Consider the following 248,961-nt stretch of genomic DNA (forward strand, 5'->3'; position numbering starts at 1 on the left):
AGACTTAGACTGAGAAACCTACTTCCTTCTTTTATGGTTTGAAAATGATGTATCCCAGATTTAATGTGTGAACCGCCACTTACATTTTGTGTAGCTCATTAGTTTTACACAAAAGTTATGTTTAATTTTGTTGATCTCGTCTCATCTCTTGATTTCATCTGGTGTTGCTCCTTTGTGTTTTTAAAGTCCTTCAGACTCATCTTATAATTGCATTGTTCTTCCCTACACAGTCAAACATTTTTGAAGTTAGCTGCTATAATATTTAACTTGATTAAAATGGTCAAAAAAGTAAAGTATCAATATTGAAATAGGGTTGGGCAATTAATCATATATAATCATACAATTTCAATTATTACATTATTCGGTTATATGCACTGGAGCAAAGGCATTTTTCTAAAAGAAAAATAATTCTTTGAAAGTGTTTTTTACATTGTTTGATTGTCCTCTCACTGTTGTTTTCCGCTCGTATATGAAGACCGTTATAGCATAAAGTGGCATGTCATGACAGAAACTACAGAAACTGTATAAAAGAAACTGTGGAGTTCTTCAAGAGTTTTATGTTTTCACAATATTCATCAACACTGTTCACATTCTGGCAACTCCATCTGTAATGATCACATTGATTATTAAAGTTTAAGCAACAAAACATCTTTACTCCAAATGTCTCTAGTACAGGAGTATTTCAAATGCATTTAATAAAGGACAGAATATATAAAAATTGGATAGTAGTAGAATTAATTTGTACCAAAGCTTAAAAATATTGAATGAAATTATTAAATGGAGTTAACAAGCTATTTTCCTTTGTGTTTCTTTGGGAACTTACATTGAAATGAAATGTGTTTATGATTTGGTGCATGTAATTGCCCTGAATGTGAATGGTCAGTATATTGCATGTTAGGCCATAATATTATCAAAGTACATTTAAGTATATGTGGCTCAGCATTTGCATTGGATACTTTTTACGTTCTACTCATTTACATAATTTAACTGGACAGGAAAGTAGAAATACACTGCCAGGCCTTTAGCTTTGATTACAGCTGTGCATTGTTTCAATAAGCTTCTGCAAAGTTGAAAGATTTATTTCCATCCAGTGTTATTATCTATTCATTCATATCATTATGTTTTTCATCATGATCTTGTATTGATGATGTGAGAGTGAACACTGCACAAAGCCTTCTCCAGCGCGTCCCAAAGCCTCTCACTGAGGTTCAGATCTGCAGTTGGGTTTGAATGCAGCAGTTGTCCAATCCTGGAGGCTTGTACCTACAATATTTACTTCCAGTTAGATACTTTTCACATTTATAATGACAACTTGCCTGAAAGTTTTGACTTCAAGTCCTGGCTTTTATACTGGTAAATAAAAATAGCAAAGAAAATTAAGTTATAGATTCAGACTCCGCTGTTGACACAAAATCTGCACAAATCTTTTTTATAGTACACTTTATTGTCCCCGTAGAGAAATCCGTCCTCTTCGTTTGACCCATCTTTCAATGCCGCTGGGGCATCTCCTCAGAAGAAGTCAGGACTACTTTCACTGGAGAATTTAACCTTTTGTGCAAGCTTTAGATTGATGGGTAGAACCAGATCTATCTCATCCAGACATAGGGAGAAACATGCAAACTCCAATATTGTAAAGGATTGTTAGTTATAAACTTTGCTTACAATTAAGAATCCTTATAATTTAAAATGACCCCATGAAGAGTAACTGCTAATGGGCATCTAATAAACAGTAAACCATTTACAATACATCTCCAATTCATTTACAAGTCAGGTCTGGGGAGAACTGAGAACACTTTCAGTAGGGACACATTTCAAGGATTTTTCTGCAACATAAACATAAAACAGCACTTAAGGAAATACTTGTAATTTAGTCCATTTAATGGGAAAAAAATACCAAAAGTGAATGTACTATTTAAAAGAAAACCCTTACTAGAATGCATTTGAAACTCACACACTGATGACATTTTAAACCAATCTGGGACTATCTGGTAAGGCCATTACTCCCTGTGCTCCTTCTCTCCAGAGGAAAGAGCAGCTCTGTATTTAGTGCCTGGGCTCTGGAGATGGACCTCTTTGGGGAAATAAATGGGTGTCCACACCACGATCTTTACACTGCTGTCCCCTGGGGCCAACACATGCATGAAGGGACCAGCGCTAAGTATTACAGAGAGATGGGGCAATGGACAAGCTGAGATTTCTGAATTTGTTCTCAGGAATTTTCTAAGCACTCGAGCCTCAGTTGCAGAACAAAGCAGGATTGTGGGTACTCAGACATGCAGGGATCAATCAAAATACATCTTTGAGCTTGATAATAAAGAGGAAACACGAGGTTAAACTTGTCTATCTTTCATTTATTCATCAGAAGTCTTTTTACAGTGAGCAGGGTCAGCTCGGCACCGATTTGACCCATAGCAACTCCTGCTTGTTTCCATGGAGATGTATAAGTTTCATGCCATAGAGAGGAACAGAACTGTTGAAAAATCTAGAACATAATGGGCTTTATTGATTTAGCCAGTTAATTGGCGATACAATTGTTGCTTTTTTTGAATATATATACGTTCTTTAAATGAAAATAAAAACATTTAGATTTGTGTTGAGTTATATGCTATGCTGCTAAGACACTGCAACAACTTGTAGCTGGAAGAAAACATCACTGCTGTCCGCTGAGATGCACTAGAGACAACAGCGCAGTTAGATTTAGCAGCAGTAATTTGATAAACCGCAGGTGTTTTTCCACATCTCACATTTGAACAATTCTATGTGATGATATCGGTGTCAATTTACCTGACTGACTCAAAAAACAATCTGGATATCTGGACAAGAAAGGTGATTGAAATTCATTGCCTCTGAATGGTAGTAATTTCAGTCCTGCAATTGTCACAAGCTGCAATGGGCATTTCCCGAACCGGCTATTAAGCAAAGTGCACATAAATCACTGAGAGAAGACATGCGCCACGCTCAGGGCCTTTAAAATGGCCAACATGTTCTGCTTCATGAATGTAGTGAATTCAAATGAGACTGAAATGAGTGACAGATGACATTGAAGCTGTCCAAAGATGTAATAATTAATATTTCCACCAACTTAATTTGCTTTGATATTTCACTAGGTGATACAGCGCTCCTGAATGAAAGCATCGCACACGAAATTTACGAAGAATATAGAAATTGTACATGTACGGGCTGCACCTGTCAATAAACCGCAGGTAGCCACAATGTAACATGAGATATTGCCACATAAATCTAGTACACAATAGTGACACGCCAGTTGTTTTTTGAAGCGGGGGGCTTGTGGCGCGCCTGCAGACTGCCGAATAATTAGACAGTGCTTCTACTGTCCCCTGACGTCTTCTTCTACAGTGTGTCAAACACTCGGGCTTCCTGCTAGAGAGCTCCCCAGTGACCGTTAGCCAGTAAAATCTATAAATTAGATGCATCGTTGTATCGGCCGCAGGGTTCAAAGCGTGGGGGAAAAAATTGCAGCTTAAAGTCCAAAAAGTCCGATAAATGTTATGCAGAATGTCCCAGCTACGATGAAGAACTCCACTCAAAGGACTCATGCAATGGTAGAACTACTGTAGTGCGGAATCAGACTTGAACAATGTTTTAAGTTAAGTGGCAAATGTTCAACCCAGGGAGACACTTCACGCTATTATTCATATAGCAATTCACACGTAAGGACAAGTGTAAAAATAATAAGCTCTATTTACCCAGGAACCTCGGGTGAATTATAATAATTATGAATTTCATCTGTGTTTCTTGTCCCGTACAAATGATACATGTCTGTGAAAATGTCTGTAAAAATCCCTTCAGATTTTACCTACTGCATTTCAGTAAACTCTTCAGGTAAATCTATCCCTGGGCAAATGCTCATGTTTGTGATCTGGACTGTTTTAGTCCGTGGGTGTAAACTAAATTCATACTAGTAATCCACCATGTATCAGTCTACAATCCAATTATGATATTTTTTACAATTAAAAAGTAAAATAACTCAAATAATTATAAAACATTACTTAATACAACCCTGTAACAAAGGACTGAGCAGCATGGAGGCTGTTATGGTGCTTTTGATGCACAGTTTGGATTGAGGTGTTGTGTCGGTGTTGCTGTTTCATAACAAATATGATCATTTGCATGTCATTCTGATTCTGAATCAACAAGTAAAACAAGTAACAAGTAAAACTAACCTACTAAGGTTGCTTATCTTTGTCCGAATGTACACACAAAAACTTCAAACGTGATCAGGTAGTTTAAATTTGACAGGTGTCTCTAGGTAAAACTAATCCTGTGGGACTATGGCTATGATTTATGCATGAAGACACTGATCATGGAAGACAAAGTGATATTTGAAGGTCTGTTTGGAGCTGCAGAAGCGGCGGTCGGCTCTCAGGCTTTGTATCCCCTTTGTACCTGAAAGGTCGAGTAGAAAAAAGGAGAGGGCAGGAGGGGCACGTTAACGAGAAGACGGAGAGAGAGAGGGATCGTATTGTATAAGGACAGGAACAGGCGTGTGCTAGGTGCATGCTCCCATACCTAATTTATTTTAATATTCTCATTTTTGTACCTTTGTTCGTACACTTGTATTCAATCTGGTCTGTACTTATACTATATGTACTCTTTATGTCTCCAGTAATAAGAAAAATAAGAATGATATATTTAAACACCTTGTCAATAGTAATGTCATTCCATTATTAAATGCTAATATGATCGCACAGTTTTCCGTCACACAAAATTTGAAAATAAGAATGCGTTATTAAAGTTAAATAAGGAATGTTTATCTTCTGTATGAAATTGTGTTTGTCCCCCGAAATACATAAAAAACACTATCACAACTGAATGAATAGTTGATTTTTCACTTTTTTGCTAAATCATTTTGAAATGATAGAAAACTGAGAGAACTTCCCATTTCCCTTATATATGCTTCATGTCTAAGTTCAATTGCACCAAAAAGACAATTCCAGCCCCTTCATTTAATGCATGTTAATTAAGTCTTATTGGGAGAATTTCACATCAATCTCAAATTTCTGATGGGTCACCGCTTTTTCTGACGAGGTCCAGCAGATTAACCAAACTATCTTTTATGTTTTATCGCTGCGACGCACACACAGGACAGGGGAATGGTCAGGCTACCTTAAATCACTGAGTCAATTACCTGCACCATATGGGACAGCAGTGATTTGGATATTAAAGAGGGGCGTAGTGGAGAGTGAAGGAGCTTTATCAAAGGTGTCCCGTGAGCGTATCTTGTGTCCCTTAAGGCAGTACTTATGAACACCTGACTGGCTGCAGCACTGGGGGGAGCGCGCCTCACTGCATCTGATAGCTTTTGGCTATGGAAGCGGGATGAGATGTGGAATAGAGGATGGAGCACCTGGACCAAGAACAACCACGTTTTTATCTCCAGAGACCTACCTAATTAGGTTTTGATTTACATCCAAATGGTATAGTCTTGCAGCACAGTGAAATCTGTACTACACAAAAAGTTCAATTTCAGACGTGCTTTTTTCAATGTAAAAAAAAAATCTTGGATGACTAACCTGATGTCATTGGACTGACTTCATTTGTAGTATATTTATTGTTCTTTCAACCTTTTATCCTGCTGAGAAAAAGGTTGGATTGTATAGCTTTGGGCATGTGCTGGGTATTGAAGGGTATTTCTGCAGGACTGAGTAAAAAGTTAAAGGTGCATATTTATTATATTTATTATTTATTATATATATATATATATATATATATATATATATATATATATATATATATATATATATATATATATATATATATATATATAAATATATATATATATAATGTAAAGAACCAATTGTGTATTTTCTTTGACAAAGTATGTGTAAGTGTACCTGTTTAGCGTTTTGGCGGAATTAGCGTGACAGAAAAAGACGCTAAAAACGGCAGAAACAGTAAAAGTTATCATGGAGCTTTTGTATTAGCTACCTCTCTGAAGAGGCACAAGGTACGTTTTACGTTGTACTAAAGCACAAATGTTGTATTTTGTGTTACCTAAGCCCACGTTATTTTAGTTTGGTGCTTCAGCTAATTGATGTGTATTTATGACAATGTCATATCAAGCTAACTTTTCCTTTGTTTTGCTAAGGTGTAAGAGCATGGCATTTAGCATTTACGCACTGTCTTTTTGTGTTTCCCAGCTCTCAGCTATATATATATATATATATATATATATATATATATATATATATATATATAGTGTGTGTGTGTGTGTGTGTAATTAATACATACACACGCGGCCGTGAAAATGTTCCATCAAGACATGCGGTTGTGGCAAGACCCTCATTTCGGTTCAGGAACTATTATTAGTATTTCAACATTTTAAGTGCAAAAAAAAAATCTTAAGAAATTATTTTTATTTTTTGCTTAAAATTGTAGGCAGTGGAGCTTCCACCTTATATCTCCATGGAGACATTTACAGGTCTGATCTCTTATAACACCGGTACCTAAAAACACAGATCTGTTTACTCCTACTATGTAATTTCTTGATTAATCTTGCAGTCTACCACCACCACCAAGTTGCTGAGGTCTTCCATGATAGTGAGGCGTGCTCCTGCTTCCATGTTTGCCTATAGCTATTTAAATTTAGTTAGCAACGTCAAGTAATTTATAAACGCGGAACGCTTGATTTTATTTTAACCTCATTTTGAACATTATTTAGTTCATCTAAATTAGTTGTAATTTTAAGATATGTAGGTGATATTGGATGTCCTTTGAAAAAGAAGCAAACGTCTTGAGGGGCTATGAGGGTGCATTGGCCATCCCAGGGGGGCTAGTGACCCACTTAGCCTCCTCCTGGCTCCGCCCATGTCATTCACCCCACATTAAAGCATTAGGCTTTGTTTCACCAGAGTACAAGGTAGATATAACACATGTTTTTGGCGATAATAATGCCACAGTGCCTGCGACAAACTGTCTTTACCAAAACTCTTGCTGGATGGATGCGCTTAGCTTCATCTGGAGAAATATAATAATATTGAGAGAATGGGCTGTCATTTTTATTCCTTTATTGAGTGTGAAGTGAGTTAATTTGAATTTAATACAAAATTAGCTGTAACAAATTGTTCGACACTTGTTTACCCAAACTGTTATTGCCAAAATGTACATGGAAAGACATTATTATTAGACAAATAGATTTGAGTGCTTTACCAGCTGTACTCACAGAATATTTCTTTGCAGCAATGTTATCGTTTGAAAATGACTTTCGGATGGAAGTCTTGATTTCTTGTCGACATGACTACCTTTGAAAACTGACGTGACAGACGTTTAGACAATAAGATTACCATATATTGTCATACTTTACTTTTATTTTCAATTAACACACTGCTCATTGTGTAATAATTGTATTGTACTGTATTTAAGGGTTTTGCTCTTTAAAAGCACTATTATGATAATTGATGCTCCTGCGGGGTTAGTCCAGACACAATCTCTGCCTTAGGTTAAAAAAAAAGAATAGAATAGAGGTCAAAGAAGAGCCACAGTTGTAATGGAGCATAAGCCATTTTTCTTATCTGTTGGTGTTTGAAAACCAAAATGGCAAAAGAGACTTGCTTGGCCATCATCAACCTCTATATTCTTAAACAGTTTATTCATTTATTTACCTGTTATGTTTTGTATTGTACATTTGTAACGTCTGCATTTCTTGCTGGACCATAAACAAATTGTCACCATGGAGATTGATATTTAATGACACACTGGAGCAATCTTGGCAAAGGTTTATCAAAACCAGCAGCGGACCCACACAAGAAAAGTTACACAGTGCACCTTTTAAATGAGCATATGTGAAAGTGACATGTTTTGTTAAAATGTCATATTGCATTATAAATAGACGGTTTTACAGAAATATTTAAACTACAATACCTCTAACAATTTGAGCTGCTTTTACACAATTACATACTGTATTGCAAATTGAACGTATCTTTATTTGTTTTTAAAAAAAAATCTGCCTTGAGCTTTTTGAGTGATTTCTCTGTCAGCTCCACGTCACAGGCCGCTCGGCCCCTGTGAGGTCCCAGACAGGTCGCAGTGTATAATCTCAGTGATCAAAGGCTCTTAGTGCAATATGAGGCTGTGAAAGGTCAGCTGCAGTTATGCCATTTCCGTCCTGTGTCCTGGTCTGTCTGAGACAACAGTCATTCACCAGCCCTGTCTCCAAGCACAAAAACATAGGATATATACAGGGCCAAGGCTGACCCTTCTGGTGGGCAAGGAGCTTTGGGGATTATAGATTACTGTACCGAATGTTTTTTAGAAATGTATGTGTTTTGTTTTTCGGATAAATTTTGTGTAACTTTGCATAAAAGTTGCTACGCTGTAGCAGGTAAAATGACTCGGCGATCTCCTTAATGAATTCTCTTACCAAGCTGTATCAACAAATGTACTGTTTTTGAACTTGAAGCTCGGTGTCCATCATCGTCACTGACTCAGGCGCAGCAATTGGGAGGTAGAAAAAAAAGGTGGTAGACCTGAAACCCACTATGTTCCCCAAATGCATCCCAATGTGTCTTTAAACCTTTAGACCCTCTGTTTTTACTTTCGAGTTAGTTCCCCTCTGCCGTCACTCAAGTGTTAACCAGTGCTATTTCACATCCCATCAATCTCTTTCAATCTGTTCAAGTACGGAGCAGGTCAAAATGTGTTTGCACTCATCTCCAAAAAGAGATTAAACTTGTGAATCTGGGACGTACTTTGTATTTGTTTGGTGGTTATTTTCGTTCTAAATGAGTACACCAGGGACAAAACAAATTGTGCAATTAGGGGAACAAACTTTATTACGAGAGATTTCCAATAATGAATAGGTCATCTTAATATAGTGTCCACGGATTTGAAAACTTTCTACATTTTTGCAAAAAAGTCCACAAAATGTTCTTATTGTTATGGCAACAACAGTTTTATTCAATAGTCGGCCTAAAGAAAAATGTGACTAAATGTTATGTCCAAAGCTGGCAGCAGAATTGTGAAGGCTCAGTCAAGCACAAAGTGTGTGGATTAGACTGTCGGACGACCTCTGGCACGGGGCACACTGGATGTAAAGCCCATGTATTATATCAGTTCAGTATTTTATTATTATTTATTCAGTCGCAATTATCATGACTTCTTTATGCTAACTGTGTAAAAGGTGTGTAACAGTACATAAAACAAAACACTACATAGGAATTAGGATTTAATTGGGCAACCCCATTCAAAATAGAAAGAAAACTATTTCAAATACCCAGATGCTTTGGAACAGTAAAGAAAAAGTTTCGTGCTGGTCGAACAACACTCTGCCAGTGCATTCAGCCTAATTAAAAATCTTCCTGCACCAATTATTTTGTCTCGTCCCTTCCCACAATTTGGAAAACACTGTAAAGCTTCAGGACGTTGTCAATCTATCCATTCATCTTCCTCTGCTTTAACGCGGACGAGCACTTACTATGATCTGAAGACAATGTACAGTGACAATGAGCAATTACAGCAATCAACTGACGAGCTCTCCGAGTGAACTCTCCTTCAAACGATGTGCTCTGATCTGATGGTACGTTTCCCCTGCAACAGTGATGATGCTTCTGTTCTTGTCTTTACTGTCTAATTCAGAGACTGTTTTTATTCTTCATGTCCTCCTTTGGGAACGATTTCTTCAGTCATACAGTTAAGTTCTTTTTCAACTCTCTCAGACCTCAGTTTAGATCTTGTGTCGACCTGGTTTACATCTCTGCGTTTCAAATAATGTTCTTAGCTGCTGAATGATTAGTGAATGATTTTCTGTTCCTTCAGGTTAATGAAATGTTTCCTCTTTTCGTTAAACGTGGCATGTGTCACTCTCATTTTTCTAATTGGAGATTCAGCGTTTTAATGGAGACGATAAGCGTTTTAATGGAGACGATATTCCTGGCTCGTTTCAAACATAAACCTTAATCAGAGCAATGATGTATGAGCATATTAGTATCAAAACAAAAACCTCCATGTGTCATTACTATTTCCAATTGCCGACAGCTGCAGCGGAATTCATGTCACTGTGAAAGACGTTTTTGAGTGCCTTAAATGAATCGTCACGCATCATTCAGAACTGCAGTGTTTTTCTCACCCTCAGAATCAGATCTTTTTAAAAGCAAGAAGTGTTTCCCATTTTTACATCTCAATCTGTTTGGAACCAAAACATCAACATAAAGTTACATTCAAGCACAATGAGAGGAAAATCTTGTTTTCTGCACCATCTGATGCAAAAACATAATCATTATATTTAGCAAGCTCTGGTTAAAGTGGTTGAGCCGGCTGCACCAAGGTGGGAAAAAGTAAACTATTCTGATTATGAATAGTTGATGCATTGACCAGTTTAACAAAACAAACAAAGTACATGTCATAGTATTTAGAATCCCATGATGAACTGTTTCCCAACTATCATTACGAATTTTCCTTGTACTGTAAAAAAAAAAGGGGGGGCTGGGCTTTGGTGTTGTATCATTATCGCTGATTAGCTTCGACACTAGTTTAAATATGTTCTCTGACAAACAGCAATATGCTAATGTCCTTTTTTTTGCTTGTGAGTTTTAACCGAGAAATGTTTCCAGGATTGCATGGAATAAAACATTTCACATGCCTAATATCTGAGGTACAGGATACAAACAAGACTTTTTTTTAAAGATAAGATAAGATATTCCTTTATTGTCCCACATGGGGAAATTTCATTGTTGCAACGCAGGTAGATACAGAGGTAGATACAGAAGAAAAGAATAGATCACTTATAGGAAGTTTGAAAAACACTCTCAGTAGAAGATCTCTTGTAAACAAAAAACTCCTATAGACAAAACCTTTTGTAGTATTAATTAAAAGTGCTTGATTTGACCTTTGTAGTTCATTCAAACTTGATCATCCTTTAGCTAGTAAATAGTATCCTGGTAAAGACCAAATGTGTGGTAAAATCCTGAGCATTTGACTCACTTTAGTATTAGTTTCTTTAGAATAATCCAGTTTTTACCAGTTACTGCCAATTGTCACCACAGATCAAACTTGGAATAGAATAGAAAAAACTTTATTGTCCAAAAGGGAAAATTTGTCCTGGGAGCAGTTGAAGCACTTTATAAGGAAAATGAAATGGACATTTTAATGCCTTTTGCTCAGTGCTCTCTCACATTTGGGTCACCTGGTGCCCAACAAATATATATATCATTATTATTATTTATAAAGAAAAAAATGTTAATGTTAAATGTTATATTTTCACTGTCCTGTCCTGATTTAGAGGACCTTGTTTACACTGGACAAATAAGCAACCAAGAGGTGTGAATGGAGCAGTTTTGGCCACTACTCGGTACAAATAAAAAATATTGTAAAAGCAGATCTTATGAGACTGCTTTATGCGGTGCATTTTTTGGACCATGATAATAACTGGTCACTGTTTAACGCCCGTAGTATCCTGGACATGCTGCTGTAACGACCAAATAAAGAGATTAAATGGGACATCTTATGCAAATAAGCTTTAATGAGCTTTTAACCTTTGTCACAACGATGTTTCCTCATCATTAATGTTTTCATAGCTTAGTATTTTAGGTATAATGGACACTATGTGACAATAGACTATTCCTTTCTCTCCTCTTCTCTGTAATGCAACACCCTTTCAGTGCTAATTTTATCAATCTGACTTCTATCATGTTATTTACTTTTATGTTATTAATTATTAAAATATCAAAACCAAGCTGACATTTGCTTAAGTAGCTTTTCTTGGATGGATAATGTTGCTGAAAAACCCTCTCATTTCTTGTTAACTGACACCTTAATTCATGCATATTGATTAGAGGGCATTAGCGAAAATCAGTGGAAATGTGCTGAAAGTGGAGATAGAGTGCGCTCGCCTGACAATGACTGAAAGACAGTTAAAGACATTTGAATATAAAGTAGCACGCTGACTGATTGTCAATGTAAATAAACCAGCAATCAGGATGCATTAGCTGCTATGAAACACCGCTGTGATGGAGCGTGCCGGCTAAATTAGCTCCAGCATGCCCAGGTGGATGACTCACTCTCCGGATCTACCCCTCCGCACGGCCCCATTGTCCTCTGTGAAAACATTCTGCAGGTGTATTTATCCACAGGAGCGATCCACTTCATTGATTTGGTTCATTTAGCCAAATTACCCCCAAAAAGGCATGCCCTCTGCTCGGATGTGAGTGCAGCTTCAATGATTGATATTATGATGCATTGTAGTGTGGTTTAGGCCATCAGTATGCCTCTTCAACCTACCCAACAAATGCCCTATTTATTCTTGTCTGCGGCCGTTAGGGAGGCTATAATCCGTGATCACAGTAACAATAGCCCAGTCATGCTTTCGATAAATTTGGAGGTGAGAGCAGTGGTTGCTAAGTAGGAGGAAAAATGCTCAACTTGATTTTCTTGATGAATTCTATTGTAGTCAAAAACGTCTTCTATGACTTACACTTTTTGTGGGGGGGTTCAACAAAGGGATAGAAGTGGTCGAGTCCTTTGAATGCTGCTGTGCTCATGTAATGTTCTCACCTTTTTTTTTACCCTTTTTTTTTTTTTTTACAAGACTAAACCAAGACATAGACAATTTCTCTCACCCCATTGAGACCAGAAGATGTCGATAATGCTAATATTTCTCAGTTGATACATGTAATACCTCTGAGAAAAGCACCTAACAGTCTTTCATTCATGTCTCTGGATGACAGATGAAACATTCAAAAGCAGACAAAATGCATCGCTTTGAAAAAACACATTTTATTGCGAGACAGCAGCAGGTATTTTGAAGATTGTAGCAAGTGAAATAAATATCATTGTATTTACTCTGCCAAAAAGGGATATAGCCGTATGGTCCCATCTGCTCCTTCACAATACCAGCTGCTTCACTGTGAAAATAAAGTGTTTTATGCATACGTTTGAATGGAGATACGTTAATTTAATGCTGCACTGTGTCACTTATTAGCTAATTTACTTTTTTTCTTTTACTTGACTAAATGAAGACAAGCAAGGACACCTCCAGGCCAAGTTACAGGTCAGATCTGTGGAGAGGCGACACCGCTCACAGCAAAATACATGTTTTTCTATGTATTTCTTAGCCATAAATACATCCCTAATTGAATACATGCAAGGTAGAAATGTTTAATGCCATGTAGTGGAACATTCCGCAAAGCAGTAACATCTCTATGGAGACAAGAAGGTGTCAGACCCTCCGCCTGAAATGTTAGTGGAGTTTGGTATAAGTGAGGGACTACAAAATTAAAAGTACTGTACTCAATTCAGTTCAAGTCATTCTTTATTTGTAATGAAGCCTGCGTAAATTCAGCCTGGAAGACCTAACTCCTTCCTACATCAAGGCCACCATGGAAGGACCCCTCTCCCCAGCGCCATCATCGCACTCAAGCGGGCGCCCGCCTGTCCGTCTGTGAGAGTCAGATCCCTCACTTCACCATGGACTCTCCCAGGTTTCTGCGCTTATCCCAAAGAGGTTATGCAGTTTTTCCTGGCCAAAGAAGTAGGGTGAAAGGTCAGGGGGCGTCTGTACCATGGCCCTCGCACCTGCTCCTCATCCCCAATCAACGCTCTCAAGTGACTCCTCCCCGCTCCAATCAGCGCCCAGGCGGTCGCATTTAAGCCCTCAGGCAGATGGCTCGGCCGCTCAAACCGTACTGCGACCCACCACCTCCCCTGCTCCTCCTCTACACTCCCCTCATCCTCTACCTCCTCTTCACATCTACCACCACCAGTCTCCAGGCTCCGGGGGGAGACATCTAATACAAATAGATCATGGAGCGCCCATGATTGCAACGTCTTCCGCCGGGGTCTGAGCGCCAAATAACTCGCGAATAAAGCTTGTTAAACAGTCCATTCTCGTGGTCTCTTTGTCTCACCAGGGTGAATTAGTATTCGTTTATTAGTTTTGGCGTGCAAGCAGGAGGTAAATCTGAGCTCCTCTCAGGACTAGTGCCTGAATGATCTGATTTGACAGACTCGTGGCTCGACACATAAGATAAGATAAGATATTCCTTTATTGTCCCACATGGGGAAATTTCATTGATGCAACGCAGGTAGATACAGAGGTAGATACAGAAGAACAGATCACTTATAGGAAGTCTGAAAAACACTTTCAGTAGAAGATCTCCTATAAACAAAAACTCCTATAGACAAAACCTCCCATTACCCAACAAGGGATGGAGGGGAAAAATAATAAAGATAAAAATAAATAAATAAATAAATAAATACATAAATACCATTGCATGTGATCACGACAGTAATTACACATATGACGGAATTGCACATGGTTAAGTCAGTATTGCGAGTGTTCAGTACTAACAGTGTTTGTTATAAAGTCTGACAGCAGCAGGAAGGAAAGACCTGCGAAACCTTTCCTTCACACGGCGAGGGTTGATCAGGTCTCTCACTGAAGCTGCTCTCCAGAGCAGACAGAGTGTCCTGCAGGGGGCGACACTCATGGTCCAGCATAGATGTGAGTTTAGCTAGGACCCTTCTGTCCCCCACCTCCTGCACCGAGTCCAGAGCACAGCCCAGGACGGAGCTGGACTTCTTGATGACTTTGTCCAGCCTCCTCCTCTCCCTCTCTGTGATGCTGCTGCTCCAGCAGGCCACATCGTACAGGAGCTGATGCCACCACAGAGTCATAGAAGGTCTTCAGGAGTGGCCCTGCCACTCCTGAAGACCTGAGTCTCCTCAGGAGGTAGAGCCGACTCTGGCTCTTCCTGTACAGTGCGTCTGTGTTATGAGTCCAGTCCAGTTTGTGGTTCAGATGAACACCCAGGTACTTGTATGAGTCCACTCTCTCAATGTCCCGTCCCTGGATGTTCACTGGTGAGGGGGCAGTGGGGTGGCGTCTGCGGAAATCCACCACCATCTCCTTGGTCTTCCCCGCGTTGATGAGGAGGTGGTTCCGCTGACACCAGTCCACAAAGTCCTGCGCCAGTCCTCTGTACTCCGCATCATCGTCGTCCATGATGAGTCCGATGATGGCAGAGTCGTCAGAGAACTTCTGCAGGACACAGCTGTCCGTGTCATGTCTGAAGTCTGCAGTGTAAAGGGTGAAGAGAAAGGGCGCAAGGACAGTGCCCTGGGGCGCCCCCACACTGCAGGTCTGAGTGTCAGACACACAGTTCCGGGCTCTCACAAACTGGGGTCGGTCCTTGAGGTAGTCCAGGATCCACTCTGCCAGGTCATACTCCACACCAGCCGTCTCCAGCTTGTCCCTCAGGAGCAGCGGCTGGATGGTGTTGAAGGCGCTGGAGAGATCGAAGAACAGAATCCTCACAAAGCTGCCAGGCTTTTCCAGGTGAGAGAGAGAGAGAGCTGGGAGCAGGGAGATGACGGCGTCCTCCAATCCGATGCCAGGCCGGTATGCAAACTGCAGCGGGTCCATGGCTGAGCTCACGGTGGAGCGGAGGTGGTCCAGGACCTCACGTTACTCATGACTACGGCGGGAACCGGCTTTCTATTTCCTCCTCTCTTCTCTCGGAGTTTACATCCAGCCCTTCTGCTTCTACATAAAGGAATATATACAATATCTAATAGTTACACCACATGATCTCATGCCACAATTTACATTCTGTACTACATATACCGTATTTTCCGTAAATTCATAATAAAGAAGAAAACATATTTATATAAGTCGCACTGGAGTATGAAATGTGGTTGCAAGTGTGATATAATATCACATATAAGTCGCTCCGGAGTATAAGTATAAGTATATAAGTATAAATACAAGTATAAGTTGCACCCCGGCCAAAACTATGAAAAAAGGTGTGACTTATAGTTCGAAAAATACGGTATATATACTTTTCCACTAGCATTTTTTGCTCTTGTATCTGTATTTTTACTTAAGTAACTAAATTGAGTTGCATATATTTTTTTCGACATTAAGTGCAATTGTACATCCTCTAACTTGCCGGCTAGAGTTTAATACAGAATCTCAATCATCTACTAATACAATATTTAAAACTACTTCTCGGCGGTTGTCTTTGTCTACAATAGATTGCCCTTTTTATTCATCTGTAAGACAGTTATGGTCATTTTCACCAGTCAAAGTAGCAGCGCTGCGCTCCAAGTGCGCAGTAACCTGATCAATGTTTGCGCATGTGTTGGGGACAGACAGTGTTTTGCAGCCACACCATTTTTCCTGGAAATCTATGTCCACATTCCCGACATTCAAAGACACTGCCGCCACCTCTCCGGGTTTCTTGTTGCAATCCAATGTGGCATCTTCAGTTTCCAGCAAGACGCGTTATGGGGTTTGAGGTTGTGATTATGAGCTAACCACCGCCACAGAGAGGAGGTGGGGCTAGCAGGAAACACAACACCTACACATTTTAACTTGAAAGCAATATGCAAATATATTCTGTTGCATAAATATACATTCATCCATTAAACTAGATCTTAATATATCTATTATGGTTTATGTTGTTCTGTAGTGATGGCACAGAGGGATTGGTTTTAGGGATTGGCTTCACAGAGCAGGGGAAATCTGTCTTTTCCTACTCTGCACCATGATCTTGGAATAATTTACAATAATAAAACATTTTCTCGAGAGAATTGTTTTTATAATGTAATATTTTGTGATTTCTGTTCTGTGTTGATTGTGTTCGCTTGGCCAGGTCTTTTGCAAAAGAGATTCTGAATCTCAATGAGACCTCCTGGTTAAATAAAGTTATAAACAAAACAGAAATCATAATAACATAAAAATAAAAGAAACATAGCCAGTCCAAGGGAGGTATTGACAAAAATCTTGATAGGTTCTTGGACTATCCCGATAATGTTAGTCAGTCGATATTATGTCCAACAGAAATGTGTTAAAACATGTTTTTAAAAGTATTTGTGGAAATGTAATTAAAAGACAAATGTGAAATGTCTGTTAAATTAATACAAAAATATCACCTTATACCCTTATTTGAAAGTTTATTTTTATTAATCAGCTGTTTTTGTAGCATTTTTCACTATAAACAATCTAAACGTTCATATATTGTTCACCTCTCACGAGCCATATCGCTTTCTTCTATTTTATCCACGCTTTTAATTTTCCCACACATGAACTTATTCTCGTATGAGTTCATGATCCATCATAAAATACTGCTCAGATGCTGCTCTAGTTCCTTTCAGAAATAATTCTTATCTGCTATTTTGGTGTCTTATGATAACTCTTAAGAAAATCTATGACTCTGACTCTCTCTTGAAGCATCCTTCTGTTCTGTTTGCAAACACTGAATCTATAGCATCAATAGACACCATGACAAGCCTCTCTACCGACCAATCACAGCTCATCGCGGGCTCCTGGACATTTATTATTAATAGAGGAAATCATGGGAGGCATTTAATTGGAGATGCTCGGGTCGGTGTCTGGGAGGGATGCAGGGCGCTGTCAGGGACGATCTGCGCACTTCCTCGGCTCGCTGGAAAACGGCAGGACGTCGCACTTTCATGTTCACCTCCTGTTGACTGTGAAGGATGTAATTTGAAGTTGTCCCTCTCTTTCTGTCTCTCTCCAGCTCCCGTGATTAGCACACCGACTCCCCGAGCCGCAGTGTTGAAATTCGGGAAAGGCAAACTGGGAATCGCCACAGTTAAAGGAGTTAACGGCACAATATGCAAATGAAAAGCAGGCAGTATCACCTCTGTCAGTCATGGCGGGGGAAATAGAAAAGGCTGCCTGCGTGGTCGCTAATAATGTCTCGCCGTAGGGAAGGAGAGGAGGGATACGGCAAGGAATAAGCAGGATATAAATGAAAGGAGCGAGGAATCAAAGGTAGCTGCTATGACGCTCTGATCAGTGCAGGCTTTGGGAGTTTGTGTTAAATGGGCTAACGTTAATGATGAGGTGGGCTCCGGCTCCTCAGCTTCAGAGGGACATCACTGTTTGATATGGCCTGTCTCTATGAGGTATTGAGAATCTTCAGGGTTTCAGATTTGCATGCGGATATTTGACCCAACGGCTGTGCTGAAGATGCCTGGTGTAACGTGTGAATTCTCAGCTAAATAATACTAAATGATTGATTCTAGACAACTATGGATGCAATAAAACCATCACCACTAACTGAATGGGAAGTTAACAGTAGAAGTAGTGAAAATTGTTCAATAGTACAGCAATCAAACATGAAGAAAGCACCGCAAACCTTTTGCTTCAGAAAGCCAATTTATAAAATCACAAAGGCCACAAGAATCTAAACTATAATGTAAGAACACACGGGAAGAAATTCAATTATAACCCGAAAGTATATGTTGCGTTATGTAACTAATAAACACAGTAGTAGACAGTCTCCAGCGATGAGAGTGTGTTGCTGAGGTCTTTCTGCCGCTCAGCCTGACACCATGAGCTCAAAAGTCCTTGTGTTTGTCACATATTAACTCTTTGTTTGTCTGACAACTCCAAAACCCCCTTTGTGTGTGTTATCGACATGTGTCTGTTTATTCTGCACCACCCCCAAAGCCCCCCTCGCCCCCCCTCACCCCTCTCCCTCAGAGGTGTCCTGGGCCTCACCTCATTTACACCCATCAGCGCTGTTCGGGACAGGCCTGACAGGCTCATTTTCTCAACTCTGCATGGAGCACCACTGCGGCCATGCCTTTCACCCACCAGCCACACAAGACCCACATAAGGGCTTCAGAATCAGCTACTAACACAGAAGTGTGCCGGGTTAGTTACATTACATGTGCCATAATGGGGAAACTGTGTTTGCAAAGTAGAAGAACTATAGCAGGGGAAAAACGAAGAGTATAAAAATAGTTCTCTTGCTTTTCAAATAAAGAGTATTATTTTTATTTATTTTTTAATATATTTTTTTTCTGACACTTTGTATGTTTGAGTTACTCCAAATAACAATCCCAGTTATGAAAACACAATTACGTTTAACTTTTATTGTCGTCTTATTTGTTAATTAATTCACCCTCCGCAGCAACTGCTGTTGTGATTTTGGGCATTACAAAAATAGATATAATTCAATTTAATACATTGAGGCAGTCCAAATAATAATTCTAAAATAGTAAGAGATACTAAATAATAAACTAAAACAAAAAAATAAAAGGCTAAAAAACTCTACAATACAATAATAACAATACGATAAGTGATTATCAGAACTTATTCAGCCCTGAAGAAGTTTCCTGGTTGGGAGCAAAATATTACCTACTAAAACGCTGTTTTTATTTAGTTTTTTGTGATAAAACTGTATGCCCTGATGTCTCACAATCTTCAACATTTAATAGGTGACTCACAGTGTTCACAACCAGTGATGATAAAAGTCAAGTAAGGAAAAGACAACAACGGAGTATTGGATTGTTTGTAGCTCAGCTATGGTTGCAGATCTATATGTTACAAAACGTGCAGTATATGAGCCACAATGCTGTCATCCTCCCTAAACACAATAGTGTATCTACATTCCAGATATATCCTACTTTTCTAGTGAACTGGGTGACATCAGAGCAATGATAAAGTAAACAGGATGTGTCAGACAGCCTGGAAAAGGAGCAACGAGCTAGGATGTTTCAGTCATCCAAAAAGTCCCATGAATCTCTGCAGGAGAACTGCAGAAGTTAGTTATTGGGAACAAAAGCAATCTACATCAACATAAATGTCATGACTTTCTAGTTTAAATCCTTGGTTAGATCTGGTAGTCCTGGTTTTCATTTTCTTGGTATGAGCACAAAATATGATACTGTAGATGAGGAAAAAGGAAAAAAATGTACCTCTGCTGTTTGATTGTCTTGTTTTAAAAGATTTTTTTTTTAAATATCTTGCCATTATTATCATTAAATTCAATGTTTAAATTATTCCTATTCTTATCTCAATTGCACGCACACTTTTATTATTACCATCTGCAGTGGATTAAAAGCTGCTACAAGTGAATTTATCCACTGTTATGACAATTAATCTTATCTTAATTTGGTTGTGCTTTATGCAGAGTTCTGTTCTTTTTCCATATATGCAGCTGTGTTGTTGGCAAGCTCTATATAGGCTTCCCCTTGATGGTAATTTGCAGGTAGTGTATACGTTGATGGGGCTGTGGGGTTTGTTGAAGTGAGGCACGCAGGACATGAGCTGTTATGTCGCTGACTCATATCACAGCGGGTGAGAATTGTGCCAGAGCCCAGTGGTTGATTGCACTGATGTGAAATGATTGTGTTTTAAGCATCTCCGAGGTATAAAGACCCCAAGTTTCTCTGTCATTAGAGACCGCCAGACGTTGGTTAGTCCAAAGTTTCACCTTTGAGAGTCCCCAAGCTCCGGCGCAGAGCCAGGTGCAGTGGGGAGGTATGTGAGGTGTATGTGACTGGTGTCAGGGGGAGTGAGAATTCGGTTTCTCCAAAGGCCTATAGTCCTGATCCAGAGGTGAAAATGGAACAAGGGACAAGGTCTCTGAGAGGAACACAAGGGTACGGCATCCACACGGGACATAAAGAGTTCACTTCAAAGTCAATGTTTCAGCAATGACCACAAATAAACTATCACTGGACAAAAAGGGTCAAAATCCAGGAAGATAAATAGAGAATATTCCCTGGATCTGACAGATATAAGGAAGGAAAATCATATTTATGCCTGAACACAATGGCAACATGTACTAGGTCTGAATTACAATGTTTAAAGAGCATTTATATAGTAGTAGTAGTAACTGCATAAAATAAATAACACAAATGTATTAATATTACAGAACAATTACATGTGGAAACAAAGCATAATGTTAAGGATGTTTTTACACATGATTTGTGTGTTTTTTTCTTTTTTGTTTTTCCAGAATTATAGATATCACAATATCAAATTTTAATGTTATGATCTCTGAGAAGAAAATTGTCCAAACACTAAGAAATCCTTAAACTTGCTTTCATTCATTTTCATTTAATATAACACCATTCCTCACCAGCTTAGTAAAATCAAACTTTCTAAATGAAAAAGTATTACTATTATTATTATCATTATTATTATTATTATTATTATTATTATTATTATTATTATTATTATTATTATCATATATATATTTTATATATAGTATTACTTTTTTTAAGTGCTGGAGTTAAATGGGACTGAATTTTTTGCTGCCTCTTATTCTCACAATTATTATTCATTATTTCTTAATATCAAATTACTTTGGTGATTAATCTTGTCATCTCTTGACATCTCTTTTCGAAATATTTTAAAGCCAAAAATAAGAAATACTGAGGCCACTGGGCTGATATCCTGTTACAGTCAAACTGTCAGGTAAGTAGGAAGTACAAATATCAGATTGTAATTTTCAGTTTGACAACACAATAGTGTCTTGTATCAGTGGATTAGTTCCCCAGACAACGTGGGAGGGCTTTCACAATACCCAGTAGTTCTTGATACAATAGGTAGAGGTTGCTCAGAGTATAGGAGTTACAAAACACATATGTGCCGGCCCTGTCCAGTGCACTGTTGTTTGTAAAATCTGTACAATAATTGCAAAAGAAAAACACACATTTATCCCTCTGAGCAATCTAAGTAATGATTAAAATGTAGAGCGTCATCAAACACACTTTTTAACATCTCTGCAACCTCCGTCCACCTCTTTAGGACAAACGGTGCTCACACAGCGGACAGAACATCCACGCACTGGAGAGGTGCAAATGGAGCGATCAATTAGATTTTAACAAATGACTTTGGGTGTATTAGCCAGCAGCTGTTAAATCGGTCAACCCTGGCCCTCCTCTGAAGGGACAGAAAGGGCTGCTCCGCACTGTGCTACATCAGAGGAAAGTGTTGAGAAAAGTCAGCCGTGGCCTGGGGCGGCGGTGTGCCAGTGTAGCGTGGCTGTGGACGGAGATGGAGGTGGGTCAGTGGGTCTCTAGGGGGCGCTGTGGAGATGATGCAGGGACTGAGGGCCAGGAGATGGACTCTCTACTCATGGAGGTCCAAACATACCTCAGGCAAAGGCCATCCCCACCATTTGTTCTCTATCTGCACAAAACTATATATATATAAATAAAGCAGCACTGATACACTTTTACAATATGTACAAAATAGAGAAACAAAAGGCATCCAACTTCTCCAAGGACAGAACAAGTTTTATAGAGTCTGTTTTCCTCAAGCCAACTAGCACAATTTAGACCATAACTGAGCATTAAGTATTGAGTAAATTATAAATCATATTGGAGCATTAACTCAAAGAGATTGCCAGTTCCAATAGTTCTCACTTTCCATGTCTTAAATCTTTACTGTTCTTCTGCCTGAGTTCAACTGTGGCAGTAGATGTACCATTAAGTATGAGAGCCACGGTACACACTCAAAACAAATTAAAATTAATGCAACACAATTCTTTACAGCAGAGAAAATTCTTATAATAAGCCACAGTAGCTCAGTCAGCGAGCGCTTTTCCTCTGATCCGAAGGTCAGCAGTTTGAATTCCACTCTCGACATAAACATCCCAGCTGCCAAAGATGAATACTGTCATTGTGTCCTTGGGCAAGATACTTAGCCCGGCTAGCCCCAGTTTCTGCCTACACAGGTGTGTGAATGTGTGTGTCAGTGGGTTGTTTGTCATTGTTTGCTTTGGGACAGTTCTCTATTTGCATAATTTCTGTGAGCGTTGGTAATCTGCTTCTCTATTATTGACCAGTGTTTCATTGTTTGATTTTCTAACTTTCTGCTGGTAAATAAATTTAAAAAATGTTATTCGGCCCTGAAAATGTATTGGAATTGAAATTAAGTGAATGGGTGACTGGTTCCTTCATGTAATGCAATCGAGTGCCTTTAGTAGAAAAGTGCTATATTAACCCGACCAATAAAAAAAAAAAAAAAATGCTAATTAAATACTTACGTAAGATACTTCAAGACTGAAACTAACTTAAAACAGCACATTCAAACCTTTAGTCTCGCTTGGCACTTGCAGAACCGCACAACTTGGCCATTTTGCTTTGATAAATTATACCGTTTTCTTGTGAAGTGCCACTAATGGCTCAATATGTCTTAAAAGGCCACTTACAGGCAATGGAGTCATAAACTACATTCAACACGCACTATCCAGCTCTAACCTGCTCCATCTGAGAGAAGAGACGCACAGACAGGAGGCACAGGACGCAGACAGCAAGAGAGAGGTGTAAACGCCTTTGGGGATCATGTCTGACTCGGGTCTGACTGCCACCTCGGCTGCTGCAGGATCTGTTTTGGTGATCACGATGGAAACTGAGTGAGACTCTCTGATGTTTGGGATGTTGCAAGAGGATCCCACCTGTAGAGAGCACACCCAAGTCAGCAGCCGCCCAGCAACACAGCTAAATACTTTCTCATAGTTAAATAGCATTAAAAAAAAAGATATAGCTTCGATTGCACAGCATGGCTCAGTCTTTAGGCTATAATCGTGGAGCACAATGGAACAGAAAGCCTATACTAAAAGAAAATACCATATAATAATAGGCTTGATGTAGTCCTACTCTGCCATTACGTTTGATAGAATGGTTGCCATGTGAACCCACTGAAGAAAAGGCAAAAATAAATCTGCTGCTCTATATATTCAATGTGAAATGTAATTGAACCTATCAGTGCTGTAGGTGCGTGAGAACAATGTAAGAATCTGAAATATAAGCCACTTGATAACTCTGAAAATATTTTATGAAACATGATTTTACTCAAATATGATTCAGTCTTTTTCATTTTGTTTTTACCTGCAGGGAAAGGTGAGCTGGATAATTACTATATTGTCTCATCGTTCTATATATTATACATTTTTTATTCTCATATTTATAGTACTTTTATTGGTGCATCTTGTGAAGTGTAGTGGATTGAACATTTAAATCTATACTTTATTATTGACCAACACTTTTTTTAAACTAAGTTTTAGTACTGTTTATTCCAGTTTAGGTTTTACAAAGCGTGACATAGAAGTAATCTTCAATAATATTATAATTTATCACAATATTTTCTGAAACAATATTGTGTACTTGACAGCTTTCTACTTAAAGCTGAGGACCGGACTTTGTTTTTTGTAAATTAGTACATCTTATGGTTTCCCTCAAAGATAATCTTATAAAAGCAGTCTTTTGTGTCAAAATGAGACTGCTGCGTACTGTCTGCATCTAATAATGAAATATTTGATCTCTCGTCAACCTGGAAATAAGAGCTGAAAGCAGCGCTCTGATTGGCACTGCTTTCACTAAATGAAGTAGTATCAAAATAATTGTGTGAGACTTTTCTGTCTTCTTCCTGCAGGAAAAATTGGTTCCATATTTCAAACTTGTCACTCTCTAACTTCTTACAGCTCAATTTTCTTAATGCAACCTAAAAATTTGCTTTTCTCGTCTTGATTTGGCAGCTGACAGTGAGATGAGTTTTTCATCCGTGCATTTCAAAACATTCAAATTAATAGCAGACCGGGAGCATATTGGATTGTGTCTCTGGCAGTAGCGGCAGATCCAGGAAAGCAGCACAAACAAACAGCGCTCTGACTCACACTGATAAAACACCATGTAATTCCGTTCGTTGTGAATCACTATTGCAAATTAATTTTCACCGCAATTAATCTTTATGTCTCACCTATACGATGCATTTCTCTCTTCCGGGGAGGCGATAAAATGCAAAATAATTGAATTGATTATTTTTTATATTTTTATAATGATGCCGCTGTAATGGTTTCCACTTTTTAATAGGTTTTTTCCTCATTATGAATCGCGTCGTCTGTGTCTCCGGGCTGTGTGATATAACAAATAGCCCTTTATTGTGCTTAAGTCCACACTACTCAAGTATTGCCTCTCGTGGCAAAAGTGCCTTTGTGATCCCGGCCTCCTCTCTGTCCCTGCAAACCCCCCAAGGCCAGAGCATTTCTTAATTAAGGCTTTATTTATCTACTTGATTGGTATATGAGGAGGACAGGGTTAAGTCATCTCCTCTCTATCTCATATCAGCCATGTCCCAAAGGGAATAGAGCTTTTATTCAAGCCACAGAGTGCCGCGTTTGCATAGGGGCTTAATAATATAAAGGTGAAATGGCCAGTGTCCTGAGGAAATATGAGCAATAATGAGGAGTGTACATTAGGAGAAAGGGATCAGAATAATATAGGAGAGGTTTATTTATCATATTACAATTAAACCTCTAACTAAAATAGAAGGTCGTCAGTCAGAAATTAAGATATAATTTAATTTATGTGTTTTTCATGCAATAAAGTAAAATCTGTTTTACCCCAGTACAAATATATGTTTTATACTCACTGTTAGCATGCTAGTTGTTATTAGCTTTATTATTAGTTGTTAAACTCACTCTGGCCTCTCAGTTGTGAAAAGCGGTTATGAACTCATTGCAGTGAACATTTAAGATATCAGAAGGCTGTAAGTGAGGAATATATGTGGACAGAAATGTACTTTTAAACAGTAAAAATCAGGTTTAGCGCCTTTAACAAAGTAGCATTGACAATATAAAGAGTTTAAGGAGTACATACTTGCTTCACCAGTGCTTTTACACTACAAAGATGTGGTCTGGAACCGTATCCTTCTGTCACTACTGTTTCTCATGGTGTGATTGACAGGTAGATCAGGGGAACGCAGAATTTGATCAAAATGAACAAAGCGCTAAACACTGTATATCAGACGTTGATTTTGTACTGAAGGATAAGAGAATATTGTGACCTGGAGTCAGACGCTCCTGCATTTAAACAGAACATTAGAAGGATTAGCCCACCTCACTGCAGCATCTCCCACACTAAGTAGTTGTTAGAGTTGTTCTTCATTAAAAAACATTGTCCAGATGAATAAAATTGAAATTCTTTCTACAATTATATATATTGATGTAATTTTTTAGTATTTCATAATTTTGTTTACACATTTTTGTATTGCTAGTTTTATTTCGATGAAGATCAAACTGTAACTGGGGGATAAAAAAAAGCAATAATTACCTGTCAGGTGAAAGTCTATTCTATTACAAGATAAGTTTAATAGTGTATTTTTTGTATTGGACTCTGTTAGCTATAAGAACATTAGATTACAAAAGGCAAGACATTTTACCTGATATTTTACCTGAAAACCAGCCAAAGATACACCAAATGTATGTCCATAAATATGTATCACAGACTGATGTTGAGTTCACTGAACTTTTTCTGGACCAGAGCTCTGGGTCATCACCGACTCACATGAACTTCAGACTTTTAAAAAAGTAAAAGTGAAGTTAGCTTGACTGGGGAAAACGTTAGCTGCAGGCGATGTGATTTTGCACCATACACAGAGTCAGCATAACATTATGACCAACAGTTATACAGCAGCAAACTGTGGTGCACTGCTCACACCTTTTTATCACAGCAAACAAGTTCTGCCTCTATTTGACCAAATTGCATATTTCTGGATCGAAATATCAAAGTTGCTTTTCTGGTTGAGGGGTCCACCACCTGCTTTTTTTTTTTGCATTTCTCAATATGTAGAAAAAGATTCAGCAGCAGAATCTTTTTCTACAATGGAACACTCCCGGACGAATGAGGGATCACACCGACATTTCTCAATATGGCATTTATCTAATTGCATTAATGGAAAGATGTTTTTACAGTGGCCTTGTGCCATTAAGCACTTGTCTCCATAGAGATCAAGTTAAGCAAAGTTCTAACATCTCCATGGAGAAAAGTAGTTGGCTGAGCCTCCACCAGAAAGGTTGCATAGTGCAACTTTAAAACATTCAGCCTTCATTCCACATTATGATCTGAGGTCATGTTTTTTTCCCACTGGAGCTGAAGTTTTGGACATGTGCTGCTGTGTTTTTATTGTGTTATTTTAAAATGCATTATTAACCTGTGAGGATATCCTTAAAGGTTTGAACACAGTCCTGTGGGTTGGTGGAGGAATTTTCCAGTCCAATTTTCCCTTGTGTAGCTGTAATTCTCTGATATAATTAGTGGCAAAGATCCATAAAAACATTTCCGGATATTATAATTGAAGATGGCTCTGAGTGAGAGAGGAAATCTGATATCCGCACTCGCTCAGCTGTTTTCAGACTTCTGGGCAGAACTTATGGGTTAAATGTGTTTTTTATATGAAATTAACAAAGTTTTTAAAACCAATCAAAGGTGTACTATGTAACGTTTCTGGTGAAGGATCTGCTGCCAGCTTGTCTCCATGGAGATGTTATTGCTTTGCCTGGAATGTTCCACAGTATACAGTGGCTTGCAAAAGTATTTGTACCCCTGGACCTTTTCCACATTTTTGTCATGTCATGACCACAAACTTAAATTAATTGTATTGGCATTTTTGGTGAAAACTCAAAGTTGCACACAATTTTGAAGTGGAAGGAAAATTATACATGATTTCCAGATTATTATTATTATTTATTTTTTTATTTAAAAATACTTTTTACTTTTGCAAGCTACTGTAGCATTAAACTTCTTTCAATGGACACAGGTGACAGCACTTGGCCAAGTTACCGCCGAGAGAGTCGTCGTAAAAGATACATACGCTCAGCAGACATGTGCAGAGGCAGATAGCGTGCTGACGTCTAGGGACGATCAAACATGGGAAAGAATCAATCTAAAAGCAATGTGGCCATCCCAGAGACACCTGTCACGCTGGCAATGTCAAATGAATATGGGAAAGAGTGCCTGCCAGTGTGGGCCAATAGATTTGGTTTTCCATCTGGCGGATCACTAAGCATGAACAAAATGTATGATTCATGTCAGCAAAATTGTTAAATTTAATGAATCGAAATGAAGGTTTTGTCATGTCTGTCGTATTTGTGATTTTAATGCATTTTTTTCCTGTTTGAATTGCCTTGTGTACGAATTGTGCTCTACAAATAAACTTGCCTTACAGGTCAGATCTGTGGAGAGGCGTCTCTGCTCTCAATAAGAAGCCACTACCTGTATTGAAAAATTGCAAGATAGATACGTTTATTGAACATTCCAAGAAAATCAACAATCTCCATGGAGATTCTAAATGTTTTGCATGACTATTATTAATATAGTAGTAGTTCTATTAGTACCGTAGTGTTATTCATGTTCTCCTGAGTGTGTGGATATGTTTAATGTATATGTTTTATTAGTTATGTGGGGCACCAGCCAATTTAGGCAATTAACATTTCTCAAATCAAATATCAAAATTCATTCATTTGTAAAAATCTTTAATCTGAAGGTTATGAGACACTGGCCCTTTTTCTGAAAATGAATGACACGAGATGCAATTGTTCTTGATCAATCTAGTTATGTTAAAGTTGATTACGATGATCTTATCAAACTGTGAAATATGTGCGTTCATACAACCAGAAGAAGGGCTGTGTGATCCAGGCGACATGGGCCTGTATGTCTTAGGTGATGGAGCTGATGCCTCCAGAGTTCACTCAGGGTCATGTGCCAAGTAAAGCAAATAAGTGTGAAGCTCTCTGATTGGTTTACAAGTTGCTCTTACCAACTTGTAGAGCAAATGAAATAATGGTTTAACTAACTCTATTTCATTTGCTTTTATATATTTCATGTGGCACTCAGGGTCCTCCATAGTGTTCCCTGGTCTTGCCACAACTCCATTGCCCCCCTAGAGGCCAGAATTTGCAACTACCTTGTAAATAAAACAGCCACGTAACCTCTACTCATTAAACATTCTTGCACCCTCCCTCTCCCCAGCCGCTTCCCCATCCTGCCCCATACCGAGAACAGCTTAGGTCATTACAGTCCGCTATCAAAACCTGTGACCATTTGGTGTCAAAGCTGCCTGGATTAAGCCTTGTGAAAACAAGAGCAAGGGCGAGGAGCTGATGTCTGACAGAAGGAGAGCTGGGAGCACTGAATACTTTCTCCTGTTCTCTTCCTACATCTTACTTCTGAAACAGTTGACCGCGCGCTGATTCCCGGAGCTACTTTGTGGCGCGATGCACTAATGTGAAGAGATATGGAGTCACTGGGGAAGCAGCAGAGAAGCAAATCGTTTACGTAAAGGTCAAGAGCAGGCACTTTTTTGGCAGTGACGTTTCCAAAACAGTGTCCTGTTCAAGAAAAAGAAGACTGAAAGATGACTGTATAACAATAGAATACAAAATAGGCATTCACGGCATTAAAGCGTCGCCGAATGACGCTTCCCCACTCTTCACCTCCATTTTATTGATCCAGTCCAAAACATTGATGACCGGGTACTCATCAACTAGAATCGAAACTAGATGCTGTATGTATAAATGGTGAAAAAAAGGGAATAGGACAAAATTGGACCTTTCATGAGTATGGAGCCAGACCAGACAATATTAAAGAAGCTGGTATTATTCTGTCTTAAAAGGTTCTATTGTATAGTCATATTGATTTTGTTTTGAGTCTTTTGCCTTTAACTTGTCGATGTCAAGTTAAATTTGTAGTATTGTTACAACATAATTGACATATTCTGTCTCTCACTAAAAAGACAAACTTTACACATTTTATTGTAGGTATATGTGGGGAACAAGAAGGGCATCGGGTGTAGATACTTTAACTCTCAAGGGACTGGTTTGCTGTGGCGACACCTGATAAATAGCGAAAGTAGCGGGCTGTGCTCAGAGCCGATTGGTTACAGAGAGATATCCAGTGTTGCCATGGCTATGCATACAATGTTAGCTGCAGAATGCTTTCCTGCTGTTAATCTGTGATGCGTTATTGTTTGAGCAGTAAATAACCACTGATCTCTGTCAAGTCAAGTCACGCACACAGGCAGCTCAAAGTGTTTTATACCTTTAAAAGTTTACTAACTAATAAATTACACATTTCCAATAAATACAAAGAGTAAACAATTATGACAAAAACACGTAAAAGTTAATGACATAATGAATAATGAGTCTTTCAGTTTCATTTTAAAATCTGAAATATACAAAACGTAGATTTTATGAAGGAGAGTTTCCCAGTTTGTAGACAAAGAAAGAGAAGAGGAATAAAAATTAGGCTTCACTGTGTTTGGTCCGAACTCACCAAGTGTAAAAACATTGTATATTGTATTTTTATTTCTATGGGGTTGAATGCAAGTGAATGTCTCTATGTCAGCCCTGCAAATAATTGGCTATTACACACACAAAAATGCCCATAAAACAATGATTATGTTTGTGCTACTTTTAAGAACAGGATTCTGCCTCTATAATATGACTATTTTTATGATAGCAACAATGTGCAGAAATAAACCTACCAATGTTTTACTCATATTCACAAATTGTGAGCGCTGACAGCAGAGGTAAATTGCATTTTGAGACCAGCTCTTGAGGAGTTTAGCGTTCGAGGCATCATCCTGTCAAACCTGTGTGTAGTTTTCTTTTTCTGACATTATCAGATGGAAAAGAGATGCAGGTTCAGCAGCGCAGTGCCAATATCTGACTTCATCTCTGCTTTTTGCTTCAGTGTTGACACCACTGGGGATTTTCAATTTTAGTCCCACATCACCTTGTGTCTTTTTGTCTGGCTGGGTAAAGCAATAGATTTTTGGCACAGAGGCACTACGGTTGTCCCTCTTCTCTGCAAGAAAGTCCTGCTTTTAACTGTGGGACCTGTTGGATTTGTTTAATATCAGTAGATATCCGTAAAAAGGCTGTAGTTGACTAAAACAATTCTTGGTTGAGTAACGTCATGCACTGCCGATCGATTAGTTGACTAAAAAGGGTGTGTGGTATGAGTTTCAAAATAAACTGCACTCACAGAACAGATGGCTCGACGACAGGACAAGTTCACTTCATACAAAAAAGTACTTCTAAAGTGCGTATTCACATCTTAAAGAGCAGATTAAACCCGTATTTCACTCCCAAATGCCTTCTCCTTTCTTTTTTTGCCCATATAAATCTAAATGAATAAGTCAACTAATAAGAACGTCGGGTTGGACCGATTAATCGACTAAACGACTCAAGACATTCAGCCCTAATCCATAAAGACGTTTTTTTTTTCTCAGAATCTTAGAGATGTTTTCCTTTGACCTTCCCGTGTCATCTGACAAGCACTTCATTTAAAGGCTTAAATTCACACACGTGTTTGTCATATCAATCATTCTGAGATGCATCGATATCAATATATATACAACAAAAGCCCGTTAAAAATAACTCAATACCTATAACTCTGACATGAGAATTGTCGGGACACAAGCGATGCTCAGTATTGCGTGTTTCAATCTACAAACCTGTGTCTGAAACATACACAGCAGTCTTATTCTCCAGCTTTACTCTTGAACACGATCCCGTACAGCTCTCTGCCGTTTCCCCCAAGCAGCATAAAGCATGGGTCAAATGCAGCCAACACATTTCTCAGCATGGAAAGAACCTCTCCCTAACGTTCCATTTCAAGCCACAGAGGAGTTGATGTCTCCAATTATTAATTCATTATAGGCCTCAGCAGAGCCTCGACGTCTCCAATAAGTCTCTTGCATGAATCAGTGTGAAATCGTTGGCGTGTTCCAGGCTTGCGCAGAGCTGCATTTGCCAGGCCTCTCTGTTAATCCTGTGTTTGTGGATAAACACCTTGTGCCAGTCGCCGTGCGTCAGGCTGTCTGCTGCTGGATGCTCCGAGGTCGTCTGAGGCTGAGAGGGATCGCTGCGTCTACCTTGGCTCCCAGCGACTGTCTGACTCATTCGCGACGTTATAAACTGAATCATTATTTAAGTGCCAGTCTTCGTGTTTGAATGCTTTTATATTTGTCAACACAAACTCAGTAGGAGCTGAGGCTGTGAACAAAGGCTGTCTTTCAGGAGACGTTTTAGGGGAATATCTTTTATCAAAGCTACGGGGCTCTTTGTAAAATATCACCCTGATTCCAGCAAGATTTAGCAGTCGAAACTTTTGTTCTGTTTTATCGAAAGTTCACGATTAGTTTCCACAAAGCGCCCCCTACAGGCCCTCTCTGGTCGCGTCACCCTCTGTCCTTCGTCCTGCTGCTGAACGGTAACCCTGATTATCTCATAGTTTTGCTGGATATTCCTTCATCTCCTCTTTAAAAGGACTGCATTACTTCCAGCTCCGCAAACTTGTCAAAACCAATTTGCTTTCCTATTATTCCCTCAACTGATTTCACGGTGACCCCTCCTCGAGGCCTAGCCCACCACAAATCCTCGGCCTTTGGGCTTCATTCAGATTGAACCTCCCAACGCGACCTATGCAACCCCTGTACAGACCCCCACCACACGCCCTCCTCCCCCAACGACCTGAGCCGCCTTCATGTGGACTCCTGCCTCTGTCTTCATTTCACTGCCATGGAAATACAGAGTGTGGGAAGTGATTGTTTGGATACAGAAAGGTCTTTTGTGTTTTTGTATCATTTTGACAGGACTAATTCACAAAAGACAAATTCCGTGGGTTTGTTAAATTTTCCACTGTTGCGACTATAAACAACTCAAAATAAAGATGATTTATCTCTGAACTATATTATTTGTTGTTTGCTGGTCCAGGTTTCCATGAACTGCATCTGACACTTGATATTTCAGAGACTTGCTGTCTTTTTTAATTTCATTGACACATTTTTACATGTTAAAAAGATTGATATGTCTCCCAGGCTGTGCCAATATCATCATCATTTTTCATTCAGAAAGTTTGATTTCATAAAGCCAGAAAGATTGGTGATTAAGGACTTCACTGTTTGGACAAAATCATGAATAACCGTTAAATTGTAGTGTTTCTTCTCATGCTAATCGTAACATAAAAATGTCGTGACCGCTATAAAAGCAATGTGAATTTTTAGAGCTCAATCCTTAAGTAATTCAACACATAAAATCACAAATAAATAAAAACAGAAGTTGTCAACAAATGACAAAAGTGCAGATAAAATCTCTTCAGTCAAATGAACTGTTTTAGCTGAGATTTGAACATTGTCAGAGTAGAACCTGTCTCACATCTTCAGGAAGACTGTTCCAGATTTTAGCTGCATAAAACTGAAACGCAGATTCTCCATGTTTAGTCCTGACTCTGGCACCAGCAGGAGGCTGGTCCATGTTTAGTCCTGACTCTGGCACCAGCAGGAGGCTGGTCCATGTTTAGTCCTGACTCTGGCACCAGCAGGAGGCCGGTCCATGTTTAGTCCTGACTCTGGCACCAGCAGGAGGCTGGTCCATGTTTAGTCCTGACTCTGGCACCAGCAGGAGGCTGGTCCATGTTTAGTCCTGACTCTGGCACCAGCAGGAGGCCGGTCCATGTTTAGTCCTGACTCTGGCACCAGCAGGAGGCTGGTCCATGTTTAGTCCTGACTCTGGCACCAGCAGGAGGCTGGTCCATGTTTAGTCCTGACTCTGGCACCAGCAGGAGGCCGGTCCATGTTTAGTCCTGACTCTGGCACCAGCAGGAGGCCTGTCCATGTTTAGTCGTGACTCTGGCACCAGCAGGAGGCCGGTCCATGTTTAGTCGTGACTCTGGCACCAGCAGGAGGCCGGTCCATGTTTAGTCCTGACTCTGGCACCAGCAGGAGGCCGGTCCATGTTTAGTCCTGACTCTGGCACCAGCAGGAGGCCGGTCCATGTTTAGTCCTGACTCTGGCACCAGCAGGAGGCCGGTCCATGGTTAGTCCTGACTCTGGCACCAGCAGGAGGCCGGTCCATGGTTAGTCCTGACTCTGGCACCAGCAGGAGACCGGTCCATGGTTAGTCCTGTCTCTGGCACCAGCAGGAGACCGGTCCATGGTTAGTCCTGACTCTGGCACCAGCAGGAGACCGGTCCATGTTTAGTCCTGACTCTGGCACCAGCAGGAGGCCGGTCCATGTTTAGTCCTGACTCTGGCACCAGCAGGAGGCCGGTCCATGTTTAGTCCTGACTCTGGCACCAGCAGGAGGCAGGTCCATGTTTAGTCCTGACTCTGGCACCAGCAGGAGGCCGGTCCATGTTTAGTCCTGACTCTGGCACCAGCAGGAGGCCGGCCCATGGTTAGTCCTGACTCTGGCACCAGCAGGAGACCGGTCCATGGTTAGTCCTGTCTCTGGCACCAGCAGGAGGCTGGTCCATGTTTAGTCCTGTCTCTGGCACCAGCAGGAGGCTGGTCCATGTTTAGTCCTGACTCTGGCACCAGCAGGAGGCCGGTCCATGTTTAGTCCTGACTCTGGCACCAGCAGGAGGCCGGTCCATGTTTAGTCCTGACTCTGGCACCAGCAGGAGGCCGGTCCATGTTTAGTCCTGACTCTGGCACCAGCAGGAGGCCGGTCCATGTTTAGTCCTGACTCTGGCACCAGCAGGAGGCCGGTCCATGTTTAGTCCTGACTCTGGCACCAGCAGGAGGCCGGTCCATGTTTAGTCCTGACTCTGGCACCAGCAGGAGGCCGGTCCATGTTTAGTCCTGACTCTGGCACCAGCAGGAGGCCGGTCCATGTTTAGTCCTGACTCTGGCACAAGCAGGAGGCCTGTCCATGTTTAGTCCTGACTCTGGCACAAGCAGGAGGCCGGTCCATGTTTAGTCCTGACTCTGGACACCAGCAGGAGGCCGGTCCATGTTTAGTCCTGACTCTGGCACCAGCAGGAGGCCGGTCCATGTTTAGTCCTGACTCTGGCACCAGCAGGAGGCCGGTCCATGTTTAGTCCTGACTCTGGCACCAGCAGGAGGCCGGTCCATGTTTAGTCCTGACTCTGGCACCAGCAGGAGGCCGGTCCCTGAGCTCCTCATAGTCTGAGAGTCTGTTTAATGGCACTAACATCTCCCAAGATTAACTTGCAAACATTCAAGTAACACAGCACATGGTTTTAAAAGGAAAAACAGTACATTTCCCCATCACTTTACAGGTGAGGGAAGTTTCTGCTTCAAATAGAAGTCATGTAATCAAACTGCTGTGGTCACCAGTACAAGCAGCACCTCTATAATAATATCCTGCACAGCCCGGCCCCTCCCTCACACACACATCCATCGCTCCGCGTCAATTAGCGCCTCGCCAGTGACAACACAGAGGATCTTCATTAGTGGAGAATGCTCAATTATATCAGTTGATATTCCTTTCCAAAACTAATTATCCCAGTTACAGAGCACGGCTGACTGAGCTGCCCCCGGCCCGGCCACAGGGTCTACTCATGTGAGGGGCTTCGGGCTCGGCGCTCTGCACTCTCTACTGCAGCACAAACACTGACTGCAGCAAACAGGAAAGCTTATCAAAAGTACAGAATACAGACAAATGTACAGAAAACACTTAACATTTTACTTTTATTGAAACAAACATGTGTCATTTGCTTCTGAGAGTACAGGTTATCGATCAAGATGAAGTACAAGTTGTAGCAGTAGTAATAGGATACTTAAGAAGAATGTGTCATTGCTAATCCTTTACATGTAGTAAAGTAGTACTATTATCACTTTATTCGGTCAGATAGTCAAATAAAAAAATAATTGGCTTTTTTCTTTTCTTTCCCCCCCCCCAGAAGTGTTGTATATTTGAAATTAAAATAATCTATCCTATCGTCCCTCTTTGTTATTATTGTGAACATTGACAGAACATGTGTAAATGCATCAGTAACTCTCCAAAAGCCAGATCCTGTCCCAGTACAATCCCGCTCCCTTTGTTCACTCTACAGGGGATTGTAAAAATAGTCGGCTTCTTCCACAACTATCGCTCAGACGAAAATATTGTGCAAATGGAGTCCTGTTCTCTTGAGATGAAAACGAGTAGGAGGTGAAACTGTGAAGCTCATGTCGAATACAAGCAGCGGCTCAAAGCGTCTTTAGTGAACGTCTCAAACACAGAAAACTGCCACTTTTGCTCATTAGACCATTTTTACTGGAAGATATGGTTTGGGCTGCCGCTTTTCTTTGAATTAATCCTATTGTGAAGATGTAGATTCGTGTGCAATTTTACTCTGTCTGGATGGTTTTCCCAGAGACTGTAAAGGAGTATTCAGAGATCAAAACAGTGGGAAGACGAGCTCAGAAATGAAATTGTATGAAATGTATTAAACAAAATGACACTGCAACATTTATTTCAACCAAATGTCTCGGACTTGTTACAATACACTTTTCCCCAGAGGCCATTTTGTAGTGTATATGATTTTTGTAAATGGTCTTTGGTTCTTAAAATAGACGTTTTGAGGAACATCCAAGATCCAAGTCCAAGTCAAGTCTAAAGTCATGAAAAGTGAAGTCATTTTATTTATTTGAGGCAGGAACAGGGCTAAGTTAAGTTCATTTATTTACCACTGGAGTAGGAAAAATACAACATTTCATGAAACCAGGTAAATAATCAGGGTCATTTAAACAATTAACCTTCAAAACAACTGAAATCCTGATCAAAACTCTCCACTATATTTTATTTTAGCTTGGTGCAAATGTCACAAGAACCTCACCATTACAACAACTTTACTTTTTACATGACAAAAGATTGCATAAAACTTCTTGTAAGTCTTAATTTAAACTTATGCCATTATCTTTTTTTTTTATGAGGAACAGACATGGCTAATTCATCTCTTCTAAAAGGTTCTTTGTTAATGAACATAAATAGGATGACAACTGGCAGACTGGGCCAATATTTAGTCAGAGAGTGTGGTCAGACAAAGCGTCTACACTGAGTCAATATAAAGATCAGCAGAAAGCACGACCGACTGTCAGCTTCACTTACACTGCCATAAATAACACAACAGTTATATCTGGAGACTTTTCTTTTCCTCTTTTTTCATTTCCATTATCATTATACTTCAGTGCTAAAGTTGGATGTCATTTCCATCAGCAAAGTTTATCTAATAAGTTACAGTAGTTAAAGAAAATGTAAGGTTTGTGCATGTGCATGTATAGATAAAATAACTCTTAGCAGCTCAACACGCTCTAGTTCTGGTGTATTTTTTTATTTTGTCGTTACATAAGAAACTAAAATCATCCCATCAGCAATATATTTTTTCTTAACCAAATCTCTGCTCTTTAATTTTCGTATTTGCTCATTACAGGGGGTTTTATATCGCCATCCATTCGTCTAAAGTTACATTGTGCACCTTTTTCCCTATCAAAGGTGCACAATTTCTCTACCATTAATACCTTTTGATCTCAAACATAAGACTGAGCAGTAGTTTAAACACTCGTCGCACACATTCCTCTGAGAGTGCTCTTCCTGTTTCCTCTGACAGGCCCTCACTGCCCTCGAGCCGCGGACCGGCCTCACAGAAGGTGGACTATTTAGGCACATTTCAAAGTAGCTCAGACGGGCAAACACACTCATTACACATAATTCAGCTAAGCCTCAGCCTCCTCTCTCTCGCTCTCTCTCTCTCTCTGTCTCTCTTCTCTCCCTCGCTCCCTCTCCAAAGACCCCCACCGTCCTCATAGACAGAGTCCGGAGGTAGATCACTTTAATTCTGCTTCATGGCGCTCTTTCAAAACTGGACTGGAGAGACCTGTAGACCCCAGAACCACTGACCGCTGCTTGAACCCAGGACGACCAGCCAGAACACGGCACTTGTAAACAGGGCCGGCCCAAGCCTTCAGGGGGCCCTAAGCGAAAAAAAATTTGGGGGCCCCTCACCACGTCATCAGAATCAGTTTTATTGCCATTGTCAGTAAACAATTCACATATGGGAACTTTCTTCAACGCTAACAAAGCGCACCAAAACTCCAGGGCATCTGTTTGCCAGTTAGTTTATTCTCAACACCTCACAAGCTCAAATATTGATAACTTAAATCCCACAATGCAACTTGGTATTCCGCTGACATCACCTCTACTCCCTGTACAAATAACACACATCTCAGATATGTTTTTGGGCGTATTTGTGGGCGTTAAGGGTCGACAGCCACATTAGCACATTAGCAGTTTAAATTAATGAACGTGGGGGTCTGGGGGCCCTCCCCCAGAAATTTTCAGACCTTTTTTGGGTCTTCTGGTGCATTTTAATGTGATCCAGCCGGCTAAAGTAAGAGTAAAATGTTGAGGTTGTAATGCTATAAAATGATGATGTGATGAAACTGTGCCAGGAGAAAATGACTAAAGCCAGTTATTAATACATTAGTGTACTTAATTACTCAATACAATATTGGCTATGAAAATAATTATGATCAAATTGATTAATTTTAACTGAAAATGTAAAAGTAATAGTTATCCTTACTAATTTATCTTTTACAGCTCCCAACTGTTCCTTCTTGCTAAAGTGACAAAACAAGTTATATTAAATTAAACAAATAGCATAAGCATTGCTTGATTAACAATTAACACTGATAAAACAAACATGTTATTCCCAGAGAATGAACAGAACTAGAAGTGAAGGTCCAAACCTAGTTATAGTGAAGAGACTGCGTTTCTGCAGCTTTGCCACTTTTGTATAAAAATATATAGTATTATTCTATAACAGACGTAATTATAATGTGTCTGGTTATTTTTCACTATCAATTTATTATAATTTATAACAAATAGTCTAATGATGCTTTTTAAATAAATTGAAATGTTTTATTGCTCTATTAAAAGTTAATTACAATATAAATGTTTGTTCTGATCAGAACATCACACACTGGACTCCTGCGTGAAACAATGCTGCGATGTGATTGGCTGATGGACCTTACACGCATAAACCTTTACGTTCCTCTTATTGCACGTTAAGAAGTCAAAGTAAAACAGACATCACGAGTCACGATTGATCTCACACATGGTGATGTGAGAGAGAGGGACGCAAACTCAAACCGCTCATCTCTAACTGAGGCTGCACAAGGGCCCGGGACAGGGGACAAGGGCCCGGGACAGGGGCCCGGGACAGGGGCCCGGGACAGGGGCCCGGGACAGGGGCCGCACACTTTTCACTCCAAAGTCTCACGTCAGAGGTTCTGGACGAGACGGCGCTCGTCCGGACCGGATCTCCGCCTCTTAGTGACCCGGGGCATAGACGCCCCTCACCGGCCTCACCTGCAGCTAACACTACCGGGCTGGTGTAAATGTGAAGCTTATTATCTTTCATTCAGACACATATTATTGTGCGCGGGGCAGAGCTCTCGTCGCCTCCAGCCTGAGCGAACTAACGTGACAGAATCGTGTTGTTTCAAACAGCAGCATTAACCGTCTCTTTGTAAGAGAAGTTCAATACCTGGAGAGTGTTGTTGAGTTTGCAGTTTCTTTATGTGGCATTCTGGTGGTACTATAAATGTTTTAAACTAATTTAAATTAAATAAAAATAAAGAAAATAAAACCAACAACGCCACCGGGCTTACACCCGGAAAACTAACTAAAAGGACACACAGATTCGTTCTTGATTATACAGAGGCAGACTCCAGTTTCACATGTAATTTATTTAACAGGCTATTAATTTAATAAATACTTTAACACAGGCTTAGGTAACAACACAGTTCGTATCAGTTCTTTATGCGTGGATGTATAGTCTTTTAAGAGTCCAGTGGATCTGGACAACACAGGGCACAGACATCCATATCAACAGAGGGCAGGGCAAGGCAACGGCTCCAGCGCACACCGCTGCTCCAGAGAGTTTAGGTTACATCTGAAAAGAGACCTGGTTAACGCTAACCTGAACACTAGGCTACCGGCATATCACGCTCAGGACGTACCACGTTAGCTGCCCGGGACCACGCGTTGTGGGGCTATGACAGCGAGACCACAACAATCCCGAGTCAGCAGAGATCACATCGGAGCGTTAACAAAGCGGCGCCAGGTGACAGGCCACGGCACTAAACCACAGAAACCATTTTATGAGTAAAACTACACGATCGAATTGCATTAGCATAAGGGACAACTACTACCTGGCGAGCGGAGGAACGTGGAGCAACACCCAGACCCAGGAAGTGCGTAGGTCAGAGGATGAATGACAAAACGGAACAACATTTTATTGGCCAACGGCCCTAATGATTAGCCAATAGGAAGTGGCATGGTCTGCCCGCAGGCCATACTGCCACATTTACATCGTCAAGAAGTTTCTTCTTTCGTTTTTCGGCATCGGGGGGATATATTCCTCTGGACATGATGACCACGCAGGGACCACGTTATGTTGTATTTATGTTTTGCTCTTCTGCTTGCGCACAATGAAGTTGCCCAATCAGCGCAGGTTTGGTGTCTTGGTTGCCAGATTGTCATTACAAATAAATGCGGTTTGTGCGTTATATGTTACGGCTGTGTGCGCTGCCGCGCCAGCAGCGCTACTACACTAGTGGCGCACGCTGCGCTTGCACTTCGCATATGACGGGTTGCCAGATTGGGGGCCCTATTAACGCCTCGGGGCCCTACGCGGCTGCTTAGTTCGCTTATAGGCTGGGCCGGCCCTGCTTGTAAACACAGCATCATGTCACACGCCCCCATTACCCACGAGCCCCTTTGTTCCGGTCCCACATGAGAATGGCACTAGTGTTTCATGTCAAATACTTTGGGGCGTCTTAACGGCTTTTGATGTGCTTTGATCACGTGTTTAATGAAGTTATGACACGCGCTCAAAATGTGAAGTACTTTACTACAACATCAAAATGTACAAATTATAAGGGGTTCTTCACTTGACAAAAGAAAAGTTGCAACAATTATTGTAAAAGTAAAAGTAAGTATATGTAGAAAGGACTGTATAATTGAACAAATATGGACTTGACTTAGAGTGGGGCATGTAACTTGTGCTCTTACTGTTTCACAAGCTGCCACTGTTCTGTACATGACACTTAAGTTTAGCTCATTCTCAATGTATATGCCTTATGGTAAAGCTCAAAGATATGTCCTGTTCATGAAATGTAAAATCTACTGTCTCTTTCATTTAACTGTCTGGTCTTTAAACAAAAAGGTTGGTCTTATTTCTGCTAAACGGTAAAACAACATAGACCAAAGTTAAATATCAGAATGTGTATATTAGCTAAGACGTATTTGCATAAAACACACAGTTAACTGGGCAGTAAATACTGTAAAATCTCTCATTACCTTTGGTCGTGCAAGTAAATAGTTCCTCAAAGTAACAGATCGTAAGTTATGGCATTTACAGTAACAATAGCAACATAAAATCATGATTTGGAGCTGCTGGAGCGTCCGTTGTATTTGGGTCAAACTTTGCTATTCGATTTTGGAAAAGTGACGAGTGACGGTTGAAAGATGGACCTACTTTGGAACACTTGATTCATTGTTATACATTTTAAGGGGAAACAGTTTTTCCGCCGAATAGTTTGACCCACCTTTGCACAAACGCTCTTTCTCTCCTGAGGGGGACTGTCCCACATGAACAGGTTGGCGAATGTGGCCCACCATTGTTCCTGCGGGTCACTTCGAGTTCAGCTCACTCAACAGCAGAAACTATCAGGAAATGTTACTTTCGCTGCCCACGAAAACGGAAAAAGTCAGCTTCTTATTGACCAGTCTAATCACTTCTGGTGCAGTCTGTTGTTATTACCGACAGGTCAAGCAATCAATGCAGCGGCAAATGAGAACTGCAAAACATACAAATTGGGATTTCACAAAGTTCAACAAACTGCTGGAGTAATTTCATTTTTGGCCACGAACTAATATTGATATATGTCTCCCAAACAGAGAAAGTAGAGCTAGAGGAGGCAATTCTATTTGTTTTAGACACAACTTGTCAATAGATTCTGGTTTAGTCTTCGCTTGGATCTGATTTTCATGCTTTTTATCCTGGTTTAGTCCAATTTTTTGGTTGTTATTGTGTATTTAGAGTGCGGTCAGGCCAATCGAAAAGCCTTAGTTCACTCAGGGATGGAATTTGATTGAGATTATATCATGTTTCCTCTTTGACAGGGATGTATAACAGTACTCGAGTCAAAGTCATTTCTAGGACTTGACTCGACTTGATCATACGTCGTTTTGGACCAGTTACAGCTGTCCTCAACTCCTCACACTCTCCTCTATAGATCTGCTTTTACAAAACACGTTTTTAAATGATGCTTTTAAGTCCAAAGTTTGCTAAAAAACGACCCAGAGTGAGCACAGTTAGAAAAATAACAAGAAAAACGACTTAAATGGGCTGTGACTTGTGACTCGGACTCAGTTTTCGATGATACTGACTCGACTTGGACTCAAACTTGCCCTGGGAGACTGAAGGACTTGACTCGGACTAGTCTCAACTTTACCTCGGACCCGATTAATGAAGACTTGAGCATGACTCGGACTCCAAATGGTTACTAGACTACAATCTTCTTCTAGTCCTGATTTATTTTGGATGCAATTCCGATGTTTAGAGATATAAAAGCTGAATATTTCCTAGGGAGGAGGTTATAGGAAAACGTTAACCTCTCCCTACTCCACGGTATTAGAAACTTATGAACGTAATATCTTAGCAGTTCAATTTTGCGGATATCACGTGTTTTCCGGGCCGGTTACATTCGTACCTGAAAGGGCAGCCGGCTCGTTCCTGCGATGAGTGACAACAGGATTTGTGGTGACAATGTCTTCATGTGCCAGAGGATTGGGACTAAACATATTCCGATTTAAACCCCAAAGTTTCCATGGCGACGACCTTTAGTTTTAAGTTCTGTGCCGCACACGAAGGGCCTGGTGTTATTGTCCGGAGATGCTGTAAATCACCGGAGGCTTTAGTCTTGATTGTGCGATCAAATCCTTCATCAAATTATCAACTTTCCTCTACCACATGTCAGAGTGAAATGTCATCTGTAAAAAAGGCACTGGCATTTATATCATGAGTGACTTGGGCTCACGTCAGCCCTCGCCACAAGAATCCATCACTAAAACAGTGTGATAGCACGTCTGCGTTTTGGCTTGAATCCTGTTGTTGTAGTTAAGGTCAATACAGGAAATAAAACACATGTATTTGATAAGAATTTTAATCAATTTCATATTTTTTGTGGTGGAAGGTAATGAAATACACAAGCAAAAGTACTGTGTTTTGTTTTTTTTGTATCTACTTTACTCAAGTAATATTTACAGCGGATACTTCACTAGATTTGAGAACAGGTATCTGTACTACTACTCCATTATAGTAGAAAGTACTATTCATTTGGTGTGGGGCATTATCTGTTTGTGGTGACATTCTTCTTGAAGGTTTTGAGTTCACGCCCCAGCTTTGAGGAAGCAAATATATATACATACATTTCACTAGGAAAATGAAAAAATCTACTCAAATGATCAAAAATTTGCGAAATGTTTTATCAAAATAACCACATTTAAAAGTTCTGTGTGAAAAAAATCTTGAAGTACATTTTTAACAGATTCTTCAAAACTTTTACTTCAAGTAGATCTGTATCCTTTTACTTCACATCATTCAGCACTTCATCTTCCACCACTGTTGCTCAGGTTTATTCAAGGTTAAGTGTAGGTGAACCTGTCGTTGTGTCTTCATATGAACTTGCTTTGTTTCCAGTTATGTTCTTTGTTCTTTCTGTTCTTTGAAAGGCAGAACAGAAGCAAAACGATCTCTGGTGAGCAAAGTATCAGCGTGCACTAGTGTCTGCCACCTGCTTGTCTCAGATCTCTTTGCTTTGCCTGGAACGTCCCACAGTATGACACGTTACTTTTCCATCTCCGTGGATGACAACCATTCTCACAGTAAGAATGCGTGTTTTTCTTGACAGCGTAGAATGGGGAAAGAGAGGGCACAGACACTCAGCAAACAGTCCAGGTCAGGACTCCAACCCACACTGTCATGGTGTTATAGCAACCCCACGACGTCTTAAACCACTGCGCTTTTGAGCTATAAGCCTCTATACACTTCTATAATATATTATAAAATGGGGTTTAATACTATACAATGGAACATTCCAGGCAAAGCAATAATCAGGTGATGGGTCTCCACAGGAAAAGTTACACCGTGCACCTTTAACTACTGCTCTATAAGTTTTCTGGTAGTTAAAGTTTTCTATAGCTATTCATATTGACCTGTGCTGCTCCGGCTCTCTTCATCCACTCCAGACCATAACACTGTTGAACATTTTGAATTGAATTACGAGTCCAAAAGGCAAACTTTGGACACCTCAGCAGCAGCGGCGCGGCCCTTGCGCCCTCACTGCGCCGACCATGCGCGCTCCTACACGCACTCATTAAAGAGGAACAATCTCAGCTCAAATAAAGCTTACGGCCGCTGACGTGGGGGCCTGTCTTTGGGCTGTTTGTGTGCGGGTGAACGGGCCCTGCCTCCTCGAGACTCACGGTTTTGGGTCTGTCCCGCGGCAGGGCAGCCCGTTCACACCCTCACACCTGCCTGTCAAAGGAGCACCGGGGACACAAAGAAACTAGAGGGAAAACATGGATCAGGGGCAGAGTTTTTAAATAAAGTACAATCCCCTTCAGACCGCGGTAAAATGGTACAATTATTATCCCGGTTGACTCATTCTCAGAGGCGCAGTTCAATACTTTGCGACGTTGTTTTGTGCTGGGCTGATTTGGAGGCGCGACAGACGTGGCTATACTGCCTCACAGTGGTCACGAGTGTTATTGCAGGGAGGAGATTTGCAATTCATTAATTAAGGCGCGTTCATTTTTGATCGACTCTTTGCAGACTTGATGGTAGAGGCAGCAAGGTTGTGGGTGCCATTCCCTGGTACATTGGAGTCTGAATAAAGTGTTTTAGCTTTTGTCTACCACCAGAAGCCAAGTTGTCTGTCTCCAATCCATAGTTAGTGAGGTAGGATTATGATATAAAACATTCAGATGTAAGATAAGATAAGATAAGATATTCCTTTATTGTCCCACATGGGGAAATTCCATTGATGCAACGCAGGTAGATACAGAGGTAGATACAGAGGTAGATACAGAGGTAGATACAGAGGTAGATACAGAAGAAAAGAACAGATCACTTATAGGAAGTCTGAAAAACACTTTCAGTAAAAGATCTCCTATAAAAAAAAATTTTTAAAAAATAAAAGAACTCCCATAGACAAATAAATAAATACATAAATACCATTGCATGTGATCACGACAGTAATTGCACATGAATATGTGTCACGACAGCACATAGATTGCACATGAATTTCACAGTAATTGTGTGAGTTTAATTAGGTTATACAAATGTTTCTATTGATAAAGGTGCACTGTGTAATAAGTAAGGTGCTGTATACAAGGCAAATATTCCAATAATGTCAACATAAATCTTTTGTCCATAGGGTTGAAAATTACAGGGTCCTTCACGATTCAAAACGATGCACGGTTCACGATACAATAATGTCCCATTTTTGCGATACATGCGATAATCAATATGTTTTGCATTGATATTCTGTGCAGTATCACAATTTAACCAGAATAACCAAATACATTTGAACAGTATTTCTTTGTTAAACCAGTACATCCACAAACTTAAGATGATTTTTGTCATCAAAATCGAGAATATGTCAAATAAACAATAAATAAACAACTTTCCCTTCTCACCATAGAGATACTTTTTAGTACACTTACTTCTGTCACTTGTAGACTTACTCACAGTGGGAAAAGTAAGAGTATTGTAAAGATATTACTCGAGTACAAGTACTGAGTAAATGTTGTACTGTCTCCAAAGAGATGTTTGGCCCATTTGATACCACTTTAACTAACTAACAAACTAACCAGAAAAGTTACATAGTGCACCATGTAGGCCACACCCGTGTACTCTGTACTCTGGCCTGTGTGTTGCGTTACATCAGGAAAGGCACGGGTGTAGATGTAAATCCGTTTCAAAGGCTGAGTTTAAAAGTGATATGTATGCAAAGTTAGGAGTATCTTCCTGATTCCTTGGGTCATACCGTAATAAGATGCTATATATTCCAGAGACATGAGGAGTTCTGTGGGGCCCTGTGCAGTAAGTGGGACAGTTGATGGGGACATATTTAAAAGGAGCAGGTCCCTGTGCCTTTCGTCCTCTGGCTCCGAGCTGCAGCCACTGGTCTGAATTATACATGTGCCTGTCATGTGCACTTCATATTAATTTGCATAAAGTAAGTGGGATCAAGGAAGTGTAAGGCCAAAATGAAATGGTGAGAAAAGTTTGTAAAGTAGATCTTCAGTGTTTGATTTGTGCATCCACATGTTGTGCACCTTTTCTGAATGTTTTACATTTGATGCAATTATATGATGAGACTTTATTGCCTTTGTCGGTCAATTTGTTCTCTGAATTTGACCACTCACCTAAAATTAGCATATGTATTGGAGAATTAAACCCTTGTAAATGTAAGTCAATCAAATTAAGACCCAAAAGTGTCTTGCTGAGGACTCAATGTGGAATATGTGTGTGTCGTCTGGGTGCTTGTCTCTATAGATGTCATTACTTTGCCTGGAATGACCACAGATTGGCTTTCCATACAGTATCCATCCACCATTTATTTAATTACAAGTGTTTTTATGGCTCATAAATACCATGAAATACTTGCATACTGAAAAAGGCCATCACCAAAAATATAATTGACAACCACTGACTGGACAGACTACTTGTTTAGTACTTTGTAAATAGTTTGAAAGCTGTCTTGTTCTGTTCCTGCTTTCCTTATCTTAAGTAAAAGATGCATTCTTATTTCAAACGAGCTAGTTTCTCCTCCTGTTTGAGTCCCTGGTGCGTCATCTGCTTCTCTACATGAAGATAAATACGTTCAGTGCCATTCTGGGAAACATTTAAGCAAAGAATCACATATCCTGGCAGGTGGCGCACATCCTCCACCAGGACAGTTACCTTCAAAGATTAATGGATTTGTGTAATTGGTTTATTGTTATAGAAATATAACTTTTGTTGTTGTAAAATGAACTCGCAGTTGAGGACCACCAATCCAATCTGTAATCTGAGTGCAGCCGTACACATTGTATATTTCTTTATCGGTTTATGTGGCGCTAATTACCCTGCAGCGCACCAGCCTATTGACTAAATCACAAGATACTAAAGTCACTTCAATCAATGTGTTCCTAGAGACTTTTTACAGTAATTGTCTCGGCTCAAGTTACCCCATTAAAAACGATTGATTATGATGCAGTAAAGTAAAAGTAAGCATTATTAGATGCAAAACATTACAAAAGACATTTATTTATGTGGTTTCATATTCCCCCAGACATATTCACAGCAGTTAAATAGATGACCACACCTTGTTACAAAAAACCTTATGTATAAGAACGCTCCGACATTCCCTCAGTAAATCATATATAACATTCAGAAATATTCAGTATTTGTAAGGTTGTATGGAGTGGAATGAAGACCTGGGCCACAGTATAAGTCTCAATGTACAATAGAAATAATCCTTTGACTAGTCGACAAATCAAAAAACATATATAAAGTACAAATGATGGATGAAATGGACATCACGCCGATGAGTGTGGGATGAAGACTGGAAAGCTGCAAATGAACCAACATTGACAAGGAATGATAGACGAGGCAGCTAAAATACCATGAACAGTTTAGTTAAGGTCATTGAGCCATTGTTACCAGTCCGATTTTCTGATTAGGAAGGGAAGATGGCAATTACAAGACTATCACAGAATTGTTATGAGGTTACTGCATAAAGAACTAAACTAACACTCAAGAGATGTGTTTCCAGATTTAAGTAGTAACCATATTGTTTCAGTCACAGGGCATTACATTTAGTTTTGTATTGTTTGTATGGGGCAGGTGGTCAAAACATCTATAAATGCCAATTACTCTGGTTTTATAACACTGTGGCGGATCAACACACAGTAAATGGCAACTACATTTAATGAATGTCCTGCTGAGGTGATTTCAGTCACCTACCAACAGTATAACTCTGCTTAATCCAGCTTTCCATCCATCAACAAAGAGCTTTTGTACGGTTTGATAGACTCCTGGGGTCTCATTTATAAAAGTTTATGTGAAATTCTTTCTTAAACGTGCACGTCTTTTTCCTGATCGCTGAAAGCCCCCAGGCTCAAAGTTCAGGGTTTTCAGCTCAAGTTGTCTTTTCTTTAGATCACAAATTAAGATGGAAATGAAACTTCTGTTCCTCCAATTCTCTCCTTCGCTCGCTCATTCATAACTACTTGCCTATAACCTTATCTAAACCCTTAATCCTGACACATTTTAACACCTATCTTGACTTTAAACCATGCTGTTGGGCTATAATAAAGGGATTGGTGAAGACAACCTGATTTCTGAGGCGGCGGGTCTCCACGACCTGAGCGTGTGCACAGATTTCAAAATCCCACAATGTGATTATACTCACCCACACTCCCTCTCTTACACTCCATCTCTCTTGCTTGCTTTCTTTGTTTTATTTCTTTCCCTCGCTTCCCTTCCCTCTCACAGCTTGAAGATTTGCGGCTGACACAAGCAGGGCAGATGATAAAACGACACCCCAGCTGCGCCGGAGTCAGTTTTAGCCCCGGTTACATCTTCTACCACACTACACAGACGAGCACCTACAGACAGGAAGTGAGCCGCTGAAAGAGTGCCAGAACTAACCTGAACGTCAACAAAGAGGGAGAGGGGCTTTTATCAAGAAGCTGTTTGTTCATCCAGGCAAGACATGAGGCTTTTTTTTATAAAGGCTTTCTGAATTCAAGCATTTAAAAGTGAGGCAAGATATTAGACATTTAGACATTGAGACTCAATTCTCAGTGACTAAAAATGTTGTAGTGTGTGACATGAGCAAACGTACTTGTCTCTATCAAATACACCTAAATGAGTAAAACAGTGTAATCAAGTTTGCAAATCTAGAAAGACCTGAACAATTGGATGAATAGTGAGAATGTGTGTGAAGTTTAATAAGACAGAACTGCAGAGAAAAAGACTCATAATACTGATATTTTGGATTGGGAAACAACAAAAGCAGCAAAGTTTAGCGTGGATAAACGTGTGAAGTGAACATTTAAGACTCGGTGAGCAGTTGTCAGAGAGTCTTTAAACATTCTTAGGCAGATCGTTTGGCAGTTTGAGGAGTGATGATCATAAACAGTCCGTCCTGAGTCTCTTCGTCTGCTTCAGGAGGCGGAGGAGCAGCAGAGGAGCAGCAGAGGCAGCAGCAGCAGGAGGTTTTGGAGCCGAGGAGGTCGCGAGGACAGGTTGGTCACGTTGCAGTCGTTGCTATAGCAGCAGTGAACTTTGACCCCAGGCGCCCGGTAGCCCTGACTGTTGGCCTGACTGCAGAAGGACTTGTACGAGCAGGACTTCATCACTCCACCTGGAAATAAACAAATCAATAAATAAAAGAAGGGGTCGCTCTGGGCGCCACAGTAATGATACAACTGCCTTTGTTTGTGGATAAAGATATACAGTTTCACAGTCTCTATGTTGTAGAAACTTTGTACGGAGCAAATGTTTGGGAGCAGATGACCATCCAGACAACCAGTGTTGGACAAGACAACAAATATTTAGTTAAAGAATATTGAATACCTGCATTCAAATATATTCAGTTACTTGGTCCAATCAGAGTACTGTATTCTGCATACTTTGTAATTTGTGTCGAATTATGTTAATGTGTAAAAACAAAACATATGATTAAAAAACACCTTTGTTTGTTATGCATGTTTTTATATAATTAGAGAAGTAAAAACTGCACATGCACTCACCATTTGCCTCAGTTTAAACTCAAAATCACATGATCAAGTACCTGAATGTCTCTGATTTTAGGACAGTAGTTAAATTTGCACTTCATTGTAGTAACTATCCCAAAGGGAGCTCCTCATGATGTCCAAAAGAGAAAATGTATTTTAAACCAAATTAATCTCAGTAAACACAGTGGTTTGCAAACTTTAGGAGTCGTACACGGGACCCTCCGGACTTTTGTACTTATTTGTTTTATTTAATGACAAAATCTTACTACGGTTTGGTTCTTATTTGGTTAAGACATTGTTCAGCCATATTTTGGGTGCGTTCACACTTGTTCTTGTTTGGTCCTGGTTTGAGCACAATTTAATTCTGAAGTAGACCTGGTTTGGTCTCGTTCTAGTCCTGGTTTAGCCCTGGTCTGGTCAAGGATTAATTCTGGATTCAGCCCCAGATTAGTCACAATTTTAATGTGGTGTTTGTGCAAATTGGTCTTATTGGTATTATTGTCTCTGTTTTGTCGCTTGCGTTGGTGATATTTTGCAGCATAATCCGGCGCAGAGGAGTTGTCTGAGTGCTGTGGACACATGGTGGCCTAATTACAGAATATTGACTGAGTGGGAGTTCACAAAGCATTCTCTTAAAAGCACAGCGGGGCCCCCTGTTGGTTGGAGAGTGTCCCTAGATGTCAGCCAGGGACACATTTAACACAACTTACTAGACTATAGACAAGATCCTGAAATGAACTATATAATGTGGGCAGTGAGGAAAGTAGAGAAGTTAGAGCTACTAGACTGTGGAAGTTGGACTCACTGTCATGGCCCAGCACCACGGCGCAGGCATCGGAGAAACTAGGACACGGTTTGGACCCTTGCCGGTTACAATCCTCATTATTGGAGCCCATGCAGGTGTAGCACTGGAGAGCTTCACCTGAAAGAGAGGCGAGACAGGTCTGCGTTGGCTCAGTACAAGACAATTCATATGAAGCTTACGGCACTTTCAAGGGGACTTTTACAACATGTTTAATTATTCAAGGGTGCAATTAGAAGCTGTTGGAGACTCATGTAGAAGGACAAAGTAGTCCAAGAAATAAGGGTAGAAAAAAAAGGTGATAAAGAGTAACAGCTGCGGTAATAGTAACAGTTGCATCTGATTTTAAGTAAATTTAATGTGAAGGACAAAACAAAGACAAAATAGATAAAAAAAATCAGGTAGCTTTATTTAAAACCAGAAAATCAGAAAATCAGAAAGAGCGGGGGAAGAAACATGAATATTCAATTCAATAATTAATAATATTGTAACTGTCTTTGGGCCGCCGTAGTTCATTTAAATGCATTTTATAAATAAATTTGACTTGCCTTGACTATTCAAGTAGAGGTAAAACACGGTTTCTGGGCACAACTCAAAGAAGTTGTACTTGAGTCAATGTAGCTGAGTCTCCATTAAATAGGCATTAGCATTAGTCTAAATGTATTATTAGTTTGGATTTAAAGTGTTTTTATTGTTGTTTTTTTTCCAAAGTGTTGTTACTATTCTTCTGTTATACAATCATACACCAGGGATGGCAAGCTACATCACATCTGCCCTGGGACAGACTGGTGTAGAAGTGGCCGCAAAATCGCACCAACAAGCAACGACCTCACCACCAATAACACAACCAAACTCCTACATATCGTATATACATATCAGATCTACATTGGGATTTACTCGACCCACAGGGCACGTTCCCATTACGTTTCCTTGCCTCCTTGTCTCTTCGATTCATGATTTCTTCGTAAATCCTGCTCACTGAAGGCAAGAAGCCATGATTGGGATGAGCCATATTTTCATCAGGGTTAAAATTGTTGTTTTGGTGATTATGCAAATGTAGAATACAGGTCATCTATAAAACTATGAAAAATGTGCTCAAAATAGATAGAAACTTCTAGAGTAATCTCCTAAGGATATTTCTGCAACTAAGACGGTTACAGTCACATTTTAACACATTATTGATGCTTTGCTCAAATCTGAATTGTCTGAATATTGCCATTGAAAATGCACAAAGTTACAATGCCATTACTAGTTTCTTTTGTGGGAGTATTGTTGATGTGGCTCACAATGTTACCAAAATCTATGAATAAAAACATACATGCACAAAAAGAGATCATATGTTTGGCCAATACCTGAATCAGATTCACTCAGACGCCACTATTAAGACAAACAAACTTCTTTAAATGACCAACAACATTACAAACCAGGTCAAGCCTTCTGTATGATCTTAATGACACTGTCTGCGCCAGCTTCCAAATTACCATGTGTCTACCTTGTGACAGAACCTCTCTCTAACATGGAGACTGACTCACAGACTTCAAACAAAGGCTAAAACAAGAAAAACGTTGGTATAACGGTCTGCCCAGCGCCTGTCTCTCTTAAATGTCTCACTAAAGCTCTCCGGAGGGAACAAGACCAGGTTTTTGGAGAAGTTGCTGACCTTTGAAATACCACTTCCTTTTGAAAACGCTCATCCGTCTCCTAAAATCTAAAGTGGTTCCTCGGAAACATCCTTTAATGCTGTTTCCTAAGAGGATCAAACCGAGCCGGACTTATAGCAATCACTAAAAGCCTTCGAAGCCCACGGCACAGTATCTCTTGTCTTGGGCTTCAAAATGCCATTCCGGAAATGTTTTGTCAGTTTGTTTTGGTTAGTCATGAAAGCAGAGGAGTTGGAGGATTTGAATGTATGTTGAAATCAAAACATTGACTGCACATATCTGACTTTATTGTGAAGTCGAGACATGATGCATGATACACACGCTCTGAACATTTGTAGCTATGGGCTAATTTCCATCTGTTGTTACACCAAGCTTTATGGCATAAGGTTTGAGATTACAAAACAGTGGGTCATCACAGAAAAAATTAACAGCTTTTTTCCCCCTGATGGTGATATTGTGATAACGTTCCTGATAATGTTTTGAAAAGCATTGCACAAAACATGAATGAACCGTAAGATTAATCACAAACATGCAGTAATATCACTTCATGACTGGTATTTTTAAGTTCACACTGCAAGTTTGTTTATTTCAAATTAGCTTGTTTTGAAATCTAAATTTGCATATCTCCAAAACAACATTTGCATATCAGAAATCTTAGAAAATGTAAAATAATAACTAATAAAAGGCATGCATATCAATTCATGTGATGCATTTTTCAGTCTACCTCTTAAAAGTGGGTTACAGGGAGATGGAAACAAAACAGGCCAATGAAATGTTCCCATTGAACCATGAATAAGGACAAGGGAGCATGCACTCTATCCCACACTTGAAATGCTGTAGCCGACTGAGAAAAGCGCCTGACAATAGCGGAAATAGCTAAATTACAGAAGCAACCAACAACATGCAAAGTAATTTCATGTGATACGGCAAAGGATAATCAAACATGACCAGAAAACCGAGATAAACCAGAACAAACGTGCAATTAAACACTGCAAAATGGTCGTGTACTCGCAACGTACAGCTACTGCTTGAAGCAGCGACAGCCGTCCTTTATTTATATTGTTTGGTCTGTGTTAACAGTCGCAGGTGATGAAGTAATTCCCAGCAGCTATGGGCCATAAGTGGGTTTAGGGTTGTCCAAACAGTCAGTACCCAGTTGCATCAAGCATCAAAACTGCAATAAAGTTGGACCTGAAAATACCAAGTGGTCTTGATCTTGGTTTAAGCCAAAACTGATCTAGTATTAAACCACATGATTAGATTTGAGTTGGGAATGACATTGAGAAGTATATTTTGTTTAAAGATAAGATAAGATAATCCTTTATTGTCCCACATGGGGAAATTCCATTGTTGCAACGCAGGTAGATACAGAGGTAGATACAGAAGAAAAGAACAGGTCACTTATAGGAAGTTTGAAAAACACTCTCAGTAGAAGATCTCTTATAAACAAAAACTCCTATAAACAAAACCTCCCATTTCCCAACAAGGGATGGAAGTGTCAGATATCAAGCCTTTTCTTTGGTATCGATGTCAACTTTGAACGTTTTATTGAACACTAATTCGACAACTACGGCGAATAATATAGATCAATTAAAACTTTGATTTAATTCATAATCTTTTGTTACTGCGATAGTCTTTTACTGCTTCTTGCACACTGTACTTGCTCTGTTGACAAGGCAAAATAAATGCCCCACTGAAGCTGCCTGACCCCATTCTATCCCCACAGCAGCCGCTCCACTATATATCCAGGTATTAGCACTCAGCCCTATTAAAAGATTAGCCGTCGCTGGGATGGCATGCTAACAGTGGAGGATCAAAGACACAAAAAACACACAAAATAACGGAGGGAAAATAAGTATTTGCTTATATAATCTAATGCCCAGTGCACTAACTAATTAATAATAGAACAACATTACTTTAAAATGTTATCAAATGTTTGTATTTAATGTAAATTTCAAAACAATATACAGCTCAGTGCAAAAGTCAGTCTCCTCTAGGCTACAAACAGCTAATTAAAGGCATTGCTTCTTATATTAAAGGTGTACACTGCAACTTTTACAGTGGAGGATCAGCCATGTGTCTTTAATGTTCCAATATATGGCTTTAAATTCATCTATATTTATGGAAAAAAGCATGTGACGCCACCAGACCAAGTTACAGGTCAGAATGCCTGTTTTTCTGGGTGTGAACAATTAAAACGCATATAATTAATAGATGACTTAAACTCCATAGAGTCAAACAACAGGCCCACATCACCATGGAGACAAACAGATAGCATCAGAAAGGTAACAGAGTGCACTTTTAATGACAAAACAGGCTAAATGATACATACTATACAATGGATCTAGGCTGCAAATTCAAAATCAGGAATAATTCATTTCAGCCACAAAAACACTTTGTTTTGTTGGAGCCGTAACGTTAACACGCATATAATGTCGATTTGAAAGAGGCAGGAAAGTCTACAGTGTCAGGGAATAACAATAAAGTGTTTACACCTAATACAAAATGCTGAAATAGTTCTTACTGTGAGTTGTGAGCAGAATAGCAGACAGCAGTAGCAGCGGACAGTACAGAGCTCCTCTCATATCGCTGCTGGTCATCTGGTCACACAATGAGAGGCAGGTTGTTTGCTCTCAAAGCCTCCGGGACATAATCTTTGAGCGATCAGATGAGCTAATGTCCCTCAGCAGGATCAGCACTTCCTCCAGACGCCGGCTCTGTCTGCTCTCGCCTCTGATGGGGTCACGACACACACACAGACAGGGACGATCATGAACCTGTCACCTTCAGCAGCGGGAAATAAAGACGAGGGCGTGGCAGCGTGTCACCTGGCGGGGTCACATGTGAGGGAACAATGTGTTGCCAAAGTTACAGGCGGAGAATGGGTTTGTGAGTCAGGTAATGTCATGTGAAGGGATTATTCTGGAAAAAGAACAAGGCTGTCATAAAATGGATGACACAAAAATCAGGGACTGGACTGAAATGAAAAAAAGAAAAAGTATTTGGAAATGGACAAATAAGATAAGATAAGATATTCCTTTATTGTCCCACATGGGGAAATTTCATTGGTGCAACGCAGGAAGATACAGAAGTAGATCCAGAAGAACAGATCACTTATAGGAAGTCTGAAAAACACTTTCAGTAGAAGATCTCCTATAAATAAATAAAAACTCCCATAGACAAATAAATAAATAAATAAATAAATACCATTGCATGTGATCACGACAGTAATTGCACATGAATATGTGTCACGACAGCACATAGATTGCACATGAATTTCACAGTAATTGCAAATGAATTGCACATGAATTCCAACAGCAATTGCACATATGACAGAATTGCACATCAGTATTAGGTTAGGTCAGTATTGCGAGTGTTCAGTACTAACAGTTTTTGTTATAAAGTCTGACAGCAGCAGGAAGGAAAGACCTGCGAAACCTTTCCTTCACACATCGAGGGTGGATCAGTCTCTCACTGAAGCTGCTCTCCAGAGCGGATAGAGTGTCCTGCAGGGGGCGACACTCAAATTTGACAGACTTTGGAGTAAATGGGACTTCTTTTCTTTTCTTTCATTAGATTGTGCCGTGATTTTGTTGGTAATTATGTTTTGTTAATGTGTACTTGTGTTATTATTTTGATTTTCACTCTATGGTTATTTTGTGCTTGTTTGTTTGTTTGTAAAAATTGAAGAAAAAAAAGAAAATATTTAAAAAAAGAAAATGGACCAAATGTAACGACAATTTGTGCCTTCATTTTCTTAAGATGTTTTTTCCCCTTTTGTCTCTCTGGTCGGGTTCTGTTTTTTTGCTCCGTTTTATATGTTTAAAGACGAAAAAGAAAAAGTGTTGTTATCTGGACTAGGTTTTGAGCCCATGCCACAATTTTGAAGAACAGCCCTAAACTTCCTGTATCCATGGCTTTCAGAGTGATAAAAAATTAAACTGTTGTTATTAACAATTCAAAAGAAGTCTTGTTTTTTTTTGTGACTTTACCAACAATACTGTATATTTTTTATGATATAAATGTACAAATTGAAATTATGTGATCGTATTATAATGTAGCACAAAAATAAATGCAGGATCATAGTCGCAATGTAGTTTTTATCATTGTATAATTAACTGTTCAAAGGTGAACTCATCATTGATGACTAGATATGTTTGGATCTCGATTCAACAAAAATTTGATTAATTGCACAGCCTTACATACAGGTGTTTCATTTGCTCAATAGATAGAATTGTATTTTCAAATTTAAATGTAATGGGTTAGTCCTGTTAAAACAACTTGGATACGCTCAAATATGATTTTTACGTTTAAATATGTTGGCAATATTTTTAAATATGTTGGCACATACTTGGACAGCAAACTTACTTTTGAAGAGAACACAAATTCTATCTTTTAAAAATGGTCACAAAGGCTATATTTGTTAAGAAATTGAAACATTTTGGAATCAGTCAAGTTATCCTTGAAGCTGTTTACAAAAGCCTCATGTAAGAGCATCTGAACTTTTAAAATGCTGATGTGCTATGGAAACATGAGCGTGCAGAGGAAGAACAAACTGCAGCGCATCAAGAACACGATGCTCCAAGAGCTTATTCTCCTCTTCCCATCCTTTGCACAGCCATTTTAATCTTTTACCTTCTGGAAGGAGGTATAGAGTTATATCAGCAAACAAAAATATAATTAAGAACTGCTTCATACCAAGAGCAGTCACAGCAGCAAACTATGAATCGTCAGTAACAATGTGTATTTTCTGTTATTACGTTGTTTAATGTAACAAATCATCTTTTATACGTTGCATTATGAAATGTTGAGCCAAGTGTAACATGTGGATCTTGTATGTTTTTAATTGTTCTGGTGAAACCAAAGGCAAATTTCTATCTGTGGGCAATAAAGTATATTGTATTCAATCATTCAGGCAAAGTTAATGCAAAAATGTAGTCATTTGTCACAAAGAATTTCAGTTTCAAACACTACACAACTTTAAGAAAACATATTTGGTTTCCCTTAGGAATTATTGAGTAAAACTGGAATTATTAGCATATTATAAAAAATGTAAAAGGTCATCCCACAGTATTATTGTATTGACATCTTTTATTGCACGTTTTAAGCCAATGTTTTGAGTCAGTGTGACACAACGACCAATGCAGTACAAAGACATCCATCCAAATTAAATTACTCCTGGACACATCTCATGTATATATCATCATATCAAAATAAATCCCCCAAAAATAAAGTTACACAATATCATAGCTATGACAAATATCTACAAGGTTACATGAAGGCAAATTACTATCAAAATGCATCTTTTAGGACTTTCCGGAAGTATATTTACAGACATAATTATTACTGTTTTTACATGCAAGAAGCTACAGATATATTTTATAGTGGTGTATTAACAAGGTAAGTCTCTGTAACTCTTCTGTCTTTGTCTTGTTTTCAGAGGAAACAACAACAAGAGCGGGTAAAACAGTCTTCTCCCTCAGTGGCCGTCATGGCATCATTATTATATATAATTTAACTCAGTCATTCAACAATTCACTCACATAAACATCGATCCAAAGTTGTATGGTACATTTCTGAAACTTTAAACCAGACCCCAGTACAGTACAATATGCACAGTCACATCAACATGTACAGAGTGATAAAGAGGAAGCCAGTCCATTGGATTTCTGTACATTTATGAACACAAGACCCCAAAATAAAGCTTTAGTTCATGTTTTTAACTGAGGGGACTTTTTGATCCAGGTTTCTCCAGGATTCCTCTCAGCTGGACATCGAGGAGAGGCTAACTCTTCCCCATTTTGGCGATCAGCTCGTCACAGATCTTCGTCAACTCTTCGATCTCTTTGTTCTGTAACACACCAATTAAAGTTATGACACAAATAAAAATTGAGTTCTATATTAATTTAACAACCTCTCTGAACCACGTGCTTTGACTGAAAGAGGATTGACTGTGAACCTCTTCTAAAATGACCCAAACTAATAATTGACAATTAGAAATGTTTGGATCTCTATTTGATCAAATTCAATTAATTGCCCAGCTCTACTGTACATACAGGTGTTTCACTCTGTCTATACATTTTGTCTTTTAAATCATGGCTTGTTTAAAATGTTCGAGTCTTACACCTTTGTTGTCTTTTTACATTGATTCTTGTGCTGTAAAGCGTCTTTGTGTGTCTACTGCACTATGTACTATTAGTATTATCGTAACTGGAGCTAAATTGTATTATCAAATTAAAATGTAATGGTTAGCGTTAATGTGCTTTGTGTAAATTTTGTTAAAACAAATATTCTCAATCATTCAGGTAATGTTAATGTAAAAATACAGTTATTTGTTACAAAGAAATTAAGTTTCAAATACTACACAACTGAGAGTTGTGACAGGTGTACGTCTAATCCTGTGCATTTTTAGTTTTTATCCATATAAAAATCTTGACGGCTTTGCCGCCTGGTAGAGGTTTACATAAACTTCAGAAGTTAAACAAACCAAAATTAGATTGCCGGCTGAATCCGAACCTCGGGGAAAGATAAATATCTCGAAAATCAGGAGCTGTGATATGCACAAACCAAGCACTGAACTTCACATCAAGACATAATGAATGTAACGTGGGCGCTTCAACTTCTCCAGCCTTTTATCAATTAGCTGTCATAATAGTTTAATTCTACATCGATTGTATTTTAAATCCATTTTGTATTGTTATTTACTCAAAGTATATTGATATTCTAGCAAAATAATATGTCTGTTTGCCGTAACCCGACCGACCCGCTATGAAAGTAGCCGACATGTCCATAGTAATGTCACCCTCTGTCAGGGTGTGAAATTTGACTTACGCAAATGCATTCTGGGATTGAAACACGCCCAGCAGCGTCATCACAACAAACATGGCGGCGCCCGTGTCCCCCGCATGTTCCCCCCGCTCGCCTTAGCTACCAAAATAAAGGATAGCGGCGGACAAAAGGTCAATTGAAATATCATAAAATTGTGAAATTTAGTCTCCCGATCGGGTTGATACATGACGTTTTCCGTCATTGAGTGTTGAAGCCTGACCCCTGGTGGTCACTCAGACTCAAAAAATGACAAAACTTTGATCTTTTTTTTTTTTGCCTTCAACGTAAAGAAAAAATAAGAATTTGCCTACCGTCCGACCCACTTGAAAAATGTTGACTCGGGTTACAGCAAACAGACAATTTATTTGCGGCAGCCTTAAACTTATACATTTCTTTTGATATTTTTGTTGCTGCCTTACTTCATAACACAGACTTTTATCATTCAACACTCTGGAACAAGTTTAGTAAACAATGATATTGCATCAATAGTAATTCCCTGACCTTCTGCTCGAGGGTCCGCTCCAGCGAGTCCACCTTCATCTGCTCCTTGCGCAGACTGGCCTGATACGCCGCCAGCTCCTGTTTGGACTTGACTCGCACTTGTGCTATCTCCGAGTTCGCCCTGAAAACAACACAAATGCAAAGTCACCTCTTCATAGCCTCCAAAATACTCCTATTTGCAAAGCTTGTGTACAAATAGCGCACTTCATAAGAACATTAAATTAAAACAGCCCCACTACGTCAAAGAAATCTATAGAAACTGTTAATTACATTGGCCTTCTTCCAAACTTACTTCATTGTGGTGAGAGCAGATATAGTTCCGTGCTTCCTTTGGGGGAAAGCTATATGAACTTGATATAATGAGCGGTGTATTGACTCACTTGTCTAGTTTCTCCTCCGCGTGGATCTTTAGGGCTTGGTAGCGCTGCTCCTCTTTCCGCACCCTGGTCAAATACTCTTGCGCGCACTTCTTCAAAACATCTTCATTCTGTGAGCACAATGACAAGCGTAAGGTTAATTACTGGGCATGGAGTTAACGAGGAAAATATACAATGGCAGTAAATGTGTGTTGTATTGTGGGTGATTTGACTGTGTCTCTGTGCGTCACCTTGCGGAAACCCTCCAGCACATCTTTCATTTTCTCGTAACGCCTGAAAAGATCGGCCAGTGATTTTTCCACCGAGTTGAGGTCTGCGAGCGCTTGGTCTTTCTCCAGGATGAGCTGCTGGATGGTGTGGTGGGACAGAGACTTCTCCTTCTGGTCGTCCTCTGATAAAGAAACACATAGTCATGGTGTTAAATCAGTGTTTTTTGTAAATGATTTATAAGTAGCGGAGGTGTAGAGGGGAAAACGGACCTCCACTGACAACAAAACAGTTACATCCACTTAAACCAAATGCACCAGATGTGAGGGTTAGTTACATTGTGATTACATTCATGACTTTATCAATGAAACATGCAAAATAAAGTACTAAACAATGGGAAGATTCAAAATACTGTTAAGAGACATGTTGTATTGAACTGTAACTGTTGCTGTAAGTGGTTTGTTGCTGGAATTGAACCTCAGACCTTCAGGTTGGTGGACATGTGCTCTAAGCTGCTCTGAGCTACTGTATACACTAAAAGTTATGTATTATAAGTAGTCGACTAGTCAAATTATTATTTCTATCAAACATTAGATTCTTTAGACACTAGATTCTTAACCAAATAAAGGTTGAAATAGTTACTGAAGGCTTCTAAATACATATTATCTACAAATAAATGTGCATTGTGCATGGAAATCTGAATTTGTTTATTCTTTTTTTAAATTTTTCCTTTCATTTTGATTTCTGAGTAAGCTACAGTTGCAATCATAGTAACTGTAATGTTAGAATGTAGAAGGCCTTTTTTGGATTGTCCTTTTTGTTTACCCAGACATTTATCTTCAACTTAAAAGGTTTATTGTTATTGTTGTTATTGTTGCTGTTCCTGTTTATTGTCTTTGTTGTACAGTATATGTAAAATAAAAGGTTTATTCATCTTAATATTGACATTGTAGAGAATTATAAACCCAAAAAACACATGAAAACCAACAATTAATCATTTAAAAGTCCTTATTATCACTGGAGGAATAATTAAACAGTTTACTATATTATGCATTAAAGAGGATCGGGAGCACACGGAGAGGCAGTGGTCACAGGTGAGATGCAGGTAGAGGCCTGTGACGCTCAGATGGACACATGATGGCACAGACAGGTGAAGGGCGACGCTTACTCACCTGGCATGCCTGTGTGGCAGAAAGGGGGCAAAGATGGCGGCAGAACAGAAAAGAAGGGAGTGTGTTAAAAGTCAAGCTGTGAGGGCAAGACACGTGACCACAAGCTCAGCACAAAACAAGATCCTTTCGAGGACGGAGCAGAATTTAGGCGGCAGCAAGCTGAATCTTGGGAAATGTCCACAGGTGTTGAAAAAAATAATGAATAAAGTTGTACGCAGCAGCGGCAGAAGGAGGGGGAAAAAAGCAGAGCGCGTGAGCCTGCAGAGTTTTTTAATGAGTCCCAAAGAACCGGTGGCACAGTGAGCAAAAAGGCGCGGCATTTCTCCCTCTCGGAAGGCATCGTGATTCAGGTCAAGTCAGAGCAAAAAGCATCACAAAACAGCAAACACAGAGCGCGTCGCCGGGGACGGGTAACGTAACATCTCGCCTCAGTCGGTGATGATGGATTAAGGCGGATGATAACATGTTCCTCCTTTTTTCTGTACTGTGCAAATTAATTGGTGCCGCAACAAGAGGTGGCAAGTGTTGAGGGTAAATGGCTTAAAATAAAATGTGTGTTGTGCATTAAAACAACACTCTTTATAAGTGACTCACCAATCATCTGTGCGATTGTCTTCTCGTACTCAGCAACGATTCGCCTGAAAAGAAAAGAGATAAGATTCAATTATTTCCCTATATCAATAACGGTTATATATAGCACTCAAATGTCTGAAGAAAGTTATGAAAAAGAGTAATGAACAAAGCAAAAATATGTGCACAAAAAGCCAAATTGTAGCAAAAAGGGGAAAAAAGTAGGTGCCGAGTGGATTGCACTTATGCCAAGCTCCATGTGTAGCCGGCTGTGGTGTTTCAACTTTGATTTGGGCTTTGACTATTTACTGAAAGTCCTACCCTCTGCCAACTCCATTTCACGCTACACTGTCCTGCCCAAGAAGAAAAGAAATACTATAACCTTACTAAAACCTTGGTCCTTGTCTCTGTATAAAAAAAGGTTTCTTTAAAAAAAAAAAAAACAGCTAAATTGTTATTGATCATTCGTGACTGGTATCCATGGGTTGACTTTACTTTTACTTTACTTTTTAAGATTCTTTTTTTTTTAGAACTTTGCTCATCTCAAATCAAATGTTGTTATATATATATATATAGAACTATCCAATTGCTCTCCAGCAGCAGGAGGCAGTAGAGAGGGAGCATTTTCTTTGTAAATCAGGTTAGCAGAGGTAAGAGGATTGATTAGCCATGCCTCCTCTATTAGCCTCTTAGCCCCTCCTTATCCACAATCGAATCAGTCAAATGAACTAAGTCCTGTTTTATCCACAATAACTGCTTTGTGGTCAGATGGACTCCCGCCCTCCACACGCCGAGTAAAAAAAAGGCTCAAATCATTTATTTTTAGTAACTGCCCCTAATGGAAGTCTATTACACTGTGTTATTCTTACCCCATCTGTTTGATATTAAAGATGATTTATTTACATTTACTTTGTGTGTACGGCACTATTTGCATCTTATTTGTTTATGTTTATTATTATTCATATTTTAAAATACTCTTTGCTTTTTTATGTTCTTTATTGTATTTTTTAAGCACTTTATCTACATAACTTCCCTTGTGGCTCAATACAGTTTGTTTGTTATTGCAACCTTGCCTTCGCCACAGTAAAATAATCCTTAAACTAATTGGATGACTGTTTTTCAAAATATTTTTTTTTACACAGGGGAAACCACAATGTATCGTTGGTACACTGTCAAATACAAAATTAAACACAAACACAAGAACTTCCAATAAAATGCAAATAAAACATCCCAAAAAAAATCTATAAAAGTAACAAATACCTAAAACACACCCAATCTCAGTATTGATTTGGTGAGAAGGTAAAATAAGAATGTCCTGAGATCTTGATTGATGAATATCTGACGTGATGTTCAGCAAACCTGTTAAATAATTACCAACTAGAGCCTTATACACAAACAAAAGGCAGTGCTGTTCTCTTCTTCCATCCAATGATTGCAATTCTACTTTAGAATATAATTGAGTGAAGAATATAATTGATTGGTGAGTTTTGTATCATTCTTCTCTAATGAACCTTAAATGATGAATGATAAACTGAGTTCAGAGGTTTTAATACTGTTACCGTAGAAGCCATCTATATAATATCACCATAAACCAGAACAGAGAGAAATGTAGCCTAGATTAACTAGATTAACTCTACAATTAAGAGGAATACACCAGTATAAATGGTGACTACAGGCTCCCAATGTTTGAAGTAATACACACTCCTACCACCATCAGTCTTATTTTAGTCTTTTTCTTGGAGAAGTTAAAGAGAAGTTAAAATGTATTATAGCTCCAGCTGCTTAAAGAAAATACATTACGCTTTTGTCTGCTATCTCCAAAAACTCGTGGATCAGTACCGGTACTTTTATATGTCGGGACATTTTAAATCAAATATTGATTTAAAACGCTGATTTCCGTCCGTCCCTTTATCAAACATCATCGTAAACGTCATCACAACAGAGAGCTGCACACACGGGGACACAAAGACTGAACAACGCTGCTAAATCTACATGTATCACCAATTAAGAAAATGCATGAACCGCTCTAAATATAACTGAGTGGGCGGATTTGATTGATTTTGCATTTTTGCAGCTACTTATATTACTAACGCTACTACTTCTGCTTCTACTACTACCACCACCACCACCACCACAGTAATGTAGCCTGAATTCAAACTTTACCTCATCTCCCCCACTTCCATTCGGCTCTCTTCATACTTCTTCTGCCACTCCAGAACCTCCTTCTCTTTTGATACGATCTACAAAAACGAGAAAACGGTTTGTAGTAAAGCCAGAGGAATGCAGTATTTTTAGATCTTGGCTTATAATAAAGGGTGTACCTCCTCCCGTGCGATTCCCAGCGAGTGGTCCATGTCGCTGGGGAGATGGGGGCTCTCTCCCTCCATGTAGCTGCTGCTGGTCCGGGTGTACAGGGAATTCTTGGACACTGCGCTGTCATTTGGAGCCGTTTCCTTTCGCTGCACCCACAAACCAAAGGGAAGGACAGAGAGGAAAGGAAACATTGCTAGTTACATAGACTGAAGACATAAGCGGGACGTCCCGGGCTCTAGATGTACAAACACACACCCATCCTGCAACAAAGCGCGGTAAACCAGATGAGATAAATAAGCCATGTGTAAATTAGCAGGAGTAGTGATGCTCCAGAAGACTTGGCACATGATTGGATGGTTCAGTCTTCACAACGGCGCACAGTATGAGCTCCGTGATTGGCTGATGCGGCCTCCAGCTGAGCGTCATGGTAACCTGCATGTTTCCCCAAAAGCTTGAATGAGATTAGGTTCCGCGCAAAGGGAAACGCGGGCCAGATGCAGACAAAACGACATCGCGTTATGGGAAAGTTAGAGCGAGGACCGAGCCGTGAAGGAAGTAGATGTTAGCGGTGCGTTCAAGTCTTACTCGCAATGAACAAGTCTTACCTGTTTGACTAGAGATGTGAACCAATTCTGCCCCAAATACAAAATCATACATGAGAAATTTTGATATATTGCTTAAATTAAACAACGATTAACATTAGGGCTGCAACGATTAATCAACTAAATGGTATAGTATGTTGTATAGTATGTGTTATTGCTGATTTTTAGCAATAACACACTTTTTCTTACATATTCTCTATCTAGAAGCCTTCAAGTCACCATATTTACAAATCTAAACCCATCTTTGGTTGCTAGCTTGTTTAAAATGGCTCAATGTACAATAGAAATAATCGTTTAGTTAGTTGCAGCCCTTAACATTTATTTGCTGTAAGGGATTTCCTTGTATCTCATATTGAAAGGAACACCAGACTTAATACTATTTTGGGGATTTTATAAAGTCTTAACTCTAACAAAGATTTAGTTTGCCCTCGTACAGCCGGATTACATAAGGATTTAAAGAAATGGCAGAATCTCGCTGGGGACAACGTAAAATACAGAGCGAGAACAGAGTTTCGTCTGAATTCAGCAATTATTCCAGTGTAGCAGGAAAGGTTAGGTGAGAATAATGTCACGGACAAGAGGGCGCAATTGACTTTCAACACTCCAATTTACAGAGGTTTGAACAAAAACTCTAGTTCTTCTCCTTCATTATTTTAAAAAGGTCCCCAGAACCAATCCCACCAAATTGTCTATAATGTTTTTACAGTAGGCACAATGTACAAAAGCAACAAATGGTTTGGTAGTTACTTACTTAAACTTACCACGACAGGCACAAACACAACGCTCTACAGACTATCTAAACTAAACTACTGCTATTACTGGTCTTAAAGTTCAAGGGTCAACTACAATATCTGAAAGTACGAAGGGGATTTACACATCTAAAGTTTTCAAAGGTAATTATTGTTGTTACAAATGTTAGGTAAACAGGTACACTATTCTTTACTTTTATACAAACATTCAGGCGTAATATATGACCACTTATCTTATTAAAATTATTGCAGTGGTCATATTGTTATGCCTGATTGGTGTAGTTAAACATTAGGAGTTCAGTAGTTGGGTTATGGCGGGTCGCAGGGTTAAACTTATCTTACTTTTATAAGAGGAGACCCATTGATATTCCATCGACGAGTGCTGGGTTTCTTGGGGCAGGACTGTGAAATGTTTGAGAAATAGAATAAGAAATGAACTACGTGTCTGCAAGGCGCTAAGTGGACCTGAGTCCACTTGGATGTTCACTCCACTGCAACTCATCACCTGTGCATCAAGTAAGTGTCCAATGCATTTGTTTTCATCACACTCTCTATGCCATTAATTAAACAATGAAAACCTCTACATGTAGGTTGGATAAGGCTTGATAGAGGCCCCAATCCCAAAACAAGCATGGTAGGCAAAGAAGTAAAGCAATAAATTATATATAAACCAAGAAATACATGATTTTAGCAAATGTACCGGTTTCAGCATGACGCTTCCAGATACATTCATGCTCATCTAAGTCTCATCATGAACAGGCAACATGCATCAAGTACATTAGGCAATGGACTCGCTCTTGGACGGGGGGAATTCAGCCCGAAAAAAGCTAGTAGAGGTGCGCAAGTTGGACGCGCTGAAGCCAGGTTAGGTATTGAAGTTTGTGGATGCAGGGCTGCAGCCGCCATGTCGGTAAGACCATGGTTTGGGGGTAAAAAGAGGAGGCTCATGCACACCACCACGCCTGCTTTCAAACAGCACCCTCATTCATTCTTTGTCCTGGAGAGGTTTTAGTAAGGCATGTCCACACTACACACAGCAGGAGCAGGTGCAGGCTGACTCAGCGCAGTACCTGGGGGGTTACAGTGGAGAGGGAGGGGCACTGAGAGATGTTTTTGGCTACCTGCAGAGCCTCTATCCTCAGGGCAGCAAGCACCAGCTCCTCCTGGGCAGCGCACACGGGGGAGCCAGGGGGAAAGGGGAGAGGGGAGGGGATAAGGGGAGCGTGTGCGGCCCGAGGATAGAAGAGCAAAGGAGAGAGATACACAGTAGACACTTCAGTACACACAAGTACTGTAACTGTACTGTAATTAAATTCAAGTAAGTGGAAAGAAACGCATACAGTGCCCCCCACTAGTATTGGCACCATTCAGAATCAGAAGTACATGAGTACACTTTACTCATTACAATAAAGTACCCTTATAAAGTAAGTGAATTGAATATTTCACAGTTTGTTGTCAAATTTGAGCAAAACGTACATAATTTGTTTTTAATTTCATATGTTTTGGGACAAACATTCAGCATTAAACAGAACTTGTGTATATCTTGTTCAATGCTCCCCACAAATCACTGATGAAGAACTGCAGAACTTAGTCGAGTCTTGAAATCAGAAAGTTGCCTACATGTTCAACATACAAACATTTCATGAGGGTGCCAATACACTGACGAGGGAACACTGTAAATCACATAAGGCAGGATGAAGACAACAGAGGTGAACAATGGGAAAAGGTGCACAAAAACACAGACATAAAAAGACACACAAATGTCCCGACAGAGAAAAGGCCGTAAGGTTTGATATGGCGGACATGTTGTGGTCTAAACACACCTGTAGTTTTTGGGCGAATGCTGTGGGGTTGGTCTCTGCCAGGTCGGGCTCCAGGTACTGCAGGGGGTCACCACACTCGGACAGCTGGTCTAACAAGGGCATGGCCAGGGCAGGAGCAGGGCCCACGTGCTGCGGGCACCGGGGGGGGGGGGGGGGGGGGGGTCAGTAAAGCAAAGCGAGCTCCGAGTGTTTCAGTGGCAGCTTTGGGGGCTTAGTCATATACAGTCTAAGCTTGGGAACCTACGTCAAATCTACAATCGCTATGGATGAATCATGGGTAATGCAGCGAGAGAGTTAAATTAGATACTAGAGGTTATGCACTGACATTCAAAAATGCTCCTGACATTCCAACTGAGTGGCAGATTTATGAGTAGCAAAACTGAAAAAATGTGTTTCTTTGCTTTTTTTTTGTCTGTGGAGCAATTAGGGTGGACCTGTAATGATATTTAGATAATTACTATTTTGACATAATATCATTCAATGTATGAGAGAAAAAGCTATATATTTGGGGCATTTTATATACACTTTGGGGGACTTTTCTTTGTTTTTTGATAAGATTTGAACATAGAGAGAGAAACATTTCACTTTTATGGCTATTTTTATGACACTTTCATTCTGTTATTTAGTGATTATAGCTCAAGTTTTTGCAATGTTTTGGGATTATCCAGCTTTAGGATTATTATGTGAGTGGCATTAAGTAGTTTAAATATTCTTTTTGATATTAGGAATAAACTAAACTATATTTAGCAGAGTTGTAGACTTTTATAGGTGTTGTTAGACAGTAGCAGCTCTTTCACATTTTATTTGTGTTTAGAGGAGCCTCTCAAGCAATTTTGCCACTCACTGCTATAATTCTGAATGTTGTAATGTCATCTGCATAACCTCTATAACTGTAAATTGTAACAAATTAGCCACCCATTCCACCCAGTCTTTACTTGTTAGTGACAAAGCTATCAGGGGATCATTGGTGGCCTTTACATCCCTGAGCCAAATCATTCCCAACACAAATTCATCTGTGGTGCTCTGTCTCCCCCTAGTGACTAAACATATAATGACGTGGAGAAAATGTTTCAACATAAAACACACTTGTCTGAATAAAAAAATGGTAGCACACAGATGAATGACTTCTGAAAGGACAATTTAGCTTCACATAGTCACATTTTCTCTCTCACCAGTTCCTCTCTCTCCGTGCTCTGGGTTCGGGTGAGCGCCTCACACTCTCTCTTGCGGCCCTTGTCTCCAGCAGAGCCTTCGGGGCCGGGCCGAACGCTGAGGATGGGGGTCTTCATGCTCGCTGTGATCTGCGCCTCCATCTCCTCAAAACTCCTGCAGAGACGGACAGAAAAAGACTCCAGCAACACACAATGAGGGCCAAGTCACGTAGTGAGTCGTGCTGAATAATCTAGGAGCCTTGTGTGAATGGAAAGTATTTATGAGTAGTATTTATCACTTTATCATTACATGTCAACCACCCAGAGCAACTTCACTATCTGCTTAATAACAGACATTGGTATTGTGTCATCATAAGGCAACAAATGTTTTGAGGAAAAAAATATAAATGAGGAGCGCTGCGTGGGTACTGAAAAAGTCTAGAAAAAGGTCAAATTAAAACAGGTGCTCAATTGGAGAGGGGTGATTTGTTGCAAAAAGAGAAAGTTGTCTATGTGGGTATGAATTGTGGCAGAAAAAAAATATGAGTAGAAAATTTCCACAGACAAAAGATCCAAGGCACTCTGTTTAGAGAAAATAATGAAAAAGCCTTTATTCAAACATGGCTTTTAGGTTAAAATTCGCACCAACGCGTTTCGGCCTAAAGCGTGGCCTTCCTCAGCGTGCAATCAGGCTGACAGGTGTGTAGGGAGCGTAGGGAGGGTCCTGTGGCTCCACCTCTTACATTTCCCAATATGAAAAAAACATTTACACAGAGTATTACAAATAATTAAGAAAATAGCTAATGTAAAGTGCACTAACTTGAAAATCACACAGAGAATACAATGATATAAAAAAGTAAATATACAGTGTACAGTTTAACGCAGTCGTTCGGATGGGCGTGTCCCCTCCAAGTGGGTATCCTCATCACAATATTAAAGTTTGTATTAATCAGGGTTAGAGAAAAGGAGAAAAGTCAATGTCGTCATGTAAGCCTGGAAAATCAGTGGCTTTTAAGTTCACAATCCAAAAAGTCTCACGCTGCAGTAAGTGAGAGAGTCTATGTTTTGAGGACTTTTGACCATTCAAAAGATATTTAGTTTTGAATTGTTAATCGCTATGGCAGTGGTGTTAATCACTCTGAAACCCATGGATAATCCGATGGGATTAAGTGTGAAATCACAGGTCCAAATGTTTGAAATTCGAGCAATTAAAAAAAAATATGGCCATATGTTTACACAAATATGCAACAAATCATTTAATATTCCAGATAAATGCAATTTACCGGTAGTTATTTTAGTCATTTGTCATTATTTATTTATAAGTGAAAAGTTAATAAGTGAACTTTACTTTAGCCAGCCAAATATTGGATATTGGTATTGCCTCAAAAATTCTTCATCGACCCATCCCTATTATTCTTATCTATGTGTGGTCCTGATCTCTATAGACTGCAGACTTACCCAGTGCAAGGTGAGTTGGGTTCAGACCCGTGCGTGGTGTTGTTTAAGTTCTCAGACACCGAGTCCAACTTCAGGTACAAAGATGGCTTCTTCACAGACAGAGGCTTAAACACACAAATAATATAACAATGATTAAGTCTATGAATGACATACAATAAAAGTCAAAAAAGACATGACACTCACAGGTGAAGACGTGCCAATCTTCTCCATGTATTCAATCTCATAGTCAGCACCTGATAGAGAAACATACATTTTTCTGTCATTTATTGTACATTCAAATCACACAGCAATGTTTTAAGGCCACAGCCACTAGATCCAGAACAAAATGGAGTTTCTCTCCGTGTTTCATCTATGATCCAATAGAATAGACCGCCCACATTGAGAGGTGGCCATTGAGGTCAGAGGGCAGTGGGGAAATGGGACAGCAGGCAGATACTACTGGTGAAACTAAATCAATGGCACTGCTGCATGACTGGATATGCAGCAGTGCCGTTTATAATAGAGTCTGCCAGTTTCAATGGCTTGTGGTTTGCTTTGAAGTCTACGCATGCTCTATTCTCTAAAGAGCTTCATCCTAATCCACTTCAGACATGGGTTTAGTTTTAATTTGGATATGGCTGGATAAATAAATCGATAAATAGATGGATAGTAGGGCTGCAATAATGATTTTGATTAATCTATTACTGGTAGTTGTTTAGAATGCAGAAAGCCCATGATTATGTGCTTTTTACTCAATTTTACCCAGATAAAGCCAAACTAAAGTTGTTTGAGGACGTCCTGGACAAGAATATTTACAGATGAAAGGGTGTTTTCATCAAAAAACACTAAATTTACACATGTCCTGTGTCATTCCTGCTCTGTCTGAGTAATAAAACCTCTTCTCTCAGCTCATGGCATGTTTTGGAGTCTGTGCATTGATTATTTGAGGAATGTGTTCCTGCCCTCCTGCTCAATTTTTAAGTATTAACGCTTAAAAATTGAGCAGGCGGGCAAGTAGCAGTTTAAAATGGTATGCCAATATCTGAAACCAGTTCAAATGAAGACGAGCCTGACCTGTCGTCTCACGGGGAAGATTGCTCTCGTTCACAAAAGACGTGAGGTCGCTGGGCTGAGGGAAGTCCTGCTGCTCTGAGTTTAAACCTGCCTCCACGCTCTGGAGGGCGCTCCACTTTTGCACGGTGGAGGAGGCCAGCTTCTCCTCGTCTGTGGCGTGGTCGTCCTGTTGGTGATTCGAGGCGGGGTCCTCTGTGGGTGAGTCCTGCTGCAAGAGAATAACAGTAATTAGGAACACGAACGAGTGGGATGTAAAGTAGATATATAAAAGTATGTTTGATGGTTTGTACCTGAGCAAGTTCTGACAGTGGAGATTTCTTTGGCGACCTCTTGACTCTGAAAGTGTTACTGCAGAGAATAACAGAAAAATGAGGTTATGTCTGATGTCTACACCAGTTTTGTTTGTATAAAAATATTCATCCATATACACAGTTACATTAAGATGTTTATTTAATGTAGCTGGTTAGGTAGCCATAATTAGTCAATGAACATGAATTAATTAACATAACAATAAATGATCAAATCATTTATGGAAAGAAATCTGTTTAGTTTTTAGTCTTGTTTTGCCAAAGTGTTTTCCCTTATTTTGGCCCGTTTAATTCTCCTGGATTGAGAATAAACGGATAGGTGGATTTATGTGCGTTTAAAAACAGATTATAGCAATATATTTTACAAGAACTTTTGGAGCCATTTGAACAACTAGCCACTAGATGTCTCCGTACACAACATGCTTTACGAACGATCTGTTTCATACAATAAGAGACGATGACTGAATGGCAAAACACGTCTGGTTAAAAAGATGACAAAAGCTAATGAAATAATAATACATTATCATAGTATGTGAGTATATATACGTTATTGGCTAAATATTCCCTGTACTTACAACACACAACAAAGTGAGGACACACCATTGGACTTCCTGTGACTTTGAGAGTACACAAACACAAGTGACAATGCACATACAACGGGAAAAACAAATTTGCCCTTATAACTTCACCATTCTGAAATCCCCAAAGCAAAGATGAGACTGCAACATTTCATCCATGCACATTGAGACACTTACGATTTAATTGGAGTTTTCTTCTTCTTTGCGGGTTTGTTCTGGTTTTGATCTTCCAGTTCCCCGACGTGGTCATTATCGTTCTCAACATCATTGTCATTAGCAGGCAGTTCGAATGAGGCAGACGCTTTTGGAGGGGAGCTGTTCATTTTATTTGACGATTTGAAAGGGTCTATGGAGTCATCGAAGTTATTGGGGTCAAAACTGTGAGTGGGTCGAGATAATTTGGGGGAGCTGCCAATGCCTTTTTTAGAAGTAAATGGATTGAAATTAGGATCGTCCCACTTGTCTTCAAAGTTATAGGAAACTTGGGGAACAGGGATTTCTTCGTCGTTCCCATTGGTTGAAGGGTTGTTGTCCAGCTCCTCGGGCTGTGCCGGAGGGGCTTTTTTCAGTCCTAGTTTGGGTCTCCGTAGAGGCATCTTGGCACCAGGCTTTTTGCCCAGTTTTTTGGGCGGTGGGGTCGCCTGCTGCGCCGCCTCACCCCTCTCCTCAGAGTAATCAAACTCCAGCCTTACTCCTTGGCGGTTTGGCAAGATCGGCTGCTCCTCCGGGTTACAAACAGGCTCTTTAGATGGAGCTGGGTCACTGGAGGCAAGGGGCACTGAAGCTGGGACAGGGGGGCTTTCTGGAGGAATAGGTTCAGTACTACAAATATCTTTACGCCCAAGTACAGGGGAATTGGCAATTTTACTACCTCCTGTTTCAAAGGGGTTGATTCTGTCAATATTGTTTGGATCCCATTTATAGGAGGCGCTGGGCGGGATGGGCAATTCTTCTTTTGGGTTTGGACTTGTAGAGACTTGTGGCTCCTCTTGACACAGGGGTAAAGTTGAGACTGGATTGTCGTTTGCGCTGGTGTTTGTCTCTTCAACGAGAGGGGGCGGAGTCACCACACGGTTCTTCCTGGCCCGTCTGAGTGTCCCGCCAGGACTTGGACTCGCAGACCCGACCTCTGCTTCGTCTTGAGGTTGTAAGGGACTGGACGTTCGAGGTTTTGCTCTTTTTAAGATTTCAGGGGTGCTGCTGGATGACACTGGTTTTGCACTTTCTGGATTGGAGTTCTGTCTTAACACAGGCTTCTTTTTCAGTGAACCACCTTTGACTTTTTTGGGTCGATGGAGAGTTCCTGGCGCGCTCCCACTTCCGAAAGATTCGGAATGCGGTCGGAAGCCTGTTGATCCGAACTGTGCGTCTGAATGATCTAGTTCGCCTCCCTGGAGACTGAGGGAGCGGGTCAATGTGGGATTTGAATCAACAGCAAACAGGTCAATGTTATAGGACCCACTGGCTGCAATGGGTCTGTCTTCATCAAAGGTAGGCAAGTCAGAAACAGAGTTATTGATAGAAGAGTCTTGTACTGAAAAACATAAAATATATATAGCTTGGTTAGCTTCTTTGAAGTGGTAATTATTAATAAGTACATTTTCATTTAAAACCAGCTTTGGTAATTACTGCATCAATCCACCAGAAGGTGCTTTGAACTCTTCCATAAACCACAATCATCCAGGACTATGACATTTTACTTGTTTAAAGTTGTAGCAACCAGTGACAAAAGACTTTGGTGATGTAGTATTGATGGAATTTAATAATTCCCTTCCTCATCATTTTTAAAATGTATATAATGTCTACTTCGTGGTCAATCTCACAGCTCTAAAAGGTATTTTGAATCTCTTTGGAAATATCTTCAGTTCTTGATGTTAGTAGTTAGCAGATATTAGTTGTTATGTTTTAATATTTTACTGTGGACCTGTAAATGAAAAAATAGTTTAAATGTTTTTTTTCTGGAAAAGCAACAGTAAAATAAATAATTTAACTTTTTAATACTGCACTATATAAAGTGATGTATAGTGTATTATATATTAATACCTTGTTCGTCAGCTGCTGGTTGCTGATTTGGAGTTTCTAAAAGAGACAAAGCCTTCACTGGAGTGGTCGACTCAGGGGTCTCAAAGGCTCCATCTGAGTCCGAGCTCCTGTAAAAAATGACATAAAAATAAAAATTAATGATCCAATGAAGTGCTGATATGTCCTGTGTGACTCGCTCTAGGCATGTTTTAATAAAGCCACTATGGTATGGACCGCAATAAAGGACTTCCAGAGGGGGGATTTCTGATGAACAACACTGGCTTTTATTGACAATATCGTCCACAAGCCTTTAGGTCATAGCAGCCCAGATGAGCCCTTAAACTTATAACACAACAGCAATAGCACTGCGGATTACCAAAGAGAACACTCAGCAAAGAGAAACAGCATAATATGAATATTTAATAAGAGGCCAAATAAGTGCACACTGTCCAAATGTCTGTTTTTAAGCCATTAATTTACCGCCATTCATTTAAGACCGCCGTAGGTGTGCATCTCTTTGATAAACATAAAATATTCAATTAATTACAAAAATATTCCGCAACACTTTAGTTTAGACTAAAGTGTTAGGACCTCTAAGTGCCGACCTAAGTGATAATCAGTATGTTAGTTAGTGGTTATTCATGTGTTAGGTAGTGTTTATTAAGCACTTATTCATGCATATTGTGATAAAAGTTATGAAAGAAAATAACAACCTCCGATAAGAGCGGCCAGATAATTGTTAAATACCCCCCACACATTTAAAACTGCAGACTGACATGAGCACCTTTATTCGGTGTTTGAAACTGTGGCTGAAATCAGGACAGAACTGTGCACATGGTGATGTATAAAATGAAATGTACTGTATATAGTTTGTAAATTTTGTACTGTTTTAATTCTAAAAGCCTCCTATGGACAGGTGTTGAAAATTAGCATATTTTGCTATAACACTTAAAACATTGCATCTGGTTCGTCCAATGGTATGCTATGTCCATAATAAATAAATTAATTAATTAATTAATTTAAAAAAGAATACAGTCATACAGAAAATAACAAACTAACTAATATCTTTATTAAGTACTTTATAAACACTAATGCTGTGGGTAGTTAGCCATTAATATCGGGTCCTGAAACTAAAGTTAGCAAATATACAATTGTTACAGTTGAGATGAGATATACATTTTATAAGATTTTTCTCTGTATTAATTTTTTGTATAACCTATTTCTCATGCATTACAGTCTGTGAACGTATTCAATGTTTCCTGGCAAATTCTTATTCTGAGCTGCACTTGCACACACAAAAAAAAAAACATAGCATTTGAGAATATCCTTCTCCAAAGAGACAATCATCTTTTGGCATTTTGATCTTGCAAGTTCTTGTGGTGGATTACTTTGTCCCACGCAAAAATTAATCACTTACACTTACACTAATTATGACAACAGGGTCAATATGTTCACTAAATGCAGCTCTACACTGGGGAATCGCTTGTCCCTTCTCAAATCCATCATGTGTCAGCTGATGAGATGAACACAAAAGGGTTTGACACCTAATTTAAAAACATGACTTTGCATGACAACAGGGCTATTCAAATGTTCACTTTTTGATTTCATTTTAAGGCCAGACACCACCATGTCAGACTTTACACTCCTGAATCTCCATTCCTGCAAATACATCACTGCCACTCCCTCACCTCTGCCGGACTGGCCCGATCACACTGTCACAGCTGGAGCCCCATGAGATCCGGCGGAGGATCCCCAGAGAGGGCTCCGATCCCGGGCTGTACCCATCTGGAGTGGTCGCCCCTCCCACCAGTGAGTCCCATCCCCATCGGGCCCACTGCAGAGGAGACAGAGCCTGCCACGCACTCACTGCCATGCTGGAACCAGGATGCAGCTCTTCCGCACTACGCTGCTATTGGTCGACACAAAAGGTAGACGTACACTGACTGCCGATGACGCTCCAATCTCACTGCTGTCTCCAGGTTCCTCAGTAAGCAATCAAATCAAAAATGTTCAATTCCTTAAGAGCCGTCTTGTAATCGTTTTTGCAGCAAGAGTCCATTCGTCTAATTTTCTTCCAGATAAATAAATTTAAATTAAACAACAGCTAGATTGTAGATGTCCAAGCCCTGTATTTGGAGCCACCTCTCTGCTTCTGTTACACTCTCCCGTACTGCTTCAGCCTTTTACCTCCCCTCCCTCTCTCTCTCGCTCTGATCACACTGCTGTATCCACAAAGAAGAAAACGCAGACGACAGCCCACCAATCAGACCAGCTCTCATGAGGCAAGCAATGGTTGTATTTACATATATAATTCTTAATGCAGTCTTTAAAGACACTCACATCTTTTTCTCCTTCGATACAGGCAAAGTGCACAAAATAAACCCCAAATCTTGATTGTAAGGCTGTCACAATGTAAAATTTTAGTGTGATGATTATTGTTAGAAGATTATTTTACAATTATTCATGATTGTTGGCACATGACTAAACTTCTGTCTAGCTTTCTGAATGAAAATGTAATGATATTGTAACATACACAGCCAGATAAAAAAGTACTTTACATATAGTTTTTTTGTTTGTTTAGAGCATAGATTGAATCAAAATGATTCAGTGTTGCTGTGCTATGATTCTCACAATTGTTATTTTTTAGTTCTTACAACTATATTTTGACCTGAATAATCCTAACATCCCTAATTAACTGGCATAGGGGCTTCATAGTTACTGTAATGAAAATTTTCAATACAAGCAACTTTGAAAGTACACAGAGGCACAATACAGAAGAACAGGTAAAGATTTATATCTGCAGAGCAGAGCATTATTGATTGAACCTGAAAATGCTGGAGCAAAAGACTGAGCAGCTGGTGAGGGGGTGTACAAACTGGAAAAGGGAACTGAAATCCCATCTTATCATCAATATCGCTAAAAGTGATCCAATAAAATTACTAATGATTAATGATACTGATATTCATGGTGTTGCGTTTATGCCACAAAACAACCAAACACTAGGGGTGCCATTCCTCGAAACAGGCTGCAGCTACAGGCCTTACATTATGGCAGTATTACACTGTTTTCACAGTGTAATAACAATAATAATAATAATAATAGTAATATAATAAACTAAATAATTAAATCCTCCATATTGTTTTAATCAAACGAGTTAAAATAGAATGTAACCATGTTAAAAAAAATATATATATATATATATATATATATATATATATATATATATATATATAATAATATAAGTGTTAAGAGAACAAAAAATAAAATTACGAGAAATGTTATGGTTGTCATGGATAATGTGGCACTTTCATATTAAACAAGTGACAAAACTAGTTACGGTACTCATTTAAACAAGTATTGATATGAAAAAAAGTGACAACATTTGCCTTTTCTTGAACAGTTTAGAATGTTCTTGAGCTCAGTTCTAGTCATGGATCTATTGTAATATCAGTAGACTAGTCTATTCTATTGTGTTTTAAAAAAAAAACATTTTTGAAATGATAATTGTGCATCAAAATTGGCATTGAGTATCGAGTCTATTCCATAGCATAAAAATGTTTTGTAATTTTGATACAATATAATAGTTTAAATGTTCATGTTTTCAGGGCGTACTGGTGTGAGACTGATGACTAAAGGAGAGCCATAATCTATGAGAGACATATTGAGCCTCCACAGGATAAAGCAGTCTGCCACTGAAAGCTCCAGGATCAGGCATCGAGAGACAGCGGCACAGACGGCTGCAGGTGCTCACAGCAACAGACAAGAACTGACAGTCCCATCTATACAGACATCAGATATTATCAGATAAGATCCTTTATTTTGGTATAATGCACTCCCATATACCAGAGCAAGATCATTTAATATAATTTCTAAATAATCTATGTACAATATATGCAGATAAATTAATCTTTTAAAGTTGGAACTTATGAAATGTATTATTTTTAATTTCAGTAAGTTATGTTATTCACTGATTAATATTCTTTCTTGGTGTAATTTTCACACTATTTGTCTGCATTATATCTACAACAGATAAATCTTTTCTTATCTCTATCTCCAATTTAGAAGTAGAAATCAGTTATGTCAGTTCACTATATACGCTATACACTATTAACTAGACATTTTTATTTAATAAAGCTGGTCAAAGTCTAGAGGAATTGTGATCTATTAGACAATTTGAATGAGAGAAGCTTGTTTGGTCTTTATGTCAACATTTATGAATATTCGTTATGTCGTGATGTTTCTCCTCACAATAATCATAAATTAAGTTTCATATTGCTTAATAAGTTTTATAATTGCTAATTAAGTCCCATTGAGGTCAGATTATTTTTTTGTAAACAAAGCAGATAATGGGTTTGCAAACAACGTGTTGCCATGGAAACAAGAGGCTGTTCCCACCATATGCTCAAGAAGAAAAAAAGAAACTGCCGCTACAGCACACAACACACACTACAGACAAAACATACATTCACCGCAATGTAATATAGCAAATGATTAGCCATTTGCCAGTCATATTCACAGATGATTGAACAATATGTTATTATAGGACACGTTTTCAACTATGAGAATCGATTAATTAATTGCTGTCCAATGCGATGTACAGTTTGAACCATAATCAAAATGTGGCAAATAACAAATAACAATCATTTTGGGAAAAACAAAGGAGGTGTAATTACTGTATTTATTTGAGTTTTCAGATGGTATGGTATCATTCTCTACTCTTATATACGTCTATTCTTCTATACGTCAAGAATAAGTATCATATTTAGAAACACAGAACTACTCCACACAGACTCAGAATAATCAAATGCCGCCATCAGAACAATTACAGACAGTCTGCTGGATCATCAATAAGACACTTGTGTAAAATGTAACTGCAGTCTGAGTGCAGTGTCTATTTTCAGCTCGGAGGAGAAGCGGCAGACAAAACAGAGCTGACGACAACAGAGGTGTTTGAGTGGGCGAGCGGTCGTGTTCAGGGCACATAGAAACAAAGAGAACAGCAGCGAAGGAAAGTGCCAATAACAACGTCTCGCTGCAGCATGGAGAAACAGAGGCAGAAACGGTCAAACGCTTCACTGCCGATAGCAAAACGTTTAGGAACAAGACATTGCTTATGTTTGCAGAAAGAGGATGGACAACAAAGATGTGTGAAATCATTTTCAAGCTGAGGTAGATTAGCCATGATGGATTATATGACAAACATACACTTTTGTCAATGCAAATTCTGTCTTTTGAACACAGGTCTTAATATATTCTGCATTTTTAACATGGATTTGGCACACAGATGATTGATGACCTCCTAGTGTAATCACTTTATCTTAAAAGAATGAATGGCTCAGTGATGCACAGCTTTTTGACTGAATTAATTAAACACGGCACAAAACAGCTCAAAGTGTTTGTTTTTTCATTAAAAAAAAACTGAGCATGCCCATTTTAAATAGCAAGCAGGTAAGAGAATATTTGTACTTACATGTAACATTCTTCAGCAAATTATGCAAAGTATTTTGCGTCAATTCATGAAAATCTACAGCACAGCACAAGCTAGAAGACCCATTGTTTACATCTTCCTCTATTTGAATTATGACCAGCAGAGGGAACCCCAGTGCTTTTTTTTCTCCATAGTTGAATGAGCCCGTCTGTCATCTTTGCCTAATATTACATCACCAGGAAACACATACTCTGAGAATCACTACAAGCTAAATCAATTCAAACAAACCCTGCAGTATTTTATATAGTTAGATGTAATCCTAAACTGGAACAAAGCTGCAGGGATCCCATTGTGAAGAGACAAAGCCAGTCTGTCTGCAGCCAATGACTTCTTACCCTGAGGATATGTCATGACACTGAGATTAGCTGCACCTCTAGGAGACCTTATAAAACCAACCATGACACATTTTCCCTCAAAGAACCAGATGTTTTACGCAGGTTATTCTCATCAAAACTGTAAATCAACTCTCCAATGCACCTGGTTTGTCCATGAACCTCACACTACACCGACAAAGAGACGACAAAGCATGAGATGTTAATCCTGTACCTTGTGTGTCCTAATCTGAGAAGCAGATGGCATGTTTTAGGGCAAGAGCCAAGTAAGGGGCGGCAGCCGACCCAAAAGGAGCAAAGGGAGGGTTACAAATGTGCCCCAACTAATGATGAGATCAGACAGTCCCGAGTAAAGAGACACCAGACACAACCCCCTTCGGGTCAGACACCACACAACCTGGAGGGGGAGCAACATGTGGAGACTTCAAATCAAGATATAAACTTAAACAAATGTCTAGCTTTTAACTGACAAAAGAACTATATGAGTAATAATTTAGTTGTCTGTTTAAAAAGGGGTGTAGCATGAGAATCTAGTAAGCATCTAGCATAAAGTAATCATGTCAGTATGTTTAGAAATATTTATTCTAATTGTGTGGTGAGTATTATCAGTTATATAAGAACATGTGTGGGCCATTTAGTGTTGTCAAAAATCAGAAAATAAAATAAATCACATAAACAGGACAAAATTGGTTTAAATAATTATCTTGAGCCTTATCGGAGCTAGTATAAGACCACAGAAAGCACTATTATTTGTGCTAAAAATTACATTCTACTATGCAAAAAAAAGTATAGAGTATTGAGCCTGTTCTTTAGTATCGACATAAGATAAAAATGTAAGTATCAACACTGCTGTTAAAATGACAAAATGCTTGAAAATAAATACAAATGACGTTGAAAATGTCAGGTAATTCATGGCGAAACCATTTTACATTCATCGTAATTTTATTTCACTATAACAACTAAGATTCTATACATGATGCACACATATAGGAACAGGCCTATAAATAGTACTGCCGCTCCACTTGCTCTGTGATTCAACATAAATAAAACACCAGAGCAGACCATTTTCTCCTCTCATCTGTCACTCTAGGTTCCTCCTCCTCAGCACATCACCCCACCAGCCTGCACTCATTACCTAAATCTGGGTCTCACTGGTATTACGCAGACCACCGTAATGTTTGAAGTATATTAAACCTCAATAAAGTAGAAAAACATCCAGTTGTAGCTTGAGCTTAGACACGTGTTCGAATCGGCTCCTCCATATTTACATCACAAAGGGGCACAACAATGCTCCTCTGTTGCCACTACGGCGCTCCATATTAAGACTTGGGAAGCCAGAACGCAAATCTTGTCCTAATCATGTAAGAAATCGTTTTGTGTTAAAGAGGGGAACCAATTGTCCAATCCATCTAAATCAGGGAATTCTTTGTCATTTCTGAGATGTTCATCACAGAGCTGCGAAACATAAATAAAAGAAAACAAAGCATGTAGCAAGGGTGAATAATTTATTTCTAAATTAACAAACCAGCTGTTTTAAAGAAAGCTTTCTATGGCTTTATTACTAATGCATGTGAAATAATAAATAAATAAAATTGCATAGCTGCAGAAACTACCTATATTCTGTCAGTTCGCACTGCAATAGATAAACAAAAACATGTGTCAGCAAAACATTAAGACACTCCAGAACCATTCATATTTTCTACACCGACAAAGACTCCATTGTTCACTATTTGGCAAAAGAGAAGACATTCTGTCCCGCGACTGACGCTTGCATGTACAGGTGACTTACATGTGCTCCTGAGACACACTCCGGGTCTGTCCTTGCTCCATGGACTCGTTGGCTCCCATGGCTCCCCTTGTTGAGCTCCCCGGCCCCCCCTGCCTGCTCCTGATGCCCTGCCACGCGCCACATCCACCTGCTTCACCCAAAAAAAACCTTATGTTTTTCTTCTGCTTCTCGCCGGCGCTCCTTGTTTGGGATTTGAAGGTTTACTTCGCTGCACTGCGGAGGATGAGACGCCAAGGAGATGTCGCTCGTATCAGGCGTTCACACCATTAGATGATTAAGAGACATCCAATTTATACAGCATCCTCCTGTTTGTCTGTTGCTCTCACGCTGCTGGTTTTTAGTCCTCATCTGTGTGGTTTCCCGGTAAAACAATGCAATGTTGGGAGATATCCTTGAATGTTAAAAAAAAAGCAAAAACAATCCGGTGCAAATTGGCGTTAAAGTCTCGCTTCCATGCACAAGTGAATGGCTCTCGCTTCTTGCTGATGGAGCCACAGTGTGTTGCCGCTCGTACTGCCTCCTCCCCCCCTCACGCTTTCTCTCTCTCTCCCCCAACAACAGTCTCCTGCCCCTTTAAAAAGACACGCAGCTACTTCAAATCCAATAGCTTCAAAGAGCAGACAATAGCAGACCCCAAAACTGCCGTGGTTCCTTGCCTCATCAGTGCGATTAACAGTATTTTAGCTGTGTAAAGATGACTTCCTTTTCAGCCAATGAAAGCTCCCATTCTCAGTATAGCCAACCAGAGAGAAGCTTCATGTAAACAATAGGATTTAAGTCGAGGGTGCATGTGTAGAATTTTCAGCACAGTGACCTGGTTAACAAAAGACAACGACACAGATGGTGGTATAAGAACTATTTACCAAAAAACATATTTTAGTTTTTTTCATTGCTTTTGGAAAAACAAGAGTGAAATTGAAGAAAGTCTAATACTAGTCTATAGTGTTATTGGCTCTTTTGCCTTTCAGGGAGTTTTTAATTGAACGTCCTTCCCTGATTCCTATTGAATAAGAATTGGAAATGTTTAGAATACAAATAAGTACTAAAATTGTAGGTAAAATTATTGGACAGATGGCAGACCTGCTGATCTAATTTACTGGCACTCAAGCTATGTATATATATATATATATATATATATATATATATATATATATATATATATATATATATATATATATATATTATATATATATATATATATATATATATATATATATATATATATATATATACATAGCTTGAGTGCCAGTAAATTAGATATATATATATACATATATAAAAAATATATATTATATATACATATATAAAAAATATATATTATATTATATATAATATGGATATATTTGCCTAATGCATTATCAAAGATCCACGAATGCTTAGGTTTTCCATCATCTCAGACAAGGAACAGGTTCATCTCAAATCCCATTGTCTGATAAGGCCTGTAGCAGAATCCGAGAGAGAAGTCAGAGAATGTCTATTGTTCAAATTCCTGGGAAAGTGTGGGGAATGAGGACGCACAACAAAAGAAATCCAAGCCTGTGGCGCGGCTAACATCACATCGTGGTTTAGGGCAGGTTTCAAGTGTCTTATGTGCAGAGTAAACATCTGAGATCCACAGTAACAAACCCCAACGTGTGCCTGGTTCTCAATAACTAAAGTGAAAAAAGATTTAAAAGTGCAATCGCTACAAAAGCACAGTTGAGCACAAACATGTTATGAAATGCATGTGATTCTTGTGTTAGTTCAGTATTTTCTCAAAAGTTAATGCCTTGACATGTTTAAAAAGCGCATTGATCTTGATTTTCAAACATAAGTTGCAAAGCTTACTTGTCAGAAAGTATTGCACTCTCAAAATCATTCAGCCCTACCACAGACACGCTTTGTACACGAGTGTTGCTGCATGAAGAATAAACATGAACCCCATTGAAAATGAATATTGACTGGATTGAAATCTCACAGGGGGGATGAAAGTCGATGTTGTACAGCCCGAGGGGACAAGTACAAGAGCTGCTGCCCACTCCCACAACAGTCTGCACAAGCCAAAATATTGATTGTACTAGAACTCAAAGCAACTGCAACATTAGAGTGACACAGAAAATATAAAGTATATAAAATATATTATACTTTTTCTTTCCAATGTATTTATTTGGTGTTTTTAATGTTATGCTAATTTAATGTGATGATAAATGCGCTTTTGCTTTTTGCTGCCAATTGAGTTCATTACAAAAGACAATGCAAATAATCGTTTTAATCTGTTGGTGTGACGTCTTGGACTTGAGCTCCATCTCAAATAAAAAATTCAACGTTCTCGGGCAGTGGAAGATGTGGCTGCGGCAGTTAATCCTGAAAGATTCATAACTGCACTTAAACTGAATCAGGGTCAGCACAACTCACACATGTAGGACTGTACAGGCAGTATAAAGTTCTATATAAAGTTTATTCTACAGATACATCATGGTATCTGGATACTGGTAAAAAATACATGTTTGTAAAACTGTTTTAGCTTATTATGCTTTTAAGTGGGGCAAGACAAGACTACAAATACATGACAAAACTTGAGAAGGCAACAAGCAATTTAATTAAAAAATGAGTCGATTTTCTGTGCACCAATTTTCCAGCTTCGTTCTCAACATCGTTATAATACGCCAGCGTTCAGGTTTCTGAGAGTCTTTTCCCATCAACTTCAAACGAGCTAGTGGTGAAATCGGAGCGTCTCAAAGGGAGACCACTGACTCAAACGTCTGAGACAGTCATTGATAATATCTCAATGGCACATACGAGTTGTGACTACATGGAAAACCAGGCTTGTCACAACTCCAGGCTCTGACATGGTTAGCTTGAGTTTCACAGTTCACTGGAAATGTGCGGCTGATTGCAAATACAGTGAGAAGTGCGTAAGCTAAATCTTTTCCCCATTTTGTTAGTGAAGAAAATGTATGCAATTTCTGAGACTGCATATTATTTGCATATTCCGGCCATTAAAAAAAACAAACGGTATAATAAATGTACACTTTTATACTTCGATTTTTACTGATGTATTGCAGATGCTGATTTCATTGTCATCATTTTGTTCCTGCACCCAGACGACTGTGTTTTGATACAGCTCCATCTGCTGGAGGAGAGAATTATTGCCTGTAAAGAGGCTGAGACGTTCCATTGGACAAAATCAAGTACAGTATACAAATCAAATGTCATCAAATAAACCAGGGAAGATTAACACTTTTAATTTAATGTCAGTGCCAATCAAAGTGTCACACAATGTTTTATAAGATGAAGCAGATTGTAATCGTAAATAAATACTTTCTTAACTCAAACTCAACTGGACCCAATCCTAATGCTTTCCTTCTAACCACCAGCACAACCACAGCTCTACCACACATACTGTAGCGCAAAAACAAATTGAGTTTCCATAACCACCAAAGTCAGACATGAGCAAATCCCATTTCCTTTGATTTTATGTAATGAAGAGCGGGGCAATAATAATATGTCATTTCATTGCACAGCATTATAATAATGGAGGATGCTGACATGGCAGAGGGCAGTGGAGGATTGCAGCGTATGTAACTGTGCGTTCCTTCTGTGTTACATGTATATTCAAAAATTATAGACAAAAACTAACTTTTTTCCCCAATAATTGTGAACATTATGAACATGTTTATCACTACCAAACTACCAAATCAATGCTGGCTAATTTAGTATATTAGTGCCAGAGAAAACCAAACCCTCTACACAGGAATCAAAATAATAAAAAATACAAACAATTGTGGACAAATTTGTTACACTAGATGTCAGATTGACGCCTTGGTTTGACCCGGGATGGCTTTGAGAGGATAAGGACATGTCTACTTTTCATCAAGTAGGCTAAAGGGGCATGTGTCACTGGGTAAATCTCCTTTAGAGAGCAAGAAGCTAGAGAGCAAGTCACACAAACTCACCACAAAAGACACATATAATGATCACAATGAGGCAATGAGCATAATTTAGTTCAAAGATCAAAAATGCTCTGCTGGTTGAAACACAGGGCACTAAATCAAAACTAATCTTCTGGTTGGAGATTATTTAGCAGATAAAACAAATCAACCAATGCCAAATAAAACATCACCACCGCTTTATTTCGAAAGCAGAGGAGCGTACCTTAAATGTGGATGACGCTGCGCAGCCGGTGGATCTGTGTGCTCGGGGATGGGTTCAAGGTCTGGAGGTGGAGGAGGAAATTGGGGCGATGCAGGAGCGGCCTCAGGTGTGCGTGTCTTCGGCGGTGTGGGGGGAGGGGTGGGGAAGTCTGACGGGGCGGGAGGAGCGGGAACAGGAGGGTAGACAGGTGCAGGGGGGACACCAGGAGGGGAATAAGCTCTGGTGTCTGTGTGGGACGGCCTGCGAAGAGGACAACACAAAACATCACTCAATGAAAACTCGACAAGATACTGCGCCTGCATGGTCCCGTCAACATTTGTTTTGACTCATTGGCCACTCACAGTGTTAGTAAAAAGAGAGGATGTATAAAATGATGTTGTACAGTATGGGATCAGTTAGTCTAGTTTAAAACAACGCATTCTGTAGTAACATTTTGTCATCCAGGCGATTAATTTTTATGTAATCTTTTCTCTTATTTAGAATATAAAACAGCAAAAACAAAACCAGGCAGGACCAGAGAGAAACAAAATAAGTATGGAATAAAATTAGAGTGGTGGCATCCAAAGAAAAGGTTAAAGCACATTAAGTCAAATCAAGAAGTCTCATCATCATGTGTAATCCGGGCAATTGAAACTCGATTTTGATACAAAAGAACAGACTTGATACTCGATGCCCATTTTGATACCACAATGATAATAAAAAATCCCTGAACCTAATCAGAGTAAAAAACTCCCTTTTTAAACAATAGACATCATTTTCAACACATAATAAGAATACCTTCTTTATGCTACCATGTGGCCTGGTTCAAGATTGTTCTTCAGTATCAGTGTCTATCAATACTAGTTTAGTATTGATTAATATCTACTCTTGACAACCCTATTAGATAGTAACTTATTTACTATTATTCAGTTTTTTTTTAAAGTCCAAATAGAACGAAACATTTTTAGGCAGTGAACATAAGAGTTTGCGTGTATCCAGTCTAATGCACCACAATTACGAGTGCACATTTTAGGTTTGAAAAAGAAAATTATACTCACTTAAATGTGTCAAAACAGGCTGGTTTGCGCTGCTTTGTCTAAACTGAGATCCTAAAAGTGACATAAAGAGTAAAATACCAGCTGTCCCAACTGTAACGGTCTCTAGAGTCAGGTCAGGTCCATGTTTCTCAGGTTCCCTTCAGCAGTCGTGTGCAGGAGGTGAGCAACTGTTTATCCGGGTCTTGTCTCTGTGATCACGAGACACCTGGTGGAGTGGATTTGGCCTTGATCCAGGTCAGACTTATCAGGAATGGAGCAGCCTCTAATCTGACAGGCAACACGACGGACGCCCATGCAGCTGCTCACCACTTGGGGCATTCCTCTTGTTAAACTCTAAAAATAGCTCTGTGGAGTTTTCCTGCATTTAGTAGGTCTTAACAACAGCCTACTTCTGATATCAGTTAACTTTGGACAAGTTTGTGCGACAATCATCCAGTGGCTCCTGTAAGTCTGAGCGGCATGACAAGATCATTTCCCCCGCTGTATTTATGTTTTGCATATAACTAACTCATCAATATATCTTTCAATCTAAATTTCATAAGCAAGATCAATTGTCAATGTGCAGCCCTAGAAACTCCTGCATCTTAAATAAAAAACAATGAACAATCAATCTCAACTTGCAGTTTATCTTTGTTTTTGAGAGTGTGTCAATATTAAACTATTTGCACATCTGTTTAAAAGTTTTCGCTGATAAATTAATGAAGTGAACAATGTGGCTGGCTCTTAAAAATAAAAATAAAGATGTACGATTGCACAGACACAATTAAATAAACAAAAACAATCAAATGAAATGAATGTTCCTGTTCATTTGTTTTTGATAAACCAGTCTTTTATAATATATATATATATATATATATATATATAAATTGTATGTATATATATATATATATATATATATATATATATATATATATATATACATACAATATTCTAGTCTCAAATTTGTATTTGAGCTTCACAAAAAGAATAATTATTGGTTAAGTATGGGATATACATGTAAATAAAATGAAACAAACTATTGTATCAATTCTTCTTTGAGTATTTGACCATTAAAACAGGATTTGCCTTCATTTTGTCTCTCATAATCTTCAATTAAATAAACAAATTATGTAAAATCTAATGGTAAATATATTCAAAGCCAGGCTTGGATGTCCCTCAATGTATCTGAGTGTTTTTTATTTGACAAAACTTACTTCAATTCATATATTTACAAGGTTTATAAATAAGGTTATTTTGAGGTTAATCCAGATTTTCCTTTGAAATCTCATTATAATTCACTTCCCGTTTGCCACCATTGCAGGATTTAGAATGTTTTTGTTTGCACATTAAGGGTCTATAGGATGAAGACTGACGCAGGCACTTTGGAAATACCTTTGTACTTTACTGAAACTGACCTGTGTTATCCTCCATTGCCTCCTGCAGTAAAGTAGAACTTAATAGCATTTAATGAGTTTGGGTGCTTTTTTTAAGGGCGTAGCAAGTTTAAAGTTTATATCCTGGGCACATTCTGGTTCATATCACTCCATCAAAAACACCTGTCAACCATAAAAAAAAGTTTCTAATTGATCCCACATGTGTGAAGAATTTGCTCATAATTTGTTCTCTCTATTGCATTACATCTAAGAACAAACCTATGGCCTACATCAACCATCCCTGGCTAGACTATATCCTCCTGTGCACACGTGAGCATTTGCAGCCTGGAAATAGAACCAGCCGAGTCACAACAAAGTGTCATAAGGCTTAACAGCGTCTATAAAACGGCTGATATACAAGATGCTGTGAAACAGGCCTGTCATAAGGGATGGCAAGAATATCCGGTTCATCGATAAAAGTGATTATTCAGGTCAAAGTATAATTGTAACAACTAAGAAATAATAATTGACTATTTTAGAAGCAAAATTAAGTCCAAAAAATGACCTAAATGTAAAGAACTTTTTTTTATCTGGCTTGTCATCTTAACTTTAATTTTATTTTGTTGGTTAGATTTCATAAAGCTGGTCATAAGCATGTTAGACAATGGGAATGAAAGAACATTAAAGATGTCACTGTTGTTTGGTCATGTTCTCAGCAATCGTGACTAATTGTTCAATCTTGATGTTTTTTTCTCACAAATATCGTACACTTATGTTGACTTTACGCAATAATTAACGTTGACAAACTGTCCAATAAATGATTGACGGAAGAATATTTGTTAAGGCTCAATATTTATCCTTTTTCTTTGTACTAGTTGGGAACCTTTTTGAGTTCCGACAATATCTGAGCTGTAGACGCTTGAATAGTAACTTCAATGAACGTCTATTGCTTTTTTCACATAGCTTCAATCTGCAGTTTATCGCACTTCAAAATGTGTAACTCTGACAGACCTACTTTGAGCTGAGGTGACCTTAAATGTACACGTTCGGAACAGGTTTTGGGAGACTCGTGTTAACAGCTGGCCCATTCTGTATTAAGAACATGTGCTACTTTTGCAGGACACTTCTTACATAAATATACTGCTGGCATGTGCAGCTGGAGGCTATCGTGCCTTGTACACACATTGAGGACAAAATGCATAATCTTTCATATTTTAAATGAGACCCCAACGTCTATCCCTGCAATTAATCTTCCGCGACTGATCGGTAAGTAAACGTAAGTGACAGTGTGTATATTGCATTGGAGCCAGTGCGGACACTTGTAATAGTACTGGAAACAGCTGTGTATGAGAAGACAGTGGAGTGCATGTTGAGAACTAAATGATAAACAGCACAGAGTAAATGAAACCAGATGACTGTGAAGTGTTATTGCTATGATTGTAAGTTCACGCTGTTCGAACGCGCACAGCCCATTTAATAATCATGTCTGTGCGGTGCCAATGCATGTACCAGCAAATTCAGACCTAACAAAACAGTTTCTAAATACAAAACAGACATAGGATTAGGTACTTGAACAAGCAGAAGTGATTTGCTATGGCAACTTGGCTATTTACAGGACGAGGCAGCACATCCCACCTTTATCTAAAATTACTGAGGCAGAAATACATACAAAATGTGTCATAAAAATACAAATAGAAAGCCTATAACTATTTTATATTTGGTGCCATTAGAAGTAGATAATAAATCATGTCTGTGTTGTTTCCCCGTAATTACTTTGAAAACTGACAATCACACCAAGGCAGACAGAACATGTTCTAACCTGTAGCATTTTTTGGGATCCATTTTGAAACCTAACTTCTACTTTTTAATCTTTGTGTTTTACTTTAGGACCCTCCCCTTTTGCCCTTCTGGTGAGGTCAGCAGAGGCAGTAACCTACGGCTACAGGACATCTGTTGTATCCACCTGGAAGGACTAGAACCAGAAGTGCGAAGATGCCAAGTAGAACAGCCACATTATGTTCCTTTAACTTACCTAGATGTTCTCAGACAAATAATCCATTGCCAAACTTTGAAAAAGCAACTCCAAACTAATCTCTTGAGTCCTGTTTTCTGGTCTCTTGAGCACATTAAAGTCCATAGCACATTCCCCAAGTGTCTTTCTGAACTCTGGCTGTTGTTCCACTGTCTGGCCGGTGGAAATGACTTCAGTGGGGTTGGTTTAGTGCCTGCCCAAAAATTCCTCCCACTACGAGCTCCACGGCCTCACGTCACAAAGCCGCAACACACTGAGCGTTACTGACAGATTGGGCCAACCTCCGGGGGTGGGGGAAAAACGCACATGCACAACAGCCCCTCGCATCATAAAAGGGCCAAGCTACTCCAGCGACTATTGGTATTGTAGTGTAAACGTAACTGTATGCAGAGAGACAGAGCTACGTCATTGGCCTGAAACTGTTACAGTGAAACCCACAGTGGTGATGGGACGAGTGTTGTGAGTGACAGGTAGCAAGTGCTGCAGTGGCATGCAGACGGCTCGGCGTGTGCTGCACATGTCATGCTCAACTGATGAGTGACAAATGAGAGAGATTGCTAAATTAAAAGCTTCTAATATTATTCTAATCCTTATATCCTGAAGACAGCTTGGTGACAATGGCTCGGATCTATCATGTTAAGATTGTATTGTACTTAAAATCTGGTACAAAGCATATATACTTTGATGGATTTTCTGTTCTGAAAAAAAATTACATTGACAAAAATGAATACTATTACAAATACTATACAAATAATATTTGTTTGCATCATCTCGATAACAATATTCCAATAATATTTTAACCGTGCATCATTAATGTGCTAAAATGTACCTGTAAATATGTTGGTTGAAGTTCAAATATTGCACAAAAAGTAAATGAATGATAAAATTAACCATAAAAAAACAGAAGTCTTACTTTATACAGTTGTTTGAGAACTGCTGCACTGGATGTTTCTGTCTAATTTTGAGGTAAATTTTAATTATTGACAAAATACTAATATTCTAATTTAGCATATCTCCAAAACAACAATTATTATTAAAACATACATTGTTCTAAAAAAATAAATACTAATAAACTAAAAGTAATATTGAAAAGTAGCATATTCTCTTCTAATTTACTGCAAAACTAAACAGTACATTGATTGTTTGAATTATGGAAGAGTTTAACCATGAGGAGTTAATTGCTTTGCCGATTAGCCAATTGTCCTTCATGCATTGGACACTGTAGACACTGACAGTCCAGCAGACATGTTTCAAAGCCAAACAAAGCCACCAGACTCTAATACAAGAACTTAAAGACTGATTTAAGAATGTGTTACAATCAGAAAGGTAAAGATTAATAAACACACTGGGTACTTGCAACTTAGTCATATTTTTTATATATATTTTACTTCTGTGTTTCATTCTTCAAGACTCATCTCAGCTGTCTCCTGTAATTATCCTGACGAATCCTCCCTGCTGCCTTCTGTTATTCTACACCGCCCAACCTTAAGCAGCATCAGAAGACCAAAATCATCTTCAATCATTATTATTTGTTATACCCTGCTATACTATGTTTAAGGTTTACCCTCAAAGTATAACACATTTTTGTTGCGATGACAATACCACTCATCTACCTTGGTTTATGAAACTTTCACTGGAAACTATTACTTTATTACCACTGCATTACACATTACGAGCACCTAGATGCCTCTTTATGATAGCAACATGTTAAGGCCCCAAAGGTTAGTATGCAAGCCAACACTGTAAGGTTTATGAGAATTACAAACAAAACACAACTCACCCACTGTTCAGAGGCTCAGCGGGACCCACTGGCTCGTTCAGTGGCTGGCTATCCAAATGTTTTTCCAAAGACTCCTCTGGCTTCTGCTCTGTGCGTGTGGTTATGGCCTGGACTGCAGGATCTGGTCTGCTCTGGACTTCTTCATTTTTGACTGCTGGGATGACAACTTTTAGCAGCTCTTCTGTCGTCACTTGTAGAATAGGCCACCGTGGCTCTTTTGACACTGGCACTTCATGAGTTTCCTCTTTCTTGATTGGTTCAACCACCACTGGGTCCGGAAGGTCAATACTGAGCTTCTTTTTCAGTAATGCAATGTCCTCTTTTTGTTTTGATGGATCTGCTATAGCATTAGTGCTACCACCTGATTTCTCTGAAGGAAATATTTGTGATTCCTCCTCTTTGTGTGGGGTCTTTGGTGTTTTGGGGGTTGCTGGATCTTCAGTTGGAGTATGGAAGTCTTGCAGAGGAGAATCCAGAGATGGGAGGGGCCTAAGGAAAAGACAATACAGGAAAAGAGAAAAAGAGGGGGCTGGTTAGGGATTATCTGCACGACTGGAGAACAAATGACAATTGTGTTTGTGTACAGTGAACTTTGAGGCTGTTTTGTTTGGCTTTGTGCATTGTGGTGGTGGCGCCTGGACTGACAGACACAGCTGATGTCATCCTTTCAGAACAAATGGCTGCAGTGAAGTGGGAATTAACACATTACACGACGGGATAACTCTGCAAACATGTGTTCATCTCATTAAGATTACAAATATCTGGATTAGGGCTCATGGTTATGGCTCTTCTGTCAGTCCAATAATAATAAACAAATACATAAAATGTAAAAAATCTATTTAAGGAATAATAACAATGGATTTTTGTTGTTGTGAACATACAAAACCCACACATTAATAAGAATGAAATGTATTGAAGGCAAAAGTACTCATGTGTCATTCTTAGTTAGTCCTCAGTACATTAGATTTGCCTACAAATGTACAAATGGTAGTACACAAAACTATGGCTATAGGTTTATACAATCATGCAGCAAATTATCATACAGGAAAGATAAATGCATTTTGTTATTCTTTTTACAGACGTAAAAAGTTCAATTGTGAACTTTACAATAACTTAACATAAATGTGTGGTTTTATTATTGGTATCGGCAAATATTGGCCAGAACAACAAGCCAGATCATCAGACATGGCTTAAAGAAATCCATATCAAACCATTCCTACAAAAAATATTTCAATTTATTATCTATAATACAACATGTCAGTATAATAATCATTGTGACAGGCCTACATCCAATAATCGTTACATTACCTGTTAAATAAAGTTGGAGAAATGTCGTCATCACCCGTATTAAAAAGAGCTTCAACAAATTCTTATAGCTAGCCAACAGTGAGTGCGAGAAGAATAAACTAAAAACCACAACACGTATAGAAACTGAAAACATGTGCCTCCCTGACTGTGACGTACTTGAACAGACGAAATGTGGCTGCATCCTTCACATGCAACTTTGTGTAACTTATTAGAGGAGGGAGAAGGGGATGTGGCTCATATGTCTTTATTATACCAATGTAAACACACACGCACACAGATTCTTCCGTCTCTTTTATACCATTCACTAAAGTACGCTGCATACTTCAATCATCTTTTATACTACAACATAATGAAGTACTTCAATCATGCTTGCATTCTGGTATTTACCTTGTCGTCTCCTCTGTGCTCTCTTGTTCATGCTGAGACTGTGTGGCCGCTTCTCTAAGAGCCCTGATCCAGCTCGTTGTATCCGTGCCAGAAGTGTCTTTATTTTCATTCACATGGACGTAAGAAGAGGCTTTTTGAGGTGATTTATTTTCAAATTCACTCACCACAGCATCATCACTGGGTTTTAAGTCATCTTTTGGCTCCTCCGGCTTACTTAAAGATGTATGATAATGATTCATATTTGGTGGTGGTGTTATGTTACTTGTCATTTGATCTGCTGCGTCATTGTCCCGTTCGGTCTCGGATCTTTCACTTACGGCGTCTATTGATCGTGTCCGTTTTACAGCCTCTTTAGTCTCTTCATTGTTAGCCACCTCACACTCTTCTCTCTCATGGTTGCTAGGTGTATCCTCAGTCAAAGGCCCCTCCATTATCGTCGCTACTTGGCAACTCTGGGCGGTAGCAGTTTTATTGGGCTGCATTGTTGTATCTCCAAATCTACATTCCTCAGTTGTACTATTTTTACTCAAAGACTCATTGACACTTTCTGGTTGCGTAACAATATCGGTGAATATTTTTCCATGAATCTCCTCGGCCTGCTTTGGTTCCGTGTCCGTTTGGATGTCACGACTATTGGCAGGAACCAGCAATGTATCATGTTCTTGTGATGCAGCCGTAGTAACAGTAGCGCCACTGTTCCCTAAAGGCTCCAGTTGGTTTTGACAAATAGATGACAAATGATGGTTTCCTTGGCCTTTTCCGCCTCGATCACACACAAGGTTGTTGTTTGGCTCGTCTAGATCTAATCTTTTACTTTCAAATGTCTTCAGTCTTGTGTCCTCGATATTTGCTTTCATGGGAGTTGAACCAGTTGAGCCCTTCATTCCAGCATTCAGCCTTTCCACTTGGCCATCATTTAGACAGGCAATTTCTGATCCCTCTGTGTTTTGCCCAGATTTAGGTTGTCCCTGTTGCCCCGGCGATAAACATCTGGAAACTACTGACGCTTCTGATTGGCCTGAATTATCTAAACTACCATGAATTTCATCAGTCGAACGTTTGCTAATAAACTCAGCACTTTGCATGTCGTCCAGTGACTCAACATAATGAGACAAAGGCCCACTATAGAAGCCCCTGCCACTCCCTTTTGTTCCCTCAATAAGTGAATCAGCTTCTTTATGAGGTAGCTGCTGGTTTCCCATGTCCTCCTGAGGCTCTTTATCTAACTCATTATTCCCATGCCGTGTTGTGTCCACTTTTCCCATTTCCAACTTGTCGCAGTCTATTGCTTCTTTTACATTATTAAGAATAGGTGGATGCTTAATTTTCTCTTCAGGTATGAAATAAGTTGTTATATTTTCTTCTTCTGGCTTAGTATTGTCGTTATTATTATCATAAATGTTGAAGACATTTAGGTTTTCTTCCTGCACTGCAGTAATGGCTGGTTCATTATAGGCAACTGCGTCCAAAGCATTATCAGATTTAGTATTTGCATTTAAGGCATTTTCTATAGTATTGCCATTTGGATCAGTAAATGTATCAGTTTCTTTCGTGCTGTCTTTTGGATCTACATCATCTACGTTGACATCACTGTTGTCCAAATCCCGCACTAAGGACAATAATGCCACTTCCTCACCCTGGTTAGCATTCACGTCTCCAGTGGGTTTTGTAATGTTATTGTCTGTCATCTGCTCAGATGAAGACGCATCACAATCATTAACTGACTCTAAGTGACTCACCGCTGGACCAAAATGCTCACCTTGTTTACTGGAAGATATTGATGATAGTGTGGCTGCATCTTCTGAATTGGATAATATAGTTGTGGTAATTTGCCCAGAAACAAGAGGCATTTTTGTTAACGTTTCATCAATGTTTGTAGACTCAGTATTAGGCATTACATTTGTGTCAAGATTAGGGCCAATGGGCAAATCACAAGAAGTATTATTTAACTGTTTAGAGTCATCAACAATCACTGAACTTGACATGGGCATTTCATTCTTAGCTCCCATTTCATGTAGCACAGTTTCAAATAATTCTATAGGCGTACGTGAGTCTTTTTCCTTCGATAATGATACAGGGCTAGGGGTTGGAGAGATATTATTTGTTGGCACTATTTCACAATTGGCATTTTCCACAGCGTTCACATTAGCCACAATTTCTTCACTTCCTTTTTGTTCTGGATGCAACTCAGAGCAGGTATTGGACATTGGTAGTAGTAAATCCACATTCTCTGGGATGACATTATTCGGTGCTATTATGTCTTTGCTAGGAACTCCTTCAACTCCCTCTACTTTTTGAGGTGAACTCAGATTTTCTTCATTATCCTTAGCAACAGCTTCATCTTTGGGGATTTCCGATTTAATTGAGTTGAGAAAGCCTTGGACAATGTAGCTGGCCTCAATAACTGGGTGGTGCAAACTCTCGTGCACTGTTATGGGAGGTAAAGAAGCCGATCCTAATACAGTGTTTCCTGCTGGCATTGTATCCTGCTCCTGTTTGACGGAATCTGCAAAGTGAACTCGATTCTTCCCTTCTTTGACCGGACATGCATTCATATCCACACCAGGTATGGTATTGGTCACAGCATTACTCTGGCAATACAAATCATCACTGCTGCTTTCTGCTTGGACCTGTTGCTTGTTATCCGATGGTATTTTCTGTATAGAAGTTAAAGCTGGGAAGACTTGATTTTTGTACTCACATTCCACAAAAACGTGCAGATTTTGTCCATTGAAGTTGCTGTTTTGTCCGGTCAAAAGAGGTGAGGTTGTTTCGTCTTGCTTCTCGGAGCAGGGGAGAGAGAGCGAATCCGAATCGACACAAGCGCTTTCAGTGATGGTTGCCTTCAGTTCCCTCCGGTGTTGTGACTCGGCAACATCGGTGGGCGGACCCTCTGCCCTCTCAGCTGACGGCACCCCGCTTGCAAAGCCTTGTGGTCGGACGAATGAACTGTGCTCCTCTCTTTGTTTCTCTGCTACTTCCTCTTCTCCTCCTCCTCTCCTCTCTCTTGCTTTCTCTGCCCTAGCAGCAGACGCAGCGACAGAGCTATATTGACAACCTGCTCCAGTGAGTCGCCCACGGGTGTTATTATCGACTTCCGAGCAGAGTGGCTCCTTGTCTCCGTCTCTCTCCTCAGATGGAGAAATCTCAGCGTCCGCAATGCAAACTGGCACCGCTCTCACCTCACTCTCTGCCAAGTTGTGTGGCATGACTCCACCGCTGATATTCTCATTTGTTGCCTGTCTTGTAGACACCACAAATCCCAAATCGGCCGCACCTTCCTTGCCCGCAAAACATACTCCTTCCTTTCCAAACGCGTTCTCAATTTCATTAGCAACACTCACAGCACTTTCTCCCTTTCCCAGCACTTCTGGCATCGTGGGTGTTGCCAACGGCAACGCTGTACCCAGCGCTAAAGCTTTTTCAAGGGCGCTATCCACGCAACTCGCTCCCACACAACTACTTTGGTTGTTTGAGAGAAGCCTCGCTTCAACCGGACCAGGTGATGGTGATTCATTCGAAACTGTATCTGAAGAATTGATATCTGTTTTCAGATCACATGACAAAAGATCATTTATATCTTCGATTTCCTGTATGTTGACGATAGCTGAAGCAGATGCATTGTCCGTAGGGTTATCTGATTGATGATGTTTCTCTTTATTTTTCTCTTTAGATTCAAGTGAACATTCAATAAGATGTTCTGATTGGCTGTGAGGAGATGAGACACAGGGGCTGGAGCTTGGAGTGGGGGTATTTCCATAAAGACTCTTCTGCTGGTTTAAATCTGTGCACTTATCTGATTGTTTATCACTAAATACAAAGGCAGTACCTGTTTGTAACACATCTGGAGTTTCATCTTCTAATTTTGGTTCAACTTCTCCACTTTTCACAGCCTTTTTCTTCTTTCGTTGCTTCTTCTTATCTTTTTTCTTTCCCTCTTTCTCTTCTCTGCCTTGGTGGACATTTTGGGAATTAATGACAACAATATCCTCTCCATTATGGTTCTCTTCTTGCACCCTGACTTCTGCTGCTATGTCATTATCACGTAAATGGGTCGATTTGTACTTTTTAATAGAATCCTTATCTGTCTTTTTGTTCTCAGCTTTATATTCATTAGAAGTATTGTCTGGATAACTGTATTTTTTGTCCTTGGACCCTCCAATATTCTCTTGACCCTTCCCTGCACTGCCACTTTCCTCCAACTTTGCACATGCGTCAAGATGAATCTCTTCTTTTTCAGTCAAATAATTGTCAATGACTTTCTCTTGTCTATGTGGGACACTTTCTGCATTAGGCTTGACCACTTCACTTTGCTTAACTTCTTTTACTTTTCCAGCACACTTGTCTTCATATAAACCAAAGGTATCACTTAAATTGCATGTTTTATTTTCTTTACCTACAATTTCATCTGTCTTTTTACTTTCAGCTACACATGTTTTAAACCCATTGTCCTGATTATAACCATCATAAGCTGTGACTGTGCCGCTCTCTACAATATTAGAATGTGAAGTGCCCCTTTCTGAAGATGGCTGTTGTAATACAGTCGAATTTTCTATATCTACAAATTTTGCTTCTTTAATAGCGTTTCTTTTCTTTGACTTCTTTTTTAAAACACTCGGCACATTAAGGTTGGCATTTTTATTTTGTGTGTCTTGAATTGCCCCTGATAATTCACTTTTATCAGCTAAATTACTAACGATACCCTCTTTGTTTACGGCCTCATCTGTACGTCTGTTCCCAAAGTCATTAAAACTAGACTTATTCTCTTTATGGTCATGTTTATCGTCTGCAGTCTCCATCACCACTGAAGTGCAGTTCTCTGTCTTATTACAGCCCAGGGTGCCATTTTCCAAATCATTTACGGCACCAGGTTCTTTATCACACAAAGTAACTTGAGGGTTCCCTAATAATAAATCAGATTTTATTTCCTCAACCAGCTTCTCTTGGTTTGTTGTTTTCCGTTTATTTTTATCTCTCTTCTTTGCCTTTTTCCCTTGTTTACCGGTGGTTTGAGCCTCACACTGTGTTTTGACTTTGACGTCTACATTTTTCTTGTCTTCTTGTGCCGGTACTCCACCCTTTACTTCAGATAAAGCACTATTATCACTTGAATGACATGTTCTGTCCTCCTCTGTAACAGTATCAAATGTCTCTGTTCTTTCTTTTGAACATTGGCTTAAACTAGCCTCAATATCTTGAGTATTCTTTATACTTTTTGCAATCCCCGTTATTACCTCTGCTCTTCTTTCTACCTTATTACAAGCTGAAGTGCTACGTTCTGTAGATATTGTTGGATCTTCTCTGAAATTTACTGTTTCATTTAAAACATTAACTTCTCCTGCAGGCTGTATTGTCGTATCCTTTTTTGATTCTTCTGTTGTCTTGTTATCCTGTGCAGCATTTATTGCAGTCTCTTCCCCTGCACTTCCCAGAATGTAGTCTCTGAAGCTAAACACGAGCTTGTCCTGGCTCTCTAACGCTTCACTGTTTCCATGTGTATTCCTGTTGCTGTGAGACTTGTTGCTATGTCCTGGCTGGGCGGCCATTGATGACTCATGATCCGACTTTTTAACCCATGTTTCTTTTGCCTTTTCCTCTATTGCATGGACTGTTTTGGGCTGGGCTGCATCTAAGGAAGCCATTTGCTCTTCACATTCTTGAAAGGCGTCTTGGAGCTCTCTGTCTATCTCAGAGGAGGGTGTGGCCGGGGGTATGTGTGCATTTGGGGCAGCAGTTGAGGCATCTGTGAGGAGCTCTGGGTTGGTGTGGTCGGGCCTGGGACGAAGGCGACAGAGTTAAGAGTTGGCACAGGGCAGCTGCTCATTCCACAATGCGATAGACTGCTGCATTTGGCACAGCACAAGCCCATGCTGAGACACGGCACTCCACCAAACACCAAACGCACACAATTGCCATAAATGTGCTTCTAGATGCCTATTCTGAAATAACATTCCTAAGCTTAAAAAAAAAGAATATATGGTGCAGCATTTTTCAGCAATGCACATGCAGTTTATTTTCTTTTTTTAAGATCTTGTTGTCCGTAGGCTTTATTAGACAGGAGAGGACAGTGTGAAATGGGGGATGAGAGAGGGGAGGACATGCAGTAAAGTGTCAGAGTCAGGATTCGAACCCATGACACTGTGGCCGACTGAGCAGCAGTTTTAGATTTTAAGGGACTGCTCACTAAAAATTGCATAGGTTGGTATATAACAAAGCCCTCTGTATATTTATATTGAGAGCTCTGTCAAAGACAATGTTAAATGATGCCGTACACTGACTCTAGAGTAGTATACGGAAAAAAACTGTGTAGCAATGTATTAATTGTCATTTAATTATTAGTATTCAATTTAAGTTTGTTTATCACACTTTAATTGTGATAAACAATTTAAGTGTATGCTATCAATTAGCTTATAATCAGATTAGTATAGAGCAGGGGTGTCCAAACTTTTTTCCACGGAGGGCCGCATTTTGAAACTTATATGGAGCAAAGGGCCACAAACAACCTGACAATGTCAAATTTGAAAAGTGATTAATTTGAAGTTTTGCATTTGACACAGTTTTGATGAGCCTCCACACCTTTTGTAAGACTTGGAACATTAGTATTAGGTTGGTATAACATCAAAATGCTTGAATTCTTCCAATTTTACAGTAAAAGTACTTCTATTTGTTGTTTTGGCCAACTTAGCAGGAAGCCGGAGGGCCAACAAAAATTGGTCTAAGGGCATTTGGCCCCCGGTCCGTAGTTTGGACATGCCTGGTATAGAGTGTTTTTAACACATTTAGTGACAGAGACATGTAAACGCAACCTCAACCATTTTCAGTTAATTGACTCCTAATCATTTAAGCGCTCAATCCTTCTCAAAGACTCACTGTGAATAATAAATAAAATCCCTAACGTGGGAAAAACGCTGTTAAATTCAGGTCAAGCAAACAAACAAGCAAGCAAATATAAGATTTGGCATTCTCTGATGCTTGCTTTTAAATACATCAACATAAACAAGTTAAATTGTAAGAACTGTAATGACATTAGAGTTACACTTGACAGAATTCAGTCAAGCATAAGATACCGCCACACCTCAAACCTATTTTAGACACGCCACACTTCAATCAAAGGTAAAGCAATTATTTCACTAATGGTTTTCTTCATGCTCCTTCTCTCTCTAATCAGCTCTGCTTCAGAGCACACTCCAGAACAGACAGCAAGCCCAGGCTCTGTACCTCGTGTCAACAACCACCATCGGCTGAGTGGCTTCCATGTGATGCTGCAGACCCACCAGCAGGGGATTCACCTGCTCACATTGCCTCTGGCCTGAACTAGTCTGGTTTCTGAAGGCAAATGTCCAGGAAACATTCATATCAATATTTACTACCAGAGAAAGAAATGTTACAAAAGTCCAAAATGTTTCATAGAATGTTAGACTTGAAACCTAAAGCAATACTTTAAGGCTAAATAAAAGCAGCACATTAACTAAAACATTGTATAATCAAAAGAAATGCCATTGAAACATAAATTCAAAAATATGCCTTATTACTTGTTTTGCGTGTTTGTTTAGACACTGTCTTTAGACCATTTCATGCTTATATTGTTATATAAGTCTTGCAGCTTTTTAAATGTAGTTTGGCGTAGTAATGCTTTATGTCATGGCGTGTGTGTATAGTGAGTCTGATAAGGACCTTCAGAACTCCTAGATGTAGATCTGTTTCAGTACATGGCACCCATCTGTGTGTAAACCCTCACCCCAGTGATGACTCCCAAATGTTGAGTTCGCTGCTGAAGTCGAGGCTGGGCAGCAGGTCGTGAGGAAACTCCAGCTCCTCTCTGTCCTCCAGCAGGTCTCCAGTAGATCCTCTTCTCTCCTCTACTCCGCTCAGCACTGGGACGTCCGTCAGCACAGACTGGGACAGAGTCAGGCTCTGCTGGCTGGAGGACGCACCTCGGAGCAGGGGTTTGTTGTCCCTCTTGGATGTGGCTTCGGCCTGAGGGAATAGAAAAGTGTTCATTATTCGGTCCTAAATTGAGCCCATCTGAGTCCTGACCTGTGACAAGTGAGCTTTTCACAGACAATAAATAAGTGCTTAAACTAAATAACATGTATAATAAATATCCTCCGGGGACAGGACTCCACTGAAAAGACATGTGGAATCTATGTGGGACTATCCAGTTTAAATAGTTTTAATTGGGATATCTGTATCCGCTATTTGTAATAAAGAATGAATTGTAATGTGATTTCATTATAATTAATAACAGAACAACAGAGAAGAAGCACAAGTTACACCTGCTGGACTCTGAGCACATGGCAGACCAGTGTGGACTTTGACAAGTGCAAGCCCGTCGAAAGCAAACAGTGAAACACCCACAGTTTGAGGCTTAAAGCGAAACGGAATAACGCTCCACCCAAGTCTTAAACTGTTCACCAGAATTTGTTTATTAACAGTCAACGGTCATTGACAGCAGCATCACTCCACCAGTACAAACATTAAATCATCTTTGTGAAATTGAACAGCAGAAATCAATACCAGCTTTTGTCTAGACTCATAATTACTATTCAGTCTGAAACTAAATGAAACCACAGGCAAAGTTAATTTATAAAATAGGCCAAAGCAAAACGCATTCATCCAAGAGAGTTCTTACGTGTTTAAGATTTCTGAACTGAAATAAAAGGTGAATTAATGCCAAACATATTTAAGGCAGTCTATAACTTTATTACATTCTCCTGTCTGTGTTTTACAGTGGCTGGTGGGCAATGCAGTCATATGAAAACATAAAAGTCCTTGAACATGCTGTAATTGACCCCCCCGTCATGTGATAGATACAGAGTACACAGTGGAATGCCAACACTAATGCAGTGTGCAGTGAGAAGCTGCTGAGATACGTTCATCCATTATTTATGCAGCGGACAGCGTGGCAGCACAAAATCCTAACTCAAGTTCAGGTCTAACTTTACTCTGAACATTGTAAATAATAATAAAACAAATAAAACTCTCTGTTGTTTGGTCTCTCTGCTTTGAACTCAAAACTAAAGCAATTAAATACAATTCAAAATGCAAGGAGGAGATTCACCTGTGCACTACAACATTGATGGGCCTTTGTGTGACATATTAAATGAAAATAACAGGATGTATGTCCCTATACTCCTATAAACAAAGTCTTTATATAACGTAAACCTTCTGTCCGAACACAACTAAGCTCCATGCATCATTTTCACTGGGGACTGAAAGACTAATTGGCAAGAGAAACCTGATGCATACAACAACAACAAATTACATGCAATCACAAAACTCACAGTATAATATACACAACTTACAATGAAATATTAGTAATGTTTCAGCTAAGAGTTTATAATAAACACTTTCAATATTTTTTTTAATCTTACTAGACTTTAATAGAATTTATTAAGGCTATGAAAAGTGTAGTGTGGTAATTTTAAGTGGTACTCAGTTTAGTTTTAAAAAATGCCGCATGTCGTCATTTAATTTTTAAGCAGGGGAAGTAAACAAAAAGCACAATTTGGTGTATACTTACTGTTTTTTCAGCTTAGTTTTACAGAGAAGAGAAAGTAGAAAAGTTAGATAAAGGGGGCGGCTAACATAATTTACTATATAAAACACAACAAACTAAAAACAAGACTTATACAGCTTCACAAGCCTTTGACTCACATGTTCCTGTTTCCTGTCAGAGCCCACCACCATTTTAAAACAACCTCCAATTCATAGAAAAGACTGAAAACATGACCACCTGGTTTAGCTGAGTTTAAAGGTGAGCCGGTTATTATGTAAGACCAGTTACACATTTGTGAAGTGGAAAAGCACAGCCCACGTCTGAGTGTGTTATTCATTCACAGAAAGTACTCAGGCATTGAGTCTAATCCAAAATAGAGATACTTAAAATGAATTTAGACAGGTATAAACACAGGTACCAAGCCAAGCCAGCAACGCCTTTACCACAATACAATTAAAATATGTTAATGCATTTTTTCCCAGATTAGGTGGAGGCTACTGTGACACAATAAGTTTAATTAAATTCAATCAGATTAATTGTGGACTACAAAAAGTGATGCAAATATAGTCCAAGTAGTTTTTAAATGACCATCATCATCTCCACGTGTAACTAATGCAGAATAAAATGTATGATTATCAAGAGTTAAGATTATTGAGAGGAAAGATCACGCTTTAATAATTATTCACGGTTATTGACACCAAACAACAGTAAAATCCTCTCTCATTCAAAGTGCCTGAAGGATTAGAAAAATAAAACTTTCTGAATGCTCAAGTACACTTAATGTGACATAGCCATAAAAGTGTTAGACATAAAAGTGTTAAGAGTAGAGCTTGAACTTCATTTTGATTCTAAAATGATCACAATTATTATCTTTTAGTTCTTACAATCATATAGTGTCCTGCATAACCACAATTATCGATTAACTGGATAATTTTGACATCCCAAGTCACAGCAAACAGCTTGAATTACAGTAACGGCATTAAACAATTGTATCTAAAGCGTATATCATTCTACTACTACTACTACTACTGCTACTGCTACTTTAAAGCCCTGTCTTGTCTCTCCATACATTAGACAGAGTTTTGCAGCTGCACTTACCCCTCCTGAAGGTGACTCGACAGTGCAGTACTACGGCTCACTGCGGGTCTGTAGTGTTTTGAAGAGGACACGCGATGACACCGACCAACATGCTGAAACAACACATGCTCCCTCCTCTCTCCGACTGACTCAGCTAACTTCCGTCTCCCTCTTATCCTCGGCGAGTTTCCTTCTTCTTCTCTGTCTACTCCTTCTCCTCCTCTGCCAGCAGCCACTCCTCGCTTAAATTTCCATGAGGTCTTTTCCCCTCTGAAGTGTGCCGAGTTGAGAAACACTAGACTGAGCAGAGGCTGACCCAAACAGGCTGCTGCAGGGCTGTATCGTGCTCCCTTTTCTCCTCCCCCTGTACTCTCAGTCAGCTCTTTCAATGCCCTTCTCGCTCAAACATGTCCCCTCGCCTCCTCTTTTCCTGAGTGCTTCTGTTTACATCCTTGTCTCCTCCCCCTGCCTGACTTTGTGCTGCTGTGCATTAACAGTGCCTCTGCAGGTGAATGATGGGAAATAGGCCAAGGGTCTAAAGCTGCACTGACCCCCACAGGGAGGATCATCTTACACCCCTCATGGGCTTTTGTTACATCAGGACAAACAGCAATCTCCTGCATTACTTATAAAGCTGATAACTTTGACTAGGCTTTGTTTTTCTATTTGACACCATCAGTGTCTGAAGCAGAGCACTGATGGTTATTAGTTATAACAACACTTGGTTTAATTGTGTCATAAACATGCAGTAAGCTACAGTCGTGTTACTATATTCATCAAAAACACAAGATTACTTGTTCACTGTTATTTAATGTGTTATTTATTATAATTGGTATTTACTAGAAATACGCAGGCTGAAACAAAACATTGTTTCTCAAGTGCAAAATGCTATGACAATAAATATGATCAAACAAGAGCTTAAGTCTTATGTCACTGGAAATTGTTATAAACTGTCTAAGATTGTTGGCTTATTTTGTCACTGGCACTCTGAAATGTTGGGTAACTTAAACTTGTGTTTACAGCTGTTGTCTACTTCTATTATTTTTTCAAATTGAAATCACAATATGTTTAGGTTTTATTAGTAAATCGTAAAGAGTGAAGATGATTTACTTTGCAAACAACGACAAAAATAATCTTAAAAGCTGCTAACCCTGTAGTTGAGTATATTTTAGATCTCTACATGCATTTTTCTATCAAATGTTGACGTGTTTGTTTTGTGAACTTTGAGCAGAATCCTTCCAGATTAAAGCATAAATCACAAATAAAATTATAACCACAATGCCTGTCACAGTTAGACTTTGCAAACATGAATAATAATCGTTGCAGCACTGATCAGATGGGTTAAACGGTTGCTTTCGGATCACGTGCACAGAGGCAATGCCCATTTCCCTGCCACGAAGTCAAAGCTAAAGCTGAGATGTTTTGAGGCATGACCTGGACACAACACACACACTGTTACCTCCAGAGAGTCATTTTCCTCAGGCGGAAACAGGACAACACTTTCTGCAGCGCCCTCTTCCGGCTGTAACAAGGAAATGACAGTCATGAACCTGCAATAACGCGTACAAATGTTTTTAAAAAATATCACCTTCGAACAAAGCAGACTTATCGCATACCATATGGCCCGTATAGATCATGAGACAATATTTAAGTAAATCCTATTAAGATAATCCAAAATACCTTGAAAACTACAGTCACGCGACAGAGCGACTGTTGAGCGGCGGCGTTAAAGAAAAGAAAAGCTAACGTTACAAGTTGCTAACAATGTTTGCGTCATCGGAATGCAAAGGTAACAATGTCACTTCAAATACACATTATTATTACACATATCATTATTATTACACATATCCAACCTAGAAAGAGTTAAAACTAAGTAGAACATGTCAAGAGAAATTTTGAGCGCAATATTTTTTAGCTAAAACACGTTGACAGTGTTTGTTAGTTACGACGAGCAGAAACCAGCCAGAGCGTAAGTAAACCACATTTTAGTTGTTGATTTTGTTTTGTTTGTTTTTTACATTTTAAGCAAGCCGTGTTCTTTCGTTTAGACCTTACCAGAGCTTCAGTTGCGCTGTTTTCATTTCCCATGATGACCACGTGACTACACCTGTCCACTGACTCACTTCAGCAGCTCTGTCCATCCATCCAGGACAGGACAGGTCTGGGACAGGTCCTGGGACAGGTCTGGGACAGGTCTGGGACGGGTCCAGGTCCAGCTCTGAGTGAGTGAGCAGCCACAACTCAGTGGGATTAAACTGGTCTGGGGGAAATGGCATTAAAGACCTCTCAACAGGGCCAAAAGTACTTATAGGACTTCCATAGGGTCTTTCTAATTAGGGGCTTAAGAGCCGATTGATCAAGTTACTCTGTGTAGTAATGGACGTGGCTCTGGTCAAGTAGGTTGTAAGTAGAGTGCATTTTCAGAGGTGGGCAGTAGTACTCGCCTGTTTTGAGTAACTTTTTCATAAAACTGTACTTTTTTTAATTGTTTTCTGACACCATACTTTTTACTCCTATACTGAGTGGACTAATACAAACAAACAAATGTCTATGTGACTGAACTTAACTTAAGACTAAACATAAGTCGAATAATCGCTGTGAAGCACCATGGGGATGTGGTTTATGCACAATCCCCAAGGCGCCCACGGGCTGAAACAAATCAACAAAAAGGTGCTAAGATAAACAATAAATTAGGTGAAACAGGTAAAAAAAACAAAGCAAAATAGAAAAAAACATCAACCAAATATAGAAATTAGAAAAAATATTAGCTAATTAAATTGGACAAAAACACCAAACTAATAAACAATGTTTTGGAATAAACAAAATAGACAAAATGCTCCTACATTTATAATATGAAATAATTTTAATATTTGCTTTTACTTACTTTTACTTGAGTATTATTATTACCACTTGTATATTTTTCTCTCGTCTGTTTATGCATCGCTCACATCTCCGCAGGGACTTTCAGTTTAGTCAGAAATCACTGACCCGGATTTACCGACTTATAAATAGATTTTGTTTCTTTTTTTTCCTTTCATTTGAGCAAATAAAACACAAACACATCCCAAATGACTGCAATGGTTAAGGCAAGACACTGCAGGGGAATAGGACAAATGTATTACAATTGTTGTCTATAAGCAATTTTATGTGGAACAATGGCCAAAATGTCATATATTTAGGACATATAAATCAGGAATAATTGACAGATTTAAATGTAGTACTTATTTTTGTCAACATAGTGATACAAAAACATTTACAGTGGGGATTTTGTATATCTTATTTAGTATTTGAGTAAACTAGCTCTGACTGAAAATCGGTGTGAAAAAAATATAAATTTGCCCCATTTTTTGGAGTTGGACTTGACTAATTTAGCCTTGGAAATAGATATTATCAAATCTTGTGAAGTACCAGATTGTAAAGTTTGTTTCTTTATGATCATTGTTTCTATGGCAGAAAAAAGTAACGTAGTAAAGCATTTGGGTGAAACAGCCTTTGAACTTACAGCAAATCTAAGTGGATTAAAGGAAATAATAAAACATCTTTAGGTGCAAATTGGACAATGTTGCTATTTCCTGGTGAAAGCTTATGTTATGCTTATGAGAGAGCAAAATTACCCAAAAAATAAAACAAATTGAGAGGGATGAGATGCCTGTGGTGTCTTTTCTTCTCTGTAAATGTCTTCTCTGATGTGATAAATGGAGTTACTTCCTTTGCCTGACTCATGCTGTGTCTTGTTCTGTCCATAGGTTATTTGTGTGGATGGGGTGTCATTTCAGGCTCCTCACTCTGGACGCATGAGCGCTTTCACTGGCTGCACTGTTTACATGAGATTTTGGCAGCAACAAAGACACTTTAGCCCATCACGTTATAATCCTGTCTTAACACTTCATCCTGCCATCACCTGTTGAAGATTATTCATAGGTACAGTTGAACCCTTGATAACGCTAACCAAAGCAATAACATTGTCTTCTAATCAAGCAGTTGGACTATTAAGTATAGGTGGCCATATTATTCTAAAGCTTTATTATTGTTTTATGCTGGTAATGTTGCAGCTTTTGCAGAACATTAGCCATGACCCTCAGATTAAATTTCTACTTTATGAGCCTAAAGTTTTCTTTTACTAGTGCAATACAAAACATAACGCATACATTTGTTATTACAAGGAAATTAAGAGCAGATTATAACATGTTTTACAAGTATCACTTGATAATCCTCTGTGGATGTCTCGATTTCAAATGCCAAAGTGTAAAAAGCTATACAACCAAACAAAAAACTGTATTCCAAAGCTGTAACTACTCACCTCAGAGCGTCACAAACAGCCTTTAGCAAACATTTTATCCAGTGTGATCTGTGCAAAACAAGCCCTGCAGCGTTTGCTCCCTGTCTTCAGAGCGGAACTGCCTGTTTCTGGGGCTATTTTGGAAGTGCACAGTGAGTGAGAGGAAAGGACACTGGGCCGAAGGGGTCGCGAGGTGGGCACGGGACAGGAAGAAACATATTTTAAGTGTACAGAACAGGAGCTGGGGGAGCCATGTTTGCTTGACGCAGCACGAGGGGGGCTGGTGCGGGGGGACAGTCAGCTGGAGAGTAAACAAATGCTAAACTACATGAGGTGTAGGACCAGTTAAAATCATCAGCTACTCAACAATAATAACACAACAACCAAAACAAGCAAGCTGAGCCACTCACCCAGGCGCTTTATCAACACCAGGAGTAGTCTTGACAAGGTTAACGGAGCGACCAAAAAGCAAATCACAATATTTAATTTAATCTCATGGATGAATCTAGATTTTTCAGTTGATTTTACTCATCAAAAACAACCAACAACAACAAAAATTGCAATGTAAATCAATTTAACGTAAAACCACACTGAACCACATGTTTTTACTGACAGAGAATTGGCTGTGGTGCTTACGATTAAATATGCTAAATCTCAGGGGGGCGTTCCTGGTTAAATAAAGGTCAATAATTAGAAACTAAATCTCCATCTCGATTAAAGTGTTATTGATTGCACGGCCCTGCTTGATAATAACTCTGGTGCTTGCAGACAGCTCAAAGCCCTGATAATGTATCGGAATGCACCCAAAAGAGCATCTGATAGAGCTTATAACATTACCAATCTAGTAATAGCACAGTGATATTGCCAATTTGCTTAATATATTATCTTTTATTCTCCAATTAAGTCACTTCATGGAGCTTATTGAGAGATTTGCACATCATCAACTTTTTTATTTTTGAGTTTCCTGGACTTGTTTTCCGATGCATAACCGTCATTTGTGTACCGTAGGTTTGTTACTGCAGTTGATGGATTTCCCCTAACCTGAATTCAATCTGTTTACATCTTTACAATCACGGCGCACGTAACTGTCATTGATTTGTGTTATTCCATGGCCTCTGCATTTATCCAGGCTTGTAACCAGCACAAGATGTTCTCGATGGATTCGGACGCAGGATGCACAGCAACACCGGCGTCGTCCTTCTCCCATCAGTTTACAATCTTATTTTGTCCATTTTCATCCTTGTAGTAACCACTTCTGACTCCTCCTTTGCCATCGCCGCCCCTCCTCCATCATTTACTGTCACTGCCTTCACTCCGCATCTTTCGACTTAACACGCCGATTAAACAGATAACGCCAAAAACTCCTTTCCTCATTTACCTTTCTGTTTGCAATCCCGATGCAGCTGCCCATCTTGTATTCCATGTCCTCCTCGGGGGACGTGACTCGGGCGCTACACGGCTTGCACAGAACCTTCCTGCAGAACTGCATCCTTGCCAGTCGCACAGCACGGCATCGCAGAGACGAGCGAGAAGAACCGTGCCGGAGCAACAGTGAGCGCCTGCGTCCGCCCCTGTCTCCCTCACAGCGCCACTGACATAGATTTTCAAGCCATTGTTGGGCTATTTAAAGTCTACACAGCAGCAGCAGCAGCAGCAGCAGCAGCAGCCTAATCAAATAAGTGTGAGGACTGTAGCTCGCCTCTTCTCCAGGCTCATGTGCAGCTCAGCCTTTCATCACTGCATGGGTGAACACACACACACACACACGCGCAGCTTTGGAGGGAAAACCACAGAGCGAGGAGAGAGGGAAGCAGGAGCGAGCAGCGTTCATGTGTAAAGCCTGCGTCTTTAAAACGAGGAGGATATACTGCACATGTGTTACGTCATGACGTTCATAAAATGCAATATTCTCTTGTAATTGTAAAAGATAAGGATGACATTCAAATGGATAAATGACCCCTGAACGTTCAGGGCGTAGGCAGGGTGACCACCTCCAATTGTGCAAAAAGAAGGACAAGTTGTGGTTGTTGGCTGGATTGCTGACAGACTCAACGCCAAATGATTTTCAGTATTTATCAATCTTATCAGACAGGGGACTGGAATAGAAATAGACGCCAACATATTACAACCCTAAATGCCAGTCCACTCAAAAGGTTCTGGTTTCTCTGCAAGAAAATAATATATATTTTCATAAAAACAATTCTAGGGAGTGTCTCTGGGTCCAGAAATACACCAACACCAAAATCATAACAATCAGTGAAAAATAGTAAAGAAAGATCAGGTTCAAAGATGTGGCAGACCATTTCAAATTGAAAGGGTTTCCCCTCTGACTAGTGTGTAGCAGTCTGAGGTACTCCGATATAGTTAAAAGACACACGAGAAATGACAACGAAAGTAAAGTAAAACCAAGTGGAAAAAATAATATGCACTGACAGCATGAAATAAATACAGCGCCAATGCGCCGTATTTATTTCATGCTTTACATCCTCCTCATGCTTTACATTCCTCCTTTGCATTACAAAGGAGGAACTCATGAAACTGAGGGGGAAACCATCGTCTTACCCGGAGGTCGTCACGTTATCCCGGCGGACATCCTAATTTTCCCCCTCCATCCCTTGTTGGGAAATGGGAGGTTTTGTCTATAGGAGTTTTTGTTTATAAGAGTTCTTCTATTAAGAGTGTTTTTAAACTTCCTATGGTCTGTTATCTGTCCTTTTCCTCTGTATCTACCTGCGTTGTATCAATTACATTTCCCCATGTGGGATGACCTGCCATCAGATAGTTTGGATTTTTGTTTTATATTGAATATATCATATATATTATAATGTTTTCTATTTGAATATCATTATTTATTAAATTTAAGTGACATCAATGAAAAAGTGGGGCATTCTCTGACTAAGAAGGACGAGGGGCAGGTATTCATTTGGGCGGTGTCCAGGTGTAGTCCAAAAGGTTGGGGTTTGGGCTGCCCCAAATTATTGGGAAAAGCACAAGTTATCTGAGCCATACTTGTGACATGTATGTGATCATGGGGAGAGCAGCAGAGAACAGGAACAAAGGTTCAACTTGCATGTTGTAGGGGACACGTATGTCCCAAAAAGACCTTTGAATGACCTTTTCACAATTCAAGACACTGTTGCAGAAAGCAAAGCAAAATGTTGGATTGAGCCGGAATGTTACCCATCCCCCATGGACCAACAACACCGTCTTTCCCCTTTTGGCCAACACCTCTGATAAAGAACAATATAATCCTTAATGACTATATTTCACATTTAAACTGACTTAATGCTGACTGTGTGATCAAACTTGTAACCAACTCATGTTTTAGTTCAGTTTGCCTTAGGAACTGTTTGAAATGTGTTGACATAGTTAATGTACTTCCTCATTACCTGCTAATGATGTGTGCTCATTGAAATTAACCTGCAATGTTGATAAAACATCCATCCATACCAGACATCCCGCTCCCCAGACAATTCCTCCAACTCCCCAGGGGATCCCGAAGTGTTCCAAGGCCAGCCGAGGGACATATATAATATATAAATATATAAAAAAAAATACAAAAAACTTCTTAATGCTTTCTATATTAGTTTTATGATCAGTAACTTACAACAGTATTTGATAAATACTACTCATTTGTACAGTATTGACAATGCATGGAAATTAGCTTTAATCATCTAACTCTGGCACGTTTATGTTGCTTGATTTTGTTTAATTTTTCAATGTCCCTTGTGTATTTGCAAGATTCACCAAACCCACCATTACATTTCGGAATAACTGGAATATCTTAACATTGATTCACACAAATAACTACACATCTGTGAACATTTTTTGCTTTAATAAACGTTGTAAAACCAGTTAAAAAAAAAATACAAATTGATAACAGGTATAACAAATATATTGAGCAGCAAAATCTGTGTTTAAAATAGTCTTTTGAAATAAAAAAAAAGTCAACCAATATAAAAACAATGTTGTAACACCTTTTGTCCATCACTCGTTCTGTGTGTTCAGGGGTTGGATCAATGTGTCTCTAATGTCGAAGGCGTCTATGAGCTCCTAAAAGAAAATATACGTCAATTATTATAAGTTCATATAACATGGTTTCCTTTGTTTCCTAAACCAACATTGGTTCATTTTACACTTCATATTCTATACTTAATTAAAAAAAACATTGTGTTTGAAAGGAATTTTTACTAAGTCTACTACTTGTTTTGTTCAAAGTAAAAAGGTAAACATCATGTTTATTGCACCATTTTTTTGTTCTTTATTGCACAATTCTTTCCTCTGTATTGGTTGTTTTTTGTTTGTTTTGTTTCGTTGATGTACCTAAAAGACAAATGCGTGGGAATTAAATCAAATTATCAATATTGTTTTGTTGTTTAGAAGAAATACCCCATATTATAAAGCTGCATATTTTTTACTATCTGAAACTGCAAAAAGAGCTGATAAAAAAATAAAAACATGCTTGTGCTGTATAAAAGAGAGTGTAAAGTGATATTTCTGTACTTTTGTGGATAATGTCAGTCATATTTGTTAACATTGATAACATTTATGTTGCCAAAATATGATTTTTTGGCACAAGGGCTTTATTAAACAGGACAGTGTAGCGTGAAATGGGGGTAAGCGCAGGAAAGACATTAAGTCTTTTTTTCAGAGCCTTGAATCAAACCCACAGTGCTGAGCCTGGCATACGTGCTGCTGCTCAAACCACTCGGCCATCAGGCAGCACAGCAAAATATCTTCTGATTGTTATCAGATGACACTATTTTTCAAAGCAAGTGAAGGAGCCACCAGAGGGCAACAAAGAGCAGTTCAGCTGAGGCATTTCACTATAAAACATAAAAATAAAAATAAAAGGGACTGGATTTAAAGGGCTTTTAAATCAGAATAGTTTTATTGCCATGTTATACTTTTAGACAATTTATGGGTATTCTCTTCAGCAGAAGGGGATATTTTATTTATTCTATTATTGTCTTGTACATAAACTTATTTCGCCATCATTACCTTTCTATTTTTGCTACTTTAATTTGTTTTGATTATTACTTATTTTATTTGGTTAATATGTGTCCAAGTAATTTCCCTTCCCATCAACAAAGTTTGTTGTCTATGAGGTTCAAGGATTATATGAACATTCCGTGATGAACCAAAACACAACTCATGTTAATGACAGAAAAACAACAGTAGAAGATGTTCGAAAGGTTAAGATTTCAAAGTGATAAAAAGTACTAACCTTCCACGTTTTAAGGCTAATTGAGGTTACACATTGTTTTCGACTAGTTGATGCTTCATCCTCCATCCCTCCTTCATCTGCAGGAGCTACAAACAACAGAACACTTCTCAATCAACAATGACCTGATTGAACCATTTTTCAGATTAAAAGCACAAGCACTCACCTATACAAGGCAATTTCTCATCATCTAGATAGACACGAGCCAGACCATCCTGAGAAACGCATTGAACAAATTAAAACAGAAGCAAGCTGGATTAATATGAACTTGTGTAAACAACTTACCCTGATTAAAAAAGACGTGTGAAACATGTTTTCCACAGTTCGGGAAAATGAGTTGGGGTCAATGACAAACTCATAGTATGATATCGGAGTTGTTGCTGAAAGAAATAGGTCATGGTAGTTAAGTTGAGTTAAGTTGAGTGTGTGTGTGTCAACCTAATATACTAGGTACTGTATTACCAAAATGTACAGGTTTTTGTCAGTTGCCAACAGTTGTACTTAATTGGTGGTAAGCATTTTTGTGCTTCTGCTTACACCCTTTGATTTGATTTTCTATATGTTGTGAACTTGCTTGTTTGACTCTTGTGACAAACAGCTCAAATAAACATACTGACCTGAACTGAATTAAAACAAAACAAAAAGACAACTACAATGAGTCATGAGCTCAACTCACGATCGTCTAGGTAATAACTCTTCAGGTATCCCAGGATCCTCTCCACCTCTTTTTCTGTCGCTTCTTGCTGAGATTTTTCCATTCTCTTGAGCTACAACAAGCACAACATTCAAGAGTTATCCTATTGTCAACACAATACATAACATACATAACCATCAGTTTAATTTACCTGAGTAGGTATGATTCTTTTTGCTTCTTTGTTTTTTGCTCGTATTTGCCGCTCAATTTTTTGTTTTGGTGGAGGAGGCTCTGCATGAAATGAACCCATCCTAGAGAAATCATGCGCACATCCAATTAAAAAGGGGGAGTGAGGGTGAAATACTAACTTTATGGCAGTTAATCGACTCACATGTAATGGAAGGTTGGGGCAGTTTTGAAGCAGCGCGTTGCTCTACAGGCCACTCTGTCCCACGCGTCATCGGGCAGGTATCCCTCACCTCCGTTCTGCTCCTCATGCTCTCCATTCTCTAACCGGTTTAGACCCATGAAGGATAACTAACACAAGAAACAAGCCATGTGTGAGAGGAGTATACATTATTCACTCAAAATATTACTGCCCTTTCTGTAATAAACAACCAAAGTAGCAAAGTCTGCCTTTTTAATCAGAATCGGAAAAGGTTTATCGTCCTTAATTAACAAACACAGGGAACTTATTTTGGTGATTCGGTGCAACATAAAACGATGAACAAGAATAAAACAACACATATAGAATAAAAAAGGGCATGCATTAAAGAAAAACAATTTGAATTTACTAAAAAAAAAGAAAAAAAATAGGCTTACTATGTACACAATGGCGACTTTGGGCTTCTATTTTTGAAACGTCAATTTAAATTTTTTGAGTCGGGAATTTTTGGGGACTTCCTCCTGTGAGGCATCTTCACATCATAAACGTTTTCAGGTCTGTTTTATGTTAAAGATCCAAAAATGACGGCAGCACCCTAACCCCGATACAGATAGTGAGAAAAACATTCTTAGGGTCCAAATGAGACAGCTGTGCCCTGTCTGGATTTGCAATTATATTATTTAAATAATTTATTCTACGAAAACTAGGAAGAGTGCTGTTAGCATGCTTGTTGTTGTTTGCTTCTCCGTGACGGCAAATCTCACTCTGGCCTCTAAAAGTTGTGAAAAGCACTCATAAACTCATCACGGTGAATAACTAAAATTGGAATGCACGAGAAACTGAAGAATACCTTTAAACTGCTGCAAACAGATTAAAATAAACTATTTCTGTTTTTCATGTTTAAGACAGTAAAAATCAGCTATAGCACGTTTAATGTTAGTGATGTAAAACATTCTATTAAAGATGTACCCATCTCATTAGCGCTCATTCAGCGGCGTGACACTAGTCGCTTCTTTTTTTCACAGGCTCAATCACTTGTTGCTCTCTGAAAATCTAGAATTCCTAATAAGCACTCACAAGGTGCTCAGCGAAAGCAGTGGGATCGAAAGAGGCGCCCTCAGCGAACAACTGGCTGGCTTTCTCTTTCCCGAGGTCAGTGGCCACAACGAGGAGCTGAGCGTCCAGTGCTGCTTCTCTGGCCTGACGTACTGTGAGGAAAAGAGGCAAAAACTTGTTACTTAAAGAAAGAGATTATGTAGATAATAAAACTAGGTCTGATTCGAACATACCATCTTTAAAAAGTTTGTTTGCTTCTTCCAAAACCTCTGTAAGCCTGTTGTTGGACGGGCTTAACATATCCTCTCTATTCTCTGAAGGGCAAAGGATCATAGTTAGGACACTTGTGGACAACGCCGGGGCATGATCTGTGTTGAAATTGCACTCACGTTGCACCGTGTTTATCAGGTCTCTGTACTTGCTCCGTATTTCCCTTCTGTTGACCGGGTCATCGTCTAGTGGATTTCCAGAGCCAGAACAGTCAGGGTCTTGGTCAGGTCCCTGATCTCCTCGCTTGCGGCTGGAGGAAGCCTTGTGGTGACTGTTGTTGTCGTCATCGTCATCTCCCTTCGACCTCCTCATCTTCATTCAGTGGATAAACCTGATTCAAAACAAAAACAGCAACAAATAGTAGTATCACATAAGACCGCAACTATTGATTATTTATTTTAGTGGTCGACAAGTCAGTGATTCATTTTCGATGGGGCGACTACTTATCAAATATTGCTATTATACCATTAAATATGACGACAAAAGGTTTTCATACAAAGAATAATTACAAATGAAGTGTGTTATTGAGTAAAATAATTTAATAGTTTCTAATTTTTTGACAGTTTGATCTAATTATGTTGCCATCTTTGGGCTAAAAGGATTTTTGGATCATCACAATTACGATCATTGAGATTAGGTTGCAGACATGAAATCAAACAAAAATAACGTCTAAATATTATTTGAGCTGAAAAGGCTTCAAATTTAAAAAGGGAAACACAGCTGCACAGTGCATTTCCAAACAACCAAGCATTAAAAAGAACGGCACGTTTCTGGAGTATTGTGTATTTACTTCATGCTAGCGCGATCAACTTTAGCTGGGCTAGCAAAACAGAGACGTGTCTACGACTTTATAAGCTAATGTAGTCATTGATAAACAGTCAGTGACGAGTTATTTTTAACAGAACAATTGACGTTAACTTATCGCAAATACCACTAATGTTATGGATTAAACACAAAAGGCGGACGTTACCTGGTTAGTGTGATCAAAAACGCGCGCTGAAAACGCCCTGTCATTCAAGTTTTTATACTTTAAGCTGTTAAGTGTTCACCTTATACAATGGTAATAAACAAAACATTCAAACTATAACAATTATGTCCATAAAAAGGTGCTAATAATTATTTTTGGTTTGAGAAACTAAAGTAAAAAGTCTGCGGCCAAACAGCGGAAGTACGTCAACAACCGGAAGTCGTCAGATATGTTTTAGTTCGAGAGATCATCGCCACTAAACTGACCACACTAGTGTCCACACGGATTCTACTGCGCCGTATTGTTACTTTTAAAAGTTTGTAGCAAATGACACGGTACTTTCTGGAATGGAGGCAACTAGAAGCAATAGTGAAGTGGAACATTCCAATGGAAAAACTGCCTGATTAGACACAGAATATCACAAAGTATCAAAACGAAGATAAAATGAGCCCTGTTTGTTGTAAAATGAGATTATTATGAAGGTGAAATACAGATTTGAGTTATTAGTGTACAAATACTTTCAGAAATGTTTACCCAACAATATATACTTATATTTTATTAACATATATATATTCCACCCTGGGTTGTTTAGGTTTATGGGTTTTTTATTTTCATTTTTGCAATTGTTATCTTAATACTATTTTCTAATTCAATCTTACTCCAAAATAGAAGACTGCACATTGCTTTGTTTTAGTTAAGACTTTAGACAAAACATTTACATTCTCCTTATATTCATGTATCCAGAGAAAGTGTGCAGAAATAAACTGATCGCGAAGGTAGGGGGCACATTTTGGCGGTATGAAAATGATCACACGCTCGTTATCTCCATGTGGGACAATAAAGGAATATCTTATCTTATCTTATCTTATCTCCTCACAAAATAAAATATCTGAATCGCTTTTCTGAACACTAGATGGCGTTGTCACCAAAGTGAAAGCATGAGCTCGTTGATCTGAGAGCGACATGTTTCTATGGGAACCACCAAAAGCGTCCGCTGTAAGCACCATGCGCGTCCCAGACCTGTCATTTACAGCCGCCAATTTGCTTGGTGTTGGTTGATTTGCAGTGTTCCAACAAGTAGGTACAGACATGTAGTGACACACAGTATTCCAGTAGAATTATAGTAGTTTACTGTCTTAATTGCAGTGGAACGACCCTAAAATACCGCCATACGCTACAATTACGCACGTGATTTGCTCTTGGGGCAGGCTTGTCTATCTAATAACAAGTGTTTTTCTTTGCAGGACTCCTTGCTAATGACTTTATTTCCAAGCTTCGTGGACACAGCAGTGGACGGCGATTACAAATAAGACCAGGTTAATCCTTTCCTGACCTCATCACGGCGCTGCGCCCGGAGAGACGACGAGCGGCACAACTAAAGCGTCATTCAAAATGGATGAGTAAGCCACTTTGATTTGTGTTTTTGTTTTTAGTTTTTTCCTCTTTAACGATGGAACAAATAAAATCCCCCGCGCTCCGTTTGGATCTGAACAACTTTGACTCCGCGGAGGCGCAAAGGAGTCGCTACGTCCTGACGAGTCCGCGCTCGTTGGAGTCTTGCGCGCGCCTCGGCATCAGGCCCGTGGAGCTGCTGATCAAATCACTGAACCAGCTGAAGACAGAGCGGCGAGACGTGCCTTTCGAGGTCGTGAAGGTCATGCACGAGCTGTACGAGATGGAAAGGAAGAGGCTGTTGCGCATGTGCCGCGCGGAGCGAGAGAGACTGATCATCCAAGAGTGCGAGGAGGACAGCAGGGGGCCCAAACGTCAAAAAGCGCCAGAAGTTGGACCTAAGACTTCAGCAAAGACCCACAGCAAAAAAGATGAACCCTCTGAAGGTCCAATAACATACGCAGATTTGTGCTTCAAAGGGAAATCCACGAGCAGGGAGCATGACAGGAGCACACTCTGCAGCATCAGTCTTGGAGATCTCAGACAGTCTCCAGCCACTGAGAGGAAACTGGAGAGAATCACCACAGCCGTTAACAAAGAGATGAACGTCACAGTGTCCGAGGAAGACCGTAAGATCGCCGCGCTGATGTTGGCGAGGCACGAGGAAGAGCAAACCAGACTGGAGCAAAGTCACAAGGAGGAAGAAGAGAGACGGGAAGCAAGGCATAGAGAGGAAGCTGAGAAGATGGAAGTTGAGAGGAGGAGAGTGAAAAGGCTGAAGACGGGTATGAGGCGCTGGCAGGAAGAGTTGGGCTTTAGGAGATGGGTCAGGGCCAAACTGGAAAAGGAGAAGTCGACACAACTCGAACAAGAGGTGCTTTTGCATGAGAACAGGTGGAGGTGTTTGAAAGAAGAGGTGGATGTGCAAAGAAAGGAGAAGCTGATGGCCGCGGCGAAGGAGACGGAGGAACGGAAACGCACTCAGGAGAGACTTCTGAGAGGCAAGCACGAAGAGGAACGAAAAGTGCTGGAACGGGAAAGGCTGGTGTCAGTGGAGAGGGAGCAGAGGGCGAAGATGAAGAGGGCGCTGCAGGAGATGAAGGAGAGAAGGAGGCTTCTGGAGGAGAACAGACAAGAGCTGTTGAGGCACGTGTTCACCAAGCAGCGACTCGAGCAGGAGGAGAAGGAGTTGGAGGAGCAGAAGAGGCGAGAAATGGAGAAAAAGATCGAGGCCTGTCGCAGGAAATACGCCGACGTGGTGGACGCTCGCTTGAGGGAGATCAGAGCAAGAGGAGCCCAAGAACAGGAGCAGATTCACAGGGCCAAGTTGAGAGCGTCGTTGCAGAAGACAGAGGAGCTGATGCACAAGAGGGTTTCGTACGACGCGAGCAGGAGGAGGATGGAGAGGGCGACCCGACACGCCGAGGAGTCGAGCAGGAGCAAAGCGGCGCAGATACAGCAGAGGAACAGGCAGAGGGAGACGTGCCACCGGCAGACGAGAGAGAGGCTGCGGGCCGAGGAAGAGGAGGCGAGCAGGGCAAAGGAGAGCTGTGTGGTGAGGAAGGAGTGGAAGATAGAGGGGCTGAGGAGGCAGAGGGAGCAGGTGCAGGAGGAGGCGCGCAGACTGGCCCTGGCCTCGTTTCATCTCAGAGACAGGGTGAGGCAGCACACCAACAAGAACAAGGACTTTGGTCAGATGGTCAGAGAGGCTCAACTCTACGCCGCCATGGGCCACGTGAAGCTGGGGTAGCAGAAAGGCTCATTATACTGTACTGTCATTGTCAAAAGAAAACAGCAACGTGTCACCATAACACATTTACCGTATTTTCCGGAGTATAAACCGCACCAGCCACAAAATGCATAATAGAGAAGAAAAAAACATATATAAGTCGCACTGGAGTATGAAATGCGGTTGCAAGTGTGAAAATAACAAATAATATCACATATAAGTCGCTCCGGAGTATAAGTATATAAGTATAAATATAAGTATAAGTCGCACACCGGAGTATAAGTCACGCCAGCCACAAAATGCATAATAGAGAAGAAAAAAACATGTATAAGTTGCACTGGAGTATGAAAAAAAGGTTGCAAAAATAGGCAAGGCAAGGCAAGGCAAGTTTATTTGTAGAGCACATTTCATACACAAGGCAATTCAAAGTGCTTCACACAGCAGGAAAAATGCATTCAAATCACAAAGAAATTACAGAAACAGAAAAACAATAAAATTAACTAAATTAAAAATTATCAATCCAACTGATTTTCTAAACCAATAAAATCACAAACAAAAGAGAAGAGTGCAAAGATAAAAATTAACTACAATAAAATTAACTAAATTAAAAATTATCAATCCAACTGATTTTCTAAACTAATAAAATAACTCGTTTTGATTAAATTCAATACAAACATGTACATTTTAAGTGCTCCTTTGTCCTGCTGTTTATGCCACATTCACTTTTTCATTCACAAACGTTGACTTTATTAAGCTGGTCTAGGTCTAGGATAATGGTAATGTGATGCTACTTATTAAAGTCTTGGCTATGAAAATCCCTTTTTTTTAACACAAATGTATTTTGTCAGTCTCCAACACTTAAATAGGTAATGTGATAATAATAACTCTAAAATGTCATATCGTGACATCCCGAGTTTGTTACACAGGCAGTTAACTTAAGTGCATGAGTGGATGAGATTAAGTTTGGATTGGTCACAAAGTGAATGACTTTCTTGGATTGTTACACAGTGCTATTAAGCCAATAGTATTAGAATAATTATTATAATGCTGCTTCAAAACATGATTGAAGCAATGAAAGGGACATTTCTCTTTATTCTTCACCTTGTCGTATTTCATGAGTCAGTATTTGTCAACAGTTTGAAATAACTGCAGGTGAATGTTTTCTGCCTCAAATATGGTGCCTTGTGCTAATATTAGCTTATTTTATTATATTTGTGGAAATAAAGTTACGCTGTGAAACTGAAAAGTATACTTTTTCTTCAGACTTACACACACATTTGAACATCCTTGCTGAATAAAAAATGTGGGTAAAATAGTTGTTATTGTTTGACTGATAGCACTGACATGCACACATCCTGTTCGATGTTTCTCTCCTTAATCCTACATTAAATAGAGGCTATATAACCAAGTCTGTACACCTTGAATGCCTTGCTCCTGCATTTGCCTTGTTGACATCATGACGTATGTAATCTATATGCTGTGTGTCCGGGTGCTGTTTGAAAGAAGAACACAGGCGCTTTTGTCAAACGATACATGACTTCCTTTAGGTCACATGAACGCTGACATTTCATCTTGTTTTAGTAAATATTTCGTACCAAATTTTGAACCATGAGAGAAGAACATGTTCTTGTTTGAACTGTCTGCCCTCTCCACATTGTGCTTTCCTTCACTTTGATGTTGAGCATGACAGACGAGCAACTGCCTGGGCTAATCAAAGACAGTTGTTTCTACATAGTTTTCATCCAACTACTTCTTTGAGCACCATCATTTGTGCTCAAAGAAGTTTCAAAGAAGTTATCACTTAACAAAATACCTTTTAAAATTCAGAGGCGAAATCCATTTACCTCATTTAATAAAATATATGATATTGTGAAAGGCATTTACCTGCACTAGAATAGATAGTCAGAATTCAGGTACAGAACCCTTTCAGTAAAAAACAAAACTACTTTGCATACAATATACACAATGGTACGTCAATATTCATAAGGCATAAGTTGAATCTATTACAAGCAACCTTTTAATTTGCATAAACAAAACAGAAAGCTTGGGTCTTGGATTCTTTCAAAAGAACTTTTATTGCTATATAATTTATATAATTAAATACATTTACCAATACGTTAAAAAAAAAAAGTTCAAATAAAATAAAACCTAGCCTTAAGGTGCTTCATGTATTGCACGGAAAACTGTAACTTTAAACCATTATTATTCAAGTATTTGGTACACAAATTAACCCAGTTTGCATGTTAATAGGAAGCTGGTGGGTACCTTGCCTAGTTTCCATTGTGTGTAGTGCAAAACAGGGTGTATCGGGTTATTTGGTGTTTCCCTCATAACTTATCGTGTAGCTTCAATGTGTCGTCGGAGAGGACTCGCTCGGGGAAACGCCTTTTGTTCCATGCGGTGAGAAACAATACGGGCTGAAACGTTAACCTTCTGAAGACAACGTTCTCTTTCCAACACGTGGGTAAAGTAACAAAAGATGGTCCCTTTGAGGTGAGTCCTTTCAGGGCATTAGGTATTGCCTTTCTTCTCAGTCATCATCCAGTCCTAAAGCGAGCACGACGGGGAGTCCGAGTCCAAAGATGAGGGTGAGACTTTCGAGGAGCCCCATGTAGCGTTGATGGTGCAGATGACCTTCAGGAGGGGCTTGAGGAGGCTCCGTTTCTCCCGCCCTGCCGCTGATCTCTGGGAGGACATGAACCGTGGCGACATAAAGAAACGTCCCGCCCGAGAATAACATCCCGATGCCAGTGGCGCTGTTTTGGTGCACAGAGGAACTGCCCGACTGTGGGCGGACAAAAACAAATCGAATTACTGTACGGCCTGCCACAATAGCTGCGTACACGCTCAGTAAATGACAGATACATACAATAAATACTCTTTATTCGCATTAGTGTGATTTGGTTGAGGCTTCGAAACGTTTTATCTCTGTGAAAATGCTTTTGTTTTTCCTGCAACGCTCCACAGTAAAAGCCTAAAACATATATCCATCTGCTTGCCAAAAATACAGTGGCGTCGTTAAAGCAGCAGTTTGACTTCATTTTTTTTTTGTTTCTGATTTGTTTAATTAGTCTAATTAGTTTTTATTTGGTTGGTACGTATTTATTTATTTTTATTTGTATTATTATTATTATTTATTCATTTTACATATTTTGCTAGTGTTTGTTTTGTTCTCTCTGTATATAAATAAAGTTGGATTGGATTCCAGGAGTAGCATGTAATGTTGTCAACTGCACAATATATGATTTTATTTATCTATTTATTTATCTATTTATTTATTTATTCTCTTGCGTTTTTATTTTGACAAAGTTGGACTACTAAACTAAGACGCATATAAATATTTGTTTGAAGATAACTTGTAACTATTGTGTCAAAAAGGTAAAGTATAAACAGGATATGGTTCTTACTGTGTTCAAAATAAAGTAAGTGATGATGGCAACGATCGGCGCCGCAGCAGAAAAGGCGAGTAAATGTCCCTGTATGTACTTCTTCTCCAGGCCTGTGTGCATCAGATACGAGACCAGGCCAAAGGACGCGGGAGCCTGACCAAAGAAACACACAGTACTTTTAAATACACGTCTGTACTTTTAAATACACGTCAGTACTTTGAAACACACAATTTAAAACTGCCAAACACATTTATAAAAGATGAACTACGTAACATTTCTGGATGAGTGTCTCAGTGAGGCAATAAATGTGTCAATCTCCATGGAAGCCAATGTACAGGTCAGATCTGGGGAGAGGCGGCCCTGCTCACAGCAAGAATACACCTTTTTAAACTACTTACAATTGTGGTACATTTTATAGTAGCGAGTACTGTTGAAGGTAAATGATCCGACCTGCTGTACAGTGTGTTTTGTCCAGCGATTGTGGCGTGTGTCAGTGTGAGACCAGATGGTTTGTTGTTACATGTTTTTGGGTGTGAGTCTTGCACTTAATTGGTGTATCTCGCCTGAGGCTGACAGGAGCTGGACAGGCAGAGGAAAATTAACAATGAGTAATTTGATAATATAATCTCACCTTGTGTAGAATTACAGCCAAAAATATGATGACTTGTACAGTTACTTTTGCTGTGGCCACAGCTGCACCCAGAGCAAATCCATCCGCTGTGAACAGACACGAGGACTGATGAGCAGCACCACAAAAGTGTTGTAACTTCACCGGTGACTTTTTAGAAAAATGAAAGAATTTAGATTTTTCTCTCCAGACCAAAAGTAATACAGTTGTCTGTTGCTTTTTTTCTGACCAGTCATGTGTGTCACAAGTTTATGACACATAGAGAAAACCATATGGTGAGTGCAACAGTGATTCATTTAATGGTTTGTGGTTAATGCTTGTTATAGATCAAGTAACACAAACATATACTTTACCTGCGGCGTGAATCGTCAGCCCCAGAGTGGCTGTGAGCCCAGTGCTGTTTGACAAACAGGCTGTTTTCTCTAGAAGAACAAAATGAACAAGTTATAGGTAAAGACAAAGTAGGATAAAAACCCCCCTTCTTTAGCCTAACTTTTAATCATAAATGACAAGAAATGTGATTATATAATTTCAGTATTTGACTTCTTCAAGTGCTATACAATAAATAACCAGTAACTTAGACATTATTGTAGAAATAATTTACGTAAAGTCCGAAAAAGGATTATTATACATGATATTGTGCAGCTTTACAAGAACGGCCCGACTGCTCTTGCCTCGTGCGGAGAAATAACCTCCAATCTGATCCACAATGAACATCAAGAGGAAGCCGGACGTGAGGGCCGCTCCGATGATGAACTTGGACGAGGAGGCTGTCCCTGTGGACGTTGAGTTGTGCCGTGTTTCACTCAGGTCTGGAGAGGCTTCAGCAGAAGAGCAGTCTGCAAAGAGAAGAGACGAAAAGAGCGTTTGATCACATGCACATGAAAGAACACGTCACAGAGGCGAGCAAAAGACTTTAACAAAGAGAGAGGCTCACAATCAACGCAGGTGTCTGTTAAGGTTCAGAACATTTGATATGGAAATGAGACAAACGCCTGTTAAAGTAAATAAACAAGGGGTGGGAATATATAGTTTCATGCTAAATAGGTCTGCCTTTTTCCACCTGGATTGTATAATGTGGCTTTTCTGCAAACTGTGACGTTAAACTAGTGTAACTTTAACGGGTTGTCGTGTAATACCTTGCTTAAAGAATGTCACAATAAACTAAAAATATAAATAACGTCAGATATAGTGATGAACGTGTTGCGGTGAACGAAAAAATATTTATTGATGACATTTCAGCAAAATAGTAAAGCCTTTTGAACCATATTGGGGGGAAAAAGTTTCTGAATAGCACAATAAAACAATTAGATAATTAGGATGAATAAAGAGTAATAGATACATCGTTATTCTAACTTCTGCAACTAATGTAACAAAGAAGAAGAAGTGAAGAAAAAGTGCAATTAAAATGTACAAATAAATACATAATAATAAATATTGAGTACAAAAAAAACACCATTGTCTCTTTTATTTATTGAATGAAAAGTTGATATAGTATTTCTCGTGACAGGCCTAAATATGACGCCCGTGTAACAGAAAGTACAGTAGGCTGCACTCTATTCAATCATATGTTTAGCCAAGAATCTGCATAAAAACGTATGGTCTACTTAAAAGGTGCACTATGTAACTTTTCTGAAGGATCCGCTTTTCCTGGAGTGTCTCACGGTATGGCATTATCTGTCTTTTTCCATTGAGATAAGAAGCTAGTTATAGGTCAGATCTGTGGAGTAAGATGTTAGGGATGCATGTTTTTCAAGGTATTTCAGCGTTAACACCACTCCTAAATATATACCATAAAATACATAAGCCTAATGTCACACTGTGGAACATTTTCGGCCAAGCAATAACATCGCCATGAACCCTCCACACAGTGCACCTTGAACTTTGATCCAGGAAATAGGCTCAGATTCAAACTTTGCTTACACTCTTAAAACATTTATTGCACATTGAGTTATGGCTGAGTGAAAGTGTTGGTTTTATTTGCACTCTACCTGTTGTTTTGAAATAAAGAACCAGAGTTCCTGCATCTGGCTTCTCAACGTTGCTCCTCATAATGTGCCACTTCTGCTCTAAATGCAGTCACTACAGCGGCCACAAAGTCTGGTTCGACGTTTGTTTATTCAATGTAAAGTTTTCATCAGCCGGGCGTGTCCTCAGTATTGGCTCCTCTTCCTCGGCGCTCTATCTGATTACCCGCCTTGTGCAACTGTTTCTGAAGAACATACAAATGCCTCCCTTTGTTTAACTACAATTACTCAGCGTGACTGCCATGACACATATTAAAATAAGTGACTTGACCTCAGTTCTGCTCAAAGGTAATGTCCATGTAAGGATTGTCAGATTCAAGTACCTGCTTCATTGCCTTTTATTTCCCTGTGAGCTGAATCCACATAAAAGACAAAAGCCTCTCTTGTAAAGCCTGTGCAAATGTTCATACAGTTAAACTACCAAGTCTTGTCTTCTCGAGGACCTTAAACATTCAATTGCCACTAAGGAGGAACTTGAATTGGGCTAAATTACCACCTCCATCACCATCACCTGCAAGGCTTTCCAGTTGAGCTATTTTCAATAGATCAGCTGACAAGACCGCCAGGTAGTTTCTAGTTTTTCTTGGAATCTGTAAAGATGGAATAACAAATGCAAAAGCTGTGCTTGGGATTTTTCGAGCCGTCAATATAGACTGGAACAAATGAACTGTAAAATGTATTTTCATCCGTCCGCAGCCGCACATCCCCAAGAGATTTTTAAGACTTGACTTTTTCCAGAATACAAAAGTCCACTGAAGCAGCAGGAAACAATAGAGAGACGGATAATGCATCTGTGGGAGTGAGGAGTTTCTGGGATAACAACATACACAACCTATACTTTACCTTCCCCACTGAGCGCGTCCTCCAGCAGCTCCACTCCCTCGGGGATGGTGATGGCCAGAGCGGCCCCACACAACAACCCTGCCCCCAGGATGGAGATAAACTTCAAGCTCCTCTGAGGAACCAAACACATGACTACATTCAGCTGATCACAGGAATTCAAGCCTAAAGCATTCACACGATTTAACCCTGGTTTAATCCTCATATCTGGTTAAGCTCTTGCCCTGAGACCATTGTCCCCTTTTGGACCTGGTTTATCCTATATTATAACCTAGTTAAACCTGCATCTAGTTTTGCCCTGATTTGGTCTGGGTTTAAATGATTTAAAGTTTAAAATTTGTCCTGGAAGACTTGGGGTGAGTTAATACACAAACGTCACATTAAAATACAATACAACTAGGACTAAACCCTAAACTAAACTTGAAGACCAGGGCTAAACCAGGACCAAATTAAGTCTACGTCAGAATTAAACTGGGCTCAAACCAGGACCAAACAAGTGCAAGGCAAGTTTATTTGTAGAGCACAATTTGTACACAAGGCAATTCAAAGTGCTTCAAACAACGGGAAAGAAAATGCATGAAATAAAGCACAAAACCTTCATTTCTATTCATTTAATTTAACAATTTTATAGTGCAAGTGTGAACGCACCTTAGACTTACAGTACATTTGTGGTTCAGATCTAGTTGTGGTTTTGAGGTGGTCTATGTGCCAATGTGAACGCACCCTAAAGCATGTGTCAGACCTGTTTGTTTTTTGGTCCTTGGGGTGGTTTGCGTTCACACTTCAATCACATCAAAATTGGGACTGAATCGACCATGATCAGACAAGGGTTAAACCGGGACAAGTTCAGGACCAAGTCATGTTTACATCAGGATTAGAACTGGGCTCAGGACCAAACCAGGAACCTATTTTAGATATGATTGTGGCTTAACTTTGCTCATAACTCATGCATAATCTGTTCATTCCCTATTTTGGCCCATGTTTAAACTTGAGTTAGACAGAATTTGTGCACATCTAAGTCAATGGTAGAGTGAAAGTTGCATAAATCAACTTTTCCTGCAAAACGCAATCAAAGCAACTCTACATTATACTGTAATAATACTGTAATAACGGTACTCTGGTGTTGTGATCCCTTTCATGACAAATATTGCTCTTACCTGTGAAAGCGTGAACAGCAGCGGGATGAATCCAAGTACAAAACATCCTAAAAACATCGCCACAGAAATCAAAGTTATAGTTAGCCCACCGTCCATTGCGACGCGCTCCTTTAATTGTTTTTTTTTAACCCAAATGACCCAGAAAACAGCGCGTTACATTGTCGTGGCGCTGGTGTTCTCACACGTTTTGTCTCTCTGCAGAGGAGACATGGACGTTTGGAGGGCTGAACCGGGCTGAACACGTCGCACACCGCGCACCAGACGCGTCCGCCGCCGCCGCGCTCCCGCCGCCGCGCTTCACTCACACGCAGCTCCTAGTGTCCGGAAGAGGTACTGCACCGCTCCCACATCAGCAACGCAGCCCACACTGAAGGTTTAAACTGCCGTGCGCAACAGATATCGTTCATTTGGTTTATTTATGCATTATTTGGCCAATTTATTCCGCTGTTCAATTACTTAAATTAAGCATATAGGTCCTATGTGCAACCGGAAAAAGAAAATGTATTGAGATTGCGCTCACAAACAATGATGTATTTCCTAAGAGTCAGTTCTGAGTGAGATTTTAATATCCAAAGTTATATAGTCGATTTAAAGGTTGGATTACTCATTGAACTAAAATGCAGTTAAGATAAAAGCTCATCTAATGTCACAATTTTTTTTTTTTTACAATGTGAGAGCGACATATTTTGTTCATGTTTTGAGAGTAAAAAAAAATAAAAACATTGTGTAAATTTTGCATAATTTTTGACAGGAATGACCCTAGTGTGTTTTTTATAAGTTATCTGTTTATTATTATTATTTACTTCTGTAACTACTTTGTGTTGCAACACTGGAATTTCCCCATTGTGGGACAAATAAAGGCTTATAGTATCTTATTTTATCTAATCTTATGTCACTTCCTACAGATTTTCTACAGATTTTTCAATGTTTTCTCCACGAATACCAACTCGATTGGTGTAAAACTATCATTTATATGTACAACTGCTATGCTATAATATAATCACACCAAATAAAGTCGAAATTAGAAAATTGCCTGCCATTGTCACCTGCACTTTAGCTTTAGTTCAGGTCGTACCCAAGTGCATTAAGGTATCCTATGTTTTTACTAGGTTTTTTGACAGCTTTTGCAGATTGAATGTGAGTCATTGAATGCAGCGGCTCAGTTGTTCAGATTTTGCATCACACAATAGGCACAAATAAAAGCCCGGCAACTCTGGTTTTGAGCGAGACAGGTTTAGGTTACTGTGAGTTTCGACACAGTTCAGATAGTGTTAAATAAATAACATGCAGAGGTGCCATGCGGGACAGGAAGAGCAGGACAATGCAGCCGTTGGAGAACAACTTTTGTCATCCTTTAGGAGAGGGAATACATGATGAATGGTGGGAGCCTACGTGTTATTCAGGCACTGGACGTGGGACGTGGCACTGGACAGGATGGTCTTTTTGTGGTGCGTTTTAGGGCTGTAGTCGATTAAAAACATTCTCGCTCGACTGAAGAGCTATTCTGTGCATCGATTAATCAACTAAACGGGGCATGGCACTATAAAATGCTCTAAAAATCATTGAAATATCCAAATTAAATCTGCATCTGGACTCAAATGCACTGACAAGACCACAGGATTACAGGAGATCACGCAATTAAAATAAAGTTTAAACAGAAAACTAGCAGTAAACAGATTTTAAAAAGACAGATTAAACAAATCTCAAGATAACCCACTCTATACATTCCCTTTTCTGCTGCTGTGAATAGAAATCCTGTAAAATCCTTTTTTTTTTTAAATCAGTCGACTCATGAAAACGTTGGTCGCCCAAGACACCACTGACCGACTAATTGACTAAACGACTAAAGATCGAAAGCCCCAGAGCGTTTGCACTTACACAAACACGGCATCAAATTTGGGACTAGACAGAGACTATTTCTGAACTAAACCTAGACTAGAAATCAAGTCTCCATCAGGACTAAACTGGCCTTAACGTAGGACTAAATAATGATAAGTTCTTCTGGTTCAGTCCTGGTTTGAGCCTAGTTTAGTGCTGATGTCGAGTCAGTTTGGCCCAGTATAGTCCTTGTATATTCTGGTCCAGTCCAGGTTAAGTTCACAGTTTAGTCCCAGTTAAGTCCCAATTTTGAGGTGGTTGGTGTGCAAGTACGCTAAAGGTTTAACCTCTGGGGTCTTAATAAGTTGTTGGAAAGATGACTTAAGATACCGTCATCAGCCGAGATAAGAGTGAAACACCCATGAACCTTTCAGTTTGTTGACAAGGTTATTACAGAATAATAAAACAAAATTATATAATTCAAGATTAAATATGTGTTTATTGTGTAAAGAGCTTGAGGAAACAGATCTTTCAAACAGATGGCCCTTTAGAAAAACTAGTGTTACTCTTCCTATCTATTAGAAAATGTAAAACTAAATTAGACAAAAACACACACAATACATTCTAACAGTGCACAGTTTAAGACGCAGAGGCATTTACTACTCTTTGTGAATACATCGTACAAACTGAGGACTTCAAAAACGCTCCAAACAAAGACAAAATAATACAATTTATCGGTTTCCAAAGCTTATCAAAGACAGATCACACAGACAAAATGAGATGCTGTAACAAACTATAGTTTTTGAATAGCCACAGATTTAACACGTCAAAGTAACCAAAAGGGGAGTCAAACTACATTCAGTGTTTTTGTATTCATTTTCTGAGATAAAGCCGTTCCCTAGAGCTACACGAACTGTGTTACTGTGACACATTCAAACATTTCAAGAGGTATAAAACAACCAAGAGGTATACAAAAAAAAGAAAAGAAATTAAAATCAGCTCATCATGACAGGAAGCGCCGAGTCGATGGAGAAATTGAACCTACCGGACCAAAATACCACCTGATAATCGAGTATAATGGACAAATCATGGACAATTCACCGATTCACGAGGTCATCGCTCGTCAAAACGTGTCAATCATTTGAGTAAAAGTAGGATTAGTGCACATTCCCCAGAACAGTTCAAAGTAGGTGCATGATATAAGTCATTATGGTCAACATCGACTGGTCCACAATGACAAACAGTAGTGGTACTTTGCCTCTGAAAAGCTATCCTTCTATTGGGAATACTCAGAGTTAACTTAAAGGAGGTACAGAAATCCTGAGTTAGTTCAAAATCCTAAAAGGCGTCAATTACAGTATGCAGTATTTGCTTGACGAGAAAATTGTTGAGTCTACTTTAGTTGCACAAGTAGCTTTTTCTGCATTTGTGTGTGGATATCTTTAACCAAATTTGACAAAGGAATCTAATATGAAAAGGAAGTGGGCAATATATCGACATTTTGAACATGTTTTGGATGATATAAGCACGTCGTTTATAGTAAAAATGCTACAAAAAAGACTATTAAAAATAAAAAGGGATGTTGTAAACTTTGAAATAAGTACATAAAGGCAATATTTCTGCACTTTTGTGATTAGCTTGATGGACATATTACATTTGTCCGATAATTAAACCTCAATTAATGCGTTTAAAAGACTTAGGTTAGAAGATTTCTGATTGAATTACATAATATTGGCCATCTACTGTTAAATCGAGATATTCATTTTTGTCAATATCGCCCACCCCTGCCATAAAAACAATAGTAAAATTATTAAAAGCTTTTACCGGTAGTTACTTTAGACCCAGTTGGTGAAAATATTTAGTTGTACAACTTGGTCTAAAATTTGATTCAATGTTTAAAAAGTGCATAATCTTAGCTCAGGACCGAGATCACTGGCTAATATAGGCAGTGATGGATGTTTTGTTTTTTTGCTTGTTGCTGAAGATGATTACGTGCCTTTCAAAACAGAAGCTGTGTGACAGGCAACACATCACTCAGTCCTTAAACTACGAGAGACCCCTTTTAGTCAAGTGTGCGATCTCTACTCGAAGATGTAAACACACAAACGAATAAAAAAACGGGTAACGAACGACCCGGAAAAAAACAAAACAGACTTTCTCCAGTTTGCAAAAGCACCACATGAACAAAAAGTCAGTGGTGTCTTTGTGAGGAGCAGCACAAGTCCCAAATTGAAAGTAGCGAAGCCTTTTTCTTCCACAGTTTAGCGCTATACTTAGGGTGGTAGCATTTACAACATGCCAACAAATAAATAAGTCCTCAAAAAGGTTATCTTACAGTTCTTTAAGCTGTACAGTGTCCAGGAGTGTGAGTACTAGCAATTGTTCGTTTAGTTTTGAAGGCCTTCATGAAACTGGAAGGACCGTTTTTGGGAGCTTTCTCACGGACCAAGCGCTCGGCCGGTGCTGAGAGCGGCTCTTGATGGAGTTGCACAAGCGTCTAGAGCAGACAGTAAAGGAGGCTGGAGTCGTGTTTTGGGCGTGAAGGCATGCCGGACAACAGTACCTCAATAAAACCCGAGCTCCGTCAAGTTCAAGTACATCGCAAAAAGAAATGGATCACTTCCCCCGAACAGTCAAGGCGAACATTTCTTTATTTGCGCATCAGTGCCTTTGTTCTCAGGCTGTGATGGAATCCTTCTGTTAGTGTTCCTCACTGGACGTCGAGATGCTTTGGAGACCCCGTGCGTTCAGTTCAGTTAACTCTGTACGCTCAGTGCACTGCTCAGGCGAACCTCCCGTCGTATCAGTGCCGCACTTCGTTGTCGATCAGGCTGTCCTCGCCCGACTGGAACTCCTCATTCAGGCCGTTCATGTTGATAATTTCGTCGTCTCCGCTCCCCGAACCGCCCTCTTCCGAGTTTGGGTCTTGAAGCACCTGTGCAACGTACATCTGCTGCTGTGGGTAAAAGAGAACACTGGCGTGAGACATCGACCGCACACATAGCAGTGTCAATTTACTACCAAGAACAACGCATATTATCTAGATTCACAAATAAACCAAACATAATATTCTAAAGCTGAAGTCAACGGGTAATTCAGTGGTAAACTAGTAGCAAAAGAAAATGGGTAAACATGCATTTCCTTGACCTGCTCCCCACTGTTTAAGAATCCTGTTGTCAAACTTGTGCTTCTAAACCGGATTCTCTCTGTAACTTACTGTCATTTTTGGTTTGATACGAGTTTTAGTATTGTTTATTTGTGAGTTCTTCTTGGTTAGTGTGTGACAGTATGTTTTGTAGATGCTTTATGAGTATTGCATATTCTATTTAATAAAATGTACCCGTCTCAATCATTCCTCTCAATAAAATATATGTAAAGCTATGTCTCTATTGCTATTGTTATTGCTAATGTCTATTTTATAAAAAGGTATTTTCATATGCGTTTTTGAGTCTGTATAATCGGGCTAAATGATTATGAAAATATAACTACGATAATCTTGTAGGGGAATGGAGATGGACATTCCACGGCCAGATAACAGAAAATCTCTCTTGAACATTGGGGGTTTTTCGTTCTCCCTGTCTCCCTCACCGCAGGGGAGCCGCTGTGACTTTTTGATAACAGATCTTCTTCTCCCCACAGTCTTACAGGAGGACGCCCCGATGAAAACTGTTTTATGTGATTATGCCATGAATGTTTGTCCGAATCAACTCCCTACACCGCATGTTTCACCTTGTGTTACGTACTTTCCCACTGTTTAAGGTTTTATATTCCCAATGCTTGATTTTCGAGCGCCCATCACAGGTGAAAGAAGATGTAAAATGTGTCTACCTCAAGAAATAATGTGCACAAACTGCCAAAAGTGTTTAACATGTAAATGTTAAAACAGGGTTCAATGTTTTTGCCATTATTATTTACGTTACTCCAGTTTTATTTTCTCGGTCAGGAAAATGTTAAACAGGAAGTTTTCGCAGTAGCGCCTGCCCCTTTCGCTCCCAGCATGCCCTGCGGGCCAGGTATCAAAAGGACGCTCCAGGCTAGAAACGCTTCTCTTGTTCTCTTCTCTTGTTCTCTTCTCATCCCCTTTGTCTTCTCTCTTGGAAGCTGTCTCCACGGACAGGCCTTTCACTTTTCCTTTGTCTCAACAAAATCCGTCCGTCACGTGGTCGACAAGGCCATGCCAGCCCTGGACTCTGAAACCACCTGAAACCACCTGGAACTACCTGGAACTACCTGGAACTACCTGGAACTACCTGGAACTACCTGGAACTACGCTTAAGCGCTAAACCGGACAGAGACATTCTTTGCTACTTCGTTTCTTTTCTTTTTGAAGTAATCTACGCCGTTTACGTGGATCAGCGCTACGTCCTCATCTGAGTAAAGGCCGCGTGAGGAGCTAACACGCCGCTAAAGCGTTCTACCTCTAAGGAACTCTCGGATATTGCCTCCGTTGCCGCCGCCGCCGCTTCAAGGAGGTCGCAGCACACCGCTCCACGCGACCCCTCGCTCCCCGGCGCAGCACACCGCTCCCCGGCGCCAAGGACCCTACAGCACGTCGCAGCCTCCTCCGCTCCACGCGACGCCTCGCTCCGCGACCGCCGCCAGCTCCATGGCCGCCGCCCGCTTCACGAACCTTCGCCGCCACACCGCTCCACGCGACGCCTCGCTACGGACCTCGTCCGCGGACAAGGACCAGTCGGACCGAGTCTCTACAGAACCGTAAGCCGAGTCCATTGTGCGGTTCTCTTGTGGAGTGATTTGGGTAGAGCTCAGCTGTTCCTCCTCCCTTTAGCTTCTCACTTTCCCTCTTTTTGATATAGATTAGCATAGACACGTTTGGTTATCAACGGCAAAACCCTGGTTTAACATTATCTGCATGAAATCTGCAGTCAAATCTGATATAACGTCACCTGTGATTTACCTGTGCACATTTCTGCTCCGGTGTTTTGATTACCCTTTGGATAAATAAACTACACGAAAGAGTTATTGACTATTGTTTGTTTGAATAGACTATGTGTAAGTCCCTGAATCGTGAAACACCCTTCAGACCTTTTTAACGAGCGCGATTAAGGACCGTATCTTAGCTCTTTGGGTTTAACCCTGGTGCCCCGTCTTGTCTCGTTTCTGCTAAGAAATCTTCCTTAATCATAAACTGAATACATGTAGTTTGAGACCCTACAATCTTTTATAGTCGATTAGTCACAATTAGTCGATTAATTGTGGCAGCCTTAAGATTTTCGGTATAAAATTCACATATTGCGTTGTGAATCTCTTTTATTTTTGTTAAAGGAATAGCTATGCAGTGAGTGAGGCCTTTTATCTGAAGTAACAAACGCTACATTGTGTCTTTCTACTTACTGCCGCCTTGGCCGTTTCTACAGGGCCTTTCACACGACCATTATCCATCACGTCCACCTCCTGAGTGTCAATCTGCAGCAGACAACATGTATTCATACATTTAAAACAAAAAACTGGAGAAAAATATAATATGGGACTGATTGTGTTGTTCTGATTTTCACCTTGTAGTTGTGAGCGCTGAGATATTTTAAGTGTCCAAAACAAACGTGAGAGAGGCAGATGATGATCGTGATGATCAAAACTACAAATGTGAACATGGAAGTCGCTGCAAAAAAACCTAAGGAAGAGAAAGAAAGCACAACAACAGTATTAGAAGCTGAATTCATTTTAATTTGTCATAAAACATTAAGCTTTAAACATTTATAATATACTATTTTATTTCCACTAATCTTTAGCTAAATAGACAAATTGAGACGCACAATCTCATGAATAAAGATGAATAAACAGCTAAATATGGGCAAAACAATTTTCCGTTTTGACATTTATTGAAACATGATCAGTGTTTATGTATTACAGGGGAAACTATGCTGGCACAAATCATTTTAATTTTAATAATTTAAGTGTAAATTACTTATTACTTATATCAATATTCAATCTTTAAGCCGTCTTCTTTACCCAGGACAGTTACTTAAAAATGTTAATAATAATATAAAAGGGCAACAATGTGTGACTGTGTAATGCCAGTGTAAAGTCCAGGTTGTTTTTACTTTATGGGTGAGACTTTTAGACATAGTCTTCTCTAGTAAATACTTGTGTTCATTTTCAGAAGAGGAGAATAAGTAAATTACCATAGGACATATAATAATATTAACAATTGGATTACATTGTTTCCCTAATGCCAGGATGTTTTGATCCATACAGCGCTTTGTATTAGCATTATTATTAACAGTTGCAATCACGCAGTAGATGACCAGTAGATGGCCTCTTACCCGAGCGAACAGTGGAGAAGAACAGGAGCCAGAAGAGGCAGAGGATGGGTGCTGCCACTACTTGGTTAACAGCTCCGGAGTGGATCTTCTTGTCCAGCTTTGAGGGCAGATAGGCGTAGTACATGTTGTATCTGTCGGCCAAGTGTTTCAGCAGCATGTACATGAGCCCTGGGAACAGAGAGCCAACACGACGCCATTAAACTCAGCGATAAGCATCTCGATAAACCAACAGACCCAACATTTAGCCCGCTCCCCCGGCACTCATCTAATCAGCACACTATCTTAACGTGAAACAGCGCCCGAGTAATGGGCTTTGATCAGAGGCAGAACTCACCGAAGGGTACGATGATCGGGCAGGTGATGCTGTAGGTCATCACGACAGTGAAGACGGACATCATCCAAGCGTAGGCCGCGCCAAACTGGAACTCGTACGCTTGGTGCTGCGGCGGTAACAGACAAAACAGACAGGCGTTTTAGTATCGTGCATCGTGGACGACAACAAGAGCCTTTCACAGTTGTATTTGAGTGTGTGCAATGTGTCGTGAATCTGGTAAAATAAAATTAATTATAAAAAGAAGGAACTTATTCCATCAATACATTTCAACGCCACTCAAAAAGGGAATAGAAGAGGAGCAAACTTAAACTAATATCATGCAGCTTCCTTTTGAGCAACAGTCAAATCTTCAGCTCGACCTGGATTTTCCATGATTTACACAATATAAAATACATGAACTATATTAATAAATTCACATCAATTAGTGTGAATTTAGACTGCTGCCCTGGATAAGCGGAAGAAGATGGATGGATGGATAATTAATGTTTCACCACAAAGTTAGGTTAAGACAAGATGGAAATTTCACGTATTGCTTTGATTTAAAGGCTCAATGTACGATAACTTTTCCACAGCATTAAACGTGTCAATCTCCATGGAGACAAGCAGGTCAGATCTGTGGACAGGTGCCCAAAAGGCAAGAAATACGTTTAATGCCAGACACTGGAACATTGCAGGTAAAGCTAGATCATTTCCCAGGAGACAAACATGTAAGAGACGCAAATCAGAAAAGTTACATAGTGCACATTCACTATTTTAGCAGTCTTGATTAGTTACGATACAAGAAGCAAAAATATATTTGAACACCACCATAGACCGTTTTATTGTTTTGTTTTTCCTATAATGCAAAGCGCCTTCGGGAGTTCAAAAAGTTCCAAACAAAACTGATGTCGTATTGTAGTTAAACTCTGTCATCTGTGTTTTTATGAAGAATGTGACAGCGGTTTGAACATGAATAGACTTAATATGACACCGACCCTCTTGACATTCCTCCGTTCTGCCGCCGATCGCGCCAAGCACAGACGGATCATGTACAGCAGGAGCCAAGGAATCCTCAGCAGGTCCATGGCATTACCAATGAACGCAGCGGCAATCACGTAGTTCACAAAGAAGGCTCCATTATCGGGAAGGAACACACATCTGAAGAAGTACAGAGAGAGTATTAAGAACAGTAAACATAATAAATACAGTCGTTATAACGTACAATGATTGAAATAATGTAACTTACTCAAATCTGACTTTAGCATCTGCAAGAAAACGCTTATCAAAGAACCAGCGGAAGAACACATCCAAGCTAGAAAAAAAATGACATATGACTTATAAATGACAGCAAGAAAGATGAGGCAGAAAAAAGCAAATATGAAACCATGTAAACACTTTCAATGAACCACTTAAAAGAAAAGTAAATAATTGTAATTGTAATAAAGTTAGAAGAGAGGGAAACTTGTCATCTTTGGTGCCACAAAAAACTACCAGTACGTAACATTAGTTGGTGAGTGTAATACCTGCTGAGTCCTAAAGAGGGCAGCAACAAGACCATGAAGATGAGGAACGTGTAGCACTTGTGCATCGTGGTCCTGTTCTCCCCAGATCTAAGGTCAGCGATAACATTTGGACATCGTTAGGCAAAAATGTGCTTCAGTAACGTTATCAGAGGCAGTTTGTTTGGTGCAAAGGCCGTACCGTGTCCAGTGAGCCTCGAAAAAGGCCGAGTAGTAGACAATCGTAGGAAGTAAGGCTGAGAAGGACCACAGGAGCAGAGTGGGGAAGAACTGGGTGATGATTGGGTTCTGAAGGACACAGCACAGACAAAAGAAGAGTTACATCCTGGTGTAACTTTATGTGAACATCTAAAACGCATTTAGTAATAAAAGAGAATAACTGGAATGTTTTTTTTTGCTTTCATTAAAAGTTGTTGGTTAGTTAAAACTGACGGGAATAAATTTTGAATCTGTGATATGCAATGACAAAGTTGCACACAGAGCTGGAAATCCAAACATGTAGCTGATTATTGTGGCACTAAATGCATGAGGAAAAGACACAATCAACAATAAACAAATCATAAGGATGTTAAGAAAAATATAATATCCCAGCTAAATTAGTATATAATTTGTGATCATAGTTCAGATTTCCAGTAAAGGCTCCAAGAAATATTGTCCCATCACAAAGACAAAGCAGATAAATATGCAGATATCTATCTATCTATCTATCTATCTATCTATCGATCATTAGTGACTAATACAGAGCTTACATTTAGGTACTCCACTGGTTTGGTGACATTAAACTTGTCCATGGTGGAGATGATGATGGCCGGAGTGGTGAGGAAGAAGAGGAGCAGGAAGAGGGCACAGTTGATGATGAAGCAGCGCACCCACCACGCAAAACCTCTCACGGACAGATTCTCCCTGTGGGACCAGGACACAGTGTTCAGTTTAGGCACTGGGCAGAGACATGGCTGGACTTTAAGTGAAATGAACCAGACAAGAGTAAGATTGTGAAACTTTAAAATAAGGTTCATTAGTAACTATTTTATAAAGCGTTACTAGGCACAAGTTATTTGTTTAGCAGAACTACAAGCATTGGCACATGGCTTATAAAACCTTCTAAATGTTCTTCTAAAATGTGTCTTATAAACCATGTACAAATTGTTTGAAAGAGCAGTAATAAGCTGCTTATAAACTATTCAAAATATAAGTGATAAATGCTAGTAAATGCCTAACAAGTGGTTATGAACAAGTGCTTATTTATGCTTTATAAATAGTATGCTAAGGATAAAAAAAAAAAAAAAACACTACACCTGAAGTTTAGACATTTGTTGACATCACGTTTGTGAATAAATATGATCTGTGAACTAAATATTGACTTTAAAATGTTAAATCCCTAATTCTAATAATCCAATACTGAAAAAAATAATGTTGATCTCTCTTTTAGAACGAATAAACCAGGTATGTTACATAATATCACTGTCAGGTAAGACATTTAAACTAATTAAAAGATTGTCAAAGCAGGGTGGGATTATGTTCTCAAGAAATCAAATACTCAAATTTGGTAAGAATACACAAGCATCTACAAAAATAAATACATTTTATAGCTGCGGCTCAAGCAAGGACACCAAATAGATTCTGTACTGAAAAAGTGGATGGAAGTCGATGGAACGTTAACATTATCGATGCAAGAAACACAAGACAGAAATCTATACGCAGTAGTAAAGGTCGCAAAATACATCAATACAAGAACACCGGTTGAAACATGGTGTTCCTCATTTAAGTACAACCATTTCTACTTTTCTCACCAGTAAACGTTTTGCGGATGTGGAGCGTAAGTGACGGTCCAGTTGTGCGTCTGAAGTTTGCTGCTAAAGTTTGAACTCTTTGGCTCTCTGCGACAATAACAGCCGTGGCATTTGCAGGCATTGAAATCCTTTAAGATCCTGGAGAGCGAAAAAAACAAACAAAAAAAACCCACAAGAAAGTTAGGTATTCGTCAGTAATAAATTGTAATCAGTACAGTTGTGTGATGTGTGGCGAGTCGAACTTACGGCGCAGTAATGGACTCGTTTTGAAAGGTGACAAAAGCCATGCCCAGTGGTTTGCTGTTCACTTTCTCTCGCTCTTTTCTGTAATCCTCTCTCAAGTTCGCCTCCAGCTTTGTGTAGTAGCCAACAGCTTCTTCCTGCGGTAATTTAAATCAGATAAGTATTAGTTCCTGACGTTGGCAAACAAACAAAATTGAGTGCATTGAGGAGCCAGTGACCCAATTTAAATAAAAGATTTAACACGTAAATTTGTGCGTCACTTGATTTAATAATATTAATGTTTGGAAATGTACTGTACAGATCACATGGTAGCAGATACAAAAATACTCAAAATGTAATCTTATCTGTTAACTACTAAAAGTCTGGAAAACATCATTCTATTTTGTCATTTCTTTGTTATTTTTGTTATCATCTTGGACATTGTGTCCGTGACAAATATTGATCATCAGTGTGAAAACATTGGATAATCGACACACATTTGGTCATTAAAGCGAAAGGATTTGAAGTCAACGAGTTCTACTTTTTGAAACAGACTTTACACACTTTAAGTTTCTAAGGGGGGTTTGAATCATAATGAATGACATTTGTTTAAGCATAAAACTGACCAAACTCAGGTCAAAAATAATTGGCCTCTTAGAGCTTTACATCGCCGCACAGGGCCAAAGTTAGGGGTCTTAATAATGATATTCAGACATTATTTCAACAATGCACGAGGAATGTGCTAAAATGTGCCTGTAAATGTGAATGGACCATAATATTATCCACAAAAAGGTAGAAATATTATGTTCCTGTCTCTTTCGTGGTCATTTTGAATAGATTTAATTATAGATAATACACTCAAAAACAACTGCAATTTTATCAATTGTTTTATACAATTCCCACCTCTAGTAAAAGTTAACGGTTAAGGACACAAGAACACAAGTTAAAGGCCGTATTTACAGTATCACATTCACCATAGAGCTTTTGTAATTGAGGCTTTTTCTATACTTCGTAACCAGTAACAAACATGAGTGCTACAGTAAGACAGTTGGGTTGTTAGCTGTGTAGACGGTGCCTGACCTGTTCGCAGCCCTTAATGATGCAGCAGCAGAGGTGTCCGAAGGGCTTGGGGTTGATCATGGTGGGCACGTGCTCGCTACTTTGCAGGTCGATGAAGAACTTCTTGCTGCGCTCGGCTTTCTTCCTGTATACAAAACACGAGCGGGGGTCAAGACAAAGACTAATCTACTATTTTGGCATAAACGTAAGACGTACCTTTCGGTGTTCAAGTTCATGAGCCGTGCCACGTCGTAACAGATGCGAGCTTCCAGTACAACACAGTTTTCATAGGCTTGTCTAGGGGAAACATGAATTCGATTTGATAAAAAAGAGTTCACCAACATAATGTAGGTCATCAAATAGAGTAAAATCTATGTGGATTTAAAAACCCAAAACCCAAATCCTGTTTACCAGTTTACCAAATACCATTTTCAGTCATTAGCCCAATATGTTAATATGTTTGGTTATTGTATTGTACTGTGGCTTTGCTTATTACCATTTTATTTATTGAATACCTTGAATATACATTTAAAAACCTGTAGCAGCATTCAATGTAATAAGACGTTACGTCACATAGCCAGTAAATAATTAGCTCTGATGTTTGGCGTGTGTTTACAAAATAAATCTGTTATTAAAAAATTGCAACTGGTGAGTCAGCTAATTAGTGGATTTTAGAGTACAATACATTTTAATGTCTTAATCAACAATGATAATATCTCATTTCGTCTTTTCCACAATAATTTGCCTACTTTTTGCATAATTTTCCTTTTCAAAACCAGCACAGGCATGAACAATCAGAAATAAATCTTATTATTCACATCCGGTGCAACTGTTCACATGACATTTTAATAATTGGATAACTCCAGAAATTAGATAAGATTCAGTTTTTTTGTTGTGCATGTAAAAACAGCCACCAACAGTGCTAAAGTAAATATGATTTTAGTTAATACAATTTGTTAAAGTAGGACGTCTTCCTTTTGGGACACATGACCTGCACAACCTCACTCATAGGGCTTGCATTATGGGTAATTAAGCATATAGGCCTGCCATTGTCTGATCCCACTTGGGCCAGGACGTCACATTTAACAGGAAGAGGCATGGCGCTCATACATGTTAATGGAGTTACTGACGAGGAAAGCAGATATTTTTATAAAACTGTACATTTTACGAGGGCGAGAAACAAGGGAAACTACAATTATGTTTTGGGGTTCCTTAGATACAGCATGTTGGATTTTGGATGTATATGTTGCATACAATTATTAGTGTAAAACTCACTCAAAGTGCTGTTTTATGTCCCACTCGTCTGTATAGTTTGATATTCCATTCACAAATAAACTGCGTTTTACCTGTAAACGACATACAAATATTAGCTTAATTTCAAGACGGCCAAATGTTTATGAAAGACCGGGTTGTACCAAATCATCCTCTTTGTAGTGCATCTTGGAGGTGTGACGTCTCATGCTGTAAACTGTCAATAACAGGTAGAGGAAGGCAAAGATAGTGTGCAGCCACAGTAGTGCGTTACTGCAAATAAGAAAAAAACAACGTGTATTAGTAAAACATTTGTGCTTATTGCATCACTCCTTCGAATATTTAAATAAGTAATATGGTCTTTGAAAATACCAGATTATGTTCATTATTTTGTCCATCTAATTACATTAACTTCAAACTATAAATTAGCTCTTAAGTCTCGGAATTTAAATAGCAGCTAATTAGAGTAGAAACGAACAAAAATCACACAAGAAAAGGAAAAAAACTTACTCTGCATCCAAATTTGCAATAGTGGTTCGCCCAAAACTGTAGGCATTATTTTCTGTTTAAGAAAAAGAGTATTATTAGTAACATTGCACTCACATGAATCATAGAAAACACTGGAGGAAAACGGTAATTAATTACCTGTGAAGTAATATTAATACAGCATATTCTATCGTTTTCATTTCAGATTGTGTCACGGAGGAACCCACACTTCCTCTTTCAAACTCACCAAGTAGGTTTCCAGAGTAGTTGACGGGCAGAACGATGCCCACAGACAGAACTCCGACGACGACCAGCAGCCCGATGATGTGGCGCTGGAACGACAGGTAGTGCACCGCGTCCTCCCCACATTTGTCCCGGATCTCATCGTCTCTGCAGGAAAGGCAAAGACAAGTTAAAGGAGACATTTTAGGTATTTTAAACTGTAACATCATAGCTCATCATTCTACATTTTGGGCTTTGTAAACTGCTTAGTAATTGAAATGAGATCATGGACTTCCTTTTCAAAACTGCAGAACTGATAAGCCCCGCCTTTTCATAGTGACGTTTCACCTCAACAAGCAGAAGATTGTTATTTTATTGTTGAAAAATGGCTACACAACATTCCTGTATCTTACATGTTTGACCAGGGATATACATTGTTTGACTAAATACACATCAGTACAGGGATGTGGCCGGGAATAAGGTGTAGGTGAAAACGGCTCAAAATATAGCCGACGATACAGATTACAAAAAATATACATAATCATTCAAAATCAACTTGTTTTTAACTTGTTTTTAAACACACAAGTGGGTTAGGATAAAGTTATTTTTGCATAATGTCTAATATCTAAATTGTTAGGCGACACAACATTTGATTTTTTACAGAACATACAGTATATGTTGGTAAAAACATCATCATAATACCATTTTTATTGTTATGCATTTACTTAGGCTTCATCGAGCTGGACAGTTAGCACAGCAGTGTCTAAATATATAGTTCAGACTCTAAACTATACATTTGGAAAACAGCTTGTATATTGATCGCCCTTAATATGGAAACTTACTTGATGCGGAAAATTGCTGTTAGCCACGAGCAGAAACCCTAAAAGAAGAATTGACAAGGATGAATTTAAATGTTTATTCAAAGCTTTAACGTTTCACTTATGCAAAACCTATACAATTCTTACTGTGTCTCTCTGGTCAATATCCACCGAGCTCGAGACAGAGGTGAGTCTTTCGTATCTTTCGTTGGTATCGGGAGTGACTGTAGAGGCCACACTGAAAGCACAGCAAACACTCGGTGTTACACAAACACCTCCATCAGCGCACACAGGAAGGATGTCTCAGCGCACAGGAATCACCATCGACATGGAAAAGACGACAACAATGCAAACACACATAGTTCGACACGCCCTGAAATCGACTGAAGTGATCCGATGCCAAATGTACAGTTAAAGCCTGGAAACTATTCACACTCCTTACCCATTTTTATATAAATATCCTTTTTTTCCCTCTTGTAATGATGTCCTGACTAAAAGTGAGGCAACAAAATGACTTTCCCTACGAAGAGTAACCAATAGAAACTGGAATTTTGTGTTTTGTTTAGGTAAGTGCAAAATCAATGAATAATCCAGGGCTTAACTGTACTTAATGTTTGGGTTTGCGATTTATACAAATGACAATCTCAACAGTCAGATTTCATGCAGTGAAAGGAGCGATCATCTAAACACACCACCACCAGAAGAGTCTACTTTGGGTTAGATCAGAGTCGGGAAAGAACCAGACAAAAGGTTATATCATGATTGTCCAACACGTTTTCCAGCAGAGCCAAACGCGGTCTTAAATTTAGTCGTCGAACAAACAAATATCTTAGAATCAAATAATTAACGTTAGTATTTAATCAATCAAAAGGTTTTAGTAGGCCTACTAGTATTTACGGTACCATCACATTTGTCCTAGAGTCCTCCCGTCCCCCAGAGTCCTCCCGTCCCCCAGAGTCCTCCCGTCCCCCAGAGTCCCCCCAGAGTCCTCCCGTCCCCCAGAGTCCTCCCGTCCCCCAGAGTCCCCCCAGAGTCCTCCCGTCCCGGTCCAGAGTCGCGGTCCAGAGTCGCGGTCCAGAGTCGCGGTCCAGAGTCGCGGTCCAGAGTCCTGTTTGAGGTAAAATAAGATCAAATGTGTTCTGCAGTGGGGGAAATAAATTCTGTGTGAAATTTGTAAAATAAATTTACCTTTTACTAGTAGGCATAACTATTTTGAATGATTGTCACCACAAAACCATATTACAGGTTGAGTCAGCTGTTTTCACAACATATCACAATGGCTGTCAATATTTCACGTTTTGCTAACTCATATGTGAAGACCAGTACAAGCGCTCTGCTGGGATCCCTTTTGTTCAATACAGACACAAGAGGATGACATCACGTTTAAGACGTCTCAAAGGAGCGAGGAGAGAGGCTGTAATCCATCAGCTGACCTCCTCTCCACGTTCCTGCATTACCCAGGAGTCAGCAGGGCTAGTCTTATCTCTAAACACATGGACACTGAGCTACGAGGGCTCGGCATATGCACTGTCACAGCTCCCGAAAGCGTTACCTCTCCCTGCAAGCGTCCTGCCCGTGCGGCCCGTGTGGCGCGCTCACACAGAAGAAGCTTCACAAGGAGGTCAATACAGAGATTAGAACACATAGATCTGATTAGGAAGGTGAAGGGGGCAGAGGCAGAGGGACAGGGCTGTGAAAACGTAAAACGCCTTCTGGATCAACATTTTTAAAACATGATTATTGTTCCAAGACATCTTTGTTAGACATCATAAGAAGATAATATAGCTTTAGGGGTGGGAAATATTAACAAAAATGCTAAACCTTTTTGTTAGGGATGTTGGGTGAAGGATAAAAATGTATTGCTACTATTATTTTGAGAAGAAACATGAGAGAGAGAGAAGAGTTCGCAATTATTCACAATTATTTACACCTTTGACAAAACAGTAGATCAATCCTTCATTCACATTGTCTAATACAGGGGTGTCAAACATCCGGCCCGCGGCCCGCCAAACGTTTTAATCCGGCCCGCCAAACATTTTGAATTCATATTTAAATTTTTTGTTTTGTTTTTTTTGTTCATAGAACCGTAGTTATTTCCATTGTTAGCGCTAAAACTACACGTCCCACAATGCCGCTGGTGGCCGCCCCTCCCCCGCGCGGTACTTATGCACCTCAGAGCAGAGGTCTGAGCGAACCAGAGACATATGGCTTTATGAAACACGTGGAAGAAAGAAAGAAGACTGTTTTGTGGATGTTAGAGTTGTGCTAAAAGTGGAGCTAACAACAAGAAAACTAACTTCTGTGATGATGCTCTGTGAGGAAAACATCCTCTACAAACCTGGACACATCAGGAGCCACAGGTAAAAACACAGGTCAGAGTGCAATAAAGTATGAACATGATTGTGTCCACACTAATGTGACTGTGAACACAAACACAATAACCTAATTTGAGTCACTACATGAATCATTTGTCACTAAGATCAACTTAAACTATGAAAATAGTGAGCTTGTATTGAGTTTGAGCAGAAACATGTCTGCTCATTTCTGATGTGAAATGTTGATATCAGTCTTTCACCTGCTGCACATTTGTGCAACAGTCTCCACAACTATTACTAGGCTGTAAGAAAGCTATTTATTGCTTATATTTTTTATTGATTTATTTTGTACATAATATTTGGCCCACGATTTGAGAAAAGAGTTTGGTTTGATGGAACACAGTGGCTTATAACTTAACCTCCTTAAACGCTTGTATTTAGTGGTGTGTCAGTTCAGGTATAAAGAGAATTACAGATAACTACACAGAGGTGGAAATGTTAGTTATTACATTTAAAAGGTTTTTTAAATCTTGAGAAGTTTATTTTGTTATAAAGTCAGATACAATATTTTTCAGTTCCAAATACCTATTTAACAATATATTAAATGTTTATCTCTGTTGATCAACTCTGAAGTTGTAATGCACATAAACTGAAGCACAGTGTTGGTGAAATTGTCTTGTTTTTCTTAATACATTTCAGTTTATGAGAACAAACGTGTTTCTAATTTCTTTTAATCGAGCCAGTAATTGCTTCAAAAACAGCGTAGGCTATATAAAGCTATTTATTTCTTATATTTTTTTTATTGTTTTATGTTTTACGTTATGTTCGGCCCGCGACCCAGCCTGAGCGTCGAAATTCGGCCCGCGGCCCAAAATGAGTTTGACACCCCTGGTCTAATAGATCACCATTTATCTACTTTCTGAATGATAATGTTCCAATTGAGGTTGGCTTTTTGAAGCACAGACTGATTTGAAAAGACCTACATTTGCTTTTAAAATTCTCCCAAATATTAATCTTAAAATACCATTATTGATTAAATGAATACTCTTAACATCCTTAGTTAGTGGTAATTAGATGATATTTTTGCAATCCTTCAGAAAAGTGCTACAATGTCTTGGTTCAGGTATTGAATTGTAAGAATAAACACTGAAGTGCATTACACCCTTTTCTTTTAACCATTTTGTCATTTCTTACAGACAATATCTCACTCTTCTCCAATAACGTATCCTCAGTCATGTAAAAACAGCTTAATAGCATTGAATTTGAGAGTGACTTTGTAATTTCCCACAATCCATCTATGTTGTGTCACCTGCAGTCCATAGTTAAGAGGCAGTCTGTTAGCAGAGTCAGATGGATTAATGAAAAAGATTGCAACAAATATTCAAAATCTAGAAGGAGGCAGATACCTTTTCACAGCACTGTCTAAAAGTTATGGGGAAAGAAGAAGAAGTGATTAATTCTGGTGCAGGATAGACACCTTCAGAATGAGAAAGATATTTAAAATTGAGTGGAAGTGAAATATGTTGAAACCCAAAAGAAAAGGTGTAGAGAACTCATTTAAAAAACAAAACAAAACATACTATTCATGGTCATCCAGGCGACTGTATCGCTGTTGGTCCATTCGTCTGAAGGAGAGAGCAAAACAAAACCACTCGGCTTAAAGGGAGGAAATGAACGCTCACGGCTGCTCTGACTCAGAGAAGGCACATTGAGCATTTGACTTTTTTACAAGCTTGATAGGACGAATGCGATTGTATAAGAACAATTTAAAAGTGATGAGTGAAATGTAGTTACCGTCAAGCTTTGTTTCTGCACTAAAAACGTAACAAACTTGTATTATTTATAGATATTTGCCGATTGCAAACATGTAAAACTATGCATTAAACCAGCTTGATTCTAAAGTTTTAGAATTTAACAATAAGTCATAATGATTCAAAGTGAATTAAAAGTTCATTCGTAAAAAACAAACACCACTTTAATCTTTGTTTGGTAATATTTTAAAAAGCCCAATGTATTTTACTGCAATCAAAGTCTTATTCCATCCCTCCTTGATAACACATTGATAAGGCATTCTTTTCATGAATAATGTCTGTAGAAAAAAATGCTTTTATTTTATATCTGTTTTTGTAAGTCTTCAATTTAGATACTAAAAGAGATGAACTGGTGTGACCGTGAGATGAACCCTGAATATAATAACACTACATACCACTGAAGACACTCGTGCATATAGTGCACGAGTGCATATAAGCCAAGCCTGAGCACATCATGTGCCTCAAAAGTATAGCTATCCTTTATATATATAGTATTTAGCTTTACAATCTAGCTCAGACTTGAACATCCACATCCACAGCAAAACGTGTCATAAGACCACTACAGCGTGATACAACTGTTCCATGCTGCCGCCTTGCCCTTCCATGCTGCTCTTTAACAGCTGCAAAAATACTGTCTTCTTGGACCGTGGCTCCGGAGCAGCAGGACACGGGGCGATGGAGGACTCTCGTCTTTTCAGGCCTCAGAGCTCAGGTTTTCAAAAGGATTGATGGTGCGCAGGCTTCAAGTGCTTATAATCAGGAGTTTTATCCAATTCTGATTAAGGTTAGGGTACTTTATTAATGGTTTAGTTTGATTAAGTCAAATTTTAGTCTTTTAGTTCTGATCTGGTTAAAACATGAAGGCAAGTTCAGATTCAGTCCCAGTTGGTCCACTTTAGTCTCAGTAGTTCATATTTTAGCACATTTATAGTTCTGGTTTTCTAAATAAATTTCGAGCTAATACGGTTTATTCTATGCATTACTTGGAAAACAGTTTTTGGCCCATTTATTAAAACCAATGCAATAAAATTTTAAAATATTTAATTATACTTACTTACGTATTTTCTTGCATATGACCAATACTGGAACTTAATTATTCTTAATTATGATCAAAACAACAAAATAATGAAATAACACCAAGTAATAAAATGAAATCATGCCGGTTCACACATGACTGCTGTGTAAAATTATGGCAAAAGTACATAATTTCTTTGAGTACTCTGGGTCTAATGCGTTAGTTTGCTTCTGTTCAGAAACAATGTCGGCAACTTCATGCTTTCATTCGCATTCAGCAGCTGTGAAAAACACTGACATCACATGAGGACGAGGAGCGGAGATGTCAAAGAGTGCGTTTGTCAAGTTTTTCCTGTAACTCGTACACAATTGATATGTTTCAGACGAAGAAGGGAAAAAGACAAAACTGAACTGGAAAACTGAACTGAACCGAGGACAAAAGTAAAAAGAATATTGTCTTTCAAAGTTATTTTTTTTAACTTTACTCACGTGCAACAATACATTCTTAAAATGCCTTATCTGTAATTGTTTTCAACCCAGTGTTTCAACAACAAATCATTAAAAAACAAGTTAGCAGGTCATATTAATGCACTTTAAAACTTCACATAGACATCAATCAATTGTAAATAGAGATAATGTATTTCAGTCAGTATGTTCTATGTCTTTTATTGTTATTATACATGTTTAAATAAGATCTCTGTATAATAAAGTAGGGTTCTATCCCTTCATACCAATGTGTAACTAACTTGAACATCAGCCTCTCTAGGACAGAGTGGTTTTATTTACCTGTCAGCGTCGGTGACCAGAGCGAGACGGCCATAGTCCCACGCAACTTTTCTCAAGATGGAAAACACGAAGAGCAGCCCCTAGAACATCCAGAGAGTTCATTTACACAACACTGTCCACATCAACAAAGGCTGCATAACAAATAGAGCATGACACCTGGGAAAACAACATCTATCCAAGTCTTTGATTGGATTTAAATTCTACTTCCACTCCAATTTACCAAAGACTTTGGTTGAGATCGAGGTGGCATTGGTTAAATAAAACCTCGAAATTAGACGGACAGAAAATATAACTGGAATAAATATAGGCAAAAGAGAGCACACGTTAACTTTATTTGCTGATGATTTGATGTTATATCTGAGTAATGTGGCGACATCTTTCCCAAGTATATAAAGAGTCAATTTTCAAAATGTTCAGGTTATAAAATAAATATGGAGAAAACTGAAATGTTGGCAATTCATCAAAAGCAAACCAGATGGGAGGAATTCAAACATTTTAAGATACAGACTTGTAGATTAAATACCTAGCTTCTTGTATGTTGTATATATATTGTATAAAAAACAATTTCCAAACGTTAAAAAAATACTTAAAACATTGTCTGGATAACTACCGTACTCCGACCTTAGGTTAAATCTAAGGTAGGAAATCTACCTGTTTATAAGAGATCTTCTACGGCAAGTGTTTTTTCAAACTTCCTATAAGTGATCTGTTCTTTTCTTCTGTATCTACCTCTGTATCTACCTGCGTTGCACCAATGAAATTTCCCCATTTCCCCGACAATAAAGGAATATCTTATCTTATCTTAAATCTGATGAAGATGATGTGGCTCCCCAAATGTTTATATATTTTTCAATGTACCGGTATACCACTGATTCCATCTTTTTTATGTTTTTTAAAGTTAAGATTTTCAATGTTGTCATTAATAGTACTTCGAATATGTGGAAGAAAATAAAGCTGCTATTAGGTTATGAAGTAGGTACTCCTACTCACATCAAGATTTGAAATAATAATTCAATTAAAACTCAAGGTAAAGTGGGAAACATGGATAAATAGTGGCATTGAGGCATTATCAGACATCCTATTTTCAAATAATATTATCCTCTTCAGTGAGCTGATTGCTCAGTTTAAACTCAAGAGTTGAGTCTGAAATATTTAGGCGTATGCAGTAAAATAAAAATGGGGGGGTGAATTTTATCCAACTTTTAGTCTCTTTTGGGTATTTTCTTGGTTAGAACTATGATGCAATACAATTTTAGACCTGGTTTGGCCCTAATTTAGACCTGGAATAGTCCTAATACAGACACGGTCTAGATCTGGAGGTAATCAGAAAGCTTACCCTTTCCTTAGATGGTTCTTGGTGTGAAAAGTTTAAGAACCACAGCTCTACATGTCAGTTCTGATGTTTGCAGGGAAATGTATCAAACAAATAAATAATTGCAGCCTTGGCGATTTGCTGATTGTGCCTTTTCAAAATGCTACTGCGAATTGCTCTTAACTCACCGTCTACTTATTTGTTAAACCACAGCGACTTACCAGAAAGCACATGAAGTTCAGCGCGAGGACGGTGGGCACTCCTCCGAAGGGCAGCCCCTGGAGCACGGTACTGCGGATGCGGGCGGAGTAACAGTATTCTCTCGAGGACGAGTTGGGGGCCGGCGTGGGGGGACAGCTCTCTGTGGGTCCACACGCCTGAGCCCCCCACAACACCATCGTGAAGACCAGGACTCGGAGCATCGCCAACTGCATCATGGTGGCGATCTAACACAGAACAGGCAGTATACTTAAAACAGCCAAATCATTTATACCTGTTTTGTCAGATAAAGAAACAAGAAAGAAGCAGAAAGTTGTGGACAAATACAGCAGTTAGACGGTAGTAGATACTAATTCAAGCAAGCATGACATACTGACAGAATTGTTTTAAAATGACTTCATACCATCTTTGTAGTATCAAAATTGATATTGTGCCTTTTCCTTGGTGTCAAAAATGAGTCTGATATTTTATTTAGCTTTGTATCTTGTTAGTGACAACATTATTGATGTTTTCCCAGTCTGAACGGCACTTTGAATCACAGAATTTCCAAATTCATCAAACATCAATGAATAAAAAATTCATTGATACGTTTCGTTGTACCGTTTTGATGTAAATTGGAAACATGATTTTAGTAATATTACAAATGTTTCACAGTATGGCATTAAACTGATCTATGTTGCGTTTCAATTACAGGTGTAAAAGAAAATACTTGGAAATATAATATATTTCAGCATTTATACAGTGAAACTCTCCACAGATCTGACTTGTTACTTGGTCTGGTTAAAAGAAAAATAATGCTATACTGAGGAATGTCCAAGGAGACAAACAAGTGGCAGACTCTCCATCAGAAAAGTTACACAGTGCATCTTTAAGTGGCCAGAAGGAGAAGGAGAAAGGAGAACGTTCTATGACAGCAGCGTTTGTTTCTCACTCTCTGATTAGACGAAAACCAAAGTTGAACCAAGTGGCTCTTTTTGGCTGCCAAACCCAAACAGGAACCGAAAGTGCAGTTTAGGGCAAAAGCATAGATTTGAGGTCGACACAGATCTGGACAAAGCAATGTGACTCAAGACGAGGCTTTTAGGTCCAAACACGTTAATCAATGTCAGCAGTTTTGTTTATGCGTTTTGTGTAAACAAATATTCAAAATACTCAAAACTCTCAAAACCAATAACTCATGTAAGAACTGAGGAACACGTCGAAACTGGTGCTTTTACAACTCACGGCCAAAGTAAACTAGAAGAAATAGATCATCTTATTGTACATTTTGAGAAAAAAAAAGAAGGAAGCTTTTCCCCCCAAATCCAATACTTTATAGGTATGAATTATACATTGACAATTGTGCAATTTTATATAAATAATCAATCTTAGTTTATTTGTATCTCATTGTTAAACCCATTCAATTTTTTTCATCATTAATTATACACAATGTGACAAAACAAATAATAGACTTTTGATTTTACCAGTGTTATTACTACGATCTACAATCTTAATATCATGTTTATGACCCTGAAACCACCGCAAAATAACTTGCGTCACAACAACAACCAACAAATCAACTTTTTAAGCCACAACAAGGGACTGAGCACTGGCACTTGAAAGAGATAAACATCTAGAGATCGACCAATATGGGTTTTTTCATTGCGATTCCCCCCATATTATAGGACATAAAATTACTGCAAGGCCACAAGAGTTTTTTTTTGTGTGTGTGTGCATTTTGTCATAATTGTTGGGTATTGACATAATAATAATAAAGTCTATATTTGGACTAATTAAAATCATTTTTAAAACAAACTTACAAATAGATTCCACTATTAGAGGTGGGCGATTTATCAAAATTTAAATAAAATTGTAAATGTTGTTTTAAAGATACCGAGAATATCACTTATTGTAAAAAATACAACAAAAAGAGCTGATTAAAAATAAAAATGAAAGTATACTAGGATATAAGATGATATTTCTGCCCTTAAAATAAATCACGTAACTGTTGTGGGAAACATTAAATAGACATGTTTTAACACATTTCTGCTGGATTGACATATCGTCGGAATATCGTTATCAAGATATTCCAAAAATGAACCGCCCTAGTTTGAAAAAAAATCTTTTGACATTTCCGACTCTGGGAGCAGCAGGTGGAGGTTTCCCCTTCTGCATATCTGATCCCTGTGGGCGCCTCAGCCATGGCCTTCGCCCCAGTTCCACCGTCCCGCACGGAGCTGCTCATCTGCCCGAACACTAACTCATTTATCTGCTGCCTGGAATGTGTGTGACATCACTGTGGAGGGACGCAGCCGCAGACGAACAATAAGGCGATAGAGTCCAGACCGTTCACATGGACCCGTCTGAGCGCGAGAGAGGCACACAACACAAGATATAACACTATCAAAAACATCACCGTTTAACAATTATTCATCATGAGCCACACCATGACCAAACGGTGAAATCCAGAATTCTTTGTATATCGGAATTTTATACCATTCCTGAATTTGTGACCAGCTTTATAAACTCAATATGTCTGAATGGTGAAGTTAATGTGACAAAAAAGCAAGATAAGTATACTTTTATGGAGTTTTAGGTTAAATAGAATTGACTTGTTTTTTGGTTATAAAATTGTGAATATTTTATGTCTTTACGATTTTATTGTAAGCTGAATTATCACAATAATCGATTAACTGAAAAATCTTGACCCAATGAGCATGAAAATATTGACTTGACAAGTTGCCATTGCAATTAGCCATTTATGTAAGAATTATGAGCACATTTCTTCATCCAGGAACATCTGAATGAATTACACGGCCTGTCCACTTGGTTTCAACTAGACAAATACAGTAGGTACAAGCCTCCTACTGGATAAGTGCTGCAGGTGATGATCTTTCAGCTGCAATGCGATATTTAAAACCAACTGATGCAGTGAGCAGCTTCTCATTTCAGAAAAAAACATGTGGAGGGACAAATCCTGTGGTCACAGAAAAGATGTCTGTGTTTGAGAAGGGTCAAATCATTGGCATCAAGATAAGAAAACATCTCAGATCAATACAAGATCAACTGGTGAATAATAAAGCAACACTGGATGGAAATACATGTTTCATATTGCAGAGGCTTATTTAAACTATGCCACAGCCAATGTGTGCTGTAAAGCTAAAAGTGGTCGTATCAATATTAGAAAGATTAGAGCGTATCAAATGCATTTAAGGACAGGATGTTTGTAGATCACAGCACAAAAGGGTTTGTTTTTAATAAAAACAAATTATTTTTGGTTATTATTTTCCATTAGAGACCATATAAATTGTGATTTAGATAAAAATTAGATCACCAATTCAAATCGGCAATTCTATGTGCATATATTTACATATTAGACCATACTTATAATTTCATCATTCGTTTTTGGCTTTGTCTTGGTCAAAACTAGATTTCAATCATGGCTTGGCCTTAATGAAAACTCCCACTTTAATTACATTTTAGATTACACTGATGTCAGGACTCAAATGGAGCTGCAGATCTATTGTCTAAAACCTGGAGGAGATTTAGGAATGGCCTGATGTCCTTCTATAGCTTTCATTACCAACAGTTCGATCCCTAGGCTTTGTTGGGAAGCCAATGTTTCTGATGTTTACAGGCACAAATTACACCATGACTCAACCACTCTGTGCCACCTTTCCTACTGATGCTGGTTGCCATGACGCAGGAGCCGAGCAAAATGTGGAGAAGAAACCAGTTTAAGTTTTAACAGTGTGGTCTGATGTCTTTGGACCAGGACAGACCTGAAGAAAGAAAATCAGATCTAATCTCATCATCCAGTAATCCTGTATTTGTTATTCCACAAGATGTTCTGAAGCTCTGATTTTACACAGCCTTGATTTCATCGGAAGGCACTTTGATCTTGAGTGTTGTAACCAGCTCCATGTTTACCGATTTCATAATATGTTGATTCTGGCCACATAGTGACATAGTAGAACCAACCTTCTATTTTAATCCGTCCACATAAAAACACAAAGAGTATGTTTTGATATAGTAACACGGCTTCTTCGGGGGAAATGTTACAGTGAGATGGCAAATCACAGCACACACCTTGAACAAATGGAAAAAGTTACTCATTACGCATTCAAATCTTCAGAAGCAACGGAGTAATATGATGCCAACACAGTTCTGTTTTAAAAGGCTGTGACCCTAAAAACTACTATATCATAACTGGACTTCTTCTTTGCATAAGAGGAAGCTTTCTTATTTTATGTTCGGCCTATTTATGGGTTTCAGGGAATCGAAATAACTTAAAAAACATATAATATCTTTTGAATAGGCAACAATCTTTAAATATCACCTATAAACAGGAAGCTGAAACCCATGAATCTAATATTTCAGATACAGATGGTGGAATAGTTCAAATCACGGTACATTATAGGTGTTAGAAGTATCTGCTAGTGTTTCTTTGTGCTAGTTATTTATTGCTGGTCACATTCTTTATAACGTACAGATTTACTGGTATTATCCTTTCCGTTATTGTGTCAGTGGTGTAAAGTAGTTTAAATATTATAGTTTATCGGTATATTTTTAAAGTAGCAATATGTTGCACTTCAAAATGTTATAATGGGACAGGATTAAATCAACCTCACAGATTAATTTTATATGAATATTTGTTGAATTATCCACAAGTACAAAACATTTGACATGATTTGGACACTGTTCGGGTTTACCTTTAGCATTTGCTTCAATTTGGTTTGGATGAGAAAGCAGGAGCTTCTTACTTTGGGTTGGGTTTTTAAAAAAAACATATCTCAACACCAACATAGCAAAGTCACATGTTGGACATATGAATAAGAGCGAGCTCTTGTGGTTAAATTAAATAACAGAATGCATTGCAATGACTGTATAGTTTCACTTTGACTTTTGATTTGTTTACTCTGACATTCAATACTGCGAACGGCTCGTATCAAAGTTTCTAAATTTCCACAAGGTCATCATACCAGGAATGTCGGTAAAACACATTTAAAAAATATCAAATCAAATCAATTTATTTTTGTTATATTATATTGTAATTATAATGTATTCTTCTTTTAGTTTGAGGAGGCCATAGACACAGATACTAGTACAGTCACTAAGTATCCAACTCTTTTTCTAACACTAACTTAGATAAGGAAAAGGCTCAATTCTTGATACAGATTTCAACTAGGGCTGGAACTACAAATTATTCTGCTACTCAATCATTATTTACATTTATAGTTTTAATGTTTGGATTGCGAAAGGCCTGTGAATAAGATGTTTATTAAATTTAATAAATTTACCAGATTTATCGTCAATTAGTATCTGCAAATTATTATTATTATTATTATTATTATTATTATTATTATTATTATTATTATTATTATTATTATACATTGTCCACTTACATATATATGACAAGCAATGGCAATATTAAAACATGAAATGAATGTGTTTAGCAATGAAAGGGGAAGAAAATGGTGTGAAATAAATCCCAGACTACATTATGGAGTTGAACTGTAAACAACATTAACTTTGTCCATGTATAATTGAATAAACTGCAAACCTTAACTCATAATTACTATTTAATAGAAATGTGGAATGTGTATGGTGGATTTTGGACATCCATTGAATACAGTAGTGACGTTGGCCGATAAGGCAATAGCACATTAACAAGTATTAGTTCATTAATCATTAACTATTTGCAAATTCAACAGGTTTGTGGCTTTGATTACGATAACAGAGGGTGATAATAATTCCTGCGGTTTCGTAACAGACTCCCAAACAGACTCAAAAGAAAAAAACAAACAAAAAACATGTGAATTTTATGTGCAAAATACTAAACAAACATAAAAGGCAAAACTAACAGTGTCACTATACCAAACCAGCACGAAACAAAACGTACAAGAAATACAACATAAACACATTGATGAGGCTCAACTTTAACCTATTTGGAAACTGAAGTGAAACAAGACAAGACATGCTCCTTTTGGTGAAGTCAGTGAATAAAGTGAGTAGGACTGATTCAGCAGCAGAGTTACTATAAAGAGAACAGAGAAAGAACAGGCCCACATTTAAACCCAAAAAGACATGGTTGATAAGTAACAGGTTCAGTGTGTCTGATCTGAACCATCTGATTATGAATTTGTGGAGAGATTTAAAGACCAGAGTAAAAGTCCTCTGGCAGTGGAACGACACAGAACAAATAATGTAAAGGTTTCGACTGTGATACTTTGCAACTACTTGTGTTTAGCTTAATTCTATTTTCTGTGTTATGTCCAATGTATGGTCTAGAAAGAGCCTTTGTTTGTTTTGTATTAAATATTAATAGCTACAGTACATCATACATTTCTGTACATACAATAGGTTATCTAATGTTTGATAGCATCACTGTTTACTAAAGCGCTTGTGTTTTGCCTTCAGACCTTGTAAACTAGGGAAAATTAGTAGATGTGTCAACCTGTTACTGACTTCTTGTTCCTAAACTAGTCTTACCCTATATTATCAGAAAGTAAAGAAACCCAATGTTCCCAGGGCAGTGGGTGAAGGCCACAGAAGGATTTAATCTGGGTTTATCGCCTCAGTGTGACACATAAATGAATTATCAACATCATGTCAGACAATACCACATCATTACTATGCATCCTTTGTGTTATAAATAAGATATGCCCGTTATAAAACAAAGGATCAAAAAGTATAAACTATCTAAGGAATCTCCAAAACTGTACTGTTGTCATGTGTTGGAGTCCTCATTGTTCTGGCAGTAGTCATGAGGTAGACTTATACCAAAATAAAAGCGAAGTGTTAGTCCCTGCATTTTCGGACTATGACACAACACTTATGGATTACATAAGGAGAAACCAAAACATGAAATATACTGACCTTAGTGACGTACCAAGACGAGAAACCGCCAGTTTGCTAAAGGAGGCTAGCAGCCAAGCGTTGCGTTATTGTCAGAGCTAGCCCTGTTAGCTCCTTCTGTGGCGAATAACAAGTGAAGCTTTAATCCCGGCTGGATCCAACCACACCTCGGCCACAGGTCCTAAAACTAAAGTGCGCGAGTCGGCCGAGGTTTAGCCAAACGTTTCACGGCCACAAGTGACAAGAGAGTCTAGTCTGTACAAGACTGCGCCTGTCAGACAGCGGTGAAGTGTCACCAATAAACCCCAAACCAGTCCAACGGGAGCGGACTGAAAGACGAGGTTCAGCGTGAAGCCTGCGCACAGCTCCACAGTGCGCACAGCGCCAGAGCTCACTGCTCAGTGGCGCAAGTCGCCTCAAAAATATTTTTCTTCCGCATTACTTCCTGACTAGAACGTGCCCGAATAGGGGCTAGCGCCTCCCACCGTTGTGACGACATCCCCATGATGCTTTGCGCGGCGGGAGCGCGCACGCCGACAACAACAGATTGCGTGAAAGACGAGATGAGTTGTCGCAAACTTTTGGCCACTTGAAATGGTCTGTTTACAAAATGTTATATATATATATATATATATATATAAATGTGTCATGTTGTACATTTCAGCGTTAGAATGAGAAGTTTAATTTAACAAATTACATTTCCCCACAGGGCGTAGGGCTTCTTGATTTTTAATTTAAAAAAAAAACATTTCTGCCATTTGCGCAAAACAAGGCCGAATTCGGACACATTTGAATCCGCTGTTTAACTTTCAAGCTTTGACTAGCTCATTGAGAAAAAAAATCACCAACTTGGTGAAAATCAGAGCCACAGATTTCACTGACTTAATTTACCATGCTGATTAACAAGCATGTTATCTTCAGGGCCATCCCTACATTGTCACAAGAGTGGTGAACAAAACACAGCCAACACTGAGGGTGCAGTAATACCATTCTCACGGTCTTGCACTGCAGGGATAGTACAAAGCCCGGCTTAATTATGTGAGGCAGAAGTATCTTTTTTGTGGAAGCTGAAAGCTTGCATAAACGGAGCACAAGTTGTAGGTGGATAAATCCCTCTAAAGCGAATAGGACAACAACACACAATGACTGAAACAAGTTTAGTATTATGTGGCTCATGCACTTAGGAACTGAAACATTTGGAGCTTACATCAACAAGTTTAGATGTGACAGCATCAACACATTTATTTGTTTTTCTGTTATAGAAACATGGGGCCTGAGCCCCATGTTTGGTACCCCGTCGCCGTAGGACTAATAGGCCTCTCGCCAGCTTGTGGCGCTCGGGCCTAAAAAATAATACTAATATTTTTAGCAAAAACAATATAGCCGTTTCCACTATAACAACAAATTATACATCGTTTGAAAGCTCTAAGCCTTCCCCATGCCGCCATGGGGTGGAATCATCATTACGAGCGCTTACGCGCTCGTCACTCCCAATTCCGTCGGGATGCCCTGCCCACTCCCCATAGACTTCCATTGATTTGAGCAGATACAAGCATGGCCCATGCCTGCGGCATGGATTCTCGTGTACGGGACGATGCCAGCAAGTACAGTGAACTAGCCCATGCCGAAGGCATGGATCATGCATACTTACTCCTGCTATGACAGAAATAGTCAACAATGAGTGAATGGGCGTAGTTGACAACAGCAGCGCGAAGCGCTGCATTCCTCCAAAAACCCTCCTGGCATCGTCCCGTACGCGAGAATCCATGCCGCAGGCATGGGCCATGCTTGTATCTGCTCAAATCAATGGAAGTCTATGGGGAGTGGGCGGGGCATCCCGACGGAATAGGGAGTGACGAGCGCGTAAGCGCTCGTAATGATGATTCCACCCCATGGCGGCATCGGGAAGGCTTAGAGCTTTCAAACGATGTATAATTAGGCCCGAGCGCCACAAGCTGGCGAGAGGCCTATTAATCTCGTAAGGCCGTGCGAAGCACGGCTGCGAAAGTGCGCACGTAGTGCGCACGAAATCGAGCGCGAAGCGCTCGCCCACTTCCAAACACTCACTAACGCACTCCTTCACTCATGCACGCCCTGTGCATACTAATTAGTAGTAGGAAAATGGAACATTACCGTTGTAAACGGGAGAAGCCCGTGCAAAAGTGCGCACTAAACGAGCACTTTACATTGAGATGACGACCCCATATAAAGCACTCATTTGCGCTAAGTAGCTCACGAATACGTTCCCAATCTCTTGCATGTTCCGTGCATATAAGCATGTAATGCAAAAATTGAACATTATTACTGTATAGAGGGCCAAAAACACAAAGTGGGCGGAGCCCACTCAAAATTAACGAAAGTACCCGTCAGTGACCAGGGACCCACACCATGAGGTAGGAAAGCGCGAGCGCTTTCCGAAAATGTATAGTTTATGATATTTGAAAAATGGGAAACATTGTTTTCGCATCGGAATATTATTCTTTCTTCTTCTTCTTCTTCTTCTCGGGACCAACCCCCCTATTTTTCACCCAGTGAACATTGACGAAAAGTCACAAAAATGTTCACACCTCTAAAAATCGTGCATTCTGGCTATTTCCCTTTTCTAAAATAAAAAAAATTGGCGCGTCAGCGCCCCCAAATGTACCAAAAATGCATTGAGAGATGGGAAATGACCCAGAAAAAATCTGATCGTAGAATCATGAAATTTGGCGCAGAGGTAGATGGTGACAAGAGAAGTAAAAAATATTATTACGGCAACGCCGTCCGCCCAACCAAATGTCGGCCATATTGCTTCAAAAATGGCTAAACATGACTTCGGAGTTTTTCCAAACGTCGTACTTTTACGAACTCCTCCCAGGGCGTTGGCCCTAAAAAGCTGAAATTTGGTGAAAATGCTACTGAGGAGTGGGACATCAAAAGTTATCCAAATTACATTGATACCTCTCACGGTCTCTGTGCGGCGAAGCCGCAAACTGTAGCTAGAATTTCAGAAATCTCCCATATTTAAAATTTCTGCCGTTTGCGCAGATAAAGTCCGAATTGCGTCAAATTAGAATCAGTTGTTAAACTCTTTGCCCTAAACCTACTTGAAGTGAAATAAATTCGTTTGGCGCCACAGCGCCCCCTACAGATTTTATATGGAGGTTAAATGTTTAGTTTTGCGAAATTATATGAAATTTGACACACAACTCAATTTTAGCATCCCCATCAAAAAAGTCAATGAGACCCATGTCATAATTGTTATGGCGTTGCCGTAACGATGACCGAAACCTTTCATGTTATTCCAATGGGGAAATCGCCAGAACATGTTTACACTTTAGACTTTCACAAACTCCTCCCAGGGCGTCAGCCCTATTAACCTGAAATTTGGTGAGACTCATCTTCAGGACCATCAAAAGTTATCCACATTTTCATTCAAAGAGTCACGGTGTCTGTGCGGCAAAGCCGCACATTTTGCCAAGAATTCAAAATAAAATAGCTTTTTGATGGTAAAACAAAGGGGAGAAGATGTGACAGCGTCACAGATTCAGCAGTAGGCGTAATAAAAGGACCATTGGGGCGCGTTAGCGCCCCCTCCTCTTGCGGCGTGGCGGCGGTGTGGCGGCAGCGTGGCGAGGGCCGATCATTGCCGCTTGCGGCTATATTTTATTATTTTTCTTGTTCTTCTTCAGCGCTTTGATCTCTAATTTGACCCCCTGAACATGCTCAAAAACTCCCCAAACTTTGCCCAAAATTCAGAATCGGCGAAAAAATTTATTTTTTCTGAGCCATTTTTTTTTTCGTTAAAAAATGGCGCGACAGCGCCACAGACAAAAGTCAAAATACATTGCGCCTATGGGAGACGCCCCGAGGTCAACTTTGGCGTAAAGCTACGAAATTCGGGACACGCATTCCTCTCGTGAGGACAAAAAAAAAATATTATTGTGGCCACGCCCCCAGACTTACCCTATGGCCGCCATCTTCCTTTGAAAATGAAAACACGCTGTGTTAGCCATTTTGTTCACGTCAAACTTTGACGAACTCCTCCTAGGGCGTTTTGCCCACCGACTTCAAAATTGGCGTACGTCCTCTGGACAAGTGGGGCATCTAAAGTTATCCAATTTTTTGAGATACCTTTTACGGTCTGTGTGCGGCGCAGCCGCAAAGTTGGAAAACTTATTTTGGGATATTGCACATCTAAAAATTGCTCCCATTTCATCAAAACAAGTCCGATTAGGACCAAATTTGAATCAGTTGTTAAACTTTCTAGTTTGGACCAGTTTATGATGACAAAATTGAAATGGGCGCGATAGCGCCCCCTACAGAGTGACCTTTAAATTAACATTGAAGGTCAAAAATTTGTTTTACCAAAATGTTCTAAACTTTACCCGTCCCGATCAAAAAAGCTTATCAGACAAATGTCTTAATTTTTACGGCGTAGTCGTAGCGATGACAGAAACCTCCCATGTTATCCCTATGGGAAAACCGCAAAATCTCTCAAATATCCACATTTTTATGTTTCACACTTTAACAAACTCCTCTTAGTGCGTTTTGCCCACCAACCTCAAAATCGGTGTATGTCCTCTAGACAAATGGTGCATCTAAAGTTATCCAAATTTTAAGGATAGCTTTTACGGTCTCTGTGCGACGGAGCCGCAAACGTGTCCCAGAATTCTGACTATTTGGCCTTCAGAGTGGCCTATAAACAATAGAGTTTTTCCAAATGACATGATATTTTGAACAAAATTCTAATTTGCCATCCCGATCATAAAAGTATGAGAGCCAAAGTCATATTTTGTACGCCGTAACCGTAGCGATGACAGAAACATCCCATGTTATCCTTATGGGAAAATTGTAGAATCGCTCAAATCACCACATTTTTACGCTTCACACTTTAACAAACTCCTCCCAAGGCGATTGCCCGATAAAGTTCATATTTGGAGAATATCATCTACACAAGCGGGGCATCAAAACGTATCCATATTTTGATTCTAAGTGCTACGGTCTCTGTGTGGCGGACCCGCAAATATATGTCAGAAATGGGAAAACAGCGAAATCTCTGAAATGTTCACATTTACGCTTCACACTTTAACAAACTCCTCTAAGGGCAATAGCTCGATCAAGCTCATATTTGGGGAAAATCATCTACACAAGCGGAGCATCAAAAGTTATCCATATTTTTATTCCAAGTGCTACGGTCTCTGTGCGGCGGACCCGCACATTTGACCGACATTTGTATTCATTTGCACTGGATTTGCCATGTCAATTGTGTCGCCGTCTGTCAAGTTCTTTTTTAATTCAACACACAATAAGGGCGCCATCTTTATCAAGTCGAAAGCGCAGAGTTGGAAGGCCGGCGGCCCGCGAGGGCCGTTGGATGCCGCTTGCGGCTTTAATTTTTCTTGTTCTTCTGCTTTTTGAGCTCTAATTTGACCCCCTGAACATGCTCAAAAACTCACCAAACTTTGCCCAAAACTCAGAATCGGTGAAAAATTTGATTTTTTCTGGGCCATTTTTTTTTCCGTTAAAATATGGCGCGACAGCGCCACCGACAAAAGTCAAAATACATTGCGCCTATGGGAGACGCCCCGAGGTCAACTTTGTCGTAGAGCTACAAAATTTGGAACACGCATTCCTCTTGTGAGGACAACAAAAAAATATGATTGTGGCCACGCCCCCAGACTTACCCTATGCCCGCCATCTTCCTTTGAAAATGAAAACACGCTGTGTTAGCCATTTTGTTCACGTCAAACTTTGACGAACTCCTCCTAGGGCGTTTTGCCCACCGACTTCAAAATTGGCGTACGTCCTCTGGACAAGTGGGGCATCTAAAGTTATCCAAATTTTTGGGATACCTTTTACGGTCTACGTACGGCGCAGCCACAAATTTGGACAACTTATTTTGGGATATTGCTAATCTAAACATTGCTCCCATTTGATCAAAACGAGTCCGATTATAACCAAATTTTAATCAGTTGTTAAACTTTCCAGTTTGGACCAGTTTAGGATGACAAAATTGAAATGGGCGCTAACCCTAACCCTACAGAGTGACCTTTGAATTAACATTGAAGGTCAAAAATTAGTTTTCACCAAAATGTTCTAAACTTTACCCAAAATTCTATTTGGCCATCCCGATCAAAAAAGCCAATCTGACAAATGCCTTCATTTTTACGGCGTAGTCGTAGCGATGACAGAAACCTCCCATGTTATCCCTATGGGAAAACCGCAAAATCTCTCAAATTACCACATTTTTAGGTTTTACACTTTAACGAACTCCTCCTTGTGCCTTTTGCCCACTGACTTCAAAATCGGTGTACATCCTCTAGACAAGTGGTGCATCTAAAGTTTTCCAAATTTTAAGGATAACTTTTACGGTTTCTGTGCGACGGAGCCGCAAACGTTTCCCAGAATTCTGACTATTTGGCCTTCAGAGTGGCCTATAAACAATAGAGTTTTTTCCAAATAACATGACATTTTGCACTAAATTCTAATTTGCCATCCTGATCATAAAAGGATGACAGCCAAAGTCATATTTTTACGGCGTAACCGCAGCGATGACAGAAACATCCCATGTTATCCTTATGGGAAAATCGCAGAATCGCTCAAATCAACACATTTTTACGCTTCACACTTTAACGAACTCCTCCTAAGGCGAATACCCGATCAAGTTCATATTTGGGGAAAATCATCTACACAAACGGGGCATCAAAATTTATCCATATTTTGATTTTAAGTGCTACGGTCTCTGTGCCGTGGAGCTGCAAATATACTGTCATAAATGGGAAAAGCGCTAAATCTATGAAATGTTCACATTTTACGCTTCACACTTTAACAAACTCCTCCGTGGGCAATAGCCCGATCAAGCTTAACTTTTGGGAATATCATCTACACAAGCGGGGCATCAAAAGTTATCCACATTTATATTCCAAGTGCTACGGTCTCTGTGCGGCGGAGCAGCAAATTTGACTGACACTTGTGTTGATTTGCACTGGATTGGCCATGTCCAATGTGTCGCCATCTGTCAAGTTCTTTTTTAATTCAACACACAATAAGGGCGCCATCTTTATCAAGTCGAAAGTGCAGAGTCGGAAGGCCGGCGGCCCGCGAGGGCCGTTGGATGCCGCTTGCGGCTTTAATTTTTTTTGTTATTGTGTCAGAAAACAAGAGCATATGTACAGGAAGAGCCAGACTCGGTTCTGAGTCTTTTGGAGTGACAGGGCCACTCCTGAAGACCTTCTATGACTCTGTGGTGGCATCAGCTCCTGTACGGTGTGGCCTGCAGGAGCGGCAGAATCACAGAGAGGGAGAGGAAGAAGCTGGACAAGGTCATCAAGAAGTCCAGCTCCGTCCTGGGCTGTGCTCTGGACTCGGTGCAGGAGGTGGGGGGACAGAAGGGTCCTGGCTAAACTCACGTCTATGCTGGACCATGAGTGTCGCCCCCTGCAGGACACTCTGTACGCTCTGGAGAGCAGCTTCAGTGAGAGACTGATCCACCCTCGCTGTGTGAAGGAAAGGTTTCGCAGGTCTTTCCCTTCCTGTTGCTGTCAGACTCTACAATACTGTTAGCCCTGAATATGTGTCATTCATCTTCATAATCATGTGCAATACTGTTATACTCATGTACATTACTGTGATATAATATCAATCTCGCCTGGTGCAATATTTTCTATCCATCTGTATCCAACTGTAAATAAGTGTTATTATTATTAAGATTATAATATACAAAAATGCAGTTTTTGCAGAACAAAAAAAAGTTGTTATGTAGTTTAAATTCGCAGTTACTTTTTTTTTTTTTTTTTTTTTAAATATAAGGGCATTGTAAAAAAATAAATAAAAAAACCCACATTTATTTTTATGTCACATGTTTACCTGTGATCACGTCAGAAAGGGTTTATTGCCATTGTCAATGAACAAAATCACAAACATGTGATTCGGTGCAACACAAAATAATAACACAATGAATAAGTCAAATAAAAATAAGCTATCAAAGTATGTGTTTTACGCTATACTGTAAAAAAGGAGAAAGAAAGCTGAATGATGTGTGAAAACGTGAGAAATGACATAAAACATAACTTACGTAGTAGGTCGTCATGTCCACTTTCTTCTGCACCTGTTTTATTGGTTAGGTCTAGATCAACCCCCGCTGCCTCACGAAAGTCAGAATTCAGCGGGGGCTGACCTAATACTGACCCTGTTTCATCCGACACGCTCTTCTGATGCGCGTTCACGCGGCTCGTGAGCGCAACCATCGCGCGTGCACCGTTCACAGTGACGTCAAATTTGTAATTTTGAAGATTTTAGAAACGGTAAAATGATGAACCCGCTTCTATTTTATTTTTGGACTAAAAATAATTGATTGAACTGTCTGTAATTTTTGGAAGGTCCGGGCCGTGCGGCTGCAGTACTGCGGAGCGGCCACTACTCAATTTGGACTGCGGGCGCAACTCATGTGCTGTTATGACACAGACCCATGCGCAGACCACAGAAGTTATCCCCATAAATACAATACATATAGAATATTTAAAAAAAAGTCATTCACAGAAAAAGAACAATGCGGTAAATATGAAATTTTTGTGTCAAGTTTAAACGTAGTTGAGGATCGATATTTTAATAGATTCATGGTGAGGATTTGTCGGATTGGCTGAGTTTGTCGCTCAACGATGACGACACAATTTTTGACATTGCTCGTGCGGAGCGTTTGTTAAGGTAAGACAACTAACGCTATTACAAAGGGTATATTTTCAGATTTATTGCCTGGGGTAGGATTGTTGTACGTTACAATTATTTGTTGTCAATGTGCTGCTCTATATTTCCCTATATGAATGTTCGTTTGGCTGTATTTGGAGGTATTTCTGCGGTATTAGCCTGCTATGCTAACCACACAGTGCAACCTAATAGATCGACGCGTGTGACCTGGTGCATATAACGTGTAAATGTTTATCTGTGTATTCAGGAAATGGCCCTCTTTCACGTATCTAGATCCCTTGTGGGGTTTTTGATTGAGACGTCGACGAAAGTCCAGCAGAGAACATTTAGGTAAGGTAATATCTAAATGTAGAGAAGTTCAATTGGGTAATGTAATTAATAATTCAAGTTGGTTTGTCGTCCTTTAAGCCATATTATGCACTTGGTTGACAGGCACATATACAAGCATGAGATTATTGACATTGATAAACCATTTGTTTATGTTATGTTTATGTAAATGGAAAATAAATCAAATTTAAAAAAAATCAAATCCCATATGTTTTAACGTGGTGTTGGTGTTTTTTGTCCCTTACAAAAGTGGTTCCAAACCTTCTGTCTTTAGGTCCCCCGAGATATAATGTAACTGTGTTTTAGTCATTTAAATCCAACTAGTTTTATTGACAATTATAGCTGATATTCATACCAAACCTATCCCTCAGGAACATTAATTAAGGATGTCAAATGTCCTACAAAGAACATTTTATTTTCAGATACTGTTCAATTCCAACGTTCCTTTATATCTAAAATCATTCCAAGTAGCCTCTTGCATGTACTCCTATACGCATGGTTGAGAAACCGCCTTACAAGACTTCACAAATGATAAACATGTGTCTTTATTACATCAAGTCAATTTTCTTTTTGTATTTCCAGAGTATCATCGGCTGCTGCTGCTATTCAGAAAATGTCCAGAGTTCGGGTCGTGGACAACAGCTCTTTGGGAAATACTCCTTATCACAAAGCGCCGAGAGTAATTCATGTGTACACAAAGAACGGCATTGGGAAAGTTGGAGATAAAGTTTTACTTGCCATCAAAGGACAGAAAAAGAAGGCTTTAATTGTTGGACACAAAATGCCAGGAGATCGCATGACACCGCGATTTGATTCAAACAATGTGGTGTTAATTGAAGATAATGGAAATCCTACTGGAACAAGAATCAGAGTTCCCGTTCCTACACAACTGCGCAACATGGACGGTGACTTCTCTAAAGTATTGGCAATTGCAGGCACATTTGTATAACACTGTTTAAAAGCATGTATAAAATAAGTAATTGTATTAAATTGAATGTGTTATTGTAACCTTTCCTTCTTACTAGATGTACTGGTGTTTTTGGTGCAGGCTTCTTTGCTTACAGTAAATAGAGCTTTTGCATATAAACACGTGTCTGTACATGTATAGGTCAAACACAGAGAACCTTCAAAATGGGGCAAATATTTATTTAAGGCACAACATACATTCACAACAAAAAACTGGCACAATTTAAAAGCAGTGTTTTGACAGATGCGGCTCTAAGGCATTGATTATCGAGTGATCCCTGTTAGTACTGCCCGTCACTGATCAAGGGAGATTTTACAGCATTTTTCAGTTGTCTGGCGAACCTTGCTAAAGCTTATTTAGTAAAAAATATAATCTAAGTGCAAAATAACAACCCAATGTGTAACAAAAACAACTGTGCAAAAACCTTCAGATCTATGCTGCCATCTTGGTGAAATAAAAGTACAAACGTAACACAAATGATAAAATCCTTCCACGGTGTAATTAATCATGTATTGAGGTGTTTGATGAACATCAGTACTAGGAGCCTAAGATGTCAATTTCATAACATTCACGTACCTTTTTCTTCCTCTAAGATATTTTTCAAATAAAATAGACCAATGTACTATTATCTAAAATTACAACGCATTTTGTTGCTTTTGCCATGCTTTTCTTCATGCTGTACGATGGCACCGGGCCTGCTTCATATTGTAAGTTTGCATAGTTTTTATGACTTTAAGATACTACAAGGCAAGCTGAAATAATCAGTTTAAAAAGCGATTTGGTGTAGCATTTACTAGGCCGGTCACAACAATTTCTATATCAACTTGTAATTCAATAAGTGAAGGATGAACTTAATTTCCCCACTCACTATTTCAGTATTTGCATTACATTTTCTCATTTAGTATTTGAGCTGTACATTGTAGAATAATAATGTCTCAATCCTAATAACACTTTTTACAGCGCATTGAGGCAGTTTAAATATATAGTTAAAGGTGCACGACGTAACTTGTCAGCATTTACATTAAAAGGTGTTTGATTGAGCAAACATTCCATGAAAAACGTGCATTCTCACTGTGAGCTTGTTTGTTTTTCCACAATATCTGGGATCTCATTTATAAAGCTTGGATATTATGCAGAAATGTGACTTTCTACATTTATTTTGTGATCTAAAAAAACACAATGAGCGGTCCGGTTCAAAAGCCCTAAACTTTGCACTTTGGAGTTTTCAGAGGCGAGGAAGAAGGCAATCTGAGCTCAAAGAGAAAGTGAGAAAGTTTGTGGAAATGTGTAAAAGTCGTGTGTTTTGTCCGTACGCGCAGTTTTAGTAAGAACTTAACGCAGAGTTTTATAGATGAAACCCCTGACATGTAACTTCGCCTTTTGATGTCACCTTTTTGCCTTCAAAGCAATAACATCTCCACGGAGACAGGAAGGAACACCCTCCACCAGAAACATTAAATAGTGCACCTTTGAATTAATAATTTAGAAAAGGCTTTACGGGGATTATCCATCTTTAGGGTTATAGGCTCAGTGGCATTTGGTGTTCAGTGGTTTTCAATATTATCATTCATCACAATATTGTCTTCAGCAATATATTGTACTTTACTCTTTGTTATTGTGACAGGTCTTGCATTTACAGTATTTTGCTACTTAATACTGAGGTGGGTTGTGTTTGAAAATAAAAACTTATCAAAGGCTGAGGGTCTTCAGGGCTCCCGGGTTTAGACAGCTTGCATGGCACTGTACTTTCTTTTAAACAGTAGACTTGTCTTTTAGCCACACATAGTCATGCACAGCCACTAGCAGAAAAAAACAGATGTTTATGGTTAGAACGGGCGAAACTGATTTACAGTTAATCATTTTTAAAGAAAGAAAACCTACTTCTGTCAGACTTATCTCAGCCGTTCCAGATTGTTCTCTGTCGAAAACCTGGAAAGATCCTGTGAAAATGTGTTGAGAATGAGCCGTAAATCTCCTCGTGTAAGACAAACTTTTATACGAGTGCTTTACTTACTGAACATGACCTCGAGTTTGACCAAGCAGCAGATGAAGTTGTCAAAATCAATCATTTCGTTCTCCGCGTATCGTGCTACTAGGACCTGATTTAGTTTGTTGTTCAGTTTGAAACCTAAACATCAACGTAAAAGTTAACGGTGCTCAATTGAAGAGTTCTGGAATGAAGGCACATGAGGAGTTGTACCTGCTCCTTCCACAGCCAGGCGCATCTCATATGAACTCATAGCACCGGATTTGTCAATGTCATATTGTCTAAAAATTGTCTAAAAGTTGAGAGAGGGTTAATTCAAATAAATACATGCCAATTGTTTTTATCTTGGATCAACACTGTGTTTTTTTCTTACCAGCCATTTGCGAATTTTATTCCACAAGATCTGAAACTCCACCAGCCCCAAACGCGCGCTGCCATCTTTCTGAGGGACGTGGTGTTAAGTAGAAATATAATATAAAAGTCACAGGTACTTTTGAACTGCGGTTAAACAAGGATACATCCATAAGGTTAACCATGGTTCGACAGGACTCCACACTGAACCCATCTGTCTTCAAGTCTTTGTCTGTAATGAAATGAGTTACCAATAAAGCTGGGCATTTCTGTCAATAATTAACCAAAAACCAGCATAAATATTAAATATATTATTATAATATTAAATTCATATTAAAATATGAAAACATATTTTAATCTTTCAGTTTATAAAGTAACATTTCTACACTTCTGTGGTTCATTATAGTTTATCCCATTTAACTTGATACTGTATCACACTTAAAGGAACAAACTGTAAAATAACATAGTAACCCTAGTAGAAAAAGCTTCAGTTGTAGTCATCTGGACTCAGTTAGAAAAAATAGACGTTTCGACTCTCATCCAAGAGTCATTGTCAATAACAGAATTTAGGTCGGGAACTCCGATATTTATACTCTTCTGTGGTAAGACCAGCCCATTGAGCGGAGCCTTCCTGAAGTAGAAAGAGTTGTTTGTTTCAACAGAAACTCCCCCTTGTATCTACCGAGCTAGCCTATTCAGAATTTTAATGGGCTATTAGAATCCTCTTTGTCTTTGTGAGACCCTGGCTCAACCACCCTGAGTACCTGATTAGCATCTAAATGTCCTTGTCCTGGTCCTCTACCTTTCCAGGGGTTCAGTATACCATTATAAATAACAGGAAGATTGAATCTTAACCCTCCATTTCTGTTTAAAGAAGGTCTTTCTTTTTTAACAAAAATAGCTTCCTTGACTCCTCTTTCAAACCATCTTTTCTCCCTGCTTAAAACCTTCACCTCACCGTCTTCAAACGAGTGATTAGAGGCTTCAAGATGGAGATGCACGGCACTCTGAGGTCCTGAACTAGTATTTCTTCTGTGCTGATAAAGCCTCTTGTGTAGAGGCTGTTTCGTCTCACCTATGTAAGATATTCCTTTATTGTCCCACATGGGGAAATTTCATTGGTGCAACGCAGGTAGATACAGAGGTAGATACAGAAGAACAGATCACTTATTTCCTATAAGTGATCCAGGGATGGGACATCCAGCGATGTCCCATCCCTGGATGTTCACTGGTGAGGGGGCAGTGGGGTGGCGTCTGCGGAAATCCACCACCATCTTCTGAAAAACACTTTCAGTAGAAGATCTCCTATAAATAAATAAAAACTCCCATAGACAAATAAATAAATAAATACATAAATACCATTGCATGTGATCACGACAGTAATTGCACATGGATATGTGTCACGACAGCACATAGGTTGCACATGAATTGCACATGAATTCCAACAGCAATTGCACATATGACAGAATTGCACATGGTTAGGTCAGTATTGCGAGTGTTCAGTACTAACAGTTTTTGTTATAAAGTCTGACAGCAGCAGGAAGGAAAGACCTACGGAACCTTTCCTTCGCACATCGAGGGTGGATCAGTCTCTCACTGAAGCTGCTCTCCAGAGCGGAGAGAGTGTCCTGCAGGGGGTGACACTCATGGTCCAGCATAGATGTGAATCTAGCCAGGACCCTCCTGTCCCCCACCTCCTGCACCGAGTCCAGAGCACAGCCCAGGACGGAGCTGGACTTCTTGATGACTCTGTCCAGCTTCTTCCTCTCCCTCTCTGTGATGCTGCTGCTCCAGCAGGCCACACCGTACAGGAGGGCTGATGCCACCACAGAGTCGTAGAAGGTCTTCAGGAGTGGCCCTGTCACTCCAAAAGACCTGAGTCTCCTCAGGAGGTAGAGCCGACTCTGGCTCTTCCTGTACAGTGCGTCCGTGTTATGAGTCCAGTCCAGTTTGTGGTTCAGATGAACACCCAGGTACTTGTATGAGTCCACTCTCTCAATGTCCCATCCCTGGATGTTCACCGGTGAGGGGGCAGTGGGGTGGCGTCTGCGGAAATCCACCACCATCTCCTTGGTCTTCCCCGCGTTGATGAGGAGGTGGTTCCGCTGACACCAGTCCACAAAGTCCTGCGCCAGTCCTCTGTACTCCGCGTCATCGTCGTCCGTGATGAGTCCGATGATAGCAGAGTCGTCAGAGAACTTCTGCAGGACACAGCTGTCCGTGTCATGTCTGAAGTCTGCAGTGTAAAGGGTGAAGAGAAAGGGCGCGAGGACAGTGCCCTGGGGCGCCCCCACACTGCAGGTCCAAGTGTCAGACACACAGTTCCGGGCTCTCACAAACTGGGGTCGGTCTGTGAGGTAGTCCAGGATCCACTCTGCCAGGTCATACTCCACACCAGCCGTCTCCAGCTTGTCCCTCAGGAGCAGCGGCTGGATGGTGTTGAAGGCGCTGGAAAGATCGAAGAACAGAATCCTCACAGAGCTGCCAGGCTTTTCCAGGTGAGAGAGAGAGCGGTGCAGCAGGGAGATGACGGCGTCCTCCACTCCGATGCCAGACCGATATGCAAACTGCAGCGGGTCCATGGCTGAGCTCACGGTGGAGCGGAGGTGGTCCAGGACTAGCCGCTCCAGTGTCTTCATCAGGTGGGACGTGAGAGCCACTGGCCTGAAGCTGTTGAGGTCTTTGGGGCGCGGTGTCTTAGGCACAGGTACCAGACAGGAGGTCTTCCAGACCTGTGGTACCACCCTCAGCTTCAGGCTCATGTTGAAGACATGCTCCACAACTCCACACAGTTCATCTGCGCAGGACTTAAGGAGCCTGGGGCTGATGCCATCAGGTCCTGCTGCCTTCCTCACTTTAATCCTCTTCAGCTCACTCCTCACCTGTGCTGCTGTGACAGTCAGTGGTTGGCAGGGGGACCGTGTGCTAGGGGGATGGGTGAGTCCAGGCGAAGTGGGGAGCCGATGGTCCGGGGCAGATAAGCGAAGAGGAACAGATGCAGGGCATTGTCCAGCTGTGGAAGAGGGAGCATGCAGCTGTGCAGGGGGAGGGGCGGGTGACCGATCAAACCTCAAGAAGTGAGCATTTAAATCATTCACCCACTGTAGATCCCCCTCTGTCTGGGCAGGGGGGATTTTGAAGCCCGAGATGGTTTTCAGGCTCCTCCACACTCCCTGAATGTTCTTTTGCTGCAGCTGCTCCTCCATCCTCCTCTTGTAGCCGGCCTCAGCCTGCCTGATCTTCCTCCTCAGCTCCTTCTGCACAGTCCTCAGCTCCTCCTTGTTCCCTGACCTGAAGGCTCTCTTCTTCCCCTTCAGCAGAGCCTTCAGTTCACGGTTAATCCATGGCTTGTTGTTTGGAAAACACTGCACCGTCCGGGAGGGAACAATGTTCTCAAAACAGAAGTTGATGTAGTCCGTGATGCACTCTGTGATGGTGTTGATGTCCTCCCCATGTGGGTCATAAAGCTCAGTCCAGACAGTGGTGCTGAAGCAGTCCCTCAGAGCCTCCTCGCTCTCAGCAGACCACAACCTCACCTCACGGGACACCACAGGCTGCCTGCGCACGATGGGTTCATACACAGGCCTCAGATGTACAAGGTTGTGGTCCGAGCTGCCCAGGGGAGGGAGGGGGGAAGAAGAATAAGCCTCCTTGGTGTTGGCAAAAAACAAGTCCAATGTTCTATTCTCTCTGGTGGGGCAGGTAACATACTGGGTGTATGTTGGTAGAACAGAAGAGGGAGAAGCGTGGTTAAAGTCACCAGAGATGAGGAAGAGAGCCTGTGGATGCTGTGTTTGCAGCCTACAAGTGCAGGAGAGCAGTGCTTCACAAGCATTTTCAGCATTGGCAGACGGGGCCACATAGACTGCGATCAAAATCACATGTGAGAACTCCCGGGGCAGATAGTATGGCCTCATGCCAATAGCCAATAGTTCAATATCCTTGTTACATAGCTGCTCCCTCACTGTGCAGTGTTCTGGTTTGGACCAGCTCGTGTTCACATACACCGCCAGACCTCCATCTCTTTTCTTCCCGGATTCTCTAGTTCTGTCCGCCCGCAGCAGATGAAAATTGTCCAAACCTACAATAGAGTCTGGCATTTCTGCTGTTAACCAGGTCTCTGTGAAAATCAAGACGCTGCTGTCCCTATAAATCCTCTGGGACCGCATGAGGCTTGCTATTTCCGTCATTTTATTTTGAAGGGACCTCACGTTACCCATGACTACGGCGGGAACCGACTTCCTGTTTGTCCCTCTCTTCTCTCGGAGTTTACGTCCAGCCCGTCTGCCTCGTTGCGTTTTCCTTAGGATGTCCGCCGGGATAACGTGACGATCTCCGGGTAAGACGACTGTTCTCCTCAGTTTCATCAGTTCCTCCTTTGTGTAAACGCGGTACGGCGCCGGCCGGGGGGCGGGGCCGGAGCCGGGGGGCGGGGCCGGAGCCGGGGGACTCAGAGCCAAGACACATCGCAACGACACGACGAAAACACTCAATCCAGCCGAATAAAGTCAAAACAAGTTAATTTAAAGCGATTCCAGTGCGTGTCCCGATCGTTCGTGAAGTTCCTCTTTCATATAAACGTGTATATAAACGTGTACCGACGACACGCCGTACTTTAGCGCGGCCGGAGGGCGCGGGGGGGGGGCTGGTGGGCTCGCTCGGAGCTAGCTCACGTCACAACAACACAACGAACGCAACGAAAAACGCTCAAATCCAGCCGAAAAAAGTCAAAAACAGTTGAATTAAAAAACTATTCCAGCGCGTGTCCCTATCGTACAGTAAAATAGAAAAAATATACTTACTATATTTACAAAATATAGGAGATAAAGCACAATAAGTGTGAGAAAGAAGAGAGAGCGTTTACACCGGGCTGCCAGCTGTACCAGCGCCTTATGACGTAACGTTCTTTACAGCTTTCTTCACTGCATTGGATCGAATAAACTACATTGCTCTGTTTTTGAGTCGGCAACTTGTCCTTAGGGTGAACCAGTTTTTGTCTTAAAGTGTTTCCTGGTTTAAAATAAACAGGGACTTCGTGTTGTCTAAAAATTCTCTGTAGTTTTTCCGACAGGCCAGAGACATAAGGGATAGAGACACCCTTCCTTCTCTGTTCAGTTTCCCTTTTGTCCTGCTTCTTGGTTCTCTTCACTCTGTTGAGAGCCCAAGCGGGGTAACCACAGGCTGAGAGGGCATTTTGGACATGTTTTTCCTCTTTCTTCTTGCCCTCTGAGCTGGTGGGCACACCTTGAGCTCTGTGTTGTAAGGTTCTGATCACACCCAGCTTGTGCTGTAGTGGGTGGTTGGAACCAAAGAGCAGATACTGGTCCGTGTGTGTAGGTTTCCTATATACTTCTATTTGGAGTTTCCCGTCCTCTCCTCTGATCGTGGAACAATCAAGAAAGGCCAAGCGATTCTCCTTAGAGTCTTCTCTTGTAAACCTGATATGTGGGTCCACAGCATTGATGTGATCAGAGAAGGTTTCCAACTCTTGTTTCTTGATTGTTACAAAAGTATCATCGACATAGCGGAGCCACAGTTTTGGGGCTATGCCTGAGAAAGAGGCCAGTGCCTTCTTCTCAAAGTGCTCCATGTACAGGTTGGCCACTATGGGAGAGACGGGCAAGCCCATGGCACAGCCATGAATCTGTCTGTAAAATTGTCCCCGGAATTGAAAGTAAGTGGTGTTCAGACAGATATCCAACAGTTTACATATGTGTTCAGGTGTCAGTTTGGTCCTTTCCTGTAGGGTGGTGTCTTCCTGCAGTCTGATCCTCACTGCTGCTACTGCATCAGAGGTCGGGATGCAGGTGAACAGGGACACAACATCATATGAAACCATGAGGTCATCTGGGTCCAGTTGGAGATGTTTCACTTTATCCACAAAGTTGTGCGTGTTTTCCACATGATGTTCCGAATTCCCCACAAGTGGAGCCAATATAGTTGTTAAATGCTTGGCCACATTGTAAGTGATGGAATCTGTGCTGCACACTATGGGTCTGAGTGGAACATCCTTTTTGTGTATTTTTGGAAGGCCATAAATTCAAGGCATGGCTTCCCCAGGATACAGTCTGTAATACAGAGGCCGGTCTATCGCTTCCTCTTTTTCCAGCCTTTGTAAACAGTCTATCACTTTCTTCTTGTAGCCACTGGTCGGATCTCTTTTCAAGCGCTCGTATGTGGTCGTGTCCTTGAGGAGGGTGTGGACTTTGGCTTCGTAATCAGCTGCGTTGAGAATCACAGTGCAACGTCCCTTGTCTGCTGGGAGGATGTTGATGCTATGATCTTTTTCCAGTGCTGAAAGTGCTTTTCTCTCTTCAGATGTGATATTTGAAGGAGGTGGTTTGGCACTCTTCAGAGTCGCTGTGACACGTAACCTCAGGTCTGCAGCCTCCGATTCAGTCATTTTGTTGTTTCTAATTGCCGTTTCAGTGGCTGTGATGTAGTCCTCTGTAGGGATGTGTTTAGCGGTGACAGAAAAGTTGAGACCTTTAGAAAGCACCTCCTTTTCTGCCTGTGTTAGGACACGATCTGATAGGTTCTTAATCCAATTGTTTTTGCTGGTCGCTAATTTTGTCTGTCTCAGTCCTAATGTCTAGCTCAACCTCACCTGCATTCTTTTTGTTCAAAAGAAAGTTGAACTTCTTGATTTGGCGTTCTTTGCTCTTCTTGTGCTGTGCTTCTTGTGCTGTCTGTGTAAAATCCAGCACTCTTTTGAAAGCTTCTTCAGGGAGTATGCTGGTTAATTTCTCCTGTAAAGTTCCTGTTCTGTCTTTCAATTTATCAATTCTGATGTTGTTTTCCTGGATCCTTTCACTGAGCATCTGTCTAAGGCTCCTATTCCAAATCTTCTCTGCTCTGTGTCCTCTGACCGGTGATTTGATCTGCAGGCTCTTCGGGATCATGTTGTTCTGTCTGCATCTAAGATTGAACCTCAAGTGATTCTTGTTGTCTGCTAGTTTCCTGGCTACAGATTCGAGTTCCCGAACTAAATCCAAGGTTTTAGGCCCAAAATTCTTGGAAATATGTCGGTGTAATCCCTCATTCGTCCAGGCGTGTTCCATAGTAGAAAAAGCTTCAGTTGTAGTCATCTGGACTCAGTTAGAAAAAATAGACGTTTCGACTCTCATCCAAGAGTCATTGTCATTGCCTTGACAATGACTCTTGGATGAGAGTCGAAACGTCTAATTCCGGGGACAATTTTACAGACAGATTCATGGCTGTGCCATGGGCTCGCCCGTCTCTCCCATAGTGGCCAACCTGTACATGGAGCACTTTGAGAAGAAGGCACTGGCCTCATTCTCAGGCATAGCCCCAAAACTATGGCTCCGCTATGTCGATGATACTTTTGTAACAATCAAGAACCAAGAGTTGGAAACCTTCTCTGATCACATCAATGCTGTGGACCCACATATCAGGTTTACAAGAGAAGACTCTAAGGAGAATCGCTTGGCCTTTCTTGATTGTTCCACGATCAGAGGAGAGGACGGGAAACTCCAAATAGAAGTATATAGGAAACCTACACACACGGACCAGTATCTGCTCTTTGGTTCCAACCACCCACTACAGCACAAGCTGGGTGTGATCAAAACCTTACAACACAGAGCTCAAGTTGTGCCCACCAGCTCAGAGGGCAAGAAGAAAGAGGAAAAACATGTCCGAAATGCCCTCTCAGCCTGTGGTTACCCCGCTTGGGCCCTCAACAGAGTGAAGAGAACCAAGAAGCAGGACAAAAGGGAAACTGAACAGAGAAGGAAGGGTGTTTCTATCCCTTATGTCTCTGGCCTGTCGGAAAAACTGCAGAGAATTTTTAGACAACACGAAGTCCCTGTTTATTTTAAACCAGGAAACACTTTAAGACAAAAACTGGTTCACCCTAAGGACAAGTTGCCGACTCAAAAACAGAGCAATGTAGTTTATTCGATCCAATGCAGTGAAGAAAGCTGTAAAGAACGTTACATAGGTGAGACGAAACAGCCTCTACACAAGAGGCTTTATCAGCACAGAAGAAATACAAGTTCAGGACCACAGAGCGCCGTGCATCTCCATCTTGAAGCCTCTAATCACTCGTTTGAAGACGGTGAGGTGAAGGTTTTAAGCAGGGAGAAAAGATGGTTTGAAAGAGGAGTTAAGGAAGCTATTTTCGTTAAAAAAGAAAGACCTTCTTTAAACAGGAATGGAGGGCTAAGATTCAATCTTCCTGGTATCTATAATGGTATACTGAACCCCTGGAAAGGTAGAGGACCAGGACCAGGACATTTAGATGCTAATCAGGTACTCAGGGTGGTTGAGCCAGGGTCTCACAAAGACAAAGAGGATTCTAATAGCCCATTAAAATTCTGAATAGGTTAGCTTGGTAGATACAAGGGGGGAGTTTCTGTTGAAACAAACAACTCTTTCTACTTCAGGAAGGCTCCGCTCAATGGGCTGGTCTTACCACAGAAGAGTATAAATATCGGAATTCCCGACCTAAATTCTTTTATTGACAATGACTCTTGGATGAGAGTCGAAACGTCTATTTTTTCTAACTGAGTCCAGATGACTACAACTGAAGCTTTTTCTACTATGGAACACGCCTGGACGAATGAGGGATTACACCGACATAGTAACCCTAGTTACCAACCGTGACAAAGTAATAGGTTATTGATAAGAACTATTAAAAGAAATCAACAATGGACAGAGGAATCTGACGTGGCGATGTCAAATCTACAACTTGTATGCAAACTTTCCTGGACACATCATTTCTTTACAAAACCACTCACGTTTGGACATCACTCTGTTGAGAATGGTCCTCAGCTCACAAACAGAAATCTCCATATCCTGAACACAACAGGAAGTCGTTAAAAGGACATTGAACGTGTAATTTCTGAAATCATAGAAGAGATGTTTGGAGCACACACCTCTCCAGCAAGTTGGGCAAACATTGCTTTAAAGGAATCATCAATGTCATCTTCTGTAATTTGATCCTTGTTGAAAATGTGTAAACTTCAGTTAACACGGCAATCACATATTAGCTTAATGTGTAAAATATACTAAAAGGATGCTCACCTCATCTTCCAAATCAGCACCAATCTCATCATCCAATTCCCTGTGGAGCACAACATGTTTTATTCCAAAGCTACTAAACTAAAGCCTCTGTTAAAAATCAACACAAAAAACATACTCTGTCTCTGATTGTTTCTCAGTGAAGACTCGGAGGACAAAATCAGCCTCTTTTCCAGCCTCAAAAGTGGAGGGAACAATGAGGTACTCTCCAGGAGGTAACCGCAGCCGTGTGCTCACCTCACGCAGGTTTATGAAGGTCTCGGAGCGCGCACAAGACGAGTGCGACAAAAAGAAATTCTTCTTCAAGTGCACGTTTTGGCATCCTCTGAACTACAAGCAACAAAAGTATTCTTATGAAAACTCAAGATTAAGACACATTACTCACAGTTGCACAAAATAAAGGGTTACTGGTCAAATCAATCAAACAAAAATAAATAAACTAGATAGTGTTTTAAATTATACAGACGCTTATACCACCTAACTCTGCCCTCTTAGTCGAATCTATAGTGGTTTTAAAAAGATTAACATAACTAATACATTATTATTATAAGTGCATTATTCCTCTGCAACCTTTGACAATACCCAAATCAGTTTTTAAAATAATTGTTATTCATTCTAATTAATTAAATTTCATCACCCAAATAACTGTCATTATGTTTTTTCCTCTATATTTCAAGCAGCCCTAATACATGAAGGAAAGGATACAAACTAAATAATTTGTACTCGACATACCTCTTCAGGAATCTGTGAAAACAAAATACAGATATATGTTTAATTAGATAGAGATTCAATTAGTGGCAGAAATGAACAACATATCAGCAGTAAAGATGACCTCATAGAGAGCAAATCCGATAGTGTGCATGTCCTGTCCCTGACGTCGGTATCTGCGGCGATCCTTTTGCATCAGAGCCACCAGGAAACTACAGGCCTGCTCCTCATCATCCGGGTCGTCGTCGTCCTCCTCCAGCAGCGTGATCTTGTACTGAGGGTTGATCCAGAATGTGTCTGAGTAGAAAGCAAGGGAGCGTTAACATATATAGTTGTGAATCTGTTAACTTCCATGTCACGCTGGTCCAAAATCCAGGCTTGAGACAACTGCATTTGGGTGGTGCTCACTGGGGTGGTTCCTGCAGCCTCCAGCGGTGCTTCCTCTCCTCCATGCCCCGTAAAACTTCATGGTGTTCCAGTGACTGAGAGTGTCCTCACTCAGAACGTCCGGAGTCAAGTTGCAAATCTCCAGACGAGAAAACTGGCGGAGGAACTCACTGAAGGCCATGCTGTGAACGAGCACGCCGGGTTAGATGTTTGTCATATCGATGTGTTCAAGGAAACTGCATTAATGAACAGTGGTGATGTTTTAGCTGTAAATCATTTCATGTGATGGTCTCATGTGATACATTTGAGTAAATTATGGCAAACCTTTTATGTGTGATGTAAAATAGTACAGTTTAAAGTCTGTATGACAGGTTTTTGTATACAAAAGACTAATCAGATAGTAATCAATACTAAAGTACCAAAACTAGATACTCAAAAGTCACAACAGAAGTTGCTTCGTGGGCGACAAGGAAACAGTCACTAAACCAAACAAATTCAAAATTTCCTGAAGAGTTTTAGAACGATCTTGAGCTTTATTAGAACTGGTATAAGACCACATGGTATAATAAATAACGTACTGTTGAAAAAGACAGTCTCTAGTCTTATAAAGGGCATTGTTAAATCATTTAAAAGTTGCCTTCAAATTAATGAAAATAAGCAGTAACTTCTTACTACTAAATTATTATTGTGGTATCAAAAACGGTATTGAGCCTGTTCCTCGAGTATCAAAATAGTTTGAAATGATCACTCATGATTATTAATGATCACCTCCTCTGATAGATCATTAATCCCAGTGAAGTCATTTTAAAACATAAACTTAATGCAAGACTAATATTTGCAATAGGGTTTTAATAAATATGAAAATATTTACTTTTCATGAAAATCAAATACATTTTAGACTAAATGCTTGGATTTGGTCAAATACACTAGAATGACCATTAAGTAGCTCTAGGTGAAGCCTAAAGTGGAGAATACCACGTGTCCTGAACGTTATTAATAGACTGAAACATTGGTGCATTAGTCACGCGTGCACAGCTGCTAATAGCATACCAAAACATAAACACGACAAAAGCGAGCGCCTTACCAAAATTCCCCATCCTCCATTTTGCAGTTCAAGTCTTCTCGTTCAGACGGGTCAATTTGATCCCATTCAGAGGAACTACACACACACAGTCAAGGTCAAGATAAAATAAGCAAATATAATAACGATGTATAAAATAATTGACAGACTTGTCGCTCCAGGCTCCAGTCCACTCCACCTGGCCCCAGGGGTTACGTATCCGGATGAGGCGCTCCATTCGGCCCCGATAATTGACCTAAGGAAACAAACAATTAGAATACATGGCACAATTTTGAACACATGTAATAATACGGACAAAATAGTGTTGTAAACTTTGGCAGACAGACCTCTTTGAGCCCTGTGACTGAGTAGGCATGGCCCTTCACCAGCTTCTTGAACGTGACCGCCTCCATGTCAAAGGCACTGGTGATCTTAAAATAAAAATGTAGGAATTTCAGAAACATGTGCGTGAATCTTTTTCCTTCTGGCTGTTGCTGTAAGAGTGACTGTACAATAAACAATTATTTTAGCATATATCTAATGACGTAAGCCATAATAATCAATCCAAGCTGTAATCATTTTCATTTCCATTGTGCAATATTTCTTCAATCTAATGTTTTGAATCAGTTTATTCTAGAGTCTGGGCCTAAGTCTTAAAGAACAGGGTGACAGGAAGTCTTGAAAGAGATTTTAACAATTTTCTATATATTTTATGCATTTTTATCCTAGCAAACACTGTCCATTTGAATAAACTAGTATTGCTTTAGGACAGTGTTATTCTTTTATTTTTCCACCAGGTTGCTTTGAGTAACATTTTGGATTTTACTCTTTGAAACAATATTTAGCTGATACTTTTGTCTTTACAGTGGTGCTGATGCAAAACTGCGGTACATTGTATATTTGCATTTGTTTGTGATTCGTTTCTCGAGCGTGTCATTTACATCAATAGAGCAGCCGAGCAGGGACCCTCTGTCCAGGGCCTTTCTGATGATTTTGTACAGATCTCGTGGAGCTTTGGCGAGTTCGTACATCTCCGAAACTCCTCCTGTGAAATCTTCAAAACCTTCCGTCGTGCTGCCTCCAGAAAGCGCCTCGTAGGATCCACTTAACCTTGAACGGACAGACATGACATTAGTGCCACGCCATCACAGTCGCACCGTATGAGATTGTTAGGAATGTATTGACCATTTCCTGTTGCAACATGAATTATTTATGATAATGCAGGGTGGCTTTATAACTTACTTAGCGTAGGCCTTCTCCAGCAGTGCACTCCAGAATTCGTTGCCCTCAGCAGAGTGGACAAACATGAGCTCTCCATCTTTGACAGGAAGTCGGTCGTCAATCACCACATCAACCCAATCGCCAAACTGCCAGAACTGCAACGGACAAAGTGAAGAATCAGCATCTGTCAACGTCAAGCTCAGTGAAGAGAAGGCGCAAGGTACAATTCTGAATATATGCAATTTATTTGACAGACATGTATATCCATGTATCTATATATCTATATCTATCGATTTTGGAAATACCTGAAAATGGAAGATGCCGGCGTAGTCGTCCTGAAAAGATTGGCCGTGTGGGACGACTCGATGCAGAAGTGTTTCGTTGAGAGTGAGAGAGCCAATGGCAGCTAAAAGCCAACAGTCACCTGGAAGAGAACAGTTTTTAGGCATAACAAATTTTATTATTATTTAATCATAATTCATTAAATTAAATATTTTGGTAATTAATTAAAAGACAATTGTTTTAATGTGGGTTGCAGATAAGATACTCTTTCATACATTTCAGTAATCTCCTTTAAAATAGTATAATTCTACAATTGTTTTGACAACAAATGTTTAACGTACTTTATGTATGACGTGTACTGAATGTCATACATATTGAATAACCTTAAAAAACCCACCTACTCACAATTTATGTGTGTATAACAATATCATAAACTGTATTAGATGTTTTATTTTAGGCTTAGTTTCCTGTATTAAGCCGGAACCTGGTCCTGTTGTTAATCATATTTCAGATGTGTCAAAGCAGAAAGAGTTTAAATTTGATTACTTTTATTTGAACTCACCCAGCGCTCCCTGGCAAATGTCTGTCCTTGTGGCACCTCCGACAATGAACTGAGGATCTCCTGCCAGATCCTAAAATACAACAATTAAAACATTTGATGAATCTGATCTCAAAGTGTGCTTAGGACTGACAGATCCGTGTTGTTGGTGTGTGTGCGACAGTTGCCATTTGTCTGGAGGGAGTGGTCAGGGACAGTTGCCATGTGTCTGGAGGGAGTGGTCAGGGACAGCTGCAGTGTCCTGCATCGACTTGAGTCTTTATGTCTGAACTTGCACGGACGAAATGAGTGAAAGCGATAGGTTTATTTACACATGAGCTCAAGTGTAAACAACTGATCATATTAATAACTTAAGATAATTTTGTTCAGCATTAATTAGCTGGAAGTTAAATGCAAATATGGTATTTCCATTGTTTCATTCCAAATGATACAAACTCACTAATAATCAAATCCTGTTTTTTTTTTTGTATTACCAACATTTAAGAATGGATAACATAATATCAACAGTAAAAATGCAATCATATAATAGTGTAATAATGTGTAATATGGTCTTTATTTTTCTTCCTTGTTTTTATTGATTCTTTCTAACCTTTGTCCTGGCTTGGGACAGGCACAAATGAGACACTTTCCTTTTGACTGGATTACAAAAAAAAAAAAAAAAAAAAGTCTTTCACATGACGAAGGCCCAGTTGCCGAAACATTGCCTCTTTACCAATAAACTTTTATTTGCAAGACAGTGTGCAGGATTTCTTTCCCTATTACAATTATTACATATTTTGTGATGCACGTTATTATATGTATAATGAATACGTTGACTATGTGATGTTTGCTTGTTTTCTATCTGAAAATGCAAACCCTGTGGCCTCCATCCTCCGCCTCACCGTGGGTCTCATCCACTCCACATCTTTGGTTTTGGCCGAATGTGGCGCCAGCTCCTTAAAGCCCAGAGTTGGAGGTTCAGCCGGGAACATGGGGTCTTCAAACAGGCACCCGGACTCCAGACATTCCTGCTTCAGCGCCTCGTAGTCCTGGTTGGAGAACTTCACAGCCTGCTCGTGGGACCCCATGCCTTCTGCACGCTGTCTGTTTGCATAAATGCTCGTAGAAATCCCTCCAATCGAAAACATACTGGTGAAAGATATCAATGTAAACCAGAGTGAGTGTGCAACGCTGCTGCAGATATTAATAGCACAAGCCTAATCGGTGTTACAGCACAGCAATTGAGTTTAGAGAGGGAAATGTTGTATGTAGTAGTCATAGTAGGGCAAGATGAGGATATTATGGTCTGAAGGGTTTGTTTTTGTTGCAAGAAAGTCCAGAAATTAATGGAAAAATTGGTTTATTAAACGGTTTGGGGAAATATCAAACAGGAAAATAATCAACATTGAAGAGATGGGGTTTAAGTTTATTATATACGTTTATATATTTCTATTTATTAGCTCGTACGACAACATATGAAAGATAATATAATTCAGGAAAAAGGGATTCAGAAGTGAATATTATAACCCAGCCCTAACTCACCGAAGATCTTTTTACTTTTACCATCTTTTTTTTCATAAATAGCAAAATAACTCAAATACTTGGTTTGTGAAGTCAGTGGTTCTCAAACTATGGTACAGGAGCCATTCTTTTAAGTATTCTTGCAATTTTACCCCTTTAAGTCCTGGTCTTGCTGGGGCCAAAAATCTGATCTTGAGTAGCGCTGGGACATATATTAAAAAAAAATCATCAATAATATTGCAATTTCTCTTTTGGAAATACGCAAAATTTGAATATTACATTTATTATCTTTGTCTAAAAAATATATATTTAAACTTGAACCTCAAAGACATGAAAAGGCACATTGTATTTGCCATAATGTTGTCTGGATGCATTGAAATAAGACAGAAAAAACACAGAGATATGCATTTTTGTCAATGTCTCCCAGCGCTAATCAGATCCAGCTGACATTTGTTTCTAATTTTGATAATATCATCAGTAATTATTGAGATTGTCTCTTGAATTGTCCTTGGGTTTTTTTGCACACTAAAGGGCCCAGATTTTCCTTCATAGTAGTTTGAGAACCAGTGGCATAAGCAAATCAAACTCAACTGAGGAGCAAAAATAAACTTTATGACAGCAAAGTATTTTCATGGCTAATCTATTTGTGATTTACAATAGGAACAGAAATCACCAACGCCCAACAGTGATAGGACAGACACACAGTGGGTGGGGAAAATAGCTAGGTGCTTTGCACAGTCTCAGGACAACCTAAAACACCACAAAAAGATGACGAAGGGAGTTAGAAATTGGATACCTTACTGTACAGGCGGGCTGAGAGAAAAGACAAAAACATACAGTCACATACTTGAGTAAATGTGTAAGTTTAAGGGTTTAAAAAAAGAAAGATCCATACTATTGACACTGAAACTATAAAAGAAACAAGATTCTTATTGGAGCAAGTATCACTGCAGAAAATAATTTTGGACAAAGTTGGATATTCTTTATAAGAGGATTTGATCTAGTAAAATAGTGAATGATAATATTAAATAAATGGCTCTTATTTAGAGTCAAAAAACTACACATTTCATTGAAGTACTGAAATCAGTACCAAGTATTTAGCCTTTTCCTTGAGATTGAGATTTTAGCATCTCAACACCACGTTATTTATGCTCTCTATACCAAAGGGAATAGCCATCTACAGCTGCATTTCAGGGAGAAGGCCCCTAATGGTTTTCTATACTACATTGTAAGCACTTAGTTTAATTGAACTAGTGACGATGCAAAGAAAATCAGCTTACAATAGATTTGAGCTTTGGCAATTGTTAAAAGTCGTCACATTTTCTGCTCTGAAAGTGCTGGGAAAACTGTGGCGTGGGGAGGTTCATTATGTCACTCCACTCAAAGGGAATGCCAATGAGCCCCTGCACAGTAAACAATGGGATCTCTCAAAGCTCCGGCTGAAAAGTTGGACAGAGCAGGCGTGACAAGCAAAACAATTGGGTTACTTTGAAAAAGCATTGCTATGCGACTCTTCTACACATAATGATGAAATTATATGAAGTCTATCATCATTACAGCGCTGTGCAAAAAGAAAGAAAAAAGATGACAATGATTGGCAATCGAGTATAGATGCAGAAAGCGAGATACATATTTGTGCCTTCATTACTTGCACACACCCCACATCTAAATTGGGAATAAATTTGGAACTTAATCTGGACTAGATCAAGGTCTGGAACAGAACCAAACCAACAAAGTCTGGGCCAACATCAGGACTGAACTGGGCTGAAATCAGGACCAGAAGTAGGACAAGTGTGAACCCCCCATAGACCTGACAGGGCAGTTGGTCTTATGTTGCAATAGTAAATATACAGGGCCCATCTTCAGTCTTCAGTCAACATTTCAATATGGTGCAAAATATTTTAACTTTTTAAACTTCACTACAATATCTGAACCAGTCAACACCAAAAGTATATAAATGTTGATATTTTAATTACTGTCAAAGCTTTTCCTTTACACTTTACATAAACGTTCATACAGAAGCTCAGCATTTAGACCAGGGCTGCAACTAACGGTTATTTTAGCAGTCAGCTATAGTCAAACGATTATGTATACAGCTCATTTTTATATTTACGGATACAGTGTAAATCAGAAATAATCTTTTATTTTTTTCTTTTCCTTTTGTATGTGTTTTGGAGTCCGTATAGTCCAGATAATGTCTACGATTACAAAAATACGATTATTATTACTTTTACAGTTGTATAGTGCATAAAATATTCATATTTATTCATCTACACACTGTTTACAACAAAGACACTTGAGCTATTATTTACCCTATAAAGTCTGGAGGGTCCAGACTGTGTTTACATGAGCTGGCCCCCACAGTGAGGCCCCACATGCCTCCCAAGCAGAAATGTCCCTGAGCTGACACATCCACACAGAGGATGGATTTGGGATGGACACAAACATGGACAATCTTTCCCCTCGGGCCGATGAGCAGAGAAAAGCAGCTGATCCAGGCACGTTCTGTTGAACTGGTGATGTCACCTATTGGACTATAACCTTACGCTGCATTAAACAAGAAAAAGATGGACGGACGCCAATGAATAAGTGATCACACACACACGTTATTATCGATGGATTTTTGACCTATACAGAAGCAAAAAGGACGTGACAGGAGCTTTGTTTTAGGAAGCACCTGTTCAGAGCAGAGACAACGATCATCAAAGGCCTCTCAGTGCGACAAACAAAAGCCTGAATACGTTATGAATAAGAGACGAATCGGCTCAAGATATTGCACTGCAGGCGCCACTTCAGCTACTCATTCCAGGAAATTAGCTCGGTGGTGGTGGCCTACAATAATAACCCATTCCGTTATGTCAGTCTGAAGCTTCCTTCACTCAATCTCAGAACCGGAACTCAAAGAAATCTGGACTTACCACGGCGCGAGGAAGAAGAAGAAGAAGTTTGAATCGCCTCTAAGCGAGTGGTAAAGTGCTTTTGTTTGTAGTTAAAGCCTGTGTTAAAACAGAGGTTTGTGGCGGTTCCGTGGACAGGAGGTGAATATAACCTCTCACTCACACACACTGTACTGAGTAAAGGCCCTGCCCATGCGGCGGAGGAGGAGGGGTCGCTCACGCCCACCGCACCGAACACGCACAGCCACGCGCCACCACCAGAGGGCGCACTAACCTCACACCGCAGGCCACACGTTGTGCGACTCAAACGCAGAAGAAGGTCCTGAATGAAAAGAGGTGGGTGGTTTAATTAATAACTACATTCACTTCTTTGCATTTACCTGAGTCACTTTTTCAAATCGTTTTCCTTATCGGTCTAGTTACTTTTATTACCGCCTGAGTACTATATTTGACAGTGTAACGTAATAATGCTCTTACTTTGAGTACACGTGTTTAGGTTCCTCTGCTATGAAGGTTACTTTGTGTTTTTATTATGAAATGTTCTTTTTAGTAAAAAAAAAAAGAAAAAAAAAGATGTTAAAAAATATATTAAAACAATTAAATTAGATGTAAAAAAAATACGATGTCAAAAAAAATGTTCGTAATAAAAACACAAAATAACCTTCATACTCTGCACACAAGTGACAATAGCTTTATGTTGACAATATTTAATGAGTTCTTGCATCGCTCCTTCAGAAATGGGTTGTTTTATTTAATGTCTTGTCTTTAAAATTGCATTAACTTCAAATTATAAACCAAATGTTACGCCCAGACAGTTACTCTTGAGTAAGAGTAGATTCTCCAAATACTTTTTTGCTCCAGCTGTGTTTTTTGTGAGTAAATTGTCTTTGTGTTTTTAATGGGATGTGGTTTGTTGATGACAGACAGGGATTCTGTTTGAGTGCTACTTCCTGTATATTTCAAGTTTTATTTTATTCCTCATTCTTACAGTTTGACTGGTGTAAAACTATGATAAATATTTACAACATGTTCTAACATTATCCCACCAAACAAAGTAATTATTAGAAAAACATAACAAGCTGCTATATGTACTTTAAACAAGTTATTTTCAAATAACATTGAAGTCAAAAGCTAGCATTAGCCAAGTGTGTGTTTGTTTAATCAACTGTCTTTCATTTAGTCACATTTAACTCCTTGTTGAAAGTCAAACTCCTAAACACTCGATCCTGAACGTGCGGACAGGCTCCTTAAAATGTGTTTTTAAAATGTATTTGTATTCCATAAGCTTTCAGACCATCTAAAAGCTTATCAGGTGATATTTGCTAATAAGTGCATTGTGTTGCCATGGTACCTGTGGAACTGTCCTCCAGGCTTATTTTTTCTGCCACACAACCCCCACTTGCTCGAAAATGCTTTTATATATAAATAGATAATGCAAAACCACTTGGTGTGAGTCAATGTTTACAGAAATGTAAGGCGTATCCATATTGATCTTTGATAAACTGCAGAGAAAAGGATACAGGACGTTGTAGGTCAAACTAATCTTTGTGATTCAAGGTGCAGCCTGCCAAGCCGTGTTACTTAAAGGTGCACCGTGTAACTTTTTGGGAAAATGACATTGCTGTGATGTTGTTGTTCTGCCTGGAATGTTCTACAGTAGGACATCTATCTCAATTGAGACGGTGGAATCATCAGGTCAGATTATAGGTCAGATCTGTGGAGAGGCAGTTACAATTGTACAAATGCATGGCTTTCTATTTTTTTTTTTATATACATTTACTGCCAGATTGTGTAACATTTCTAGGTAAAGAAAACATGTACATGGATACATTAGAAATGTAATATAGTCACTTAAATACACAACGGTATCTCTATTTTTATTTAGAACATTCCAATAATAATAGTTGGACATTTTGGTCCCAGTCCAACAGTTTATTAAAACGTGTCTTTGGGCGTATTAGTTGAAGTTTAATTATCAGACAAATGTGAAATTGTCTGATGACAAATGTATCACAAAAGTGCAGACATTTTTCAATCTTGTTTTTAATCAGTTCTTTTTGTAGCATTTTATACATATATATTGAGATTCTTGTCAGATGTTTATCACAAATGGAAATTCATTATTCTTTTTCTAAACCCTCCTGGCACTACTGCTAAAGACACTCATGTACTTCAAATTGTGACATTTATCTTGTCAAACTGCACTTAAGTAATACCAAGACAACGCCTTGATCAGTGATATGTATGCAATTACTATCACATTGCAAACCCACTCATTCATTTCAAATTAAGCAACATTGGAGGAGTTGTGCATTGGCCTTTTAGGTGTGTCCTTGTTTGTTTTCTGCTGTGGTCACGGATATATCAAGACAGATTTGCTTAGGGCTGCCATTGTCTGCTTTGCCAACTTCACCTGTCCAATCAGAGCTCCTGCCTCCACCTGACTCCCTTCCTTGTTTCTGTGCTAGCCCACATAAAAACACAGAGCTGCTTTGAAATTGCCATTTAATCTACCGTATACACTGCCCGGCTGAAGCATGACCTCTATTGCGGCTCGGTTGGCCAGCGAGAAGAACAAGGAAGAGGGCGTTGGGTCAAACCAGCAGGCGGTGAAGTATTTGGGCCAGAAATATGAGACGCTGAAACAGTACTGCCTGCAAAGGGGGCGCCTGTTTGAGGATGACAAGTTTCCAGCGGATCACAAGTCCTTGGGGTACAATGAGCTGGGGCCGTACTCCTCCAAAACCAGGGGCGTGGTGTGGAAGAGGCCGACGGTGAGAAACACAGAATTAAATGATCAGGCGTTGATAAATTGAAGCATCTTGTCATATCGTGTGGGGTTATCTAAATATCGGGAATCTATTTGCATGTTCTCGGAAAGGGAAGGACAATAGTGAATCCGCAAGACTACAATGCACAGAGCCTTGATTAAAAAAATAAATGAATTGCATGATTTACCCGTTCAAATGTTCGTAAAAGTCAAAAATGTATGTGATTTCTTGCAATGTTGTTGTTTGAGTTCTGGGAAGTTACCTTGGTGTCAATTCCCTCAACAGAGCAAAGATGAAGAACTCCAGTGGTTTGGGAATTGTTTGCTTTCTCAGTGAGCTACCAATGCCTTATTTGTAAAACTACTCAAATGCATTTAGTGTCCAAGGGCAACCGTTTCATAGATTACATTTTCTGTATTCACTTTTAGTCAAATAATTTACAAAGCAATGACTGCAGTGTTTAAGGATGTTTAAACCACAAGGAAACGTTACCAGAGCAGGTAATACTGGATGTAATGGACATTGGAAATCGCCATTAAATGTGTGTACTTTTATTTTGAACATGAAAGAAAACATATGAATAGTAAAACATATATAGAAAACAAGAGAAAAGAAAAGACAAACATTTGACATGTTCGAAAAGGAGTGGGAAGTTGTACAAGGAAGTTAAAACTCATTATTCATTCATTCATTTTCTACCGCTTTATGCCGTTAGGGGTCGCGGGTGACTGGAGCCTATCCCAGTGACTTTGGGCCTTAGGCGGGGTACACCCTTGACAGGGGCCAACTCATTGCAGGGCCAACTCATTATGAACTATAATAATGACTGTTTGTTCTTTAGGAGTTGTGTTCAGACCCTAAGTTTATTGATGATGGAGCCACAAGGACTGATATTTGCCAAGGAGCTTTGGGTAAGTAAAAAAAAAAACCTTCTTTGAATTGTCTTACCAACTATGGCTAAAATATATATTGACAGAGATATCACCATGAAAACTTATGGTAACCAACATCCGGAACGAGCAGCCATGTTTTGTATTTGAAGGCTAGACATTGATTTAATTAAATTAATTTGAACAGCATTTTAAAATTACATTTGTATAAGGTCATAGAACAATCAGTAAAAACACAAAATTATCAAGACACGTCATGTAAACTGAATGACAACCACTGTGTTATATTTTGTATTAAGTTTGTTCTTATACACCAAATCACCAAAGCAGATTCCTAGTTTGTGAAACTTTGTTCACTGAAAAAGACAATAATGATTCAGCTTCTGAGATAACGTGTTTCACCATCTTTCAAACCACAAAACCCCATATTGTGTAATTATGAGCATTCAGTAATTACTATTAAGCACATGTCATGCACTTGAGCCTCTTGGTAGATAAGCGTTGGCTCACTCTGTGGGATTGTGTGCTCATGTTGTACAGGTGATTGCTGGCTGTTGGCGGCCATTGCCTCTCTGACTCTGGACGCGAGGATTTTGGCTCGAGTGGTGCCGCCTGGACAGAGTTTTACTGAGAACTATGCTGGGATTTTTCATTTTCAGGTCCGTTTTTCGCCAGACTTTGCATTTTAACCAAAAGTTTGTCTATAAATGACTGAATAAATTATACTATATACTTTCAGTTTTGGCAATTTGGTGAATGGGTGGATGTTGTTATTGACGACCGTTTGCCCACCAAAGACGGGAAGCTGCTCTTTGTTCATTCTGCTGAGGGGTCTGAATTTTGGAGTGCACTGCTGGAGAAGGCCTATGCTAAGTATGTTCAGTTTTTGTTTTTCACCTTCCAGTAAACTATTAATTATTTGCTAAATTATCCAAAGAAACTTAATATTTGAGGTAGTTTATGGATATTGTCACTGAATACATTTGGTCCTACTTCAAAAGGTACTGGTTGAAATGTTCAGCTTCCGTCATAATGTTACATACTAATACTTATTTTCCAACAACTACGGTACTACTACTTTGGCCAAAATAAGAAATATAACTTGTACTACTAACATTACAGTAGTCATTGATGATACACGATACAATGCATTAGTTGTACAGTACTTTTCCTGAGGGTTTTTTTAATGTATTTTTTTTTTATTAATTCTCTCCATACTCAGTGGTGGGAAGCTGCTATGTTTACGACAGCTGCCCTGGGGTAGACTGATGGACGCAAGGCAGCCAATCCGTGCCACTGGCCTTTGAGCCCACCACCAATCACTCTCTCGCACACATGCACCCTTGTTGTGTTTTCATGCTTTTTTGGTCATGGCAAATATTGATATTTCCTGCAAACCAATCCAAACATGATCCTTAATCCTATCCTTAATCTAAACCCTGATCCTCACTCATTTTAACCAACATCGAAACCAAACACCTAGACCAGATCATGTTGATGGTCTAATAATAAAGGATTTACGTCATGGGGACCTGGTTTTTGTCCCCATAAAAGAGGCAGGTCCGCATGAACTGAGTGTGTGTGTGTGTGTGTGTGTGTGTGTGTATCCATATTTTAGTCCCAACAGTGCGATAAATACCTGTCCACAACATTCACACACAGGCAAGGTTTGTGAAGTGTCTTGCCCAAGGACACAACAATGCCCCGACAATGAGTCACAACTTCTGTTACCACTTTTTCCACGGCTCAGAGCGAATACCTTTCTTTTGTTGTTATCTTTTTTTCAGGGTGAGCGGCAGCTATGAGGCCCTGTCCGGAGGCAACACCATCGAGGGCTTTGAGGACTTTACTGGAGGAATCTCAGAAATTTATGAGCTGAACAAAGCGCCGCAGCATCTTTTCAAAATCATGCAGAAGGCCCTGAAGTTCGGCTCGCTCATGGGCTGCTCAATAGATGTGAGTTTGGATTTAATTTCATCGCTTCATGTTACAAAGTTGAATATACTTGCCTTGCCTTGAATGGTTAAACTTACTTAATTGTAAAGGCAACAAAAACGGACGTTTCTGTCTTGTGCAAACAACAACTATCCCATCTTATTGTATAGTTGGTGAGCCTGCACATTTACAAACTACAAAAGTGTTATTCTTGTATTGTTTTAGCTGTTTAGTATTTCAGTATTCTCTCAAATAATGTTCTATGAATAAAATGGACTCAATGAACTCGATTTTACCTTTGAAACATAATTCTGTGACACTTTATAATGAAAACACTGTATAAAGCCTTAATAAAAGAATGATGAGAGACTTAATTATTAAGGCTTAGTAACTACGGTATATTATATTTAAATACATTTCAAGTCTTTCTTCAGGCTTTACTAAGGTACAGATTTTATAAAGTGCTACCTATAATTCTACTAAGTGCTATTTATATCAAAGAAGGGACAATTAAATGTTTTTTGTATATTTCTTGTTCAGATCACCAGTGCGTACGAGTCAGAGGCGATAACATCGGACAAGCTGGTGAAGGGACATGCATATTCTGTTACTGGTGCAGAAGAGGTGACAAAAACGTTAGAAAAATATGTTACATTTTGTGCTTGTACATGTAACCGACATTTATCATGATTACAGGTGGATTACAGAGGCAGAGCGGTTCAGCTGGTCCGAGTGAGAAACCCCTGGGGTCAAGTGGAGTGGACCGGGCCCTGGAGTGACGGGTAATACAACATGCAACTTTTAAAATGTATAACCTCATTATTGGCACATTCTGTTATTATTTACAATGCCAAAACAATCTAATTCAGATCGAGGGAGTGGAGTTACATCAGTGAAGATGAGAAAGCAAAACTGAACCATGTCGCTGACGATGGGGAATTCTGGTAAAGTACATTTCCTTTGTAGAATATATGCTCACACTCACAAAAGGTTAATTTCCTGCTTGTTTAATTATTATTCTCATTACATATGCACAGTTTATGAGTATGTTGATTTGTTCCAGGATGTCCTATTTAGATTTCACCAGGCGCTTTTCAAAACTGGAGATTTGTAACTTGACTCCGGACACTTTGGAGAGCGAAGACGAGGGCCACTGGAACCACTGCCAGTTTGAGGGGATGTGGAGAGTGGGCTCCACCGCGGGGGGCTGCCGCAACAACCCAGGTACAGCACCAGCTAACAATAAGACGAATAGGACAACGTCTGCACGGGTCAATGAGGAACTGTTTCCCGAATTGGGCATGGATACTAAATATGTCCTCATAGCTACTGTTTACTGACCAGAGAAAATGTTTTGAAAGGATTATGCAATTTCTGGTAATACCTGACAAGATTACAATAATAGAGCATAAATAATCTTCTCTCTTTTTCCACATAGTAAAAGTTTATTCTTTATCATGACCGAGAAAAAAAACATACAGTAAGAGATGTTCTGCACCAGATTACAACAAATTCTAAATAGGCCTAAATCATTTCCATCTGCGATTCCTGATTAATAAAAATAATCTAATCTAATCAGAAACATGCTGCGGATTACTGTGTAGAATTGCAAATATATCTTTAAAGTGCATATGTATGTCATTGTCACTCACCTCGTTGAATAGATGAATGGAGTGTTCTGTTGTTTCCCGTAGCGACGTTCACCTCCAACCCTCAGTTCGTGGTGCGTCTGGATGAGGTGGACGACGACCCTCTGGACGGGAAGGAGAAGGGCTGCACGTTTCTGGTGGGACTGATGCAGAAGGACGGACGAAAGCAGAGGGAACTCAAGAAAGACCTGGAGGCCATAGGCTTTGCCATTTATCAGGTGTTTACCTCATGGACCTGTGAAATATCCAAACACCACCGCAGTTTGTTCTCAAAAAACACTTTGTCTGACAGTAAATTCACTTCTATGGGCTCACAGACATGATCAAGTGGTACAAAGTTTTAAATTTAGCATATTTTAAGTACAGGTGCCAGTTGTTTTGGCCACAATATTGTTTAGAAGTAAAAAAACAACAACAAAGCATTAATTTGAAGTAGATATGGTGATCTTGTAAAAGTTAAGCTAAATAACAATGCAATTTACAATAACATTAATTAGCCTTTAGTAAAATAGTAAAGATGATTAAACCTATTACGTAGCAGTCTTATTTGTTAGTTTTAATAGACCTTTTGAATCAACATTCATATTTATTACTCTATTCTAATAAGCTATTGTCCTTGTTTGTTCCTGCAGGTCCCAGATGAGGTGAGTTTATTTTATTTATTTTAAAGTTTATTTGTTAATTTAAGTTTTTAATATCACTCCTGCACCGCCACCCTCTAAAATCTAAGCGTGTATCTTCAGTACAAAGGCTCCAGTAACGTGCGTCTCGGGCCGGACGTGCTGCTGCGTCAGAGGTCGGTTGCCATGAGCCACACGTTCATAAACACCCGTGAGATTTGTGACCGCTTCACGCTGCCCCCGGGGGAGTACGCCATCATCCCGTCCACTTTCAACCCGCACAAGAACGGCAAGTTTGTGCTGCGGGTTTTCTCAGAAAAGCAGGCAGACTCCAGGTAAGTTTTCACCTGTTTTACAGCGCCATCAAGTGGAATAATTTATACTGCAATCTCTGGAATAATTGCTTTGTTTTTTCTTTCATTTTCAGTCCCATGGAGGAAAAAGTTGATGCTCAAATGGACGAGGTATGATGATGCTTTAGGCCTGTTCAATATTATAGATATTATAGATTTGTAGATTTTGTGTACATAGTAAGCCTATTTTTATTTTATTTTTATCCTATAGCAGATTTAAATTGTTTTTCTTTTTGATTTTATATAGGTTGTTTTATCATTGTTCATTGTTTTAGGTTGCACTGTATCACCAAAGCAAGTTCCTATGTTTGTGAATTATGTTCATTAGCAATGGCAATAAACCTTTTCTGATTTTGATAGTTGATTATATTTGATTGATTATTTAGGCCTATTCGACCAACAATGGACATGTTTTGTTTAATCTGGCCATATTAAAATGAGTCCAACATTATTCTGATGTTTTTCTCATGATGTTTTTTAACCATATCTTTTTCAAATTCAGATTTCAGTTTTATTTTTGCATGAACTGTAGTTGCACATTGCGAACAGGATTGAAAAGTTACTATGGCCTTCTTATTCTTTGCTTTCTTTATTTCTTCACCTCAGGAGGAGATTTCAGAGCATGACATTGATCCTAATTTCAAGAAAATCTTTACGAAACTTTCAGGGGATGTAAGTGACCAAAATGAAAGCGTAAAATGATGTGAACAAAATGTAAATGTTGTGTTACATTTACAGGACCTGGAAGTTTCTGTGTTTGAGCTCGTGAACATTTTGAACAATGTTGTATCTCACCGTATGTATGTCTTTAAACCAGCTTTTTAAAATGTTCTTACAACTAATATGAATACAACTTTCTTCTATTTCCAGGATCAGACATAAAGACTGATGGTTTCCGCCTTGAGACCGGTCGCATTTTTGTCAGTCTGCTGGATGTATCCTTAAATTGAAAAAGACATAATGGAGTTGATCTTTAATCATGCAAAAAATACAAAAATACCAGATGTTATAGTGTATTCAACTTAGACATTTAACAGAAAGACGAAAACTCCAAACTGGGTCTGCTGGAGTTCCACAAGCTTTGGATGAAAATCCAAAGATACTTGGTGGGATATTGTCTTCCTCTGTCTAAATGCTAACTATACCTCTACTAAACTGTCGGTGTAATCCCTCATTCGTCCAGGCGTGTTCCATAGTAGAAAAAGCTTCAGTTGTAGTCATCTGGACTCAGTTAGAAAAAATAGACGTTTCGACTCTCATCCAAGAGTCATTGTCAATAAAAGAATTTAGATCGAGAACTCCGATATTAATACTGTTCTGTGGTAAGACCCGCCCATTGGGCGGAGCCTTCCTGAAGTAGCAAGAGTTGTTTGTTTCAACAGAAACTCCCCCCTTGTATCTACCGAGCTAGCCTATTCAGAATTTTAATGGGCTATTAGAATCCTCTTTGTCTTTGTGAGACCCTGGCTCAACCACCCTGAGTACCTGATTAGCATCTAAATGTCCTGGTCCTGCTTGGGCCCTCAACAGAGTGAAGAGAACCAAGAAGCTGGACAAAAGGGAAACTGAACAGAGAAGGAAAGGTGTTTCTATCCCTTATGTGTCTGGCCTGTCGGAAAAACTGCAGAGAATTTTTAGACAACACGAAGTCCCTGTTTATTTTAAACCAGGAAACACTTTAAGACAAAAACTGGTTCACCCTAAGGACAAGTTGCCGACTCAAAAACAGAGCAATGTAGTTTACTCGATCCAATGCAGTGAAGAAAGCTGTAAAGAACGTTACATAGGTGAGACAAAACAGCCTCTACACAAGAGGCTTTATCAGCACAGAAGAAATACAAGTTCAGGACCACAGAGCACCGTGCATCTCCATCTTGAAGCCTCTAATCACTCGTTTGAAGACGGTGAGGTGAAGGTTTTAAGCAGGGAGAAAAGATGGTTTGAAAGAGGAGTCAAGGAAGCTATTTTCGTTAAAAAAGAAAGACCTTCTTTAAACAGAAATGGAGGGCTAAGGTTTAATCTTCCTGGTATCTATAATGGTATACTGAACCCCTGGAAAGGTAGAGGACCAGGACAAGGACATTTAGATGCTAATCAGGTACTCAGGGTGGTTGAGCCAGGGTCTCACAAAGACAAAGAGGATTCTAATAGCCCATTAAGATTCTGAATAGGCTAGCTCGGTAGATACAAGGGTTGCTACTTCAGGAAGGCTCCGCCCAATGGGCTGGTCTTACCACAGAACAGTATTAATATCGGAGTTCTCGATCTAAATTCTTTTATTGACAATGACTCTTGGATGAGAGTCAAAACGTCTATTTTTTCTAACTGAGTCCAGATGACTACAACTGAAGCTTTCTCTACTAAACTGTAATAAATATATGCATTTTGATGGATTTTGACATGAACAGGAGATCTTCAAGAAACATGACACAGACCACTCTGGCACCATGAGCTCGCACGAGATGAGAGAAGCTGCCACTGAAGCCGGTAACAATCTCCATTTCATAACCATTTTGACACTCTACGTCTTTGGGAAACTGATCAGGCATTTCCCAGTTACTCCATCCATCCATCCATTTTCTGCCGCTTATCCGGGGCCGGGTCGCGGGGGCAGCAGACTCCCAGACTTCCTCCTCCCCAGACACTTCCTCTAACTCCTCCGGGAGGATCCCGAGGCGTTCCCAGGCCAGCCGAGAGACATAGTCTCTCCAGCGTGTCCTGGGTCTTCCCCGGGGCCTCTTCCCGGTGGGACATGCCTGAAACGCCTCCCGAGGGAGGCGCCCAGGAGGCATCCGGAACAGATGCCCGAGCCACCTCAGCTGGCTCCTCTCGACGTGGAGGAGCAGCGGCTCTACTCTGAGCTCCCCCCGTGTGGCCGAGCTCCTCACCTTATCTCTAAGGGAGCGCCCAGCCACACGGCGGAGGAAACTCATTTCGACCGCTTGTATCTGCGATCTTGTTCTTTCGGTCACTACCCAAAGCTCATGACCATAGGTGAGGGTAGGAACGTAGACTGACCGGTAAATCGAGAGCTTTGCCTTTCGGCTCAGCTCCCTCTTTACCACAACGGTCCGATGCAGCGACTGCATCACTGCAGCCGCTGCACCGATCCGCCTGTCGATCTCACGCTCCATCCTTCCCTCACTCGTGAACAAGACCCCGAGATACTTGAATTCCTCCACTTGGGGCAAGGACTCCCCACCCACCTGAAGAGGGCAAGCCACCTTTTTCCAGTCGAGAACCATGGCCTCGGATTTGGAGGTGCTGATTCTCATCCCAGCCGCTTCACACTCGGCTGGAAACCGTCCCAGTGCATGTTGCAGGTCCGGGTTTGATGGAGCCATCAGGACAACATCGTCTGCAAACAGCAGGGATGGAATCCTGTGGTCCCCAAACCGGACACCCTCCGACCCCTGACTGCGCCTAGAAATTCTGTCTATAAAAATTATGAACAGAACCGGTGACAAAGGGCAGCCCTGGCGGAGTCCAACATGCACGGGGAACAGGTCTGACTTACTGCCGGCAATGTGAACACAGCTCCTGCTCCGGTCATACAGGGACCGGACAGCCCTGAGCAAAGGGCCCCGGACCCCGTACTCCCGGAGCACCCCCCAAAGGACACCCCGAGGGACACGGTCGAAAGCCTTCTCCAGATCCACAAAGCACATGTGGACTGGTTGGGCAAACTCCCATGAGCCCTCGAGCACCCGATGGAGGGTATAGAGCTGGTCCAGTGTTCCACGACCGGGACGAAAACCACTCTGCTCCTCCTGAATCCGAGGTTCGACTATCGGTCGGATTCTCCTCTCTAGTACCTTGGAATAGACCTTACCCGGGAGGCTGAGGAGTGTGATCCCTCTGTAGTTGGAACACACCCTCCGGTCCCCCTTCTTGAACAGAGGGCCCACCACCCCGGTCTGCCAGTCCAGAGGCACGGTCCCCGACCGCCACGCGATGTTGCAGAGACGTGTCAACCAAGACAGTCCTACAACATCCAGATACTTTAGGTACTCAGGGCGAATCTCATCCACCCCCGGAGCCCTGCCACCGAGGAGTTTGCGAACAACCTCAGTGACTTCAGCTTGGGTGATGGATGAGCCAGCCTCCGAGTCCCCGGTCTCTACTTCCTCTTCGGAAGACGTGACTGAGGGATTAAGGAGATCCTCAAAGTATTCCTTCCACCGTCCGACGACATCCCCAGTCGAGGTCAGCAGGCACCTCACCCGCACCGTAAACGGTGTTGGTGAGGCACTGCTTCCCCCTCCTGAGGCGCCGGACGGTTTGCCAGAATTTCTTTGGTGCCGACCGATAGTCCTCCTCCATGGCCTCCCTGAATTCCTCCCAGGCCCGGGTTTTTGCCTCTGTGACAGCACAAGCCGCGGCTCGCTTGGCCTGCCGATACCCGTCGATGACCTCCGGAGACCCACAAGCCAGAGTGGCCTGATAGGCCTCCTTCTTCAGTCTGACGGCATCCCTTACTTCCGGTGTCCACCACCGGGTTCGGGGGTTGCCGCCACGACAGGCACCGGAGACCTTGCGACCACAGCTCCGAGCAGCCGCATCAACAATGGAGGCGGAGATCATGGTCCACTCGGACTCAATGTCCCCAACCTCCCCCGGGACATGGGAGAAGCTCTCCCGGAGGTGCGAGTTGAATACCCTACTGACAGAGGGCTCCACAAGACGTTCCCAACAGACCCTCACAATGCGCTTGGGTCTGCCAAGTCTGTCCGGCTTCCTCCTCCGCCAGCGGATCCAACTCACGACCAGGTGGTGATCGGTTGACAACTCTGCCCCTCTCTTCACCCGAGTGTCCAAGACACGCGGCCGGAGGTCAGATGACACGACAACAAAGTCGATCATTGACCTCCGGCCTAGGGTGTCCTGGTGCCATGTGCACTGATGGACACCCTTGTGCTTGAACATGGTGTTCGTTATGGACAATCCGTGGCTAGCACAGAAGTCCAATAACTGAACACCGCTCGGGTTCAGATCGGGGAAGCCGTTCTTCCCGATCACCCCTCTCCAGGTGTCACTGTCATTGCCCACGTGGGCGTTGAAGTCCCCCAGTAGAACAACGGAGTCCCCGGTTGGTGCACTGTCCAGTACTCCTCCCAAGGACTCCAAGAAGGCCGGGTACTCTGCACTGCTGTCCGCCTCTCCCCGCGGGCAACACCAGAGAAGTGGAGCGTCCAGCCCCTCTCGAGGAGATGGGTTCCAGAGCCCAAACTGTGCGTGGAGGTGAGGCCGACTATATCTAGTCGGTATCGCTCAACCTCCCGCACAAGCTCAGGCTCTTTCCCCCCCAGCGAGGTGACATTCCATGTCCCCAGAGTTAGTCTCTGTGTCTGGAGATCTGGTCGCCGAGGCCCCTGCCGTCGACTGCCGCCCAGATCTCACTGCACCGGCCCCTTATGGATCCTCCTGCGGGTGGTGGGCCCACGGGAGGGCGGCCCCACGTCGCTCCTTCGGGCTGTGCCCGGCCGGGCCCCGTGGGGTAAGACCCGGCCACCAGGCGCTCGCCATCGAGCACCCATCCCAGGCCTGGCTCCAGGATGGGGCCCCGGTGACGCCGATCCGGGCGATGTAAACAGCCTTGTTCGTGAACTCATCATAAAGGGCTTCTGAACCGATCTTTGTCTGACACGTCACCTAGGACCTGTTTGCCTTGGGAGACCCTACCAGGGGCATGAAGCCCCCGACAACATAGCTCCCGGGATCATTCGGGCGCTCAAACCCCTCCACCACGTTAAGGTGTCGGTTCAAGGAGGAGATTTCCCAGTTACTAATTTTTAAATTATTGAAAGTTATTGGCAATTTCTAAACATAACATGAAAAATAGATAGACACAGAACAACAACATAAAAATATTGGCAAATTTAAAAGAACAAGCATTAATTGAAGTAAGAATAATGTTTGTAAATGCTCTGTCAGATGCACACTTTAGTTATAGAAAAACTGTTGCTGCGGAGTAGCATCAAATGACACCTATTATGGAAAAAAGAAGTGTAAACAATGGCCGTGTCATTGTCTGGCACCAGAGATGGGACCTTCCCTTTTGTGTCATTTCAGGTTCAGAAGTTTGCTTTCCACAATGGCAAATTATTACATTAAATGCTTGTGTGAATCTGTTAATAAACTCAAATGGAATGTTTTTCCTAAGGCATATAGAACATACACATTGGTGTTATATATATATTGGTGTTATATATATATATATATATATATATATATATATACTCATTGTTTACTCAAGGACTACTTTTATATTTTGTTTTTTTGAATTAACACAAATTATTCTTATTGTACTGCAAATGCATAACAACAAGTTTATTTTTTTCACAAATATTTGTTACACTTGTGCTTTATCTCAATTGCTGATCTTTAGAACTATAACTACAAACTCTTGGTGTCACTTCCCTGTTGCTGCCAGACTGAACAATCCGGTTTTACAAACAAAGCCAACGTGGGAGGGACCAGGAAATATGAGCCTGACATGACTCACAATATAACAGCACACAATAATACGCACACTTTAAGCATGTTGAATGTATGCTTTTTGTATGTTGCGACAGGTTTCCAGGTGAACAGTGCAGTGCTGCAGGTGATCGTGAGCCGTTACGCCGACGTTCAGTTTGCCATAGACTTTGATAGTTTTGTGGGATGCCTCATCAAACTGGAAATGTTGTTCAGTAAGTATCTGGTTTAGATCCCCACTAGATCCTGAAATGCCGGTCGCACACACAGGCACACACATAATAACAAGATATGAAAGTCCAATGTAAAAGAGTAAACTTGAATCTCATTTGTTTCTATAATCGGTACATCTTGGGCAGCAATTTACAATCAATATGATATTTATGAATCATGTTTTTTCTTTATTCAATTATATGCACATAACTTATTTGATGTTCCAGACAGATATAAATCGCATTTTAAAGTATTGTGTAAAGAAATAAATCATATGGAAAATAAAAATAACACACATGAACAGCTCATTTATATATATTTTTTAAAAGCTCATCATTGTCAAGAGGAAAAGCTCATCAAGTTTTTGCTTTTTTTTGTTCGTTTTTAAAACATCAAGAAGCGGGTGAAGCATTCCATACAACCATGTCTTTATAAAAACAACAATGCATTGCATTTGACCCTTACATTACTGCTTTGTTGTGTTCCACAATCAGGAGTTTTTGAGGAAAAAATAATGTGTTGACATTTGATTTCGACAGTCATCCAGACCAACTCATTGAGCATTGTTTTATTACCTTTTGATTATTCAGGCTTAAGATGAATGTCATTGTTTTCCAATTCAACTGAAGGTTGGCTATCAGTCCCAGCTCTAACAAGTGCACAATGTCATTGGGCAAGACACTTCCCTTGCCTTGTCTATGTGTACTCCGGAGTATAAGCAGAGTACCGTTTCAGATAGACAAAAATAATACAAATACTTCACTGATTTATGTGTGTCTAACCTTTTTTCCCCCAGAAATGTTCAAGGCTTTGGACACGAGGGAGTCTGGAAGTATTGAGCTGGATATAGAAAAGGTCTGTTCTTTGAAAAACTGCATTGATTACTGCTGTTGTGTCTGTGGGCAAGATACTTCACACACATTCCCTTTATGAATGTGTCAATTTGGTGGATTCATTACTTACATTTATTATTTTTGAAATAACTTTAAAATGAAAAAGCATTTTACTAGCAAGGACCACAACCCCAGATACGATGCAAGGTGTTTATTGGCAGGGGAGAAACATGATGCCGTTTTGGGGCTTCTTGTGATGAGGGCTGAAGGCTCCCAGGCCTCGATACCCCCATCTAGGAGATAAATTAGAATAATTAGAACAATTTAAAAGAGGATGGGTGGGAGGGAGGGGCACGAAAATCACGAACACAGGTGCATGTGATCTGGATGATTAAGTAGCGTAGCCGCAGGAAGGGGCGTGGTCCTGCTCGCCAACTTAAGATAACAAACTTATCTTCATTCAAATTGATTGGAAACTACATAAATCTAACGGTTTTCTTCTTCTTTTGCAGTGGTTGTGTCTGGCCCTGTACTAAACTTCGAGATCAAGATACAAAGATCAAGATTTGTCCTCTACTAATAAATACATGTCTACAGAATATTAAGAATGAATGACCCTGTGCAAAATGCCAATAAAAAACAACATAGAAGATGAAATATTGTTTGAATCTTTTCCTGTGAATTTCCATTGCCTGGTCTGAATGATTTGAATAGGTTGCTTTGAACCAAACTGGGTGTGGCTTGAGATAGTTGAGCTACACAGATGTCACTAAACCTGTGTTGCCATACCTCCTCCTGCTGCTGTCAGGAGTTTTTACTCAACCAGAACTGACAACTTTCCTTTCAAGATGTCTGGGATTGTGAAAAGAATTGTCCACTACCGCAATAAGGCGGAAGGCAGGGGAACGAATGCCAGAGCAGAGAAGTATTTAAACCAAGATTACCACGAGCTGAAGAGGAGTTGTCTGGGGAGGGGGAGGCTTTTTGAAGATGAGTTGTTTGAAGCTGAGCCCGCGTCTCTGGGATTTAAGGAACTTGGAAAGCATTCTGCTAAAACCAGAGGCGTTACCTGGATGAGACCGAAGGTAAGACGATATGTCTGTGGTTATTTGGCTATGCAAATAAAAAGATGAAGTTTGGATTCCCTTTCTAGAAGCATTTCTGATATTTTGATTGTTGTTGTTACTGCACAATACTGCCTTACAATTGAAACGTAAGATTTATTTATTACTAAGCTGCAGTGTCTGAATGGCATAGTAGTTTGAGAAGTGCACAGTGGATTGTAACTGTAAAGTTATAAGCCACAGGTTCACAACACAAAATAATATAATGATGCAACAGGAATGTTGTTACATCTACATCTGATACCAATTCAACATTTTATGAAAAGTATTCTAATAAGACTGCAAAAGGTTTCCACTCAAAGCGTGCTAAGTGTACAGCTTTCTTGGCTATTATCTTTTTTATTTAGACAAAAACTCGATGAGCGTAAGTCTTGTATTCTCTTTTTCCGCATTTGTATCACAGGAGTTGCATTCCAGGCCAAAATTCATTGTTGAAAATGCGACCAGGACTGACATCTGTCAAGGAGCCCTGGGTAAGTCTTTGTTGTGTTTTGTGTGTTTTTTGTCATGACAGAAGCTTGTCTGAACGTTAGAAACAATGTGGGACAACAATAACAGAGCAGCTACACAGGTCTGAGTACACCCAGTGTGAGTCAGACCAGCTGCACCACGTCTGCACCACATTTCTGAACCAAATACAGCAGTTTACGTAACAGCAGTTTTCATTACATGCCTCAATATATTCCATTCATTGGTCCCAACTTTCCAATGTGCCTAAATAAAAACTTTCAGAGCATCAAAGCTGAACTGCAAAAAAACATCGTAAAGCCACTGGAATAAGATTATACCTTTATGTTCAGGTTAGGATTTTGCGGGTTTTCTGTTTTGTATATTTCTTTAACATAAATTGTGTCTCTTATATTAGAATTATATTGGTCCATGTCCTCCATTTGAGACGTAAACATGCAACCGGTGATGGGAGATGTGATAAATATCAAATTATTCCTGGTATTTGTGTGTAGGAGACTGCTGGCTCCTGGCAGCCATCGCGTCTCTGACTCTGAACAAAGAGGTGCTTTACAGAGTTGTTCCACAAGACCAGAGCTTTGACGAGGAGTACGCCGGCATCTTTCACTTTGAGGTACAGACCCTCTGTGATGAATACAGTTTAGATACTACAAATGTGTTGAGGAAAAAACATATTTAGTTCTGAACAGTGGAAAGAAAGAGTTCAAGAAAAAGTAACATTTTTAAATCTACTAAAGTTATTACATTGGATTATATTATATTAAGGTGCTCCTCTAAGAATGTACTTTGAGAGTGAAAAGTAAAAGGGAATGTTTTTGAGAAGTATTAAAGCATCAAATTGCAATTCTATAGGAAACTTTCAAGGTTATTTTTCTCTATATAGTCTTTTTTTGTTTTCTCAGAGGGAATTGAAAAAAATCTGCCAAGATGTCTACATAATGTACTAAAAATATAATAATAATCATAATAATAATAATCCTTAAGTGAATATAACTTTACTTTCCACCATTTGTTCTGAAACATATTGAAGTTTGTCCTGCCCCACAAAAGCTGGAGCTATTAACAGTGGCTTTTAAACAAACAACAAAATGTCCAAAGTCCATTCTTCTACCAGGTTATGAATAATGTGAATAATGGTTTCAAATATTTCTGCCTTAATATCTACAAGATTACTTACAATTTCCTAATCCAACCCCTAAAATGTAACTGCAATGCAAGCATTTGAACTGCAACATAAAACTACAAACGTTTTTTTTTTTTTTTTTTAACTTTGCATCTAGTATTTAGAAAAGTATACATTTTGCTGGAATTTAAATTCTAAACAGAGTGGCCAATTCTTAACAGACATACAAATGTTCCAAGTAAATGTAAATATGTTTACTTGGATAACTACAGGGCACGAAAAACAGAAAATATGTAAAAAATCTTTACAAGTTTCCTTTCTGTCGACTAGCTAATAATGTGTTGTGCCGTTTTGGTGCATTTCCAGTTCTGGCAGTTCGGTCAGTGGGTGGACGTGGTGGTGGACGATCGGTTACCGGCGAAGAACGGCGAGCTGCTGTTTGTTCACTCTGAAGAGGGCTCTGAGTTCTGGAGCGCCCTGCTGGAGAAAGCCTACGCCAAGTAATACTGCAAGACACCCAAAACGCTTAACACTGCATTATTTATTCATTCAGCGGTGGCAGCTTACCTCTGACCCCACCCTGTCTAGCTGTATTAACTCTGCGTTGAGAACCGTAGGACGTAAGAACACGTAAATACAGTTTGATCATTGCAGATGTGAGTTTTCATCCGATTGTGAGAAAACAGCCGAGATTAAAGACAATCCTACTTCATATTTGAACATAAACATATAAATATATCACCGTTTTATCTATCTTAATACCATGAAGGGCCAATCCATCTTAAATACTTCACCAGTCTATGCGGTTGTAATAGTTCTCTTCTACATCAGACAACAGGTAAAAGTCTGTATTTTTTTTGGCTTTACGTTATTTGGAGGCTTTTTGGTGTTGTCCTCATCTTTGCATCTCAGGCTGACTCTTAGATGTGACATGCAGATATTTTTTTCTTTGACACATCCTTGCCCATAATTTCCACTTAATTGAAAAATAAGGGGAAGATATTCACCTTGTCTTCTTTGGTGGAACAGTCTTGTTGTTTCGTCTACATCAGACAATATGGATGAAACAACAAAACAATACCGCTAAAAAAGACTAGATGGATGTTCTTAGTTTGTGGTTGTATTGTTATGCCTGAAACGGCACGATTAAACTTACTTCTGTCCATACTTAATATGTTGTCTAATATAATTCAGGCTTAACGGATGCTACGAGGCTCTGTCCGGAGGAAGCACCACTGAAGGTTTCGAGGACTTCACTGGAGGCATCGCTGAAAATCACGACCTGCAACGCCCCCACCCGCACCTGTTCAAAATCATCAAGAAGGCGCTGGACCGAGGCTCGCTTCTTGGCTGCTCCATCGATGTGGGTTTGACGATGTTCGTGTTCCGTCCACGCCACGTTTTTTGTTACATCCGTGTGTCTCATTTGTCCAGATTACGAGCATGAACGACCAAGAAGCTGTAACATCTCAAAAACTGGTGAAGGGCCATGCGTATTCTGTGACGGGAGCTGACGAGGTGGGATAATGACTTTAAATATTCCCTGACATTTTGCATTTTTACATTTTAATATACCTTTAAAAAATATAACATTTATTGCATACTAAATGGAGTTAAAGGTTTAAAGATTTAATTTACCTCACCATTGGCATAAAACAACAAAAACAAATTGGGCAAAACCAGAGAGTGACAAAATAAGTAAAAAAAATAGAATAGAGAGAATAAGGAAGGGGAGGTATAAAATAAAATAAAAATCAAAGTTAAGGCTCACACAGTCCAAAATAAAAGTCTCATTTAGTCCAGTGTCTGTCAAATTTGTTCATTTCAGGTTATATCAATTATGATCCAATCGTTTGTGTCATCAATTTTTTTGTATAGGTATCTATTTATGTTGTCCATGGCAGGAGTTTTGAGGCGCAAATAGTTCTGAAATTGTCAAAAAACAGTCTGCAATGCCTTATTAATTTCTGTCCAATATTTGTGTGCGATATGTCCCAGAACACACGATAATGGTGTATCTTCTGGCAGCCACATTTTCTCCAACAGTCAGCGTTTCCCTGAGAATAATGAACACTTTGACATGGGGTCATTAGGTTATTAAAAAAACGGGTCACATTCTTCAAACATAATTTTTTACCAAACATGTGACTTTGCGGTTCTCCATTGTAAAATATATATATTTTCCTATTCTTCATCTGTCAAAACAAAATTAACCTTTTTCCCCATTTAATTTTAATATATTTAGTAAATGGGCAAACCAGGTCATTAACACATTTATATAATTTAGATATTATTCCCCTTGAAATTTCTGATTTATATTTCAGTCAGAGGGTTATAATGACCGTTGCATTGTTTTATTTATTGCTTAAAATAACTCCTTATCGGTAAATACCTATAAAAATCCTGTTCCCCCAGGCCAAAGGATTCATTTAACATATCAAAGCTTTTCAGTTGATTCATTTGATCAATTCTCGACAAAAAAATAGTTTGGACTAAAATAGGACTAAACAATTGTGTGGAAGTTAAAGCGCAATGAAAAGTCAATAGTAAAGTAATTCAAGATTTGACCCAAACAAGGGAACTCAAAGACAGACAAAGAACTCCAGGGCATTCTTCATGGTAACAGTTAAATGGTCTTGATTTGGCTATAAGTTAAAAGAAAAATGCAACAACGTGTTTCTGCTGTGGCTGCACACAGAGGCGCTGGTGTCTGTCTCATTATGAAGGGAGTGGCACATTCTGTTACGTCCCACATAAAGGACCTTTTACCCTTTGAACATGGACATTGAGAAACAAAAAACAAAGAAACAAAAGATTTAAGCAGAAACGCATTGGTGTATTTTTTTAATCCACCTTTTTTAACCAACCCTTGCCATGTTCAAATAAGGGTTTCTTAAAAATTACTGTCAAGAGTGCCTGGGAGTTAGTTGCCTGTATCTCATAGACGTTTTGTAAGCGTAAAAGAATCACCCGACACTTCCACCGAGCACCTGACTGTTTAAGTTTTACGCACAAAGACCAATAAGCGCTCCCCACTGCTTCCCTTTTTTTAATGGACGTTTCCAAGTGTTTGACTGAAGGCGTACCTGCTAAAATGTCGTTGCAGTTGGAGTACAGAGGTGACACTGTGCAGCTCATCCGCATCAGAAACCCGTGGGGCCAGGTCGAGTGGAACGGGTCCTGGAGCGATTCGTGAGTGGTGACGAAAGAGATATAAACTGTGTCTCAAAGATAAGAGTTGGAAGCACAAAGCACATGAGTCAAGTCAGTGCCATATAATGATTAGTGCATAGATATTATTATTACAATATAGCTTTTTAGATATTTGTATTTCTTTGTTACATACACTATTTAATTTGCCTGCAATATAAACTGAGAGAAATCAAACCAGGTTCCTTCCATTTTTTGCTAAATTTTAGGGTTTGTCACACTGAATTTGCATTGATATTTAGCTGGTTTTACTCTGACAACAAGGGGCAATGTTGTGTTTCACTCTGGGATACAACCATTTTGACTGCTACACCACTGTCACCATTTTAAAAGCAATAGCCCTGAGTAGCAAAGTAAGATTTTTCATGCTGACTGGCTTGACTAAATCTACAGCATCGAGTGTCAATGTTAAAAGAGCAAATTGTAACTATTCCTATGGCCAAGCCCGTGTCAAGAAATCCACAGAGTCTTAAAGTAACAAGCTGAATTGGTATGTACTTTGTGCATCTCTGTGTGTTGTCATGCCAGGGAACCACACCCACTGTCAATGTTGAGTCAAACTGACCAGATCAAGCAGGTGGAACTTGAGCAGGTGAAGCTTGAGTTGTGTCTGTGCCTTTACCTGGATTTACTGACATGTTAACAAGTTCTGTTGAGGATTATTTTAGCTAGATTGAATTCAACAACAATGCGGACATACAAGAATTAAATAGTTTCTGCGATACCAAACGCTTTGCAGTAGATACTTGCATTTAAACATCACTTCCACGGGTTCATTAAACGCACAACTAGTTTAAAAACTTTTAAATGTCTTAAAATCTTAAAATGTGATCGTAGATGGCACTTTTTTCACAAACAACAATATTGAAATATAAAACATGATGATGATAATAATAATAATAATAATAATAAATATAGCCGCAAGCGGCAATGATCGGCCCTCGCCACGCCGCCGCCACGCCGCCGCCACACCGCCGCCACGCCGCAAGAGGAGGGGGCGCTAACGCGCCCCAATTGTCCTTTTATTACGCCTACTGCTGAATCTGTGACGCTGTCACATCTTCTCCCCTTTGTTTTACCATCAAAAAGCAATTTTATTTTGAATTCTTGGCAAAATGTGCGGCTTTGCCGCACAGACATCGTGACTCTTTGAATGAAAATGTGGATAACTTTTGATGGTCTTGAAGATGAGTCTCACCAAATTTCAGGTTAATAGGGCTGACGCCCTGGGAGGAGTTTGTGAAAGTCTAAAGTGTAAACATGTTCTGGCGATTTCCCCATTGGAATAACATGAAAGGTTTCGGTCATCGTTACGGCAACGCCATAACAATTATGACATGAGTCATTGACTTTTTTGATGGGGATGCTAAAATTGAGTTGTGTGTCAAATTTCATATAATTTCGCAAAACTAAACATTTAACCTCCATATAAAATCTGTAGGGGGCGCTGTGGCGCCAAATGAATTTATTTCACTTCAAGTAGGTTTAGGGCAAAGAGTTTAACAACTGATTCTAATTTGACGCAATTCGGACTTTATCTGCGCAAACGGCAGAAATTTTAAATATGGGAGATTTCTGAAATTCTAGCTACAGTTTGCGGCTTCGCCGCACAGAGACCGTGAGAGGTATCAATGTAATTTGGATAACTTTTGATGTCCCACTCCTCAGTAGCATTTTCACCAAATTTCAGCTTTTTAGGGCCAACGCCCTGGGAGGAGTTCGTAAAAGTACGACGTTTGGAAAAACTCCGAAGTCATGTTTAGCCATTTTTGAAGCAATATGGCCGACATTTGGTTGGGCGGACGTCGTTGCCGTAATAATATTTTTTACTTCTCTTGTCACCATCTACCTCTGCGCCAAATTTCATGATTCTACGATCAGATTTTTTTTGGGTCATTTCCCATCTCTCAATGCATTTTTGGTACATTTGGGGGCGCTGACGCGCCAATTTTTTTAATTTTAGAAAAGGGAAATAGCCAGAATGTAGAGAGGCACGATTTTTAGAGGCGTGCAAATTTTTGTGACTTTTCGTCAATGTTCACTGGGTGAAAAATAGGGGGGTTGGTCCGGAGAAGAAGAAGAAGAAGAAGAAGAAGAAGAAGAAGAAAGAAAGAAAGAATTAAAGCCGCAAGCGGCATCCAACGGCCCTCGCGGGCCGCCGGCCTTCCGACTCTGCGCTTTTGACTTGATAAAGATGGCGCCCTTATTGTGTCTTGAATAAAAAAAGAACTTGACAGACGGCGACACATTGGACATGGCCAATCCAGTGCAAATGAACACAAGTGTCAGTCAAATTTGCTGCGCCGCCGCACAGAGACCGTAGCACTTGGAATAAAAATATGGATACCTTTTGATGCCCCGCTTGTGTAGATTATTTTTCCCAAAGTAAAGCTTGATCGAGCTATTGCCCACAGAGGAGTTTGTTAAAGTGTGAAGCGTAAATGTGAACATTTCAAGGATTTGGCGTTTTTCCCATTTGTGACAGTATATTTGCAGCTCCACGGCACAGAGACCGTACCACTTAAAATCAAAATATGGATAACTTTTGATGCCCCGTTTGTGTAGATGATTTTCCCCAAATATGAGCTTGATCGGGCAATCGCCCTAGGAGGAGTTCGTTAAAGTGTGAAGCGTAAAAATGTGGTGATTTTAGAGATTTCGCTGTTTTCCCATTTCTGACATATATTTGCGGGTCCGCCACACAGAGACCGTAGCACTTAGAATCAAAATATGGGTAAGTTTTGATGCCCCGCTTGTGTAGATGATATTCTCCAAATATGAACTTGATCGGACAATCGCCCTAGGAGGAGTTCATTAAAGTGTGAAGCGTAAAAATGTGGTGATTTGAGCGATTCTACGATTTTCCCATAAGGATAACATGGGATGTTTCTGTCAACGCTACGGTTACGCCGTACAAAATATGACTTTGGCTCTCATACTTTTATGATCAGGATGGCAAATTAGAATTTTGTTCAAAATATCATGTCATTTGGAAAAACTCTATTGTTTATAGGCCACTCTGAAGGCCAAATAGTCAGAATTCTGGGAAACGTTTGCGGCTCCGTCGCACAAAGACCGTAAAAGTTATCCTTAAAATTTGGATAACTTTAGATACACCACTTGTCTAGAGGACGTACACCGATTTTGAGGTTGGTGGGCAAAACGCACTAGGAGGACTCCGTTAAAGTGTAAAACATAAAAATGTGGTAATTTGAGAGATTTTGTGGTTTTCCCATAGGGATAACATGGGAGGTTTCTGTCATCGCTACGACTACGGCGTAAAAATTTAGGCATTTTTGTGATTGGCTTTTGTGATCGGGACGGCAAAATAGAATTTTGGGTAAAGTTTAGACAATTTTGGTAAAACTAATTTTTGACCTTCAATGTTAATTTAAAGGTCACTCTGTAGGGGGCGCTATCACTGCCATTTCAATTTTGTCAGCCTAAACTGGTCCAAACTAGAAAGTTTAACAACTGATTCAAATTTGGTCCTAATCGGACTGGTTTTGATCAAATGGGAGCAATTTTTAGACCTGCAATATTCCAAAATAAGTTGTCCAACTTTGCGGCTGCGCCGCACACAGACCGTAAAAGGTATCTCAAAAAATTGAATAACTTTAGATGCCCCACTTGTCCAGAGGACGTACGCCGATTTTGAAGTCGGTGGGCAAAACGCCCTAGGAGGAGTTCGTCAAAGTTTGACGTAAACAAAATGGCTAACTCAGCTTGTTTTCATTTTCAAAGGAAGATGGCGGCCATAGGGTAAGTTTGGGGGCGTGGCCACAATGTTTTTTTTTGTTTATCCTCACGAGAGGAATGCGTGTCCCGAATTTCGTAGCTTTACGCCAAAGTTGACCTCGGGGCGTCTCCCATAGGCGCAATGTATTTTGACTTTTGTCGGTGGCGCTGTCGCGCCATTTTTTAACGAAAAAAAAAATGGCCCAGAAAAAATAAAATTTTTCACCGATTCTGAATTTTGGGCAAAGTTTGGTGAGTTTTTGAGCATGTTCAGGGGGTCAAATTAGAGATCAAAGCGCTGAAGAAGAACAAGAAAAATAATAATAATATTTTTAGCAAAAACAATATAGCCGTTTTTACTATAACAACAAATGATACATCGTTTGAAAGCTCTAAGCCTTCCCGATGCCGCCATGGGGTGGAATTATCATTACGAGCGCTTACGCGCTCGTCACTCCCTATTCCGTCGGGATGCCCCGCCCACTCCCCATAGACTTCCATTGATTTGAGCAGATACAAGCATGGCCCATGCTTGCGGCATGGATTCTCGCGTACGGGACGATGCCAGGAGGGTTTTTGGAGGAATGCAGCGCTTCGCGCTGCTGTTGTCAACAATTAGTGAATGGGCTACGCCCATTCACTAATTGTTGACTATTTCTGTCATAGCAGGAGTAAGTATGCATGATCCATGCCTTCGGCATGGGCTAGTTCACTGTACTTGCCAGGGGCGACGGGGTACCAAACATGCGGGCTGCGCCCGCATGTTTGGTCAGACAGTTGCAACGCTGCCTTCGGCAGCGTTGCGGGAGCAATAGGCCCTCCCCCTGCTGGGGCTCGGGCCTAATAATATTCCGATGCGAAAACAATGTTTCCCATTTTTCAAATATCATAAACTATACATTTTCGGAAAGCGCTCGCGCTTTCCTACCTCATGGTGTGGGTCCCTGGTCACTGACGGGTACTTTCGATAATTTTGAGTGGGCTCCGCCCACTTTGTGTTTTTGGCCCTCTATACAGTAATAATGTTCAATTTTTGCCTTACATGCTTATATGCACGGAACATGCAAGAGATGGGGAACGTATTCGTGAGCTACTTAGCGCAAATGAGTGCTTTATATGGGGATGACGACCGCGAAGCGGTCGTCATCCCCATATAAAGTGCTCGTTTAGTGCGAACTTTTGCACGGGCTTCGCCCGTTTACAACGGTAATGTTCCATTTTCCTACAACTAATTAGTATGCACGGGGCGTGCATGAGTGGAGGAGTGCGTTAGTGAGTGTTTGGAAGTGGGCGAGCGAATCGCGCTCGATTTTGTGCGCACTACGTGCGCACTTTCGCAGCCGTGCTTCGCACGGCCTTACGAGATTAATAGGCCTCTCGCCAGCTTGTGGCGCTCGGGCCTAATAATAATATCTAACCAAAAATAATACATTTAAAGTTTAGTTTTTCATAATTTGTGACCATTGTTGTATTATAATGTTGTGTTTGTTTGCTGACATTGTGACATTTCTAATTATTTTGCAGATCTTATGAGTGGAGATCTGTGAGCGATGATGACCGAGAAAGACTGAGGAGTCTGAAAGAAGACGGAGAATTCTGGTGCCACTCAACACTTAAAAATAGACAAAGGCCCTAAATAAATTTAAAAAATCACTTAACTTTTTTCTCGTAGGATGTCATTTTCGGACTTCCTGCGGCAGTACTCCCGTCTGGAGATCTGTAACCTCACGCCGGACGCTCTGACCAGTGGCGAATACAAGAAGTGGGCGGAGACGGAGTTTGAGGAGACCTGGAGAAGAGGCGTGTCCGCGGGCGGCTGCAGGAACTTCCCAAGTACTCAATTTCTACTGTTATTTTACAATGAATTTGAATTAGTCACGGTGGCCATTTTGTCTACACCAATTCTTCAGTGCATTTCTCGCGCCATAACCCTTTGACCTTGAGTGTACTCACTTCCCTTTAAACCTGGGCACCCTGTCTCTACGCAGGACAGTTTTTCTGGAACCTTTTCATTAAGAAGGTGAATATTTGAGAAGAGACCCCAGCAGTAGTAGAAGTAAAAAAATATATGCTATACTATACATTTACATAGAATTACATATTTAAATAGTGTGTATAGTATTGGTGCTTTTAAGTACTTGGTAAAACCTTTAATCTTTTTAGAAAACGTTGACACAAACACACATCTCTAGGTGTGCTTTTGGTCAAGGGAAAACTTTGAAACATTTTATTTGCACAGCTAGTTTGCACTGTTGTTCTGACCTTGCTGTAAATATTGTTTATTTAAGCCCATTTAATTATTACACACATTTTTTGCATGCCCTTATTTTAGAATAATGTTAATTTTTACAGTATTGATGTTGCACCTTACCACCGAAGAGAGTTCCTGGTTTGTGAATTTGGTTCACAGACAATTAGAACTTTCTGATTCTGAGATGTGTATTTGTCAATTGGTTATTGGCTATTATACGCTCTATACTGCTCTACTCTATTACCTTGAATATTCCACATACTGAGATGATCCTCTATTGCAGCAGTGACACTGTTGTTCTTCGCACAGACTCTTTCTGGATGAACCCTCAGTTTGTCATCAAGTTGGAGGACGTGGACGACGACCCTAACGACGGGGAAGACGTGTGCACTTTCATCGTGGGCCTGATGCAGAAAAACAAGAGAAAAATGAGGAAAATGGGAGACGACCTGGAGACCATCGGATTCGCCATCTACGAGGCATGAACAGCATTAGCAAAGAACATACTCTGTGATCATAAATCTGTTGTTTCCAAACCAACTCATGTTTTTTTCTATTGTGTTTGTAGCTTCCAAGCGAGGTAATAGAGGTCTTCTACTGCTGGTCCTGATTAATATATGGAAGGAGAGCTCAAAACCCAAGCATCTACTACTAATACTCCAAGAAATACCACCACCGCTACAGATACTAATGCTATGGCTTTGACAACTGCTCAACTACTTCTGCTAAAGCCTAATTTGACTACACTGCCGCCCTTCTGCTTTTCATTTACCTCCTGCTTATCCACAAGTATCCAAAAACAAATGCTAAAGCTTTATTATCAGGCCTACTGCTGCATTAAGCCCTCAGACAACTCTACTGGATGTGTTAAGGTGCAAAAAATCAAACAGCCTTCACCACACTTAGTAGTATTTATAACTACTCCTACTTCTGCTATTATTTTTGGCAAACTCGATTATTAAATGAACATTTAGTTGATCCACAAGGATCACACGTTACAATATAACAACGAGGAGTGAAATATAAATATAAAGGGTAAAAAAATCAAAAACCATGAAGATCGAATACCGTTACCATTTTAAAACCTTCATAAATGTATTATGTCTTCTTAACCATCAGTTTATATTTTGCTAGTCTCTCCATGACTTTCAGTGTGATGACAAATGAGGACCTTAACAATATACTCTTTTTTTTGAGGGAATCCTGGCCAAGAGGCAGCTAAATTCATCTCACATTCACCTTCTTTTTATTTATTTTTTATTTTTAAAATTATTCCAGACTCAAGGTTAATTTTCAAAAAGACAAGCACAAAAATAATATACCAATGTTTCCACATCTTCCACATCTTACAACAAACAAAGAACAATAAAATAACACAATAAAATAACACAAGAAAATCACACAATTAAATAACACTTAAATAACACAATTAAATAACACAATGAAATCACGAATTAAATAACACTTAAATAACACAATTAAATAACACGATAAAGCACGGACAATGAAAAACAATTAACACACAATCTCCAAAGTCCTCAAAATAGAAAAGAAAGTCCTGTGACTGAAACCCATGAATTAAATCACAATTTCTTCATTCTTTCTATTCTCTGATTGTATTTTTGTGCATCAGTTTTCAGGCCAAACTCAAGTTCATTTGAAGAAAAACTTCTTCTTGCACAATGCGTCGGCGGCCCGCTCCGAGACCTTCATAAACATGAGAGAGCTGTGCAACCGCATCAGCCTGCCCCCCGGCGAGTACCTCATTGTGCCCTCGACCTTTGAACCCAACAAGAACGGTGACTTCTACCTACGAGTGTTTTCTGAAAAGCCAGCAGATTTCATGTACGTTCTCAAAGCAGTTACTTAAATCACTCTTTTAAAACTGTGCACATTGCAATGTACAGCTGACCGTGATGTTTGAATGCATTTGTTTTGTTTACTTTTCTCTTTTCATTTGAATTGATTACATCAGTTGTGCAATTTAACCTGGTACATTTGTAGCCCAGGGAACCAATTCATGTTATTACATTATTGCTTTCAGGGAGATCGATGATCCGGTGGACTGTAACATCAAGCCTGTAAATAATTTAAATTTTGTATTCTTATCTTAAAGTAATATTTAAGTTTATTTGGTTAATCGGTGTATTTTGATTTGCAGATTGAAGTCGATGAAGAGGATATCTCAAAAAACTTTCAGAAACTGTTTCAAAATCTTGCAGGACGTGTAAGAAAATTCTTGACTGATTTGATAGATTGTGAACTTTCAAGACAAAATATGACTACTTTCTTTAATACTACCTTCGCTAGTCGTATACTAGTTCTGATTTAGTGTTAAGACTGTTCTAAAATTTCAGGAAATGGCAAATTTTGTCCTATTTAAGTGGTTTGTTTGTTTTTTTTGTATTGAATTTCACTTATAGTTTTAATTATACATGGTTTGACGAACCTTTGTAGATACCGACCACTGAAGATGCCTGGTTTTGAAAATGCCTTGAGTTTGTAAATGTCACATATTTTATCCCGGGAAATGTTCATCTAGATTTAGTGACAAAAACGTGACGAAACAAATCTGAAATCTTTATTTTTCAGGATTTGGAAATCTCCGTTTACGAGCTGCAGAGGATCCTCAACACTGTCATATCGAAAAAGAAGCAACGTATGAACCAAAAAAAAAAAAAAAAAAACTAAATTGATAATGTTACGCTTGTTTTTTAATTATAATGTATTTTTATTTGCATCCAGAAAATAGGATAAAATTCGATAGCTTCAGCCTGGCAACTTGTCACAACATGATAAACCTGCTGGACGTATCCTTTATGAACATTTTCTGCACAACTGTTTGTAACTCACTGTGGGAATCCTTGACTTTTTAAAGAAAGATGGCAGCGGGAAATTGGGAATGGTCGAATTCAAAATCTTGTGGACAAAAATAGAGAATTTCTTGGTAAGTTCCGTTCAAAACATGGACTCAAAATGACAGGAACCGGCTTGCACTTGTTTCACAAAATTTGCAGCTGCTTTTGAGACATTTCTGAAGCCAAAAATATGTACGTGTGGAAGAATACTCAAGTGCACACGTATTATTAATAACTTGAATGTTTTTTGTTTTCTTCCCATCAGCGCTTGTACAAGGAGAGAGACACGGACGACAGTGGATGCATGAGCAGCTCTGAGATGAGGGTGGCCGTGGAAGCAGCAGGTTACACCCTAAATCTTTTACTTCACACCTTAGATAATTCAAAACTATTTTTCTACAGGTTTTTACAACTGTTTCTTTAATACCACATCATCATTTTACATGTAAAATGATTAAATCGAAGTAATGGGCAAAATATACACTATGAATCAATCGATAAACCAACCTTTACTGTATTTTTACAATACATTTAACAATGTAAACAATGGAACAAACTGTAGAAAATAAAGTGTCAGAATAAATGTGTTGAGCCATTTAGGCCGATACAAAATCTTTGACCAGGACTCAGACCATGCTTGTCTCCATGGAGATGTTTGCTTTTCCTTGAATGTTCCACATGAAGACATTACATGATCCATCTTGCATTTGTGCAGCGGTGCATAGTAACAAAGTACAAAAGTCAAAGTAGGAGCGACATCTTAGGTATCTTTTTTACTTTAGTACATTTTACGTTGGATACTTTTACTTCTCTATATCTGAGAGCGAAAGTAGAAAAGTAGGCTATAAATGATGAGGAAAAGTGTTTCCAATGACCAATAATCAGGACAATTCTTTATCAAGATCACAATTTGACTGTTTAAACGTTGGATAACTTCTTCCACCACTGCATTTATTCAGTTAGCTTTTTTTCTAATTCCTCAAAAATACCTTGAAACTCTTGCATCCTCGCTGTGAGTGGAACCACTTCTCCACAGATCTGACCTGTAAGTTCTTTTGGTGGCACCATCTGCTTGTCTTTATGGAGGTAAACAGTTTAATGCCATACTGTGGACATTTCTAGGCAAAGCAATAACTCCATGGAGACCAGCAGGTGGCAGGCCTGAAACATCACAAATAGATCTTTATCCAGGACTAAACCCAAAGTAAAACCGAACAACAGTAAATAAACTTGAACGGCAAAACATCCAAAGAACTGGTTTGTAGGTTAAAGATGGATCTCTTTTCTTTGCAGGTTTCCGTCTCAACAACCCTTTGCACCAGGTCATTGTGGCTCGCTACAGCGAACCGGACCTCAGCATCGACTTTGACAACTTCGTCAGCTGTCTCATCCGCTTGGAGTCGCTTTTCAGTAAGATTTGGCATTAATTTCTCCATAAACACTTATATCAAATAGTAATTTCTTTGACAAAAACCTTAAAGAAAAGATCACAATCACTGAACCTCTTCCAGTCAGTCCGCACGTTATTTGTCCCATCTTAACTTTACAACAAACCTAAAGAATGTTTCGATGTCATCTGAAATCTAACTTTTCTCTTTTGCCACAGACGCATTCAACGAGCTGGACAAAGACGGATCAGGAGTAATTACATTAGACATGAGACAAGTAAGTCCTTTTATGTTGACAAAGGCATTTGAAACATTATTTCATGAAAGATTACATATTTTGTTTTGAGTTCTTCATTGTTATGGCAACAGTCATTTTTAATCACTCTGAAATCTACGGAAACGTGAAAAGAGAGTAACAATATATTCACTATTAGCTGCAGATATATTAACAGAATGCCACTGAGTTCTGTTACATATTCTTAAGTTTATACACTGCTGAGCCAGTTTCAAATGTGAATCTTCATTTTAAATTGACTGTTTAAGTATGTTTTGTGCTTCTGTATTAACTCTGGTCTTTGTTTTTTGACAGTGGTTGAGCCTGACCATTCTTTAGAGAGATCCGGACCTCAATGTGCCCTCTTCACTCCAGCAATACAAATTAAAGTTTGAGGCTTTCTCAGTTCTTGATAAGCTTTTACTTTGTCACTGAATGAACGAATGATTCGGTGTTTTTGTCTAGAATAATCCACCCAGGGTCAAAAAGTACAGGTTTACAAAATGTTTACCTAAGAAAACCTTGTACTGTTGTTGGTGCCACGTGTCTCTTATCATGTTGTATCTAATAAAATGGATGTAGATGTATTGAATTTGATTTACTTATTTAGTCAAATCAATGAATATGTGGAACTCTGTTTGGTTCTGAATGTAAAGTGCTTATTTATCTGGTTGTTTATCCTTCAGAAAGTTTGATTTGATGAAAAAATGAAGGATTTCAACTTGACTGTCATAATATTTCTTCTCACAATAAGATTAACACTATTTTAACATTATGATGACCCTAATTGCCTTTAAGAAGCACAAACTTTGTGGTGAACATTATGAAAAGGACAGACATATCACACTGGAAGTTCTGGTGATAAAGTCGGAGACAAACTGAGATGGTTTGGATTTGTACAGTTGACGGACACGTGAGGATCTCCCCAAACTGGGTTGAGATAAAGGTGCTCCATGTACTCCATGACTTTGCCCACAGTAAGAATGCATGTTTTTATTGAGACTATTTGTAATTTCATAAAATGCAAGGTACAATAGTTTAATGCCATACTGTGGAACAATCCAGGCAAAGCAATCACATATTCAGGGTTACAAAGTGCAAATTTAATTGTGTGTTGTGCTTTTCCTTGCAAATGCATCAATGCAACATAAAAAGACAAACACATGTCACTTTTATAGTATTTTGTCAGAAATGATCATTTCTGGGTACAAAAATGGGTATAAAGTGAAATAATTACTTAAAATGCATTGACTGGGTTAATTCAGTTATGTAGCCAATTTATTATTTTTTTCTTTCAAAAATTGGCCCTCAGAAAATAACAATTCACAGGAAACAGCAATAAATATGAATATAAAATGATCTTATTTCATAGTAGAGATTTCACATGCAAATACTGTAAGACGGTTAATTCATTGTGCAACAGCAATTCAAACTAATGTCTGTGGACCCAACGTATAATGACAATTAGAGAGAACTGAATCTCTAGCAAGTCTTCCCAACCTCCAGTTCAGTGCCTTCTTCTGACCACAAGGGGGTGTAATTTAACCCACTACTTTGTCATAACTTGATGGGTTGTGGCCAAACCTGCACAAACATTGCAGTTTTCAGCAGTTCAGCCTCCACTTCCTGCCCTGTGACGCGTGGCTTGTTTCCTCCTTTACTTCAATGTAAGGTTGGCCTTCTAGCTGCCATATGTGACATAAGCAGAGGTCATTATATCATAGCCACCCACATGGGCCCATTTACTCATAATGATATGGGTTTATTGATCTTAATTGTCATAGACAGCAGCAATGAATACACAATAACGAAATAGGAAAAAAAGTAAGCACTTCTTTGACTAAATGAAACACAAAACAGATTTTCATTGTGAAGCTACAAGAATAAAAGAACATGTTTTGGTCTTGTATTGAAGTGCTGTGTTGGCATTCAAACCCCAGTGATCCTAGTTAGTCCGGACACAGGGAGGAGCTTTGACTGCCTGAAGCCAAACACTCAGAACACGTCACAGACACACAACATGTGCTCATGGTAACAGAAAGCCACTGTATACTTTACATGATGATGATATGATTTGGGATGGAATAACAATTACTCATGTAACTTTACTTGCGTTAAAGTGTTTAATATACTTCTACTTAGTCTCAATGAATAAGATAAATTCATTTGTACAAAATATTACTCTATTTTCAAAAGGTTTACAAATGTTGAAGATGAAGATTAATACAACAGCACTAATAGCATATTAATCAATAATTCAAAAAGTACAGTCATAATAGCACCCAATCCTTATATACATTTATAGGTTTGTCGCTTGATTGTTTGGTGCAATCACAGCTCACTCACACTCATTGAAGATAAATAACTAGTCACAGCTGCCCTGAGACAGACTCATGGAAACGTGTCTGTCTATGGTTCTGTATCAACAAATCACAGTGAGACATTTATACAGTCATGGGGAGTTATGCTGACCAAAGTGTGTGGTTACATCCCGCATTATGATTATGACTATTATAGTATAGCCAAGGCTTACAGCATAATGTTTAAAAAAAAAAAAAAATCAGATAACTAGAATAATAAGTTGTCTAAATAATGGATTTCAATAATAATACATGAAGGGGAGGACGGTCTGTGGTACATGAGCTCCTTCAGGTAGAAGCGTTTTAGACCTGGTTTAAGATCTGGTGGTACTCTGGTGGAAGGCCAGGCTCTTGACACTATTGTATCATACATATTTGCTTGTTTAATAGAGGGGTCTGAATGATCAAAGGGAAACTGGCAAACATAGAGCTCACATTAAGCTAGAAATGGCCCTGGCTCCTTCCCCCACACTACAGATGTGGCAAGTAGGCACCTGCAGCCACAAGACACACATTTTATTTAAGTGTAAAGAGTGCATCAAATAGTCAACAGAAAACCCTTTATGGACTCACCTTTGATCAAATCTTAAGGGAATGTTGTTATGTGTTGCCATGTTGGACTTGTTCCCACTGAAGTCATCCTGATATTATAGATGGATTTCACATTTCCAGTTTTCGCACGTCAGCATCATCATTTGGCCAATATATTATTTATCTAACTGATTAGTAAGTTCAAAAATGCAAAGGTTTTTTACCTGTCCATACGCATATTGCCATATAAGGAACAGGCGAGGAGTTTCGACAAGAACAGGTTTGGTGTCCTTATAAGGATTGGATTCTCAGTGCCCGCCCATGAGTGTCTGCGTCTCACCTGAAGCAGAGCAGCCAGTGTTATTGTCTGACAACTTTTACCTTTTGTGGGGATGAGACGTGCATATGACACTTTGGTGTGTGTGAAGAAAAAAAAAAAGACTGGATTTTGATGGCAGCATTCAAATGAGGCAGAGCGATTCTTGATGCAAATGCTGAGGTTGCAGCTGAAAGTGTGGCACCTGGGGCCGGGTCCGGAGCCGGGTCCGGAGCCGGGGCGGGTCCTGGGCTGTGGAGGTGTGGCGCTTTTACCCAGTCTCCTCCCTCCGCAGTGAGTCAACCTGCCGCTCTTCCCTATAACTACTTCCTCGGCGACTCCCGGCTGCCACCGACCACCCTCCGCGCCCGCTCCCGCACAGCTCGTTCACCATGGTAAGTCACTCTTATGCCGCTGTCAAAGTGCGCACATGATGCTCCACGCGCGGTCCCTGATTGGGGCGTCTGAGCGCGCGCGCGGGGGCAGGCTGCTTGTGCGGCACGCGCGCGTTCAGCGGAGCCACAGTGGCGCGAGTCGTGGCGCCGATGGGGCCACAGCGCGTCGCGGGGGCCAAGTGCGCTCGCGGTTCCACTTTTCTCGGGTCATTGATGAAGTCTCCGCGGGACAGGGGCCGTGCGGCGTGCGCGCGGGCTCGCGGTGGAGGCGCTGCGTTTGAAGGTGTGGTTTTGTATCCAAAATGGAGGGAGCTTTGTTCGTCTTAGTGCAAACTTGATAGAATCCCTCAGGGCGGTCGTTCTTGTGCGAACTTGTTCCACAATGACTGGAATGTGACACAGCCGAGATCTTCACAAACTTGAGCTTGAGTGTTTCGAATGTTAGAAACCAGGTGTGACCGAATTGAAGTCTGAGAGGAAACTCGGCACAAACTAAAGCTACAGGAGTATTTGTAGTTTTGATTTTACTTCCTGTTAAGCCTCCACTTTAAGCACGTTTACAGCTATTTATGATTCGCACCTGTGAATTGTCTTTAGTCATTTCAGGTGTGTCCTTTTTTGTTCTGTCTTATTGGTCAGACTAGGTTAGACTTGTTCATTAAATGTCTAGCATTTGTTTATCTTGTGTATGTTTTCTCTGCACTTTACTATTTTGCAGCAGGTTTACAATAACATTTGTTTGAAGAGAAGTTATTGGTTTTCTTTTTAAACAATCTAGTGTTTGGGTACTAAAAAACTAATACTAACTAAAAAATAAAGATCATTTAGACAATTTTAATGACCTTTTTAAAACAAGGTTTGAACACTTTAGTACATATTAATTTAAATGCATGTCAGAACAATGAGTCTTCAGCAGATACTCAAGACCACTATCTAATAATCAATGGATCAATGTCTGTTACCAGCATTGACCACTGGAAATGTGTTGTTGAGAAGCTTTACTACAGTGTGACCGTTTCCAGAGTGATGTATGGTCAGTGAGTCCATAGCCACATTTCTGGGCACCTTTGGTACAGAAGTGGCTCAGCCTTTCCAGGCTGTGACTGAGAAGGGAATGGTTCCACCCAACTAGAAGAGTGTCTGCCACAAGCCTGTATGTGTGAGAGGAAGTCTGAGCACTGAGTCAGAGTCCAGGTCCTAGGATGGCTTCTCCAACCACCTTTAGGGCCCAATGTCTAACAAATGTGCGTTTTAATAGAGATGATTCTGAGAAATTAAGTGAAAACAAGAATTCTGTTAAGATGGGTCTTGTTTTGGTCCAAATAGTATAAATGTGTCTTGTGTGCTCTACAGTGGGCATTCTTTTCATTAGTCATTTTCCAGGTGAAGGTAACAAAGCTTAGCTCTGTCAGTAGAGACTGTGTACGCCCAAATTCAGAACTGCTTTTGGATGGTGTTGGACCCAAACTGGAACTCTCTCCCCCGACTTAAAACTGCATACTGACCTGAACATCTTTAACTGACCTCATACTGTGGCACACAATGATGATGCTATGTGAAATGTAGGTTTTTCATATTAAAATGATTATACAAATTGTGTGTAAAACTGACCTAAATGTCTCCCATGGACAGTTTCTAAATTGGTATCTAGTATTAGTATCTCTAGCACTTTGGACAAACCAAATCTATTGTTCAAAGTAATTACCACCCAACAAATGAGAGAATACAATTTTGAGTAAATATTCGGATTAACCTTCTTGCAAGATATCGTATTAAAGCTACACTTGTTCCCTCAGTCCCATCAGGACTTTGAAGTGAAATGCAGTGAATAATGGATCAGCAGCATCTCGATGTGCACTACAGTGGTCAAAAATGCATTGTCTGAGGAAGATCTGCTTCATTACCATCAGAATAGTGTTTTATTTACTCTGCTCCAATCAAATACTGACAGAAGACAGGGCACCCAGGCATTGCCTACTGAAAATTACTATCTCGATTAAATTTTAACTTGTTTAGAAAGTTTACTGGAATTATCATGCTCTGACGGGTATGTCCAAACTATGGCCGGGGGCCAAATGAGGCCCTTTGACCAATTTTTGTTGGCTTCCTGCTAAATTGGCCCAAATAAATGCAAGGAGTTCTTTTAACGGTAAAGACTTCTGCTATCATAACCTACACAACATTTTGATGTTATACAAACCCTACTAAAGGTGTGGTGGCTCATCAAAACTGTGTGAAACGCAACGTTTTGAATGTTATTGTCCTGTACTCTGCGGCCCTCTGGTCCTACATGTTTCAAAATGGGCCTTTTGGTGGAAAAACTTTGGACACTTCTGCTCTATGATGTATATAAATATATATTCCTTTTTAATAGGAATATTATTTCTATAACAAAATGGCACACTTCAAATGTGTTTTTGGCATACTGATGAACCTGAATGATGCTGACTTTGTTTTCTGATTTCAACAGGCCTCTGGAGTTAAAGTCTCTGATGAGATCAAGTCTCTCTTCAACACAATGAAAGTAAATAGAAGTTCAGATAACGCACAAGAGCGCATCAGGGTGGCTGAATTTGCCCTGAATGATGCTCATACTGAGATCGAAGTGAAGGGGCTCATCAAGGAGAAGGATCTTGAGGAAGGGGAAAACTTGTTTAAGAAGGTTCAGAGTCTAATGAGAGAACGGGAGTGTACATACATCGTGTACGACTGCCATTATGAAACCAATGTTACCAAAAAGGAAGATCTGATCTTTATCATGTGGTATGTTGTTTGTGATGGTTTGACACATAATGCCAAACAGCCAATGGACCCATGTGCTATAATCTGTTATGTGTGAATGTTCTCAGGAGCTGTGACAACGCAAAGCCCAAGGAGAGAATGGTATATTCAAGCTCCAAGAGTGCTCTAAAAAAGATTTTAGGTGAGTGATTTATTTTAACAGTTACCATGGATAAATTCATGTTTAACTTTTCTTATGGTCCTACCATAATCATGTCCTTTACTGAACAACAAAAGTGCAATGTTCAATTACCATTTGTTGTCTTGTGCAGATGTCAAGTTCGAGTTTGAGATGCACGCCAATGACGAGATAACCCCTGCATCATTTGTTTCGAATATGGGAAAGGAAAAGATCGTAAAGTTGGAGGGCTTGGATGTAAACGAACTCTAGAAGACCAGATGTTCAGGAACCGATCTTCATGGACATTTAAGGGTTTTTCTTGTTTTGTTTTTTTAAGAGGGAACATGTTTCAAGATTCAATAATAATAAATATGTCCACAGTTGTAATTTTACATAATCTTATTTGCCTCATTTTAATATGAGCGTACTGTGGACACATTTGTCTTTACTCAGGAGTTGTGTTTAGTCTTGCTGTAATGTAACTAAAAGAGATCTCAATGTTTCTGGGCTTTGTGTCCTCTGGAAGACGAGACGCAGCTTTCAATAAAAATATATAAAGTATAATATCTTCTGTGGTTATGTCATGCAAATCAAATGAAATGTTTTTGAAAGTCAGTTGAATTTAATCTCAAAACGATGTGGACAGTACAATTCTTTCAATCTCAGTCAGTAGTTTTGGTGGCACTAGGACTGTAACAATATTTGAAGTGCGAGTATAATGCTAGACACATTATCCACAAGCTTGAGATACTTTATTGTCCCCATAGGGACGTTTGTCCTCTGCGTTTTATGCTTTGGTTTACAGTACATGTAATGCCACGACAACGGTCTACTGCATCTGGAGTTCACTGACTGGTTAAATCTGCTGTGACAGAGGTGGACCAATGGGAGCAGTGGGTGGAGAGATGTGTTTGAGCACAGAATCTAATGGGGAAAAAAAACCTGCACTGAATCTAGTGTCAATGTCCAATCCCCTTCATTTCTATTACACATTTAACAAGCTGTTTGCATGTAGTTAACACCATAAACTGTAAAAAACAAAGTATCAAAAGACATGAGAGGCACACAAATATAGTAATAAGGATCAGTTCAATATTCATAACCTCCAATCCTACTGAGGAAAGTTAGGAAAGAGGCTTGTAACATGACCTGTTGTACCTGATTTAAGGTGAATCCTGGGCCCAATAAAACACCTATTGAGTCCAAAGCATTCTTCAAGGAAGATGTGATTTGGAATCAAGTTTGCCTCGAGGTGAGCATCATGTGATCTGCACCAGAACCTACGCCCGTCTGGACAAGCCGGCACTTGATTGAGGAATAATGATCTGTACTTCGAGCGCTGAGAAGCTGAAGGTAAAAGCGTATGAGATCCAAGAGTGTGGATATTCAGTTCTTAAATGTAAATATGCTTAGAGTACTTTATGGGCAATTTCAATGTTTTTATTCTGGTTTGAAAAGCATGTCTGAGGGAAGAGGGAAGTGTTTTGCAGAATGAGACGACGTACCGTTTAAAAACATTTACTCAAGTTTTGCAGGTGTTTGTTTTGGTTATCAGAAAGCTGGAGGAGTTCCTTTCCTTACTACAATCTCAATGTGAGCAATGTTTTTTCTGCTGCAAGCTCTAAAATGATTAGGAGTACATGATCTTACAGTAAACAAACAGTGATGCAGTTATAGAAGAAGACACACAGGATTTAAATGAAGCTACACTTTATTTAATCATACAAATGCCATTTTCTTTAGTGGCCGGATACAAGCCACAAGGATGACACAATTAGAACCATAAAATGTTCTCAGTAATTAACATAAAAAAGACGTAGAAATTAATTGCACAGGTTGATGTACGTTTGACGCACACTCACTTTCCCTTTTAACACTGAACTATAGGAGACGAGTTTACAATAAAAGGCTGGGGATAACATCTGGCTCTTCTGACACGGCCAGAAATGGAACGCAATTCTCAGTTTAGATAAAGTATTTTCATCTCCTCATTTTGAAATGTTTCATTATTGTCGCCACATACATGATTCCTACAATAAACACATTTAACAAAAGTACAGGAAAAAAGCTTTGGAATGCATAAACTATTAATAATAAGGCATTTTTGGCAATTCTGTGTAGTGTCTCTGATTGGCCTTCTCAGACAGAGGTTCCTTCTTTCAGCTCAACATCGTCCCCCTTTAAAGCACGAGAAAATGAAGGTTAGTGACTAAGTTTTGAACAAGCTTCACTAATTATACATAAACAATTCATTCATAATAAAGATGGGTGAACTGTGTAGTGCACAATGACACATATAATTTTGTTTGGATTCAGTTGTTGTCAAATGTGTTTTGGTAACATTTCATTATGATGAGTGACTACTTTATTGTATTGCTTGAAGAAAACTTGTGAACGCACCCTTAGTTTGGCTCTTTTTTATAAAATGGGATTCATTTAGGACCAAATAAAGTCCAGACGGAGATTTGTTTTTTGTCCTGTTCTAGTCCTTGTTTAGTCCAGATTTAGGTTCAGGTTTATTCCTAGATCAGTCCCAATTTTGATGAGTGGAATGTGCAAGTGTGAGTCTGAAATTCCGGTTAGAGTCCTGATCTAGACTCGGTTTGGTCTTGTTGTTCCAGGTTTAATTTCAGTCCAAACTTTGATGTGGTGTGTGAAAGTGTGAATTAGGACTGGAAAAGAACAGGACCAAATCAAAACTAAATCAGGACAGAACTGGGCTCAAACCAGGTTCAAACCAGGACAAGTGTGAAAGCACCCTAAAAGCACACCAGAATTAGACGAGCTGGTGTAGTGTGGTGGATTTGAGTAGACAGTGCATCGTCTCACATTGCTCTCCATGTGTCCTTGTAGAGTCTTAACCGTTTCCTTCTCTTTGCCGAGCTGGTCCTGAGCGGCCTTCAGAAGCTGCTGAAGTTTGGTGGCTGCCTGTCCCAGATCTTTAGACAGCTTTTTCTCCTTTTCCAAACGCTCCTGTTACAATTCATTTCAACAATTCAATTCATAATGTTACAATGATTATGATGACACGGTTAAAAATAATTATTAATGTGTATTCCTCAACTATCTAGAAAGCTACCAAACCAGTATTTTAATTATTCTTTCCAGTCAGAGCAACCAAACCCTTGTGTAGTCCCTGTGCGTGTCTATATTTGCTGTAAGTAAACACTTCAAGTACATACTACAAAATACACATACAAATAGAATAAAATTTAATTTTACATTTTTACAATTAAACCACACAATTTTATACATTATGTTTCAAGTTAAGTAAAGAGAGGTAATGAGCATGATCTTATGGTTTCCAAAGTACTTAAAGGGGGACATCTGATGTAAAATGTTTAGTTATGAGCTTTTAATATAGTTGTAATGGTGTTCCCTCATTATGAGCTTACTCAAATTTGTATTTTTATTGACTCATTGAGTAACCCTGCATCATCCTGCATTTGAGATCTTCAAATGTAACACTTGAAGTTGCAGCACATGAAGTAGATTAAAAAAAAAAAAAAGACAAGAGGATTTGTGATCACCTGCAACAAAAACACTAGTAATGACACAGGTGTAATCCCTCATTTGTCCAGGAGTGTTCCATTGCAGAAAAAGATTCATTTGAAGTCATCTGGACTCTGTTATAGAACAAGACATTTCGACTCTCATCCAAGAGTCATTCTCAATTTGTGGATCTAGTCTGAGAACTCTGATATTTATGTTACTGTGAGTAAGCCCTGCCCACCAAGCGACACCTCCTGGTAATCGCCTGTCCTGTCCCGTTTTTATTTTATATATTTTTTTTAACACCGAGTTTCACTGGAATCTTCTTTGTTTACCTAGTAGCGCTGTAATGAACATAGAAATCCTACTGTTAGCTGGCTGCAGCTCATCACTGATGAGTACCTGATTAGCATCTGAATGTTCAGAGCTGCTCAGGGATATTCAAAATACTGTTGTACACGGCCGGTAAATTGAACCATAAACCCCCATTTCTGTTTAAAGAGGGATTCTCTTTGTCCAACCTTCAGTTCATTAACATTGTCCTCATCAGCGGTTTCAGTCGAGTCCTTCAGATGTTCAAGCTCCGCCTGAAGATCTGTAATCGTCTTCTGTGCCTGAAAGAGAATTCATGCAAAACTGGTTAATGCACAGAATTATGGTACTGGCCTTTTACTTGGCTTGGATAGTGTGGATAGTAGGCTCAGGGGGGACTCTCTGATGATCATTCGAAGTGAGGATGTTTAGGAACAGGGTTATGATCCAAGTTAGGAAGCGGTTAAAGGATCGGATAAAATCTCAATCTACACCATAAAATAAAACTTAAAACCGTCAAAAATGTAGTACGGCCATAACATTTTATGCCTGTTCATAGCAACAAAGGTTTACACAGTACACCATTTTGAACACAAACCCTTTTGAAGGATTAGACCTGAGCTTTGACACTGGCTTACCTGCTCAAACTCCTGTGTTAGCTGTTGTCTTTGGGCCGACTCTTCTCGCAGCTCGTCACTGGTCTGGTTCAAGTCCTGCTGCGCCTGTCGAGAAATGTAAACAAAGGGGCATCAGGGTCGACCCATCTTTGCTGTGGCGTTTCGGTGCAAACACTCAAAGCCGCAGAACGTCACACAGGAGTCGCCAAACTGGTGTGCCGGGTTTAGCTGCCTCAAAGATTGTGTTAAGAGGAAAAAGTAAATGAGAAATGTCCATGCTGAGAAACGTGAACAATACAGCAGTGGTTAGAGGAGCTACAGTGAGAGCAAACAGTGATGAGCATAAAATAAGAGCAAAAATGTCTCAAGAGTACTGGACAGATGGATCTAAAAAAATAAAAAAAACGCATTAGAACCGGAATAGACCAAATGTTAACAAATGTTGACATGATGCAACTTATTAACAAAAAACATGATTGTAATGTGCCTTATACAACTCTTAATATGTTGCATTTATTCGATTCATCCTTGGAATAAATTGTACTTAAGCCATTAGGTTTTGAGTACTGCTGTCCTCCAGATACTTTACGAGTTGCAGCACGTTTCCTTCATGTTCGTAGCATTTTTTTTTATTTTTTCATTAAATCCAATAGTTTAGAAGAAGCAGCTCATGTACCAACTGTCAAAATGCAACACAGTACACGGTCTGAAACACTGACATAGGGACCGTGAGGATTTAAAATGGGACTTAACACCTCAGTAGCGTGTTTCTCAATTTAGTTTTGAATACGGCCCAAACGTTACATTGTGCAGCGTCGCTATACTTGAACTGTTGTTTCAGTCATGTTACAAGTTTCTGTCCAGTATTCCTCAGCGTGACATGGGTGCCTGTGATCGCTGCACCCTGACCTGGCAGTGTTGAACCTCAGAGGGGCCATTTTGCTCCTGTTGGGCTGAAGCCTCGCCCAGCTGCTGCCGTATCTGAAACAGGAAGTCAGCGCCTGTTATACAACTTTGATTCTTGATTCTCACCCGGCCGGTTGTGTCGGTGGAGAGGGATTTCCACACATTCCAGGATGTGTCATGGAGCTAAAAAGGCTGTGACAAAGCGAGCAGCACAATGGAGAGTCTAATGAGTCACCTGAGTCAGCTCCTCCTTGTGAGCCTGGGCCTCCTTTTGGGCGTCTTCTAACTGGCTCTGACACTCCGACAGCTGCAGTTTCACCTTTAGAATACAGACATCATCTATAAAATGAATCGTCACTATGGTTATTTATTAAAAAGGAGATACATGTGTAATGTAGTTTGCTCAAGAACATATTACTACTGTGAGGTTTGAGAACTCTGCTGTCTATTTACTTCAGTTTGACAAGAAATTACTTCACTGTTGCATTGGCTTTGTTGCTTGAAAAGTAATAAATGTGTTTTGAAATAAAGCAAACTAAACAATTGACCGCCTTGACTGCATGGTTTTCTTTGAATGTCACAGGTTGTGTGCTAATAATTTGCCTGTTTAGGTGCCTTACCAAAATAGACAAATTGTGTTTTTGCCAACTTTTAGATTACTCAATTCACTCAAAAGAAGTTGAACACGGGCAGCAGACACGACAACCATACTGTAAACACGTCTAATGTTGTTTAATCTGTTATAGTATTGGACAAAGATATACAACATTTTAAATTACTTCTAACCTTAGATTTCAGTGTCAATTGCGTTTGTTTATGGATAGAATTCCGTTCTGAATAAATGGAAAGTTTCAGAATTCAGCGGTACTTCCTGCATTTTTCCACTTGGTGTAAAACTCTGATTCATGTTTACCACGAGTCACGGGTAGAAAAGCATTCAGACCTGTTGGAGCTCCTCAGGGGGCTCCTGGCTGTCGCCTTGTCTCTCCAGCTGTGCCTCCAGTAGTGCAATCTGCTCCTTCATCTAAAACAGGGGTTTAAGTCGACATCAGCTCCAGGCTATTCATTCTTTACAAACGCTTAAATAATATCACAGCATATTTCTACCTGTGAAATACTTTGGTTTTCTGTCTCGAGCATCTGGACTTTCTCTGATGCCTTAAAAAAAGAAACGATTTGTCACATTATAACAGCCGTGTCAAGCAGTATGTTAGCTTTTAATAAACTGCAAAATAATGGAAGTAAATGTATATAATTCAAGCATCAAGTCAAAGTAGGGGAGGGCAATATTGACAAAAAAATATATATATATGATATTTAGACAATATTTAAACAGGAATGTGTCTGTTAATGTCTTAATCAAGATTCAGCTATTGCACAAAATATGAATGGAACATAAAGTTAACCACAAGAGGGCAGAAATATCAATCTATACTCACATTTGGGGATTCAACTAGAATTTGTGTCTTTTCTTTGTCATTTTTAACAGATATCATAATTTTGCACATATGATTTGCAATATCATACATTTTAATACATTTCCCACCTCTAATTCAAAGTCAGCTTTACACAAAACAAGAATAATAATGTAATGTATTATAGTAAGTGAAGTAACTGAATACAGGATGTACGTTTTTGCCATCAAACTAAATGGTCGCCAGTTCAAATCTTGAGTGAAGGACATGCTCACATTGTGTTAGCATTATCAATTTGTTTGTTGCACATCTTCTCAGTCATAATTGTAATCAGAAGTATTATTTTAAGTATGACATTTTGCTGGGGGTTGACATAGAGACTAACCATCTTCAGCTGTTCCTCTGAAGCGGCCATTTTAGACTTCCACACCAGCTCTTCCTCCTCCACACTTTTCTGTAGATGTTTCAGCATTCCTTCCTATGGAGACACAAACCGGAACAAGCGGGAACACTGTGAGTTGGTCCTCCATTTGCAAAGTTGCAAATTAGTTTGAAAGCACCATACTGTTTCAGCCAAAACTGTTCTGTACTGTTCACATTCAGTTTGTAGTGTAGTGTGGCTCTCCTCTGCCTCCTTCAGTTTGTCCAATAACTCCTGAAACAAAACAAGAATAATCAGTACAAAACCCAAAATGGAAATGAGCTTTATTGGCAACTATGACGCACAATATTATGACCACCTGCCAATTAAACAACCAGAGCACTGTTTAGGAGCAAGACAATGACTTGAATTTTGTGGAGACAGATGTTAACATTAACCTAACCGTAACACATTTGAACACATATCTAAATATGGGGACTTGATTTTAGCCCCCCACAGTATGATAAATACCGGTGACAATAGTGGCCAGTCCCCCATTGTGTAACTTTCTACCACATGGTCTGAAAACAAGCTGGATGATGAATTATTTCTATTATTATCACATACTACATAAATCAGAGTAAAGCTGAACATGTCATAAAGATGCAATAAGTGAAATTCAAATCTACTTTTTTCGTATTATTTCTATGTCATTTTTTTAAATGAGAATTGAAAAGGCCAATATAGCGTAAATGTTTGTCACTGAGCCTTTATCGGCTCAGTTCAGATATTAAATGCGGGTCACTGCTGGAGATGCACAGACAACGAGAACAGCAGTTTTAAAAGTAATCTGATCACAATTTGAGACATATTACACTTACTGGAGCTTCTGTATTTGACTGAGAGTCCTGGCTCGGCTGGCTGATTACTTCTCTGGCTTTTTGTATGAAAACCTGAAGCCAATCGTCCTGTTAAATCAGACGCACGTCAATATCGTGCTTAAAAAAATAAACACTTCATCATGTAATTTCTGATTGTTACCTGCTCTGCCTCAAGAGGTATTTGTGGGAAGAGCGTCTGTAGTGTTTCTTTGGTTTCAGTTTGGAAGGATTCAAGCTGAGACATTGTGCTCTGTAAAGAATAAAAGATCATGTAAGTAAAGAGACGTTACTAAAGCGAGACCACTAAAAGAGCCATTTTTACCTCCTCAGATGAGCTCTTCTCAACTTCTTTGAGCTTTTCCTGTAGAGTTGTAATGATGGATTCCTTCTCAGTCAGACTAAAAAAACAACAACAGACAGTTAGCTACAATCTTAATATTCATTGGTTTCAGCTTCCTGTTTATCTGCAAAATATTGAGCACTTTTCACCATTCAAAAAATATACACTAAATGTACAAAAATATAGAAAAAACACACTAAAGTCATCCAGCCTTGACTCAAAATAACCATAAAAGAAACATCTTTTACTTTGACAGATGTTTCTACCTTTATAAGTTCCATTTAAAAATACTTAGTAATTTACCTGCTCTGTAGTGTTTCCAGCTCAGTCGAGGTATCTGGTTGCTAAAAAGTAAGACAATGTACTTGATTTGTTATTCTTAAGGGGTTGCAATGAATAAAAGTCATTTGTCGTTACTTGAGTGTTCTGCAGTTGTTCTGTGAGGTTTGTAATTTCATCCTGTAGTGACGTGACCGCAGTGCTGTCCTCACTAAAAACGACACATTGGAACATAATTCAAAAACACAAGCGTTTTTAGATTCAACGTACATAACGAAATTGTAATAAATACCTTTTGGTTTTCTGTAGTTCAGCGATGGTGTTCTCCTGGTCATGAAAAATAGTCAAATGCATCATTAGAAATCTTAAGAGATTTTCAGGGAGCATTTTTAGGACAAAACTCACTGCTGTTTCCTGCTTTAACTTTAAGTTCTCCAGCTCTTCTTGAAGCCCGTTTAACTGAGAGTCTTTTTCTTGAAGACTGTGCAGAGAAAAAGGTTATGGAATGACTGTACGTGAAAATAAATAAAATGGATCATAGTGGAACTGTGAAAGTGTTACCTTTGCTTCAACTGCTCAAGATCTTCAGAATCGACCTAAAGAATGAGAATATAATGATCAAAGGTCGTAAATGACTTCACATTTTTGTTTCCAGAATAAAGGCCGTTACCTGACTGCCCTGCTCGTCGCCCTTGTTCTGCGAGGCCTCCAGCAGTGAGGTGATGGTGGACATCTGCTGCACGAGCTGCTCCTTCTCAGACTGCGCCTCTTTGAGCTGAGCATTCAGAGCCTCCACCTGACCGGATCGATCTCTGATATCAGCCTCCAACTCCACCACACGCGCTTGCAATTCTGCACAAACGACTTACACTTTATTTACATTCAACTTTTATTTAAAAAAGAAACTCCCCTCTAGTTATCCTTAAATATTTCAATTTGATTTAGGATTTAGTAAAAATACTGTACCATTTTAATTTTGTTTTTATGAAGCCCAAAATCACAAAACTGGGTCATCACAAAATGAAATTATTTTCCAAGAAATCAAAAAATGAGACAGACATTGGTCAAGCTTATATCGATCCATATTTAGTCAAGCACTTTTTTTAAACCCTGGTCCAGCAGTGAGGCGTTTATTTTTATTTAAATTAGTGATGGGCAGATTAATACCAAATATCGTTACATATCAATACTGACAGATCGAAAAGTGAAAGTGCAAACATATCGATACATTACATTTCATTCCATTCCAATTTTTGAAATAGATTGCTTGTACTTTACGTTTTATGCTATTTAATTTTGAGATTAGTCAAAGCCAAATAATGATGGTCAAGGTAAAAACAAAACTCATTGGTCTCATATCAGATCTATAAAGTAACACTATAGCTAGGGTGTAGGTATAGCCCATCACTAACATCATTACAAGATCTACTGGACGGCAGGAAGAACGTACCAAAGAACATGCATCACTCTTACTTTTCTGTCCGCGTTAAGCATCTGCAGCTGAACTGACCTGACACGGCGCTGTTGTCCTGCTGCGCCTGATCCAGAGAGTTCTGCAGACTGCTGTTGGTGCTCTGCGTGCTCCTCAGCTCCTCGCACACCTCCTCCAGCCTCTTCTGTAAAGCCTGCTCGCTCTCTGCTCGAGTCGCCTGGGAAGAGAACACAGCCACAGAGCTTTGTCAAACACCAGGGGGCAGCACTGGCTATTAGGTGTTCGCTTTTTGTTTTGTTTTTGGCCAACAGGGGGCAGTATCGACCTGTTGGATTTGCATGAGATTTTTCAAGATTTACATTTCACAAATGTACATAAGCCAACTGGATTTCACATCTGTTGTTTTACACCCGAGATGAGTTTAGGGCAAACATATTTTAGTCCGGGACAGAGCAAACTGTCAAGGACTGGACAGAAAGGATATTTTTCATTTATAAAACAAAAAAAGAGTAACATTTGATATTCATTTACAAATGGGTTTGTTTTGTCTGATGTGTATTAAATAAAAAACAATGACAAGAAATAGCAGTGTTTGCAATGATGATGCAAATATGAGTTAGTTGGTTTTCTGATTGTGCAAACCATTTGATATTTTGTCAGCAATATGCTTTTAAATGATTATTGTGCTGCGTTAGTGAGGTCTGTGGCTCCAGGAGGGAGCGAGCAGTTGGAGCTTGCCCACATTCCTGCCGCTCCAGCTGGGACACATTTACCCTCAGCCCCTTATTGAACATCCACATTCCAGACGCTGGGCTCTGTCATTACAAGAGAATTAAACCCACTATAAAATCAGAAGACCAGCAAAAGTTGAGAAATGTCCAGAAAATGTAGGTCTGCAATTCAGATCATTTAGTTAATAATCCAGTTGTTTCTTTATTTCTGTAATCATAAGTAGGTAGTTGGTCATGATGAACATTAGCTTCTCACTTGATTAGTTTAGTTAGTGCTGGTTAGACCCAGTTAGGGCCTCAGTTTCTAGTTCTAATCCTGGTTTAGTTCTACGTTTAGTCCTAGTTATAGGTGTGTTCACACTTGTCCTTGTTGTGTCCCGGTTTGGGCCCAGTTTAGTCCAGATATGGACTTGGTTTAGTCTTGTTCTAGTCCTGGTTTAATCCTGGTCTAGTCCAGCATCGATTCAAAATTTTAATCTCAATTTTGATTTTAATTTAATTTCAGCATACAGCTTTCAGCATACATTTCACAACTAGACTAACATTATTTTAAAGCCACACCTTGGCTAATCTCCTTTAATCTTTTGAACATATGTATACTTCGGGCTACACATATTGACTTAAAAAAAAGTTTCAAAAAAAGGGAAACTGTTTATCCAGTATTCTTATTGTAATCTGTAACTTAAACACATTTGATTGTGTCTTGAATTCGATTTTTATTCATATTTTAAGGCATCACTAAATAAAACAAGAGTAAACTATAATCTTTAGAGTTCTCCGTCCCGTTTTGTGCGCCTGTGGAACCGACCTGCATCGTGGACAGTTGTTTCTCGGCAGCAGAGGCCTTGGCTTCGAGGCCCTTCCTGACGTGTTCATCGACCTGAAGACGCTCCGCCTTCTCTGCCAGCTCTTTAGTGAGTTTGGTACATTCCTGACGCAGTTTGGCCAGCTCCGCATTTTGTCTGAGGATAAGATCAGACAAAGGCCGTCGGAGAAAAACATTAAAAAGGGCCAAAACTATGTTTCCAAATGATATGGCAAGATCCTCGACGCAAGATATCCTCGCATCTCAAGATAACAACTACGTACAGTTTTCAGAGTTCATGAGATATGATTTGAAAATGAAAACAAGCAAACCAAAAAGCAAAATTGTCACGATTGACTGGGCTATGCTATGAATACAATGCTTGTTTTAAATCCCGGTTTGGTGCAGAATTCAGACTTGAGGAATACATTTGACTATGTTTGCATTAAATGGTACTGTAAAAGACTTGTTAATACAAACGGAAATGAGTCAAATTCAATATGTGTTTTCTTAATCCCAAAATAATATGGCATTGAAATTTGTGATGAATCAATGAGGTTGTGATTAAGTTTTTCTCATGTCGCCCAGACCTAGACGGGGAACTGGCTGTTTTTAAATGTTTGCCTTCTTATCTACAAGGACAGGAGACAGGAGTGATAAGTTATATAAATAAAGTGTGTGGTCCAGATAATAACTAAACAATTACTAAAGTAGTTGGTGATTATTTTTGTATTGCTTGATAGTTGCAATTAGTCTGAATAGTTGAAAGGGTTTTAAGTCAAAGATCAAACCTACTTGCTCTCAGCCTGACTTGTGGCCTGGTTGAGGGCATCGCGGAGAATAGTGTTTTCTTGCTGTAGTCGAGCAAGCTGAGCATTGGGTCCTTTTTCGAGTTGATCCTGCAAACCCAGAACCTAAAAAAAAGGTAAATATAATGATTAGCTACTCAACATTTACAGACAATGTAATGTTTGTAATGTCAGATCCAGATAATAGGGCTGTCAAATGATTATTTATATTGTACACTGAGAGTTTTTAAATGATCAACCAAATAAAGGTTGATTTATGGTGAGTGGCTACCACATGTGTGCTGAATGTCCGACTGCATGTCCTTTCTCATCGTTTTGTGATGTACTGTCCTGTCTAATGAAAACAATATTTACAAATAAAATGCATTATTAATAAAAATCTGAAATTGTTAATTATCTCTCAAACATGATGCCAGTGTTTTTGTTATAAAAGGGTAATTTGATGTCAGTATGGTCAAGATAACCATTATTATTATCAAAATAAAAGTATGATCACTTGCATCAAGAGATTTGATGCAAGTTTGAGGTCAAGACTAACTTTAGCGTTGAGCGTTTGCGTTTGGGCGAGGTGGTCCTGGTAGCTGGCCTGCATGCGAGCCTGCAGAGCGATCATCTCCTGTTCTCGCTTACTGAGTTGGGCACTCAGTCGAGTCTCCACACCGGCAACTTTGGACTTCTCCGCAGACAGTTCCTAGTCAAAACGGCATTAGATCAAAATTAATATTTTGTACTGAATCCAATTGATGTTTCAATGATAATAAAACTTAGAAGAAAGTTAATTTGAAAAGGAAGCGTTGCTTATAGCTGTCTGGATTGTTAGCTGTCCTTTAGTGCCACCTAGAGGGCAAAATGCATCACTTGCACTTAAAAGATTTTAAAATACATTCTTGGTGAAAATAGCAAAATTTCTACATAAAAAAATGAAAATGAAGTAAATGAAGTAGTAAAATAGAGATAGAGCTAATAAAATAAAATAAAATAAAAAAATAATTGAAAAATCATGACTGAGGTTAGTAAATATTGTGTTATTGTCATTACAGTACATTTGAGTCTTACCTTGGTGAGCTCCCGGAGTCGGTTCTTTGCGGCAGAAGCGTCTTCTTGTTCAGCAGCCAGCTGTTTCTCTCTCTCCTCCAACTGCTTTTTAAGCATCGCCACTGGATCTCCTTTCTGAGTGGCCTATAACGCACATACAAAAAAACAGATGATCAGAACAAATCAATCAAAACAACCAAACCAAACGTGTTTAATGCCAGTGTTTCTCCTCACCGTGTGCCATGTGTCCTGAATGATGCCCGCTTTCTCCGACAGGATCTCGATGAGTCTATGGGCCTCTCCTTCACTGAAAACCATGCTGCTGATGGTTGACATGAGAGTCTTGTAGGGCAGGTACAGGGCAGCGTCAGTCGAATCCACAGCCGCTACTAGAAACAGACAAACAAACTGGTTAGAACCTCATTTAGCCTTCATTTAGACCTCATTTAGTTGTGTTTAATCATATTTATTTGTATTTAAAAAAGGGTGGGACAAGATTAAATTACCACAATACAAGATTGGATTGGACAAGATTTGTGTGTTCAGTTCACAATTTTGGTCTCGCAATTTTTTATCTATGCCATTTTATATTTTTGCTGTTGTTGTTCTGCTGCTTTTTTTAGAACTATAGTTTCAAAAGAGATCTAAGTAACCAGCTCTTAAAGCTTTTTTGTCTTAAGAAGGATGACTTAAGGCTGGTGAAAAAAAAAAGGAAAATAATTTAAAAGAACAGATTTTAAGCTGCAATTCCTGCTTTTGCTTTTCTACTTCTGGACATTTTTTGAACCTAGTACTGAAAAAAACTACTAGTTATGGATGTCTTTTTCCAAAATGCACTACTAAAATTGAGAACCACTATTTTGTGCTGAATCGTATTTTCCGCAGTTTTACATATGCATCATCATCATCATTATCATTATAATATTGTAAGTCGGGTGAGTACGAGACGATGAAGGGGCGCAGCGCTGTGGCACCAGGCGGAGACGGGCCTTGGGCACAGGACCACCGCACCGCCCTTCCTCTCTATTGTCGGGGCACTGAGAGCTTTTGTCAGCGAGTGAACACAACAGGGCAGCGCTGTTTGCACAAGCTGCTCTGCTCCCTGCCCTCTCAGACGAGTGCCAGACATTGCCCACTGCCGCCACTTCACACAGACACAAGGAGGGGGCGCGGGGGTCTCAGTTCATGTGTGAATCTATGTGGGCATTATTATTATTCACAAGGGTTTTGATGGTATATTTGGTGACACACATCTGCTTATTTCACGAGGGCAGACAAGCAGTTTCCTGACATCGGCCGGTGTGCAAACAAAATCTACACGATCGATTCAACTAAATTATACAACTAATAATACGATGAATACAACTAATACGATGAATACAACTAATACTACAATGAATGACTACAATTACTTCCGTTACCATTGTTGCAGTTGTTATTCCTACGCTATGAGGCAGGAGTGTTACAAGTTACAATTGATTCTAAGCATGTTGTGGCACAAGTTATGAAAATAATACTAATGTAACAGTGATTATAAAATATATACTATCACTAACTCATACTACCACTATTACTACAAATAGAGTTTGAGATGTTTGTTTTTTGCATTTTTTATGGGTTTTTTAATTTCAGTTTTTTCTGATGGTTTAGAATCTGAGAAACAGAGAAGGACAATAAGCTCTGTCTGTATTTTTTTGGTTGATAGCTGATTTTGATAATTTTCCCCAACTTAGTTTTTGAATTTATCACAAACTGGGCTGTAGACCTATAGTTGTTAAGCCAATTAATGTGTCGATGTCTTGGTTTCACCAACCTTTTTAATTAGTCGACTAATTGTTTTTGTAGACTTTTGAAGGACATCTAATCCCAACAGCAGAAAAGAAAGCATGGAGTGAGATGTCATGCGATATGGGAGTGAATGTGTGTGTAATCTGTCTTTACAGATAAATACACTGTTTACTGTTGAAGTGGTTTGCTTTATAAATATTTGTTTTTTGCGTGGTCTCTTGTAATCTCATGGTCTTGACAAGTGCACTTTGGTTACAGATACATGGTCAAATCACAGAGATACTAGTACTTAAAAGGTTTGGGAACTTTTACCAGTGCCACACCAAACCACCATTTGTCAACTAATCAATGCATCGAGCTAGTTTTTAGCTCGACTACAGCTCTAGTACAAACTCATCCACAAATCTGTTTTACTATAAACTGGAGAAGAGTTGTGTGATCACATTTGTGCAGTGCCCTCTTCACCCTAAATTGTTCAAATAAAGCTTTATTCTTAAAGCAGCATTATCGGTCTCTGCTGAAATGCAAGGACAATAGCCGATAAGCTGAACAATACAAATAAATCTCCAACTACATCGGTTTGTGCTGCTCCTCCTACATTTCCTTACCAGGCTCCGTCTTCTTCTTGGAGGCTTTCTTCTTTGGTTCCTGTGGTTGTTTTGCATTTGCAGCTGGAGCTGGAGCTTGCTGTGACCCCACTGGAGGTACAGCCATGACCGGGACATCTTTAGTGACCGTCTCCAGGACTGGTGCCGGTTTACTCTGAGCCGGAGCAGTTTTAACAGGGGCGGCTGCAGTTTTGGCCTGAGCGGGGGCGGACTTTGTTGTTGCAGCTTTGGCGGCAGCGGGGGCCTGAGGTGGCGTGGCTTTAACCGGAGTGGCTGCAGAAGATTTGACCACTGCAGCCTGGGCGGGTTTAGCTGCCTCGGGGGCAGGTTTGGATGGGACGGGGGCTGAGACGGGTGCAGGGGCAGAGGCGGGTTTGATGGGAGCAGAAGGTTGAGAAGCAGGCTCGACTTTGGCCACCTTTTTCTTCTTTTTGTCTTTGGGAGAAGGGGCTGGTGATGGCTCGTCCAGGGCAGGTGCGGCTTCGGTAGGTGCGGGTTCCACTTGTGTGGGCTCAACAACGGGCTCCGGCTCTTCAAACGGAGCTGCAGCGGACTCTGAATCAGCCTCAGACTCCTCCTGACTTTTCTCCGGCTCTGGGATTTTTCCATTGGGCTTGTCTTCCTTCTTTTTTCCGCGGCTCTTCTTCTCCGAGATCTTGTCCTTCTTCTTTTTCTCCGAGCGAGTAGACTGGATTTTGCCCAGCTCTCGTCGCTGTTTGGCCAGCGCTTCTTCATATGACGTCTCCTTCATTGAGAAAGTGGAGACAAGAGCGATCCCCACGGCGGAGATCACCATGAATCCACCAAATACCATGATGCCGAGGGTCTGGGGGTCGTAGATATCCATGGTTCTTCTGTAAAACACAACGCATAACAGTGGTTAATTTTTTTTTTTTTAATTTATGATAGAATCAAGTCAAACGTGCTACTTGATTTTACCAATGATACTTCATGCACCTTCAAATATAAAATGTGGTTACTCCAAATCAGAATCAAGATACTTCAGGTCTTCATTGAAATAACAATTATCTACTGTGTGTTCTTTTGATCAGCAGATAGAGCACCCACTTGTTTCAAAAGAAAAAGTTATGTTTAAGTTAAAACATTTTCATAATTACTTGAAGTAACAATAAACATTTAATTAATTGCCCAAAATTATATATTTTTTCTCATTTATTTAATATTAAATATATATATAATTAAATAACCAAGACAATAAAAAAGAAAATGGCTAAGACAATAAAAAAAATAATGGGCTACTGTAGATACGGAATCGGAATCGGAATGGGTTTATTGCCATTGTCAATGAACAAAATTCACCATAGGAACTTGTCTTGGTGATTCGGTGCAACATAAAACAATGAACAATGAATAAGTCAAAAAGAGAAACAATTTAAATCTACTATAGGATAAAAATAACAATGAAAAAAAAAAAGGCTTAATATGTTCACAAATTTACAGTTGAATTTACATATGTAGTGCAGAAAGTGAGCAGTGCAGTGGGTGATTAAATTATGGTTAAAATGACAGTTGTTTAGAAGTGTTCATGAGTCCAACGGCAGAGGGAAAGAAACTGTTCATGTGGCGGGAGGAAGCCTCCTGCCTGAGGGGAGTGGCCAATAATGATACTCTAAATAAGTTCATGTTAAGAATATTACAATAATATTACAGTATGTTCATTACATCTAAAATAAAATGTGTTTTCTCAAAGGGTGACCTGTAAATAAAAATGAGTTAAAGTACAAACTCAACTCCTTGTAGTTTAAAAAAGAAAAACAAATTACATAGCTTTTACAAATGAAAACCTCAGGGTGTCACTGTTACCCCTAAAACTTTTCTTTTTCTTTCTATAGGCAGCTAAGCAATCTTATCAGCATACTGTGAGCAAATACCAAATGGACAAAGCTTACTTATCATATGGAATTTTACCTTATGTAAAACACGTGTTCAGTTCCAATTCACCTCCGCTCTCTGTAAATAAGTGTTTGTTGCAAAAGTTACACACAACGAAGGATAAATGGGGGAAAATATCTAAAATCCAAGCCCACAAATCAATTTTTTACACAATTATTTTGATAATTTTACCAATTGACACAGTTCTGAAAGTAGTTGCTGTACAGTTCAGTGCTAACACTCAAACAAGAGACAGGAAAAGTTAGGCTTGATTGATATAAAATGCACATTTTAGACTTGATTTACTTATTGCCTGTCAAAGTTGCAAATTGATTATGTCCGTTAAGTACAACTATCCCCGAAATAATCTTGCGCCTTGAGAGCTTTTATAGACTTATATCACACACGAGAATGTTCAGCCGCCCTCTGGGATAGGAAAATTGGCAGGGGCCAGAGGGGAAGTTAAATACCCCCTTTTCATTCATCCTGCAGCAGATGCATTTTTTTTATTAACAGAGAAGACATCATGTACTGAGTTGATACAACAGCAAACACTCCAATAAGCCTAAGACATACAAGAGTTGGAGTTTACGAAAGACAAATAAGAAATGGAAAATGCTGAGCTAATCCACGGCTGGGTCCAGAGTCCCTGCTCACTTCAGGGAACAGTTTGCACTTTAAAGTCACACGCCAGCAGCATTTCAGAATGAAACACCACCAACAGCTTGGATCACAATATTTGCAAATACAGTTGACTTGTCGAACAATTTGGCTTAACATACGTTGACATTTTTGGTTCGATTGGTAACACACTGTTGGATCATGGAGCACACACAAAAATGAAAATATTTGGCAGAGAGTGATTGCTTTAAAGATCAGTGGCTGCAGAGAAGCCTGGACACATCTGGACTTCAGAAAGACTGTGGTATTTCATGCAAATCTGATCTACTGAAACTGTCCAGAGTCCAGCTAAATACTCACAACGTCTGGCTTTTGTGCATTACGTTGCCTTGAGCTTGCCTACACTTTAAGACTCTTTCTATTTCCAAAAACATCTTAATTTGAGTCAACCTTATGAATCAATGAACTTTGCTATAGCATGACTTAACCTAACCACGTCTGCCGTTACATAATTACATTGTCCACGTAGCAGCCTAATAAAGACTTGCACAACACCACAAATAGCCTAAATAAGCTTTTTTTTATGCAATTTCTCCCTTTAAAAAAAGTATAGTTAGCTAAAATTAGCATCACTGGCTAGGCTACCATCCCCTGCCTCCATAATAATAATAATAATAATAATAATAATAAAACCCCACATTTCCTCCACTCACCTCGCAACGTTAGATGTGGCTAAGTCGGCTTCTTCTCAACAAAAAAAAGGAGATGCTACGTCTCCCTGTGCAAGCCACGGATGTGCCCGGTTCTGTGGCTCAACTTGTCTTATACAGAGGTCCCCTGCACTCCGCTGAAGAAGCCGTGGTCCGCTGTGAAGTCGTGGCACTTCGAGCTGGCTAGACGCGTTGGCCCCGTGCCCCAGATAGCGACCATTACTCTGCGCGGCCTCTGATTGGCTGAGAGGCGCTCGGACCGGAAGTGCGCATGCCGGGAGTTGTAGTCTCTCGGCTAAGGCATGCGTGGTCAAAAAGCGGATTTTCGCTCAAACAAAGATGAGTTGTTGGAGGGGAAACGTGACGAGTTGTTGCGCTTGAGGACCATTTGAACGCGCGAGGTTTTACAGGACGTGTATTTCAATCAATTTTAAGTCAGTATGTTCGCGTCTTATTTCATCTCCTTGTACCGTGGGGAACTTGAAGTTTCCATGTGTAAATAGGCCATTTGGAGTTCTGAGATTCATTAGACCTAATCAGGCCTAATTTGTGGCTAAACATTGTCTAAAATTATGCAAAATCATGTATACTGTACTTTTAAATAGCAATTAACCAAAAATGAGACAAAACCATGAATAGAGTTGAAAAGTTGGGTAAAATCTGTTACATTTAGGCCGACTTAAGTTACTTTTGATGAAACTTTGGACAAAATAGACATGTCTCGGTTTAGTTTTAAGACACCATACTTTTACTCCTGATTGAGTAATGTGCTTGACTCTTTCTTGACCCTTACTCAATAGAGTCTTGGTTCCTCTTCCCACTGAAAGTAAGCGACAAACATGTGATATTAAGATGAGATAAGATCACCTTTATTCATCCCATAATGGGGAAATTCCAGAGTTGCAACACAGATTAGGCACAGGGCACAGAAGTATAATAATAAAAACAGATAACTTAGACATAACTTTGACACTCTTATTTACAGCTGTTATATGGACAGAAAATATTGCACCAGGGATGATTGCCATTATGTCATAGTATTGCACATGAGTATGAAGCTGAATGACACATGTAAGGGTAAACAGTGTTGTAGAGACTGACAGCAGCAGGAAGGAAAGACCTATGAAACTTCTCCTTCACACAGCGAGGGTGTATCAGTCACTGAAGCTGCTCTCCAGAGAAGACAGAGTGACCTGCAGGGGGCAACACTCATGGTCCAGCATAGATGTGAGTTTAGCTAGGACCCTTCTGTCCCCCCACCTCCTGCACCGAGCACAGCCCAGGACGGAGCTGACTTTGTCCAGCTTCTTCCTCTCCCTCTCTGTGATGCTGCTGCTCCAGCAGACCACACCGCACAGGAGCAGATGCCACCACAGAGACATAGAAGATCTTCAGGAGTGGCCCTGTCACTCCAAAAGACCTGAGTCTCCTCAGGAGGTAGAGCCGACTCTGGCTCTTCCTGTACAGTGCGTCTGTGTTATGAGTCCAGTCCAGTTTGTGGTTCAGATGAACACCCAGGTACTTGCATGAGTCCACTCTCTCAATGTCCCGTCCCTGTTGTTCACTGGTGAGGGGGCAGCAGAGTGGCGTCTGCGGAAGTCCACCACCATCTTGGTCTTCCCCGCGTTGATGAGGAGGTGGTTCTGCTGACACACAGTTCCGGACTGTCACAAACAGCTGGTCTGGGGTCGGTCCGTGAGGTAGTCCAGAATCCACTCTGCCAGGTCATAGTCCACACCTGCCGTCTCCAGCTTGTCCCTCAGGAGCAGCGGCTGGATGGTGTTGAAGGCGCTGGAGAGATAAAAAAAACTAAATCTTCACAGTGCTGCCAGGCTTCTCCAGGTGAGAGAGAGAGAGCTGGGAGCAGGGAGATGACGGCGTCCTCCACTCCGATGCCAGGCCGGTATGCAAACTGCAGCGGGTCCATGGCTGAGCTCACGGTGGAGCGGAGGTGGTCCAGGACCAGCCACTCCAGTGTCTTCATCAGATGTGACGTGAGAGCCACCTCATATAATATTGACAATATTATGAATTGAACATTTGGGTTCTTTCTTACACACACAAACATATATTTGGTCCTATAATACAATGTTTTAAAATAAGTTTAAAAAAAATTGTGATTGAGTTCGACTCGTTTACAAATACCACGCTATGGCACATTTGTCTTTTGTTGGCCAATTGATATATTTTCTCTTATTTAATGACTTGTTTTACTGCTTTAAATGAGGACTAATAGAGTTGTATGTAGGTTCACTGTATGTAATAATATGCAGCACTTGGATTGGTCACAGCTAAGAAGGCCAAGGTTCAATCAGTGTCACGGAATACTTAAATTTCATTCTGGAACAGATCTGAACAAGAACATAAAGGTCGTTGGCTGGGTACACCAATTGGCAGTGGATAAAATATAAAAAATAACATTAGCCTTGCACTTTATAGCATTGCACCACACTCTTGCTCCTCGCCAATGTCATGTTAACGTTCAACCTAAACAGTTTTTCTCCAGTGCTTCCTTCTTGCACAGAAGTATAGGTTGTTTAGCTGTAAACAGTCATCCGTCTTTACCCTGTTTCCATTGTTCACCTCATTGTCACCCGTGTCAGTCAATTAAAACCTGATCTGACATTGTGTTTGTTCTGTGGGACTATCCGGGCAGGGCAGGGCACGCTAACCTAGAAAAAGTTGAGTTACAGCGCTCAGCTCACAAAACTTTCTGGTCATCTGAGCTCTGGTGTTGTGACAGATAGAAAAGGAAAAAAAAGGCTTTTGTCAGCGTGTAGTGAGACTGTATCCTGCACTTTACCAGGGGTGATGGCTTTACAAGGCATTCTCTAAATTTAGATTTCACACTGCCTTTTTTTTAATCCATCAAGAATAAATTAGATTTTTTGGTGGAAAGTTTATGTTTGAGTTGGATTGCTTTTGTAATTTGCTACATCTTTCTATTGACACTTACTGTATACTACTACTGCATTAATCTGAGGGTGTGTTTACACTTGCACTTGTTTGGTCCTGGTTTGAGCCCAGTTTAGTTCTGGTGTAGACCTGGTTTGGTCATGGTCTAGTCTAGTTTCCGGTTTGGTCACTGTTTAGTCACAATTTTGTGAGAACATACCCCAAGTTTACTTAATAATAAAATGAAATGTAGGGAAAGATATAGTATGCTTTCTCCCTTTATACAGTATGATATTTCTTCAAAAAATTAATATAACTTCAGAATCAGAATCAGAAAGGCTTTATTGCCATTGTCAATGAACAAAATTCATAGAAATATAGGAACTTGTCTTGGTGGTTCGGTGCAACATAAAACAATGAAAAATGGACAAGTCAAAAGAGGAACAATCTAGGTCTACATGGGATAAGAACAACAATAAGCCATATGAATAAAAATAAGAATAAAAAATAGGCTCAATATGTACACAAATTTACTGTAAAACTACAATTCCATCAAACTATGCAAAAGAAAGAAGAGGCAAACTCAATCCTGCAAATTACACACACAAAAAACAATCCAACTCAAACGTGGTAGGCCTACAGTACACACTGTAAAAAAAGAACTGCAGTTTAGTTTATGTCAGCAAATCTCCAGTGTTTGCGGAAAGTGGGCTCATGGTTTCTGAGGTCAAAATGTACAATAATGTGACATTTGAAGAGTTTTAAGAGCGTCCAGTGAAGCAGC

The 248,961-nt window shown here is 39.8% G+C and overlaps 12 protein-coding genes across 27 annotated transcripts; 5 read left to right on the forward strand and 7 right to left on the reverse strand.

Moving 5' to 3' along the window:
• Nucleotides 1–48,341: 48,341 nt before the first annotated feature.
• ly6pge (lymphocyte antigen 6 family member pge) lies at nt 48,342–54,335 on the reverse strand. The gene is made up of 3 exons (XM_072437077.1): nt 54,139–54,335; nt 49,957–50,073; nt 48,342–48,778 (listed from the first exon to the last, which is right to left on the reverse strand). The coding sequence occupies exons 1-3, from the start codon at nt 54,212–54,214 to the stop codon at nt 48,579–48,581; spliced, it is 393 nt and encodes a 130-aa protein (XP_072293178.1). The 5' UTR covers nt 54,215–54,335; the 3' UTR covers nt 48,342–48,578.
• A 2,352-nt stretch (nt 54,336–56,687) lies between these two features.
• On the reverse strand, nt 56,688–109,581 carry tacc2 (transforming, acidic coiled-coil containing protein 2). 11 transcript variants are annotated; one of them, XM_072437414.1, is made up of 26 exons: nt 105,597–105,734; nt 105,001–105,063; nt 100,704–100,942; nt 100,184–100,291; nt 92,966–98,740; nt 91,271–91,759; nt 85,070–85,309; nt 73,348–73,454; nt 71,482–72,838; nt 71,302–71,343; nt 70,709–70,766; nt 70,419–70,626; nt 69,549–69,598; nt 69,366–69,469; nt 67,929–68,082; nt 66,757–66,885; nt 66,004–66,096; nt 65,276–65,335; nt 64,188–64,214; nt 63,591–63,728; nt 63,433–63,509; nt 61,294–61,337; nt 59,551–59,711; nt 59,324–59,430; nt 58,944–59,064; nt 56,688–57,465 (listed from the first exon to the last, which is right to left on the reverse strand). In XM_072437414.1, exons 1-26 carry the CDS (start codon nt 105,627–105,629, stop codon nt 57,400–57,402), a joined length of 10,050 nt encoding a protein of 3,349 aa, XP_072293515.1. In that variant the 5' UTR covers nt 105,630–105,734; the 3' UTR covers nt 56,688–57,399. The 11 variants fall into 11 exon arrangements, with proteins under 11 accessions (XP_072293515.1, XP_072293516.1, XP_072293518.1 ...); XM_072437415.1 differs by lacking the exons at nt 64,188–64,214; nt 105,001–105,063; nt 105,597–105,734 and adding an exon at nt 109,199–109,581; XM_072437417.1 differs by lacking the exons at nt 71,302–71,343; nt 105,001–105,063; nt 105,597–105,734 and adding an exon at nt 109,199–109,580.
• Nucleotides 109,582–111,706: 2,125 nt separating this feature from the next.
• nsmce4a (NSE4 homolog A, SMC5-SMC6 complex component) lies at nt 111,707–115,746 on the reverse strand. Its single transcript, XM_072436667.1, has 10 exons — nt 115,509–115,746; nt 115,353–115,433; nt 115,141–115,271; nt 114,070–114,215; nt 113,890–113,989; nt 113,721–113,811; nt 113,330–113,424; nt 113,211–113,259; nt 113,048–113,133; nt 111,707–111,873 (listed from the first exon to the last, which is right to left on the reverse strand). Exons 1-10 carry the CDS (start codon nt 115,705–115,707, stop codon nt 111,808–111,810), a joined length of 1,044 nt encoding a protein of 347 aa, XP_072292768.1. The 5' UTR covers nt 115,708–115,746; the 3' UTR covers nt 111,707–111,807.
• Nucleotides 115,747–117,634: 1,888 nt separating this feature from the next.
• Nucleotides 117,635–119,534, forward strand: LOC140351582 (uncharacterized). The gene has a single exon (XM_072437458.1). It carries the CDS (start codon nt 117,807–117,809, stop codon nt 119,496–119,498), a length of 1,692 nt encoding a protein of 563 aa, XP_072293559.1. The 5' UTR covers nt 117,635–117,806; the 3' UTR covers nt 119,499–119,534.
• A 2,108-nt stretch (nt 119,535–121,642) lies between these two features.
• Nucleotides 121,643–127,721, reverse strand: LOC140351602 (zinc transporter ZIP9). The gene is made up of 7 exons (XM_072437495.1): nt 127,519–127,721; nt 126,365–126,476; nt 124,160–124,333; nt 123,848–123,907; nt 123,498–123,583; nt 122,885–123,019; nt 121,643–122,262 (listed from the first exon to the last, which is right to left on the reverse strand). The coding sequence occupies exons 1-7, from the start codon at nt 127,612–127,614 to the stop codon at nt 122,008–122,010; spliced, it is 918 nt and encodes a 305-aa protein (XP_072293596.1). The 5' UTR covers nt 127,615–127,721; the 3' UTR covers nt 121,643–122,007.
• Nucleotides 127,722–129,815: 2,094 nt separating this feature from the next.
• LOC140350949 (CSC1-like protein 2) lies at nt 129,816–158,015 on the reverse strand. Of its 5 annotated transcripts, none has more exons than XM_072436548.1 (24): nt 157,617–158,015; nt 150,761–150,985; nt 149,228–149,307; nt 144,854–144,910; nt 143,449–143,539; nt 143,326–143,363; nt 142,509–142,651; nt 142,286–142,337; nt 141,940–142,048; nt 141,800–141,870; nt 140,741–140,821; nt 140,546–140,669; nt 139,490–139,623; nt 139,244–139,381; nt 138,203–138,356; nt 137,635–137,741; nt 137,457–137,543; nt 137,180–137,245; nt 136,929–137,091; nt 135,955–136,060; nt 135,621–135,788; nt 134,853–134,968; nt 134,692–134,763; nt 129,816–132,289 (listed from the first exon to the last, which is right to left on the reverse strand). In XM_072436548.1, the coding sequence occupies exons 2-24, from the start codon at nt 150,974–150,976 to the stop codon at nt 132,140–132,142; spliced, it is 2,523 nt and encodes an 840-aa protein (XP_072292649.1). In that variant the 5' UTR covers nt 150,977–150,985; nt 157,617–158,015; the 3' UTR covers nt 129,816–132,139. The 5 variants fall into 5 exon arrangements, with proteins under 5 accessions (XP_072292649.1, XP_072292648.1, XP_072292653.1 ...); XM_072436547.1 differs by having other exon boundaries at nt 129,816–132,292; nt 157,617–158,014; XM_072436552.1 differs by lacking the exon at nt 144,854–144,910 and adding an exon at nt 147,197–147,241 and having other exon boundaries at nt 157,617–158,014.
• An 8,084-nt stretch (nt 158,016–166,099) lies between these two features.
• On the forward strand, nt 166,100–168,335 carry mrpl14 (mitochondrial ribosomal protein L14). The gene is made up of 3 exons (XM_072436554.1): nt 166,100–166,280; nt 166,528–166,610; nt 167,190–168,335. The coding sequence occupies exons 2-3, from the start codon at nt 166,531–166,533 to the stop codon at nt 167,554–167,556; spliced, it is 447 nt and encodes a 148-aa protein (XP_072292655.1). The 5' UTR covers nt 166,100–166,280; nt 166,528–166,530; the 3' UTR covers nt 167,557–168,335.
• capn1a (calpain 1, (mu/I) large subunit a) lies at nt 167,733–184,403 on the reverse strand. The gene is made up of 21 exons (XM_072436553.1): nt 184,053–184,403; nt 183,175–183,244; nt 182,636–182,754; nt 182,352–182,485; nt 182,051–182,219; nt 181,457–181,540; nt 181,280–181,365; nt 181,134–181,208; nt 180,071–180,231; nt 179,787–179,959; nt 179,687–179,698; nt 179,073–179,284; nt 178,958–178,997; nt 178,810–178,875; nt 178,672–178,729; nt 170,080–170,144; nt 169,935–170,003; nt 169,775–169,853; nt 169,589–169,702; nt 169,456–169,514; nt 167,733–169,373 (listed from the first exon to the last, which is right to left on the reverse strand). Exons 1-21 carry the CDS (start codon nt 184,296–184,298, stop codon nt 169,347–169,349), a joined length of 2,118 nt encoding a protein of 705 aa, XP_072292654.1. The 5' UTR covers nt 184,299–184,403; the 3' UTR covers nt 167,733–169,346.
• Nucleotides 184,404–190,041: 5,638 nt separating this feature from the next.
• Nucleotides 190,042–203,961, forward strand: LOC140350952 (calpain-2 catalytic subunit-like). The gene is made up of 21 exons (XM_072436555.1): nt 190,042–190,342; nt 191,181–191,250; nt 191,770–191,888; nt 191,969–192,102; nt 193,017–193,185; nt 193,705–193,788; nt 193,861–193,946; nt 194,034–194,108; nt 194,228–194,388; nt 194,859–195,031; nt 195,446–195,457; nt 195,557–195,768; nt 195,861–195,897; nt 196,393–196,458; nt 196,525–196,582; nt 196,657–196,721; nt 196,824–196,892; nt 198,195–198,273; nt 202,362–202,478; nt 203,273–203,331; nt 203,822–203,961. Exons 1-21 carry the CDS (start codon nt 190,106–190,108, stop codon nt 203,843–203,845), a joined length of 2,106 nt encoding a protein of 701 aa, XP_072292656.1. The 5' UTR covers nt 190,042–190,105; the 3' UTR covers nt 203,846–203,961.
• Nucleotides 203,962–204,079: 118 nt separating this feature from the next.
• Nucleotides 204,080–220,324, forward strand: LOC140351565 (calpain-2 catalytic subunit-like). The gene is made up of 21 exons (XM_072437434.1): nt 204,080–204,394; nt 204,837–204,906; nt 205,396–205,514; nt 206,391–206,524; nt 207,219–207,387; nt 207,459–207,542; nt 209,131–209,216; nt 214,497–214,571; nt 214,645–214,805; nt 215,533–215,702; nt 215,792–215,803; nt 216,857–217,068; nt 217,268–217,304; nt 217,385–217,450; nt 217,816–217,882; nt 217,969–218,033; nt 218,102–218,170; nt 218,347–218,425; nt 219,375–219,491; nt 219,688–219,746; nt 220,059–220,324. The coding sequence occupies exons 1-21, from the start codon at nt 204,158–204,160 to the stop codon at nt 220,080–220,082; spliced, it is 2,112 nt and encodes a 703-aa protein (XP_072293535.1). The 5' UTR covers nt 204,080–204,157; the 3' UTR covers nt 220,083–220,324.
• A 2,936-nt stretch (nt 220,325–223,260) lies between these two features.
• Nucleotides 223,261–226,797, forward strand: cfl1l (cofilin 1 (non-muscle), like). Its single transcript, XM_072437433.1, has 4 exons — nt 223,261–223,345; nt 225,816–226,108; nt 226,195–226,268; nt 226,399–226,797. Exons 1-4 carry the CDS (start codon nt 223,343–223,345, stop codon nt 226,515–226,517), a joined length of 489 nt encoding a protein of 162 aa, XP_072293534.1. The 5' UTR covers nt 223,261–223,342; the 3' UTR covers nt 226,518–226,797.
• Nucleotides 226,798–227,940: 1,143 nt separating this feature from the next.
• On the reverse strand, nt 227,941–245,490 carry rrbp1a (ribosome binding protein 1a). 2 transcript variants are annotated; one of them, XM_072437633.1, is made up of 27 exons: nt 245,286–245,490; nt 242,059–242,912; nt 239,897–240,051; nt 239,684–239,806; nt 239,166–239,318; nt 238,614–238,732; nt 237,822–237,975; nt 236,361–236,499; nt 235,521–235,702; nt 235,412–235,446; nt 235,256–235,331; nt 235,143–235,177; nt 234,989–235,061; nt 234,875–234,915; nt 234,554–234,629; nt 234,392–234,481; nt 234,232–234,318; nt 233,555–233,644; nt 233,375–233,467; nt 232,682–232,732; nt 232,518–232,598; nt 231,810–231,893; nt 231,578–231,649; nt 230,690–230,773; nt 230,261–230,353; nt 229,077–229,220; nt 227,941–228,425 (listed from the first exon to the last, which is right to left on the reverse strand). In XM_072437633.1, exons 2-27 carry the CDS (start codon nt 242,903–242,905, stop codon nt 228,387–228,389), a joined length of 3,216 nt encoding a protein of 1,071 aa, XP_072293734.1. In that variant the 5' UTR covers nt 242,906–242,912; nt 245,286–245,490; the 3' UTR covers nt 227,941–228,386. The 2 variants fall into 2 exon arrangements, with proteins under 2 accessions (XP_072293734.1, XP_072293735.1); XM_072437634.1 differs by lacking the exon at nt 231,578–231,649.
• Nucleotides 245,491–248,961: the final 3,471 nt, after the last annotated feature.

This window comes from Eucyclogobius newberryi, unplaced genomic scaffold, assembly GCF_026437365.1.
Source record: "Eucyclogobius newberryi isolate DKJ021-1_F unplaced genomic scaffold, fEucNew1.0.hap1 SCAF_8, whole genome shotgun sequence".
Classification (NCBI taxonomy): Eukaryota; Metazoa; Chordata; class Actinopteri; order Gobiiformes; family Gobiidae; genus Eucyclogobius; species Eucyclogobius newberryi.

Excerpts from the sequence above, each read along its gene's own strand:
- ly6pge (XM_072437077.1), bottom strand. The coding sequence starts at position 54,214 with ATGACCAGCAGCGATATGAGAGGAGCTCTGTACTGTCCGCTGCTACTG. Across the intron at positions 50,074-54,138 it reads TATTCTGCTCACAACTCACA|GTGAAGCTCTCCAGTGCTAC; the intron begins GTAAGAACTATT and ends CCTCTCTTTCAG. Across the intron at positions 48,779-49,956 it reads CGTGGTGCTGGGCCATGACA|GTGGAGTGATGAAGTCCTGC; the intron begins GTGAGTCCAACT and ends GTTTATTTCCAG.
- tacc2 (XM_072437414.1), bottom strand. The coding sequence starts at position 105,629 with ATGGGAAATGAAAACAGCGCAACTGAAGCTCTG. Across the intron at positions 100,292-100,703 it reads ATTTGGGAGTCATCACTGGG|AAACCAGACTAGTTCAGGCC; the intron begins GTGAGGGTTTAC and ends ATTTGCCTTCAG. Across the intron at positions 63,729-64,187 it reads TCACATCTCTAGTCAAACAG|CGAAAGGAAACGGCTCCAAA; the intron begins GTAAGACTTGTT and ends TTGTGGGTGCAG.
- nsmce4a (XM_072436667.1), bottom strand. The coding sequence starts at position 115,707 with ATGAAGATGAGGAGGTCGAAGGGAGATGACGATGACGACAACAACAGT. Across the intron at positions 115,434-115,508 it reads CCTGATAAACACGGTGCAAC|AGAATAGAGAGGATATGTTA; the intron begins GTGAGTGCAATT and ends TTTGCCCTTCAG. Across the intron at positions 113,260-113,329 it reads ACACGTCTTTTTTAATCAGG|GATGGTCTGGCTCGTGTCTA; the intron begins GTAAGTTGTTTA and ends TGCGTTTCTCAG.
- LOC140351582 (XM_072437458.1), top strand. The coding sequence starts at position 117,807 with ATGGAACAAATAAAATCCCCCGCGCTCCGTTTGGATCTGAACAACTTT.
- LOC140351602 (XM_072437495.1), bottom strand. The coding sequence starts at position 127,614 with ATGGACGGTGGGCTAACTATAACTTTGATTTCTGTGGCGATGTTTTTA. Across the intron at positions 126,477-127,518 it reads TGCTGTTCACGCTTTCACAG|AGGAGCTTGAAGTTTATCTC; the intron begins GTAAGAGCAATA and ends TTGGTTCCTCAG. Across the intron at positions 123,584-123,847 it reads GCTGACGATTCACGCCGCAG|CGGATGGATTTGCTCTGGGT; the intron begins GTAAAGTATATG and ends GTCTGTTCACAG.
- LOC140350949 (XM_072436547.1), bottom strand. The coding sequence starts at position 150,976 with ATGATGCAGTTGGCGATGCTCCGAGTCCTGGTCTTCACGATGGTGTTG. Across the intron at positions 143,540-144,853 it reads CAGGACGCTTGCAGGGAGAG|TGTGGCCTCTACAGTCACTC; the intron begins GTAACGCTTTCG and ends CTGTGCTTTCAG. Across the intron at positions 140,670-140,740 it reads ATGAACTTGAACACCGAAAG|GAAGAAAGCCGAGCGCAGCA; the intron begins GTACGTCTTACG and ends TTTTGTATACAG.
- mrpl14 (XM_072436554.1), top strand. The coding sequence starts at position 166,531 with ATGGCCCTCTTTCACGTATCTAGATCCCTTGTGGGGTTTTTGATTGAG. Across the intron at positions 166,611-167,189 it reads GTCCAGCAGAGAACATTTAG|AGTATCATCGGCTGCTGCTG; the intron begins GTAAGGTAATAT and ends TTGTATTTCCAG.
- capn1a (XM_072436553.1), bottom strand. The coding sequence starts at position 184,298 with ATGTTTTCGATTGGAGGGATTTCTACGAGCATTTATGCAAACAGACAG. Across the intron at positions 181,541-182,050 it reads TGCTCGGCTGCTCTATTGAT|ATCACCAGTGCCTTTGACAT; the intron begins GTAAATGACACG and ends TTTTATTTTAAG. Across the intron at positions 181,209-181,279 it reads ACTGGAGCCTGGAGCGACAA|TTCCTCTGAATGGGATCAAA; the intron begins GTCTGTCAATTA and ends GTGTGTGTGTAG.
- LOC140350952 (XM_072436555.1), top strand. The coding sequence starts at position 190,106 with ATGACCTCTATTGCGGCTCGGTTGGCCAGCGAGAAGAACAAGGAAGAG. Across the intron at positions 193,186-193,704 it reads TCATGGGCTGCTCAATAGAT|ATCACCAGTGCGTACGAGTC; the intron begins GTGAGTTTGGAT and ends TTTCTTGTTCAG. Across the intron at positions 198,274-202,361 it reads AGAAGCTGCCACTGAAGCCG|GTTTCCAGGTGAACAGTGCA; the intron begins GTAACAATCTCC and ends ATGTTGCGACAG.
- LOC140351565 (XM_072437434.1), top strand. The coding sequence starts at position 204,158 with ATGTCTGGGATTGTGAAAAGAATTGTCCACTACCGCAATAAGGCGGAA. Across the intron at positions 204,395-204,836 it reads TTACCTGGATGAGACCGAAG|GAGTTGCATTCCAGGCCAAA; the intron begins GTAAGACGATAT and ends TTTGTATCACAG. Across the intron at positions 218,171-218,346 it reads CAAAAATAGAGAATTTCTTG|CGCTTGTACAAGGAGAGAGA; the intron begins GTAAGTTCCGTT and ends TCTTCCCATCAG.
- cfl1l (XM_072437433.1), top strand. Across the intron at positions 226,109-226,194 it reads GATCTGATCTTTATCATGTG|GAGCTGTGACAACGCAAAGC; the intron begins GTATGTTGTTTG and ends GAATGTTCTCAG. Across the intron at positions 226,269-226,398 it reads TGCTCTAAAAAAGATTTTAG|ATGTCAAGTTCGAGTTTGAG; the intron begins GTGAGTGATTTA and ends TGTCTTGTGCAG.
- rrbp1a (XM_072437633.1), bottom strand. The coding sequence starts at position 242,905 with ATGGATATCTACGACCCCCAGACCCTCGGCATCATGGTATTTGGTGGA. Across the intron at positions 232,599-232,681 it reads AAAACCAAAGTATTTCACAG|ATGAAGGAGCAGATTGCACT; the intron begins GTAGAAATATGC and ends CCCCTGTTTTAG. Across the intron at positions 230,774-231,577 it reads CTGAGGTTCAACACTGCCAG|GCGCAGCAGGACTTGAACCA; the intron begins GTCAGGGTGCAG and ends ATTTCTCGACAG.